The sequence below is a fragment of the Mustelus asterias genome, chromosome 4 (genome assembly GCF_964213995.1).
Source record: "Mustelus asterias chromosome 4, sMusAst1.hap1.1, whole genome shotgun sequence".
In the NCBI taxonomy this organism is placed as follows: Eukaryota; Metazoa; Chordata; class Chondrichthyes; order Carcharhiniformes; family Triakidae; genus Mustelus; species Mustelus asterias.
The window spans coordinates 98,532,339-98,776,131 of record NC_135804.1 but is presented as its reverse complement, the minus strand read 5'-3'; the positions used below and the strand labels follow the sequence as shown (position 1 = coordinate 98,776,131).

General features: G+C 41.7%; 2 protein-coding genes across 2 annotated transcripts; one reads left to right on the top strand and one right to left on the bottom strand.

The window, feature by feature from the left end:
* Nucleotides 1-1,457: 1,457 nt before the first annotated feature.
* LOC144492880 (START domain-containing protein 10-like) lies at nucleotides 1,458-31,782 on the bottom strand. Its single transcript, XM_078211433.1, has 6 exons — nucleotides 31,403-31,782; nucleotides 11,112-11,259; nucleotides 8,772-8,875; nucleotides 6,513-6,630; nucleotides 5,513-5,565; nucleotides 1,458-4,663 (listed from the first exon to the last, which is right to left on the bottom strand). Exons 1-6 carry the CDS (start codon nucleotides 31,565-31,567, stop codon nucleotides 4,442-4,444), a joined length of 810 nt encoding a protein of 269 aa, XP_078067559.1. The 5' UTR covers nucleotides 31,568-31,782; the 3' UTR covers nucleotides 1,458-4,441.
* A 3,404-nt stretch (nucleotides 31,783-35,186) lies between these two features.
* On the top strand, nucleotides 35,187-194,663 carry med12 (mediator complex subunit 12). Its single transcript, XM_078211432.1, has 44 exons — nucleotides 35,187-35,302; nucleotides 55,907-56,011; nucleotides 59,659-59,850; nucleotides 65,300-65,459; nucleotides 68,479-68,654; nucleotides 71,135-71,245; nucleotides 71,780-72,052; nucleotides 98,097-98,243; nucleotides 98,382-98,481; nucleotides 102,027-102,163; nucleotides 105,770-105,901; nucleotides 108,935-109,061; nucleotides 111,710-111,939; nucleotides 115,147-115,251; nucleotides 118,622-118,795; nucleotides 123,719-123,863; nucleotides 126,598-126,716; nucleotides 129,681-129,824; nucleotides 131,763-131,926; nucleotides 135,370-135,501; nucleotides 138,928-139,155; nucleotides 140,728-140,872; nucleotides 143,047-143,167; nucleotides 145,908-146,009; nucleotides 146,743-146,856; nucleotides 151,690-151,853; nucleotides 152,795-152,974; nucleotides 155,820-155,891; nucleotides 159,758-159,933; nucleotides 162,743-162,904; nucleotides 165,309-165,420; nucleotides 169,713-169,802; nucleotides 171,948-172,057; nucleotides 173,559-173,694; nucleotides 175,015-175,176; nucleotides 176,495-176,851; nucleotides 179,614-179,767; nucleotides 180,866-181,068; nucleotides 183,673-183,750; nucleotides 188,487-188,716; nucleotides 191,515-191,653; nucleotides 191,810-192,001; nucleotides 192,576-192,657; nucleotides 194,443-194,663. The coding sequence occupies exons 1-44, from the start codon at nucleotides 35,204-35,206 to the stop codon at nucleotides 194,478-194,480; spliced, it is 6,519 nt and encodes a 2,172-aa protein (XP_078067558.1). The 5' UTR covers nucleotides 35,187-35,203; the 3' UTR covers nucleotides 194,481-194,663.
* Nucleotides 194,664-243,793: the final 49,130 nt, after the last annotated feature.

Genomic DNA, 243,793 nt, shown 5'->3' with positions numbered 1-243,793 from the left:
CTATCCATTTTCTTACAACATACCATGACTCAAGAAAAGAGTTGCCATTACCAATAATTATGATAGTTTTCACATTCAGAATTCAAATTATCTTAAGGATTCGTCAATTACAGATTGCTTATTACCCCAGAATTTATCTACACAAATTCTAATGAGCTAAATTAATGTATCTTACGCAATAGAGGGAATTAAAGTCAGATTTCCTGTCTGACAGTACTTGAACCAAATCTGGAACTTTCTCAGTAGCTAATTGTGTGCTGATCAGATAGTGTCATAACTACAGAACAAAGTGCACATACCAGTAGAATGAAGGAAAAGGCTTTGATACTTTTGCAATTCTACACTGTAACAAATGTAATTGCTTCATAGATAAATCCTAAATTAGAAGATAAATCTTGGCTCATTTACATCAAAACATGAAAATATGAACTTTCACACAAAAACATTACAGCCAGCAGTGCCAACTCATGTTTGAGCCGAAAATGGTTTCCACTCCCACTTAAATATTTTTTGAAAAAACAGCATGAGCAATTTATAGCAGTCATTAAACTGCATATGAAACATTAAGTACATCTAACAGAATGTCCTCTGTCTGGAAGTTACGAGTGAAATACGCAATTACACTTGGATCCTTCATTCATAGGATATCTTGTGTAGGATGGAAATAGGGAGAGAAAGGGACTTGCTCCTGTTAAAAATCTACAGCATAATGCAGGCACAATGGGTGTTTAAGCTGAACAACTTCCCTAATCACCATGTACCCCACAATCAAATGGACTTAAAAATGTTGATCCTTGATAAAGCTAACAGGACATGGAAAAGCACTTTAACTCCTTCCCCCAGCCTCTTGGAGAATAGGAAAGGAGGATATTATCACAGTCTATATTTAAACATGAAAACAAACCATACAGAAGGTATATGCAAGAGTTGGAAACCAAATAGATATGATGGCAGTAACATGAAAGTACATATATTACAGAAACACCAAAGATTTGACAGTGAACTATAAACAGTTCATAATGATTTTTTTTACTTTAAAATATTGATTGAAATCTAGAACATGACCAGTTCCAAAGAACACTTATAAAAATAGACCAAGATTTACCCTTGATTTTCATAAGGTTGCAGACTTATTCCCAACTCTGATAAATGCTCAATTCAAATAGCAACAAGATGATCTCATCTGAACCGAATGGAGCATTAATCACCAATAAAATAGTAAGCAAGACTATAATAGGCTTGGAGGAAGAAATATAGTTGTGATGGCTTCAATGGGATCTACTCAAATCGTAAAACCCCATTCATATTTTTGTGATGCAGGCAAGAGAAAAAAAAACATACACCTGTGTGCCTCCAAACACTGATGATATTTTGCTCAGGTTTTCCAACAGTTCAGAAAAATGCAACATGAGCATTAAAATACTACTCCCAGTGCAATAAATTACGGGCCCAGTCTTGCGCTTAAAATTTTTAATCAACACACTCCTGTAACATTTGCAGGAGACTTCAGACACCAACAGCAAATTAACAACCAACATTTAAGTGATCAGGGAAAGAATATACTGGTAACACACTGGTATTATCATCAAGATATTAGTAAAGCATAATGGAGGAGTGTGTAAAATTTTCATGCTGGGCCCTTTTGAACAGTGATTGTTTTTTAAAACCTAGCATTACAATTACAAATTTTAATCTACCCAAGATTAAATAGAGCAGTTTGAATTAGAGTGAAGTAGTGCTGATTACTAGCTGGTATAAATTTGAGCCAAGCATCACATTAATAGAGTTTTGCTAAAGCTCTAAATTAGTTTCCAAAATTGGTCTTTTACGTACAATAAATAAGCCTGACAATACTTTGAAGACTACAGAGGCAACAACATTAAAGGGTCACTTGGTATCTGAGTTTCATTATGAAAATATCTGTACAGGACAAAAAGCAGTTGTATAGCAGAACCAATGGCTGTGCACACAAAATGGCATCAAATGACTCAGCAGGAACAAGGATCATTTCACAAAAATAGAACCATTTTCAGTCTGTTAGAGACAACTAGGGACCTCAAAACTAGCAGAGACTGGATTTGAATTGTAGCAGGAGGTGATTGATCCCTTATGGACCCTGCATTAAAAATACTCATTAATTGTCATCTTCGTGGGTACCACCATTTACAAGTTATGGGACTGACAGAGAGCCTGACAATCAATGATTTGTGAAGTGTGTTAGCTGGGCAGATGCCCAACAAAGACATCAACAATAAATATGTGGAAAGCTTGCTTAGAATGGCATCTGCAATTGTTCAGCTGGAAATCATTTATAAGTAAAATTATATTGCTAATCATTCTTGGTGAAATATCTTCCCAGACTCTTAATACACATACTAAAATTGAGGTCCCAAGATTCTCTATAGTTACTTCAAAATTTCCGGTTTATTCTGAACAGTTACAAAAATCCAGTTTACAACTATACAAAATACCAAAAATATCCTTAAATTCCAATTCCATGATTTTGTTCTCAAAATATATTATTTTCATTTCTCACCTTCAATAGTTTACCTCCTTACTGCACGATGACATCCATATTCCCTGTACGATTATTGTAGGCATCTGAAGTTATTCAGCCTGGCAATACTTTTTTTTGAAGTGCAGGAGAGAAAATGAAGGCCTTGCTTTCATGATTCCTTAATTCACATTTAGGAGCAGCAAACAATTTTAAGCTGTGAAACTTCATTAACCAGTTGAAGAATAATTTAATGATATCTTAAGGCAATTGCAGTTTCTGAACAAGTGGTTTCCATTCTTGCAAGCAGAAAGCAAATTAAGTGCAGGGGTTACAAGCCACAGTCATGTCTCCTGGTTTTGAGCATGCCTCAACAATGCTCTTAATTTCTAACCAACTGCAAATTGTTAAACCTTGGTGGTTGTGTATGTGCAATTTCTTTCATGTTATGGATCACAAAAATCGTGCAGAGCCCTGCGCTAGGACAGTGTGTGTTGATGCAATGTTAACACAAATTTGTAAAATGAAACATGCCATCCTTGCTTCCACCATTATTTTAAAAAAACAGGTCTGGGTATTAATTATTACAGGCTTCACTAATCATAATTAACCATTCAGGCCTAACCAACATCTTTTAAATACAAAACCAAACTAAAATTTTCCCTACCCTACTCTTTAATAGCTCTGCACCCAAATTCCACTCAAAAGCTGCAACAATCCATTATTGTACAAGATAACATGAAGGTCAATGATATGAAGCTTGTATCCACTGAAAACTTATCTTCCTGCCAGTTGAGAACGATTCAACATTTTCACTTGGCTTTTCTCATTTCAACCAATATATTCCTGCTCGCTACACACTGACTCCATAAGCCTTGTACACATGCTAACTCTGTACTTCATCCTGATTCCCAATTTTCCTTCCATATAATTTAGCTTGTTGTGCTGGCAGGTTTCAAATCTAGGTTGCCACTGCTGCTTTTAAAAGTCAGTATTCGGGGGAAAAAAAATGCTTCAGTTTAATATCAAACCACCAGGAAAAAAAAAGGAGCTGATACAAATATATTGATATAGTTCTGCTGCAGGATGCTGTCTTTAAAATTAAAAAAAACAGACCTGCACACCCTTCTCCTCCACTGTACCCCAAAGGCCCAAGTTTCTAGCCTTGCATTGTTCTTTCTTACAATTTAAATAATGTCTAAGTGAACTGCAATATATTCCCAAATATATTGATGATTAAGTTATTTAGGAGGAAGATAGCCATCACCTGCATTAACACAGAGTAGTGCTAAATTCAAACACTGCACAATAACCACTAATGATTCTGAAGAAAATCAGGATCTCATTGTGCTCAGTTCAAGTGTCAAGATTAGAAAATTACTGTTGTTCACAAAATGAGCACGTTACAAACAAAGCTACTGATTGTAAGGAGGGAAGATGCTGCAAAACTGGGATAAGTAATTTTGTTTAAAAAATACTTTATCATTACATGTTTCAAAGTGACCTAGAAATCAAAAACAATACCATATAATACTTGTAAGCATTCTTTCACACCAACTGAGACCCAGCATGGTCTGTAATTCAAGACTCCATCAGAGGAATTCTTAGGCATCCCTTCACTAACTCCCACAACATTTCTATCTGTAAGACACATTCGAAACTAAGTAGGCCATTAAAGTCATATCTGATCTTTCATTTCAACACTATCACAACTGACTTTAACCTGCAGCATGCACAATTTTTAAATTTATTGCCCAAATTTCAGTTTATGTACATAACATTGGTTCAATAATAGTTGCCTCCCCAGCCACTAAATGAATCCATAATTAAGAATTCTCCTCCCAAATTCCAAAAACTAATGATCAACTCCTCCCCAGTACACCTCCCCCACCAAACTTCAAAGGCCTACAGCATCGCAAAGGAATATTGCAGTGTGATTTCAGTCTTTTAAGCCCTTAGACATTCTTCTTCATCGCTACCATTGTTTTCTTCAGAAAGACCGCTTTCATCAATATTTTCCAGCGAATCTGCATGCTGGATTGAGAGTTCAGAGAGGCTCATGGTTGGTAGGATATTCTGTTCTGGGTAAAGCCAGGGTTTGAAGTCTGGCTTGTTCTTCTGTTTCCATTCTGGGTACTTAAGGCATACTTTGTGGAGTCTCTTCAGAACCTGAAGCACATACACATGGAGAATGTTTTTTTACTGCAGTCATATCAGCAGCTGAGCCACATAACACTTTGGCACTAGAACATCTTAAAAACATGGTTGGTGAGTATTGGGCAAAAACAAGAAAGGTTGCTAAATTACATGGAAATCTGTATTGCACAGCCTTCACAAAATATGACAGCAAATATGTAAAGTGTTCGACAGTGACCCTTGGTTAACTCTGTATATTGGAAATTAGAGTAATGCTATCTGTTCTAGCAAGTGCAATTTTCCCTTTACTGACAATTTCTGACAGAGCTGATAAATAAACTAGAGTCAGAGATATACAGCATAAAAAACAGACTCTTCAGCCCAATTCGTCCATGCCAACCAGGTTTCCTAAACTGAACTAGTCCTATACCTCTTTAAACCTTCCCTATCTATGTACCTGTCCAAATATCTTTTAAAAGTTGTAATTGTATCCATCTCTACCACCTCCTCTGACAGGTTACTCCATATAGGCACCACCCTTGGTGTGAAGTTACCCCTTAGCGTCCTCTTAACTAACACAGCTTTGGACACAAAGGAGCAATTTAGTGTGGCCAATCCACCTAACCCACACATCTTTAGACTGTGGGAGGAAACCGGAGCACTCGGGAGGAAACCCATGCAGATATGGGGAGAACGTGCAAACTCCACACAGTCACCAAAGGCTGGAATCGAAGCCAGGTCCCTTGGAGCTGTGAGGCTGCAGTGCTAACCACTGTCCCAACATGCCGCTACATTCATGGAATGTGGACATTGCTGACTAGGCCAGCACCTGCCACCCATCCAATCAATCCCTGAACATAGTTCCAGGTAATTATTACTTACATTTGGAGCCAGGTACTGAGAAGCTTTGTTGACTACCCATTTTGGCAGAGATCCTGAGAGAACAATCAGAAATTATTGGATTAGTTGTAGAAGCGTGAACAAAGCTCAAGGCTGTGAATTATTTTTAGTGTCATAATATAAATGGTTAATCTCCTTTCAAACCTCAAAATGTGAGATCAATAAATTCTTCAGAAAAACGAAAAAAAAACAGCCAAGGTGAAAATAAAGTTGGAGCAAGAGCCATGTTTTTCATGAACAATTCCCCATGTATGATCCAAACAAAAAACCCAGTAAAATTCCAGAACCCAAGGTAGAAAAAGTGGAAGGTGACTCAAGTCAGAATAGGCCAATGACAGTTGAAGAGTGCCATGAGAGATGGAAGGGTTGTTCTTTGTTTAATTGGGAGAGGGTACAAAAACTTCAATAGATGCCCAATGTAATGAATTCAAATGCTTGGATACTCATTTAATTTCGAGAATGATACAGGCAACTTCTCAGGAGATTAAATGGTTGGAAAGACTCCATGATAGACCACGTCCCATTTCCCTGAACGAAGATGGGCTTGGTGGTCCGAAGGAATGTTCTTTTTTCAAGCCATATTTTTAAACATTCTCATATACAAAAATGATATTTTTGTTGAAATGCTTTGGACAGGAAAAGTACTGCTCAACTGCAATTTGCTGTGATAAGCCCACATCTCCAAAGGAATATCCTGCCAAAATTCATAATTGCATGCAATTGTGAAAGACTATGGCACTGTATCCAAACAAAGGAATCAACAAATTTAGAAAACTGGATTGGACAGAAGAGAAAACAACTCCTCTATCAGAGCATAATCGAAGTAGGCTGTTCAGTCCTTAAACCTACTCCTACCATTCAGTGAGATCATGGCTAATGAGTTTCAACAACTATATTTTCTCACTCTATCCCTGGATTTCATTCTCGACTGCACACACATCCACATCAGTTTAAACTGCAATGCTTAATTGCAAATCCTTACCTTTGGGGTCTGCCTCAGCCATGTACGTAAGATTGCAGCTTTTGGGTCCAGTCGATTGAACTTGGTAACCTGTTAGAATGGACACAGCTCTGACTAGATCCTTCTGAGGAGGGTATTTCTGTTAAAAGGAAAGGAACTATGACTATGAGGCTGTTGGTGCCTGGTCTTTACCAAAGGCAATTAAAACACATTTTTAACATTAACCAGAGTGAGACCACAACATGTTCATTCTTTGTGAAATCTGTAAATACCAGTCACTTTGCACCTATTTCTTCCTTTATTGGATTACATATTCCCCAGGAATCACAAATGCAAATGGAAAAATAAAAATGCAATATTGAGAGGGTTGTTTGTTGAGAATACATGCCCTGAAATCATGTACTGATTAGCAATAATCCTTTAAGTCTGAAGTCATTGTCTCAGTTTCATAGCTGTAGGTTTAGTTGATTTAATCTTTCCAAGATTATTCCAACTGCTACTTTTCCTCGACTTCCAAAACCTCCTCAAAATGTAGCTTTCAACAGTGCCTTCAATAATTTCAACATCCCTATTTTCTGCTCAGTTTTAATGATCTGTCAATAGCTGCTTTACATTAAACGAAAGGCACTTTACAAGTGGATGCCGATAGAACAAACATTTTTAAAGTAAATATATATTTGATTGACTAAGGAACCTTGTTTTCCCACTACCACAATGTAAGAAATGCACCACATCTGTGGGGTTGAGTCATACAGACCAAAGATGATGTCAGATCACAATTTGGTTGCACAGAGTTAATTGATAATCGGGACAAGATCAAGGTTTCTTTAACTTGGCTCATCATGCAACACTCAGGAGGACTGCAGTCTTGTTTTCAAGTAACTATTTTTAAAGCATCACCACAACTTGGAAAATCAAAACCCAATTGTCAGTTTGAGACCCATTATCCTCAACATTGAGATTAAAGCTAACATCACTGTAAAAACCTTTACATGTTTTCACATGGCAACACTGAACACCGATGCAGAAGCAAAATAGTGCGGGTGGTGGAAATGTGAAATAAGAACAGAAAATACTTAGCAGGATTAGCAGCATCTGTGGACACAGAAATATAGCTAACATTTCAGGTCTGTGACCTTTTATCAGAATATTTCCAAGGGAAGGTCAGAGACCTAAAACTTTGGTGGGGATTTTGCTGAGGTGGCAGGGATCCAGCCACCCTCCAAGATAACTTCACTTCAGCAGGTGGCGAGATCTGGAGCCACATTTTATAGGCAGTAGGCAATTAAGTGGTTGTCACCTGACCCCAACCCAAGAGCTACCAATCAAATCAGAGGCCACAACTTAGCAAACCACTGGGACCAGTGGCCACTGCTGGGGTTAGAAAGAGCACAAATCAATGAATGTACACTCTCACAACCAGGTAAATAGAATCCAAGGTGCCGAATGGTTGAGGAAGAGTGGGGAAGAATCATGAAGTACAGGTGCAGCAAGGCCACCGGACTAGTCATTGCCACTGGGGGCTTCTTCATGGGGCAAATAGGAGCCCACCAGGCCCCAATCAAGCCCATCTAGTGGTCTCCCCACATGACCCCACCCCCTGCTGGTCAAATGCCAGTGGAGGCATGAAGTAGTTCTTAGTTGGTCACTCAATTGATCTCCAGATGGGTTGTCTGACACCTTTCCGACTGTTGGCAAAGTGGCCTGGCAAAAGGAACACATCACACCACCTGATGCCTTCCCACTTCCACACCCAAAGTCTTGGAAAAATTCAGCCCATTATTCTCCTCCAGATACTGAGTGTTTCCAACATTTTCTGCTTTCATTACTGAAACACTGGACTCTAGATTACTTATGTCCAAACTCTAAAATCAGATCATGGGCAAGGTTCATTTATATTACTGTGAGTTGCCAATTGCATTTCCAACAGAGAGAGCAAAACCGAAAATCTACAAAATTTGCTGTCATGGCACCCCGTTCCAGAAAACAAAATCACTTGTAACTAGTCCTGAGCAATTGTACCAATGGTGTTAAAAAGTAGAAATTTCAGATCAGCATTGACCACCAAATTTGAGAGTCATCCAGCATCTTGTAAATGTTGCTTTTCAGATTACAACAAAAAGTCAGCTTTCAACGGAAACAAAATGACTGGGTGCAACAAATTCTTGAGCAAAGGGAATTGCTTAAGAATGATATATCTCGACCTTTATAGCTGTAAACCGTTCCTTTCTCTCTATCTGAGACACAAATTGGAGATAGGGTGCTTAGACCCACACTTACAGGGTGTTTCACAGAGTAGTTGATGATCATGTAATCTTTATCCGTGACGAGCCATGACCTCAAAGTAACCACATCCCTGTCTTTCAGGGGACGTGGACATTTCCCTAAGGGAGAGAAACAAAATGTAACCACAAAGAACTGAAGAAATTTTTCAAAAAGTTCCCATCATACAGCACTCCTTGACAAATCCGCATCCAGGCAAAGTAACCTAGAATCATAGAATCCCTACAGTGCAGAAGGAGGCCATTCAGTCCATCGGGTCTGCACCAACCACAATCCCACCCAGGCCCCACACCCGTAACCCCATGTATTTACCCTGCCAATCTCCCTGACACTAGTCAATTTAACCTGGCCAATCAAGCTAACCCGCACATCTTTGGACCGTGGGAGGAAACCGAAGCACCCGGAGAAAACCCATGCAGACAGAGAGAATGTGCACAGTGACCCAAGCCAGGAATCAAACCCGGGTCCCTGGTGCTGTGAGGCAGCAGTGCTAACCACTGTGCCACCCATCTTGGAACTCTGTGAATATCAGACTACACAGTCAGTCAATGTGCCAAGTTGGTCTGTAGTTTCAATTTTATAATCAGAAAGTAGTGGATCCAAGCTCCAAAGCAGCATGAAAATTTATAAATCTAGGCTGACAATCTGGTGCAGCAAGAGAAATGATGTTAAATCAAAGGGCTCTGTTTTATCTCCCTGATCAAACAGATATTAAAGATCTTATGGCACTGATGGAAGAGCAGATTTTTTTTCTGGGCAACATTTCGTCTCTCAATCTACACCATCAAAAATAAGGTGGTTAATCTTTCCGTTCCCGGTGCAGAATTGTGTCTATAAAAATTCCATTTTAAAACAATTTGTGTGATGCACTTTGAGAGATTTTGAAAACATAAGTTGCTGTTATAGATTGATACAAAAATGTTGAAAAAGCAGGTGCTGTGTCCACGAAAACAACCAACGGTGAGAAGATTAGATTTCTCCTCTCATTAGGCGGATTAAAATTGTTAATTCCCACCTGGGGAAAGGTCTGAGGGGACTGGGCCACATCGATGCAGATAAGGAAATCTTCCATAGTTCAGGTTGAGAGATTTCCTCCCTTTGAGTCTTATGTAACACATGGAATTCACACTAGAAGACAGAACAGATCATCCCAACTTATCTCCTCCTCAAATTTGTGACTTGTGTGGGTTTTTTTTTTAAAAAAGAACAGAAATTATATTCCAGCAATACAGCTCACTGGCACAGCCCTTCCCTGCAGGTAGTTAGGGCAGATTTATCAAGGCCTTATAAATTTCTGCAGCTCACATTAAAATTCAAGAACCAAAACATTATACAATTCAACAAGCACCAACTTCTTTTCAGTGCCTTGCCAAAGTTGCTATTCTTCCTCTGAGCACAGACGTGAACCATGACAGGCTGTTCAAAGAATAGCATTAACCCTGTCAATCATCAGATATGATGTGGAGATGCCGGCGTTGGACTGGGGTAAACACAGTAAGGAGTCTAACAACACCAGGTTAAAGTCCTACAGGTTTATTTGGTAGCAAACGCCACTAGCTTTCGGAGCGCTGTTCCTTCGTCAGGTGAGTGGGAGTTCTGTTCACAAACAGGGCATATAAAGACACAAACTCAATTTACAGAATAATGAATAATGATTGGAATGCAAGTCTTTACAGCTAATCAAGTCTTAAAAAGGTACAGACAATGTGAGTGGAGAGAGCATTAGCACAGGTTAAAGAGATGTGTATTGTCTCCAGACAGGACAGCCAATGAGACTTTGCAAGTCCAGGCAAGTTGTGAGAGTTACAGATAGTGTGACATGAACCCAAGATCCCGGTTGAGGCCGTCCTCATGTGTGCGGAACCTGGCTATCAGAATCATCGGATATCCACACATTTGCCAGGATGAAGCATCAAATAGTGACTTCCCGCCTTAATCCAGGAGCACAAAGACAAATTAGCAACCCCAACTATGCGAATTTATCCTACCTTCTGATCTTTCTGCTTTAACACAGATATCACCTTTACCCAACGGATCTCAGACAACATTTTTATAGAAAGTGGAACAGGAAACCAAGTGAGCAAGACTTAATTGTTCATTTGGAACTCATGGGATTCGACACGAGAAACAAGCATTAAAGGTTTCTTTAAAAACCTTAGCTCAGTGTGAATTCCCAGTGTGTGTATTTTGATATTGGTTTATATTTTACAGTAGGCTTTTTTAAGAATATAGAGAGCTGTATGTTCTCTGTGCTGCAATTTCAACAATTGCAAATTCATTTCCTGGAGAAGCAGGGCGCAATTCATGAACTTTGGTCAACCCTCAAAATGTACTCACATGAATAATATCCAACATCTGCATTCACTGTGAGCCGTGCAATGTCAAAAGTCTTGATAACCTGCTTATCCCATTTGCGGCGGTACTCATTATCATGCAGCACATCGTACACCGTCTCTGCAGAAACATCTTTAAGTCCAATTCTACACTGAAACAGAAAGAGGAATGAGTTGTTAAAGTTCATGAAAAAGCCAAAAGGAAAGTGATAACACGCCAGCACCCCAAACACACTGGCATAAGCAGAAGATTGGGATTCCTGGAGCAGCGAGTTCTTAACGTGAGCCATGGTATCTCGAGAACAGCTTGATCACAGCGTCATTTTTTTTTTAAAAATGGAAGCCATGAAAGGGAGAAGACCCAATAGATAAAGCTAAACTTTGTACAACATTATGTTTACTTAGTGCTTTTAGCCTCAATTTCACACTCCTGGCCAAGACTACAAGTTAAGATTTGATGCACTCACTCCCCATTGGCAATCCATCACAAGAGTTATGTTAAATCATCTCAAAGGTCAGCCACCTTGGCCACTATCTCTCTGCTATGAAAACCATAATTCACATTTCATGGCACAATAGCACTGCTGCCTCACAGTGCCAGGAGAAGTTGCTAGACACTTCTGTGGAGGTGGGGAAGAGAACGTGGAGGGAAAAGATTGAATTCAAGCAGTGAATGAGCATATGCAGGTTTGGTGGAAAGAGAAAGCGCTGTAGGATCTACATAAGTAATAGTTGCCTGGCATTTAATTTTTCTTCGTTTTTATCATTTCTAAGAGATAGCAATATTTACTAGTCACCAAGGCTGTTGCAAAGGCAATTCTATTCAAGGTCTTAACATCAGATCAACTGCAATGACTATTCATTCCAAAGGCAAGATTTTGGATTTTCTTTTAGGCTGAAGACTAAACGCGATGAAAAATTACTGCCTGCCTTGAAACTCTGATAGGTGACTTACTGACAGACAAGACTACAAAAGAGATTCACACTCAGCAATAGCTGTTGAGAATGCAACTGCTCCTTCCTCTAAAAGCATCAGATTTTAACTTTGTTAGAGGGCTGATTAGATGCTATCATTTTCTTACCATACCTTATACAATAACTGTGTTTTACTATCTTCAGTTTGTCATTGCATCAGCCACTGGCCACAAGAGCAGGCATGTGACTAACACACCCAGCTTACAACTCAAACTGACACTGAAACAGTTACTGCTGTATATGCAGGATTGAGGGAAAAAATTACATTTGCTTAGTTCACCAATGGCACAGTTCATATAAAGAACAACAGCGGTGGAAAGTACCAGTTTTCTGTGATTCTGAAATATTCTCCACTGCTTTCTTTCTCGAGGATAATGAATGTTGTACTTTTGGAATGTACAATCTATTCATCATTCTACTTATGCCCAATGCCGTCACTCGACTTGCTTTGAAAACCAATAGGTTAAGCAAAATCTTTATTATTCCAGATAATACATTTATTATAAAATAAGCAAAATTCACCCATACGGCCAAGTTAATGGCAATCTATTTTAACTGCAAATTCTAATGACTACAGGCAATGACTCAGTAGTTTCACAACAGCTGACTCAAGAAAGGTGCATTGAGTCTAAGAAAGTGGAGAGCTTCCGACAGCTGAGTTCACAACCACAGGCAACCTAGAACTTAAGACTCGCATTCCAATCATTATTCATTATTCTGTAAATTGAGTTTGTATCTTTATATGCCCTGTTTGTGAACAGAATTCCCACTCACCTGACAAAGGAGCAGCGCTCCAAAAGCTAGTGGCGTTTGCTACCAAATAAACCGGTTGGACTTTAACCTGGTGTTGTTAGACGCCTTACTGAACCTAGAACTTTCACAGCCATGCCTCCAAGATAAATAAACAACATCAAAGCAACTAAAATACTCTAAAAGATCTATTCCTTTGGGACCATTAAAACTTTGTAACTGGCAATGTGAGTTAGGGATAGCTTTGTTATGTTGACAATTTAAACTAGAGAATGAAAGCTGACTTTTAATTCCTACCCATATATTCTCCATGGACAATTTTGTGGTCAGCCATTTATCATTCAAGAACCACATTTGCCAACTGGGGATTTTAAATCTTGGCAAGAAAAGCAATGAATACAATCCCCACGTGCCAAATAGCTTGATCACAGCATCATTTTTTTTAAAAATGGAAGCCATGAAAGGAAGACGACCAACAGATAAAGCTAAACTTTGTACAACAACATTATGTTTACACAGCACTTTTAACCTCAATTTCACACCCCTGGCCAAGACTACAAGTTAAGATTTGACACATTCAAACTAAATTCCCTCCCCATAGGCAATCCATCACGAGAGTCATGTTAAATCATCTCTGAAAGGTCAGCCACCTTGGCCACAATCTCTCAGCTACTAAAACCATAATTCACATTTCATGGCACAGTGGCTAGCACTGTTGCCTCACAGTGCCAGTGATCCGGGTTCAATTGCGGCCTTGAGTCTGTGTGGAGTTTGCACATTCTCCCAGTGTCTGCATGGGTTTCCTCCGGGTGCTCTGGTTTCCACCCACAATCCAAGATGTGCAGGTTAGGTGGAATGATTCTATCCTTTTTCTCTCACCCCTGCTAAATTCTACATTCCCATCCTTGCTGAGTGTCAGTGTCTTCCTTTGTCTCAGAAAATTACCAGGAGTCTTATCCTCCCCATCAAATCTCTCTATGGCCTTGCCTAATTTACAACCTCCTCCAGATATAGATCCCTGTACCTAAAATTATGCTCTTCCAACATTAGCCTATGGTGAAATCATGCTCATTCAACTCTTGAATGGATTGCCAATTTGTTCTCATCCCCAAAATCATCTGTCACTCTCTCCACATTACCCCCTCCTTCCTTACCTTCAAAGGCCTCACCAAATCTCTTCTGTGTTGCTATACTTCTCTCCCTTCTGCTCAAGGTCACCTTCTTACCCTTCACTGTTCTCCAACATTGTTCTGTATGAAATGTGCATTAGATAAATGTAATCGTCTATAGTTGTTCCCGTATTTAGCTCAAACCTAGTCTCGAAGGTGAACATCCAAACATATTTTTCAAATTGTGAAACAAAGCATCCAATTCCTGAGAGATGCAAATTATATACCAGAAAATAATAAATACCCAAGTCCTGACGATCCTTTGTAAAGATTTTATGCATCAGAACGTACTTTAATAGAAAAGAAAATTCAGTATTCAGTCCTCAGAGCTCCAGTTAAAAGCCTGGAATACTATACAACATTGAGAACCAGGTCTTCTCAGTGTAATAAGGAAGGTTAGAAGAAATGCAACAAGGATGATTTCAGGCACTAAATTAATAACCCAGCACTGAAACTGAAGGAAGGGAAAAATATTATCCAAGCATCTAAAAGGGCAACAATCACAGATAACTTTGTGTAAACAGGCCACGTGCGACTGTGAAAGTAGATCCAGAGGACAGAAATACAAAATCAGTAACCCTCAAATGAGATTTGTTTAAGTTTATTCTTTCATGGGATGCAAGCATCACTGGCAAGACCAGCATTTGTTTCCCATTTCCAACTGTCCTTGAATGGAGTGATTTGCTGGGCCATTTCAGAGCACAGTTACGAATCAACCACATGACAGTTGATCTGGAGTCATGCATAGGCCAGACCACGCAAGAATGCAGATTCCCTTTCGCTAAAGGACATCAGTAAACCAGATGGATTCTTACAACAGCCAATGGTAGTTTCGCGGTCACCATTACGGAGACTAACTTTATTTTCCAGATTTATTAATTGAATGTTAAAATCCACCAGCTGCCATGCTGAGATTTGAACCAGTGTCCCCAAACCATTGGCCTGGGCCTCTGGATTACTATTCCAGCGATGTTATCGCAATGCCACCATCTCCCCAATTGGATGATATCCTGCTGGAGCATTTTACAGCCAAAAAAAGCCTTTTCTCTTCTTATCCCTTCCTGATCTGGGAAGTCCCAACCCTACGCTTTATCGCAGGAATGTATAAACGCACAGGTAATATGAAACTAATGACCATATTCCAGGAGATCATTGCTATTGCAATCGAAATGCTTTTTGTAGTAGGATCTGGTACATACAGGGTTAATGTGGGATGAGTACAGTACTGCCCACGCAAGTGATGCAAGGAGGCATAAGACCCAGTGTAGGGGAGGATAGAGATGCACAAAGAACTAGAATGGAGTCAGCTCCATACATGTACCCCCTACTGTATATTCCTAGATCTCCTCCAGACGGCAGTGATGTCAAGATTACCAACCAGGACAACATGGTCCTCGAGTGTTCAAACACTAAAAAGAGTATTCAGACTCTCAATCTCAGTTCTATTTTACAGAGCAGGTTAGTCCAAATCCTGCAAAGTCCCCATTGGTCTGACTAACCTAGCACCCACAAGATCATAACACCTTTGATGAAAGTGGTACCAAAGAAGGAGCCTCTACCTTTAACTAGACATCCCAATCACTGTGCACAAACAGTAACTTCCAGCCAGTGTGCCAGAACCCCAAAGGATGCTGGAACCTTGTAGCAGCCCCACACTACCAACAAAATAAAAAGGTAAGCAAGTATGCTACTCAATCACAGATACACCTTTCCTTAGCCTCAGAAAGCTTCTTTTTGGCCCAAATGGAAAAAGAAAAGGCACTGCCAAGCAGATGAATACAATTTTCATCCACCTTGCAAGAAACAAACAATCAAGAGTACCAACAACCATGCACTGCCAAACCAACCAAGCAATGGAAGAAACCGATGAAAACATACCTAAAATGCCAGGCCAAACACCAAACCAACAAGAACCAGAATATATCACTCCTAACAGAATGGCAAATGAGAGGTGGAAGGGTTACAGAGCCTCCAGACCACCTGAACCTCTAACTTCAAGGACTTGAAGGGGGGAGTTAGGGTAGCAAGAATATTGTAATCACAATAATGCTGTAACAATAAAGATAAACACACAAGACTTGTAAAAATGTCAGTTTACTTGGACTGACTTGAGTATGTGATACAAAAAGGCACATGACCCAGAGCCAGGCTTAGTCTAGAGAAGGATAGGAGATATGCAAAGACCAGGATAGAGTCAGCTCCATATTGTTCCCTCAACTGTATATAGTGGAGTTGTTAAAAAAAAAAGACTGTTAATATACTCAAGACTCCGAAGTAGGATTCTGTGCTGCCAATCTCAGTAGGACAAATAGAAAAGCCAGACTTCTACAAACTATTCAATTGTGGGGTCGGAAACAAAGTCTAATGCTGTACTTATTAGATGCTGGGTGGTGCTTCAAGATGCTTTAATTTCCCACCCTTCATGTCTATTACCTTAAGCAAAAAGCAGGGAGTAGATTAATGGTCACCTTATTGTGAAAACAATTGAGATTTTAAAAGCTGCAAAAGAAAAATATACCTATACTGATATTCTAGAGACCCTGGGTTCCTTTGTCAACCAATAGCGGTTAAGTAATCTGAAAAAGCATACAACAGTGTCACTAAAATCAATCTATGTTGCAGCAAGATGCAAACAACCCCACGTCCAACTCTAACTCTACTTTCACTAGGCAAATATTTGAAAGGATGGGCGAGTCTCGTGCCAATTCATCAGGCACCGTAACTAAAACATTTCCCAAACACCAGAGAATGCACATTTTCTACAGAATGTGCAAATAGCACATTACTAGCAAAAATATACATTTGAAAAGTGGGAAGTCTGGCCAAATTGGAATACGTTATCAGATAGCTCAGTAGAAGTTACTGGCTATAAATGTAGCTTGTCATCAGTGTTGGCTTGCTGATCTGAATCAGCTACTTTACATGTCTTGTCCATGACTGGTTTCCTCAGACCAAATTCCATTGGAATCAGCTTTCCTGGTCTGCAGCCACTAACCAACATTAACTTAGCATAGCAGCCATAATTCTGAAATGTTTTCAGATAACAAACTGTGGAGATGTAATAAACAAAGAGAAGAGAACATATTCTGGTGAAATAGTCAAATTAATAGCAACTGAAATTTAATACGGAGAGGTGTGAATTGATGCATTTGGCAAGAAGGTGGAGAGAGAAAATCTAAACAAAATGGTGAATTTTAAAGGAGGTACAAAAACAGAGACCTGAACGTTCACATTCATAAATCTTTGAAGATGACAGGAAGTTTGTAAGGCTATTTTAAAAAACATACACATAGGATCCTTGGTTTCATAAACAGTGAACGAAAATTAAGGAAGTTATTGTTGCTCATTATAAATGTTAGGAAAGAGTTGGTTCAAACAATGTCAAAGTATCAGTTTAATCTGAATTTGTGTTTCCAAACTTCTGTGCTAAGAGTTAAAAATGCTTTTGCTTCATGTTAAACAGCAATGCCTATATATCTATGGTTTTAGTTTCACCTTAAACTGTGCCTGCATTGTATGAGGTTTTACAAGGTAAAAGCAATTATAGTCGTTTAAAAGACTAAGCTTTTGCTTAGCAACCAGAGGCTCTTCCTGGGACGGGAACATTTTTTGAGTCTATTTCAAGCTAGAGCCAGGAAAGCTGGACACGAGGATGGCAACTGCAGAAAGCTGATTTCCCCAAAGAAGAATCAAAAACCAGGGAATAAAGAGGAGCCCCAGAAGTCAAAGGGATAAAGAACTGGAATCTGAACAAGGTATTGTTCGCTTAAGTTGAGAGAAGGGTAGAGGGAGGCTCCTTGTTATACACAAAGCTGCAAGATGCAAAGCTCGTGAAGTTGCCTTGAGAGAAGCCAGACATCTGAAGTATTCCAAAAGGTTGGTGACACCTTAATACAGCCTGTGAAAGCAGTACTGTTCTGTTGACATGGCTGGGTACCCGAGAGATTGTGTGAAGCCCGAATACGTGTGTTCCGGGGCAGAAGAATACTGAAAGAAGAGGACGAAATCCTGGATGCAGATCTTTGGTGAAGGCATCGGAGAGAAAGCTTTGTGAGAGAGAAAATTTCAAAGTTAGAGTGGAGTTTGGGAACACGTGCAAGTCAGAGTTCCAGTTAAACCAATTGGCTCAATGTGACAAGCATCTACAGGGATTGGATGAGAAATCCACAGGTTGTTATGGGTGGTATCTGTCACTTGGTTTAGCATGGCCAATGCACCTAAGTAGCACATCTCTTGGACTGTGGGAGGAAATGCGTGCACCCAGAGGAAACCCATGCAGACATGGGGAGACCATGCAAACTCCAAACAGACAGTGACCCAGGTCCCTAGTGCTTTGCAGCAGCAGTGCTAACCACTGCCACCATGCTGCCCACAAGTTGGAATTTTCAGTGATTTTGTTGCAGTGTTAATGTAAGCTGACTTGTGACATGAATAAATAAAAACTGGCGTAAACCTTATAAATCTATAAAAACCTGTAAACGTATAACTGAGGTGAATGAGTAGTGTATTATAGTTACTCTTCTGTGGTGCGCCTGACCACATTTCACCTATTGGCATACATGGACCGTGTACTTACTGAGAACATTAGAATACAATTTATATTTTGCAACTTGTGGGCAGCACGGTGGCAGTGGTTAGCACTGCTGCTGCAAAGCACTAGGGACCTGGGTCACTGTCTGTTTGGAGTTTGCATGGTCTCCCCATGTCTGCATGGGTTTCCTCTGGGTGCACGCATTTCCTCCCACAGTCCAAGAGATGTGCTACTTAGGTGCATTGGCCATGCTAAATTCTTCCTCAGTGTACCCAAACAGGCGCCAGAATGTGGCGACTAGGGAATTTTCAGTGATTTTGTTGCAGTGTTAATGTAAGCTGACTTGTGACATGAATAAATAAAAACTGGCGTAAACCTTATAAATCTATAAAAACCTGTAAACGTATAACTGAGGTGAATGAGTAGTGTATTATAGTTACTCTTCTGTTTAATAAAGGTTTTATTCTATTGCTAAAAGTTAATTGGCAGTTCTGTGACTCTGATCATCCATGTCTCTAAACAAAAAAATAAAAGTTACGATCTATTTAGCCACGGTTCTATTGTGGGACCCGACTGGCCAGTAGTAAAATTAGCTGAGACCATAATATAAACATGAACAAGATTAGGTCCAAGGAGCAGCATTGTATCTAATTAAGGGCATCATAAGGAGAGAAGGGAGAAGCTGTCTCCACTGGCACTATAGTGGACAGCCATATGCAAGATGAATGTAAAAGAACAGGGAAAAGAGAAGAATAACTTTATTACTTGAGGTCTAGAAAACATTACCTGAAAACTGACAGGAGCATTCAAAAAGGAATTGGATGTGCAGTACTTGAAAATGAAGAATTCACAGGGCTATGGAGAAACACTAGGAGAAGGGGACTCATTGGACACTGTTTTCAAAGAGCTTGCTTCAGCATGGTGGGTTGAATGGCCTTCTTCAGTGTTATATAATATTAAAAAACTGGTCATTCCTGTTTGCTATTTATGGAATGTTACAGGGCAGAATAGTTGCTATATTTGCTTATGTAACACTGTATTCCAAAGAAATTTACACTTTGGGAAGCACTTGGAGACATTTTGATACACTAGTACTTCTTAAAAAAAAAATACATTTATTAAAATTTTGTTCAACATCCTGATGTACAAATTAGAGCCTGGTTTCAATTGAACATAAAGTCCAGGAACATTCTTGAGACTTCACAATTTGATAGGAAGAACGTGAGAGATTTCAAGGTTCTTTTTGCCCACAAATTATTTGATCAAAATGGCACAAACGTTCTGCTCAATTACTCCCAAGACATGCAAATGTAACCTGACATTCCTTATCGGAATAAAGAATCTGATCGTGGCACAACATGGGTAGAGTTAACTGAAATGGCAAATGACTGTTACACAAAAACGGTTAGAGTACTTTGGTCTGGAATCAACCTTATGGTCTCCAAGAGCCATTCTGTCCTGACTGACAATGCTGCTATCTCTGGTGGGACAGAACATACTCAGGAATGATGATTCAAGAGTCTGAGACATTGGCTGAAGGTTGTATGCACAGAATCATACTTGTGTTGAGCATTTTCTTGACCAGTCTCTGGGACAGCTCTCCAAGCTTTGGCACAAATCCCCAGATGTTAGTAGAGGACTCTGTTATTGCCAGTGTTGCGTCAGGTTCAGAAACCTGGCCTAAAGATTTGGAGACAAGAGTTCAAAATAGCATGATGGCAGTAGAGGAATTTAAAATCAATTAAACAGAACTGGAATAAAAAGCTAGCACAGTAATGGAGGCCATGAAACTACCAGATTGTTGCAAAACCCCATCTTTCTCAGACGTCCTTTAAGAAAGGAAATCGTTGTCATAACTTCGTCCGGCCCATTATGTGACTAGAGACATACAGCAATGTGTGTGACTCATAACTGCTTTCTGAAATGGCTGAGCAAAATCACTAAGTTATAATTTCTCATAGTGGCTTTGAAGCAAAAATAAAATGGTATGAAGCAGCCAGCATTAACCCGAGGACCTGATGCATCACTGGCAATAACAGTCCTCTACTAACATCTGGGGATTTGTGCCAAAGCTTGGAGAGCTGTCCCAGAGACTGGTCAAGAAAATGCCCAACACAAGTATGATTCTGTGCATACAACCTTCAGCCAATGTCTCAGACTCTTGAATCATCATTCCTGAGTATGTTCTGTCCCACCAGAGATAGCAGCATTGTCAGTCAGGACAGAATGGCTCTTGGAGACCATAAGGTTGATTCCAGACCAAAGTACTCTAACCGTTTTTGTACTGTATGGCTAATCTGTTTAAGTGCACATACCTTTTAAATATTTTTGCACAGTTGCATGTATTTTCAGGTAGCCATGCAGCTTAGATAAACATTGCTCCAGATCTCAACGGCATCAGTGCCAAAAATAAAACCTCCTGCTGCTTCACCTATTGCCCTGCTCATCTGCTAAATCAGTACTCTGTGTTGAGGACCGTCATCACTATTGACTGGGCTAGAGTTTCAAACAAAATAACTGGCAGATTGAGCCTGCAACAGGTGGTGAGAGCATGAGGGGCAAGAAACCCCATCCCCAGCAATCCACCCATCACAGATGTGTACGTCTACTGTTGATAGGAGTGATCATTGTACAGTTCTTATGGAGACAAAGTTCTGTCATCACAGTGATGGCACCCTGTGTAGTGTTCTATGCCAAATGGGACAAATTCAGAACAGATCCAGCAATTCAAATCAGGCATCTATGAAATCTATGTCGGCAACAACAGAATTGTATTCCCCCACACAGGTAACCTCATGAGGCACCATATCCCTTTTCTACCATTACTATTGAACTAAAAAACCAAACGAGCTCAATGAGGAGTGTAGGAGAACATCCCAGGAGCAGCACCAGGTGTATCTAAAAATGAGATGTCAAGTGTTGATACTACAACACAAGACTATACACGCTAAACAGCAGAAGCAGCATGCCATACACAAGAGCTAAGTAAACCTACAATCAGATCTCTGTATTCTGCCACATCCAATTGTGAATGGTGGTGGACAATTAATGGAGGAGGTTCCACAAACATCCCCAACTTCAATTATGTCAAACCATAGCATTTGACCGAGGAAAAAAAAACAAGGCTGAAGCATTTGCAATAATCTTCAGTCAAAGTGTCAAATGGATGATCCATCTTGGCCTCCTACTGAAACGCCCACTATCACAAATGCCTTTTTCCAGCCAAATCAACTCCATGTGATAGAAAGAAACAGCTGAGTGCATTGATAAAGCAAAAGACTATAGGCCCCAACAATATTCTGGCTGAGAGCTGAAAGTTTGTGCTCCAGTACTAGCCATACTCCTAGTCAAGTTGTTCCATTGCAGCTCCAACACAGGCATCTATCCAGCAATATTGCCCAACTATGTCCCATCCACAAAAAAAATAGTACAAATCCAATCTGACCAATTACCACTCTGTCTACTCTGAATAACCAATGATGGAAGATGATGTTGATATTTATTAAATAGATCATTGAGCAGGGTTGCAATGGATTTAACTTGTACTATATGGCATGTTGAACAGAAAGACAATCAATCCACAAACAACAAGATGGAGTAAAGGAAGAGGGGCTGCGGCAGAGGATAAAAGTAGAGCACCAAACCAAGTTTAATCAAAGCCTGATAAAAGATTAGTGAAATGTGGGTTCCCTGCAGTCCAAAATTGGAGAATTAATAATAGAGAATAAGGAATTGGCAGAGCAGTTACACAATTACTTTAGTTCAGTCTTCACAGAGGAAGACACAGTATCTTCCCAGAAAAGTTAGAGAACCAAGGATCAAGTGAGAAGGAGGAGTGAAAGGAAATTAAATGCTGGAAAAATTTATGGGACTGAAAGGCAATAAATCCCCAGGTCTAATAATCTACATCCTAGGATAGTAAAGGTGGTGGTCATGGAACAAGTGGATGTGTTGACTGTTACCTTCCAAAATTCTGCAGGTTCTCAGAGTCCTGGCAGATCGGAGGGTGTTAAATGTAACCGCGCTATTTGAAGGAGGGGCGGGGGGAAAGAAAACAAGGAATTACAAATCAGTTGGCCTAACATCAATAGTAAGGAATTCTAAAGGATGCAATAACAGAACAATTTGAAAGATATCAATGGGATTTGACAAGGTCAACATGAATTTATTAAAGGGAAATCATGTTCACAAACATACTGAAGTTTTTTTGAATATGTAACTAGTAGAATAGATATGGGAGAACCAGGATGTTGTAGTGTATTTGGATTTTCAGAAAGCTTTTGATAAAGTCCCAAGACATTCCTGTGCAAAATTAAAGTGCATGCGATTGGGGATAATATATTGGCATGGATTGAGAATTGGTTAGACAGGAAAGAGGAGGAATAAATGGGTCCTTTTCAAAGTGGCAGGCCTTGACTAGTGGTGTCCCGCAGGAATGAGTGCTTGGGTCTCAGCTAATCACAATACATCAGTGATTTGGATGAGGGGATCAAATGTAATATTTCCATATTTGCTGATGACACAAAACTTGGTGGGAATATGAGTAGTGAGGAGGTTGTCGAGGTTCCAAGGCGATTTAGACAAGTTGAGTAAATACATGGCAGATGCAGTATAACATGGATAAATGTGGACTTATCCACTTCAGTAGGAAAAAGGCAGAGAATTATTTAAATTGTGATAGATTGGCAAATATTGACGTACAAGGTACCTGAACAACAGTCATTGAAAGCAATCACGCAAGTACAGCAAGCAGTTAGGAAGGCAAATTATATGTTGCCCTTCATTGCAGAAGAACAGAGTACAGGAGCAAGGATGTCTTACTGCAGCTGTACAGAGCCTTGGTGAGACCACACCTGCAGTAGTGTGCGCAGTTTTGGTCTCCTTATCCAAGAAAGGATATGCTTGCCAGTGAGTGCAGTGAAGGTTCACCAGTCAACTGCTGAGTTGGCAAGGTTATTGTACAAGACAACAGAGTCAACTGGGCCTGTATTCACTGGAGTTTAGAAGAATGAGAGGGGATCTTATTGAAACGTATAAAATTTGTGTGTAGACTGGATGCAGGGATGTTGTTTCCTCTGGCTGAGGGTCTTAGAACAAGGGGCCACAGTCTATGGATACTGGATAGGCCATTTAGGACAGAGTTGAGAAGAAACATCTTCATTCAGAGGGTGGTGAACATGAGATTTTCTAGAAGACTGAGGGGATGAAGTCATTGAATATATTGAAGGAGGAAATAGATTGGTTTATAGACTCTAAAGGCATCAAGAAGCATGGGGTATGATATTGAGATAGAGGATCAGCCATGATAATATTGAATAGTGGAGCAGGCTTGAAGGGCTGAATGAACTATTCCTGCTCCTACTTTCTATGTTTCTATGATACTTTCACTTGTACTATTAGTGATACTGAGCAGGAATCTTGGCTTTTATTTTCTTGCCCTGAAGTCTTCGGCCTATGCGGTCAAATGCATCATCGATTTTTGTTGATAATCAACTCACAGATGGAAGCTTACTATTTTACATGGCTCGGTACTACACTGGATCGTAAATTTACCAAATTAATTATTGGTTGGAGCAAGTCATCCTCAACTGTTTTGCTTGCTCCTCTGTTGCATTGATGCATCTTGTAGATATCTGGCACATACAGAGAAGGAAACTTGGGAAGTTGTTTCAGTCAGAAGATTGTACAGGACTCACACCCACCATTATTTATTTGAGCACATAACCTTGTCTAATAATCCAGTGCAGAACTGAGTGCATGCTACATCATCAGATCCTCAAGGTAAAATGTTAAACAGTTTGATCCACAGCCAGCAGGAACAACCTCTCAGTGCCTATATTGTCAAGCCCCTTCGGAATCTTGTATGTTTCAATGAGACTACATATTCTTTTAAAACTTCAGAAAATATAGATAATTCAACTGGTTATTCATCCCATTATTGGCACAGAATGGTTGCTACCATTGGCCAAACAAGTGACTTTACTCCAAAAGTAATTTGCTGCATCAAGTAATAATGTGAGGATTTTCTGAACTTTACGCAGTGCTTTATAGACCAAAGCTCCACACATTACTCAAAGTGTAGTCTAACTAAGATTCTTTAGTAAATTAACAATACCTCCTTGATTTTGTATTCAACTGCTGTAGAAATTACTCCACTATATTGATTGACAAGACCAGAAAAAGTACAATGTGTGTTCCTGCTTTTAGCAATTTATGCATCTGTATTCCTGGAGCTCCACTCCTATTACTTCTTATATTCCAAGTAATGTGTGGCCTGGCTTCCCTATTCCTATCAAAATGAACTGCCCTTATACCACAGGGATCAACCTCAACTTTTTACAATTTATATGAATGACACGGATGAAGTGACTGAAGGTACGATTGCCAAATCTGTCAATGACACAAAGATAGGTAGGAAAGTAAATTGTAAAGATGATATTAAAAGGAGGCTACAGGGGCACATGGATTAAGCGAATGGGGAAAAAATTTGGCAAATGGAGTATAATCTGACAAACGTGAAACTGTTTGGCAGAAGAATAAAAAAGCTCATTATCTAAATGGTGAGAGATTGCAGAGCTCGGAGATGCAGAGGGATCTGGGTGTCCGAGTGCATGGATCACAAAAAAACTAATATACAGGTACAGCAAGTAATGAGGAATGCTAATAAAATGTTCTTATTTGTGAGGGGAACTGATTACAATGTAGGGAGGTTATGCTTCAGTTATGCAGGTCATTGGTGAGACCACGTCTGGAGTACAAAGAACAAAGAACAATACAGCACAGGAACACGCCCTTCGGCCCTCCAAGCCCGCGCCGCTCCCCGGTCCAGGATTGAATCCTGAATCCAGGATCCCCGTCCAATTTTCCAGCCTATCTACATACCAATATCCTATCCACCGAGCTGTCCCTCACAGCTACGATGCTTTGCTCATCACAACCTATTAACTATCCCCCACCCCCCCATTGCAGACCATGTGATCTTCAGGGAGAGGCGAAAACCCAGAGTGAAAACCCCAGGGCCAATATGGGGAAAATAAATCTGGGAAATTCCTCTCCGACCCCGAGGCGATCGAAACGAGTCCAGGAGATCACACTGGCCCTGATCGGAAAATGCTTCCCAACCCTAGTCATTTCCACTTCCACGAACACCATATGAATTCCCTGCCCCCGAGACAGGTTCCCAAAGAGCACTTTGCATAATACTGGTCTTCTCATTGAAGGAAGGATGTTAACGTGTTAGAAACAGTTCAACAGTTCAGAGAAAATTTACCAGACTAACAGTAGGAATGAACAGGTTGTTTTTCAAGGAAAGGTTTGTCTCCACTAGAGATTAGAAGAACAAGGAAGTGACTTAATTGAAATGTTTAAGATCCTGAGGGGTATTGACAGAGCGAACGTGGAGCAGGTGTTTCCTTTTGTCAAGAGAATCTAGAACTAATGGTCACTGTTTAAAAATAAGAGGTCACTCATTTAAGACAGAGATGAGGAGATTTTTATTCCTGAGGATTGTGAATCTCTGGAACTCTCTTCCTCAAAAGGCAGCAGAATCAGAACCCTCCAAATATTTTTAAGGCAGATCTAGATAAATTCTTGATTAACAAGGAGTTGAAAGATTGTCAGGGGTATGCAGGAGTGTGGGGTTGAAGTTCACTTAAATCAGCCATGATCTTACTGAATGATGGAGCAAGCTTGAGGGGCTGAGTGGGCTACACCTGATTCTTATTTGTATGTTCATTATACAAAATTTGTTTTGTTTCCAGTCTACTACTCTATTAGCTCGTTTTCTTCTGTTCTGTCCTTGCGTGTTTTGGTCCAGTTCTTCACAGTTTGCTGTATGCCCAATTTGGCAGAGTGCTGAAATTTAAAAACTTTACCTCCAGCTTCTAATCCATATTCTTTAGATGTTCAATGAACAGCAGTTATCCTGGTAGATCCCTGTGGAACACCACTTCCCAAGTATTCTAAACATTATAAGATATATTTCACGCTATGCAGGGTTGAGAGTGAGATATTTTGGCTTCCACTCTACGCCACTTTGCTTGTATACATTTCAGTTGTACTACTGTGTCTGTGGTCCCCTCGGCTTTGCTCCCTTGTTGCTTCAAAACAAATCAGAAATGCTTTTTTCTTTTTCTGTATATATTGGAGTAAAATCCCTTCTCAATGGAAATAAAAACAAGTTTTGTTTCTATTTTTTTTGCCAGTACATCTGTAATATAGAACTTTAGCAGTTCCTTTGTCTTTCTCTTTAAAACCTACAAGGCTTTGAAACCAACGTGTGGCTTCACCTAACCACTGCTACTTGTTTTGCCAGCTCTTTTTCTTCATCAACAATGATGTATGGTATTATGCATCTAAATTTGAAATGATTCTAATTATTGTAAAATGTAAAAGCATCATCCTGTATAGGCTAGTTGATGGCTTATGCACGGTGCATTAAAAAAAAATCAGGCAAATTCCTGAAATCATGCACATGATTCCATAATGCCCAGTGTTCCAGATATCCATTAGATAAACAAAACACAAGGTCAGCAAGAACTGGATCCATGAGCTTATATTTTCATTGATCCAGAGCTGATGACCACCGAGCATGACTCTAACCTGGCTGCCCTGTGCCAAGATAAACACTGAACTCTTTAAACCTTGCACTGCTTATACAGATCCTTGTTCTGGTGGTAAACAGGATCAAGTTGCATTAGTTTCTCTACATTTAAATAACACGGTCTTGAAGCCATATTGAAAAGCACATGCTCTGCATTCATAAGCATAACAGAGCGATCAATGTTTTTGGACAGAATTTCTCAATTTAAGCTTTATGTTTTAGTATGACGACTGTACACTTTTCTTTAGCCTACTATATAGTTGTTCTTAACATCAGAGCTTTTTAAACAAACTTATAAATGGTATTAAATACAAGTCCATTATCATTTTCCAGCTATAATTCCAATTGGAACAGTTTACATCACTTTACAGAAAGCATGTGACTGCCTTATCATGGTGATACAAGGTGACCAGCGTAACACCAACTGATCTAGAAGGCCATTTTAGACTGTTGTCAAAGCCTTCCATTATCTCTCTTGATAACCTTGGCGTAATGCTGGCAACAAATGCATACTAAATAGATTCCATATAGGAGGAGACCATAATAAAACCTGAAAATTGAAACCCTCCTTACAAACTGTAGCCAACTTCAGAACCAGTCAGATGGATGCTTTTAAGTTTTTAAAAAGTTTATTTATTAGTGGCACAAGTAGGCTTACATTCACAATGCAGTTGAGTTACTCTGAAACCACCTTCTCCATTAAATATAAGATTAAAGCACCCCATCATGCGATTAGCGTCAGATCAGGAGCTGCACAAAGCACATCACTGAACACTGCCCACAGGCAAACTAAAAGATATCGATGCTGGTTACACCAGAATCTATGGCCAAATCTACAGCCTGGATATCTGACTTGGATATTGACATTTGATTTGTTACCATGAAAGAAAGACTCTAGAACTTTGATATGAAGTTACATTCCTTAGGCCCAAACAGTAGCTACTGACACCAGTGGATTCCACAAGTACTTTGCAAACTTCAACATTCAAGTGTAATATTTTGAACAAGCAGCAATCCCAAGTTCTTGTTCTTTACTTCAGAAAGGAAAAGAATTGCCAAGACAGCCTGGCAAAATAGGAGCTCAAGAGGGAGAAAAGAAACATGGCAGGAGGTTCATATTGTGGAACTTCAGTGATATGCACATCAAACTCTCTCTTAGTATTATGACATATATTCAATGGCAAGTTCTGAAAATTCATATAATTAAGCTATTACTATTTCAGGATTGGTAATTATGGGCAACAGGGTGGCACAGTGGTTGGTGCAGCTGTCTCACAGCTTAGGGACCCAGGTGTCTGTGTGTTGCACATTCTCCCCATGTATGCGTGGGTTTTCCCTGGGTGTTCTGGTTTTCTCCCACAGTCTAAAGACATGCAGGTTAAGTGGATTGGCTCCGGCAAATTGCCCCTTAATGTGTGCGTGCTTTGTGATAGAGCATGTTGCTGCAGCTCCTGCTGCCAAACGTTGTGCTTCACACTCCTTTGGATTCCACTGGTAGGCCGAGAGGGGCCTATGATGCTTGGGCAACCCAGAATCCCCATATATCCCATTCACGCACGCACTATTAGCATGCACCCATTTTCCCTCATGAGGCAGGGAGGCCAATAACAACAACACTTCAGGGATTGTCAGCCTTAATTATTGATGACAAAGTCCTTAAGATCATGAAAATTCTACTTACTTAAGACACAAAGCAATCTATTAGCATAGAAAACTTCAAAAATACTTTGCAATTTTATAAGTGTTGTCAGTTTGAATCAGTGTGGCATAAACAAGAAAATCATAGTTTAGCATTGCCTCTTTTTGTGCTGAAATACTTGTGTATATTTTTAATGCAGCAGCACAATAAGATGCCCAAACCAGCGATACGGTACTACTACTTTGTGTAAATGAGGACTTCAGTTTGGGGCGTGTAAAAAAGGTTCAACTCCTCTGCCACACGTCACTGTAATCTCTCAACCAAATGACATCATCCTCCCCTCTTGATAAAACTACAATCTAGTTACAATAACATTTTTTTTCATTTGTTCTTTAAGATGTGGGCAATACTGAGAAAATCTGGTTAAGCTGGAAAGATTCCAACCTGGAAAACTAGCACAGATTTTTTGAGGTAAAAAAAAATTGGGTTTAATTAACTTGGAGTTTTGTGAAGAGGTGACAGAGACAGTCAATGGGGGCAATGTTGATGTAGTGTATATGAAATTCCAAAAGGCATTTGATACAATGCCACACAATAGAATTGTCAGCAAAATTCGAAAAGCTCATGGAATAAAAGGGAAAGTGGTCACACAGTTACTGAGTGGCAAGAAATAGCAAGTGATGGTTAATGAATGTTTTTCAAGCTGGAGGAAGGTTTGTCATGGAGCGCCCCACGCTCTTTCTGACATATTTTAGTGACTTAGATCTTGGTGCTTATGGCACAATTTCAAAATGTGCAGATATTATGAAACTTGGAAACATGGTGAACAGTGAGGAGGATAGTGTAGAACTTCAAAAAGGATGTAGACAAGTTGGTGGAATGTGTGAACATGTGGCAGATGAAGTTCACTGTGGAGAAATGTGAAGTGATTCATTTGGTAGGAAGAATGTAGAGGGAATATAAGATAGAGGATACAATTCTAAAAGGGGTTGCAGGAGCAAGGAGAGCTGGATGTATATGTTCACAAGTCATTGAAGGTGGCAAGACATGTTGAGAAAGTGGCTAAAGAAAGGACACAGTATCCTAGGCTTTATTAACAGGGCCGTAGAGTAAAAGAGCAAGGAAGTCATGTAGAACTTGCATAAGACACTAGTTCGACCTCAGCTGATGTATTGCATCCAATTCTGGGTGTCAGACATTAGAGAGGATGCGAGTGCATCAGAAAAAGTGCAGTAACAATTCACGAGAATAGTTCCAGGAATGAGAAACTTTGGCTATGCAGGCAGATTGGAGAAGTTAGGACTTCTTCCCCTCCTCAGAGAAGGGAGAGAGGAAATTTGATAGAAGTATTCAAAATCTCAAAAGGTTAGACAGAGCTACTAGGGAGAAACTGTTCCCATTCATAAAGAATCAAAAAAATTGAGAGGGCACAGATTTAAAGTAATTGGCAAACATGATCTGAGAAAAACCTTTCTCCACACAAAGTGTGGTGGAGACACTGTAATGAAGTTACTGTGAAAATCCTCTAGCTGCCACACTCCAGCATCTTTTGGGTACACCGAGGGAGAGTTTAGTATGCCCAATGCACCTAACCAGCATATCTTTCAGACTGTGAGAGGAAACCCATGCAGACACAGGGAGAACATGCAAACTGCACAAAGACAGTGACTCAAGCCAGGTCCCTGGTGCTGTGAGGAAGCAATGTTAACTACTGTGCCGCATTATGAATGTGACGGTCAACTCTCTCCATGAGCCAGTGCAGATTTTGCAATGATACTGCTGCCCCCACAGTAGCATTGGGTATTAGAAATGTTAAGATGCTGCTCCAAAGCATGCATGAAATAAAAAATAGAAGATTGTAGAAATTTACAGCTGGTCCATCTGCATCTGAAGAGAAAAGATGGGCCAACATGCTAGACAAGGTCTGCAACTGAAACATTAGCCCTTTAAAAAAAAAACAGAAAATATTGCACCTGCTGTACAATTGCATTTTTAAATTTCTCTTTTTCACCTCTTCCTTCTCTCTATTTACTTACAATTGGCAATCTCTTTCCAGGAATTCTGAACCAATATACATATCTATGATTATCACATTACCATTATACTTGAGAGAGTTATAGTGGACTTAGCTTTGGCTCAATGGTAGGAGTGTAGGTGGTATTCACACTTCTTGAGTCAGAAGCTTATGGGGTCAGGCCCTCGACTGGAGGCTCAAGTTGGAATTTAGGCTGATGCTTCAGTGCAGCACTGTTAGAGGGTCCCTCTTTTAAATAACGTGTTAATAAATCATATCTGTCCTCCCTGGTAGACTAAAAGATCCTATGACACAATTTAAAGAGTAAGGGAGCTCGCTTGGTGTTCTGGTCAACACTAATCCCACAACATCAATAAAATGGTTCATCTTATCACTGGCCTCTCTTTGTGGATGTACACAATTTGTCTGCCACGTTTCCATTTACAGCAGTGAGCTCACAGCAAAAGGACTTCGGTGGCTTGTGAAGTAGTTTTGTTCCCTATGGTGGTGATTGCGAGTTCTTTCTTTCTCCTCGCTATTTTTCCCCCGGGACAGCCCATGTTTATCCCGCACCATTCCCAAGTAGTTGTCAGCCCCGGGGTTGCTTTATTTTACCTTGATCCTGTGCACGGCTTTGCCCTCAGTCGCGGCCTGCACCCACACGCCTATCTCCGCTTTGCTGTATTTTTGCAGCCAGCCCTGCGCCGATTCGCACTGCTCCCTGAACGAGGCGAACGCCAGATCATCGGGGATCTGCACGGTGTCCCGTTCCACCGACATAAGGGCTGTTGGGAGGGTGTCTGACTGCCTGGGCACCGTGCTGCTGTCTCTCCGGTTTTACCCCCCGCGGCCGACCGCTCAAACACCTGACGCTCACTGTCCCTGCCCCCACCTGCAGCCCGCAGGTGACCTTTCCCGTCTGCTCATTGGTCCGCAAGGCTGTCACTCAGCGGCGGCACCTGTGCATCTGGGGCGTTTCCAGAACTCACAGCAACAAGCAGGCAGCAAACAGACAGAATTAGCTGGAAACACCCCACTCCACAGCAACAGGCAGGCAGCATTGGCTGGAAACACCCCACCAGCAACAAGCAGGCAGCACTGGCTGAAACACTCCAACAGCAACAAGCAGGCAGTTAACAGGCAGAATTAGCTGGAAACACCCCACTTCACAGCAACAAGCAATCAGCTAAAAGCAAAATACAGCGGATGCTGGAATCTGGAACAAAAACAGAAAATGCTGGAAAATCTCAGCAGGTCTGACAGCATCTGTGGGGAGAGAATAGAGCCAATGTTTTGAGTCTAGATGACCCTTTGTCAGAGTTGAGAGTAAAGAGAATCTAATTCTCTCAAACAGGTAGCACTGGCTGGAAACACCCCAACAGGTTTATTTGGTAGCAGAAGCCACACAAGCTTTCGGAGCTCTAAGCCCCTTCTTCACCTGAAGAAGGGGCTTAGAGCTCCGAAAGCTTGTGTGGCTTCTGCTACCAAATAAACCTGTTGGACTTTAACCTGGTGTTGTTAAACTTCTTACTGTGTTTACCCCAGTCCAACGCCGGCATCTCCACATCATGGAAACACCCCAACAGCAACAGGCAGCACTACCGGTAACCCCCACCGCTCCTCTCCCCCTCTCCTCCCCCCTCCTCCTCTACAGCAACAACCTGGCAGCATTGGCTGAAAACACCCAAACAGCAACAACCAGGGAAACGTCCCACAGCAGCAGCCAGCTGCTTCTGGGACACATTCTGGATTTTCTTTTGCCTCCACAACCCTATCTGAAGTCAATCAAAATCTTTCTGATGGTTGCCCTTTTTATCTTTGAACCAATGTCTCCAGGTCTTAGTTTAAAGTCATACTCTGGATTTAGCATCTCCACACCATTGGACTGCGCCTTTCAATGTTGAAAAGCTCACGTCTTCCTTCATATTTCAGACCCCTGGCATCAGATGTCAGTCTTGTGGCTCCTTCCAGCACCATGGTTGGCATCTTGTGCCAAATCTGAAGTCCCATGGGAAGCAAGATAGGGGACTGCATTAGATGCAGTTTGTGGCTTTTGTTTACTGCTGATGAATTTTTTTGAAATTCTCAATAACTAAAGCACTCACACCATAAACATAGATGTGAGTCGTTAATGGGCTTCCATTTCAAATGATAATAGCTGATGTCAAATTCACATTGTAGACATTTCCAAGTCGCCCATTGAGTGCCAAATGAAAATCAGAGAACAGGCATTCATACATTGACTCTATATGTTTGACAGGTACATGGATAGAAAAAGTTTAGAGGGATATGGATCAAATGCAGGCAAATAGGACTAGTTCAGTTTACGAAACCTGGTCGAGATGGACCAAAGGGCCTGTTTCCGTGTTGTATATCTCTATGACTCCCATTTATTTTGGGCAAAAGGTGACAATTTGTCTAGATTTTACTCGATTTACTTGTATTACAGTAATTTGATATTGAGAACATTAAGTGATTGGCTCTTTACAAGCTGCCTTGCATAGGTCTCTCTATCGTGGTGAGGCAGATGTTATTGTATAGCTGAAAATGACATTCTGAAGCTTTTTTAAAATCCCTTCAAGGAATAGGAATATGGTTGGCAGGGCCAGCATTTGTTGCTCACCCTGAATTGTCCTTGAGTTCTTGAATTACTGCAATCCATCTGGTGTGCTGTAAGTTTTGACAAAGGGTCATCTGGACATGAAACGTCAGCTCTTTTCTCTCATAACAGATGCTGCCAGACCTGCTGAGATTTTCCAGCATTTTCTCTTTTAGTCACTGCTAAAGCTCCATACTTACACATATACTTGATAGGGTCCATGTCATGGTTCGGGGATAGTGATAATGTACATTCTATGTGGAGTTGCACTGTTTCCAATCCATAATATTTTCCATCATCTGTCAAGTACTTAAAATCTTAGTTGTTAATTAAATAATGAAGAACTAGTTGCTATCCTTGAAAGGAGTTGAAATTAAGGGGGGGGGGGGAGTTGTGTCTCAGGTCAAGTTGACTCACCATATGTTTGCAATGAAAGACTAAAAGTTAGAATCAATCATCTGTGGCAACAGCAACATGTTGCATTAACATAGAAGCTTTAAGGTAGACCAGGTCAAAATGGAGTTAAAAATAAATAAAAGGATCAGATGCTGAGCCTGGTGAGAAAGTTAGATGTGGTTGAAAACATTGCGAAAGAAATGGGTTTTTACCATTTTTGGAGACGGACAGAGAAGTTTAGAGAGAAAGTTTTGAAAAATAGCCAAGCTGATTGAAGGCTCTCTCTCAAGTTGCCAGCCCTCCAGGAGTGTCCTGGAATCTCCAGGAATTAAAGATTAAATTCAAAAACATTACTGAAAACAATCTTGGAGAAAAATCATTGGGAAATTAAAAAGATTGTGTACTATGTTTCATTTTCTTTGCACAGCTATTGGAGGTGTGAAATAAAAGGCTGTTTGATTGGGCTGGCAAGGATCCTGGAGGTCATATGATGAATCTTGTGGGAATGCATCCAACCAGAGTTTCTAACCCTGATATGGGGTCATTCATGAGAATAGAGTAGATTGTAGAGTGTGAGATGGTGCAAGACTGGAAGAGACCGACCCAGCAATCTGACTGGTACACTTCTGGTAGTTGACCAAAGACCCTGATTCATTAGTGTCTGAAGGATTAGACCTGGCACTGAGGTTTCGGTTACTTGAGGCTCATCTCCAGGTAACTCTGCGAGCCAATGTCTTCAGCTCTGATGAAGGGTCTTCCAGACTCAGAACATTGGCTCTATTCTCTCTCCACGGATGCCATCAGACCTTCTGAGCTTTTCCAACATTTCCTGTTTATGTTTCAGATTCCAGCATCTGCAGTAATTTGCTTTTATCCTATGTGGTGTTGACTGGATAAGCAGCAGATATTTTACGAACTAACTAATGATTAGCTAAGGGCTGTGTCTGGTTAAAGTCCAGCAGTGTCCCCATATGTATAGAGAGTGTGTAAAGGCTCAAGCAAGGCATTGAATTTGGTGTCACAACTGTATCACATATTAAGCCGATCTTTTTCTACACCCTATCTGCGACACTATATTCTGCATCCTATCATTTCCTTTGCCCTTATGTATTTTATGAATGGTATGTTTTGTCTGTATAGGGCACAAGAAACAATATTTTTCATTGTATCCCAATGCATGTGACAATCAATCAACAATGAATGACCAATTCGCTCCTTCGAGTGCGGTCATCACCGCCAACGCTCGGGTTCGGTCGTCTCCGCCAACGCTCGGGTTCGGTCGTCTCCGCCAGCGCTCGGGTTCGCTCGTCTCCGCTCGTCTCCACCAACGCTCGGGTTCGGTCGTCTCCGCCAGCGCTCGGGTTCGCTCATCTCCGCCAGCGCTCGGCGCCACTCGCTGGGTGAAGCCGGGTTTCCCAAAGATGGCGGCGTTCGGGATATTGAGTTATGAGCACAGGCCGCTGAAAAGGCCTCGGCTCGGGCCGCCAGACGTTTACCCGCAGGACCCCAAGCAGAAAGAGGTAGGAAAACCCGTCAGGAGTCCAGGGGAGGATGGCCATTTATTCAGTCCGGCAGCCGGGCCGGCGGTGTGAGTAAGCCGGCACGGGGAAGCCGGGCCTAGAGCAGCGTCCATGTAAACAATAAACAGTCCGTGTGTGTGGCTGGACTTGGGCCTAGAGTAGCCCCACATACAGCGGTAACAACGAGTGCATACATACTCCTACACTGCAGGGCCCGGACTCTGGTTCGTCCCACTGTCTCTGCGAGATGGAGAGTGCTGGGGGCCGGAGCAGAGCTCAGCTACTTTACCAGTTAACGGCTGGACCAACCCATCAATAATAAATGTTTAATATGGATTTTCATCATAGATTGGATGGCACAAATCTTCAGCTGACTCCAGCTGTGGAGAGCATTAACCACCACAATGTTTACTATTGACTATAACGTCGGTACCCTTTTTTACTTCTAAAACAAAATCTGCAGGGTTTGTGGGTCTGCTATGCTTTCGGTCTCAATAACGCTGGTCTGTGCAATCAAGTACCTTTTCGGTTTACTGGAGCTTTAACCTCGCGAGTTGAAATTATTTAACAACACCCTAGACTCGCGCACTCAACAGCACAAAATTCAGCATTGCCGTCAACCAGATCCTTTCCAGCTCCTCACTGAATCTTGTGAATTAACTCTGAGGTCCTTGTCGGGGTTTTGTACCAGTTTAGGTTTGCAATACCCTTTGGCCACACGTTCCATACAAAAAATACTGGAAATGGTCAGCAAGCAGAAAGCATTTGTAGAGAGCAACAGAGTTAATATTTCAGGTCGAGATGACCTGACCTGAAGCACTAACTCCTTTTCTCCCCACAGCATTGCTTGACCTGTTGAGCATTTCCAGTATGTTTTTTGTTGATATGTAAGAATTCCAGCATCTACAGTATTTTGCTTTTGCATCTCCTTGTATAACTTGTCATCTCTGAATCTGTTAGAATTTTAGAATAAAATGAAAACTTATGTTCTTTGATTTGATTTATTGTTGTCCTTTCACTGTGTTGGGATACAGTGAAAGTATTGTTTCTTATATAATTTACAGACAAAGCATACCCTTCATAGAGAAGGAAAGGAGAGGGTGCAGAATGTAGTGTTACAGTCATTACTAGGGTGCAGATAAAGATTAGCTCAGTATATGCTAGGTCCATTTAAAAGTCTGATGGCAACAAGGAAGAAGCTTTTCTTGAAGTCAGTTAACATAAGAAATAGGAGCAGGAATAGGCCATCTAGCCCCTCGAGCCTGCCCCGCCATTCAATAAGATCATGGCTGATCTGAAGTGGATCAGTTCCACTTACCCGCCTGATCCCCATAACCCCTAATTCCCTTACCGAGCAGGAATCCATCTATCCGTGATTTAAACATATTCAACGAGGTAGTCTCCACCACTTCAGTGGGCAGAGATTCACCACCCTCTGAGAGAAGAAGTTCCTCCTCAACTCTGTCCTAAACTGACCCCCTTTTATTTTGAGGCTGTGCCCTCTAGTTCTAGCTTCCTTTCTAAGTGGAAAGAATCTCTCCACCTCTACCCTATCCAGCCCCTTCATTATCTTATAGGTCTCCATAAGATCCCCCCTCAGCCTTCTAAATTCCAATGAGTACAAACCCAATCTGCTCAGTCTCTCCTCATAATCAACAAGTTGATACAAGACCTCAGACGGAAGAAGGTGGAAAGGAGTATGTCTGGCATACTTGGGGTCCTTGATTATGCTGGCTGCTTTTCCGAGACAATGGAAAGTGTGGACAGATGGGAGACTGGTTTGCCTGATGGAGTGGGATACGTTCACAATACTTGTAGTTTCTTCCAGTCTTGGTCAGAGCAGGAGACATACCAAGCTGTGATGCATCCAAAAGGATGCTTTCTGTGGTGCAGCTGTAAAAATTCCCAATAATTGTGGATTCTTTCAGCATTTGCTTGCCTCTGAAATTTCCGTCTTACATCCTTGTGCCTTGTCTGCTACTTTTTAAATCTTCTTCAAAGCCCTTGTTGCACTGTGCCTTTGTTCTTTCATCCTTTTCTGTTTTCCCTTTTTTATCAACTATAATGCAAAGTATTCTCAAAGTGAGGTCCTTTGAGATACCTTGAGGAATGCCATAGAAATGTATTTTGTGAATAGTGTTTTCAGTGGACAGAAGCCTCTTGTGACTTCCCAGCAGTGAATAGAATTATCAATGAGACGATATATATTTGATCTGGCATCTAATTTAGGTACTATGATATGACCCAAATTTTGATATTACTCGTCTCTTTAGTAGCAGATAGACAAAACAAAGTTGAGATATGGAGATAGGAGATCGTGTAAAGTGCTTGCTCCAATTACAAATATGATTTTGATAGTAATGTCTTTTTTACTGAAGGCACTGAGTCAGCGATTCAAGGCTTAAGTGTCACTAAAAAAAATTAAGCTAATGTAGTTTATTAGTATTGATATACTGTGGGAGCAAGTGCATTTAAGTGCACCTTTTGTGATTTAAAAGAAATTCAATAGATCAAATTGTCAATGGTAGCAAGAGTAATAGAAGCAAAATTAACTCATGACACCAGCAAGATATTCTATTTAATCTGTTCATGTGTCTTAGAATTGTCTATATGCTGTTGACGTATTCTGGCAGTCATTGCTCTTGTCAATAGAGTGTTATTTTATTTAATTGCATTTAGATTCTTATAGAGTTGATGTTTGTTGGAAAGTGAAGTGAGAGCAGAATATAGATCTATCCATTTGATAGGAGGACCCAATATTTTCACAGCACAGTTGAGTAATGAATGATGATGCCAGTGTCTTTCACTTATTATAAAAACTGCTTGCCATCAGACATGAGAGAAGACCATCAGACTTCAGACCTTCTCAATTAGAGTTGGGCAATAAATGCTGGCCTTGACAGCAACACCCACATCCCTGAAAAATAAGTAAAAAGAGAAATCAATGTGTTAAAATGGAAATATGTTCATTTTAAAGTTTTTCTTAATTCTGTTTCCTGTGCAAAGCATACTAAAATTGGCTTTGCAAATATTATGATTACTGCTGCATGGTGCCGGAAGAGATTTGACTTTTCAAACGGGCAGGGTGTTGGCAGGAATTTAGTTGACATCGTTGATCAACGAATCAACGTCTTAGCCTTAGAATCTACAGTGCAGAAGGAGACCATTCGGCCCATCGAACCTGCACCGATAATCCACCCAGGTCCCATCCCCATAACCCCACATATTTACAGTCCTAATCCCCCTGATACTAAGGGGCAATTTATCATGGCCAATCAACCTAACCCGCACATCTTTGAGTGTGGGAGGAAACCCACGCAGACACGAGGAGAATGTGCAAACTCCACACAGACAATGACCCAAGGCTGGAATTGAACCCGGGCCCCTGGCGCTGTGAAGCAGCAGTGCTAACCACTGTGCCACTGTGCCGCCCACGATGCCTTTGCAGAATGAATGGAATTTAAAAACAATTCTGGGTGCTTATCTGTAGCTAACAGTTTCCTTTTGCTTTTAACAAGGCATGATAATGCAAGTTACTTGTTTCCTCAGATCTTCTGAATGCATTGACCAAAACTGGAGTGTAATTTCACTGGTATAAGTAATGCCCTGGTATTTCACCAAAGTGACTATTCTTCATGTGAAAGGTTGAGGCATTGGTCAAGAAGGATGGTGTCATAAATCAAAACTGAGACCACTCTGCTCTCGTTCATGTCTATGTCACCTGCTGTATTTGACTAACAATGTCTTTGTCAACTTTCTGAGTTTCGCCATATACAAGCGTAACTCATTTAAAACTTCTCTGTAAGCTGTTCCATATTAAGTCTGACTCACCAATCTCTCATAATTTCACTAGTCTTCATTGGCTTCTTGTATTGATTTTTAAATTTATGTCACCATAACTCCAGCCTTACATCCATCATGTATCTTTCTTGCTTGTAGTTCTGGTCTGCTGTGCATCTCCAACCCCACCATCAGTTGCAAACCTTGAAGCTTCATACCTCTTCACTTTGAAAACCTCTTCTTAAGCACTCAGCCTTAAGCTATCTTGAAAAACATCATCATCATTGACCATATTTTCAGTCACCTTTGTCAGCCATTTTTACTTTATGTTCATTGTTTTTCTTACCTAATTCGCAGAGTGCTTATGGAAATTTTATGTCCCTACCTAACACCTGCATTACATTTCAACTGATAGTATCTGAATATAATTTCCTAGGTTTGATCTCTGATCTGTGCTGATTTCACTTATCTCACTTGGAGCGATGGGAATTCTGCAGTTTATCTAAGTGCCCCATTTTAGGAGAGGGGAGTTAATCTAGAACATCCATACCATATTGTTTATAGTAGCCCCTGCTGGAAATATATGCGGTTGGAAGGTCTGGCTTGAATATGAAGTCCTTCATGAGTGGATTGCTTGCTAACACTCACTAGAAAGGTATATGAATTCTGACAACATGGGTGAGGTACTGGATGGTTACAGATTTCTGTAGAATCATGCCCAACATTCAGCAAAAGAGAACATTGACAAAGGGACAAATTCCTTTACCTAAAATAATTTTTTCAAACGGTTCTAGAAGTGGGACTAAATGGGTCTTTTTTCTGGGTGGCAGGGAATGACAAGTGGGGTGCTGCAGGAATCAATGCTTGGGACCCAACTGTTCATGATATATATGAATGACTTGGATGACACAAAACTGGGTGGAATTGTGAGTTCTGAGGAGGATGCACAGAGGCTTCAACATGATTTAGACAAGTTGAAGGTTTGGGCAAACACATGGCAGATGCAATGCAACATGGCTAAATGTGATGTTATACACTTTGGTGTGAAAAATAGAAAGAAGGCGTATTATCTAAATGTGATATATTGAGAAGCGTGGATGTACAAAAAAATCTAGGTGTCCTTGTATGCCGGTCAATGAAAGTGGAGAGGCAGGTGTGGCAAGCAATTTATAAGGCAAATGGTATGTTGGCCTTCATTGCAAGACAATTTGAGTTCAGAAATAGAGATGTCTTACTGCCGTTATAAATGGCCTTGGTGAGACCACACCTGGAGTATTGCGTGCAGTTTTGGTCTCCCTACCTGAGAATATACTTGCCAAAGACGGAGTGTAGCGGAGGTTCACAAAGCTGATACTGGGTTTGGCGGGACTGCCCTTGAGGACAGATTGTTTTGCCTTGACCTGCATTCACTAGAGTTTAGAAGGATGAAAGGAGATCTGATTGAAACATATAAAATTCTAACAGGACTGGATAGACGAGATGCAGGGAGATTGTTTTCCCAGGTTGAGGATCTGGAACCACAGGGCACAATCTCAGGATTCCAGGTAGATCATTTAGGACTGCGATGAGGAAAAATGTCTTCACTCAAAGGGTTGTGAACCTGTAGAATTCTCTACCACAGAAGGCTGTGAAGGCCAAGAAACTGAATGAATTCAAGAAAGAGATGGGTGACTTTTTTAGATTTTAATGGCATTAAGGAGTATGGGGAGAAAGTGGGAATATGGCATTGAGATCGATCATATTGAATGGCGGAGCAGGCTCAATGTGTCGAATGGCCTACTCTTGCTTCTAGTTTCTATGTTTCTGATCTATTTCGTGGCCTCTTTCCAATCCCTGGGAATTAAAAGGCAAAACAGCTTCCTACTGCTTTTCTGATTGAAATGAGCTCTCAGCATTGATAAGAGATCAAAGCTCCACTGTGGACATTGTACATTCTAACCGCATCATAAGGGTAGAAACAGCAATGTATCAAGAAGTTTGTAAGATTATGTTTTGGGACTTTATCTGTATAAATAAAGGGGGCCCGGTTACCTGTGCTGAAGTCCGACTGACAACAGGTGTGGCTGATGGAGCTGCTAAAGATTAAAGGAATGTTCAGATTGTTTTACTGGGAAAAAAGGTGGAAGGTACACTTGCAGACAACGGAGAAGGTAGCTGTGGTGCTGATGGATAGAGTGGGAATTTTCAAGTCCCAGAGAAGTGTTAAGAATGTCAGGTTGTCAAAAGCTATACTTTCAAATGTCCATTTGATTCCAGGATAGGATTGAGTTGGGGTCTAAAGAATAGCCATTCAGAATTTCTACTTTGATACCAGGCCCATGTGATTGACATGGGGAAAGATGCTGAAGGAACTATTATAAAGATCAGGTTACAGGCATTCCTAAAATATCACTGTCACAGACAAGTGGGTTAATTTGACAGGATCTGAGAAAGGAAGACTGGCTAGAAAATCTCTATCATTCACTGCGCCAGAATGTGTGTGGAAATTTGTGCTTGGATTGAAAAGACCCAAATTCCATAGAGCCATGGAATCCCTACAGTGCAGAAAGAGACCAGTTGACCCATTGAGTCTGTACTGACTCTCTGAAAGAGCATTCCATCCAGGTCCTTCCCTCTACCTATCCCCATAACCCTGTGCATTTACCATGGCTAACCCACCTAACCTGCATTTCTTTGGACTATGAGAGGAAACCCACACAGACATAGGGAGAGTGTACAGGCTCCACACACAGTCACCCAAGACCAGAATTGAACTTAGGTCCCTGGTGCTTTGAGGCAGCAGTGCTAACCACAGTGCCACCATGTTGCCCACAGTATTCATTAGGAGTTAAAACAAAACTGGAAAATTTGACTTGTTTGTGCTGGAGAGAGGGTTTCCTGTAATATTCCCACTGTGCAGGACAGTTCTGGGGTTAGAAGTTACCAACCTGAGAATGGAAAAGTGCACAAGTAAATCCACAGGAGCTAAGAATCACTTTGAACTGATTTCAAAAGAATTAAGTGCCACTAAAGGGCAGTATAACATATACCTGTGAAGTGTGTTGTTTCAGTTGTGCTAAAATAAGGAGAATATTCTGTTCTGTAATTTACTGTATAAGTTGTCTGTCAAGTGTTTAGTTAGTAGTATGTTCAGTCTTTTGTTGCAGTGAACATTTTAAAATGTGAAATCTTGTCATCCTTATTAACTGGAAATTTAAAGTTCTTTTAAAAATAAATCAATCTCTATAGAGATTGTAACAAGTTGTTCTTATCCAATTGTCATGAGCTTACAAGCAATTAGATGTTACGTCTGCCCATGGGTTTTGAGCATGTTACATTCAGAATTTTTGCCCATACTGTCTTTTGAAGAGTGCAGTTATGGTTTTCTTGTGACAAAATGGAAGGACAAAAGTCGTCATTAGCCTAATGATAGAATGACATGTTTGCTATTACGATATGAGGAAATAAGCGACTGTATATTATCTAGAAAAACCAATATAAAAGCGCAGAGTGCACAGCTGCTTTATGTATAATAACGATTTGGAATAAGTTTTGTGGAAGCATGCAGTGAATTCTTTACGTTGACACAATAGCATTTCAAGTGCTGCACGTGTAAGGCTGATGCATGGAGAGTAGGATGGCCAAAAGTATAAATTCTGATCTGTGATGTGTCTTGATCAGCCATGGCATGTAATTTCTTCAGGCTTTCGGCCAGGGAGGGGGAAATAATCAGCTTGGGTTCCAATTCCTGGTGGCTTTGCATTGACTGCTGTGGAAGAAGTTTTGCTTATTAGCATTAATTGAGAACTAGGTTAGTTGTAGTTGAATAGCATACTGACAAACACTTTGAAAGATGTATAACGAGCACTTTCACCTCATTAAGAATGCATGCCTTCAGGAAAATGCATGCCTTCATTCCAGAGACCACTCCATCTGACGAAGGAGCATTGCTCCGAAAGCTTATGGTATTTGCTACCAAATAAACCTGTTGGACTTTAACCTGGTGTTGTGAGACTTCTTACTGTTCAGGAAAAAGAACAGTGAGGTGAAAAGAATCGCAGGGTGAAGGTTCACTTTAGCTTCAGGAAGTTATTTGTTTTTGAACCTTGGCTGAGAGTGACTTTGTAAGATATACTTTTAAATCTAGAATTGTAAGATGTCAGTTGAACAGTTCCATGCATGTTGCATGAAAAATTATTCTGAACACGCAAGTAAATATCCCCAAATAGACATAGGAGCAGAATTAGGCCACTCGACCCATCGAGTCTGCTCCTCCATTCAATCATGGCTGATATTTTTCTCATACCCATTCTCCTGCCTTTTCCCCATAACCCCGATCCCCTTATTAATCAAGAACCTATCTATCTCTGTCTTAAAGACACTGGCTTCCACAGCCTTCTGCGGCAGAGTTCCATAGATTCACCACTCTCTGGCTGAAAAAATTCCTCTTCATCTCTGTTTTAAAGGGTCGTCCCTTAAGCCTGAGATTGTGCCCTCTGGTTCTAGTTTTTCCTGCTCGTGGAAACATCCTCTCCTTGTCCACTCTACCTAGGCCTCACAGTATCTTGTAAGTTTCATTAAGAACCCCCCTCATCCTTCTAAGCTCCAACAAGTACAGACCCAGAGTCCTCAACCATTCCTCATACAACAAGCTCTTCATTCCAGGGATCATTCTTGTGAACCTCTTCTGCACCCTTTCCAAGGCCAGCACATCCTTCCATAGATACGGGGCCCAAAACTGCTCACAATACTCCAAATGGGGTCTGACCAAAGCCTTATACAGTCTTAGAAGTACATCCCTGCTCTTGCATTCTTGCCCTCTCGACATAAATGCTAACATTGCATTTGCCTTCCTAACTGCCGACTGAACCTGCACGTTAACCTTAAGAAAATCTGGAACAGGGCTCCTAAGTCCCTTTGTGCTTCTGATTTCCTAAGCATTTTCCCACATAGAAAATAGTCTATGTCTCTATTCCTCCTTCCAAAGTGCATAACCTCACATTTTTCCACATAGTGTTCCATCTGCTACTTCTTTGCCCACTCTTCTAGCCTGTCCAAGTCCTTCTGCAGCCCCCCTGATTCCTCAATACTACCTGCCCCTCTATGTACATGATGAAGTCTTCTGATATTTTTATGCACAAGCTAGGTAATAGTCAGAGGAGATACCATTAATTTCTTCAGCAGCAGCTCAGGAATGAGGATGACTTGCTTCCACTGCAGATTGATAAGTTGTGAGATGGCTGATGAGTCCAGTACGTGATCTCCAGACTCTGTAACATGTGGGGCAGATGGTGCTGAAAGGGTAGGGCTGATGAGGTGTTTGGAGATTTGCACGCTTCTGATGCCTCAATTTTGCCTCTGCACGCTTCCGATGAAGTCTCAGTGTATATGGTGCCTTCTGAGTAAACTGTCTCTATTTTGGGTGGTCACAAGTCGGGGAGTCCCATGAGTTAGAAGTTTGATTTCTTCAGGGATTCTTTGATAGCACCCTGCCATGACCAAGAACAATTTCTTGGGACCTGGTGTCAGGCAAATAAGCGACATGTCCTAGCCAATGGAGCTGATTGAGTGATTAGTTCCTTGACACTGGGCATATTGGCTTGGGAGAGGATGCTGCCTTTTCTTGTGCCACCAAATTTGGCAGATCTTGCAAAGGCATCACAGATGCTTCTCCAGTGTTTGAGATTCCTCCCAAAGGATGTCCAAAAATCTGAAGCACATAGGACAGCAGGGATCACTATTACCTGGTAAGCTATTACCTTCGACCCAGGTTTGAGATCCTAGTCCTCAAATACTCTTTTCCTTGGTTGACGGAAAACTGAGCAGTCACATTGGAGGCAATGATGACTTTCAGCATGTCTGTCTGACTTTGTTAAAAGGAGCCTCCCAAGGTATGGAGAGTGTTTCACATTTTCCAGGATCTCACCGTTTGTATCAGTTGGCACTGTTTGTTGCATTTTTCTTAAACCTACTGCAGTGAAGATCATGCAGGATAAGATGGCTTTCAAAGTGTGATAACTGCACTACGTCTCTGGAAGGAATACCTGGACCACTGTGAGTAGATGACTGAAGATGATCCTTGTAATGACCTTCCCTGTGAAGGACAGCCTCTGTAGTTATCACAGTCAGACTTATCTTACCCCTTGACTATAGTCACAATTACAACATCCCTGAGATACTACAATATACATTCCCAGATAATGCACAGAGATTATGCAGCCATGCCAGAAGTGTGTGCCCATGAAGATTCCATCTGTTGCAGAGGCCTAGATATTTTTTCAGCTTTCATGTGGCTTTTACTATACAGATATTGATATTTTGTAGTTGTGCATTCATCTTTCAGGCACTTTGGCTCTCTGGTAGTATCTCAGGATTGGGAAATGTCTTTTTGCTTAATTAAGAACACCGTAACAATTTGTAATGATGTAGAGTAAATATTGTACAATATAGATGCTAAATTCCACTTATGATTTCAGTCATTTCCTTGTGTCTAAGCTGTGCCTCTGTTCTGAAAGTATGACATTTTGCTGGATTCTATCTAGGATAGCACAAATCAGTGTGATATGCAAGATACTTTTACAGTCTGGAATTCAAAATTTACAAGCCAACAAGCAAACTGGTGTATCCAATGTAGGGAGCCAATTGTGATCTGGAGTGTTTTGCAAGGCAGTATGCTGATAGTGATGAAGGCTAAGGGATGAATGTCAGGAGAGTTGTACAATGGGGCCTTTAATGTTCACCTGAGCCAGTTGAACAGACTGGCAGATCTAGTTTAAAATGTCATGTAGAGTGTGGCATCAGTAATGCTCTAGAGTTTTGTCATGGACTGTGACCTGGAGTGGGCATTGAACCACACTCTCATCTGACTTGGTGGCGAGATCATTAATGACTCATATTATTTCCTTATACTCTGTCCAAAAACCAGAATTGTTAGAAAACCAGGTATTTTTATCAAGTGCTATGTATCAATTTTCACTGAAAAAATCTTACTGGACAATTCAGCTAGGCGCTGCATAGTCTGGTGCTACATAATGTGGCACCAAGTTATTGGCTTTGCTGCTTCCCATGCAGGTCTATTCCCACATGCTGAGTGACTCTTGACCCCAGCAACCCAGCTTGACCCCAAACACACAGCCTGAACTATCTGATGTGTAATCTGGCACAGGCTCGGTCCCAAGGTTGCTGGTTTTGAGACACTGTACCTGTTTTTTTTTTCTGTGGGATATTGCTAGCAAGGGCATCATTTGCCTATCCTAAATTGCCCTTGAACTGAGTGGCTTAGTAGGCCATTTCAAAGGGCAGTTAAGAATTACTGTCTGGAGTCACATGTCCTCAGAGCATTAGGACGGCACAGTGGTTAGCACTGCTGCCTCACAGCGCCAGGGACCCAGGTTCAATTCCAGCCTCGGGTCACTGTCTGTATGGAGTTTGCACTTTCTTCCCGTATCTGCGTGGGTTTCCTCCTGGTGCTCCAGTTTCCTCCCACAGTCCAAAGATGTGCCGGTTAGGTTGATTGACCATGCTAAATTGACCTTAGTGTCAGGGGGATTAGCAGGGTAAATGAGGGTTGCGGGGTTAGGGCCTGGGTGGAACTGTGGTTGGTGCAAACTCGATGGGCCGAATGGCCTCCTTCTGTACTGTAGAAATTCTATGATGATTAGCCTGGGCCTCTGGATTTAAGTTTAAGTTTATTTACTAGATTTGATTATTAGTGCAGTGACATTACTACGCTGCTGTCTTCACATTACCAAGTACCACCTCTGTAGTGCAGAAAACACTAACTTTTCACAGTAACTTCATTGCAGTGTTAATGTAAGCCTACTAATGACACTAATAAATAAACTCCAAACTTCAGACAGTGTTAGACTAAGCTCAACTGCTCCTGAAACCTTCATCCATGCCTTTGTTACCTCCAGACTTGACTATTGCAGTGGCCTCCAGGCTGGCATTCCAGCTTCCACCACCACCCTTCATATACCTGAGCTCATCAAAATCTCTGCTGCCTGTATTAGAACTTGCACCAAATCCCATTCACCGAAAATCCCACTGTGCGCTGGTATTTGGTCCCGCTATGAGGAGAGCTTATTTTTCACATTCTCAGCCTTGCTTTCAAATCTCTTCATGGCTTTGCTGCTCCCTCCCTATCTCTTAATTCCTCTAGCGCAATGCCCTTGAGATATCAGTGCTCCTCCAATTCTAACATTTTGCACTTCCCTGATTTCAATTACTCCAGCATTGCAAATCTTGCCTTCAGCTTCTAGTTGTTGTTAGTGCACAGTGTTCTATATAAGAGTGATGTACTTATTCTTTATCAGCATTAATGCAGCCTTTAAAATTTCAGTCAGTTAATCTAAAGGAAAAGAACATGGGTAATTCATTCCAAAGCTTTTGTTTTGTATTTAATATGCCTAATTGTATATTTGATTTAGTTTAAGTTCTGGAAATCTAACCAATTTAAAATTGAATTAAAAGTATAAACTGAAAAGTTTGTATTTGTTTATGACGTGTTGGAATGTTTGACTAGAGTATAGTAATATTGTACATTAGTATTTTGGCTATTATGGTAAAATAAAGTAAATCATTTTGGATTAATATATTGGATTTATTGTCAATCTCAAAATCTGAAAGTTGGCACGTGCATTCCTGCAGGTTTGATATTCTAGCCCTTTAGCCTTAACTCTGGTGTAGTCAATATTTGTTTCATTGTCTTTTCTCATTTAAAAAAAAGTATTCAGTCACCAAACCAGCTTTGCTTACTTGAGAACCAAAACAGCACAAATCATATCCTGACATTGCTGTACAGTGCTGAGGGTGTGCTGCATTGTAAGAGTACTGTTCTTCATTTACAATGTTTAATTTTCTTCCTCCGCTGATGAATGTTCAAGTTGTTGCGTTGCACCATTCAAAGAACAAGGTTTTCACCTGATGCTCACAGTAGTGAGATACCAATTGTTACAGAAGTACTTATGGAAGTGATTTGAAATGGTAAAACATATTAGTTTAATTCCTATTTCCCCAACAGCACATTGGTAGAAAAATATTGAATAAACCTAGTGATTTGATTGGATGCTTGCTAGTTTTGTATCATCTCAACCCAAATTTAAACCATCTTCCTGTGAACATTTGTCTAAACCTAGCACATGAATTTAGTCTTGTTATATTTTCAGTTACTGTGATGCAGCTGTACTGAAGCACCATAATTACTGAGCGCAATGTCTATAATGGTGTCCATAATCCTAACATACCTGTTAAGGCAGTTCTTCAGTTGATGCTGGCCATAGAATAGCTAGTACACATTGTGATTCAGCCACAAACAGTGTTGCCTTTTAATGTCTGTCTCTCACCAAGAACTCTCTCAAACATTGAGCAACCTCTGTTCCCTCATGAAGTAGTCCTTATTCAGACATTTATTACAGCTGCCTGTCTCGGTAGGCAGTTTGATCATGGGATTATCATTGAGAAGACATATGTTGACCCACATGCCAATACTTTTCAGAAAAGGTTATTTAAAAGTCGTGCTCTGGAAGAAACCTCAGCTAATTCTACCCCACCAATGATATGCAAGGCCAATTATAGAATCTCCATAATAGAGAAGATAACTTCGCATGCAGAGAATCAATCCTAGTCTGCAGATCTATTTGTGGAATCATCAGGCCTTTCCCAGGGAGTTAATGGTAAAGTGAAAGAATTACAGTGTTAATGTAAGCCTACTTGTGACACTAATAAATAAACTTTAAACTTAAAGCTCATTATTGTGTTTCACTCCAAATTGGGAGGAAGCATGAATCAGTTTTGTTAGGTTACAGTGAAATCTTTTTGTACCTTAATCAGTCTGAAAAGTAAAGGAATTACAATATATCTTAATCACTTTTTAACTATGTAGTCATCTGTCAAAAGTATTTTGCACTCTGGCACACAAGTTATAGTTTCTTGTTTAGTAATTCTGGTTTTCATAGGTGATTTTATTATGTAAGATTTACTAGTATATGATATTTCTGTGAAATGAAGGACAGAATAGGAGAGAGAGCAGAGTCCAAGGGAACCCCTGAGCTTTTGGAAAGAGTTCAGAGATTGAATCCTTGAACACACTACCTGGTTAGGGAGTGCCATTAATCTTGCAACATGTCCCAAATCATTTCATAAAGGGAGCAGACACAGACCAGTGTTCATTTTTTTTAAAGCATTTAATAACGTAAATATGGAAAGGCTATTCCCTCTTGTGGGAAGATCAAGCTGCATAATCTTCAAATTAGAACTAGGACATCCAGGAATGAAATCAGGAAGTGTTTTTCCACGTGAGAATAGAAATCTGGAAAGCTCTCTTAAGAGGCTGTGGATCCTAAGACAATTGCAACTTAAAAGATTGAGAGATCATTGTTATGTAAAGGCATCAAGGGATGTAAAGCGTAGACAGGTAAATGGAATTGAAATGCAAGTCATCTGTGAGCTATTTGAATGGTGGAGTAACCTTGATAAGCTGAAATGGTCTATTCATGTTCCATTGTACCTAGGAAATAAGATTTGAGAGGTGGCAAAAGATCTGGTTGAAGAATTAAGATTGGAGAAGGTTTTTGTAGGTGATGGAACGGAATTTTAGAGGGGAATCGTGTAAATTGCTGAAATCTGTGCCATTCAAGGTGGAGGGAGGAAGATCTCACAGTAAATTTCTAATGGAAAGAGTCAAAATTATAAAGGAATAATGTTATATTTGTGAAGTATCTTTTCTGCCCTCGATTTTGCAGTGCTTCCCAACCAATGATTTTATTTTTGAAGTGTATTTAGTTGTTTTGTCAATAAATATGGCAGCCATTTTCATCACACAGACCAACAAGCAGCTTAGATTAAAACGATCTATTATAGTGGTGTTGACTGAGGGACAAATGATGACTGGGACAGTGGAAGAACTCCATGTTCTTCCAGGGATCTTTTATACTCTTGTATGCAGAGCTCAGTTTAACATCTCATCTGAAAGGTTCCACCCTTAAGTATGCAACAGTCCCTTAGTACTGCACTAATTTGCCAGTGTGGATAATATTCTCACATCCTGGTGGTGATAGGTTCCTTTGTTATTCACCTTCCCTGATGACTGGAGAGTTTGATGTAAGATTGGCATGGATGTCCACAAAATTGGCAGTTTGTGTTGCCCTTGTTGGTACTTGGGGCAACCTATGCAGCTATGTTACCTCTAATCTTCCTTTAGACATGTTGGATGTTGCAAATTTGACGTAGTTGGTCCTTGAAGCCTGCTGAACCATATTTCAGTGCTTGCCTCCCCGTGGGCCAGTTGGCTGCAGTGTTTTTCCAAGAGAGTTGGTCAACAATGCAGACAACTGTAAGGCTGTGTTTTAAGGTGTCCTTGCAACATTTGTATTGACTACCTTGATGTCACTTGCCCTGAGACCGTTTGCCATAAGAAGATTTGCTTGGAGATTCTGTATTCATCAATGCAGCAAACATGGTCAACCCATCTGAAGCTGAATTTTCTGGAGGGTAGTTTCCAAGCTGTTGAGCCCAGCATAATGAAGGGCCTCTGATTTTATTCTGCCATCAGGTGTAAGTCCGACAGTGAACTTGAATCTGCAGCCTTCTGATGTGGGTGAGAATGCTACCACTGAACCAATCCTACACTTGAATGCCTATAGGAGGTTGCATATTTAAGATGTAGCTCAAGGCTACAGAGCAACTCAGAAACGAAGTTAAGGATTTCAGATTAGTAAACTAGAGGAAAAAGGACTCACTGGATACTGGCATGGGCAGGTTGACATGTGAGTGGGTTTAGAATCTGATAGAATGTGCAGGTAGAAAATTTATGCAGAGTGCAAGTAAGAGGATAATGAAGAGGACCTGGGACAAATTGAACCTAAAGTTGGCAAAAGCATGTGTTTAATAAACAAGAGAGTGAAGTAGAGACTGAAAAGTATATGTAATGAAAGATCACAAATGCAGCAATTTAAAAAGAAAAATGAAAATGCTGAAACTTGACAAAGTTCAAAAATGTTCAAAATGTGCAGCAAATCTGTCATAAGAACATAAGAAATAGGAGCAGGAGTAGGCCATCCAGCCCCCCTCGAGCCTGCCCCGCCATTCAATCAGATCATGGCTGATCTGAAGTGGATCAGTTTCACTTACCCGCCTAATCCCTATAACCCCTAATTCCCTTACCGAGCAGGAATCCATCTATCCGTGATTTAAACATATTCAGCGAGGTAGCCTCCACCACTTCAGTGGGCAGAGAATTCCAGAGATTCACCACCCTCTGAGAGAAGAAGTTCCTCCTCAACTCTGTCCTAAACTGACCCCCCTTTAGTTTGAGGCTGTGCCCTCTAGTTCTAGTTTCCTTTCTAAGTGGAAAGAATCTCTCCATCTCTACCCTATCCAGCCCCTTCATTATCTTATAGGTCTCTATAAGATCCCCCCTCAGCCTTCTAAATTCCAACGAATACAAACCCAATCTGCTCAGTCTCTCCTCATAGTCAACACCCCTCATCTCTGGTATCAACCTGGTGAATCTTCAGTATCTCAAAAGAAACAGGATGGATTAATAAACTGTGCATTTTGAATACTAACAAAGGGTTAAATCACACTGGAAATCAGAATTATTTTGGAAGGGAAATCAAATAGCTATATGTATACCTTTATTGGTATAAAATAGGATTCCACAGTGTCACATGACATCAGAGGTTTAAATGTTACCTAAGAGATTAACAAATGAATCAAGTTGCTTGAAGTTGCGTAAATTCAGTAAAGTGTATGAAAATAATAAGACCAAGGTGATTTAAAGAATTGATTTAGTACAGCGTGATACTTGCAGTCGGAGATTTGAAACATGCTGGAGCTTCACATTTGGAATAGACCTTCAAATATGTAATTCTGATTTCATTACTGGACCAGCATGTTTTTAAAGTAAAATAGTTAATTCGATCCTCATTGGTACAGGAGTAGTGCTGGAGGATTGCTGATATGCCACTATTCAAGAAAGGGAAAATGGACAAACCAGGAAATTGTATGGGCCAGTCAGTCTAACATAGGTTGTGTAGAAGTTATTGGGAACCATTATCAGGGAAAACATAGCATTCTTTTGGAAAGATGTGTTCATGAAGAAAACTAGCATGGATTTGTTAAAGGCAAATTATATCCAAGAACTTTATAGAATTCCTTTGAGGTAACAGATAAGATTATAAGATAGTGTAGTAGATATTGTGTATGTGTACTTGCACCTTTGGAAGGCATTCAGCAAGCAACAGGATTTATGGTGCCCCCGTTGTGGATTTTGCAGCAGTGGAGGCAGCCTGCAATTGGCCAGTGGTAGGATCTTGGGGTTTCCCATTTTATGGACTGACCGCTGTCGGAAAACCCATAGTAAGGGTTTGCTATCGTGGGACCGGAAGATCTTGTCGCCAAGAACGGTCAAAAAATTCTAGCCATAGTATTTCATAGGAGGGATGTTAAAAGAATGGAAACCTATGGATTAAAAGGAAAGTAGCTTTAAATATGAATATGGAATTGGGTGGTGATAGGAAGCAAAGATTTGTGTTGTATGAATGTTTTCAAAGCTGGGAAGTGGTTTGCATTGGAGTTCTCCAAAGGTTGGCTTTGGGTTCATAACTCTTTGCAATTTTTATAATCGACCTACACTTGATTGTAGGGCGCAACAGTGCAAAGCTCGCTGATGTTACAAAACTTGTCAGTGTAGTAGATAGATAGAGGATAGTTGTAGACTTCATGATTACATAGGGTGGTGAAGTGGGCAAAGCAATGGCACATGGAGTTTAATGCAGAGAACTGTGAAGTGATGGACTTCTGAGAGGACCAATATGGAAAGACAGTATATTATAAATAGAATGATTTTGAAACAAATAGACAAATGGAGATACATGATGTCCATGTGTACTCATCCTTAAAAGATGGTAAGGCAAGTTGATCAGGTGGTTTAAAAAGCATATGGGCTACCTGGGTATACAAGAAGAATTATGGAATATAAAGAGTAGAGATCATGGAACTTTACAAATCACTGGTTAGGTCAGTTATGGACAATACAGGGTAACACACTTCAGGAACCATAGAACCCCTAAAGGCCTTAAAAAGGATATCCAGGAGATTTGCAGGGATGGGGCTAAGTTCATTTTCTTGGAAGAAAAGTTAAGAGGTGACCTAACCGAGGTTTTCATGAATGTTGAGGGGTATGATAAGAATAGACAGAGAAAAAATAGTGAGTCAGTAACCAGAGGCTGTAGCTTAAAATCGTTGGCACAAGATCTAGAAGATAATGAGGAAAATCTTTCACTCTTCGACGTTAGGATCTGGAATGCTAAACCTGAAAAGTTATGAAGCTGATTCCAAAAAATCATTTAAAAAGTTGGAGAAGTAATTGGGATGAAGAATGTGCAGGGTTATGGACAAAAAGCGAGGATGTGGGATTAAGCATTGCAGCACAGGCATGATAGGCCAAATGACCTAATTTTATGATGTAAGTTTCTACAAACTGAAAACCACATTATTGTGAGTTTGTGCTAATTGGATAACTATTCAAAAGTGTTAAATATTGAAATCAAATGATTGCATTTGAAATAGACATATAATGTGTTGAAACAGGATACTTGCCGTGGTGTAACCTTTCATTGTCTAATTTCCTTCCCCAAATAATCTGAACAATTTTGTAAGTACTTGATTATACTGATATAAGATCAAAAAACAATTTAACAAAAGGATATGTTCGGCACAACTTGTGGGGCCGAAGGGCCTGTTTTGTGCTGTAGTTTTTCTATGTTTCTATGAAAACAATTTTTATAAAATGTATCAGTGCAATTTTTTGTATGTATCTTTGTTGAAATAACACTTTTCCCATCAATACATTCATTGGATCGTATAGAATGGAATCTCGACAGTGTAGAAGGCGGCCATTCGGCCCATCGAGTCTGCACCAACCACAATCTCACCCAGGCCCTATTCCAGTAACCCCACATATTTACCCTGCTAATCCCTTGACACTAGGGTCAATTTAGCATGGCCAATCAACCTAACCCGCACATCTTTGGACTGTGGGAGGAAACTGAAGCACCCGGAGGAAACCCAGGCAGACACGGAGAGAATAGTTTGTAACATCAAGTTCCTTTTTTTTCAGTACCGTTGTGGCAGGACTCTGATCTCTTGGTCTTTACGCCCCAACCACAAGAATGGTCCTCGAGAGATTTTATTTGTTAGAATTGTTTTGAGGAATCATTATGAATTGGGGTGGATTGGCTGATCATTAGGAATGTGAGTTTTTAAAATATTACAACTAAAGGCTTCAGCCCTGTCATGGGTGATTTCTTGAACAATGAGTCAAAGGTTTAATGCTTATCAAGGTTAAGTAAACCTGATACTCATGACCCTGCACTATTACAAAAGACATTTAGCCACAGAACAGACACACATTCAGTTCTTCATCTCCTAACTAACAATGCAATTGTCGAGCCTTTAAGTTTAACTAAAAGGCTATAACTTGGTCTCCTCTGTGACCTTTTGTCCAACTCTCAGTCTTCATTTTGGTAGCTTATTGACATAAAAGCAATCAAGCTACCAAAATGATGATATTGACTCTCCAACTTACACTGATAAAGCAAATCTGAATGTAAATATATGCTAGCTCAGCTGCAGTATCCATACTTACACACACGCGTAATTGCCAGTCTTTCAATTTTAGATTTAGCATTTGAACTCAAAAGTAAATATAGTATATAGAATTTAACTAGTTATTTAACGTAAAATGGTTTTTAGAAGAGTGGAAGGTGACCTGATTGAAACCTTTAAGATCCTGAGGGGGTCTTGACAGGATGGATGTGGAGAGAATGTTTTCGCTTGTGGGAGAATATAGGACTATGGGAAACTGTTTTTTAAAAAGGGGTAATTCATTTACGGAATTGATTAGGAGAAATGTTTGCTCTGAGGGTTGTGAGTCTTCCAAAGTCTCTTCCTCAAAAGGTAGCGGAAGCAGAATCTTTTAGTACTTTCTAAGGCAGAGCTGGATAGATTCTTGATAAGCAAAGGGGGTGAAAGGTTATCGGGGGTAGCCCGGAATGTGGCGTTGAGATTACAATCAGATCAGCCATGATGTTATTGAATGGCGGAGCTGGCCCGAGTGGCCTACTTCTGTTCCTGATTCATATCTATATATGAACTATTACTCAATTAGGATGTCTAACATGAGATGGGTGGTTATATTTTGTGACTGTCAGAGAGGATGCAGTGATGATGTTGAAGTCAACCCAAAGGCCATAAATAATTCAATTTTTAAAAAAGTTATCTGGCAGTAAAAAGCCACATTGGACTGAAGCTAGTAAGTTAGCTGGAGAAGGAAATTAAAAACATATTTTGCAAATCACAAAAGATCCAATAGACAAAAAATAGTTAAATTTGAAACTCTTGTGACCCGGTCAAGAAGTGGCATTATAAAATGGAAAGAAAATCTTGTATGAAGACTTTCATGACTGCCAGATGTCCCAAAACATTTTACAGTCAATGAAGTATTTTTGATGTATAATGTAATGTAAACCAATGAGCCAAGATATGGAGAGGTCCTAGAACTGTTTGGTTTACTTTGAAACCAGTCCCAAGTGTCTCTGAATAATCTCTGCTTCTCTGAACCATTCTTGGATTTTATTTTGCGTTCGCAAATTGACACACTCAAGTTTCATAATTTTACAAAAATAGTACAGTATAGAATTTTGAAATATAAACTAATTCAAATCATCACTGTGTAGTTACAAAAATGCTGCCTTAGATCAGCAGTGTAGCGTAGAATTTCTAAGTCAGTAAAACAATAGTGCATTGTTCATTTTTGTTCTTAATTGTCCCTTCTTGTTTCAGGATGAGCTGACAGCCCTAAATGTTAAGCAAGGCTTTAACAATCAACCTGCAGTGTCTGGGGATGAACATGGTAGTGCAAAAAATGTCAATTTCAATCCTGGCAAGGTAAGACTGTAGATTGAAGCCTCCTCTGAGTAAACCCCACCTTCATTATTGGGGCTGTACAATAAAGGGTATATGTATTATAGCTGAAAATCAGAGAAAATTAAGGTGTAAAGTACTATAAACTGAGATCCTTTGAGTTGAGGATCAGTATTAGAAAAGTGATATAAATAAACAATCCCTAATGGCATTGTGGGTCAACCCACAGAACATGGACTGCAGCGATTCAAGAAAGCAGCTCACCAGCACCTGCTCAAGGGCAACCAGAGATGGGCAATAAATGCTGGCCAGCCAGCGACGCCCATGTTCCACGAATGAATTTTTAAAAAGTTGATAATTAGGACAGTGTGCATTAGTATCACTACTTTTGAATGTGATAATTTCAAATGTAATCAAAATATAGGTACAGTGTCTCAAATCCAGATATCCAAAACTAGACATTTTATAAGCTGGCATGCATGAATTTTAATTATAATTAGACAAATAAAGTAATGTAGCAGCTTGATTGATTAGGTGCTGAATTAGTGCAGTGGTGTGCTTATTGGCTTTGTATGCATATCTTTTCTCTTTCCTGGCTTGAACCACCCAACCCAAAAGTTGGCAAGATCCGAACAGGTTGCAGCTTTTGACAAATTGTATCTATACAAACATTCCAGGATAAAATGTTCAAGATTGATATTATACCGTTTGGGACAATTTTACTTCCATAATCCATTTTTCCACTTCATGCTATTAACTGTGGTCAATAAGGCAGTGCAGTCAAAGCCATATCTGATTAATATACCAAACTCTGAGTCTGAACCACAAGAGGCAGGAGCCCTCCTTCCCCATCAAGAAGATCCATCTGACATGTGAAATTTTACTGCAAAGGAAAATTTTTTCTATGGTTTTTAAGAAATGAACCCTGATTACTTTGTTGAATATACTGGATTAATAGAAATGTGATCCATATTTCTAATTCTGCAAAAAAACTCAGCATAATCATCCCTTTGAAATCAAGCATTAGATGGATATGGTAATGTGCACAATTTTAAAAGGAAGATTTAATGCTCAAAGAATAATGTACTGTTGGAAGTGGTAACTTGATGAAATGTGCAATATTTTGGTGGTTCAGGTGAACTTCGAAGATTCAATATCACTATTTGAAGAGCGGTCAATTCTGGTGTTAAGATTAAAATTTCTGCAACGGACATTCTGAAAAAAACAACTGAATTGGGCATTAATTTATCAGTGTGCGACTTTGTTGAAAATGAAATAGCTGCTGCATTTACTGGCATAATAGTTATTGCAGTTCAAAGTCACTCATTGTTTCTTCAGGTGCTTTGGATGGAATAAGGTACTAAAATTGAAGTATTTTAATGGTAGTTATTTTGGGCGCAAAATTAATGTACTATACCATATTATCTTCTTGCAGGATTGAGGGAACTTTTGTGGAAACTGTGACATGTGGTCAGGACAGATGAGTCTTGCGTTCCAGTGGGTTAAGTGTACCAAAGGTGCACAATGTGATGTGTTGGTTAGACTCAATGGTTTGTCACTTAACATATTATTGAAATTAAATAAAGTGCTTGCTTTCATATGTCACATCACGTCACATCAAACCTGTCAGTTGTGTGATGACTTGCATTTAAAATGCAGTGACTTGTTATGTCACAAACAGTGTAGTATTTTCGCACACCTTGCCTCGTCAATGAGAATGAGATGAGTGACCAAGAAAACTGTTTTTGAAGATGTTGGAATGTTGACCAGGATGCTTGGAGAATTATTTGTTTCTTTTGAATAGTTCCCTGAGATGTTTAACACACCTTGATCTGGCCAGGCAGACTGAATCTCGGATTTGCACCTCACTTTAAGGGTGGTATAGGCGATTGTTTTAACAGTTTAGCAGCTTTAATACTGTGCTTGAATAAATAATTTGTTAAAGTCCTTGTGTTAGTTTTCTGACCTGGAGGTGAGAGCATTACCAAACCAACTAAGCTGTAAATGAAGGATTTGATTTGATTTGATTTGATTTATTATTGTTACATGTATTAACATACAGTGAAAAGTATTGTTTCTTGCGTGCTATACAGATAAAACATACCGTTCATAGAGAAGGAAACGAAAGAGTGCAGAATGTAGTGTTACAGTCATAGCTAGAGCGTAGAGAAAGGTCAACTTAATACAAGGTAAGTTCATTCAAACGCCTGACAGCAGCAGGGAAGAAGCTGTTCTTGAATTGGTTGGTACGTGACCTCAGACTTTTGTACCTTTTTCCCAAAGGAAGAAGGTGGAAGAGAGAATGTCCGGGGTGCGTGGGGTCCTTTAATTATGCTGGTTGCTTTGCCGAGGCAGCGGGAAGTGTAGACAGAGTCAATGGATGGGAGGCTGGTTTGCGTGATGGATTGGGCTACATTCACGACCTTTTGTAGTTCCTTGTGGTCTTGAGCAGAGCAGGAGCCATACCAAGCTGTGACACAACCAGAAAGAATGCCTTCTATGGTGTATCTGTAAAAGTTGGTGAGATTCGTAGCTGACATGCCAAATTTCCTTCGTCTTCTGAGAAAGTAGAGACATTGGTGGGCTTTCTTAACTATAGTGTTGGCATGGGGGGGACCAGGACAGGTTGTTGGTGATCTGGACACCTAAAAACTTGAAGCTCTTGACCCTTTCTACTTCGTCCCTATTGTTGTAGACAGGGGCATGTTCTCCTTTACGCTTCCTGAAGTCGATGACAATCTCCTTCGTTTTGTTGACATTGAGGGAGAGATTATTGTTGGCATACCAGTTCACCAGATTCTCTACCTCATTCCTGTACTCTGTCTCATCATTGTTTGAGATCTGTCCCACTACGGTGGTGTCATCAGCAAACGTGAAAATTGAATTGGAGGGAATTTGGCCACACAGTCATAGGTGTATAAGGAGTATAGTGGGGATTGAGAACACAGCCTTGTGGGGCACCGGTGTTGAAGATGATCATGGAGGTGGTGTTGTTGCCTATCCTTACTGATTGTGGTCTGTGAATTAGGAAGTTCAGTCGCAGAGGGAGGTGCCGAGCCCAGGAGTTTGGAGATGAGTTTTGTGGGAATAATAGTGTTGAAGGCTGAGCTGTAGTCAATAAATAGGAGTCTGGCATAGGTGTCCTTGTTATCTAGGTGTTCCAGGATTGAGTGCAGGACCAGGGAAATGGTGTCTGCTGTGGACCTGCTGCGGCGGTAGGCAAATTGTAGTGGATCCAGGTAGTCCGGGAGGCTGGAATTGATTCGTGCCATGACTAACCTTTCGAAGCACTTCATAATGATGGATGTCAGAGCCACCGGCTGATAGTCATTAAGTTTGGAATGATGAGTCAACTTGGCCTCCCATACTTAGTCATAAGTTTGAACATCAGAGGTAACTACCTGGAAGTAGATAGTACAGAGCCCTTTGGTTGAAAAATGACTCAGAGTGGGGAGGAGCCTAAAGAAGAGTTGCAAAAAATTACAGCATTAGTGAAAGGAGATGAGTCAGAAACTCAAATGTAAACTAATTTTAGATTCATAAAAACATTTAAGTTTTAATGTTTCCTTTCAGACCTTCACAAATAGAGCAACTTTCTGTTGCAAATTTGCAAATCAATGAAGTGTTTGCAGTACTGAACCCACTCAAATCTTTATCAAACTTTGTTGCAGATCAGCTCCTACTTTAGCAGTATAATTGCTGAAAAGTTGCGGTGTAACACATTTCCAGATACCGGCAAAAGGAAGCCTCAGGTTAATCAGAAGGACAGCTTCTGGCTTGTCACAGCTCGTTCCCAACCTTCAATACATAACTGGTTTACTGATCTGTCTGGAACCAAACCATTAACCCAACTTGCAAAAAAGGTAAGTTTCTTTTGATGCAGTTTTTTCCAGACTGGGTTTGTAAGAATGTAATTGTCTTGTGATTAGTTTTGTAACCAGCTCCTCTAGTGGTAATAGTTTAAATGCAGTCCCATAAAAATGCTCAGTTTTGTGCTGAGAGGTAGATCAGAAGTTGGAACGTACCAATCTGTGGTATCATTACCTAGTTGATTTGTAAGTGTAATACTAAGCCAATCATTGATGCTTTTTTTCCTGCAACTCCCTTTAGAAATCTATTTTCCTGCATGAGCATGCAATACAATGATGCCTGTATGCTTCTGTTTCGATAAGAGCATTTAATTCAGCAAATTTTTTAGACTCATTTGATGCTACTGGCAGTAAACACACTAAGTTAGTTTAATGTTTTTTAATCACTAGGAGATGGCCTATTGAATCTTATCCTAGCATCAGCCAGTGCCTAATCAGCTGGTCTGAAGAGCGCCTGCTTACTATGTACCAATGAGTGCATTAGAGCTGGGGGAAAAAATGACATATTTCAGATTAGGGTGGCATGGTAGCACTCTGGTTAGCACTGCTGCCTTACAGCACCAGGGACCTGGGTTCAATTCCAGTCCTGGGTGACTGTCTGAATTTTGCATATTTTCCCAGTGTCTGTGTGGTTTCCCCTGGATGCTCAGCTTTTCACCCACAGTTCAAAGATATGCAGGTTAGGTGGATTAGCCATGATAAATTGCCACTTAGTGTCCAAAATGTGTAGGTTAGAAGAATTAGCCATGTGAACAAAAAACAATACAGCACAGGAACAGGCCCTTCAGCCCTCCAAGCCCGTGCCGCTCCCTGGTCCAAACTAGACCATTCTTTTGTATCCCTCCATTCCCACTCCATTCATATGGCTATCTAGATAAGTCTTAAACGTTCCCAGTGTGTCTGCCTCCACCACCTTGCCTGGCAGCTCATTCCAGGCCCCCACCACCCTCTGTGTAAAATATGTCCTTCTGATATCTGTGTTAAACCTCCCCCCCTTCACCTTGAACCTATGACCCCTCGTGAACGTCACCACCGACCTGGGGAAAAGCTTCCCACCGTTCACCCTATCTATGCCTTTCATAATTTTATACACCTCTATTAAGTCTCCCCTCATCCTCCATCTTTCCAGGGAGAACAACCCCAGTTTACCCAATCTCTCCTCATAACTAAGCCCCTCCATACCAGGCAACATCCTGGTAAACCTCCCCTGTACTCTCTCCAAAGCCTCCACGTCCTTCTGGTAGTGTGGCGACCAGAACTGGGCGCAGTATTCCAAATGCGGCCGAACCAATGTTCTATACAACTGCAACATCAGACCCCAACTTTTATACTCTATGCCCCGTCCTATAAAGGCAAGCATGCCATATGCCTTATTCACCACCACCTCCACCTGTGACGTCACCTTCAAGGATCTGTGGACTTGCACACCCAGGTCCCTCTGTGTATCTTCACCCTTTATGGTTCTGCCATTTATCGTATAGCTCCTCCCTACATTCTTTCTACCAAAATGCATCACTTCGCATTTATCAGGATTGAACTCCATCTGCCATTTCTTTGCCCAAATTTCCAGCCTATCTATATGGGATGAAGCAGCAGTATAAAATGAAGGGTACCATTCTTAGCAGTGTAGAGGATCAGAAGGACCTTGGGGTCCGGGTCCATAGGACTCTTAAATCGGCCTCGCAGGTGGAGGATGCGGTCAAGAAGGCGTATGGCGTACTGGCCTTCATTAATCGAGGGATTGAGTTTAGGAGTCGGGAGATAATGCTGCAGCTTTATAGGACCCTGGTTAGACCCCACTTGGAGTACTGCGCGCAGTTCTGGTCACCTCATTACAGGAAAGATGTTGAAGCCATTGAAAGGGTGCAGAGGAGATTTACAAGGATGTTGCCTGGATTGGGGGGCATGCCTTATGAGGATAGGTTGAGGGAGCTTGGTCTCTTCTCCCTGGAGAGACGAAGGATGAGAGGTGACCTGATAGAGGTTTACAAGATGTTGAGGGGTCTGGATAGGGTGGACTCTCAGAGGCTATTTCCAAGGGCTGAAATGGTTGCTACGAGAGGACACAGGTTTAAGGTGCTGGGGGGTAGGTACAGGGGGGATGTCAGGGGTAAGTTTTTCACTCAGAGGGTGGTGGGTGAGTGGAATCGGCTGACGTCGGTGGTGGTGGAGGCAAACTCGTTGGGGTCTTTTAAGAGACTTCTGGATGAGTACATGGGATTTAATGGGATTGAGGGCTATAGATAGGCCTAGAGGTGGGGATGTGATCGGCGCAACTTGTGGGCCGAAGGGCCTGTTTGTGCTGTGGCTTTCTATGTTCTATGTTCTATATCCTTCTGTAGCTTCTAACGATGCTCCTCACTATCTGCAAGTCCTGTGCGGGATTACGGGGGGGAGTTCTGCACTGTAGGGATGCTGGGTGGCACAGTTAGCATTGCTGCCTCACAGTGCCAGGGACCTGGGTTCAATTCCGGCCTCGGGTGATTGTGTGGAGTTTGCACATTCTCCCAGTGTCTGCATGAGTTTCCTCCGGGTGCTCCGGTTTCCTCCCATAGTCCAAGGACGTGCAGGTTAGGTTGATTGGCCATAGTAATTTGCCCCTTAGTGTCGGGGGATTAGCAGGGTAAATATGTGAGGTTATGGAAATAGGGCCTGGGTGGGATTGTGGTCGGTGCAGACACAATGGGCCAAATGGCCTCCTTCTGCACTGTAGGATTCTATGATAGTTGGTCTGAGATTGCCAGAGCTACCATTACAAAACAGCATATACTAGGACATGGTTATCTGCTGGTCAGTCAATGATATATTATAAATCTTGATGCCCATGTGCACTTCCTATCTACAGATTGTTAACTTCTTCCTATACTGCAGAATAACTGTTGTGCCCCAATTAATTCTACTTTCCAAATTTCTCTAATTTGCAGTTTAACTCTGGTTCTTTCTGTGTGTATTTGCATGCATGTTTTGACTGCTCGATGGGCTTTGACTTTTAAACCCCTGCCCTGTTCCCTCTTGGATCTTCTCTGCTGCTCTCATGCCATCTTTCTTTCGTATTTCTTTTTGGATACTTTGCCTCCTCTAATTTGGATTCATGATTATAACTTTTTTTCCTATCCTACTCTCCTGCTGCATTGTAGGCTTTAATTCCTCTTGGCTAAACCAATGGTTGTGTACTGTGGCTCTTTGTGTTCTCCAAAGGGTCCATTGAAGCATACGGCATCACCACCTTATGAGCAGCAACCTCAAATGGCCCATCCTCCTCTCTCGCCAACTTTCCACCCAGAAAATCATGCAATCTTCTGTCGTGTCCTGCTCACTCCATCACTACTGATTCTTGGGGCTCTGGCAGTGGATTAACAATCACTGCACCTTTATGCTAACACCATTGCTCTCCAAGGCTGTATTGTGGATCATTCCAGTGACATAATAGGTTAAGTAACATTGGCTCTCAGTGGCAACATTTTTCTCTCGCCAAAGTCGCTCTATTGTACCCTGTACCAATTATGCTACTCAAACTGCCACAGTGATAGTGATACTTGGATTCAACTCATCCCTTCCAGCATCTTTCAATCAAGCACCTTATCATCTCACTTCCTCCTTTAAAAATGTTATCAGTGAAAATATAAAATCATATAATGGTTACATAACAGCAAGAGGTCATTTGGTCCATCATGTCCATACAAGAGTAACTCAGCAAGTCCCAATCCCCTATCTTTTCCCATATGGAACGAGTTGATGTTGCTCAGTTCAAATTTCTAAATTGAAATAACAGTTTTTATTGAGTAAAAGTATCAAAGGACATAGATCAAAGATGGAGAAGTGGAATTGAGTTATAATATGGCCATGATCTAATTAACTTGTGAACAAGCTTGAGAGGCTGAATTACCTATTTCTGTTCCTAAGTTTAAATAAAAACAAAAAAGGGTGGAAATGCTCAGCAGGTCTTGCAGCGTGTGTTGAGAGAGAAACAAGAATAAAGATTTCAGGTTTATGACCTTTCCTTTGTTACAATGTTCTTTGTGGCCCTTGTCACCCACATTTCCAACCCCACTTCCTTCTGCTTGCGTTCCTGGGGAACCCACAACCCCCCAACTTCTTTAACAATGCACTTTCACTTAACTTTCTAGCTCTTGGCCTCCATTCACTATGATATTTCTGCTGCTGTTGTACTGCTTAAGCACTCCTTAAACTCCAACTTAGTGCTGTTGTCTCCAGTAAAACTTTTATTCTCTTTGATCCTGGTAAATTGATCGATACGCCCCTATCTTCACTTCAAGTCAAAGGGGCACCTATTGAACGTATCTGGCACACAACTAGTTGAACCATTCATCACCAGTCTGGCTGGGCCATATTGTGTATTTGGTCCATGCTCTGTTCTACAAAATCCACATCTCATTCCTGGATGAACCTGGAAAGCAAATGTGACTCTCAGCTCTCTCCAGTTCCAAAGAAAAGTCATATGGGCTAGCAGCGCTAACTCTTTCTCTCTCCACAAATGCTGCCCCACTTGCAGGGTTTTTCAGCACTTTCTGTCTGTATTTCAGATCTGCAACATAGAATTACAGAATCCCTACAGTGCAGGAGGAGGCCATTTGACCCATCAAGTCTGCACCAACTTTCCAATAGAGCATCTTACTCAGGCCCTATCCCTGTAACCCCACATATTCACCTACACATCTAGGGACACTAAGGGGCAATTTAACATGGCCAATTCACCTAACCACATCTTTGCACTGTGGGAGGAAACCGGAGCATCTGGAGGAAACCCACGCAGACACCGGGAGAATGTGCAAACTGCATGCAGTCACTCCAGGCCGGAATTGGACCCAGGTCACTTGAGTTGTGAGACAGCAATGTTAACCACTGTGCCACCCAGTGCCACCACATCCTCAGTATTTTGCTTTTATAACACCCAGCTCCTTTTCTCCACTATAATCCATCATATTACATCCCTGTTTCCTGCACCTTTGACAACAAATACAAGGAGATCATAGATTTCTAAGGTTGAGATCATCTGTTACGTTGGTGCATCCCTGTCTTTGCCTTGTCCTCAAGGCAAACGACTCCCAAGATTGAGTCTAGTCCTGAACCTATGACATTTTCAAATTGCATTTATTGTATCTATCCTTGATCAATTTGAACTCAGCTTGTACATGTATGGCACTTTCTAATTTCTCCTCCACCTTATACACCAACTTTCTGACTATCCAACAATGCTTCGTGGGGTCTCATGCTAACTACCTCCCCCTTTTTTTCAAATGCACATTATCAGCCCTTCCTGGAAAAATCCCACCCTAGACATTTTGTTTCTGCAAACCACCACCCCATCTCTAACCTTCCACTTATTGTTACATATGGTCATTTTTCAATTTGAGAGCTTATGCTGAAAGAGACTCTTGAATTAAAGATTTACCTAACTTTATCTGTTTTTTACGTTCATCAGGTGCCTATATTTAGTAAAAAGGAAGAAGTGTTTGGATACCTGGCCAAGTACTCAGTGCCGGTAATGAGAGCTGCTTGGCTGATAAAAATGACATGTGCCTATTATGCTGCTATCACCGAAACAAAGATGAAGAAACGCCACGTCATAGACCCATGTATCGGTAGGATTAACAAAAAAGTTTCTTTTTTTGTAGGTTTACAATGTGAATAAATATTTGATAGGCTGGATTCTGCATTTTATACCCTTTATATAGTTTTGTTGGTAAGAGCTTTTGAAAGAACAATTGATATTCATTTGAGAATCTCAGCATGGTGGGGATGCAACCCACAGCCCATTAATTGGTATATTAGCAGTTCACAGGGTAAGTTTTTTTTTCACTAAGTTGTTTCTGCCACTCCACTCTTCTCCTGAAGACCTCATCATCATTCTGAGGTATAATCTCCTTTGGTATCTTGTTTGACAGGCCATTCTTCATAATGAATGTCCATGCACTCTTTACTTAGAATTATTTTTTACTTTCCAGGTCAGTTGTGCCATCCATTTGACCTTTCTGACCTATATAGCTCAATAAATCATAACCATTGGGGGAATTACATGAGGCAAGCTATTTTGATTGAGATTCCCCAATACAAGTTCAAAAAAAGTTACCATATATAATGTTGTATTAGTCAATCATTGCAACCTCCAAAAATCCTTCCAAAAATGGAGATTGACATATGTTGAGCATAAAATGTGGACCGCCGGTGTGGGCCATTTTGAAACGTGAACAAAAAACATAACACTGGTGATTTATATTAATTAATGCGGCGTGCTTTATTGAATAAATTAGTTATACAAAGATACCTTCAACCAGAATCAAAGCATTTTAAGACTGTCAATTTCATTGTCATCTGATGCAAAGAGTTCATCAAATTCATTCTGAGTAACTGGATCAGATGTGGCATCGCTTTCTGAATCATTCTTCCACAGCAAATCCTCTTCCTCTCCATTCATTGAATTGGATATTCCTCATTTTTGAATGGCCTGATGACGCTTGGTGCACTAATAGGCTGAAACTCTGAAACTTCCCAGCATTGGATTTGGGGGGATATCCCAAAGATGGGCTGGAACATCCCTTTGAAATTTCACAGTTAAGGCTTTGCATGGCAATTGCCCAAAAATGCAAACTTTGTTTGGGCAGGCCCAGTGCCAGAAACCATGCGAAAATGCAATTTAAATCACAATTTGGATGTTTTCACCAGGGTAACACCAATAGCTACCCTGAAAAAGTGAAAACAATTAAAAGCTTTTCTAACTTTTGTGTAACTGTTCTAGATATCCCCCCTCCCCCAGTAGTTCTCATCGCTATGCTTCTCCAAAGATCCTGTCTCCCCCTGTTTGCAGCCCAATAGCATGCCATGATTTGATAATGACGCCACACAAAATCAAGTGGCACAACATGATTATTTCCACTCTGTATAAGGGCTTTTTCCCGCTCAAGCATCCACCTATTCTACGTTGGGCAAACATGATTGTGATGATACTGTGCCTTTTAAGAAATTTATTTTTATCATGTCTCTTGTAAGGGGTATGCTTGAAAGTCAGTTCTGTTTTATACGGTGCCAATTTGTCTGGGCAGCAGGGAGCTCAAATGTTGAGAATGCAGGATAATGATTGATTTTAGCTAAGGGTGTGTTTGTTTAAATAGTTAATGCATTTTTGTTTACTTAGGTTTCCCTTGGGCTTTCAGAATAGACATTTGATTAGGTTGATTGACAGTCATGTGATTAATAGGAGGAACTAAGCTTGAAGGAAAGTGTGTTTTAGTTTCATTTTTAAAATATCGAGCAATTGCTGTCCAGAGCTGCTCAAAAGATGTGGCGCTCGCTCGCTCTCTCTCTCAAAATATCCGTCTCTCTCCAGAGCTGTTTAAAAAGCTTTAGGATTGTTAATAAGTACACGCATGTAGATTCATAGAATCCCGACAGTGCAGAGGGAGACTATTAAGCCCATCAAGTCTGCATCGACTCTCTGACCTAGTATCTCACCCAGGCCCTTTTCCCCATCCTATCACACTCATTTACCATGGCTAATCCATCTAACCTAGTCATCTTGGGACACGAAGGGGCAATTTAACATGGCTAATCCACCTAACCCAGCACACCGTTGGACTGTGGGAGGAAACCAGAGCACCAGAGGAAACCCACGCAGGCATGGGGAGAACGTGCAAACTCCACACTGACGGTCACCCAAAGCTGGAATCAAACCCGGGTCTCTGCCACTGTGCGGCAGCAGTGCTTGCCATTGTACCGCCCTACTTAAGTGTTCATATGCACATTGCATTCCAACAATTTTTTAGGACCCATTACAATACAGTGATTGGTCCTATTCTGATGGCATATTTAGTCTTGGACATTTTGTTTAGGGCAAATTTCTTCTTCTATTCTTACACTATTTTTCACTAACACCAAATTCCCTCACAGCACAGCCATTTGACGAGTTAGCAAAAACTCATTAGCTTGAAAGCAGCTTCTTATCTCTTCTATTTTGCTGGAGGATCCATTCCAGTTCATATTCTGCATGGTCTGCTCTATGTGGGCATGTTTTAAACTCGCATACATTTTTTTCGTAACATGACCTTGATCTAATGTGCCAGCTAAGACAATTTTTAAAGGAGCATTTCTGGGGTTGCCATTATTGCATTTCATAGCTGAAAAGAGGGTGTTGGCTATTATGCTGAGTGTGGTCTCTTTAAGGGGGTGATCATGTGCGGATCACGTGATCGGGTCGGCCCTATGGATCAGAGGTGCAGGAAGTTGGGTCAATTGCGAGTGCGGGTGTTGAGACTGGGAGGATCTTAGTTGGAGCCAAGGAGGATAAAAAAGGAGACCTGTGTATATGGGGTTCTTCTGTCAAACCCTTAGTGTGTAAATAGTTCTTATAATTCAATAAACCTTTTTCATTGTTGGAGCCACATTGTGTCGCCTCCAATCTTTTACACTTGAGTTTGTCCCCATTCTCTTGTCAGGTCTTACTCAGCTATTTGTTGTCATGTCAAGGCACAGTGCATGGATCGATGAATATTCTGCATCTTTGGGGCATAGTTCTATTATTCAGTTTAAATGTATGTTGGCCTAAGAAATGCCCAAGATGAGAACCTGTCAACACTGATCTTCAGGGTATTTAATTTCCTCCTGTAGAGTGGACTCAAATCATCACAAAGTACCTTTGGGAACAGCTGCAGAAGATTGCTGAGTCCTATCGACTGATGTCTACGCAGAATTGTGGGACACCAGTACAGCCCACAGTGCCTGAAGTGGAGCAGGCCATGAAACAGTGGGAATACAATGAAAAACTGGCTCTTTATATGTTTCAGGTTAGATGTGAATATTATATATGTATAAGTAAAGTCGGTGAGAGAACTGTGTAAGTTTCTTTTAGCAGGACAGCAGTACTAATTAGAAGTGAGAATCGTGTAACACTGTAAATGTTAAGGCATTTAAAAATATTTAAGGAGTGCACGGGTGAACTGCAACAATTGTTCATTCCTGTCCGGCAGAAAAAGTGGCCAAACCATGACTTACAAGGGAAATTAGAGATAGTCTTAGATCCAAGGAAGAGACATACAAATTGGCCAGAAAAAAAACAATAGACCTGAGGATTGGGAGCAGTTTAGGATTCTGCAAAAGAGGACTAAGGGATTGATTAAGAAGGGGAAAATTGAGTACAAGAATAAGCTTGTGGGGAACATGAAAACTGACTGTGAAAGTTTCTATAGGTTCGTGAAGAGAGAAAGATTGAAGAGGGCAAATGTAGGTCCCTTGCAGTCAGAAACAGTGGAATTTATAATGGGGAACAAAGAAATGGTTGACCAATTAAAGTAAGAAGTCTCACAACAGGTTAAAGTCCAACAGGTTTATTTGGTAGCACAAGCCACAAGCTTTCAGAGCGCTGCTCCTTCATCAGGTGAGTGCGAGTTCTGATCACAGACAGGGCATATAAAGACACAAGTTTGTGCTACCAAATAAACCTGTTGGACTTTAACCTAGTGTTGTGAGACTTCTTACTGTGCTTACCCCAGTCCAACGCCGGCATCTCCACATCATGATAACCAATTAAATACATACACTAGTTCCTAACCTGAGTTCTTGAGGACACATGCATACCTATAGCAGAGCACTTGAGAAACAGTGCAGAAGTGGACAGTGTCAGCATAGATTTATGAAAGGGAAATCATGCTTGACAAATCTACTGGAGTTCTTTGAGGATGTAACTATTAGAGTTGATGAGGGGGAACTAGTTGATGTGTTTTATTTGGACTTTCAGAGGGCTTTCAACACAGTCCCATTTAAGAGATTAGTATGTAAAATTAAAGAGGTTGGCATAGAGGAAACAGTAAGAATAACTGGGTCTTTTTCTGAATGGCAGGTAGTGACTAATGGAGCACCACAGGGATCAATGCTAGGACCATAGCTTTTCACAATATATATTAATGATTAGATGAGGGAACTAAGTGCAATCTCTCCAAATTTGCAGGTGGCACAAAGTTGGGTGGGAGGGTGAGCAGTGAGTAGGATGCAGAGATATTTAATGTGATTTGGACAAGCTGAGTGAGTGGGTAAATGCATGGCAGATGCAATATAATGTTAATGAATGTGAGGTTGCCCACTTTGCTAGCAAAAACAGGAAGGTAGATTATTATCTGAATGGCTATAAATTGAGAGAGGAGAATATGCAACGTACATCAATTGCTGAAGACAAGCATGCAGGTGCAGCAGGTGGTAAAGAAGGCTAATGGAATGTTGTCCTTCATAGCGAGAGGATTCAAGTACAAGAGCAGAGATGTCTTGCTCCACTATACAGGACATTGGCGAGGCCACATCTGGAATATTGTGTACAGTTTTGGTCTCCTTATCTGAGGGAAGGACATTTTTGCTATAGAGGGAGCGCAGCGAAGGTTTACCAGACTGATTCCTGGGTTGGTGGGACTGATGTAGGAGTAGAGATTGAGTCGGTTATGTTTACAGGAGTTCAGAAGAATGAGGGGAGATCTCATACCCTGTCTAGTTCTGTTAGAATTTGCTAGGTTATTTGCAGGAAGGATGATCCTGATAGCGGAGGAGTCCAGAACGAGGGGTCATAAACTAAGGATAAGGAGTAAACCTTTTAAGACTAAGATGAGGAGAAATCTCTTCACCTGGAGAGTGGTAAGCCTGTGAAATCCCCTACCACAGAAAACAGTTAAGGCCAAAACATTACATATTTTCAAGAAGGATGTGGGGGAAGGGCAGCATCAAGCTATTGAATTAGATGCTCAGCCATGATCCAACTGAATGATGGAGCAGGCTCGAAGGGCTGAATGGCTCACTCCCATTCCTACTTTCCGTTTCTAATAAGATCTATGTTTGTTTATATGATATAATGAAATGCTTCCTTCTACTTCAAAGATCATAAAGTTCAATTCCTACCATGAAAGTTGTGCAATTGAATTCAATAAGTTATGAAATTTAAGGGTAGTGCCAGGGAAAAAGACAATTCCACCTGGTCTGGCCTATATGTAACTCTAGTCCACAGTATGTGAATGATTCATGATGCCCATTTAAAGGAATTAATTAGCAAGCCAGTCGCATCATTTTGGGAAGGTATGGGTCAACAATGTGCACAGCTTTTCTCGCAGTGCCACATTCTAATTTCTTTTTAAAAAGAAGCTAGATCATATGCTGCAGTCCTGGAGAGGGTCTTAATTTTGCAACCTTTCGACTTTAACACTAGTTCTATTAAATGAAGCCAGCTGACCTTGATATAAAATGGAAAAGGTTTATTTATATACCCCCGATTTTCTCGTTTTGGCTACAGGATGGAATGCTCGACAGACACGAGTTCCTGACCTGGGTTCTTGAATGCTTTGAGAAGATCCGGCCAGGGGAGGATGAACTTCTTAAGTTGTTGCTCCCACTGATGTTACAGGTGGGTAAATTCCTGTATATATCTGTTGCAGTTAGCAATTGGAGTATTATTTATTAAAATAAATTCATGTAACTTAGTTGAAATATTCAGCTTTTATTTCTGAGCAAGGGTTAAAAGCGTGCTATCACAAGGCTTAATCAGTTTCTAGTTGCCGTTATACCACAGGGAATCAATATTTAACCCAGTGTGTTTTAACATATCAGTACATTTTTTTGTGCGATGCTCCTAATTTGTCATCTGATTGGTTAACCATCAGGATTACACAGCTCTAGGCAGAAGACATCTATAATTATATGATTGGGCATCCCATAATTCAACAATTGCAGCATGAAAATTTTAAGCATTCAACATTAGACTGAAATTCCAGGGACAATGCTATTAATACTGTTGCATTTATCAGTTTACAAATCCAAGTGTGGCTCTAGTGTGTTAAGTTACCACACATTAATCTGTATAGGTCTAGTAACTGTGAGATGTTAATATTCAGTATGGTTTATAACTTTGTAATTTCTCTGTTTTCCTACCTTTGTGTAGTACTCTGGGGAGTTTGTGCAATCTGCATATCTGTCGAGACGCTTGGCTTACTTCTGTACCCGACGTCTCTCCATATTGCTTGGGGATAGTGGTAACAATGCAGTAACGGGAGGACACCAGTCCCATGTGATGGCAGCACCTACAGGAAATGCCTTGCCTCCGACTCCAACACCACCAACCAATGGAGCTAGCCAGCCTCAATCTCCGTTCATGGATTTTTATATTTGTCCGCAGCATCGCCCAGTTGTGTTTGGATTAAGTTGCATGCTTCAGGTAAGCCCAAAATGAAGTCTCCTTTATCTTGTCTTCAATTGGGCTAATGCCAAGTAGCCATTATCTTTTCAAAATGAAACAAAATAAACTTCTTCAATAGATGGAAAAAGATGATTTTTCATTAAACTTAATAGTCTTTGTTACTTTTATTAATTCTTTCACGGCATTGCTGTCAATCCATAATTGCCATTGAAAAGGTGGCAATGAGCCACCACCTTGAACAGCTGCAGTCCATGTGATGGAGGTGTAGATTTTTATTCAGTGACACTGAAGGAATGATGATATAGTTCCAAGTTAGGAACTTGCAGGTGGTAGTGTTCCCATGTATCGGCTGCCCTTCTGCTAGGTGTTCGAGGTCGCACATTTTGAAAGTGCTGGCAAAGTAAACTTGACAGGTTGTTGCAATGCATCGTGTTGATGGTATACACTGCTGCCACTGTGTATTGGCAATAGAGGGAGTGAATGTTTAAAGTGATAGATGTGGGAACAATCAAGCAGGCAGATTTGTCCCGATGGTGTTGAGCTGCACACATCCAGGCGAGTATTCCATCACACTCTTGATTTGTGCCATAAGAAGTTAATTACTTGCCGCAGAATTCCCAGTCTCTGATCTGCTCTTTAGTCACAGTATTTATGTGACTGGTCCAATTCAATTTCTTGTCAGTGGCAACCCCCAGGATGTTACGAGTGGGGTTTCAGTGATGATGATGCCATTGAGCAGGCTTGACGAATCTTTTCATGTGAAGAGCAACATTTCATTTTTTGTTCATCATGTAAGCGGCCGACGAGCAAGTTTTGGCAAGATAAAGTTTGGCGCAACATTGAACACGAATTAAAAAAAATAGTTGAGATCTGCAGAAAGAAAACTTGTTGAACAAAAAGACTGTCAGAGCAATAAATTAATATTTAAAAATTAGTAATTAATGAAGATCATTAGAGTTAGAGGGTATGCCTGTCCATCTCCCTGTCGCTCGGCCTCCCTCTGTCGCTCGGCCTCCCACTCGCCCGGCCTCGGCCGCTCGCCCGGCCTCGGCCTCCCCCCGCTCGCCCGGCCTCGGCCTCCCCCCGCTCGCCCGGCCTCGGCCTCCCCCCGCTCGCCCGGCCTCGGCCTCCCCCCGCTCGCCCGGCCTCGGCCTCCCCCCGCTCGCCCGGCCTCGGCCTCCCCCCGCTCGCCCGGCCTCGGCCTCCCCCCGCTCGCCCGGCCTCGGCCTCCCCCCGCTCGCCCGGCCTCGGCCTCCCCCCGCTCGCCCGGCCTCGGCCTCCCCCCGCTCGCCCGGCCTCGGCCTCCCCCCGCTCGCCCGGCCTCGGCCTCCCCCCGCTCGCCCGGCCTCGGCCTCCCCCCGCTCGCCCGGCCTCGGCCTCCCCCCGCTCGCCCGGCCTCGGCCTCCCCCCGCTCGCCCGGCCTCGGCCTCCCCCCGCTCGCCCGGCCTCGGCCTCCCCCCGCTCGCCCGGCCTCGGCCTCCCCCCGCTCGCCCGGCCTCGGCCTCCCCCCGCTCGCCCGGCCTCGGCCTCCCCCCGCTCGCCCGGCCTCGGCCTCCCCCCGCTCGCCCGGCCTCGGCCTCCCCCCGCTCGCCCGGCCTCGGCCTCCCCCCGCTCGCCCGGCCTCGGCCTCCCCCCGCTCGCCCGGCCTCGGCCTCCCCCCGCTCGCCCGGCCTCGGCCTCCCCCCGCTCGCCCGGCCTCGGCCTCCCCCCGCTCGCCCGGCCTCGGCCTCCCCCCGCTCGCCCGGCCTCGGCCTCCCCCCGCTCGCCCGGCCTCGGCCTCCCCCCGCTCGCCCGGCCTCGGCCTCCCCCCGCTCGCCCGGCCTCGGCCTCCCCCCGCTCGCCCGGCCTCGGCCTCCCCCCGCTCGCCCGGCCTCGGCCTCCCCCCGCTCGCCCGGCCTCGGCCTCCCCCCGCTCGCCCGGCCTCGGCCTCCCCCCGCTCGCCCGGCCTCGGCCTCCCCCCGCTCGCCCGGCCTCGGCCTCCCCCCGCTCGCCCGGCCTCGGCCTCCCCCCGCTCGCCCGGCCTCGGCCTCCCCCCGCTCGCCCGGCCTCGGCCTCCCCCCGCTCGCCCGGCCTCGGCCTCCCCCCGCTCGCCCGGCCTCGGCCTCCCCCCGCTCGCCCGGCCTCGGCCTCCCCCCGCTCGCCCGGCCTCGGCCTCCCCCCGCTCGCCCGGCCTCGGCCTCCCCCCGCTCGCCCGGCCTCGGCCTCCCCCCGCTCGCCCGGCCTCGGCCTCCCCCCGCTCGCCCGGCCTCGGCCTCCCCCCGCTCGCCCGGCCTCGGCCTCCCCCCGCTCGCCCGGCCTCGGCCTCCCCCCGCTCGCCCGGCCTCGGCCTCCCCCCGCTCGCCCGGCCTCGGCCTCCCCCCGCTCGCCCGGCCTCGGCCTCCCCCCGCTCGCCCGGCCTCGGCCTCCCCCCGCTCGCCCGGCCTCGGCCTCCCCCCGCTCGCCCGGCCTCGGCCTCCCCCCGCTCGCCCGGCCTCGGCCTCCCCCCGCTCGCCCGGCCTCGGCCTCCCCCCGCTCGCCCGGCCTCGGCCTCCCCCCGCTCGCCCGGCCTCGGCCTCCCCCCGCTCGCCCGGCCTCGGCCTCCCCCCGCTCGCCCGGCCTCGGCCTCCCCCCGCTCGCCCGGCCTCGGCCTCCCCCCGCTCGCCCGGCCTCGGCCTCCCCCCGCTCGCCCGGCCTCGGCCTCCCCCCGCTCGCCCGGCCTCGGCCTCGGCCTCGGCCTCCCCCCGCTCGCCCGGCCTCGGCCTCGGCCTCGGCCTCCCCCCGCTCGCCCGGCCTCGGCCTCGGCCTCGGCCTCCCCCTCGGCCTCGGCCTCGGCCTCCCCCCGCTCGCTCGGCCTCGGCCAACCCCCGCTCGCCCGGCCTCGGCCTCGGCCTCCCCCCGCTCGCCCGGCCTCGGCCTCGGCCTCCCCCCGCTCGCCCGGCCTCGGCCTCGGCCTCCCCCCGCTCGCCCGGCCTCGGCCTCGGCCTCCCCCCGCTCGCCCGGCCTCGGCCTCGGCCTCCCCCCGCTCGCCCGGCCTCGGCCTCGGCCTCCCCCCGCTCGCCCGGCCTCGGCCTCGGCCTCCCCCCGCTCGCCCGGCCTCGGCCTCCCCCCGCTCGCCCGGCCTCGGCCTCCCCCCGCTCGCCCGGCCTCGGCCTCCCCCCGCTCGCCCGGCCTCGGCCTCCCCCCGCTCGCCCGGCCTCGGCCTCCCCCCGCTCGCCCGGCCTCGGCCTCCCCCCGCTCGCCCGGCCTCGGCCTCCCCCCGCTCGCCCGGCCTCGGCCTCGGCCTCGGCCTCCCCCCGCTCGCCCGGCCTCGGCCTCGGCCTCGGCCTCCCCCCGCTCGCCCGGCCTCGGCCTCGGCCTCCCCCCGCTCGCCCGGCCTCGGCCCCCCAGCTTGCCCTCAAGCAGATGAAGATAGCTGGGCCTAGGATATTACCCTGCGGGTAGTATTACCATACATATTACAATATTCCCCTTCCTATTGAAAGATATTTTCCCTCTTCCAAAAAGTATAAATATTTACCATACATGTTAATCTTTCATTCCATTATGTAAGTTTATAGGACTGGTGAATCTGTGAGTCTCTGAAGTATAGAAGTAATCTGGTGGTCCTCCCAGAGTTTGTAATGTTAACCTTGTCGAGAAGTTTCTTACTCTCAATGATCTGAGAGATAATTATTCTTGGATGTTGTTCTTGGTTGCATTTGGGATCTAGTCATCAACGCAACAGGAGGACTGCCGATTGAGGAACTGGAATGCCAATGATTTGTTTTTCTTTATAATATACGTAAATGAGCTGCAGTTTGTGTGCTCTTGTACTCTTCTAATGATTCTGTCTTTCTCCATTTTGTCTAGTTCAACTTTGGTTTGTCTTGTAAGTAGATGCTGCACTTGCGTGGTACGCAGACTTGCATTCTCCGGCAAGTGTAATGTTTCAGCTTCCTTAAAACTGTCAGTTCTGTCAAAACAGTGGATATTTCACTGTTAGGTTGTTAACTGAGGTGATAAAAGCTGTTTCTGAGGTTGATCTGCTGTGTGACATCTGTCTCATTCTATGAATTGTCACTAGTGCGAGGTCACAGCATGCTGGTAAGCCTGCAATTGCTGGGCCTTCAGTCTCCACAGTGCAGAACATCTCTAACACCCAGAAGGACTGATTGTACTTGCACTATAAGACTATGGAAATTGCACATGGAATTAGTGAATTGTTGTTTGCTGAAACCTTCACCAGCAGAAGGTTTTGCTATTGTCTTTCATGTCTGTAGATACATGCTTTTGGAATTTACGAGGTAGTATGTTGGCACTTGCCCATGTATCAATCTTAGCCAATAACAAGTGGTTGCCAACTTCTTTGGGGCAGATCATTCGAATTCTGGCAAATACTTTGGTATCTATGTTTTACACAAGATCGATGGTGCGAAATCTATGTCTCATCAAGCACATCATTGTGATTCTTTGGTTTGTCAGTTATCTCACATATGTTTCTGGCGGGATTCCAGATGATGAGTCTTACTGTTTGAAGGTACCCGTTGTGTACAGTGCAGTTGGATCAGTGCATGGTTTTTTGTAACTGCATCAGCCTTTGCTCTAGTGCACTGCCACTGTGATTGGGCTTTTCTGCCTTGCAGATTTGCTGGAAAGCAGGGCATTTCCTTGGTGCATGCAGGAAACCACATGTGTTTTTAGTGAGTGCATCACCAGTTGAGGTTGTAATTAGGACTTGTAAGCTTCTCTGACCTGTGAAGCTTGCTTCATATTTGCGTCCATCCTTGAGTAGCTCACCTATGCTCTACATCTTGGGCTTGTCCAGCAGATTTTGCCGGAATGCTCCATGGGAGTGGATGCGATCACCAACTTAGTAATTCTGTTTTCTAGCTCTGTGTTTGAAAAATCACAGAACGTACTCTTTTGTCTGCACCTACTGACGAAGTGGCCTATGGATTTTGCAAGCTGTTGTTGAAATGACATGACCTTCAGTTGATGAATATGAAAGATTAACTTGATTCTGAACCAGTCTTCCAATGCAGTCCAGATCACCATCGGTCTCGGTGTGCCTTCATTCCCGATTGTAAGGTGAATTTTTATGGTTTGCTCGTCTGGTTCAGACACACCTGAATCAAGAAACCATAGCTCTGTATGCTGTCTAAATATTTTGAATTCCGATAATAAGTCAACTGCATCTAAGTTCAAACTTGGAGATTTTGTGGCCATTTTCACAATATCCCTTCGAGCTTCCTCTTTGTTTAATTCAAACTATTGTTTAGCAGCCCTTGAAACCACCTGTTTATAATCATAATCTTTACTAGCTCTATTTTTATGTTCGCTTTGTGTTGTTTTTTGTTTGATTTTCCCTCACTGTGTCGATCCGTCCCACATCCTAGTCACTTGCCCTTCCTGACGGAGCTAATCTGGTGCTAATCCACTCGAGGCACTGTCCCACTCGTGGAACTGACCGGCTATGTGCGCAATCACACCACGAGGGATCCGTATGCTTACCAGCTCTTTGAATACTAGAGTCATAGAGGTTTACAGCATGGAAACAGGCCCTTCGGCCCAACTTGTCTGTGCCGTCCAGTTTTTACCATTAAGCTGGTCCTAATTGCCCACTTTTGGCACATATCCCCACATACCAATCTTACCCATGTAACTGTCTAAACGCTTTTTAAAAGACAAAATTGTACCCGCCTCTACTACTGCCTCTGCTGGCTTGTTCCAGATGCTCACCACCCTCTGTGTGAAAAAGATGCCCCCCTGGACCTTTTTGTATCTCTCACCTTAAACCTATGCCCTCTAGTTTTAGACTCCCTTACCTTTGGGAAACGATATTGACTATCTACCTTATCTATGCCCTCATTATTTTATAGACCTCTATAAGGTCACATCTAAGCTGCCTCCGCTCCACGGAGAAAAGTTCCAGTCTATCCAGCCTCTCCTTATAACTCAAACCATCGAGCCCTGGTAACATCCGAATAAATCTTTTCCGCATTCTTTCTAGTTAGTAATATCCTATTCTATAATAGACCAGAACTGTACATAATATTCCAAATGTGGCCTTACAACTATGCAACTTCAACAAGACGTCCCAACTCTGTATTCGATGTTCTGACCAATGAAGCCAAGCATGCCGAATGCCCCCTTCACCACCCTGTCCACCAGTGACTCCACTTTCAAGGAGCTATGAACCTGTACCCCTAGATCTCTTTGTTCTATAACTCTCCCCAATGCCCAACCATTAACTGAGTAAGCCCTGCCCTGGTTCGATCTACCAAAATGCGTCACCTCACATTTACCTAAATTAAACTCCATCTGCCATTCATCAGCTCACTGGCCCAATTTATCGAAATCTCATTGCAATCCTAGATAACCATCTTCACTGTCCACTATACCACCAATCTTGGTGTCTTCTGCAAACTTACCATGCCTTCTAAATTCTCATCCAAATCATTAATATAAATGACAAATAACAGTGGACTCAGCACCGATCCCTGCGGCACACTGCTGGTCACTGCATTTGACTGCATTGCCCTCATCTACCTTCTTGGTCACCCCTTCAAAAAATTCAATCAAATTCTTGAGACATGATTTTCCACTCGCAAAGCCATGCTGACTCTCTCATCAGTCCGTGCCTCTCTAAATGCCACTAGATCCTGTCTCTCAGAATATCTTCTAACAACTTGCCCACTACAGACATTCGGCCCACCGGTCTGTAGTTCCCAGGTTTTTCCCTGCAGCCCTTCTTAAACAAAGGCACAACATTTGCCACCCTCCAATCTTCAGGTGCCTCACCTTTGGCTGTAGATGATTCAAATACCTCTGCTCGGGGACCCGCAATTTCCTCACTAGCCTCCCACAACGTCCTGGGATATACTTCATCAGGTTCTGGGGATTTATCTCCCCTGATGCTCTTTAAGACTTCCAGCACCACCACCTCAGAAATAATGTACACTCCTCAAAAAATCACTATTTATTTCCCCAAGTTCCCTAACATCCATGCCTTTCTCAATAGTAAATGCCAATGAGAAATGTTCATTTAGGATCTCGCGCATCTTTTTTGGATCGGCAATAGATGATCTTGTTAATCCTTAAAAGGCCCTATTCTCTCTCTAGTTACTCTTTTGCCCTTTATGTATTTGTCGAAGCTCTTTGGATTCTCCTTTGCCTTATCTGTCAAAGCGATCTCGTGTCCCCTTTTTGCCCTTCTGATTTCTCTCTTGACTGTACTTCTACACCCTCTATATTCTTCAGGGGATCCATTCAACCTCAGCTGTCTATGCATGTCATATGTCTCCTTTTTCTTCTTGACCAGGGCCTCAATATCTCGAGTCATCCAGGGTTTCCTACTTCTACCAGCCTTGCCCTTCACTCTAAAAGGAATGTGCTTACCCTGAACCCTGTTTAACACGTTTTTGAAAGCCTCCCACTTACCAGACATCCCTTTGCCTGCCAACAGACTCCCCCAATCAACGTTTGAAAGTTCCTATCTAATATCATCAAAATTGGCCTTGCCCCAATTTAGAATTTTAACTTTTGGGCCAGACCTATCATTCTCCATAGCTATCTTAAAATTAATGCAATTATGGTCACTGTTCCCAAAGTGACCCCTCATTAACACTTCTGTTACCTGCCCTTCCTTATTTCCCAAGAGGAGGTCAAGTTTTGCTCCTGTCTAGTCGGACCATCCACATACTGAATGAGAAATTTCTCCTGAATACACTCAACTGTGTGTTGGTCACTTCTACCAATACTGTCATGGGCTAATGCACCTGGGACAGGTAGGTTGGTGAAGATGAGAACAAGTTGATTTTTTCCTCTTGTTGATTCCCTCACCAGCTGCAGCTGGAAGCTATGTTATCTGGACTCGGCCAACTTGGTCAGAAGTGGTGTTATGGTGTGAATCTTGGTGATGAACATTGAAGCTCCCCAGCCAGAGTACATTCGTAGGAACGTGAGAACAGGAATAGGCCATTCAGCCCATCAAGCCCCCTCCACCATTTAATACAATCATGACTGACCATGTACTTCAATGTCCTTTTCCCATACTATTTCCATAACATTTTTTGTTATTGGTGTTTAGAAGTCTGCCAATCTTTGCTATAAATGTACTTAATGACTGAGCATCCGCAGCCGTCTGGGCATTCAAAATTGACAACCCTCTGAGTAAAAATGATTTTCCTCATCTTGGCCCTTAGTGGTTTCCGCCTTACTTTGAATTTGTGTTAGTTGGGAAACATTTGCATTTACTCTGTCTATCCCTTTAAGTATTTTGTAGGTTCCAATGAGATCACCTTTTATTCTTCAAAATTGTAGAGAATAGAGTTTCCAGCAATTTATCTTTGTAGTTTAGTCCTGCTATCCCATGAACAAGTCTGCCAAACCCCCCTTGCACTCTTGCTATGGCAGTAATGTCTGTCTTAAGGTAAGGGAGCCAACTAAACACTATACTCCAGGTGTAGTCTAATCAAAGAATGTATACAATTGAAAAAGACCTACTCCTGTACTTAAATTCCCTTGTAATAAAGGCTGACATAGCAATAGCCTCCCTAATTGCTTGCTGTACCTGTATGTTAGCATTCACTGACTTATTAACAATGACAGCAAATCCCTTTCTATGTCTACACTTTCTAATCTCTCACCATTTAAGAACTACTCTGCACAGTTGTTCCTCCCACCAAAGTGGATAACCTCTCATTTTTCTGCATTATAGTCCATCTGCCATATTTTTGCCCACTCACTAAGTCTGTCCAAATCCCCCTGAAGCTGCTTTGCATCTTCCTCACAACACATTCCCACCTAGCTTTGTGTCACCCGCAAACTTGGAAATAATATGTTTGGTCCCTACATTCAAAGATTGGTGGCATGGTGGACAGTGAGGAAGGTTATCTCCAATTGCAGCGTGATCTTGATCAATTGGGCCAGTGGGCTGACGAATGGCAGATGGAGTTTAATTTAGACAAATGCGAGGTCATGCATTTTGGTAGATTGAACCAGGGCAGGACTTACTCAGTTAATGGTAGGGCGTTGGGGAGAGTTACAGAACAAAGAGATCTCAGGGTACATGTTCATAGCTCCTTGAAAGTGGAGTCACAGGTGGACAGAGTGGTGAAGAAGGCATTCGGCATGCTTGGTTTCGTCGGTCAGAACATTGAATACAGGAGTTGGGACGTCTTGTTAAAGTTGTACAAGACATTGGTAAGGCCACACTTGGAATACTGTGTACAATTCTGGTCACCTTATTATAGAAAGGATATTATTCAAACTAGAAAGAGTGCAGAAAAGATTTACTAGGATGCTACCGGGACTTGATGGATTGAGTTATAAGGAGAGGCTGAGTAGATTGGGACTTTTTTCTGTGGAGCATAGAAGGTTGAGGGGTGTTCTTATAGAGGCCTATAAAATAATGAGGGGCATAGACAAGGTAGATAGTCAATATCTTTTCCCAAAGGTAGGGGAGTCTAAAACTAGAGAGCATAGGTTTAAGGTGAGAGGGGAGAGATACAAAAGTGTCCAGAGGGGCAATTTTTTCACACACGGGGCGATGAGTGTCTGGAACAAGCTGCCAGAGGTAGTAGTAGCGGCGGGTACAATTTTATCTTTTAAAAAGCATTTAGATAGTTGCATGGGTACGATGGGTACAGAGGGATATGGGCCAAATGCGGGCAATTGGGATTAGTTTAGGGGTTTTAAAAAAAAGGGCTGCATGGACAAGTTGGGCCGAAGGGCCTAAATCAATGATATATATTGTGGGCAGTTGGGGCCCAAGTACTGATCCTTAAGGTATCTCACCAGTCTTAGCCTGCTAATGCGAGAATGATCTGTTTATTCCTATTCTCTCTTTTCTGTGCCTATTAACCAATCCTTAACCATACTAGTGTATTATCTGCTAACCCATATACTTTGATTTTGCTAACCAACCTCCTGTGGGGATCTTCATCGTAAGCCTTCTGAAAATCCAATTGCATCTGCATCCAATTGCAACTGCATTCACTGACTCCCCTTGTTATGTTTTTGGTCCTGCTACCTTTCAGAATCAATCGGTACAGAAGTAAACACAGACAGTGATTAACATTGCAACTGTCCTTTATTGCTGCAGCAGTCAGGCTAATAAGAAAAGTAATTCCTGATATCCCATAATTCACTGGCTTGCAAAGTATGACAAGCCAGACAGGACATTCAATACATAACATATTTCTCTTTCCTTATTGGAAATGTTGTTTAACAAAACATTTTCTGAATTGGGGAAAGAGCATAACAGCCTCAAAAAAGAGCACTGATTTACCTTGGCTGTAAGTCAAATGCTCAGAACATCATCTCTTCTGGTGTGGATTACAGCGGATTTCTGGTGATTTTACAGAGTAATGTGCATTACATGCTGGCAACAATTTAGGATTTGTAGCTGCATCTGAAATTATGACCAATGCTGGTTAAGGTGAGACAACTTTAATTTCAGTCGAGCTGGACTGAGGAAGTAAGACTGGAGTTGGCACTCATTGTCTTGGAGGTGGCTCACTCAAAGTGGTAAAATCAGGCTCTTCCATTTGAGGTGCATCCTTAGATGGTGCTTGACTTAGCAACAGTTAGTCATCATGTCACCAGGTGAAGTCATTTGCTGTTTGTACTGCACAAAACAAGTCCTGTCTGAGCAATCACGGTAGCAGGAACCCATTTGGCTCCAGTAGCATAATTGTAAGCTTGGACTTCTTGTCTTGACCAGAAAATTCTTTGAACTTTGTGCCCTTCTTGCCACTTGGTTGTACTGTTAATCTTGCACAACTTGTTGTGTTTTTGTTGATTTCAGCAGGTCAAAGTAAGTGTGCAGTTGCCGTCCCATTAATAGGAATGCTGGAGCTGCTTTAGTCGTAGCTTGTGGCATGTTTCAATACGTCAGCAGAAATGTGTTCAGGCACTTTCAAATAAAGAAATGTCCTTGCAATGACCATAAGGCATGTTTCATGGTTTGAACAAATCTCTCTGCTAATCCATTGGTGGATGGGTGGTATGGTGCTGAGGTGATAAATTCCATCACAGCTCAAAGAATTTTCAAAATCCTGTGGGGCATTATGTGTTAAACATTGGCCCAACTCGATAAAGCGATGCATCACGTGCAAGTTGTCAAGGTAAGAAGGAGTCAAAGTGTGTCAGAGTATCACAGGCTTACATCTGTGTCAGAACAAGTTTTGTTCTGACACAGAAGCTCATGCAGGAGCTTCAGCAAGATTGAACCTCCTGTAATAATTCAGCAGCCCTAAGAACGAGCGAAGCTGGCTGATATTCTGAGGAGCTGGAGCATCCACAATAGGCTTGATGTTGGAGAGTGCTTTGTGAGACCCAGCAGCATCAGTGACATGCCTCAGATATTCCACAGAGAGCTGAAAGAAATTGCATTTGTCTTTGTGGATCATGAGGCCATACTTCTCTAGCCTTTGTAGGGTGACATCCAAGTTCTTGAGATAATCCTTATCACTCTTGCCTGTTACCAAGATGTCATCAAAGTTGCACTGAACAGGCAAGCCGTTCAGGATCTGGTCCATGGCCCTCTGAAACATGGCTGGAGCTGATGTTATTCCAAAAGGTAAATGACAGTCCCTTGTGTTGTGATGATAAGATATTGATTTCTCATCAACGTGCATTTGTAAGTAGGCTTGGCATAGGTCTATTTATTTCCATCCACCAGCCAGGACAGCAAAAAGGTCCTCAATCTGGGGAACTGTATATTTTCTGTGTTTCTATGGTATTGTTCAGCACAAAACTCATTTTGCAGAAAGCCACAGAGGTTGCAGCCTCTACAGAGCTGCAAAAGAAGTGCAGCAGCTGAATGCATCAACTTGAGTGCATTATATGACAAAACTCAGGGTTAACAGTAACCTTGAAATTCCCACGGATGTGTATGGAGCCATCCTTCTTGAGCACTGGAACAAAAGGTGTTTCCCATTCGCTATGGGGAATAAACACCAAGATTCCTATCGTGACCAGATGCTTCAGGTAAGCTTCTACTATTGGTTGTATGGCATAAGGCACAGTTCTGGTATTCAGAAATTTTGGTTGAGAGTCAACTTTAATATTCAATTTGAAGGTAATTCTCTTCTTGCTTCCAAAATCTCCTTTGAAAGCAACAATATGTTTTTGTTTAACAGTTGTCAGACCAGTTTCTTCTGTTGTAATGCTATATACTTCCACCCAGTTTAACTGGATCTTCTCCAGCCATGACCATCCAAGTGAAGCTTGGTAGTTGCCTTTCACCGCAAACTGTGGTAGCTTCGCAGTCTGTCTATTTACATTAACTTCCATTCTGCCCATCATAGGTACAGATTCCCATGCATGTTTTCAGAATGACTTTTGCAGGTGTCAAGGGAAGATATCTAAGCTTTTCCTTGTACACAGCATCTAAAACCATAGAAACTGCTGCCCCTGTATTCAGTTCAATGCGTTTCGTTGGTCCTCTAGCACTGGTGATGCCCAGTAGCCCTGTGAACTACCTGCCACTGATAAGATGTAAAGGGGGCTCTTCAAACTCATTGTCCTCTCATTTCTGCTGTGTGACATGCAGGTTCTTCTTGTTACACCAGGCTCCAGATGTCTTTTCCACTGGTTGGCTTTTGTGATTCAGTGTGCTTTTTTGTTTGGTTTTACAGGCATGTTCAGTATGTCCCTTCTTGCCGCACTGACAGCATTGAAGATCTCTGAAGTGACATTCAGATGGATGCCAGTTCAGAGACCTTCAATGCTGCCAGTGTGGCTTTCCACAGCAGTAGTATTATCGGTTGCTTGCTATCTTGTGTGTATGATCGGTTGTCACATAATGCACTCAAGTTGATGCATTCAGCTGCTGCACTTCTTTTGCAGCTCTGTAGAGACTGCAATCTCTGTGGCTTTCTGCAAAATGAGATTAGCCTCTGTCAGTAGGTGTTTCTGGATTGCTTCACTACGAAGGCCAGAGAGCAACTTGTTATGGAAGATATCGTTTAGTACTGCCATCAATTCACAATGTTCAGTGAGCTGTTTGAATACTGAGCAATAATTCCTCCCTCCTCTTGGTTTATTGTGAAACCTAAATCTTTCTGATATGATAAGTGGCTTGGGGGAAAATTTTGGACTTTCACATTGATCTTGTACGATTTTGTGCCAGGTTTGCCAGGTTGCACCAAGCTTCTTAATAAGCCAAATGTTTTGGGTCCCATCACACTTGAAGCTGCCACCTTTCCATTTTTAATCCCATTTGCAAGGACAAAAAAAAAAGAAACGTTCAGTGTAGGAGTTCCACTGTTCAACAGTCTTATCAAAATGTCCCATATGTCCGGTACATGTGGCCATTTTCAGCCTTTTATTTTCTCCTCTTTGTCAGTAGCTATGTTGCATTTTAAACGTGTCGCCACTTGAAAGAGTTGTAACCACTTCTCTTTTATTTCAAGCTGTCACACACACAGCTGTCAGCTTCTCTGCTGAGTTTCCTGCACTTCAGAAGTTCTGGCAAGCTCACCAGCAATTTGTTTTTTCTGTGTTTTAAAATGTTTCCAAATGTTTTAGTTGCTGGTTAAAGCACAGCAACATTTTTTTTGTTCTGGGCAATTTGAGAGAGTTTCTTTTTCTTTGTGCCCAGCTGGGACATTCACTCTCGGTTCCTGCACTTTGGGAGTCCCAATGGGCTTGGAGTTTGATCTGGAGCATTATTTTTAACTAGCGATTTATTTTACCTAGCTTTCTTCTGTTTTTTAACATCCCAAATTTTCTTTAACTTAGAGGAACAGCAGTTCTGATTTTTTAATCTTCCGAACAGCTACAATTCTTTTATTTTTACTAAACTCTACAGGTTTATCCTTGTCTCAAATGGTACAGGCCCCTGTATTTAACTGGCAGCCCTTTTCTGCTGTGCAGTGCAAATTCAACATGCAGTTCAGGTGAAAATTAAAGGTACCTTGCTTTAATTTCACTTTTCAAGTGGCATTACTCAAAGGTCAGTCATCCTTAGTGCCAGTTTATATTTTTGGCCCTGATGCCTTTCAAGATCAATCAGTGCACAAGTAGACACAGGAAGTGATTAACATTGCAACTGTCATTTATTGTTGCAGTGGCCGAACAAACAGGAAAGCATGAATACCGTGACCCTGTAATGCATTGGCTTGAAAACACGGCAAACCAAGATGAGGCATAAGTCATAATAAGACCATAAGATGCAGGAGCAAAATCGACCATTCAGCTATCGAGTCTGTTCTGCCATTCAATGAGATGACTGATCTGAAATGATGATCTTCAATTCCACTTTCCTGCCTTATCCCCATTACACTTGATTCATTTACTGGTTATAAATCTGTCCATCTCAGCCTTGAGCATGCCTAACGACCCATCCCTACAACCCTCTGCAGTAAAATATTCCACAGATTCACTACCCTTTTGAGAGAAGAAATCTCTCTTCATTTCTTTTTTAAATGGGTGACCCCTTACACAGGTTATGCCCTCTGGTCCTAAACTCTTCCAGAATGGGAAACCACCTTTCAGCATCTATCCTGCCAAGCCCCTGAGAATCCTATATGTCTCAATAAAGTCGCCTCTCATTCTTCTCGACTCCAATGAGTACAGGCCCAATCTACTCAACCTCTTCTCATAAGAAAATCCACTGCCAATATGCCTTCCTTTGGATAAGGGACCAAAACTGTTTACAGTATTGCAGGTGTGGTCTAACTAGTGCCTTCTATACTTTTATACTCTATTTCCTTTGAAATGAAGGCCAACATTCCATTTGATTTCCCCATTACCTGCTGAACTAATTAGTGTTTTATGCACAAGGAACCTCCTTTATCAATTCTGCGATTGGCATCCTCAAAAAAACTCCCAACAGGTTTGTCTAATGTGATTTTCCATTCATAAATCACACACAATTTTGGACACCCTGCTATAGGAAAGGTATTATTAAACTGGAAAGGATGCAAAAAAATTTACAAGAATGTTACCAGGACTGGAAGGTTTGAATTATAAGAGGAGGCTAGGACTTTTTTCCCTGGAATGTAGGAGGATGAGAGGTGGCCTTATTGAGGTTTATAAAATTGTAAGGGGCATAGATGAGGTGAATAGCCAAGGTCTTTTCCCCAAGATGGGGGAGTCCAAAAGTAGAGGGCATAGGTTTAAGGTGAGAGGGAAAAGATTTAAAAGGGACCTGAGGGGCAACTTTTTCACACAAGAGGGTGGTGCGCATATGGAAGGAGCTGCCAGAGGAGGTGGTAAAGGTGAGTACAAATACAACATTTAAAAGACATTTGGACAGGTACACGGATGGGAAAGGTTTAGAGTGATATGGGCCAAATGCAGGCAAATGGAACTAGTTAAGTTTAGAAAACCTGGTCAGTATAGACAAGTTGGGCCTAAAGGCCTGTTTCCATACTGTATGTCTCTATGGCACCATGACTCTAAATCCATGCTGACTATGCCCATTCAGATAATTATTATCTAAGTGTCTGTCTATCACATCCTTTTTAACACATTCCAGCATTTTCTCTTTCAATCTTGTAAGGCTAACGGGTCTGTAGTTTCCTTTTATTTCTTTCCCTCTCGTCTTAAATAGTGTGTTGATATTTGCTACCTTTAATCTGCAGGAGCCATTCCAGAATCTATAGAATTTTGGAAAATGACCACCGATGCATAGTTATCACTGCACTCTGACATGTAGAATATCAGCTCCTGGGAAATTATCAATCTTCAGTTCCATTAATTTCTCTAATACAACCTTCTTAATATTTATTTCTTTCAAATCCTTATTTTCCATAGTCCCTTGGATCTCTCTGGATCTCTCAAGTCACGGAGATTTCTTGTATCCTCAGTGAAGAAAGATACAAAGTATTCATTTTGCTTCTCTGCTATCTCTAGTCCCCGTTATTAATTATTTTCACTGCCTATCATAAGAACATAACATAAGAAATAGGAGAAGGAGTAGGCCATCTAGCCCCTCGAGCCTGCCCCGCCATTCAATAAGATCATGGCTGATCTGATAGTGGCTTAGTTCCACTTACCCGCCCGCTCACCATTTCCTTATTGATCAGAAATCTATCGACCTGTGACTTAAACATATTTAATGAGGTAGCCTCCACTGCATCAATGGGCAGAGAATTCCAGAGATTCACTATCGTCTGAGAGAAGTTGTTCCTCCTCAACTCTGTCCTAAACTGACTCCCCCTTATTTTGAGGCTGTGTCCTCTAGTTCTTGTTTCCTTTCTAAGTGGAAAGAATCTCTCTGCCTCTACCCTGTCTAGCCCCTTCATTATCTTATATGTCTCTATAAGATCTCCCCTCAGCCTTCTAAACTCCAACGAGTACAGGCCCAATCTACTCAATCTCTCCTCATAAGCTAACCCCCTCATCTCCAGTGAGATCCTGGCGAACCTTCTCTGCACTCCCTCCAAGGCCAATACATCCTTCCGCAAATAAGGGGACCAAAATTGCACACAGTACTCTAGTTGAGGCCTCACCAGTACCTTGTACAATTGCAGTAAGACCTCCCTGCTTTTATACTCCATCCCCTTCGCGATAAAGGCCAACATTCCATTTGCCTTCTTGATCACCTGCTGCACCTGCAAACTGAGTTTTTGCAATTCATGCACAAGGACCCCCAGGTCCCTCTGCACAGTAGCATGTTGTAATTTTTCACCATTTAAATAATAATCCATTTTACTATTATTTCTTCCAAAGTGGATAACCTCACACTTGTCAACGTTATACTCCATCTGCCAGATCCTCGCCCACTCACTTAGCCTATCCATTCTCTCTGCAGACTTTCCGCATCCTCCACGCAATTCGCTTTCCCACTCATCTTTGTATCATCCACAAACTTTGTTACCCTACACTCGGTCCCCTCCTCCAGATCGTCTATGTATATGGTAAACAGTTGAGGCCCCAGCACCGATCCCTGCGGCATGCCACTAGTCACCAACTGCCAACCAGAAAAGCACCCATTTATTCCAACTCTCTGCTTCCTGTTAGATAACCAATCCTCAATCCACGCTAACACTTTACCCCCAACTCCGTGTACCCTAATCTTCTGCAGCAACCTTTTGTGAGGCACCTTATCGAATGCCTTCTGGAAATCCAAAAACACCACATCCACCGGTTCCCCTCTGTCAACCGCACTTGTTACATCTTCATAAAAATCCAGTAAATTCGTCAAACACGACTTTCCCTTCATGAATCTATGCTGCGTCTGCTTGATCGAGCCATTTTTTTCCAGGTGTCCTGCTATTTCTTCTTTAATAATGGATTCCAGCAATTTCCCAACTACGGACGTTAAGCTAATCGGCCTGTAGTTACCCGCCTTTTGTCTACCTCCTTTTTTAAACAGTGGCGTCACATTAGCTGTTTTCCAATCAGCCGGCACTTCCCCAGAGTCCAGCGAATTTTGATAAATTACAACCAACACATCTACTATTACTTCTGCCATTTCTTTCAGTACCCTGGGATGCATTCCATCCAGGCCCGGGGACTTGTCTACCTTTAGTCCCATTAGCCTACCAAGCACTACCTCTTTAGTAATAGTAATCGTTTTAAGGACCTCACCCCCTTCAGTCCCACGACCATCAATTTTCGGTAAGCTATTTGTGTCCTCTACCGTGAAGACCGACACAAAAAACTTGTTTAAGGCCTCGGCCATTTCCTCGTTTCCCATTATTAAATCCCCCTTCTCGCCTTCTAAGGGTCCAACATTTACTTTAGCTACTCTTTTCCTTTTTATATATTTGTAAAAACTTTTACTATCAGTTTTTATATTTTGTGCTAGTTTAGTTTCATAATCTATCTTTCCTCTCTTTATCGCTTTCTTAGTAGTTCTTTGTTGTTTTTTAAAGTTTTCCCAATCTTCTAATTCCCCACTAGTTTTGGCCACTCTGTATGCATCGGTTTTTAATTTAATACTCTCCTTTATTTCCTTAGTTATCCACGGCTGGCTATCCCTTTTCTTACATTCCTTCTTTATCACAGGAATATATTTTTGCTGAGTACTGAGAAAAATCTCCTTAAAAATCCGCCACTGTTGCTCAGCTGTCCTACCAACTAGTCTGCGCTCCCAGTCTACATTAGCCAATTCTGCCCATATCCTATTGTACTCACCTCTGTTCAAGCAGAGGACACTGGTTTGGGACCTTACTTTCTCACCCTCCATTTGTATTAGAAATTCAACCATATTGTGATCACTCATTCCAAGAGGATCCCTCACAAGAAGATCATTAATTTTACCTGACTCATTACACAGGACCAGATCCAAGATAGCTCGCTCCCTCATAGGTTCTGTAACAAACTGTTCGAGGAAACTATCCCGACAGCATTCTAAGAACTCTTCCTCAAGTCCACCGCGTCCGACTTGAGTCAACCAATCAATATGCAGGTTAAAATCCCCCATGATTATTGCTGTTCCATTTTTACACGCATCCATTATTTGCTTGTTTATAGCCCGACCCACCTCAAAGTTATTATTTGGGGGCCTATAGACCACGCCCACCAGTGACTTTCTCCCCTTACTATTCCTTATCTCCACTCTCAACGATTCCACATTATGCTCGTTAGAGTCTATATCGTCTCTCACTACCGCCCTGATGTTATCTTTAATTAACACAGCTACCCCACCTCCTTTTCCTTCCTGTCTATCCTTCCGAAATGTCTGATACCCCTGGATATTCAGTTCCCAGTCCTGGTCACCCTGCAACCACGTTTCTGTAATGGCCACTAGATCATACCCACTTGTACTGATTTGTGCCATCAACGTCATGGACCCACATTTGTCCTAGCTAAACTTTTCCTTTTTAAATATCTCTAGAAGCTTTTATTGTTCATTTTAAAGTTTTTTTTGCTAGATTACATCACATTCTATTCTCTACTTTGTAAGCTTCTTGGTCCTCCTGCTGTATTTTAAAGATCTCCCAGTCCTCAGGTTTGCTGAGCCCTCGTTTTGTTGTCACCAGCAGTGCTTCTTCGGGTTGGTGTTCAACATGGGGGCATACTGATTTATCAGTTCAGGGTGTGCAGAAAGAGGTAATCAGCAGGAGGTTTCCTTGCGCATGTTTGACCTCATGCCATGAGACTTGCTGGAAACATTGACTATGGTTCGGGCACTGAATGTACTCTGGGTCAGGGAGTTCAATGTTGATCATCAAAAGGGCTTGGTGGCACCATAGCTGACCAGGCCTACTGGAGCCCTAAAGGACATAACTACTAGATTGGTTCTGTGGCAAGGGAACCAACAAAAACCTACTTGACTTTGTCCTCGCCAGTCTATGGTTGCAGATGCACTGTCCTTCTGGAGACAAAATCCAGCCTTTATATTCAGAATACCCTCAATTGTGTTGTGTGACAGTATTGCTGTGCTAAATGTAATAGTTTTAGAACAGATCTTGCAACTCAAAGCAGGACATCCATGAGACACTGTGGACCATCACCAGCAGCTGAATTGTATACAACCACAGTCTGTAACTTCATAGCTCCTGCTCTACTCCGACCATAAAATCAGTTTCAATGAAGAAGGAGGAGGGCATGCCAGGTGCAGCACCAGGCCCACCTAAAGAGGAGGTGTCAATGTGGTGAAGCTACAACATAGGACTACTTGCATGCCACAGAAATAAAAGCAGCATGCGATAGACAGCGCTAAGTAAATCCACAACCCCATCTAGTCATGAATTGTTGTGAACCAATTAAACAACTAACTGGGGGAGCAGGCTCCACAACTATCCGCATCCTCAATGATGGACTTTTGCACAAAAAATAAGGCATTTGCAACAATCTTCAGCCGGAAGTGCCAAGTGGATGATCCCTCTTGGCTTTCTCCTGAGGGCCCCAGCAGCACAGATGCCAGTCTTCAGCCAATTCCGTCTACTCCATGTTATATCAAGAAGCAGCTGGACTCGCTGGCTATTGCAAAGGTTATGGGCCCTGAAAACTTTCCCACAATAGTTCTAAGATTTGTGCTCCAGAACTAACTGCTTTTAGCCAAGCTGTTCCAATACAGTAACAACACTGGTATCGACCCAGCAATGTGAAAAACTGCCCAGTTATGTCCTGTCCACGAAACCAGGACAAATCCAACCTGCCCAGTTATCACCCTATCAGTTTGCTCTTGATCATCAGCAAAGTGATGGAAGGGGCCGTTGACAGTGCTCTCAACTGGCACTTACTCAGCAATAAGGGTGTGGGTGGCACAGTGGTTAGCACAGTTGCCTCACAGCACCAGGGATCTGGGTTCAATTACGGCCTTGGGTCACTCTGTGCGGAATTTGCACATTCTCCCTGTGTCTGCGTGGGTGTCCTCCAGGTGCGCCGGTCCAAAGATGTGCAGGTTAGATTGATTGGCCATGCTAAATTGCCCCTTAGTGTCAGGGGGACTAGCAGGGTAAATTCGTGGGGTTACAGGGATAGGACCTGGGTGGGATTGTTGTCGGTGTGCGCCGAATGGCCGCCTTCTCTACTGTAGGGATTCTATGAAGATAAAAGCAAAATACTGCGGTTGCTGGAATATGAAACAAAAACAGACAAAGGGTCATCCTGAATTAAAATGTTGGGTTTATTCTCTATTCACAGATATTGTCAGACCTGCTGAGATTTTCTAGCATTTTTTGTTGTGTTCAGCAATAAACTGCTAAGTGATGTTCAGTTTGGGTTCTGCCAGGCACACTTAGCTCCTAATCACGTTATTCCAAATATGGATAGAAGAGCTGAACTTGAGGTGAAGTGAAAGAGACTGCCCTTGACATCAAGGCAGCATTTGACTGAGTATGACATCAAGGAACCCTAGCAAAACATGAGTCAGTGGGAAATTGTTGCCCCCCCCCCCTTCCCTTCCAAGCCACTCATCAGCTTGACTTGGAAATATTGTTCTTTCACTGTCACTGGATCAATATCTTGGATCTCCCTCCCTAACAGCATTGTGGGTGTACCTGCACCACATGGGCTGCAGTGGTTCAAGCAGGTGGTTCACCACCCCTCTCGCCCTGGCAAGGAGGGATAGGCAACAACAATGCTGATCTAAGCATCCAAGACCCATGAAGGCATATTAGAAAAACCTCTTTTGTTATGGTTCAATGAAAGCAAATACCATCCAGGTTGTGTGTCTCGCTTGAAGTATGTATATGAATGCTGGGTGAGGACAGGGTAAGACTTGATTGTGATGCCATCCATTGGAAAATAGCCTGCTGAGGAAGAGTCTAGGCTAACATAGAGATCAGGCAAATTACTTGGCTCCAGATCACTTTTCACAGCACTGTTACCAGTTACATTAAACCAGTTTCAATTTACTTGTACTCTTTTTTTTCTGTCACAGGAAATTCTTGTTTTGTTGAGAAAGGGCAAAGTCTTTCCTAATATCCTCTTGTACCCCCTTATTTCACCAATCAGTGGGGACATCACTGACACACACACACATTTGTTAGTATGTCAATCCTCAGTGACACCCAACCTACCTCAGAAGAGAGAGCTAGTTTGGGTAGTTGTGCCTGATCATTCCTTATTGACCCTTGATTAACAAACATGCATCTGCCCACATCAGGTGAGAATTGGCTCTGAGGTCTGCACATTGAACAGATTCTTGTCGGACACATGAAGAGTGGCTATGTGGGTGAGATACTGGTGCGTGCCCATAAAATCAATATACAGCAAGGAGTCTGAAGGGCATAGAACATAGAACATAGAACATTACAGCGCAGAACAGGCCCTTCGGCCCACGATGTTGCACCGACCAGTTAAAAAAAAACTGTGACCCTCCAACCTAAACCAATTTCTTTTCGTCCATGAACCTATCTACGGATCTCTTAAACGCCCCCAAACTAGGCGCATTTACTACTGATGCTGGCAGGGCATTCCAATCCCTCACCACCCTCTGGGTAAAGAACCTACCCCTGACATCGGTTCTATAACTACCCCCCCTCAATTTAAAGCCATGCCCCCTCGTGCTGGATTTCTCCATCAGAGGAAAAAGGCTATCACTATCCACCCTATCTAAACCTCTAATCATCTTATATGTTTCAATAAGATCCCCTCTTAGCCGCCGCCTTTCCAGCGAAAACAATCCCAAATCCCTCAGCCTCTCCTCATAGGATCTCCCCTCCATACCAGGCAACATCCTGGTAAACCTCCTCTGCACCCTCTCCAAAGCCTCCACATCCTTCCTGTAATGTGGGGACCAGAACTGCACACAGTACTCCAAGTGCGGCCGCACCAGAGTTGTGTACAGTTGCAACATAACGCTACGACTCCTAAATTCAATCCCCCTACCAATAAACGCCAAGACACCATATGCCTTCTTAACAACCTTATCTACTTGATTCCCAACTTTCAGGGATCTATGCACACATACACCTAGATCCCTCTGCTCCTCCACACTATTCAAAGTCCTCCCGTTAGCCCTATACTCAACACATCTGTTATTCCTACCAAAGTGAATTACCTCACACTTCTCCGCATTAAACTCCATCCGCCACCTCTCGGCCCAACTTTGCAACCTGTCTAAGTCTTCCTGCAAACTACGACACCCTTCCTCACTGTCTACCACACCACCGACTTTGGTGTCATCAGCAAATTTGCTAATCCACCCAACTATACCCTCATCCAGATCATTAATAAATATTACAAACAGCAGTGGCCCCAAAACAGATCCCTGAGGTACACCACTTGTAACCGCACTCCATGATGAATATTTACTATCAACCACCACCCTCTGTTTCCTATCCGCTAGCCAATTCCTGATCCAATTTCCTAGATCACCCCCAATCCCATACATCTGCATTTTCTGCAGAAGCCTACCATGGTGAACCTTATCAAACGCCTTACTAAAATCCATATATACCACGTCCACTGCCTTGCCCCCATCCACCTCCTTGGTCACTTTCTCAAAAAACTCAATAAGGTTAGTAAGGCACGACCTACCTGCCACAAAACCATGCTGACTATCACCTATCAATTCATTACTCTCCAAATAACTATAAATCCTATCCCTTATAATTTTTTCCAACATCTTGCCGACAACAGAAGTGAGACTCACCGGTCTATAATTCCCGGGGAAGTCTCTGTTCCCCTTCTTAAACAATGGGACAACATTCGCTAACCTCCAATCTTCTGGTACTATACCAGAGGCCAACGACGACCTGAAGATCAGAGCCAGAGGCTCTGCAATCACTTCTCTTGCCTCCCAGAGAATCCTTGGATAAATCCCATCCGGACCAGGGGATTTATCTATTTTCAGACCCTCCAGAATATCCTGCACATCCTCCTTATCAACTGTAATACTGTCTATTCTACTCCCTTGCAACCCAGTGTCCTCCTCAGCTATATTCATGTCCCCTTGCGTGAACACCGAAGAGAAATATTGGTTCAATGCTTCACCAATCTCCTCCGGTTCCACACATAACTTCCCTCTGCCATCTATAACTGGCCCTAAACTTGCCCTAACCAACCTTCTGTTCTTGACATACCTATAGAACGCCTTAGGATTCTCTTTAACCCTATCCGCCAAAGTCTTCTCATGTCCCCTTTTAGCCCTTCTAAGCTCGCTCTTCAACTCCCTCTTAGCCAATCTAAAGCTTTCTAGTGCACTACCCGAGTGCTCACGTCTCATCCGAACATAAGCCTCCTTTTTCTTTTTAACCAACAAAGAAACTTTTTTGGTGCACCACGGTTCCCTAGCCCTACCAATTCCTCCTTGCCTGACAGGGACATACCTATCACAGACTCGCAGTAGCTGCTCCTTGAAAAAACTCCACATGTCGGACGTTCCCAGTCCCTGTAATCTCCTAGTCCAACCTATGTTTCCTAATTCTCTCCTAATAGCCTCATAATTACCCTTCCCCCAGCTAAAACCACTGGCCCGAGGTTCATGCCTATCCCTTTCCATCACTAAGGTGAACGTAACCGAATTGTGGTCACTATCACCAAAATGCACACCAACTTCCAAGTCTAGCACCTGGTCTGGCTCATTTCCCAGCACCAGATCCAATATAGCCTCACCTCTAGTTGGCCTGTCTACATACTGAGTCAAAAAACCTTCCTGCACGCTTTGAACAAAAACTGACCCCTCTAACGAGCTAGAGCTATAACAATTCCAGTCAATATTAGTCAAGTTAAAATCCCCCATAACAATTGCCCTATTACTTTCACTCCTAAGCAGGATTGACTCCGCAATCCTTTCCTCAACCTCTCTAGAACTTTTAGGAGGTCTATAAAAGACTCCCAACAGGGTGACCTCTCCTCTCCTATTTCTAATCTCCGCCCATACTACCTCAACAGATAAGTCCTCATCAAACCTCCTCTCTGACACTGTGATACAATCTCTGACCAATAATGCTACCCCTCCCCCTCTTCTACCTCCTTCCCTACTTCGACTAAAACATTTGAACCCCGGGACCTGCAGCATCCATTCCTGCCCCTGCTCTATCCATGTCTCTGAAATAGCCACAACATCGAAGTCCCAGGTACTGATCCACGCTGCAAGTTCACCCACTTTATTGCGAATACTCCTGGCATTGAAGTATACACATTTCAAACCCTGCTCCACCCCACCTCTGCAATGCCGTGCATTGCAGTCCCCATCCATGCATCCCTCACTTTCAGCCCCACTACTCAGGATCCCTCCCCCCCCCCCCCGAATCAGTTTAAACCTCCCTGCATGGCCTTAGCAAATTTACCCCCCAGGATATTGGTCCCCTTCTGATTAAGGTGTAGACCATCCTTCTCATAGAGGTCACACCTTCCCCAGTACGAGCCCCAATTGCTTAAGTACCTGAACCCCTCCCTCCTGCACCATCCCCTCAGCCATGAATTCAAACCTTCCCTCTCCCTATTCCTCTCTAAACTATCCCGTGGTACAGGCAAGAGTCCAGAGATAACCACTCTGTCAGTCTTGGCCTTTAGTTTCCACCCCAACTCCATAAATCCCTGCCTAATATCCCCTTCCCCTATCCTCCCTATGTCGTGTGTCCCCACATGTACAATAACTTGTGGTTTATCTCCCTCCCCCCTAAGAGTCCTGAATACCCTGTCAGACACATCCCGGACCCCAGCCCCTGGTAGGCAACACACCAACCCTGAGTCCCTACCTTTAGTTCCGACCCTCCTATCTGTCTCCTTAATTGTGGAGTCCCCAATCACAAGGCCCAGTCTTTTACAGCCCCTAACCACCTGAGCTTTCTCACTCGGCTCACCCCCAGAGATCTGCTCTCTATGCTCAGTTGATTCCTCCTCAACTGTAGCCTCCAGCACCGAAAACCTATTATGGAGGGGAACCGCCCCAGGGGATTGTCTTCCCGATTGCTTCTTACCCCTCCTCCTGGCATTGACCCAAGCCTCATTTCTAGGAGTTACTATTTCTCTATAACTCCTATCAACTTCCACCTCCGCCTCCCGAATTATGCGGAGTTCCTCTACCTCCCCCTCCAGCTCCTTTACACGCTCCTCCAGAAGCTGCAATCTAATGCACTTCTTACAACTAAAATCTCCTGAAACACTACTGGATTTCCTCACCACATACATCCCACAGGAGATGCAGCATACTGCCTGAACTGCCATCCCTGAAGCCATTACCAGCAAGAAAAAAAGAAAACAAAAAAAAAACTTCCCCACACTTCCCCAACTGTCACTCTCCACTGCAGCCCGAGCAACACTCCCTCACTGAGACACCAACTGTCACACTCTACTGCAGCCCGAGCAGCACTCCCACACTGAGACACCAACTGTCACTCTCCACTGCAGCCCGAGCAACACTCCCTCACTGAGACACCAACTGTCACACTCTACTGCAGCCCGAGCAGCACTCCCTCACTGAGACACCAACTGTCACTCTCCACTGCAGCCCGAGCAGCACTCCCTCACTGAGACACCAACTGTCACTCTCCACTGCAGCCCGAGCAGCACTCCCTCACTGAGACACCAACTGTCACACTCTACTGCAGCCCGAGCAACACTCCCTCACTGAGACACCAACTGTCACTCTCCACTGCAGCCCGAGCAGCACTCCCTCACATAGGGCAGGGATGCAATAGAGAATTTTTTCCTCAGACATTCCAAGGGTAAACTTAAGACAGTTGTTCGGAGAAAAACATGCAAATTTACTGGTGTTACTTACAGTGGGCTGCTTGTTTTACAGAGTATAGTTTTGTGTTGTCCAAGTGCATTGGTGTGGCATTACTCGTTGACTGATTGCAGAAATAAGACTGGATCTCCCCTCGATCTTTTACCCATAGCACCATCCAGTCTCCCCATGCCAGGAGGGAACTCTACATTTACCCAACAGGTATGTGAGATTCTCTAGTATAAAATAATGATTAAGATTCTGTGAAGCAACTTTGGATGTTTTTCTGCATTAAAAGTGCAGTATAATTGCAAGTTGTTGCTAAACTTAACTTTATTTTTCTACAAAATCCTTGACCAGGTCCGAGCTAAAGTGCGGGAAATTGAGGAGCAGATTAAAGAACGAGGTCAAGCTGTGGAGGTCAGGTGGTCATTTGATAAGTGTCAGGAAACTAATGCAGGTAATAGCAAATCTTGATGTTAAGGATGTTTCCTTCAGTGCAAAGTTTAAGTGGACTGTCAGAGACAAGACTTAAAATTTGCTTGTTGATTATGGATTACACTAGATCAAAATATAAAACTTTGTAGGGACGGGGAAATACTGTCATGGCGTGTTTTTTGATAGATCTCAACCCTACTTTTCTGCCTTCTCACCATATATTTTATCATTGAGATGCATCTCATTTTATGGTAAACCCATTTATACCCAATTTAGAGCTTTCCACTGGGAATTTATCTGGCATTATGGTTGACTAGAAACATTCCACTGGATTTATTTCTTATTTTCAACCTTCTAATTTTAGATTTAGTGTGACTTGGTATTTGAACTTTTTCCCATAGGGATTTTAGATTTTTCATTGTAAAGTGCCAAAACACTGCCCGAATTATTTAGCCATATATCGCGTGGTATCAGAGGTGAGCTGGCAAGGTGGATACAAAACTGGCTCGGTCAAAAAAGACAGAGGGTAGCAGTGGAAGAGTGCGTTTCTGAATGGAGGGCTGTGAAAAGTGGTGTTCCTCAGAGATCAGTGCTGGGACCTTAGCTGTTTGTAATATATATAAATGATTTAAAGAACAAAGAACAATACAGCACAGGAACAGGCCCTTTGGCCCTCCAAGCCCGCGCCGCTCCCTGGTCCAAACTAGACCATTCTTTTGTATCCCTCCATTCCCACTCCGTTCATGTGGCTATCTGGATAAGTCTTAAATGTTCTCAGTGTGTCCACCTCCAACACCTTGCCCGGCAGCGCGTTCCAGGCCCCCACCACCCTCTGCGTGAAATACGTCCTTCTGATATCCGTGTTAAACCTCTCCCCCCCACCCCCCCTCACCTTGAACTTATGACCCCTCGTGAACGTCACCACCGACCTGGGAAAAAGCTTCCCACCATCCACCCTATCTATGCCTTTCATAATTTTATACACCTCTATTAGGTCACCCCTCATCCTCCGTCTTTCCAGTGAGAACAACCCCAGTTTACCCAATCTCTCCTCATAACTAAGCCCTTCCATACCAGGCAACATCCTGGTAAACCTCCTCTGTACTCTCTCTAAAGCCTCCACGTCCTTCTGGTAGTGTGGCGACCAGAACTGGGCGCAGTATTCCAAATGCGGCCGAACCAACGTTCTATACAACTGCAACATCAGACCCCAACTTTTATACTCTGTCCCGTCCAAAAAGGCAAGCATGCCATATGCCTTATTCACTACCTTCTCCATCTGTGACGTCACCTTCAAGGATCTGTGGACTTGCACACCCAGGTCCCTCTGCGTATCTACACCCTTTATGGTTCTGCCATTTATCGTATAGCTCCCCCCTACGTTAGTTCTACCAAAATGCATCGCTTCGCATTTATCTGGATTGAACTCCATCTGCCATTTCTTTGCCCAAATTTCCAGGTATCTATATCCTTCTGTAGCCTCTGAAGGAAAATGTAACTGGATTGGTTAGTAAGTTTGCGGACGACACAAAGGTTGGTGGATTTGCAGATAGTGATGCGGACCATCAGAGGATACAAGAGGGTATAGATCAGTTGGAGACTTGGGTGGAGACATGGCAGATGGAGTTTAATCTGGACAAATGTGAGGTAATGCATTTTGGAAGGTCTAATACGGATAGGAAATATACAGTAAATGGCAGAACCCTTAAGAGTATTGAAAGGCAAAGAGATCTGGGTGTACAGGTACACAGGTCACTGAAAGTGGCAATGCAGGTGGAGAAGGTAGTCAAGAAGGCATACGGCATGCTTGCCTTCATCGGCCAGGGTATTGAGTTTTAAAATTGGCAAGCCATGTTGCAGCTTTATAGAACCTTAGTGAGGCCGCACTTGGAATATAGTGTTCAATTCTGGTCGCCACACTACCAGAAGGATTTGGAGGTTTTGTAGAGGGTACAGAAAAGATTTACCAGGATGTTGCCTGGTATGGAGGGCATTAGCTATGAGGAGAGGTTGGAGAAACTTGGTTTGTTCTCACTGGAGTGACGGAGGTTGAGGGGAGACCTGATAGAAGTCTATAAAATTGAGAGGCGTGGATAGTCAGAAGCTTTTTCCCAGGGTGGAAGAGTCAATTACTAGGGGGCATAGGTTTAAGGTGCGAGGGGCAAGGTTTAAAGGAGATGTACGAGGCAGATTTCTTACACAGAGAATAGTGGGTGCCTGGAACTCATTGCCGGGGGAGGTAGTGGAAGCGGATACGGTAGTGACTTTTAAGGGGCGTCTTGACAAGTACATGAATAGAATGGGAATAGAGGGATATGGTCCCCGGAAGGGTAGGGGGTTTAGTAGGGCAGCAAAGTCGGTGCAGGCTTGGAGGGTGCTGTAATTTTCTTTGTTCTTTGTTCTTTAGCCTTTCATTTTTTTAAAGTAACTAAACAACCACAAAAAGCCACATTGAGCAATATATTGTGGCCCTGCCCATAGTTAAGTTTTTCTTCCTTCACGGTTGTCTTCATAGGAGAAGAAAAATGCCAGACTCCCTCCACAACCCAACCAAAGATCGATCTCTCTCTCTTACCCCTCTACCCTACCATCACCACCCTCCTGCCAATGCTGAGCACAGAGCTAATGATTGTTTTTCAATTCAAAACAGAGTCGATGCAAATAGTTGCCTTAGTCATCATCTCCTTTTTCCAATTCCCTTACTTCATTCCCTGATATCTTCTGCTGCTATTTTCTTCATCCTAGTGCAGCACCATTATAATTGCAGAGATTCTCCAGTTCCTCCTTTCCTCTCTCTTCCCCTCTTTGTTACGTGCACACTTGCTGCCATGCTTTTGTCTCTCACTTGTTCTTTCTCACGCTTGGTCTTTCCCATGATCTCTCTTTCCCGTGTTTGCTCGCTCCCCCCGCCTGGCAGTTGCTCATTCCCTCCCCCAGCTGGGCGTGCACTCTGCCCCACACAGCATTCACTCGCTAGCCGCCTTGTTCATGGGCCCGGCACTCACCCACTCGCTGCCCATCACCCGGCACATCCCACCTACTGCTCACTGGCCACAGTGTTCACCTGCTCACTGTCCACCAGCCTGGCACTCGGGCCCGGCCGCTGTCCACCAGCCCGGCACTTGCCTGCCTGCTGCCCACCTGAGCTGGCGTTTGCTTGCATGCTGCCCACTGGCCCGGTGCGCAGACCTGGCCGCTGTCCACCGGTCTGGCACGCAAGCGCTCACTCACTCACTTGTCCCCCATTCCCTCCCCTCCCTCAGCCCTATTGGAGATCCCCAGAATCGGGTTGTGTCTGTAAGGGGGTGAGTAGGGAGGGGGAATATGAACTGCAATTTACGTAAATGTGAACTCTAAATGCAAATATAGTGACATTTGAGTATAATCAATTCGCTGACAAAAAATGATTTTTTAAAACTCATTTTCATTGCATACTTGACCTGTATGCTGTCTCAGAACCGTCTGTTTCAACCATGGCCTCACTTCTAAATTAAGCCAATAAAACATTGTGCCGTTTTTGTGGGAAATGAGTTTGCGTTACTTATCATGTTGGTCTCATTTGCATAGGTTTTACTATTGGTCGTGTATTACATACACTGGAGGTACTTGACAGCCACAGCTTCGAAAAATCCGATTTTAATAACTCGTTAGATTCGCTGTACAACAGAATATTTGGATCAGGACAGAATAAAGATGGGCATGAGGTGAGTTTAATGATTTCTAAAAGTATGTGATGCATTACTGCATTTATTAAACATCACAACACAATTTTATTTGATTTTCTTTTGAATTAGTGATTTCTTTTCTCGTGTATGATTTCACAGTTGCAATTGTCCTCCTTGTCCAGTGATCACTTTAAATTCATGAAAACTGGATGTTAATTGTTGGACCCTAAGAGGAACAAAGCTAAATGCTTTGCATGCATATTTTCTAGCAGGGGTCAGTGAATAATTGGAAAGTTGGCTGATTCATCTATTCTTTAACCTCGCCCAAGGCAATTGTAAACTGGAATTGTTTTAAACAACTGTATAGGCTGATCAAATGCATCAATAATGGAAGTGTTTTTTCACTGCAGTGCTATTGATGAACAGATTTGTTTAAAACACCGTTGGAGAGGGGGATCTAGCTGAGTAGCTCTTGTAGAGAGCCAGCATGAACATTATTGACCAAATGGTCTTTTTCTGTATTATAATATTTGTATGTTTCTGTGACTTATTCACAATTATTTAAAGATAAAGAAACTGCAGAAGCTTGTTTTCTATTAATGTCAGGTTATATATATATATATACCTTCATCTTGGGGATCTGGGTTGAAATTTAGCCCCAAGTTTATTTGAATGAAATTCCCACCTGCTTGCTGTCTAACAATTCCAATAAATTAGTTTAGGTAGTTCAAATGCAATTCATAGTGGAAATGGACCAACAGGACAAATGGTTCCCTTCCGATGAGTCCACACCTGTAATATTCCTTTTTTTTCCCAAATTCTGACAGGAATGTCCATTTCTCTTTCAGATTTCCCATATTTATGATTTCTTCTTTTTATTTATTGACTTTGTTTCTGCAATAATTAGAATTAACTTGGCAATTTCACTCCATATAGCTACAGGAAAGACTGAGAGTTAGAAATATCACGTGGTGCAGTAGAAGAGTATTTTGAAGTTGGGACTGAGACAAATTGTTGAGGCAAAGAAGAGTGAACCTTACTTTGCACCCAACTAAGTTATATTTAACCTGTGAAAGGTTTAATGTTGATACTGATTTGCACAAAATAGAAATTATGTAGTCATTCATTTTGATAAGTACAAAAATTCACAGCCAATGAAAACATTCACTTTATTTAGATGATGAAAAATCCTAAGGTCCTGCTTAATACTGCTTGCCAAATGCAATTTTCTTCAAAGTTAAACAATTTTCTGCAGAGTGCTCACTTCACTAGATATTTTTCGTTTTCCAAACATTTTGTGATATTTTAAACAATCTCAAAAAACCCTTTGTTGACAATGTTCACTGCTGTGTTTTGAGAGTTGTCACTTATGGCTTGCCTTTCCAAAATCAATGCACTCATTTATTAGTTCATTTATTAGTCACAAGCAAGGCTTACATTAACAGTGCAATGAAGTTACTGTGAAATTCATCAATCATAATTTGTGGTTGTATGCATTGTAAAGCTTGCTGAATACATGGATTGAATTACCTGTAGCCATGTTACTTCCAATTGAGTTTCATATCAATTATTTTGTAAATTTATTTCAAACCCATTCTGATCTTTGTTCCCTTTAGTTAGCACACACGTGATATACAATTGGTCTAGTCATTCAATGTTGGATCTGTTCAACCATGTTCAGGGTTGAGGGAGTTCCAGGATTTTGACCAGCAACAGTGAAGTAGTTCCAAATCAAGATGCTGTGTGGGGTTTGGAAGGAAACTTGAAGGTGGTGGTGTTCCCATGCACCTGTTGCCCTTTCCCTTCAAGGTGATAGGGGTAATTTTAATGTAGCTGAGGGAAATTCTGATCACAAGATTGAATTTGTATGTTGATTTCTCCTTTTGTATGTACAATTTCTTGCTAGGGTTGAATTCTCTGTTCAGCAACATAACCTGCATATTTGTCACAGGAGGGCACTTCAGCTATATCTTAACCCATTCCTTACCCATTGTACCTACATGTGCAATTTGAACCAATGCAACTTGTCGACCACCCCCTTTCCTAGCCCCAACCCAAACCCCATTACTGCCCAGAAGGGATCTGGTAACTCGACATCAATTATGAACTGAACTTTGTAGTTGACTAGGCACTATGGCACAGCATTACATATGCATTTATTCACTTAACCAGTAAAAAAACAAGTTCTACCGTCCCACAGTTTTAGAAACATAGAAAACTACAGCACAAAACAGGCCCTTCGACCCCACAAGTTGTGCCGAACATATCCCTACCTTTTAGGCCTACCTATAACCCTCCATCCGATTAAGTCCCATGTACTCATCCAGGAGTCTCTTAAAAGACCCGATTGAGTTTGCCTCCACCACCACTGACGGCAGCCGATTCCACTCGCCCACCACCCTCTGTGTGAAAAACTTACCCCTAACATCTCCCCTGTACCTACCCCCCAGCACCTTAAACCTGTGTCCTCTCGTAGCAGCCATTTCCACCCTGGGAAAAAGCCTCTGAGAGTCCACCCGATCTGTGCCTCTCAACATCATATATACCTCTATTAGGTCTCCTCTCATCCTACGTCTCTCCAAGGAGAAAAGACCGAGCGCCCTCAGCCTATCCTCATAAGGCATGCCACTCAATCCAGGCAACATCCTTGTAAATCTCCTCTGCACCCTTTCAATCTTTTCCACATCCTTCCTGTAATGAGGCGACCAGAACTGAGCACAGTACTCCAAGTGGGGTCTGACGAGGGTCTTATATAGCTGCATCATTATCCCCGGACTCCTAAACTCAATCCCTCGATTGATAAAGGCCAGCACATCATACGCCTTCTTAACCACCTCCTCCACCTGCGGGGCCGATTTTAGAGTTCTATGGACCCGGACCCCAAGGTCCTTCTGATCCTCTACCGTACTAAGAGTCTTTCCCTTTATATTGTACTCCTTCATCCCATTCGACCTGCCAAAATGGACCACTACGCATTTATCTGGGTTGAAATCCATCTGCCACTTCTCCGCCCAGTCTTGCATCCTATCTATGTCCCTCTGTAACTTCTGACATCCTTGCAGACTATCCACAACCTCACCAACCTTCTTGTCGTCAGCAAACTTACCAACCCATCCCTCCACTTCCTCATCCAGGTCATTTATGAAAATGACAAACATCAAGGGTCCCAGAACAGATCCCTCGGGCACACCACTGGTGACCGACCTCCATTTGGAAAAAGACCCATCTATACACACTCTCTGCCTCCTTTGGGCAAGCCAGTTCTGGATCCACCGGGCAGCAGGCCCTTGGATCCCATGCCCTCTCACTTTTTTGAGAAGCCTTGCATGGGGGACCTTATCGAACGCCTTGCTAAAATCCATATACACCACATCTACCGCTTTCCCTTCGTCAATGTGTTTAGTCACATTTTTGAAGAACTCCACCAGGCTCGTAAGGCAATTTTCTAATGCATTTTAAAATTTAAAGCCTCTCATACATTGGAGAATATAGAGTAGCACACATGCAGGGGTCTTGTTCAGTTCTTGTTCCTCTTCCACTTCCTGTATGTTCTCTGAGTTTGAGGAGAGAAATAAATTCATACTTTGAGGTTTTTGTGTTTTTGTAATATAATTTCCATTGCATTTATTCTTTTCCCCTGTCCAGATGTTGCCAGATGATGACGCAGTGATGACATTGCTTTGTGAGTGGGCAGTGAGTTGCAAGCGTTCGGGCAGACACCGGGCCATGGTGGTGGCAAAACTGCTGGAGAAGAGGCAAGCTGAGATTGAAGCTGAGGTAAGAATCTTACTAGCTGCCTCTCTTTTCAATTTTTATCTGAGACTCTTACCTTTATGCATCGCTGTTCAGTTGAGTCAAAAGTAGAATTTCCTCCGTCAAAGTGTAAATCAGTGGAATGTGTTACTTTGTACTTTGTTCATAGAGAATATCCTTATTGTAGCTGTAGAGACGGGTAGAGCTACTTTTCCAGTTTTGTCTAGAAATACAAACCTACCCCTATGAGTTCCAGGAGGAGCGTTTAGGAGTTTGATCACTGTGCCAAGTGAATTTAAATATCAGGTGGCACTTGCAATCACTAGAAATCTTAAAGATAAATCTTTGGAAGGCTCGAAGTCAAGTAGGTAGGAGGGTCTATCTTTGGACAAATAAGAGCAAAACCCATGAAACATTGAACTGAACATCAATGGAGTGATGCACCTTATAACACCAAAGTGGATGGCATGGTCAGCCACATAAAATATTAGAGTTTGAGAAGACAGAATGACTGAAGCAGTTCGTGACCTTGTCAGGGTAAGCGCAATGTTGTAAGGAGGGTGGAAGCAGACTGAAAAGATTTAAAAAGGAAAATTTGAGAGCTATGAGTATAGGATTGGAAAGTAACAAAACCTTTGAGGGTCTTAGAGAGGAAAGGGAGGTACAGATTGAGTAGATTTTTGAATAGAATGGCTTTTCATGGTGGATTTGAAAAAAGGATCATGAGCCAAGGGAAGGTTAGTTTCATGAAAGAGTTTGGCTTAATGAGTTGATGGGAGAGAAATTAGAGTGGTAAATGTTCCCAGATCGAGAAGGTTGGAGTACTAAGGACTTGGATAAGCTTGCAAAGGATGAGGAAAAAGTTATGGTAGTGGCAAATACAGTTACACAGACGGTTGTGGCTTTGGTGACAAAGAAATACAATGGACAGAGCTAAGCGATCCACAACCTGTGATGAGATCAAAAATCTGAAGTCCTACCAAATCCAGTCATAAATGGTAGTAGACAATTAAGAACTAACTGGAGGAGGAGGCTGCACAAATATCCCCATCCTCAGTGATATGAGACACCAGCATATCATTGCAAAAGAAAAGGCTGAAGCACTTGCAACATCTCTTGCCTGAAGTGTCAAGTGGATAATCAATCTTAGCCTCCTCCTGATGTTCCCAGCATCACAGATGCCAATTGATTCACTCCATGTTTATCAAGAAATGGCAAAAGATACAGGAAGCTGCAAAGACTGTGGGTCATGACAACATTCTGGCAATAGTTTTTGTGCACCCCTAGCAAAGCAGTTTCAGTACAGCTACAACATGGGCATCTACCTGGCAATGTAGAAAATTGTCCAGGTATGTCCAGTCCACAAAAAGTAAAGCAAATCCAATCCGGACAATTACTGCCCCACCATTCTACTTGCGATCATCAGTAAACTGTTAGAAGGGATCATCAACAGAGATGTAACCTGCAGCAATAACTTGCTTACTGATGCTCAGTGTGGGTTTCTGAATTTTGACCCAACAAAATGAAGGAATGGTGATATAGTTCCAAGTCAGGATGATGTGTGGCTTGGAAAGGAGTCTGCAGGTGGTGGTGTTTCCATGCATTTGCTGTTGGGGTTACCTACACCATATAGAGTGCAGTGGTTCAAGAGGGCAGCTCACCACCTTCTCAAGGCCAATTAGGGATGATCAATAGTAAAGCCCAGGTCCCGTAAATGAATAAAAAATCTGTCCGCACTTAAATAATCATTTAGCTATAATAGGGGATTTAATTACCATAATATGGACCTGGATAGTAAAGGGACCAGGATAGAGGAGAGAGCCTAGAATTCCTAGAATGTGTTCAGGAAAATTTTCCACAGCAGTATGTTTCAAATTCAATGAGAAGGAAGACACTGCTAGGTCTGACTTTTGGGAATTAGATGGGCTAAGTGGACCAATTGTCTGAGGGATCACATTTAGAGGACACTGATTACTGCATCATAAGATTTAGATTGGCTATGGAAAAGGACACACAACAGCCTGGAGAAAGAATAATTAATGGGATAGCGAACTACAGCAGGGTAAGAATGGATCTGGGCCAAATCAACTTGAATGGAGGATTGGTAGGCAAAGTTGTAATTGAACAATGGGCTGCCATGAAAGAGGAGTGTGTTCAGGCACAGTCAAGGTATATTCCCACAAAGGTGAAAGATTGGGGCAATTAAACCGAGAGCTTCCTGAACCAACAAAAGAGATTAAGATGAAGAAGAAAAATTGCTTATGACAGATAGAGATGGACAATACAACCGAGAACGAGGCTGAATATAGAAGGCTCAGAGGTGATATAAGAAAACAAACAAGAAAAGCAAATGGAGTATGAAAAGAGACTGGCAGTTAAGATAAGGCAATTCAAAAGTTTTCTATCGGCATATAAATAGTAAAAGGAGGAATGGGGCTAATTAGCTACCAAAAGAGTTTTACTCATGGAGGCAGGGAGCATAGCTGAGGTATTAAATAAATACTTTGCATCTGTCTTTTCCAAGGAAGACGATGCTGTGCAGGTCATGGTGAAAGAGGAAGTAATTCAGATATTTGAAGGGTTTCAAATTGACAAGGAAGAGTTATTAGATAGGCCGTCTGTACTTAAGAGTTGATGAGGCACCAGGACCGGATGAGGAAGAGTTATTGGATGAGTTATGGATTGAGGGACACTGAGGGAAGTGAGAGTGGAAATTGTAAAGGCATTGGCCATAATTTTCCAGTCTTCCTTATACTCATGAGTGGGTGCCAGAGGACTTGAGATTTGCGAATATTTGTCTCCTTAGTCAAAAAAGTGTGTAAAGATAAGTCCAGTAACTACAAGCCAGTCAGTGGTGGGGAAATTTTGAAGTTAGTCTGTTCTCTTGAGGAAAAGAGAAAAATATCGTTGATGATATTGAAAAACAAAAGCTCAGGTAGTGCCTAGTTTGTATCATGAAAATGTATTGTGAATTAACATCAAGTTGATTTTTTAATCTTTCTTTGCTGTATATTTCTGTGAATCCAGTAATATTTATATCGTATTTTTTTACTCTAGAGATGCGGTGAATCAGAGGTAGTAGATGAGAAGGGATCTGTGTCATCTGGCTCTCTCACCAGTGCCAGCATTCCTGTTTTCCAGGATGTGTTGCTTCAATTCTTGGATACCCAAGCTCCAATGCTGAGTAAGTGTGTTGCACGAAACAGTTACAGGGATACTATGCTGTGACAGAAAACCCAACAAGATTGCTTTTTGGAAACTTGGAATCTGTAATTTCATCACAATTAGGCCATGTGCTATAATTTGATGATGCAATTTGATGGGATTTGTATCATATTATGTATTTGTGTGGGAGGGATGGTGTGGAGAAGGTTGTCAACCATTTTTCATGAACGTGCTGCTAGGAACCTGAATGAATAAACTATAGCTCATTGTTCAACAGTAAAATATTAATCTCATCTGCAGTTGTGCCTGCTTGCGCATTCACCCTAAGGTTTGGCCATGAGCCAGTGGCAAGCTTAAAAACATAGATGTTGCACTTTAACTATGATTTGGAAAGCTAAAATATCTGAGTCAGACAATTTTCTGGAAGATTGCTACTTCCAGTTTCATCTATGATTAAAAAGCAATGTGTCCACTCATTGGAATAGTCAGAGTCATGACTGCAGGGGACTGCTCTTATAAATCTTGTTGAAAACCAAGACACACACATCTGTAACGCTTGGCTGTGCACTTGCACCTAATTTGTGCAATTGATTCAAAAATATCGCTCTGATTTCTATTTAAGTTGCTCCAGCAGGCAACCATATTACTTGGATGATGCAACAGTACTTCAATAGAATGTTAGCTCAAATTATATGTTCAACATAAATTATAGGCTCAAATCCACAAACCTTGGACTCAGAGGTGGAAATTCTGTGAGATGCACTCAAAGTTGACGTTGATAAGAGACTGAGGAGCACTTTATTGCTAATCTTGTACTCCATGTGAAATCATGAGGAAATTGGGATTGGTAATTGGTTTATTGAGTCATCTGTCGACTGTTCAACCCATGATGGGAAAGATCATACCTGACACTCAAGATATTTTGTTAATTCATGTTGTGGTCAGTGTAGCTCATTTTCTGCATGGATAATAAGTTTTTTAAAAAGTTTGAAAATAATTATATCACTGTACATTTCCCCATGGGGTTTAAATGCCATATCAAGATGTCACCACCTACTTTGTGACTGACGAATGCAAATATTACTACATTTGCCATATAAAGATTGGGTCCTTTTTGGGTTCATTGTCTGAAATAAAAATAGAAAATGCTGGAAATGTTCAGCTGGACTGTGACTGGCATTTGTGAAGAGAGAAATAAAGCTAAAGTTTCAGGTTAATGACCTTTTATTAGTAACTATTGTAACTTACTGAAATTACACCAAAATCAAATAGTAACAGTAATACTGTTAATAATTCCCTTAGTGATCAACGGTAATATTTACTGAGCATCTATATCTAACGAATAGTAGTGTTCCCCTCTGATATACTATCTGTATCCAATAGAAATCCTATAACCTGCTGAAGTTCAGCCTGAAACTATAACCAGACTCCATTTACAATGCACAAGGTGTCATCAGGCTGGATGTTGGCACTGAACAGTCCCCATTTCTCCTCTTATCTCTTGGACAGTATTTTGGACTTGGGCTGTATGTGAAAATGACCACTTTGTCTTCGACTGAGGCTTTAAGTCAAATCTGCTTTGGACTTCACATGTCATATGTGATTGCACAAAGTTCAGTTCCATATGCAGTTTCTCAGATAAGGAATCAGATTATGCCCACATGCAAGACCTGGACAACATACAGACTTGTCCTGATAATTAACAATTAACATTCACTCCACACAAGAGCCAGGCAATGGCAATCTCCACTAAGAGAGACACTAAAAGTCAAAGCAAGATGATTAATTATATTATTATTGTTGAATTTCATACCAAACTGGCAAGTTAGCATTGTCCAGAAACTTAAATGGACCAGTTGCATGATTATGTAACTACAAGAGCAGGTTAGGAACTGGGAATCGTACAGTCAGTAACTCTCACTTCCTGACTCCCCAAAGCCTGTCTACTTTACTTTATACAAGGTTTAAGTCAGAAATGTGATTGAATACTTCCACTTGCCTAAGAGAGTACAAGAAACTCAACAGCATCTCGGACAAAGTAGCCTACTTGATTGGCACCCTATCCACCACCTTAAATATTTTTACCCTCCAACACTGGCACACTGACAGTAGTGTGTACCATCTACAAGATGCACTGCTGCAACCTGCCAAGCTACCTTTGGCATCACCTTGCAAACCTGAGACCTCTACCACCTCGGCAATAAGGAAAGTAGACACATTGGAGCACTATCAGTTCCAAGTTTTCCTCCAAATCACAAAATTGACAGCTGGGTCAAAATTCCGGAAAACTCTGTCTCCTACACCATTACGTTAAATAGCCTAGACTGCAATGACTCATTGTCACCTTCTCAAGGGAATTACGAATGGACAATAAATACTTGCTTTGCATTTAGTAGTTAGTAGACTCTTCTCCAATTCAGTGGCTGATACTAAATTCTCAGTGATGTGACTAATCTTTTGTCATTCCTGACCTCAAATTAGAGATTCTCCTTGGACCTCTTGTCTATATAATTTATTATACTGTAGTCTCTAGTAAATACTATCCCTAATAAATAAATCTACCTCTGCTCCCTTTATATCTTCTCCAAATTCTCTCAAAATTTATACCCAGGTTAGCAGTCTTACAATTCATTTGCTGCTCTTGACCTCCTCTTAATTGTCTTCCAGCTGATCCTAGCAGTGAAAGTGAAAAGGCTGAATTTGCCAACTTGGTACTCCTGTTCTGTGAGCTGATCCGCCATGACGTTTTCTCACACAATGTCTACATGTGCACACTGATATCCAGAGGAGACCTGTCATCAGAGCAGCATGTGCCCAGACCCCGCTCACCTGTTGATGATGCTGTGGAAGAGCAGGATCGGAAGGAACATGAAGGAAATAACAGTGTTAAACTGGAGGTAAAGGGAAAAACAAGAACAGTGTTGGGATAGATATTTTGAATAATAATTTCCTCTGCTCTCTAACTTGAGGAATCCTTGAAGCCACAATCTTAATAAGATAAAAGCAAAAGCAAATGCTGGAATCTGAAACAAAAACAGAAAATGCTGGAAATTCCAGCAGGTCTGACTAGATTCTGTGGAGAGAGAACAGAGCTAGTGCATCAAGTCTGGATGGCACTTAGTCAGAAATATCCTCCCAAAATCTACCCTGACAAGTGCCTTAAGAATTTTATGTTTCGGAAAGATCACCCCTCAATTTTCTAAACGCTAGGAGATATAGAGCTTTATGCTTATTTTCTCTTCAGGACAATCCTCTCATGCAAAGAATCAGTACAGTGATTCTGTTGTAACCACTCTAAGCCAAGTAAATCCATCCTTAAGATAAGGAGACCAAGATTGTACAGAGTACTTCAGTATATAATGTTGTAAGGCTTTCTTAGCTACATATTTTAATCCCTTCATAATAAAGGTAAGCATATCATTTGCTTTCCTAATTGCATGCTCTATCTTCATTGTACTCTGTGATTTCTGTACAGAAAAGCCCACATCCCTCTGAAAACTAACAACTCCCAGTCTTTCACCATTTAATAGCTATCCTGCTTCTCTATTTTCCTTACCCAAGTGGATAACCCCACATTTCTCCACATTATTTTCCATCTGCCACATTCACGCCTACTCACTTAACCTGTTTATATCCCCTTGCAGCTTCATTGTGTAATTTTTCCATCTATCTTGAGATCATCAGCAAACTTGGATATAATGGATATATTAAACTCAATCCCTCATGTATGTAATTGGCTGAGGTTGCAGCTATTTGAGGTCCAAGCACTGACCCTTGTGGAACCACAGTAGTTACATCCTACCAGGTCAAAAATGGCAGCACAGTGGTTAGCACTGCTGCTTCACGGCTCTAGGGACTCGGGTTCAATTCCGGACTTGAGTGACTGTGCAAAATTCTCCCCATGTCCTCATGGGTTTCCTACAGGTGCTTCAGTTTCCTCCCACATTCCAAAGATGTGCAGAATAGGTGGATTGGCCATGCTAAATTGCCTTAGTGTCTCAAGTTGTGTAGTTAAGATGGATTAGCCATGGGAAATGTGTGGGGGTTGCGGGTATAGGATGGGGGAGAGACCTGGGTAGGATACTCTGTCAGAGATATGATGTTGCCCTGATGGGCTGAATAGCCTCTTCCACACTGTATAGATTCTATGGTCTATTTGATCCATGTTTTATTTCTGCAGTCTGCAACCATGCATTGCATTAGTCACACACCGGGCAACATGTCACATGCTGTCTCATGGCCTACTGGCTTCAAAGAATAGTTTGACATAAAAAGCAATCTGTGCATCTGCAGCAAACATATTTCCATTTGTATGATATGTAGTGGTGATTGGATAGATTAATGTTTCTCTTTAACAGGCCAAGAATGAATGTAGCAATGTACTAACATATTCCTAATAAAGCTGCTGTTATAAATTGAATTCTGATTCCAGTAAATTTTATGCTCAACTTTTTTCTTTTGACTTGTGTTTTTTAAAGTTATCCTTCAGATTAACATATATGTATATTTATCTTATTTTTTTATTCTTATTTCCTTTTGCTGCCCAAGGCTTGTCTCAGTTGCAGTGCTCTCAATTTTGAGTTGAAAGTTGTGGGTTTAAGCTCTAATTCAAGACTTGGGCATGTCCAGTGCAGTCCTGAGGGGATGCTGAATTGTCATATGTACTGTTTGTTTGGGTTTTTAAAATTCATTTGTGGAGCATGGGTGTTGCTGGCTGGCCAGCATTTATTGCCCATCCTAATTGCCCTTGAATTGAGTGGCTTGCTAGGCCATTTCAGAGGGCAGTTGAGAGTCAACCACATTGCTGTGCCTCTGTAGTCACATATAGGCCAGACCAGGTAAGGACAGCAGATTTCCTTCCCTGAAGGGCATTAGTGAACCAGATGGGTTTTCCGACAATCGACAATGGTTTCATGGTCATAGCTAGCTTCTTAATTCTAGATTTTTTTTTTATTGGATTCAAATTCCACCATCCGCCTTGGCATGTTTCAAACCCAGGTCCCAGAACTTTAGCTGAGTTCCTGGATTAATAGTCCAGTGGTAACATCACTAGGCCATCACCTTCCCTGGTTGATATGCCAATTTGCAGCCATATATGTTACTTAATGATTTGGGTGCATATTAAGGATCCCAAGGCACCGTTTCAAGAAATTCAGTGAGTTCTGTTGGAGTAGACAGTTTTCCCTTAGCCAATATCACAAAAACAACTATTCATTTATTGCTTTTTGTCAAATCCTGCTATGTGTAAAAAAAAATCACTTAATTTCAAATTTGATGTGCATATAAACCTACGATATTCCGAGAGGCTATTCTAAGGCACTAAGGGTCATATGGACTCAAAACGTTAACTCTGTTTTTCTCTCCACAGATGCTGCCAGCCCGGCATTTTCTGTTTTTATTACCCAAGATACTATATAGTTGAAAGTCTCTTTCTCTATCTTTTCCTCCTATCTCCCATCTTAAAATAGGAAAAAATACTTTGATGCTCTGGGCTTGGAACTGGGCTGACAATTAGTATTATATATAATTGTATTTTCTTTCTCATCCCCACTCCTGAATAATAAATGAGTTTGAATGGGAAATTGTACTGCCATGCATTCCATGTCTGATACTTTTTATGATGGTGAGTGCAGTATGCTTTGCAAGCTTCCATTGAACTTTATTTAAACATTTCTAAAATCATGAAATTGCTTTTCAACTCTTTTTCTCTCCTTGGGTATGGTTCTGCTAAATTCTTCTTTGATCGTGAACAATTTGTCAAATCCGTGCTAGTGCTCTGAAGCCTTTAGCATTGCCATTATGAAAGTAGTTTCTACGAGATATATGACAGCAATCTGGGTTTGTTCTCTTTCTCTTCTCTCTTTCATACCTTTCTTACTCCCCTCCTATACCTCCAGGAAGCTGACAGTATTCCTTTCCTAGAAAACACCTAGGCACAACTTGGCTTCTCTCTATGTATTACAATTGAGATTAAGAATTTAGCAGTAAATTGGATACCAAGTATAACCCACTTTTACTGTTCATAGCATGTTCTGATTAATATGGACAAAAATGATAGAAACTCCTGGCGGTTTCAACATTGAATTTGCATTTGTTTTTTGCAGGATCCTGGTTTATCAGAAAGTATGGACATAGATCCAAACTCCAGTGCTATTTTTGAAGATGTGGAAAAAAATGACTTCAAAAATGAATTTAGTTCTGATTTTTCTGTAAGTTGATTTTAACACATTTCACACATGCAATATTTTTGCTGCCATGATGTGTCATTCTCCCTGTCCCTGTTCCTTGGTTGATAGTGGGAAGTGGGGGGAAGAGTTTGGGGAAGGAGTGGTGGTTGCCACTGTTTTGGACCTTTTTTAAAGTTCTTTGATGGGATATGGTATTACTGACAAGACCAACATTTGTGGCTCACTCCTAATTTCCCTTAAGAAGGCGGTGAGTCATTTTCTTGAACTACTGCAGGCCATCTGATATAGGTGCACCCACAGTGATGTTAGGAAGGGAATTCTAGGATTTTGACGAAGCGACCGTGAAGGAACGATGATATAGTACCAAGTCAGGGTGGTGTGTGCTTTAGAGCGGAACTTGCAGATGGTGGTATTCGCGTGCATCTGTTGTCCTGGCTCTTCTGGATGGTAGAGGTCACGGGTTTGGAAGGTGCTGTCGAAGGAGCCTCGCTGAGTTGAAGCAGTATGTCTTGTGTATGGTGCAAACTGCTGCCACTGTGTGCTGGTGGTGCAGGGACTGTGTTTAAGGATGGGATGCTGATCAAGTGGTCTGCTTTCCCCTGGATGTTGAGCTTCTCGAGGGATATTGGTGCATTCCTCAGAGTGCACTCCTCCTTGCCAGTGATGTCTGCATCACATGAAAGGATAAAGAAAAAAAATCACTCCAATTCGTGGAGCGTTTTTGCCCAGTTCCCAGTGACTGCAATTTTGCTAGGGGGCCCCTTGATGCCACACTGTTGAATGGTTCCATGATTAAAAGGGCAATCACAATCACCTCACCTCTTGAGTTCAGCTGTTTTATCCATGATTGGACCTGTAATAAGGTCAGAAGTTGAGTAACCCGATGGAACCCAAGATAAGCATTGATGAGCAGGTTATTGCTGTGTAAGTGCCACTTGATAGCACTCTTGATGGTACCTTCATTACGATGATGATCAGAAGATGATGAGAGATAGGAGCAGGAGTAAGCCCTTCATCTCATTGAATCTGCTTCACCATTCAATAAGATCATGGCTTTATTGATCAAAAATCTGTGTAACTCAATGACTCAGCCTTCACTGCTCTCTGGGGAAGAGAATTCTTAAATTCCCTTTATTTTTGAACCGTTGCCTCCTAGTTCTAGATTTCCCCATTGGAGAGGCAGCCTCTTGGCATGTTTCTTGCCAAGACCCCCTCAGGATCATATATGGTTCAATAAGATACCTCTCATTCTTCTAAACTCCAACGAGCTCAACCTATTACAATCTTCTCTTCATGTCAGAAATCAACCCAGTGAATCTTTTAATTCTCTCTATCCCTCATTAAGTAAGGAGATCAAAACTGTGCGCCATACTCTAGATGTGGTCTCATTAATATCATGTACAGTTGTAGCAATTCTTGCATGTTTTTATACTCCACCCACCTTGAAATAAAGGTCAACTTTCCATTTTACCTTCATAATTACATGCTGTACCTACCATGTTAACTTGTTATCCATATGCAAGGACATCCAGATTCCTATCTACCACAGCATTTTACAGTCCCCCTCCATCTAAATAATACTCTGCTCTTCTAATCTTTCAGCCAAAATTATACACCATCTGTCAGATTTATGTCCACTCACTGATCCCTTTACAGACTCTTTGTATCGCCCTCAAAACTTGCTATCCTACCTATCATTGTGTCTGCAAATTAGGCTACAATGCATTTTTCCCCTTCATACAAGTCATTAATATATGACCAAGAATAGACTAATGGGCAGTTAGCTAATTCTAGTAAATAGAATTTTGCTACTGCTGATGGCCCACAGCGCTTTATTGGTGCCCAACTTTGAGCTGCTAGATCTGTTCTTAAATATCCAATATAGCACCGTGTTAGTGCCACACAACACGATAGATGGAACTCTCAATGTGAAGACGAAACGTCAGCTCTACATGGACTATGCGATTTTTCATTCCTACCGATAATACAGTTTCATCTGTGACAGGTAGATTAGTAAAGTCAGAAGGCTTTTGTGTTCCTCACTATCAGCTGTGGGCCCAGTCTGGCAGCTATGTCCTTCAGGACTCAACCAGTCTGGTCAGCAGTGGTGCTACCAAGCCACTGCACATGATTGGCATTGAAGTCCCACACCCAGATTATATTCTGTGCCCTTACTACCCTCCGTACTTATTGCAGTTTGTGTTCAACACGGAAGATTTGATTATGAATGATCTTGGGACATAGCTCACTCGAACAGTGGAAATAATTATTTGGGCGTATATTAGGGTATCTATTCTTCAGTTTTTCTTGGTACTGTTTTGAGATACCATAAATGAAAATGTAATCGTTTAATTATAACCATTCAACCATTCTCTTACCTTGCAGGACAACATAGCATTCATCAATTTTGTCAAGTATTTATAAAAATGTTTTAATTCTGTTCTGTCTAGTTGTAGTTATATTGTTTGGCTTATCATTGAATGGAATATAATTTTAGTATGTTATCTTTTCAAATTTGTAATGTACTCAATTAGTCTGTTGGATCTCTTTTGTATTTTTTAACTCTGTACTGAGTCATTTGTGAAAGAAGGTACTCCTACCCACACTTCAACATTAAAATTTTATCGTTTGGGATTCTGTTGGTTACTGGAATGTGATTTACAGCCATCTGTGGTTCAGATGCAGCACCTACAGGTTGCAATTTGATAGTGAAATATAATTGGGGCTTTTGAGGAAAAACATGACTTCCTTCCAAAAACCTACCGTTAGTGGATCAATGATTAGCAGTAGTGAAGTTTGACACTCTGGCAGATTTATGAAGCCTGGTTGGTACATAATAAGTTGCTTTAAAGTTTGTTTTCTCATATCATCTGTAAAAGCACAATTGTTATTTTCATTGATTTTACTGATAGTAACTAGTGGGTGCTGAGCTTGATAGCTGCTCACAAGCAACACAATATTTTTTCCTCTTTTTTTGTTAACGTCTATTTGTGTATTTTTCTACTTATTTTGACCTCCTCCTCCTCCCATCCCCCAAGCACTTCACCTTTTTTGAAGACATTGATTTCTTCCTGGAATATAGGTCCATGTAATGACCCACAGCATATGCTTCCTTCATGTATGGCTTAAAGCAATCAATCTCAATCTCTTTGACTATGGGAGCATCAACTTGAATCCTAATTTCATGCACTGACGAGCATTATTGAATAGCAATCAGAAGTAGGATCCGTGACTGACTTTCAGGAAGTTGGGCTGGGAAGGTGGGGTTGGTTGGTGATGGAATCCAGGAAGATACAATTGCATGAAGTATCGATTTGAATGCTATAACTGTCAATGATTATATTTCAGCTTCTGATGTGACGTGATTTTTTTTTCCCCTTCTGCTCTATAGATGTTTTCCCCTTCAATGCACTGTGAATCCAAAACCAGCCCGTCCCCAGAAAAACCTGCCTCAGAAAAGGAGATGAAGCTATTACAGAAAGAAAAGTTGAATGAAGTAGCATTTCCATCACCATATGATCAATCCAGGCATATACAGTATGCCACACACTTCCCTATTCCTCAGGTAAGGGGGTTAAGGATGCATGGGGGTGGCAGTGGTAGGATGAAATGCTTGTGTTCAACAAGTTTAAGCTTTTTGTTGCTGTCTTTATCAATCAGAGAAATCAAAAAACCATGGCTAGAATCTTAGCTAATGTGTCAGGATCTCCCGCTCTAGCACTAATCCCAGCGGAGTTCATGGCATCATTGGGAGAACATCTCATTTGTCTGGGCCTGGTGGCATAGGCAACACCCATAGACACATTTGGAGATTGCTGGCTGCATACTGCCAGAAACTGGAATCCTATTTTCTGTCCTTTTTAGCCTCCTTTACAGATGATTAATCGTAATATAATTTCAAAATTAACTTTACTCACCCTACTGGGTTTAGTGGAGTTCCATCTGTGCCCTTCAGAAGGCTGGTGTGTCTTTTCTGACTTGATGGACTGGCCCCCAATTAGGTGGGTCCCTAATGGGCTAGGGAAGCCGGAGGTTTTTGAAAGATATTCTGTTTTTCTGTCTTACTAACAAAGTGAATAATCTTGCACTTGCTCATATTATACTCCATCTGCTATCTTGTTGTCCACTCACTTAACCTGTCTGTCTTTTTCTAGCTCTTTGTGTCCTCCTCACAGCTTGCATTCCCATCTAGTTGTGGATCGTCAGCAAACCCAGATACATTACTTTTGGGCCCGGTGCATATATTTCCTCAACATCTTTCTATTTTGTATCGTTGAGTATACTTTAATTAAATTATACAATCTGTCTTAATAAATCACATCATTGGAGAAGGACATTTTATATATGTTCAATGAATGAGTGTTTTCATATACATGAATATTATTCCTTTCAAATCATTTCACTAGGTGCTCTCTGTCCTGAGTACATGTACTTGCATCGCCTCCTCTAAAATTCTGGAGTAAAACTAACAGACGAAGACTCCAGGAATGAGAAAAGAACGAGTGATAAAGGGGATCTACCGATTCCCCTTTATCATCCGTGCCCACCTGGACTCCATTACCCACCCCCTGGTCAGGGCCAAAATAACGGCTGAACAAAACTTCGCAGCATCGCAAAGCAAACTCCAGCCGATTACACCCCCTCAACTTTCAGATACTTGTTGAAAGAGAATGGAGAGAAGTTTCTATAACATCTCCCTGAATGAGACAAATAACCAGTGTGACTGCATCCCCGGTTGCAGTGACAGTTGGGGCTTGTCAGGTGGCTTGGTGCAAGAGTGCATGCACAGGAGTGCTGGCGGTCACAGCATATTTGCACTCTTCTTGCGGCACATCAATTAGAAAACCACTGGTCTAAGTCATTAACATAGTTTGTAAATAGTTGAAGCCCTAAAACTGATCCTTGCAGCACACCACTAGTGCTGGCAGCTTGAAAATGCACCAATTATCAATATTTCCTGCTTCTCGTCTGTTAACAAATCCTTTATCCATGGTAATATCTTACTACTCAATTTGTGAACTCTTATCTTGTGTATCTTTTTGTGTGGAACCTTATAGAATGTCTTTTGGAGATCTATCAGTTTCCCTTTATCGACCCTATTAGTTACATCCTCAAAAACTCTTAATAAATTTATTAAACACTTTCCATCTCGTGAAACCAAGCTGGTTTATATTCATGTTATTTTTTGCCAAACCAATTCACTGTGGTGTATGGCCAAGAAAATTGGTCCCTTTTTTGATATTACTTATCCCCATTTTTTCTCAAAGAGCTTACTCAAGGATTACCACAGTGGTGTTTGCCCTCTGCTGTTTGATACAAGTGATCATCTTTTGTAAACCTGACCTGCAGAGAGAGCTGTTTGACTATTAGGCTATCACAACTAATGTTGAATTTATTCTTCCATAGTGTCCATTCACATGCGCTATCTGGAGGTCACTGAATAGTGACCAGAAGTGAGAATCTTGGTTGTTTTCTTTCCTGTCTTTGGCCCCGGATGCAGAACATTGTAATGCCATAATTGAGAATAGTTAATTTATTATTTAACTGGGGATTGAATTGTTTATCTTCTGATCTGCATGACTTTATGTCACACTGGGCAATGACATTATCCACTAAGTCTTCAGTGCTATATTTATCACATTGCACACTCAACTTTATTTCCCTTTTTCAAACCAAGCTCTTGTAGTTCATTACAAGAGTAATGTCCCTAAATGCTAATTGATGGATTAGATATGATGGGTATTACAACCCACTGATCCATGTGCATTAATGCTGATAAATGCTCTGCAAATAATGTAATCAGAAGATTGTAGAGGTATCTAGTGAGAACAATTAAAGAATTTATAAAAATACTTTTTGATGGGCTTTGGGTAGTGTAATCAGCGGCCTTTCCTCTCTAGCATCTGAGTTTCAATCCAGGTGGCAAACTCTTCTCTGTTAGCTGTAAGGGTACTTTGTGAAACAAATTTGGACAACCCCAGTGCAGTTCTAATGGGCGCAGACCAGTGCCAAAATGACTACTGGGATTAAATTGTAAAAACATTATTTTGGTGCAGTGTGAGGCGCTTTTCTAGTTTGGAGCTGAGCTAGGGTTTTAAGATAAAGAGGAGGAAGCTTTACTCTCTGTACAACCCTTGCTGTACTAAAGCTGGAAATATTTGTTGCTGATTGTGTGTCTGAAATAAAAGTGGGCCATTCCACAACACTGACGACCTTCAAATGAGCACAAATTTCTCAAATAAAATTATTGATGAATTCTCCACTTATTTTGTTTAAGAAGCAATTTAAAAACCTTGCAATTTAAGAATAGCAACCAGCAACATGATAGTGTTGTCTCTGCACCACTGATGTTTTGTTGCATTATAGAAATAAAAATAGTGAACGTTGGGTAAACTCAGCAGGTCTGGCACCATCTGTGGAGAGAGAAACAAGAGTTAACATTATGTGACCTTTCTATAGAACTGAAGAGGGATAAAAATATAGTGAATTATATAGTAGGATAAGTGAGTGGAGGAAGTGGGGCACAATAGAAGGTCAGGGATAGGTTGGAGCTAAGGAGCAATTTATAAAGATATGGACATGAGACAAAGGGGGCGTTGATGAAGTCATTAAGGACTGAGTGTTAATTGTAGCATAAAGGTAAGAACATAGAATGTATTAATAGGAGAGCAACAGTCTCAGTGAGAGCAAAACTGGACAACATGGCACAGGTGGTCATGTGGGTGAGAGGTGAGATTGTGCTGGGACATGTCAAAGGAACCGAAAAACAAAAATGGGGAGGGGGGCAAGATGAAGGGGGAAGTTCACAGTTGTTCTAATTCAGGTCAGAAACTCCAATGTGTTTTATGAAGCCCACCTGGATCATAAGTTTTGCACTTTGAATTTGGCTAGGATAAACTTGATATGTTTCATTTCAGATATGATTTAAATGACCCACCAGGGAACTTTTATCTAACAAAGTTTAATTAAGAGTATAGCTAACAGGTATGGAAAGAAAATTAGCAATAACTTTTATCGATTGCAACCAAAATAATGTATAACCCTTACCAAATATATCTAAAATGTTCAATCAAACAAAACCCTTTCCACAGGTGCTCACGTGATACTGGAACTGAGTCCTTTGGTTGGAGAATTGAAACCTGACCTCTCAGCCTTGTAAATTCTAGCAGCCCTCTGGGTACACTCAGAAGTTGGAACAGCTTCCCAGAACACTGGGGAGAGAGACTCTCCAGACAAGCTAGCAGCAGCAGATGTTCTGCACCAGGAAGGCAAGAGGCCTTGCTTTTAGCTAACCAGCAGAATTTCCAAAACCAGGGAGAAAGAGAGTCTCTTTTCAGCTTGATGTCCCTTTTAAAACTAAACTGCTACCAGCCAAAACACAAATGATTCTATGATTCTAAACTTAAATTCACTATGAAGAAAAAAGTGTGTCCAAAAGACAGGACCTGACCTGCTGCCAGTCTTCCTCCTAACATTGCAGGATCATAAAAGATCCCAAAGTAAAAATAAGCAAACCCCATTTAAGCCACATAAGGAGCAATAAAATGACTTCTCCAGCCAACTCGGCAACAATGACATAAGCTGAGGCCGGGAGAGCTGCAGAGAACATGATTTAAAAAAAAAACATTTCTCACATTTTTCACAAAGGTACACTAACGTCACACAGTCTAAAGTTGTTGAACTCAATAGTGAATCCAGAAGGCTGTAATGTGCCGATTCAGAAGATGTGTTCCAGTTTGCATTGGGTATCACTGGAGCATTATAGCAGGCCTGACGGACATATGGGCATGAGAGCAAGATGCTGAGTTGAAATGGCAAGTGACCAGAAAGTTAAGGTCAGGCTTGCGGACAGAGCAAAGTTTGCAAAACGGTCACCCAGTCTGTGTTTAGTTTCCTCAATGCAGAGGAAACTGCATTGGGAGCAGCAAATAGAGTAGACCACGTTTAAGGAGGTGCAAGTAAAACACTGCATCACCTGAAAGGAGTGTTAACTCCTGAACATCTCCAAAGATGCTGCCAGACCTGCTCAGTTTATCCAATGTTTTCAGTTTTTACTTCAGATTCCCTGTATCTGCAGTATTTTGCTTGTATTTCTGCATTATAGAAAACCTGGCGAGATAAATCTTAATCTTGTGTGGAAGTAGAAAAGTCTTAAATGTTGAAAACCTGAAGTATTGGGAATGGACAATGTGTCTGCCAATATCTGAAATAAAAACAGGTTAACATTTCAGATGGATTCCTCCACCACATCTGAAACAATAACCCATATTTTGCTTTCAGATACCGATTAACCTACTGTTCATTTGTGGCATTTTCTGTGTTTAATTATATTAAATTACCATTTCAGTATCTCTTGTAAGTGTATTTAGAAAAGCAAGCCTGTGGTTAACACAACAGGCTTACTACTGTGCCTTCATTTTCTGTTTGTTTCTCTTGTTAACTTGTTTTCCCTCCTATTCTTCTATCCTTCCCATGCATATCAAAACAGGAAGAATCAGCAAGTCATGAATGTAATCAACGTTTGGTAGTTCTGTATGGTGTTGGGAAACAACGTGATGAAGCTCGACATGTAATTAAAAAAATAACCAAAGACATCCTGAAGGTTTTGAACAAGAAGAGTACTGCAGAGACCGGTAGGCAATGTTTGGGATTTGTTAAGTGTTGCAAGTTCTAGTTGTGTATCCCTTAGATCATGTTTACACTTATATGCATTTTTAGCATGTTAGTGCAGGGTGAGTGTGGTCAACATCCTCGCTAATGATTTTTGGAAATACTTTTTTCTTGGATATGATTGTGTATTTTATACCTGTATATATTTCTACATTATACAGAAAATGTGACTGCAGCGTTATTCTCCTGAAGGCGCTGATTCTAACTACGGTTTGATTCCTTAGATACCAGATGCTTGGTGTGACTTCCAAGGGGCACATTTTCTTTTTTAAGCTGAGACAGTGTGAGTTTTGATGGAATCTTTAGCGAATCATGGTGATGATTAGAGAACTGTGTGAAGTTCTGACCATATAAAAATGGACATGAAGGCAAGCTGCAGAGAAGATATACAAGGACTATGTGTAAATGCACGGGTATACATATCAGGGAAGGATTGACTTTCTGGGTGTCTCAAATAGACTGAGGGGTTTCCTAATAGAGGTCTTTAAAACTATGAAAGATTTTAAAGTAGAAGTAAAGTTTATTTATTAATCACAAGTCAGGCTTACATTAACACTGCAATGAAGTTACTGTGAAATTCCCCTAGTCGCCACACTCTGGCGCCTGTTCGGGTCAATGCACCTTTCAGACTGTGGGAGAAAACCGGAGCACCTGGAGGAAACCCACGCAGACACGGGGGGAATGTGCAAACTCCACACAGACAGTGAGCCAAGCCAGGAATCGAACCCAGGTTCCTGGCGCTGTGAGGCAACAGTGCTAATCACTGTATAGTGCATGTAGAGAGAATGTTTCCACTTGTGAGGAAGAACTAGAGGCCATCAATGTAGGATAGTCACCAACAAATACAATGGGGAATTCAAAAAAACTCTGCCCAAAACCTGGTAAGAATGTGGAACTTGCTACATTAGGGAGTGGTTGAAACGAATTGTCTAGGTGCATTAAAGGGGAAAATAGACGGGCATATAAGGGAGAAGGGAATAGATGATTAGAGTGGTTTATTAAGATAGGAGGAGACTCAAGTGGAGCATAAACTCTAGCACTGTCTGGTTAGGCATAATGGCAATCCAGCCCTCCGGTGCTATAATTTTTTTTGTGCTCAAGTCACTGAAGTGGAATTTGACCCAAAACATTTTGATTCAAAGATGAGAGTTCTACCACCTGAACCATGGCTGACACGCCTAAGGGAGTATCCAAGCGATTTGCTAATCTTTCAGCCAGCTATATGGGTATCTTGCACGATGCAAAGTCCAAGTGGAAAGGGATAAGGGCATTTGGCATTCAATTGCAGCTTTGGGATTCCTTGATCCACCCTCTTGGCCTAACTGCAATGCACTGTTCCCTGCCTAACCTAACAGACGTGAGTTTTCTGACATGTTTTAACAATGTCTCTATGGAATGTACTGGAAGCAGTTAAGATCATTCAAATTTTCTTTCCTATATCTGAATAAAGTAGCTGCAAGCTATATAACCATGTAGGTAAAGTTCCATAAGTGCTGACTGCCCTCAGATTCCTTCCAAAAATCACATTCCTATGTTTGATGCTGGACAATGAATGTTAGTCAGCTGTTTGATTATTCAGAACTTAAGTACAAGATCAGGCTCAATTGTTGCAGGCATTACTGAATAGAGATTTGTCAGAGGAACTGTGATTAATTTATTTCCTCCGACCCCGTCTTCTAACCCCAGGGTTGCTGCAATTAGATAATATTGCTTTATTTTTATATTATTTCAAAATGTCCAAAAAGTGATCAACATATTGTTTTACACCTGCATCATCCTAAAAACTACTTGGAGGTGAATGTCTGGTTAATTTGTATTTTTTGGCAGTTCTGGTTGTGTGCGCAGTGTGGAAAACCTCTGTTTTCCTTGGAATATTGATGTGGGTTTTTGATATCTCAGCACTTATGAAACTATACTTACATGGCATGATCAACTACTGTTCGATGAGGTGATTTTTTTAGGAGCATCGTAATGGATGAGAGGGAGATGGCGAGACAGGCTTTGCAGTAGGCATTTAAAACTGGGACGAGCAAGCTGAATGAAAAAATTGAAAAGGGAAATATGAATGCACAAGCAACAAGAAAAATATAGGCAATTAGTTCCTGATTCACCAGAAGGACAGCACCTCTGCCAGTGCAGTATCCCCATAGAATGTCAAGATAAGTTGCAAGTTTAGGCACAATGCCTGAACCCACAACCTACAGACAGAAGAGGTGAGCCAGCTTGAGGCGCATTTGAAAAATTACTGCTAGAAATCAAGTTTGAAAAAATGATAATAAAAAATAAATGTTTATGTTGTTTCAAAAAGATAGACACATATTGGCAATGAAGATTCTGGAATATACTGCAGGTTCAACTGAGGTAGTTAATCTTCTAGAACAAAGAACAAAGAAAATTACAGCACAGGAACAGGCCCTTCAACCCTCCAAGCCTGCACCGACCATGCTGCCCGACTTAACTAAAAACCCCTACCCTTCCGGGGACCATATCCCTCTATTCCCATCCTATTCATGTATTTGTCAAGATGCCCCTTAAAAGTCACTACCGTATCTGCTTCCATTACCTCCCCCGAGGTAGACGATTACCTGTGATAGGTGATTACCTGATTTCCCTTGGCATGTTCTTCAAAGTTTACTTGCAGTGTTACATGGTTATGTGTTGTATACCGCAACAGTTGACTTTTATATTTGAGTGCAGGAGGAGAGGAAGGACAGAAGCGCAAGAAAAATAAACCAGAACCATTTCCTACAGCTGAGGATATATTTGCCAAATTTCAGCATCTCTCACATTTTGATCAACATCAAGTTACCTCTCAGGTAAGAGACAGGACACCGTTAATCTGCTGAACTTCGTGGGAGGAATTGTCAAGTTCCACACTGTGCTGCACACGCACTGTGATGGAAATTAAAATTGATAAACTTTAATAATGTCGTATATTACTTGATGTGGAGATGCCGGCGTTGGACTGGGGTAAACACAATAAGAAGTCTCACAACACTAGGTCCAACAGGTTTATTTGGTAGCAAAAGCCACTAGCTTTCGAAGCGCTGCTCCTTCATCAGGTGAGTGGGATTTCAGTTCACAAACAGGGCAGATAAGACACAAACTCAATTTACAAAATAATGGTTGGAATGCGAGTCTTTACAGGTAATCAAGTTTTCAAGGTACAGACAATGTGAGTGGAAAGAGGGTTAAGTACAGGTTAAAGAGATGTGTATTGTCTCCAGCCAGGACAGTTAGTGAGATTTTGCAAGCCCAGGCAAGTCGTGGGGGTTACAGATAGTGTGACATGAACCCAAGATCCCGGTTGAGGCCGTCCTCATGTGTGCGGAACTTGGCTATCAGTCTCTGCTCAGCAACTCTGCGCTGTCGTGTGTCGTGAAGGCCGCCTTGGAGAATGCTTACCTGAAGATCAGAAGCCGAATGCCCGTGACCGCGGAAGTGTTCCCCAACAGCAAGAGAACACTCTTGCCTGGTGATAATCGAGCGGTGTTCATTCATCCGTTGTCGTAGTGTCTGCATGGTCTCCCCAATGTACCATGCCTTGGAACATTCTTTTCTGCAGCGTATCAGGGGGACAACGTTGGCCGAGTTGCAAGTGTGTGTACCGTGTACCTGGTGGATGTTGTTCTCACGTGAGATGATGGCATCGTGTCGATGATCCGGCATGTCTTGCAGAGGTTGTTGTGGCAGGGTTGTGTGGTGTCATGGTCACTGTACTCCTGAAGGCTGGGTAGTTTGCTGTGGACAATGGTCTGTTTGAGGTTGTGCGGTTGTTTGAAGGCAAGAAGCGGGAGTGTGGGGATGGCGTTGGCGAGATGTTCGTCATTATCAATGACATGTTGAAGGCTCCTGAGAAGATGTTGTAGCTTCTCCGCTCCGGGGAAGTACTGGACGACGAAGGGTACTCTGTCCGCCGTGTCCCCTGTTTGTCTTCAGAGGAGGTCGGTGCGGTTTTTTGCTGTGGCGTGTCAGAACTGTCGATCGATAAGTCGATGACAAGACCTCTTCACCGCACAGGACCTTCAACCGATGCTACACACTAGATACATCGATGACATTTTCTTCCTTTGGACTCATGGTGAACAATTATTGAAACAACTATATGATGACATCAACACATTCCATCCCACCATCAGACTCACCATGGACTACTCTCTGGAATCAGTTGCATTCTTGGACACACGCATCTCCATTAAGGATGATCACCTCAGGACTTCACTGTACCGCAAGCCGACGGATAACCTCGCGATGCTCCACTTCTCCAGCTTCCACCCTAAACACGTTAAAGAAGCCATCCCCTACGGACAAGCCCTCCGTATACACAGGATCTGCTCAGATGAGGAGGATCGCAACAGACACCTCCAGATGCTGAAAGATGCCCTCATAAGAACAGGATATGGTGCTCGACTCATGGATCGAAAGTTCCGACGCGCCACAGCGAAAAACCACACCGACCTCCTCAGAAGACAAACATGGGACACGGTGGACAGAGTACCCTTCGTCGTCCAGTACTTCCCCGGAGCGGAGAAGCTACGACATCTTCTCTGGAGCCTTCAACATGTCATTGATGAAGACGAACATCTCGCCAAGGCCATCCCCACACCCCCACTTCTTGCCTTCAAACAACCGCACAACCTCAAACAGACCATTGTTTGCAGCAAACTACCCAGCCTTCAGGAGAACAGTGACCATGACACCACACAACCCTGCCACAGCAACCTCTGCAAGACATGCCAGATCATCGACACGATGCCATCATCTCATGTGAGAACACCATCCACCAGGTACACACACTTGCAACTCGGCCAACGTTGTCTACCTGATACGCTGCAGGAAAGGATGTCCCGAGGCATGGTACATTGGGGAGACCATGCAGACGCTATGACAATGGGTGAATGAACACCGCTTGACAATCACCAGGCAAGAGTGTTCTCTTCCTGTTGGGGAACACTTCAGCGGTCACGGGCATTTGGTCTCTGATCTTTGGGTAAGCGTTCTCCAAGGCGGCCTTCACGACACACAGCGCAGAGTCGCTGAGCAGAGGCTGATAGCCAAGTTCCGCACACACGAGGACGGCCTCAACTGGGATCTTGGGTTCATGTCACACTATCTGTAACCCCCATAACTTGCCTGGGCTTGCAAAATCTCTCTCGCTGTCCTGGCTGGAGACAATACACATCTCTTTAACCTGTGCTTAACCCCCCCTTCATTCACATTGTCTGTACCTTTGAGACTTGATTACCTGTAAAGACTTGCATTCCAACCATTATTCTGTAAATTGAGTTTGTGTCTTTATATGCCCTGTTTGTGAACTGAAATCCCACTCACCTGATGAAGGAGCAGCGCTCCGAAAGCTAGTGGCTTTTGCTACCAAGTAAACCTGTTGGACTTTAACCTGGTGTTGTGAGACTTCTTACTGTATATTACTTGGACAGGCATCATTTAACAACTGACTTGCTTTGTCCTTTTCTGTTTGAGATGCCCTGCACCATGTGCTTTGATACTTAATTTCTCAATTGTTTTAAAATAAAAAATTAAGTAAAAAAGTTAATGCGTTCTATAAACACAATTTGTTTACAGCAAACTTGTAATTAAAATGCAAGTGTGTGTGGGCGGCTCTGAATATCTGATAAATGTACATAATTGTGTGTGTATTTCTCACTAATTTTGGCTGTTCTTGCTCATAAAGGAATTAAATCAGTGCAAGAGAAAGTGCCATCTCTTTGAAAAATTGAGAATCTTGTGTTTACTTTCATCCTTTTTTTCTGTTATGACAGGTATCACGGAATGTGCTGGAGCAGATCACTAGCTTTGCCTTAGGAATGTCCTATCATCTGCCTCTTGTTCAGCATATTCAGTTCATCTTTGATCTGATGGAATATTCGCTTAATATCAGTGGACTGATAGATTTTGCTATTCAGGTAATGTTGGGAGTAATGTTTTATCTTGTGCTTGCATAACTTAAAACCTCCAGAGGCAGAATGATGATTTAGACTTTTGTTGCTATGATGATGAGCTACAATTTTAATTGTAACTAATTGTTACAATCTAGCACAAGAGTATAATAAAGACAGAAATAGCACTGCATGTTTGACTTGTACTGTCTACATTATATCATGGACACGACAACTTTTTCTGGATTTTGGATGTTCTAGTTGTTTAATTATTAGAATGCCAGTTTCTTCTTTCCCAGATACTTGCATGCTAAGGTGCAGTGTTTGCACTTAACCTACTGTTTCCCATGAGTCCAGCAACTTCAGAATTATTTGTTTATATTGAAAACAGCAGTAAACATTTTTCGCATCATTCCTTTCATTTTTCTGAAGATACTGAAACTGGTTGAAATGCAATTCCATGAACATCAGCAATTCACTGCTACTTAATTCAATTTAACGTTCATCATCTGGAAGTTTAGATGGTGAATGCAAGCAGGCTTTTTTTTACGGTGGAGGATTGCAGCTTAACCTGATCATATCTTCAACCAAAGTCCATACACATGCCCTTCAGCAAACAGACTATCCTGAATGATAGAATCATAGAATTCCTACAGTACAGAAAGAGGCCATTCGGCCCATCAATCCTGCACCAACAGCATTCCCACCCAAGCCATATTCCTGTGATCAGGAGTAGGCAATGTGCCTGATTTCTCCCAGCTCCAATGGCCTTCTTTCACCTTTTCCAGGGCATTGTGCCTGAACTTGCAACTTATCTTGACATTCTATGGGGATACTGCATTGACAGAGGTGCTGTCCTTCTGGTGAATCAGGAACTAATTGCCTATATTTTTCTGGAACCTTGTTGCTTGTGCATTCATCTTTCCCTTTTCAATTTTTTCATTCAGCTTGCTAATCCCAGTTTTAAATGCCTACTGCAAATCCTGTCTCTCCATCTCCCTCTCATCCATTAAGATGCTCCTAAAAAATCACCTCATCAAACAATAGGGCACCAATTGAAATGCATGTGCTGCCGTAGACTGGGGATTAGTTTGTATGTTCCATTACCACAACAAGGAATGTGCTTCATAACTCCTCAAATGACTTCAAGTTCTCTAATCATTGGCCAGTCTAAGCATTTTGGGGTGTGGGTTAATTCGGGGAGGATTTCTAGGTTTAAGGGTGCCATTACTTTGAGTTCAGCATGGAAGCTTACAGATTAGTTTGTAAATAGCAATCTTTTTGTAAAATGAAAGCACTGCTGCTAATTATTTTTTAGAAAGTTGACTTACCTGTAATGGAATAACCAATAGTGTTCACTATAAAGTCATTTGGTCTGCTACTTGGATGCATCTGCATGGTTCTTCCTTCATGTGTCAGGCTGCATTTTTATTCATTTATTTATGTAGACATCTTTGCCATCCTTAATTGCTTGAGAAGGTAGCGGTGAACCACCTTTTTGAATACAACTGAGTGGCCTGCTAGCCTATTTCAGAGGACAGTCAAGTCAGCAACATTGCTATGCATCTGGAGTCTTACAGGCCAGGTTAAGGATGGCACATTGTTCCTTTGTGGATAAAGTAGTGTAGCAACAATCCAATAATTTCATGGTCATCAGTGATGACACTCATTAGCTCTGTTCTGACATATGCTGTCAGACCTGTGAGACTTCCAAGCTTCTGCAGTAATTTGCTTATACCCTTACTTGTTCAGCCTTCTGTTACTTGATGCATTTGTCCCACTGGTTAGCATCTCCCTACAACAACAGAGTTGAAATCGCAAAAGCTTACTGAGTTATTGTAGTTATATTCCAGCCACATGTGCCATCCTCAATTTTGATGTATTGCTATGGTATTTAGTTGTGGACTCCGATGTAAAATTGATCAGAAATTGTGCTGATTACTTGTCTGTTTTTTCTCTCTGCAGTTGCTGAATGAATTGAGTGTGGTAGAAGCAGAGTTACTCCTGAAGTCATCCAGTCTGGTTGGCAGCTACACAACCGGTTTGTGTCTGTGCATTGTGGCGGTACTGCGACGCTATCATTCCTGCCTTATCCTCAACTCTGAGCAGACAGCACAAGTGTTTGAAGGGTGAGACTGTCACATTCTGTTTTTCAAGTTTAAATGTGTTATGGGGATTTGCACGCACTGCCCCCCCCCCCCCCCCCCAAGTTATGAGATGCATTATTTTGGGTTGGTGCCACTTGGAGATTTGATATTTCCTTCAGAGTGGGGAGGATGTGGAGAGAATTGTTCTCTCCTCATTCCTGTGTACTTGTCAGCAGGTGGCTTCACACCAGTATTACTGGCAAGCAGATGGGATATAAAAAAGACTTGCATTTATATAGCACTTTTCATGGCCGCCTGACGTGTCAAAGCGCTTTACAGCCAGTGAAATGCTTTTTAGAAGTTGAGTCACTGTTGTAATGTAGGAAACTAATTTGTGCACAGCAAAATGATAATGATCAGATCATTTTTTTTTGTGATGTTGATAGTTAAATCGTAGCCAGGACACTGGGCATAACTCCCCTGTTCTTCCAAATATGATGTTTTTTTTCATCCACCTGAGCAGGCAGATGGGGCCTCGGTTTAATATCTCATCCGAAAGCAGCCACCATGTCAGCTCAGTACTCCCTCAGCATTGGAGTGAGAGCCTTGATTTTTGTGTTGAAGTCCTGAAGGTGGGACTTGAAACCAGAACCTTGTGCCTTAGAGTGCTACCAACTGAGGCACAGTTGATATACTGAGAATGTTTTTGGTTGGCTCCACTGGGAGGAATACCTCCATTTTAAAAAAAAATCAAGGCTTAGTATACATGAGTTAGCAAAGTATTCTGTTGCTTCTGGCTTCTTGGGAAAATGTGACCTCTGATTCTGTAAGGAATTGTAAAGAAAATCAGTTTGGTGGTCATTGTGCATTTGGATGTTGTCATTAGGAGGTCGATATATTTTGATACTATATATTTTGATACATCACAAATAGCATTGTGATTGGAAGACATCAAAGAACAGGAACTACCCATAAGGCAAGAAAAGTACTATTTGTTTATACTGTTTTGTACCAGTTAGGCATAATTTTAGGTTACAAGTAATAGGACCAACCTTCAGCAGTCCATGAGGGAAAGTCATAGGTACATAGGAATTAGGAGCAAGCATAGGCAATTCAGCCCTTTGAGCCCACTCCGGCATCTCATCCTAACTCTTACTTCCCTGCCTTTTCCCTTAGCCCTTTAACCGACTTTTGATCAAATATTTATCTATCTCTTTCATGAATCCATTGATCCTTCACCCACTGCACTCTGGGGCAGTGAGTTCCATAGATTCGCAACCCTCTGTGAGAAGTAACTTCTCCTTATCTCTGTCATCAACCTCCCCCATCTTACTCAACAATAATCACCTCTTTTCCTAGCCTGTTCTAGAAGGGGGAACATTATCTTTACTCTATCAATCCCATTGAGTATTTTCCATACCTCGATCAAATCCCCCCTCGTTCTTCTGTACTCCAGCAAGTACAAACCCAAGCTACTCAACCGCTCCTCATACGACAGCCCCTTCAAACCTGGAGTCAATCTAGTGAACTCGCTCTGAACTGCCTCCAGTGCCACCACATCAAGAAAGTGACCAAAACTGAACACACTACACCAAATGTGATCTCATCAATGCCTTAAACAATTGTAACAGCACTTCTTTACTTTTGCGTTCTCGACCCTTTTCAATAAATGCCAAGATTCCATTTGCCTTCCAATAACACTCTATACCTGCATACCCACTTTCTGAGACAAGGACACCCAGATTCCTCTGCACAGGCGCCTTTTGAATCTGTTTCCCATTTAAATAGTAATTTGGCCTTTTATTTTTCTGGCCAAAATGGAGACACTCGCATTTATCCACATTAAACTCCATCTGCCAGAGTCTGGCCCACTCCCCTAGTCTGTCAATATCCATTTGTAAACTTTTTATTTCCTCATCACTGGCCTGCTTTCCCACCTATTTTCGTGTCAACAGCAAATTTTGCTGTTACACTCTGTCCCTGCATGTAGGTGTTTGATATAGATTGTAAATAGTTGTGGTCTGAGAACTGAACCCTGCAGGACCCCACTAGTTACAGATTGCCAACTGAAGAAGGGCCCATTATCCCAACCCTCAGCTTTCTATCAGTTAACCAATCCTCAATCCAAGCCATTACTCTGCTCCCAAACCTTTGGGATCTAACCTCCTGGATCAGCCACGTGTGGCACCTTATTAAATGCCTTCTGGAAGTCCAGATAGATCATATCCACAGGATCCCTGTTATCTACCTTGCTGGTTACATCCTCAAACAAGACTTGCCCTTCACAAAACTATGCTGACATTGGTGAATTGAACTTTGCTTTTCCAGATGCTCAGTCACCTCCTCCTTAATGATTGACTCCAGCAACTTTCCCATCGCAGAGGTCAAACTGACTGGTCTATAGTTTCCCACTTTTTACCTCTCTTCTTTCTTGAATAAGGGTGTCACATCAGCATGTTTTCAGTCCACCGGTGCCTTTCCAGAATCCAGGGAATTTTGGAATATCATAACTGATGCATCCAATATCTCTCCTGTCACCTCCTTTAACACCCTCGGGTGTAGGTCATCAGGTCCCGGGGACTTACCTACTTTTAAACCCTTCAGTTTACTGAGTAACTTCTCCCTGGTTATAGTAATTTCACCACGTTCCACTATATTAACTGCAGTTTTTGGGACAGAATTATTATCTTCTACTGTGAAGACAGAGACAAAGTATTGGTTTATTGCCTCTGCCATCTCAGAGTTTCCCTTTATTACCCCACCATTTCCATCCTCTAAAGGGCCAACATCTACTTTCACTATTCTCTTCCTCTTTATATGCTTGTATAAACTTTTGGTGTCAGTGTTTGTTTTCAGCTAGCTTCCTTTCATAGTCCATTTTAGCATTTTTGATATTGTATTTAGTCACCTTTTGTTGGCGTTTGAAGTTCCCCCAATCCTCCACGCTGCCACTAACCTTTGCAGTATTATATGCCCTCATTTTTGCCCTTATGTTATCCTTGATTTCCTTATTAAGCCATGGATGATTTTTCACCCTTTTGCAATTCCTCTTTCTCTCAGGAATGATCTTAGTTGAGATGCCTTTAATATCTCCCTAAACAACTGCCACTGTTCTTCTACCATTCTCCCCTTTAACACCCTTACCCAATCCTCTTGGGCCAACTCTTTCCTTAGGCCTGCATGAAAAATAGAAGTACCACATATAGAGGGGGACAGAGATTATCAGATTGAGATACCTTTTAGACTGAAGATTGCATCCAAACGATAGCCATATATATCTGTGTTTGATGCAGCAAATGTGGTATAAAGTCATATTCTAATGGAGGAATCCATCAAATTCCATATGATTGCTGGACAAATACTGAGGCTAGTTCTTTAACTCTTGTTCTGCTAAATAAACTATTTTTTGTGCTTTTGATGTTTCGTCTCCAACGAAAACCTTTACAGGAAAACATTTTTATGAATAATTTCTCTTTGCTTTTCAGTTTATGTGGAGTAGTAAAGCATGGTGTTAACCCAGCAGACTGCTCCTCTGCTGAGCGTTGTATCCTCGCCTACCTCTATGATCTCTACACCTCCTGCAGTCATTTAAAGAGCAAGTTTGGAGAACTCTTCGGGTAAGAGTTGGAGATATGTTTCAGATTAAGTATGTGAAAAGTTTATTGCCTAGATAATTGGGAGTCATTTGGTGGAAAATCTGGGAGAAAGTTTATGTTGAAATAGATTGAGGGAAATCTTTCCGCAAACCATGGATATGTTTGAAAATTCGGGTTGACTAGTACAAAATATTTGCAGAATTTCCTTGCTGACCCCTTTTTAATGCTTACGAATGGACAAGACATAACCAGAAACAACTATTTGGACAATTAAACGTTTCCTTCCATGGACTATGTGTAATCCACTCTATCATGAACTCTATACAATTTTTATAATCTCTTCAGAGAGGATTCATTATCCCTAAAATGTTTTTAGAACAATTGTCCATCGTTGTATGTCCAGCATTCAAGCTTAGCTTTGTGCTCTACAGGCAAACCAATCCTATTCACTGCTTTAGCAGCACAGGAAGTGTAATGTTTAGAGACGTAGGAATGGGAGGAGACCATTTAACTCGCCTAACCTATTCTGCCATTTAGTGACATGGCGGATCTGCGACATAACTCCATTTACCCATCTTTATACTTTGGGTAATAATTTTATCAATTTCAATTTTAAAATTAACAATGTCTTTAACATCAATTGCTGCTTGCAGAAGAGAGATCCAAACTCTACCACCCTTTACATGAAGTGCTCCCTAGTTTCTCTCCTGAAAGGTCTGTCTGTAATAATTGATACCCCTCGTCCTATTCTACCCAACGAACAAAAATAATTTTTCTAAGTCCGTACATCCATTCAGTTTAAATCTTTAAAACACCTCTTAGCTTTCTTAACTCCAGCTCTAGTTTGTGTAATTATTCCTCATAATTTAATCCTTGGTATCCATTTATTATTCTGGTAAATCTATGCTGTACTCACTCCAAGGTCAGTATATCCTTCGTAAGGTGTGGCGCCCAGAACACCCCAATACTCTGGGTTTAGTCTGCCCTTGGCTTTGTACAGCTGAAGCACAAATTCTAACACTTTCTATTCCTCAAGATATAAAGACCAGCATTCCATTAGCCTTTCGGATTATTTTCTGTACCTGTTTGTGACCTTTTAAGAATCTGTGTATTTGGTCCCCAGTCTCTTTGGCCTTCCTTTGTTATAGCTTTTTATTACTTAGTACCCCATTCCATCCTTTTTAGATTCAAACTCACGTTTTCCTGCACTGAAATCCTTTTATGAGAATTTTGCTTATTCACTTTAACTATTAACATCTGTTTGTAATTTTATGCTTCCACCTTCATTGTTTACATTGCCATTTATCTTTGTGTTAAAAAGATTGCAGTTGTCAATTTTCAAAGGGCTCACCTTACTTTTGACCACCTGACTTTCCCAGTGAAATTGTAAAAGTTTTTCAATGTTGATTTTGATATCCCTTGCAAGTTTCTTTTCATTCACTCCTTTTTATAGAATTTACTATTTGCTTTGTCACCTCTTGCTGCTCTTGTATCTCTCTTATTTGCCAGGATGTTCCTCTTTATGCATTTTTGGAGAGTGGAATATAATCACTTTTAATCTGTACCTCTGTAACTACTATTAATGAGCAGGCCTTAAACTAGGCAGAAGGAATGGGAACCATTTTTCTGGCAATAAAAGAAGAAACAAAGTGCATAGATGATTGGGGGAGCGATTACTAGAATAAGAAATACTAAGAGGAGTTAGAATAAGAGGGAATGCAATAAGGTCTAATTTAGATTTATGGTGCATCTGTGAAAATACTAAGCATTCTAATTAAGTTTGAGAGCTGCAGGCGAAGATAACCACTTGGAAATATGATGTTATGAGATAAGAGAGCTGGCTCATAAAAGGGCAATACTAAGTCCTCAATATTCCTAGGTACAAGATTTTTAAGGAAAGATAGGGAAGGCAGGAAATCAAGAGAGGTGAAAGCATTGTTTAAGATGAAGAGAGAGGACGGCCAAGAGATGTCAACAAAATCTATTCAGTTAGAGTTGAGAAATCTTTGAGTAGTTGTTACCTTTACTAAATGCATCCTGCAAATCCATCAATTAGTGGGAAAGGTATGGAGAAACAAATTTCCAGGGAAATTATAAAGTGGTGCAAAAACTCAAGAGTAATGATAATGGTGGACTTTAGTTGTCCTAACATAAACTGGGATAATAACGTAAAGGGCATTCCATCTCCTGCCCCCTACACTATCCCATGCCTTCCCTGTTCTTCCTCTTTCTCCCCCCTTTCAACAGCATAAAACCTGTGGCATGGAGGCACAGTGATTAGCACTGCTGCCTCACAGCGCCAGGGACCCGGATTCGATTCCAGCCTTGGGTTACTGTCTGTGTGAAGCTTGCACGTTCTCCCAGTGTCTGTGTGGGTTTCCTCTGGGTGCTCTGGTTTCCTCTCTGTCTAAATATGTGCAGGTTAAGTAGATTGACCATGCTAAATTGCACTTTAGTGTCCCAAGATGTGTATATTCGATGGATTAGTGGGGTAAATATGCGGGGTTATGGGTATAGGGCCTGGGTGGGATGATCTGTCAGAGAGTTGGTGCAGACTCGATGGACTGAATAGCCCCCTTCTGCACTGTAGGGATTCCATGATTCTTAACCCATTTTATTTCTACCACCTATTAATTCTGAAGACATGTTATGTTCGACTCGGAATACAATTCAGTTTCTCTCTCCATAGATTCTGCCAGACCTGCTGAGTATTTTCAGCATTTTCTGCTTTTATCATACAAGGGATCTTGTGCTTTATGAATTCAGGCATTGAGATCAAAAGGGAGGGAGTTGGAATGAACCTTTATGACATGTTGGTTGGCCTCAATTTGAATATTGCATCTGATTCTGAGCACTGCACTTTCAGAAGGATGTAAAGACATTAGATAGTTTGGAGATTAGATTCACGAGTGTGATTCTAGGGTGAAGGGACTTTGATTGTGTGGATAGATGGAGAAACTAGTGCTCTCCTTAGAAGATTGAGAGGAGAGGAGATAGAGATACTCAAAATTATGTGGGACCAAGACTGAATGGATAGAAGCTCTGTCCACTGGCAGGAGAGTCAGGAATCAGAGGACAGTGTAAGGTGAATGGTAAAAAACCAATGGCAACATAAATAAAATCTCTTTTTCTGCAGCAAATGGATAGGAACTGGAATATAATGCTTGAAAGTGTGGTGGAGGCATATTGTGGCTTTCAAAAAGGATTTGAATAAGCACCTGAAGAGAGAAATTTTTCAGGACTACAGGGAAAAGACTTGGGGCATGGAACTAGCCAATTTGCTCTTGCAGAGAGTTGGCATGGACGTAGTGCAATGTCACCTTCTTGTTATTCTACTTGTAGGGATTTCAGACCACAGTCTGTCACTTGCCATCTTTTGACAAATCTTGAAAAACAGTTTTTAAATTTAAATTTTAATGAAATTTAATTGTTTATTTTTGTCGTAAGTGATGCCTGTTCCAAGGTCAAGAATACCATCTACAGTAATATTGATCCTTCTGACTCCAACATGCTCTGGGAACCTGAGTTCATGATCGATGCCATTGAAAATCCTTCTGCCCACAACTTCAGCTACTCCATGCTTGGTAAAATACTGAATGACAACCCAGCCAATCGCTACAGCTTTGTTTGCAACGCACTCATGCATGTATGTGTGGGACATCATGACCCTGATCGGTAAGAGCCTCACTAATTTTATACCTACCTAACTTTATATCTATGGACCGAATCATGTGGCCAGCCATGTTAGCATTTTTTTACTTGCTGTTCGGAGCCAGCTGATCTGATATGAAAATAAAATCAGGAAAAATACATTAATTCTGAAGAAATGCAGAATGTCTGTTCAATATAGTTAGTGTTCCTATAGCATGACTCATTCACTTCTGAAGTCTAGATTAAAATCCAAAGCAGAATAATTAATTGATAAATGTCTCCTGTCTGCAAACTGAGGCGAAATGAGCACTGGCCAACCTCAGTCCAGCTCCTAATGAACACAGGCTTAACATTAAATCTACTAAGAATTCAACCATGCTCTACAAAATTATCAGTCTTGACTAATAGACTGGAAATATAGCTGAATAAGGAAACAGAAGTGTCACACTGACACTGTGATAGAGCCAATTTGAGACTGGAAGTTAAGGCTTGTTGTTGAGATTCAACAGTGGGAGCTGTCATCTATATCTTATGCTACACTTGACCTGGGAGTATTGGATGGAACATTGAAAAAGCTTCCCAGAAAAGTAGTGAATATAGCAATAAGTGGCTCGAAAAATATTGTAGCCGAATGTTGAAGTGAGACATTTAAAGGCTGACAAAACTGATGACAAGAAATGTTCAATTCCAGGAATAGTAGGATGTAGAATGACTTCAGTTCTTGTTCCACAGCTCTCATTTAACCTTTTGACATCCAGAACCAAAGAAGAGCAAGTCTCTTTGTGTTGTGATGCTGAAAAATCCAACCTGTTGCATAGCACTGTATATTTTCACTGGTTGGGATGTCAATTATTTTCTTCATTTAATACTTCTAATGACAAGGCAGGGAATTTAGTTTTGAATATTAAAGCAGCTAGTTCAGATTTATTTTGGTGCATTATATTTTCATTAGACCAAATACTGGTACTGATGGAGCTTCTGTTGATTTGTGAACATTGCTGTTCAGTTTCTAATTTTTTATATTCATTTTGTGCTTAACAAGTTGAAGAGTTCCAGTGTTTAGGAAAGTGATTCCTTTCAGATTTACCTCAGTCATGTGCCTTTACTCCAGCTTGAGAAGACCAGTCCTGACTCACTAATATAATTATTTCCATTCCCCGGTTAGTTGTCCTCCAGCCTCTTTGACTGAGACTGCTGACCTAATATCAGGTTGGTTCTATGTTATAGCAAGTTTAATCATGTGGACTCAATTGCACTTGCAAGAAAAACATGCATTTGAAAAAGGTTTGCTGCTATTAGTCTTGGATGAAATTCAAGAGACGAAAGGACTGTGCACTCCAACTCAATGCATCACCCTTTCATCATGAACCTCTTGTGTTGAGATTTTGCTGCTGTTTAGGAGTGTGTTTAATTGTTGCTCTGGGTGAAAACAGAATGCTTTTACTCATCTGTAGGGTCAGAGGACTTGTGATTGCAAATGCATAAAATAGGCTGGTTAACTATTGTTTCCTCAAGTATAAGTTTTGCATATTTGCTGCTTTCAAACAAGATTACGTGACTGTTTACATATCTTTATACACCTCTCTTTTTATTTAGCGTGAATGACATTGCTATCCTGTGTGCAGAACTGACTGCCTATTGCAAGGCTCTAAGCGCTGAGTGGCTTGGTGTGCTTAAGGCACTTTGCTGTTCATCCAATAATGGGACTTGCGGCTTCAATGATCTTCTCTGCAATGTTGATGTAAGTATTATTTCATCAAGAAGGTGTTTAACGTTTTAATCTTTTGGGAGGTTAAATTCATCCTTTGACTCTACTGCATGTCCTTTCGTTAACGTGACGTTTAACAGCGATCACTGCCACAAAGCTGTCTCTGTGGTGAGCTGACAAGTAATGTGTGAAGCAAAACAGCAAGTGAATACTTCTTCTTGAGGGGGAGGACATCTGCTTAAAGTTTCGAGACAGACTTAATTATTCAGTTTACGGTGACTCCTTAATAGTATCATTCAAATGGTGACCATCTAGAAAAAGGTGCCAACAACATTTAATGAATTTCTGGAGAAGAGAAGTGATGTATTGAGAAACTTGGATTGAGATGCACTGGGTTTTAAAACCTGTTCCTAAAAATGCTACTTTTTTTCATTCAACACATTTACTGGTTGAGAGTATGGGTAGTGACCAAACCTATACCTGCACACTTTTTTATTTCCTGTTAATATTGGGTGCATAGGACCTGCTATATTAGCTCATTGGCCAGAAAACTGAAAATTGTCTTTTCAGAACTGCATTTAATTCCAAACCATGTAGGAAGGTGAAAGTTTCATCCAATTTTAGAAAGGATCTGTCTGAAATGTGCTTGGGCCATTTCCATCCAGTTTTATAGTGACATGCGTTTGCAGTAGACTTGTACAATGCTCTCACTCCGTTGTCATTCTCATTTTAGCCAAAGGATGGAAATTTGAAGGGCCAGACTGGTTAAGTAGGAGATGATCCTCTCAAGTTAGGGTTAAGAGTAATTTGTGGTGATAAAGTAGTTGACAGTTCAGAAGACCTTAATCAATACAAACACTTATTCTTTTAAAAATCTGATCAACTGAAAAAATCTTGAGAACAAACATTGGGAAATGGTTCACTGGATTTTTTTTTGCTGGAAGAGGCACGTTTAACAACAGGTGGTTTATAATTCAGTTGGGTAAATTACAGAGTATAGCCAAAGGAGGAGAAAGCCCATGTCTACAGTCAACTGCACTGTCTCTGTAAGAGCTCAAAAACTAGCCTCCACTACAATCTCACTTTTACCACATCAAAACTTGCATCCAACCCTTTTGTTACTTCTAAATGGACATTCAGTGCTGCATTCCCAATCTACCTTTATACAAATTCTAATTCATCAGAACTTTTTTTTAAAAAAAAAGTTCATTCTCTGGATGTGGATGTTACTGTGGTTTATCATCCATCCTTAGTAGCCTGAAGAACAAATAGATTGCAACTGAGTAGCTTGCTAGGCCAGTTAAGTAGGTCTTGAAAAGTCACCCACATCGGTGTGGGACTTGAGTCACATAATAAGCTAGACCAGGTACAGCAACAGGTTTCCTGTGCTATGAGCGAGTACGATTTTTATGCCAATCCAACAGCTTCATGGTCACTTTTACTAGTACCAGTTTATTTTAATGTCTTCAATTGTGGCAGAACCTCTGGAATTCCTTCCCAAAGTTGTCCTGTATCATTTATCTCTCCACTTTCAAAAGCTTTCTTAAAACCACTGATAGTTCAAAGTTTGAATTCTGTTCTGTGCTGCCTCGCAAGAATGTTGATAAAAGGGCAAAACAACAATATTTACTGTATGAGAAGGTGGTGCTGGTTGGTTGGCAAGTAGACACTGGTAGAGGCGTTGCCATAGAGAATATACCAGGTGACTGACGGTTAACTGCCGAGCACTGTTTGAAATTTAAGTCGGGCAGTTTGATTCTGATTGGCAGAGGCGTTGCCCTGAGGGATAAGTCAGTGAATGGCTGTCACTATTTTGTTCAGCTGAAACAGATGCAGTATGTTGTTTCTATCTGCAAAGAACAGAGCTGTGTGTATTGATATATTTATCTCGAGGACACAATCTAAAGCTACACTGTGAGTTCAACTTAAATTGCTTCAGCACCCTCAGTGAGTATGGTATATTAAAGAGATAAAAGAGTAGTGGACCCAGAAGCAGACAGGTAACTGGTTTAATGCTTTTACAAATTTTGCATACAACCCTGCACAAGAGAACCTGCTACAATTATTGCTGAAGCTCTGGAAAGAGAAATGAGCCCATGACCTTCTGACTGAAGAGGCAATTGCTACCACTGAGACTAGCTGATGCATGTTCTCAGGAACAAACAATTTCTGAGGTAATGGCTCTCTCACTCTTCCTCTTTTTTCAGGTAAGCGACTTATCGTTCCACGACTCTCTGGCAACATTTATAGCTATTTTAATAGCCAGACAATGTTTGCTGTTGGAGGATCTGATTCGCTGTGTGGCTATCCCATCACTCCTTAATGCAGGTAACCATCCATCTTAGAATTGCCACTTTTGAAAGTGCCAAGATGATATATTCCTGTCTGCAATTGAAATATCGAATTAAGAATGTGCCTGTTCACTATGTACATACGTTAATTATGAGCATTAACTCTCCCAGTGCTGCATGACTTGTTATTGAGTAGTCTCTCAGTGGCAGAGATGCTTTTTAATAACCATTGGCTAAGTATGGGGAGCTGTTACTGGAACAAAATTGCTATCCTCTGTTCTTGAAACCTAAAATCTTTCTAAGTGTTTTACTTGCTGACTTATTGAACTAGTATTGCTTACTTTTTCAACCCTCTCCAGAAGCTTGATACTTGGGCAACTCTGCAATTCTACAAGCGTGAGCAAATTTTCCATATTCTAATAGTTTCACAGTGAGTTGTATTCTACGGTGAATGGTGCTCAACTGATAGCAAAGAAAATAGTCTCAGTATTTTCCTGTATTTAAGTGATTAAAATAATAATTATTAATGGATTACACGCTTTTTTGTAGCCCTTTCCTCTATCCTTTCTTCCATCTATCCAGCTTTATTTTTCTACAACTAACAAGAGCTGTTACCATTTTTGCAAAAAGTGGCAAATCACCATGAATCTCATGCAAGACATGGTTTTTGAACTACAGATCGTTTCTCAATTCCAAAATCATACATTTTTAGAATGTGCCTTGCATCAATTTTAATTGAATAAAATAGAACTTAACTCAGTAATTCGGCGAGTCACTTCATTGGCGCCAGGCTCGTTATCTGCTTCACCGCATGCATGCTAGTCTACTCCTGGACTCCAAGCAACCCTTGACCCCACCCAATACAACTTGACCTGAACCACCTACAGCTCGGTTTGAGATCCAGCAAGATCTGAAAACCAACACAGCCTTGGTCCCAAAGTTTCTGGTTTTGAGACTTTGTATAGATATCATATCTTTGCCTTTGTCATATAGAATTATAAAGCCCTTTAATTTTTCTTATTAAATTCTATTAATAGGTTGCAGAAGAGAAATTTCCATTCTAATTGAATAACATAAAACATTACACTTCATAGTGTAAGCTTGGTTACTTCATTGTAATTGAAAGTCAGTTGAGAATCTCCAAATGTTGACATTTCAGGCATGATGTAACAAAATCCTAAGCACAAGAATGAAGCTAAAGTTAATACATAAAAATAAAAGAAACGTGAATGCCAACCTGGTCAAGATATTGAATGTAAGAGCAGAAGTTAACCTAGAACTGTATAAAACACTAGGCCACAGCTAGAGCTGATTTTTTTGTCATCGCATTTTAGGGAGGAAATGATTGCGCTGGAGAGAGTACAGAGGAGATTGATATGGGTGTTGCCAGAAATTGAGAATTTTAACAATGGGGAAAGATTGGATAGGCTGTGTTTGATACTTTGAAACACGAGACATGGGGAAGATTTATCGATGTGCATAGACACGAGGCGCTGAATAACCTGCATCATAAATTTTCCAGGTTTCTACAGATATAAAAAGAAAAGCACTAAAAGAACAGCAAAGCAGTACTGAGGGAGTGTGGCATTGTTGTAAATGCTGTTCTCCAGAGGCGGTATTAAAATAAGGTCTAATTTCTGATTCATGTATTTGTAAGACCAATGGCATTATTTAAATTTGAACCTCCTCTGTTATTCTGACCACACTTCCTCCTTTACCTCAAAAAGTTAAATTAGCTGATCACTTTGAGTTCATAGTAGTGTGGCTTTGCTATGCACAAATTGGTTGTCATATTAACCTGGTAACATGGCAGCAAAAGTATTCCAATAATATCAGCAAAATACTACGGATGCTGGGAATTGAAACAAGAACAGAAGATGCTGGAAACATTCAGCTGGTCTGCCATGATCTAACAGATGCTTTAAATGCTCAATTGCTTTTAAATTGTTTTAGGACATTCGGACAATGTGGTAAACATAGAAAGATAGAAAATAGGAGCAGGAGTAGGACATTCAGGCTGTTGACCCTGCTCTGCCATTCGTGATGTTCATGGCTAATCATCCAACTCAATAGTCTAATTGCACCAACCCCCCCCCCCCCCCCCCCCCCCCCCCCCGGCATATCCTTTGATCCCCTTCACCCCAAGAGTTATATCTGACTCCTTGAAAACATACAATGGCTGAAATTTTATCGAGCCGCCCGCCATAGGAATCAGAGGGGTGGACAATGGGAAGGTCTGTTGATCACGGGTGGGATTTTACGGTTTTGGGACGAGCCATAAAACCCTGTCCAATGTTTTGGTCTCAACAGCTTTCTGTGGTTGTGAGTTCCACAGGCTTACCTCTCTCTGGGTGAAGAAATTTCTCCTCAGTCCTAAAAGTCCCATATCTGTAGACTATGACCCCTGGTTCTGGGCTCCCCCATCATAGGGAACATCTTTCCTGTATCACCCCTGTCTAGTCCTGTTACAATTTTATAGGTTTCTATATAGCCTCCCTCATTCTTCTGAACTCCAACGAATATAAAGTGCTCCACACAGAATTAATTAATTTGAAATAGTAACAATTGACTCACCTGAAATGTTAACTAACCTTTCCATTTCAGCTGCTGATTGAACTTAAATATGCTTCCAGTATTGTTTTTTTTTCTATTTATACATTCTTTGTAATAAATCATAATATTGTTGCATATTTTGCTCCTGCTCTACCCCTGCCATGCTTGGCTGTTTGACAAAATACAGAGCATGCAAGTAAGTGTGGTTTTCATTTGTTTTGCAGCTTGCAGTGAGCAAGATTCAGAACCTGGTGCTCGTCTAACATGCAGAATCCTCCTTCACTTGTTCAGGACACCACAGTTGAATCCTTGTCACCAGGACAGCAGTAAGTGAAGTATATTGCACGTGCTGTTTTTTAATCAGTGGAAACAAAGACATTAAATGTTGGCGTAGACTTGGATTCAGTTATGCACAAAGAGAAGAAATCTGTAGTTTTCTATTCAAAGCAGAGAGTTTATTTGAAGATTTATTTCATGAAGATTATGCAAGAAATTGAAAGGGCAACTGTGCAAAGTACAATTCTGGATATACCTAAGGGAGAAAATGAAACAAAGACTTAACCTACCTTTTGAAATAAAATATTGCCTGTCTTTTTTTTCATGTCTTCAACTTTATCTTTAAACTCTTTTTAAACTCACTCATTCAAGAGGAGAAATTTAAACTTTTTCCCCAAACTTTCATTGCCACTATACAGTGTCAGTTAATGCCTGCTTTCTATCCAACAGTTGTGGGTTAACTGGTAGACTTGGAAGATGCTCAGCCATTTTTGACAAAGATTCTGCACTAGACTGGTCTGCTGAAATGGAAATTTACACTGGCATATGCAGTCTTTCTCAATTCAGGTGCAGAGAGGCTTTGAAGTCTGGCGCCTATACCATTGGTCGTTGCTGCAACGTTCATGATTGAATCATCTTGCTTTTCTACTTAAGGACATGCTTGACAAGAATGTAGATTTGAGCAAGTAACATTGCTGATGACAGCTATAGTTAAAAGAATTTTTCTTACTCTTAATATTGTTGACAGTCAGTGGTTTCTTCTGACAGAGCATTTTTTTTCAGATAAACCCACAGTAGGGATTCGTTCATCCTGTGATAGACACCTCCTGGCAGCATCACAGAATAGCATCGTGGTGGGAGCAGTTTTTGCTGTCCTCAAAGCTATATTTATGTTGGGTAAGTGATGCTAATATTGATTGTTGGTTACTGTTAGGATGGGAGGATTGAGGGGTACCCTTTGGTTTGGCATGTTTTTTAGCACTCTCTCAGAATTGCACAATTGTTACGGCATAGAAGTTACGGCCATTTGACCCATCGTGTCTGCGAGGGCTCTCCAAAGAGCATCATAACTTAGTGCCATTTCCCTGCCTTTTCCCCGTACCCCTGCACATTGCTTTTATTCAAATTTTCAAATGATGCCCTCTTGAATGTTTAATTGAATCTGCCTCCACCGTACTTCCAGACCCGAATCACTCGTGTGTTACCTCCTCAAACAATTCCAGCACGTTGGTTGGACATAATTTTCACTTTCGAAAATGCCAGCTCTCCATAATCAACCCACATTTTTCCATGTGACCACTAATCCTATTCCAAATATTTGTTTCTAGAAACTTGCCAGCCACTAATATTAAACTGACTGATCTGTAATTGTTGGGGCTATCTTTGCAACGTTTTTTGAACAGGGGCATAATATTAGCAATTCCCCAGTCCTCAGCATCTCCCGAGTCTAGAGAATCATAGAATCGTAGAATGCCTACAGTGCAGAAGGAGGCCATTCAGCCCATCGGGTCTGCACCAACCACAATCCCACCCAGGCCCCATGCCCGTAACCCCACATATTTACCCTGACACTAAGGGGCAATTTGGCACATCTTTGGAGTGTGGGAGGAAACTGGAGCACCTGAAGGAAACCCACACAGACATGGGGAGAGCTTGCAAACTCCACACAGGCAGTGACCTGAGGCTGGAATCGAACCCGGATCCCTGGTGCTGTGAGGCAGCAGTGCTATCCACTGCCACCATGCCGACCCAAAGACTGGAAGATTATAGCTAGGCCCTTGCAATTTCCATTCTCCTTCAATATTCTCCTTCACTTCCTTCAATATCCTTGGATGCATCTCATCCAGTCCTGGTGGCTTGTCAACTTTCGGTACCAACAGTGTATCCAACACTTTCTCCTTATCACTTTTGAACCAGTCTGGGGCCAGAGTTTCCTCCTATAGTCACCATGGCCTGTTTAACATCTGCCGTGGTAAAGATGGATGCAAAGTATTCATTTCATAAGAACATAAGAAATAGGAGCAGGAGTACGCCATCTAGCCCCTCGAGCCTGCCCCGCCATTCAATAAGATCATGGCTGATCTGAAGTGGATCAGTTCCACTTACCCGCTTGATCCCTATAACCCCTAATTCCCTTACCGATCAGGAATCCATCTATCCATGATTTAAACATATTCAATGAGGTAGCCTCCACCACTTCAGTGGGCAGAGAATTCCAGAGATTCACCACCCTCTGAGAGAAGAAGTTCCTTCAACTCTGTCCTAAACCGACCCCCCTTTATTTTGAGGCTGTGCCCTCTAGTTCTAGTTTCCTTTCTAAGTGGAAACAATCTCTCCACCTCTACCCTATCCAGTCCCTTCATTATCTTATAGGTCTCTATAAGATCCCCCCTCAGCCTTCTAAATTCCAACGAACACAAACCCAATCTGCTCAGTCTCTCCTCATAATCAACACCCCATATCTCTGGTATCAACCTGGTGAACGTTCTCTGCACTCCCTCCAAGGCCAATATATCCTTCCGCAAATAAGGGGACCAATACTGCACACAGTATTCCAGCTGCGGCCTCACCAATGCCCTGTACAGATGCAGCAAGACATCTCTGCTTTTATATTCTATCCCCCTTGCGATATAGGCCAACATCCCATTTGCCTTCTTGATCACCTGTTGCACCTGCAGACTGGGTTTTTGCGTCTCATGCACAAGGACCCCCAGGTCCCTCTGCACAGCAGCATGTTGTAATTTCTTTCCATTTAGATAATCCAATTTGCTATTATTTCTTCCAAAGTGAATAACCTCGCATTTGTCAACGTTATACTCCAGCCTTGCCCCCAGCCTCCATGGGTAAATTCCCTTTTAGGTTCCTAATCGGCCCTACTCCTTTTACCACACTTTTCTATGCCTGTAGAAGACTTTGGGATTCCCCTTTATGTTGGCTGCCAGTCTTTTCTCTTAATCCCTTCTCACTTCTCATGTGCTTTTTCACCTCCCCTCTGAACTTTCTGTATTTCTCTTGGTTCTCAACTGTACTTTCTACCTGACACCTGCCATAAGCACACTTTTTCTTCCTTATCTTTATTTCTATCTTTTTCATTCAAGGAACTCTGGATTTGTTTACCCTACCTTTCCTTTTTAAGGGAATATATCTCCACTGTGTCCAGACCATTCCTGCTTTGAAGGTAATCCATTGTCAAATTTTTTCCATCAATCTTTCATCCTGGTCTAACTGGCCCAGCTCCTTTTTTGCCCTACTGAAGTCAGTTCCGCAACTCCTCCAGTTAATTATTTTTACTCTGGAATGACTATTTTCCTTTTCTGTTATCATTTTAAACCTTATGATACAATGATCACTGTCTCCTAAATGTTCCCCCACTGACACTTGCTCTACTTATCTCACCTAATTTCCAAGAACCATGTCCAGCAGTGCATCCTTTCTAGCTGGACTGGACACACACTGCTGCAGAAAATTTTCCTGACCACAACCTAGGAACTGTTGACCTTCTCCATCCTTTACACTACCACTGTCCCAGTCTAATTAATGTCCTCAATTATAGCTACACTATATTGTTTGCATCTCTCTGTAATTTCTTTGCAGATGTGTTCTCCGACACCCTTCTCACTAGTTAGTAATTGTACTCTTTTTATTCTTTTTAACTCCAGCCAAATTGGCTCTGTCCTTGAACCCTCTGGGACATCTCTTTCTCCAGCACTGCAGTGCTCTCTTTAACCAATACCGTCTCCCACTCCACCTTTCCATTCTTTCCTGTCTTCTCTGAGCACCTTGTACCCAGAAATATTTAACACCAAGCCCTGCCCTTCCTTGAGCTGGGCCTCTGCTATCAGCATGTCATCATATTTCCACAACTCATTCTGTGCCTGTAACTCCCCAATCTTATTTATTATACTCCATATATTTGCATACACGCTCAGGAACTCTGATTTTAGACGTCATTACTTTATAGCTTACTCCATCCAACTTCACCTATTACCTTACTATTCTCTTTCCTAGTGATTTCCGTCCATCCCAGTATATTGTGCATTTCTAGTATTCATCTCTAATGTTTCCTGTTAGTTTGTGCACCCCTGCTGAGTTAGGTTGAAGGCCTTCCAGCAACACAGCAAAACACCCCACAAGGAACTCAATTCCAGCTCTGTTCAGGTGTAACCCATCTGGTTTGTACAGGGGCCATCTCCCTCAGAGCCAGTCGTAGTATCCCAGGAATCTAAAACCCTCCTTCCTGCACCATCTTTCCACCCATTCATTCATCTGCTTTATCCTCCTATTTCTATACTCGCAAGTGGCACTGGGAGTAATCTGGAGAGGTCCTGCTTGCTAATTTTCTACCTAGCTCCCTATATTCTGCTGGACCCCAACCCCCTTCTTACCTAAGTTATTGGTACTAATGTGGATCATGATCTCTGGCTGTACCAGAAAAATGTCCTGCAGCTGATCTATAGGATCCTTGACCCTAGCAACAGGAAGGCAGCATACCATCCTGGAGTCACGTCTACTGCCTATTTGTTTCCCTACCTAATGAATCCTCCATTACTATTGATGTTCAGTACTTCTTCACTTCCTGTACAGCCGAGCCACTTAAGGATGCCACAAACCTGACTCTGACTGCACTCCTCTGAGGAACGAAAGCCCTCACCAGCTTCCAAAATGGAAAACTGATTTCTGTGTGGGACACCAGGAGATTCCTGCACCTGATTAGTTCTCTTGGACTGCCTGGTGGTCACCCATTCCATCTATGCCTTCAAACCCTCAAGCTACCATTTGACCAGCTCTGTGAACATGCTATCCACATACATCTGAGCCTCATAGTGATTCCACAGTGCCACAGTGATTCCAGTGCTGCTCGAGCACTGAAACCCAGAGCTCAAGCAGCACTTCCTGCACATGTGGTCATCGAGGACACTGGCAGCATCCAAGACTTTGCATATATTACAGGACACACATTCTACTTGACTGAGCTGCCCTGCCACATCTTAACTTTTCTTCTCTCCTTTTGTAAGTTATTCTCATCTCTTTCCCTTTAGTCTATAGGCATTAAGTTATCCTCAAGATTGAAGTCTGATGACCTGTGCTTGATTATTAATGCATTGCTTCTTGTTGTCCTTAAATGGAATGAAAATCAAGAACACTATTAGAGGGCTAATGATTCTAACTTTCATTTTTTCAAAACCATGAGAGTTAAAGTTGGTAATTGCACTGTTTCAATTCTCTTCCCATGGAAGATAGGGAAAATGATTCTGGATGAAATTTTCTCATTGTAGTTCAACTGAATATTGCATGCAGCAAATTCCTCATTGGAAAATTGTAATGACTGAAGTTTTCTGAGTATTTGTTTTAATGGATGGAGGGTTCACCTGTGCTTTATCAATAATCTGTCTTGTACATCAGCAGCACTGTTGGAGCAAGATCTTTGAAAACTTCACTGTTAATACTCAAAGAATGAGCAGATAATGAGAGAGGCAACAGTGGAATAAGAGTATATGGACTCCAGATGGAGTGAGCATTTAATATACAAATTGCCTTTTCTTGTTCTATTTTCTTATGTTCAAAGGAAGCTCGTGTTCTGTAGCTGGGGTAAATGACCTTAAGCTGAGAGAGGTGGATGCTTTGGATAGCTTCACCATACGAAGACAATGTAATGTGCTGTGGTAAAATAAAAATTTAATCTCGGAGACTACCCAGACATAATGAAAAGATCTTCCTTCTCCATTTCAGGTGATGCTGAATTAAAAGGCTCTGGCTTCTCGCATTCTGGTGGAATGGAGGACCTTGCAGATGATGATGTAGGAGTCAAAAAATCTGGCAGCCGGACTGTTTCTATTGAAACAGCCAGTTTAGATGCTTATGCTAAATATGTGCTGAAGAATATTTGTCAGCAGGTAAGGAGGCATTAAATCTGGAATGGTCACTGAAATTAAGCTTCTCTGTCTTCATGCCGACATTTAGACAGAATTTTCTGTATTTTTAGTCTGAACTACCAAGGTAGAGCTTGAAGATGTTAACTTATCAATTGTTAGTTGGATCACCAACATGTGACTGCTGAAATAAGCGCCATTCTTCACTACATGCAGGCCTGATATCTGCATGTAGTGATATGCATTTATTTAGTATGTTTAATTTATTAATTTTCACTCCCCCAAGGGATTTCCCTGCATAAAATTAGACACCAAACCAAAGTAAGAGACATAATAGATGAATAAAAATTTATGGAGGATCTCAAAGGAGGAGAGAGGAGGAAAGAGTAGTTTAGAGATGGAATTCCAGAGTTTAGGGTCTAGTTACCTGACATTACAGCAGCTAATGTTGAGGTGAAGGAAGTAGGGATGGAAGGAACACCATTATGGGAAGGTCATTGAGCTGTAGGACATTATAGAAATTGCGGGGGCATTTGGGTGCAGGACCATGGAGGAATTTGAACATGTGGATGATTTAAAAATTGAGAAATTAGCTCGCTTAGGAGCCTGTGTAACTTAATGACTTATAAGCGTGGTGGGTGAATGGGACTTGGTGTGAATTAGGATACATGCAAGAGAGTATGGATGAGCTCAAGTTGGGAGGCCCATCAAGAGAGCATCACGTAATAGTGTCTTAAGGTAAGAAAAGCCTGGAACAATGTTTCAGCGATAGTTGAATTAAAGTGGATGTGGATGACGTTACAAAGTTGGAACTGACCAGTCTAGCTGATAGAGAAGATACTGAAGATTGGATTAATTAATAAAAGATTTGTGACTTTAAAGGGACACAACTTGATCTTGGTAGCAGAATAAGTCATTACTACGTTGTATAAATCTCAAGTTTTTATTGACTTCTTTCCACATAGGAGTGGGTTGGAGAGCGCTGTTTAAAGAGCTTGTGTGAAGATAGCAGTGCTCTGCAGGATCCAGTTCTGACAAATAAGCAAGCACAACGACTCTTGCAACTGATATGTTATCCACACCGCCAGCTGGACAGTGAGGAAGGGGACAACCCACAACGTCAGAGAATCAAACGTATTCTACAGGTAAGGAACGATGCATATTGAAAGGGAAAGCAACAAAAACAATAGGGGAAAAAGGGTATCTTGCCATTCTCCTCAACCTAATTGAAGATCCTTGCCAAGGGAACATTTGGCTCCTAAAATAACAATAGATTTTAATTTTAAAAATAAAGGAGTCAACCAGAATTAATTGATTAAAAAGGGGAGCTGCAATTAAAGATGTTTAATGGTGACCAAAGTGGGAGAACATTACAAGGTCTGATATGTGCTACTTAATTTTATTTAAGTAGAGTTTGACTCTCCATCCGCATTTGTGTATGGTGTATTTTAGAGTGGGAGTCCTGTTACATGGCAGGCCCCACTTTGACTTGATAGGGCTTCGTCTGATTGCAGTGGTCACGTGAAGCTGTATAATTGACGACAATGCCTTGCTGCAGGATTTCATCTACCTTCTCAGCCATCAAGGATTTTGTGGTAACAGACTTATTGAATGGCTGTCCTTATTCGCCATGTCACAAGTTGTTGTATAGTGATTTTATGGGGGTTTGAATGAGTTGAAGGCACCATCCTCCACCTCGCCGAGTGCTGCGTATTAATCTGGAGAGGTTCTGTTTATTTTGCAGCTAGTCGCTTCAGAAGGTACAGAGAAGGTTTGCTGTGTGGGAACACATGTCAGGAAAGGATTGGGAGGGGGGGGGGTCACTTCTCTTTAAAAAAGAAGGCTGAGCGATGACTTAATAGATGTGTTTGAGGTAAGGGAGAGGTGTGATTAGGGTAATGCTGTTGACATACAGAACATGGACTTCCAGAAGACATTTGATAAAGTGCCACACAACAGACTTGTGATAGCTGGGACTCCTGGAATAAAGGGTACAGTGGCTATATGGATACAAAATTGCTTGAGTGACAGGAATCAGAGTAGTGGCTAACAGTTGTTTTTCAGACTGGATGTCGATAGCGGATGTCTCCAGGGGTTGATGTTGGGACCCTTGCTGATATATTCATGACCTAGAGCACAGTTTCAAAATTTGCAGACGATACTAAACTAGGACGTATCATGAACTGAGAGGGTGAAGGTTTGAACTACAAAGAGACATAGACATGTTAGTGGAATAGACAAACAATTGACAGATAAAATGAAATGCAATGAAGTGTGAAGTGATTCATTTTGGCAGTGAAAATGCAGAAGGAATATAAAATACAGGGTGCAGGTCTAAATTGGATGCAGGAACAAAGGGACCTGGGTACGTCAATCATTAAAGCTGGCAGGACAATTTGGGAGAGTAGTTAATAAAGCATATGGCATTCTGGACTTTATAAATGGGGCTATCGAGTCCAAGTAAGGAAGTTAAGTTAAACCTGTATCAAACACTGGTTCAGCCTCAACTACATGTAGTTCTGGACACCACACTTTAGGAAGGATGTGAAGGCATGAAACAAGATGGAGAAAAGATTCATGAAAATAGTTACAGGGATGAGGAAGTTACCTAGATAGATTGAAGAAGCTGGGATTCTTCTCCTTGGAGAAAATAATGTTAAGAGGAAATTCAAAATTGTGAAGGGTCTGGACAGAGTAGATAGGGAGATACTGTTCTCATTGATGGAAGGATTGAGAACTAGAGAGCATAGATCGAAGTTAATTGGCACAAGAGGCAATGGTAATGTGGGGAAAAAAGTTTCATGCTATGATTGACTAGCATCTGGAACGTCCTGCCTGAGTGCAGTGGAGGCAGGTTCAATTGAGAAACATGACAGACCAAGTGGCCACCTCCTGTGCTGTAACCATTCTATGATTTAAAATTATGCAAGATTTTGATGGCATGGATACAGAGAGTATGTTTCCGCTTTGTGGTGAATAGCATAACTAGCGGCCATCAATATAAGATGGTCACCAAGAAATCCAATTGGAAATTCAGACAAATGTCTACCTGAAGAATGGTAAGAGTGTAGAGCGCCTTACCACAGTAATAGGTTGAAATGAATAGTATAGATACATTTAAGTGGGACTAGACAAGCATATGAGGGAGAAGGGATTTAGATGAGAAAAGATGGGAGGATTCCCAAGTGAAGCACAAATATTAGCATAGACTAGTTGGGCCAAGTTTGTGCGCCATATATCCTATGTTGCTTCCATATCTGGAGGTGGTTCTGGCTATCGGCAACCTGTTAACACAGTTGGTAGTTGCAGCTCACCGTAGCAGTCCTAACCTATCTCTATAGGTATAAATTGTATGGGCATTGGTGAGGCCACACCTGGAGTATTGTGTGCAGTTTTGAAGCGCTTATCTGAGGAAGGATGTCCTTGCTATAGAGGGAGTATAGCGAAGGTTTACCAGGCTGATTCCTGGGATGGCAGGTCTGTCCTATGTGGAGAGACTAAGTCGGTTAGAATTTCGTTCACTGGAGTTTAGAAGAATGAGAGGGGATCTCATAGAAACTTGTAAAATTCTAACAGGATTAGACAGGGTAATTTCAGGAAGAATGTTCCCAATAGTGGAGGAGTCCAGAACTAGGGGTCATAGTTTGAGGATGAGGGGTAAACCTTTTAGAACTGAGGTAAGGAGACATTTCTTCACTCAGAGGGTGGTGAATGTGGAATTCACTACCACAGAATGTAGTTGAGGCCAAAACGTTGTCTGATTTCAAGAAGAAATTAGATATGGCTCTTGGGGATCAAGGGATATGGTTGGGAAGTGGGGGAGAATATTAAATTTGATGATCAGCCATGATCAGAATGATGGAGCAGCCTTGAAGGGCCAAATGGCCTACTCCTGCTTCTAGTTTCCATGACCTTCTCCAGCCTTCTGCTACAGAATACACATTTCTTTAATGAAATACTGAGTTAATCATTTTTCCCCATTTATTTCAGAATCTTGATCAGTGGACAATGAGGCAATCCTCATTAGAACTGCAGCTTATGATTAAACAGAGTGTCATCAGCGTAAGTAAAATACATTAAAACCGAAAATGCTAGAAATCCTCAGTAGCACAGGCAGCAACTGAGCTAATATTTCAACTCAATTACCTTTCATCAGAGGTTTGTTCATTAGTCTGATGAAGAGTCATGGACCTGAAACATCAATGCTGTTTCTGTCCCCACAGGTGCTACCTGACCTGCTGTGTATTTCCAGTATTTTCTGTTTTTATTTCACTCTTGTAGCATCCGCAGTAATTTCCTTTCATACAAGTTAAAGACATTACAGTTTAACTTCAATTCTGGTTCTGTATGAATCTTAGGACTTTGGGGTGTGCTTTTGTAATAATGCTGGTAAATGAATGTAGAGGGCTCTCCGTTCCCAGAAAACAAAATTACATTTAATTTATTATTTAAAATTATCTAAGTTTGCATCTTTCAAGAATTATTTCTCTCAATTCAATTTCTGCAGTGCTTCTGAACTTCGCTAGCCATTGGAAACCTCTTATTCCATTCTGTTCTAAACCTATATCTGGTCAAGCTTTGCCCATCAAATGCTAATTTTTAAAAAAGCACAGGTTTGTCTTTACCTGCATGTTGGATGATAAATACATCACACAGCTGTCATCCAATGCAGTGTGCTGACTCGTGATTATGAGAAAGCCAAAAATTTGAATACATCAAGTTTGGAAATGTTATGCTGGAGTGTAATTCAATGTAATATGAGAGGAAACAACACCTGATATAGGAGATTGCATGCAGCTGGATGAGTTGTTTCACCAACATGATAATGATAATTGTCAGGAGTAGGAGTTTTTTTTACTTGGCACTTGATGACGAAGTCGACCAATCCTACTCTGATACAACATGTTGCGGAATTCGTTTTTCTTGATTCATGTAAGTGTATCCCAATAATCAAAATGGGCTCACTTTCCTATAATCCCACATTTTATTTGTGTTATCTTGACATAAAATACATCAACATCCTCAGGGTTACTGTTGACCAGAAACTCAACTTGACTCGCCATATAAACACAGTGGCTGAAAGAGCAGGCTAGGAATAATTGGTGAGTAACTCAACTCCTGACTCCCCAGAGCCTGCCCACCATCTACAAGGCACAAGTCAGGAGTGTGATAGAATACTGACCTCTTGTAGCCATAGCCCCTCACACTCTTTGCCCTTCCACCTATTCTGTCAACTCGCCCAGTATCTACACTGGGCAGATATCAGAACCCATGCTGAGATTAAATAATGTTTCAAGTGTCTATTGTAGACTTTTTGTTTTAAAGACACATTCATAAAAACCATTTACTGCATTTACATTCCTTCAACTACATGATCCCTTCTAACAACAAACATTTCAAACAATTGCATAATCCTTTATAAAAACGAGCATTGGAACTCATAGTCCCACTTCAAAGAGTCCATTATCACTTGGAGCTGTCAATCAAACTGTGAACTGGCAGTCAGGCACCTTACTTTGATAATGGATGGTTGTTAAATCAGTTGTGCAACACCAATCCAGTAATGCTCACCCCAACACTTTTATGTCAACAGATTGCTTGTTACTTTATCATTTTTAACATTTTTTGACACCATTTTATCCAAGTTAAAGTGCAGGAGTTTTAAATGACTTCAGAGCTTGATAGCTTCCTTTGATAGTTCCTCTTGACAGTTTTGGCAATTGTTTTTGATAGCTCCATTTGACCGTTGAACTTGACACTTTTAACATTTACAGTGGGCTTCACAGTTTCAGTTTAAACACAAGCATGCCTACTTTTAGTAATCCCCGAAGGGCACCTAATTTCCCACGACAAAGGGCACTTGACATCCTCCCAATTCTACCCCCCCCCCCCCCCCCCCCCCACCCATCCCATCCGACCCAAAAGATAGCCAAAGGGCTGCCTTACCTCTCCAAAAGGGTACCCTGGCTATCCACATGAAGATCCGTATACACAGGATCTGCTCAGATGAGGATGATCGCAACAGACACCTCCAGACGCTGAAAGATGCCCTCATAAGAACAGGATATGGCGCTCGACTCATCGATCGACAGTTCCAACGTGCCACAGCGAAAAACCGCACCGACCTACTCAGAAGACAAACACGGGACACGGCAGACAGAATACCCTTCATCGTCCAGTACTTCCCCGGAGCGGAGAAGCTACGACATCTTCTCTGGAGCCTTCAACATGTCATCGATGAAGACGAACATCTCACTAAGGCCATCCCCACACCCCCACTTCTTGCCTTCAAACAACTGCACAACCTCAAACAGACCATTGTTCGCAGCAAACTACCCAGCCTTCAGGAGAACAGTGACCACGACACCACACAACCCTGCCACACCAACCTCTGCAAGACATACCGGATCATTGACACAGATGCCATCATCTCACATGTGAACACCATCCACCAGGTACACGGTACTCTTGCGACTCGGCCAATGTTGTCTACTTGATACGCTGCAGGAAAGGATGTCCCGAGGCATGGTACATTGGGGAGACCATGCAGACACTACGACAACGGATGAATGAACACCGCTCGACAATCACCAGGCAGGAGTATTCCCTTCCAATCGGGGAACATTTCAGCTGTCACGGGCATTCAGCCTCTGATCTTTGGGTAAGTCTTCTCCAAGGTGACCTTCATGACGCACGACAATGCAGAATCGCTGAGCAGAAACTGATAGCCAAGTTCCGCACACATGAGAACGGCCTCAACTGGGATCTTGGGATCATGTCACACTATCTGTAACCCCCACGACTTGCCTGGGCTTGCAAAATCTCACTAACTGTCCTGGCTGGAGACAATACACATCTCTTTAATTTGTGCTTGGCCCTCTCTCCACTCACATTGTCTGTATCTTTAAGACTTGATTACCTGTAAAGACTTGCATTCCAACCATTATCTTGTAAATTGAGTTTGTGTCTGTATATGCCCTGTTTGTGAACACAAGTCCTCACTCACCTGATGAAGGAGCGAGACTCCGAAAGCTTGCGCTGCCAAATGAACCTGTTGGACTTTAACCTGGTGTTGTGAGACTTCTTACTGTGCTTACCCCAGTCCAACGCCGGCATCTCCACATCACGGTATCCACATGAACCCATAAAGTTCAGAACTGTTTTTACCAGGTCTAATTTGTACACCTCAAGTTTCAATTTTTGCACCAAAATCACAGGAGTGGAAGCATCTGCCAATTTCTATGGGCAGCTGCCTCTGCAAAGCACACAGGAAAATCATGACCGGGCCTGTTCCCACTCCCGTGAAAATAGTAGGTGCTGTGTTCAAGGACAGTAGAATCGAGTCTGCACCGACTGCAATTCCACCCAGGCCCTACCCCCATATCCCCCCACTAATCCCTCTAACCTACGCATCTCAGGACACTAAGGGGCAATTTTAGCACGGCCAATCGACCTAACCCGCACATCTTTGGACTGTGGGAGGAAACTGGAGCACCCGGAGGAAACCCACGCAGACACGAGGAGTATGTGCAAACTCCACACAGACAGTGACCCAAGCCGGGAATCGAATCCGGGTTCCTGGAGCTGTGAAGCAGCAGTGCTAACCACTGTGGTACCGTGCCGCCCGTACTTCTAGATACAAACTTCTTCTGCAATTCTTACCATGAGAGGTGAAAATCCAGCCCAATAACTCATACCCTGTGTCTAAAAGACCAAAAAAATATATATTAAGATGTACTCGTCTACTTCAATTAAAATTATACCTCAGTCTTGCAAGACCCTTGTTTCACCTCATAAGCTATTTGGACTAAGTACTGAAAGTGAATGTGTGTAAGTTGTTTGCTGCAGTGATAATTTCTGAGTGTCTAATTTTCTTACCCATGCCCACCGGTGAATCTCACAGAATATTGTCTGATCTTATATTTTAGGAGATGAATTCCTTGCTAGAAAACATTGCTAAAGCCACGATTGAGGTATTCCAAAAATCAGCTGAAATGAACTCTTCCAGTCTGAGCAGTAATGGAACTGTGAATGCTGGGTTACCTGTCTTTAGCACCAGCAGCACAAATGGAAATGCCACCAGTAAAATGAAACCATTGCTCAGGTGAGTTTTAGGTGACTTAAAAATGTTGACATTAGAAATACAAAATAAGACTAGAAATGCACAGCAGGCCAGTTAAATCTGAAAGGCAAAAATGCAGGCTTGCAATCAAAATATCTAAACTAACTAGTCTTTTATTTGTTGACTCATCTGTGCATTTATACTGTTTGTTGATTTATTTTAGTGAGTTTTCCTTTGGATGTTTGGAACTTAAGGATCTGAGACAATATTTGACAGTGCAATGCATCATGGCCAAGCCTGCCCTCACTTGACATCCTTTTGACAGCCACTCATGCAATTTGCAACAGCTTGCTGTATAGTGATCAGGGAAAAGGATCTTAGTTGATTTTGGGGCATTTTTCCCTCTTTAACTTAGGCCCTGAGCTTTTGTAATGCTGACTGAGCATAACTTGAAGATCAAATCTCACCTCGTCAGGGCAACACACAGTGAGTTTTGTAAAACCTCAGCTGGCAGAAAATTCAGATTCATTCCAGCTGGAATTTTGTGCACGGAAGGTTTTTTGTTCTGGGGTCCTACACATTTGTTGGGAAAAGCTATTGTTTCTTTTCCCCGTGAATAGCTCGATGTCCTGTGTCATTGTGAAGAATTGTTAGTCTATTAACAGTTTGATAAATTTATGGCTGCTATAATAAAGGAAAATGAGGCAACCAGTTTGTCATAGCAAGGTCCCACAAACAGCAATTTATAATGACTAGGTAGTCTTTGTCAGGTGCAGTTTAAAGGTAAGTATTGGCTAGGTCACCAGGAGAAATCTTGTTTTTTTAAAACTGGGATTGGTAGATTTTGATTAACCAAAGGCATTAAAGGAAATGGACTAAAAATGGGTAAGTGGATTTAGGTCGTACAACAGCCATGATCTCATTGAATGATAGAATATGCTAATGAAACTAACTGACTTATTTCTGTTCCTGTGTTCCCTCAGTGCTGCACTAGAATGCCAGCCTAGGCACTGTGCTCAAGTCCATGGACAGTGTAATCTACTGTTGACAATTTAAAGTTTTAATGAAAACTATTTTTAAGGAACATAACAGAGAAAAGGAAATCTGGGCCTAAAAATTGATTGAATGAAGCAGCTCTAATTTTCTCCCCATCTACCCTGATGCTAGCGGGGTTTGCAAAGTGGCCGGGTCCTTCAGTCAATACAAAGACTCTCGAAAGCCAGTGTCCCAGTTTAAAGACACATCTTTATTTGACCAGTGATCACAGGGTGAAGTCATCAAAGAGTTCTAGGCCTTTCCAGACATGGAGTAACTTGACTTCTTTGAATTCCGACCTATACAATTCAAAATAGATCAATTATATGTTTTCTTATCAAATTCTCCTGCCTCTCATTAGCTTTGGATCAATCATCTTCAGAAGTCATAAATCATCAATAATACCTGTCATATATCTTAGTCAATTGCACTCTGCCCTCTGGCATAATTGTATTTCATTAGTCTGTAAAATCCGGACATATCCTCCTCTTTTGGCTGACTTAACTTCCTGTATCACTTAGCCACCGGACGCTTGGCCACCAAGTTCAAAATTAACATTCCCACAAGTTCCTCCCCAGGTCACTGCTGAACCAGACGAACACATGACCCCATGTCCAACATCCATCTTATCTGGACAGTGAATAATTGTATTCATTCGAAGTCCTGAGAACATTGCTGCTAATAATTCCCACTGATAAGAAACTGCACATTGAGGCTTCATTAATTCCTAAAAATGTGGTTCTTTCTGAAAGACCCCATACCATTAAGTCTTGCGGCAACTTGCTCTTGGCCAAAGTGTGCAATCACTTTATTAAAAATGCAGTTAATACATTTAAAATCAAAATATGTAATTAAATCATAATCACATGCTTTAAATCTCTTTCTGCAATCTCGTGTGTAAACTATTCTCCTGTTAGCTTATAAGTCTGATTTAGTTATTTAACTCAATGCTGGTAGTCCTGTCAGTGTCTCATGCTTATTGTTTAAAATCCTCTCTAACCTACTAGGATTTCTCTTCCCCTACACCTGAATATACTGACTTTTGTAGACTTATATGTGCTCCTAGCTCATTGATTCCTTGCCTCGCTGGCTATTCTTCATTTGTGTCTCAACAGTGAATTGTCAGATTATTTAACATGGTAGGAATCACAACAAAGCACTGTAGCAGGTTATTGAATAGTTCTGTCCAAGTACCCTGGCCATATTTTTCCCTGTTCTCCCTATCTTAACTCAGTCAATAACAACTTGTGTTTATATTCTGCTTTTAATGTGGTAAAAGGCCCCAAGATGCTCATAGGAACACTGTCAGTCAAAATTTGACAGTCATAAAAGGAGATGTTAGACCAAAGACAAAATGCAACTAATGCTGACAATCTGAAATAGAAATGAAAAAATACTGGAAACACTTAGCAGATCTGGCAGCATCTGTGAAGAAAGAAATGTAGAGTTAATGTTTCAAGGTGATGCACACATGGAACAATAACTCTTTTTCTCTTTCCATAGATGCTACCAGTCCTGCTGAGTATTTCTAGCTTGTCCTGTTATTATATTTGAAGATATTAGGACAGGTGACCGAAAACGTAGTGAAAGGATTTTCTTAAAGGAGAAGAGGTGTTTTGTTAATTTTAGACTCCTGACTAATGGTGTTTGCTAATTGAATTCACCTCTGAATCACACCAACAACCTTGTCGTCTCCAGGACTTTCATGATATGGAAAGATGTTCTGCTGTTGAAGTTGATTAGAACTCCAGACATTCTTTCGGTGGTATTTATGCATTCTTGTTGTATTTGACGATAATTTTGTTTTTACATGCAGCTCATCAGAGCGGACAGGTGTCTGGCTGGTGGCACCATTGATTGCAAAATTGCCAACATCGGTCCAAGGTCATGTGCTGAAAGCAGCTGGTGAAGAGTTGGAGAAAGGTCAACATCTAGGTTCATCCTCACGGAAGGAGCGAGATCGGCAAAAACAGAAGAGGCAAGTGTGGGTTTATAATATTTTAATGAGCAGTAACAACAACGGTTTGGTGCTGTCCTCATTGACAGCCTTCCACTGTTAACTCAATGATGTGCTGTTGTGGCGTCAGTGATGTGTAGCAACACAACCACTGGAAAGAACACTGAGCAGCATTGGAAAAAAGGTGGATCACGAACCATTGACAAAACTAAAGTTCAATACACTTACTATTCAATGTGATATTGGACCGCAGTGAACCTGTTGATTTGCGCATTTCAATTGCAACAATAAGAAAAAAAATCCTGTTCCCCTCTCCATTAAAAGTCAATTCCAATGAATCACTGTTTAAAGCCCCTTGCACTGAATTACATACCCTGGTAGACGTGTGTTATAATAACCCAGAATTCCAGCGTTGTCACTTTGCAATTCTATACGCATAGTGCTCATTTTTCCACTTTTCTTCCCTTTTAGAGATAAAAAGCTTACCTGTGCTTAACCGGGATCAGTAACAGCCCACAAATCTGCAGAAATGATGGTGCTCTGCACCTACACATACTCATCATTTGGTGTGATATCGGACCACTGTCATTCTGCATTTGTACTTGTATCTGCATTCAAGAGTTCCCTTTCCATGTTCGGTTGGATAGTGGATGTGTGATATTGCACCATTTTAAAATGCATCCACTGGCTATCAATGTTTAAACTTAAATACATTATCATGCATCTTTTATTTTCACTCCTGGATAGCATAAAGTAAGTTTTCTATCTGATTGCCGTCCTGTTGCCTTGAGCTCAGAACTTCTCCACTGAAGTCAGTCCATTTCTTTTTCAATTTCATATGGTTCGTGTTCCTTTGAAATGTCTTGCCTTTTTCCTTCCAAGCTTCATGGTATGCCATCCTATATAGTCCTTCCTGTGTTGAACAAACTGACGATTCCTTACTTTTAACTGCAACTTTCCTCATTCTTCCCTTCCTCCCACAATTTGTAAACTTTTCAGATATAAGCATAGCAGTGCTATTTCCTAATTTCGTTTGTCATCTTGCTTACGTTTTTCAACCTCTGTGGTGTTCTATGCTGTAGACCTTGACTCTTCACCTGTAGGGTATTACAATCCTTGGCCAGACCCCCAAGTCATTGGTAAGATCCGGTTAGGGACCAATTACGTTTTGTTTAAAGTAGGCCAAATTTGAGATTCAGATTTGAGATACTTATTAAGTGAAGAAATCCACAAGATTTCATGGGTTTTGAATAAATAATAAACTTTACTATACAAGGTTAGAAAGATAAAACAATTTAAAATACCTATCATATACTTGCCCTGAATGTTAGAGTATGAAGTGCATGTGAATTAACAAACCACTGTGGTCAAACACATTGCAATGCACAATAAATGCCAAATGCAAGCAAAACAGATTCCAGAGGTTTCTCAACAACCCACCCAGACATTCGTAACACAGAAGTGACTGATCTCACTGAAACTTTGGGGGGAATTTTCCCATCCTGCCCACCACAGGAATCGTAGCGGGCGGGGGCGGACCATGCAGAAGTCCGTTGACCTTGGGTAGGACTTTCCGGTTTTGGGGCGAGCAGGGCCAGAAAACCCTGCCCCTCTGTCTTTCTTCACCTTCAACGATCTTGCTTTGGAAGTCATTTCAAAAGTATCTCCGACGGCTTCAAGTCCACCTTGCATGGTTTCAATCTCACCTACCCGAGATTCCATTCCCCTGGAGTACTGAATACACTTGAGCATCAACCAAGCACAATTTCAGCTCTTTGGCCACGCCAAACTGAGCACCACTGCTCCAAAGGGGTACCTTTGCATCTACGGCCCTAACATACAGTCACCAGCCTTTGGCTTCTTGGATTTTCAGAGCTTCTTCTGAACCCTTTTCTATTACCTGGGCTTCTCCCAAGCTCACTTCACTTAAAGTCTGCTCTTGGAGCCTTTGTATCTATTTGGAACTTGTTAATGTGCTTCTGTCTTTTCCTTAACTGCAACCTGTTTCTATCCCCTATCTTTATCTGTCTCTCTGGGACACTTTGTCAGACCTCTCCCTGTCCCCCTCCCTTGTCCCCTACCTGAGACACTCTTTGGCAGTGGCACCTAGCCTCATGATCTGGGATTTTGCACCTTTTTTCCCTACGTGCAGGTATGCCAGGCCTGCCCTAGGCCTGAAGAATGTAAAGATGAAGAGCTGCGCATGTGCAACCCACTCCTAGTCTGCACATACATGCAAACCCCAAAGACTGTCAGGATTTGAAATTCAATTGTGTATCTGAATACCACTAAATAATTTGTAATTAAAAAAGGCATGAGAATTTAAGTGCTCTGTTTAATAAGATGAAATTATTTGATATTACCAGTTGTAAACATTGCATGGACATTGATATATTTTATTTAATCTTTACTTTTCCCTCTCCAGTATGTCTCTACTGAGTCAACAGCCATTTCTTTCTCTGGTTTTGACATGCCTGAAAGGGCAGGATGAACAAAGGGAGGGTCTTCTCACCTCCCTTTACAGCCAGGTCCAGCAGGTAATGCATCCTCAGAATTTAGTTGTGGAAGATTAAAGATCAATGAATCACATATTAACAGGTGTAGGTGATGTCATTAAACTGGTGTGTTTGTCTATTTGCCCTTCCATCAACCCATCTCATCCTTTCAAATTCTAGTTTACCCCTTTCCCATTACAGCTTTATTAACCAGTTGAACAAAACCTTGATTTAACATACAACAACCCTCAGATGCAAACCCTGCATCCACCTGCAACCCCTCCCCCACTCCTCCCTAAAGTAACATGGAACATCAGCTTAAATTATGTGCTGAAATCTTGAAGTGGGATTCAAGCTCCCGACCCAGGGGCTGGAGCACTACCAACTATGCCAACTTGATAACCTTTAAATACCCAAACAGGGATTTCAAATGTGCAGTGTTTTTACCTTTCTACCCGTCTGTCATATCAATTATTCAAACTCAACATGTAATTAAATAAATTAGAGGTACAGTCAGTTGGAACAGGACCAAGGACCATGATTAGTACCAAGGACAGTAGGATTATAATGCAGCTATCAGAAAATTGAAAATTTCCCTTCCTCCAATTGTCTGCTGTTATTTCTTTTATGATGTGGAGATGCCGGCATTGGACTGCGGTGGGCACAGTAAGAAGCCTCAACACCAGGTTAAAGTCCAACCAGTTTAATTTGGTAGCACGAGCTTCAGAGCATTGCTCCTTCCACTCATCTGATGAAGGATCAGCGCTCCGAAAGTTCGTTATTTTTAAGCATTTTTCTTACTGAAGTGTAGCTCCACAGATACTGGAAACCGTGCATTATCTTAGCTTTTCTGCACAACTGAGCTGAACAACAGACATCAGCAGCCTGTTAAATTGTGAGATATTGGCGAGCCAAATTCTGTTCATCAGACATCTCATAGAATCATAGAAACCCTACAGTGCAGAAAGAGGCCATCTGGCCCATCGAGTCTGCACTGACCGCAATCCCACCCAGACCCTACCCCATATCCCTACATATTTTACCCGCTAATTCCTCTAACCTACGCATCTCAGGATACTAAGGGGCAATTTTAGCATGGCCATCTTTGGAGTGTGGGAGGAAACCCACGCAGACACAAGGAGAATGTGCAAACTCCACACAGACAGTGACCCAAGCCGGGAATCGAACCCAGGTCCCTGGAGCTGTGAGGCAGCAGTGCTAACCACTGTGCTGCCCAACCACTGTGCTACCGTGCGCCCATCTATACAATCTCTAGCTGGACAGCAGTCAAGAGGTGATGCTTAAGTCTATCAGTAGGAACAAGGATAGGCCATATGGTTCTCACAAGCTAAGATCTTGGCTGATCTTCTACATGAACTCTGCCTTTCTGCACTATCCTCATTCCCTTGACTCCCTTAAGTATCAAAACTCTTATCAGTCTTGAATGCACTCAATACCTGAACATCTAAAACCTTCTGGGGTCAGGAATAACAAAAATTCAGAACCCCCTGAAGTAAAGAATTTTCATCTCGTTTCGAAATTGGCAACTCTTTATCCTGAGACTATCAACATCTAGTTCCAGACTCCAGCCAAAAAGAGCAGCCTCTTGGCATCCATCCTGTCAAGCCCTCCAAGAACTTTTATGCATTTCAATAAGATCATCTTTAATTCCTCAAAATTCCAGCGCATATAGGCCCTTCTGCTTAACTTCACTTCATGGAACACTCCTCCCATCCCAGAAACCAATCTAGTGAACTTTTGTTGCACCCCATCTAAGGCAAGTATATTCTCCCTTAATTAATGAAATCAACACTATACGCAGCACTCTGACTGTATTCTTACCAAAGCTCAGTATATTTGCAGTTAGACTTTCTTACTTGTATACTCCAAACAGTTTGCAGTAAAAGCTAACTGCTTGACTTTTCCCATCCCAATAAGGGGCATTGAAACCAGTTGGAGAACCTATTCTACTAGGGACAACATTGTCAAGGGATGTAATCTCCAGATCATTGGACTAAAGGATGGTATATAGTGGGATTCCACAGGGGTCAGTTATAGCTTTTTAAAAAATATATCGATGACCTAGACTTCAGTGTACAGAGCACAATTTCCAAATTTGTAGATGGAATCAAATTTGGGACTATTGGGAATTGTGGGAAGGATAATGATAGACTTCAAGAGGATATAGACAGGCTGATGAGATGGGTGGACAATGACAGATGAAATTTAACGCAGTGAAGTGATGCATTTCAGTAGGAAGAACAAGGAGAGGCAATATGAAATAAAGGCAGTTTAGAAACAAAGACCTGGGGATATATGTGCACAAATCATTGAGTGTGGTAGGGTAGGTTGGGAAAGTGGTTAAAAAGAAACACGGGATCATGGGCTTTACAAATAGAGTAAGAAGTCTCACAACACCAGGTTAAAGTCCAACAGGTTTATTTGGTAGCAAATACCATAAGCTTTCGGAGCACTGCTCCTTCGTCAGATGGAGTGGAAATGTGCTCTCAAACAGTGCAAACAGACACAAAATCGAGGCATAGAATACAAAAGCAAGGAAGTTATGTTGAACTTATATAAAGCACAGGTTCTGTTTCACCTGGAGTAGTGCATCCAATTCTGGGCACTACACTTGGGGAAGAATGTGAATGTTTTGGAAGGGAGCAGATAAGATTTACGGGAATGGTTCCAGGGATGAAGGACTTCAATTGTGTGGATATATTAGAGAAGTTGAGATTGTTCTCCATTGGGAAAAAGTTGAGAGAAAATATAATAAAAGTGTTCAAAATCAAGAGGGGTCTAGACAGAGCAGTTAGAAACTGTTCCAATTGGCCGAAGAGTTAAGAACAAGAGGTAGCAGATTTATGGTGATTGGCAAAAGGAACTAAAGGCAGAATGAAAAACATTTTAATGCAGCAACTCTTTAGGATCTTGAATGCATTGCCTGTGAATGTGGTGGAGGCAGAATCAATTATGAATTTCAAAAGGGAACTGAATAAGCACCTGAACAGAAAAACAATCCAGGGCTACAGAGAAAAGAGAAGGGAAGTGACAAGCTAACTTCTATAGTGTTGAGTCAGAATGAACTTGATAGGCCAACTGGCCTCCTGCTATGCCATGGCAATTCTATGGCTCTAACATGTAACCTCCTAGTTTCTCTGGTTCCATTGAGCAGTGCATTTTCTCCTGGGCAATCAGTATAATTCCAAAGTGAACCAATTGAAAAGATGTGCCTTACTTCCCTGATCTTCCAACTTTAAAAAGTCTGACATGGTATGAAACCACATGTTAATGCTGCTAATGTAGTGCTCAGGAACAATGTTGTATTAAGAATATAGTACTATAAGAGAAGATACCCAGAGCAAAGATCTGACATGTTGTTATAGACAACTAAAGATTCTGTGTACTTATGCCTGGTATTAGAGTGTAATATCTCTCCGAAGCCTGTTGTTTTCCAAGAAAAATGCATCTTGTCAGCCATCGTCAAGGAACCAAACTTCAGAGTAAACATGTAATACAAAAGTTGCATCTAAGCTGGGTATAACAACTTTAGAATCTTATTTTGTCCTAGAAATTGATGGTATTTGTCTCAGTTTTGTTGATTACCTGCTCCTAAAAACATTCTCTTTTGAAATGTTGCATGAGTTCCAACACCATCTACTGCCTCAATTAAGTGGCCATTTTCATGTATGAGCCAATGGAGTGAGTAACTGTAGAGTGCAATACAACTAAGTCAGATTTTGTCTTTACTTAATGTCCACACATAAGCACTTTCCAGCAGGACAGTGATTAAGAGTGTAAATCCTGTCTACTTAACCCAGTCTTCCCTTTTCTCTTATCGGAAGATAATGAGACCGAATATAACAATTCCACCACCTTGACAAATACAAGCTAACTAGTAAAGAATAGGAATTTGATTTGGACATATTACTGGTTTGTATGGCTGTACAAGAGCTCTATCTACACTGGACTTGATTGGATTTGAAGTCTTGAAGAATTAAATTCAAGTTTAGTGCAAATAGCTTCACCAGTACTGTACAATGAAAACATGAGGATTGATGTTATGTGGAAAGTTTAAAGATTCTAGATGAGCATTCTGATATAAAGGTTGCACTCAAACCCTCAAATAATGCTGTGTCCCTGAAGATGTGAGTGTGATGATACTTGGAGTTTCCTCTCTTTTGAGCTTATAACTCCCTACTGAAACTGCAGTGTTCTCTTTGGGTATTGTTATCAGTATCTGTCTGACAGCAAGTTACTTTGTTGGAAGAATGGTGCTGGCTAATTGACCACCAAAAGATAGATCCGGTAATTGTACTATTTATCCTTTTCAGATTGTAACAAACTGGCGTGAAGATCAGTACCAGGATGACTGCAAAGCCAAACAAATGATGCATGAAGCACTGAAACTTCGCTTAAATCTTGTAAGGACTGTTTAACAAGAAAATAATTTAAGCACGTTGTCTTACTGGGGCAATGGCCTCTTTCTGATCCCTCATTCATTCACTTTCTCTCCAGTTCACATTTGACCATTGTTTCTTTTCATTCCATTCCTCCTCCTTTATATTTCTCATTTTGTTTCCCTTACAATTATTTGTGTAAGTAAGATTATCATTTGACTGAAAAAAATAACTTGTATTTATTTTATATCTTAATTTTTAGTCTCCATGCTCACAGCCTGAGGAGAGGGCCTCGGCCAGGCAATAACTGCCCAGTCCATGGGCATGATTTGTTCAGTGATTACTGATACATGCTTATTGTTTATTATTTTGGGGGAAAGGCTTCCATATACAAAAACATCATCATTTTTACCACCACCTATCTTTCTACATGCTGGAAAACCCCAAACTTTAAATGTACTTCTTTTCTGACTAAATTTTCTGGAGAAAAAATGGGTTGAAAGTCCTAAAACGAGCTTTGAGTTTTTCTTGCTTCCTATTTTAACTGTAAATTTGAGTTTTATAAGTCTCTTTTTAAGATAAACTTTTTTGGAAATGATTTCCACATGTTAGGTTCTAAATGAGTAATGAGCAGTGGCTCGTAGCCAGGATGTGTTATTGGGTCATCCAACATGACACTGGAGCATAAAAGAATGTTATATCCTTTGCAATATTTCCACTGTATCAAAATTATTGCATTGAAAAAACTCAAATATATAGTTTGTATTGGTGCAATAATTTTGAATAGATCTTTGCCGCAGCCCCTCCCCCACCACTTCAGAAAATTAGATGTTGGATACATTGTAAGATTCAATATTGGTAACTATAGCGTAGCTAAATTAAATTGTTAACAGTCTGCTGCATCAAAATCATCATGAGCTCAATAAAAACGTAATTACAACTGTCAATATCTTGACATACCTGAAAGTTGCTTAGTTACAGTATAACAGTGACATTTAATAGTCCTGAAGGAAGCAATGTTTTAGTGAATTGTAAGTTTCAAATTTATTTTCTGTTCATCATTGAAAAGCTTCTACTAATAAGGCTAGCTGTGTTGGTGTTATAAGCAGAAAATGACTACAATCGTGGCATCAGACAATGCTTCTCTCCTCGGTAACAAAACAGAAAATGCTGGCACTACTCAGCATGTCAGGCAGAATCTGTGGAAAAAAAGAGTTAATATTTCAGGCACTACCTGAAATGTTAACTCTGTTCTTCTCCACAGGTGCTGCCTGACCTGCCAAGCATTGCCAGGTTTCTCTGCTTTTATTTTTAAGATTTTCAGCATCTATAGTATTTTGCTTTTGTCCTTTTAGTGATGCTTTGTGGTCACCTGTGCAACATGCTTACAGGTATTCAGGTCACCTGAATGAGCAAGTGACTTTCTTAGTGTGCCAGGATAGCAACTGTCTCTGCTTAAAAGATACAATACCCAGTAGCCGTCAGTCACAGGACTGTCTTGTGCTCCAAATTGGAGTCCTTTGCTCAAATGCTTGCTTATTGAAAAATTACCATCTTGCATTCATATTCAGCATGCATTGGTATTCTGTCCCTTCTGACGGTCTGATGTTTAGTTTTTGGTTGATATAGTTTAGCCTTTTTGATAAATGTGCATAATTTACCAGCTATAAGTATCAAGTTCCAATACACTTAATTAAGTTTAAGACTCAACCTCAAGTCCTACTACCTAAAATATTGGCTGCTTGCAGGGCTGTTTAAAATTGTCTGGGAGGTATCACAGGCCTTGGATCAATTATTCACGTCACAGCTAGGCTGGTCGATCAGTTATAACTTCCTACAGTTGTACAAATGTCTCTCTGTAAAAGGGGTTTACAAAGTCTACCATGGAAAATTGACTGAATCACGAGCTCCCAATGTTACATTTGCAAATCAATTAAATCCAGTTTATTTTCCTGCAGAGTCCACCCCAAGGTAAAATGTACTTTTACAGGAGGAAATAAGAGATTGTGATTGTATCTTCAAATAAATTGGAACACAAACAATGTTTTTGGGGGAAATGGATTTTAAATTGAAATGTCAATCAATGCTGAGTTACTCCGCATTGGAGGCAGATAGTTTGTTTAAAAGATAATCGCTAATTGTGTTTTTTGTTTCTGATTTACTTTTTAGGTGGGTGGGATGTTCGATACTGTCCAACGTAGCACACAGGGGACCACTGAGTGGGCTGTCCTTCTCTTGGACATAATCAGCAGTGGAACAGTTGATATGCAGTCCAACAAGTATGCATTAAAGTTACAAATATTGTTACAAGCATTAGTATCCTTTCTCTCTCACTCTCTTTCTGTGTCTCTCTCTCACGTGCACACACCAATATGTAATTTATGAAGCATGTAGGTTGTTAACTTTGCATTAATCAAACATATAATTGGCTTGAAGAGGTGTCATTTATCTGATGCTCCATAATAGACCAATGAATGAGGTCAGAGAATGTGGAGTCAGGGAACATGAGCTACAATGGTTTGCCAGCTGACTTCAAGATAGAAAGAGAGAGTTGGAATAAAGGGCAACTATTCAGGGTAGTTGAAGGTGAGGGTGATGTTCTATAAGAATCAGAGCTGCGATCACTGCAGCTCACAATTTACATCAGCACTTTAGAATCTAAAACATCATTTGTAACTTTGCGGGTGACACTAATTGGGGGATAGTCAATGCTGAGGAGGACTACAATAAATTGCAGGGCAGCATTAATAAACTTGTAAATTGGGCAAATAATTGGCAAATGAAGTTCAACACAGGTGTAAGGGATGATCTCATCGCTAAAATGACTAGTGCAGAAACATTTTAAACTAAATTCCTACGCTCATGGCATCATTAAATATAAATGTGGAGACGCTGGTGTTGGACTGGGGTGGGCACAGTAAGAAGTCTTAGCACCAGGCTAAAGCTCCTTCATCAGGTGAGTCACCTGATGAGGGAGCAGCGCTCCAAAAGCTCATGATTCCAGGTAAACCTGTTTGACTTTAACCTGGTGTTGTGAGACTTCTTATCATTTAAATATTTAGCAAAGTAATGGATTTTTAAAAAGGCATTTTGTAAATATCCTGTTGCGTATTAGAGTATTGATTGATTGCTATTGGTAATTTATATTTCGGATCTATTTTTTAAATTATGTAACTAGTAGACATAGTAGATTACTGTTTTATGTAAAGCATTGGGTTGTGTTTATTGAGCAGTAACTTGGAATGAAATGCAATCAAGCATGTGCTCCAGTAATAGTTTTGAATTCTTGATTTTTTTTGAATGGCAATAAAAACAAACGAATATTGTTAGTTGTGAGAATGCGAATGCACTGAGCTGATATCCATCATATGTGCTTCCAGGAGTGTAGCTACTCCATCTCCAAATATATCTGGTGTGACATGGACATGAGTACAATTTTGATTGTCAATTTCAAACTTGGTTTGCTGAGCTTCAATGGCAGCTGAGCAAGTTTAATTTGTGAGTGGCTGAGTCAAACAAGCTAAGACAACCTCAGCTCTGAGGTTTGTTTCATCTCTGTTCTGTGCTGAATCAGTTACAATGTGCTTGAGTAAAGGTGCTACAGATTCAGGGTCTTCAGACTCAAGGTTACATGGGTGAAAACTTGTCTTGGATTTTTACCCCTAATTTCTTTTTTGTGACCATTGGTGTTCATGTGCTCAGTTCATCTGATGCCAACACAATGTATGTATATATTGCTGCAAAGTGCCTTTGAGAGTAAAGGGCTGTCTTGTTTCCCAGTGAGCTGTTCACTACAGTCCTGGATATGCTCAGTGTGCTGGTTAATGGGACTCTGGCAGCGGACATGTCAAGCATCTCACAGGGCAGTATGGAAGAAAACAAGAGAGCCTACATGAACCTTGTAAAGAAACTCCGGGTAAATACTGTTTCTTCTTTGTTCTTAAACATCTTGTTTCTTACCTAGAAATAGTTGAAAACATTTACCCAAGATCACATTATTATGGATGAAGAAAACAAATCAGCTTTTCCTAATCATGAACCTTCAGTTCTTTCAAAGCATTCAGCTGTTTCTTCATTGATTCCAGGGTGCTTAACTCCATTACATTCCAAGCCTGTGTCATATGTTGGTCACCCTGTGATGCATGACATCCTTAAATTGTGCTTAGCTGGTCTAAATCTGCACTGTACCTCTTAGTTCTATTGTTGGTTTAATTTGTATTTGTATTTTTTAATACTTATTACTATTTTATCTATATCCCTTACACAATGACTTTTTAACACTGCAGAGCCCTTACATTCTATATAACAATCCTCTCAAAGTCTAAATCAATCTCTTCGCTCTTCTCTGAAGCACCGCCAGGCTTTGTATATCCCTCAGTGACCAGAATTGGATGCAGTGTTTAAGGCATAACTTGACTCGATTGCTGTATATTTTAAACATGAGTTCGAAGTGTAAGATCTACATCTTAATTACATTTTTTTCAGAGTTGTGCAGCAGTACTTTTGATGAACAAAACTTAATATTGTTTCCAGTATCTGAGTAACAAAAGGATATACTCCTATTCTGGTATCCACATATCACTCCCTGACTAAAACGTCAATGGGTGTCTTACAGCCAGCTCTTCAGATTTGTAAAAACATGCAAAAGTAAATGTGCAAGTGGCTTTGAATGCTTTACTTTCCAATGTTTCCTGCTTAGCCCCTCTGTTTCCCTTGGTCTCTCAAGGGTGTGAAATTTGCCTTCTCAGATAGTGGGGGAAAACACACACCCTGCAATTAGCATTTTAGAAAATGAGCCATATCTGTCACTGTGGCAAGATACATAGTGGTGAAGCAAAAATGCTGGTAATGCACAATTGATGAATCAGCATTTGAAAAACGTCATGTTTCAGATATTCTGATGAGTTTGATACTTTCACTTCCTCTTTGACTTTCATCGATTGATTCCCTAATCAAGGGTTTCTAGCAAAACGTGTTAGCCACAATTGCAGACCTTGATTTTCTATCCATTAACTAAATTGATGCAAAGCCAAATCTGAGATTTCCTGAATAACGTTCCCTATAAGCAGCACTCTTGGTTTGGAGCACCATGTCATGGAATTTCAGACTTCAGAATTTGTAGTTTTTATTTTCACATTTAAATATGTAGAAAGTGCACACATGCAAAAATGGTTTTGTCTCCTTTTGTTTTTCCCATGCATTTATAATTTTATTTTCCTTTTTATAATTGGCCTAGAAAGAGCTTGGGGACCGACAGTCAGAAAGTTTAGAGAAGGTGCGACAGTTGTTACCACTTCCCAAACAGACAAGGGATGTCATCACTTGTGAACCCCAAGGCTCTCTGATTGATACCAAAGGAAACAAGATTGCTGGGTTTGATTCAATATTCAAGAAAGAGGCAAGTATTTGATTACCTGACAGTGCTGATATTCCATTATAAAGTGTGGAGGTTAGAGATTTCTGCTGAAACCAGCATCAAGGTTTCCTGCAACAAAGTGATCATTCTACTATTTTTTATTTTGTTCTAATGGAGCAAAGTATAATACTATTGGAAGAGGGAGAGATGAATAACAGAACAACTGGGATTGCAGCTGGTTCATTGCTAGATACTATACGTGATTCATTGTGGTGCCTGACCCAAGTTTCAATCTGCAACTTGTATCTTGGAGATATTAAGAATTGAATAGGCATTGTGTATAACTTGTAGGTAGTTAGGATGTTATGACTTTCAAAGGTTTCAGCACTATAAATCTCAATGATCAACCCTACCTTTGGGCTTACAATGTCACATTTGACAAGAGCAACATACATGTTTTAATCCAGTAGGAACCAGGGTGAAAAACCAGCACCTGTACTGCTGTATAATAGTAAAGTTAAAATGTAATGACAGGATAAATCACAAAATAATAAGAAGTCACATCAAGCTTAGTTTGTAAAAACCTGTAAGTTATCAGAGGAACAAAAGACTTTTAAAAGCATCTTTAATACATGCGTCTTCATTTATACTTTCAGTCATGTCGATTATATCTTCTATGCTCCTGTCTGGTTTGTACCCTGAGCTGTGACATCCCTTGCGATATTCTGCTATATTAAAGCTCAGAACTAGAAATTAAGATGTGGGCCTGCACTCATTTTCTTAGTCTAACAATGAACAAAGCCATGAACCACATGCTGTCATCATCAGAGCAATGATAGGTGCTACTTATGGTAGCATAATACTGGTATCAACATTGCTAGACCCATCAGTGAGTGGAATCCATACTGAGCCAATTCACACTGGCATATTTTGCAACTATTCCCAGAAGGATCAAAATACTTTCACTCTTCCAGTTTACCTGTCCCTTCTGTGGTAGATAGCATTCTGCTATCCCAGTCAACTTGACCTCAGTGCAAATGGCTATTCTGGCAGGGACCCACAACGGGCTAATCTGATGCTGAAAATATACATATGAACATAACCTTGGCATTTCATTGCTGCCAGTCAGAAAGGGAGGAAAGACCTATTTTGTTCTTCTGTCCCAAAATCTATCGAAAAATTATTGATTAGTATTGTTCCAGTTCTGGAAGTCATTTTAATAGTAGTTTTATTTTCAATTTCAATTTCAGACTTTTAAGTTTTATTATGTATATTCTGGCGAATTTTTTTCCCTCATTTCATCAGTTAAAAAAAAACAATGCACTGCATCTGCTTACATTTGTTATTTTTCATGCTGTAGGGGTTACAGGTCTCCACTAAACAAAAGATTTCACCTTGGGATGTGTTTGAAGGGATGAAGCACTCTGCTCCTCTTTCTTGGGGATGGTTTGGAACAGTTCGTGTTGATCGCAAGGTAACCAAATTTGAAGAGCAGCACAGGCTCCTGTTGTACCATACACACCTGAAACCAAAACCACGCAGTTACTACCTAGAACCACTGCCACTCCCTCCAGAGGAAGAAGAACCACCTGTGCCAATCATTCCAGAACCAGAAAAAACTGCTGCAGAACCGCCAAAGCTGGAAAAACCTAATACTACTGAAGAGAAGAAAAAGAAACCACCCAGGAAGAAGCGCCAGCCTCCTAATAAAACAGAGGTGAGCTAGAAACAAATTCCTGATTAAGGTCTAGCTATTTAAGTTGCAGTAAATACTGGTGTACTTGTTAATATCTATATCTTTCATGGGATACGGGCTTCACTGGCAAGGCCAGCATTAATTGTCCTTGAGGAGGTGGTGGTGAGCTGCCTCCTTGAACCACTGCAGTCTATGTGGTGTAGGTACAACTAGCCTTCTAGGTAGTAGTGGTCGCAGGTTTGGAAGGTACTGTCGATGGAGCCTTGGTGAGTTTCTGCAGTGCATCTTGTAGATGGTATATACGTGTCAGCAGTAGAAAGTGTGAATATTTAAGTTGGTGGATGGGGTGTCATTCAAGTCAGCTGACTTGGCCAGAAAGTGTTGAGTTGCTTTTGAGTGTTGTTGGAGCTGCTTTCATCTAGGCAAGTGGAAGATATTTCATCATACTCTTGACTTGTCCCTTCTCAATGGTGTGTGGGCTTGGGAGTCAGGAGGTGAGTTATTTGCTGCAGAATGCCCAGCCTCTGACCTCTTATAGACACTATTTAGATGACTATTCCATTTAAGTTTCTGCTCAGTGGTAACCCAAGGAGAGAGGGGATTCAACCATGATAATGCTGTTGAATGTCATGGGGAATTTGTTAGATTCTCTAATGTTGGAGATGGCACTGCCTAACACTTGTGTGGCACAAATGTTACTTGCCACTAATGAGCCCAAGCCTGAATGTTGTCCAGATCATGCTGCATATGGACACAGACTGCTTCAGTATTGGAGGAATGGCGAATTGTACTAAACTTTGTGTAATCTTCTGCAAACATCCCCACTTCTGACCTTACAATGGAGATAAAGTCATGATGAAGCTGCTGAAGATGGCTGGGCGAAGGACACTATCCTAAGAGACTTGCGCAGTGATGTCCTGGGACTGAGAAAATTGACCTCCAACAACCACAACCATCTGACTCCAACCATAAGACCATAAGACATAGGAGCGGAAGTAAGGCCATTCGGCCCATCGAGTCCACTCCACCATTCAATCATGGTTGATTTCAACTCCATTTACCCGCTCTCTCCCCATAGCCCTTAATTCCTATAAGACCAGTGGAAAGTCTTCTCCCAATTCCCATTGACTTCAGTTTCACTTAATATGACACTTCTCGCACTGATGTGCTCTGCATTCTCACTAATCTAAACTCTGATATCTCTTTTCCAACTCGTTGTGTAATATCCTTTATGATACATGGATTGTATCTTTATGAAGCACTTTTTCCAGTCTTTTGTTTATTGTTGAATTTTGGCATGCCGTTTGTTTTATTGTCCCTACATCTTGTAGGTAAACTGTTTAAAACACTGTCCCCCTTTCATGCTCCTAACCATTGCACTCTGATGTGTCAAAACCTGGCAAACATACAAGGAGCAATTCTCCTATCCCGCTATGCTAATTTTCTAGCACAGTGGGCTGGGAGAATCGCGCAGAGGGCAATTCGTGGGATTCTTGCGAGCGTTCACGCCCTGCTAGCGTCTCCCAGAGTCGGATTTCCAGTGAGGTCTGCTCCGTGGAGGTAATTGTCGGGGAGGCCAGCTAGCATTTAAATGCCAGAGGGTTGGGGGTCTGCCGAGGGGGATTGGCACTGCCGGGGGGGCAGGGGGAGTGGGCGCGATTGGGTCGTGGGGGAGTTGGGGAGATAGCACGGCAGAGGTCCCGGGAATCACTGGCCAGCAAATGGGAAGCTGACCATTTGGGCCACTGGTTTCCGTCTCTCCAGTGGGAATAGGCCCCGTCCCTTGAAATCTAATGATATCTAATGCATTTCACAGTGTGAGAGAGATTCTAGTGTGAGACTCCCACTGAAAAAACTAGTGTGAATTACTCCAGTTTTCCCGCAAATTCCACACTTTGAATCTTTTAGGGAGAATTCCACCCACAATGTTCATTACATCCTGGGAATAGCAAATACAGTATGTCCACACTCCCTCTTTAATGCTAATTTTGTGTTCTTCACTAGAACTGCTTAGTGTGACTTCAGCTCTTTAAAATGGAAAAGCGGAAGAAGCTACTTCTGTATTCTGCATGTTATTCTTCATTTATCTGTTCGTACTTTGGAAAATAGACTAGGGATCTGGTAGTAACATATTTAAATCATATGTCATTCTGTACAGATATCATAGTCTAGAACTTTAACACTAAATGATCTCTGACAAATTTTGCGAATGGAGGAGTGGTGGCATAGTGGTATTGTTGCTGGACTAGTAATCCTGAGACCCATGGTAATGCTCTAGGGGCTTGGGTTCCAATCCCACCATTGTTGATTATTGTAAAAAAAAAACAACTAGTTTACTAATGTCCTTTAAGGAAGGAAATCTGCCATCTTTGGCTGGTCAACATAAATATCATTCAACATCAACTAATTTACCTTGAGCATTTCACCATAAGCCCTCACTGTAGTGTTATCAATTGTGATCTTGTCCAATTTAGTTGTGATCTTGACAGTTACACATTTGAGAGCTGGAAAATTGTTGTAGGTTCTATTTTCTTGAAATAAAACTTGCGATTCAACACCTAAGAATCATGATACAGTGATATGAACAGAATTATCAATGATAGTCATTGTTAATGGGTAACGGCATTGGCTTAATGGAAACTGTCAAATTAGTATTTATTACTTGGGATTTTTATCAGTGCTTTGCGAATTCTATTTATTTTCTCTGAGCACCATAAATAATAGCCATTGATAATGATACAGATGTCTAAAACGTATTTTTTGTTTGTCTTGTCTTTGAATAGCTTGATTTACCATCCAGTGCACACAGAATGCCTCCGTATGGTGGTGGAGTTCCTACTGATCTAATCCCACACCAGACTAGTAATCACTATACCAGACTTCCATATGGACAGCCCAGTGTAGGGATATATGCACAGAACCAACCTTTACCAGCAGGTATGTAGTAGAGCGGGCTTGAAGGCATCATTCTCAATATAAAACCAGTTTATATCCATCCCTTAATTTATAAAGTTTATTTTAGAGCGTTTGTTATTAATTGTATAAATGTATTCAGGTGGTGGGCATTAACTAGCTACCTTATTAACAATGGTACCTTATCCAAAGTACACATTCTTTGTGTGAATTTAGATAGTGGATGTTGACAGAATGGAAGAGATAAGGTATTTATAGAGTGTTCACTCTAGCCTATTTTGTCCTCATCTGATAACTACATCCAAAAATTCCCACAGTAGTCACTGGACATTGAACTAAGCTTTCCCTTCCTACCACTGTGGTCAGTGAACACCTGCTAATTCATTCAGACCAGCCACAAAGTCTCTGATTTTGCTCTGTTGTGACTGGCCAGCTTGAAAGCTTGGATTTGTATTATGATCGGAAAGAGCTAAATTGCCCACAGTGACCTAGATACTTGCAGACTTTTCATTTAAAACTGGAAAAAAGGTGAAGTACAAAAAAGTCCATTTGAAGCTCAAATCTCTCGTACTCCAGTTGATCAAACTTAGTTTCCACCTGCATTTTGTACACCCGTCATGTCAAGAGATGAATAATTGCAGATGGGCAACTCCTGAGAGTCATCCAGTGTTATCATTGACATCAGCAAGGGAATGCTTCTCCCACTGTCAAAGGCACTGAAGAATATCAAGCTGTCTATCTCTAGATTGGGCATCTATATATTGCGGGTCCTCCATTAAACTTGTACTTGCTCTGTTGCTGGGACTTTACTTATCTGATTAGTGGCAAGCTTTTAACAGGAGGTGGCACGATAAAAGCAGAAACAATGTCAAATTGAGTTTTACATCTCTGCCTAGACTGCTTACATTTAATATAAAACACATTTAGGATTTTTGAGATGAGCCTCTTGAACATTATCTATGTGGGGGAGTGGTCAGTGAATCACAACTTTTGAGTTCAAAAAGCAAAGAAAGCTATCATTAAGTATCTACTTGCTGAAGTTCATGTGAAAGTTACAAGTTACAGGCAGTAAAAATAGAAATGATAATATTGTCTGTTTTAATCACTTTGTTTTACACATAGGTGGACCCAGGTTAGATACAATCCCATACAGATCTGTGCGGCCTTCTTTCTCAAAAATAATGCAGAATCGGCCGCCATATAGCACAGTGATGCCCCCTATGGGTGGAATGATGGATCCATCACTGTACAAACCTCCCCAATACAAACAACAACCTCCAATCCCACAGGGACAAATGCTCCGGCAGCAGCTACATGCCAGACTGGTGAGTATGGGCAGGAGGAATTAGAGGCAAAACTTGACTAAAGACCTGGCAAAGGCACTGTGGGTAGAATGGCCTCCTTCTGTGCTATATCATTCTGTGATTCTAAGGCATCTTGAAATCAGAGTTCTTTGCTGACAAAAGGATAGAGTTTGAGGACAGCTACATGATGTGGAGATCTCGACTGTATGCACACATTCTGCTGCAAAGATGCCAGACTAAGATGGGCAAACTGAAGTACTGTCTTGCATGTGGGGAGCTTCATTTATATGGATCAGCATTTATAACTATGGAGGAGCTCAATGATGCAAATGGGCCAGATACAGTATTCTTGTTGTAATGGGACTAACTGTCCAAAGCAAAGGAGCCCTATGGCATTCAGAGGTCTCTGATGTGTAGGTAATTATATTAATTGATCTGTGCTTTCCAATAGGCAGCATTGCATGTTGGTGCAGTAGCAGATTGCATGTGGAGGCCCTCGCCCTTTTATTAAAATAAGAGAACTCTGTGCACTTGATTAACCATGTGCCTTGTTGCATTCACATTCCTTGGTTGAAGAGAGATCTTGAAAAACTCTTCTAAAATCAGCCATGGTTTTCCTGTCTAGTCAGGATCCTGACAAATTGTTGATGGTCAATGATTTGTGTCCACTACCAGCAGGTTATGTGGGTGATAGCTTGTATGCAAGAATGGTCTGAGAAATTTTGCTTCATTATTTTCTTGTTTTTCCCCCCTCGAGTTACAAATTGTACCGTTTCAGTGATTTTTTTTTTTGAAATCTGAAAGTAATGATAATTGCATATGACCCTTTCTGACATCCACAAAATGACTGACTGACCGAATATAAATACACAGAATGATGCAAGGCTTTCAATTCAGGGCTAATTCAATATGGAAAATTCAGCTTTTAGCATTCAGAACCTCATAATATGACTCTGTATTTTCTCCAATTCTGGTGTATTATTTTTCACTTTATTAATCTGTTTGTTACCATAATGTCTGACTAGAGGGAGCACAAACCTCTAGTATGAGCACAAACCTTTAGTACGAAGAAAAAATACATTTATGTAGCTCTTGATCACAATGAAATATCTCAGTGCACTTTGCATAAGGAATTTTTACGCAATGACTTATGTAATTAAATGAAGCAGTCATTTTATATCCACAACGTTTACCATTTAACTTTGATTCCATTGAATCTTGATCATTCACTTGCACCACTGGAACAGGCAAACGGGGGCGCAGAGTAACATTTCAGTAAAGAATAGCAACTGTTATCAATATAACACCCACTCAATGTTAATGCAGGAGTGCTAACTTGGAATGTTCATTCAGGCCTTGGAGTACCTGAATGTGTAACTGTGTTGCTTAAAAGGCAAGAAGAGTCATAAACCAATCAATCTGGGGCACACAAACAACATTTAGTGGTCAGCTCATAGATGATACCGAAACAGTCTGATATTGATACATGTTTGCATGACAGTTTATTACCTTATTTTTCTTTTCACCTGGATGGCTTTCTGGAAGTCTGTCTGAGACTGAACCAGACTGTTTGTGAACTTGCCATTCTATTTGAGCCTGTGTGAAGCTTCCAGCGCCACCTGCTCTCTAGGACTACCTAATTCCACATCTATAATATTAACTATCCATTCTGTCTCAGCTCGTCATCTGCTAAAATTCTCATTCATGCCTTTGTTATCTTTGGACTCAATAGTTTGAATGCTCTCCTAGCCAGCTTCCCATGTTGCAGCAAAACTCTATTCATATGATAACCTACACCACTTCCTTTTCACCCATCACCAGTGCTTGCTGAGCTATATTGGCTCCTGATCTGGCAACTTCTCTACTTTTAAAATTCTCAAGCTTGTTTTCAAATCCCCTTCTGGCCTCACCCCCTCCTATCTCTGTGACCTCCTCCAGCCCTACAACCCCCTGAGATCTCTGTACTACTCAAATTCTGATCTATTGCATGTCCCCCAATTTTCATTGTTTCACATTGATGATCTTGCATTCAACTGCCTAGCCTCTAAGCTCTGCTGTTTCCTTCACAAGCCTCTCTGCCTTGCTAACTCTTGCTCCTCCTTTATGACACTCCCTGAAACCTACTTCTTTGACCTAATAACTCATTATGTGCTTCGGTGTCAGATTTTATTTGATAATGCTCCTGTTGAAGCACCTTCAGGTAGTTTTGCTATGTTAAAGGCACAATATCAATGCCTGTTGTTAACATCTTTGGAGTTCAAAAATGTATTTTAACGTGTCATTACTGTTTTCTTCTGTTCCACGTTCCAGTTCTGCAGGCTTGTCTCTGTGCTAAAAATGGAATTGTCTTTTTAAAGAATCTTCTTATTTGATGTACATTTTGGGAAAGCATATTCTGACTTGTAGCAATTAAAGTGTTAGTAAAGTGAAGCCAATAAATTAAGAGGAAGAGCAAATTTTTGGTGAACAATAATTTGTAATAACCGGTTATTTTATGAAACCACTGTGAAATCAGGCTCATGAGGAATTCTTTGGCTACCATTTTGTCAGGTACAGTCGTGCCAAATGTGGCTAAAGCTTAAGACCTATGCGTTTCTAAATGTCCTTCCTTCCCCATCCCCCTAGAATTCCGGTGGAATGTATGGACAGCAGGTACGTCCAGCAAATCCAGCTCAGCAATATGGATCTATGTCACAAGCACAGGTATGTGATATTTTTATCTTGGCACCATCCAAAGACATTGCCAGGGACCTGGGTTCGATTCCCAGCTTAGGTTGCTGTCTGTGTGGAGTTTGCACGTTCCTTCTGTCTGCGTGGGTTTCCTCCGGATGCTTTGATTTCCTCCCACAGTCCGAAAAATGTGCTGATTAGGTGCATTGGCCATGCTAAATTCTCCCTCTGTGTACCCGAACGGGCACCGGAGTGTGGCGACTAGGGGATTTTCACAGTAACTTCATTGCAGTGTTACTGCAAGCCTCCTTGTAACTAAAAAACAAGACGCAAACAAAAACCTTTACCTGACCTCTGTGCAATTCGAAGTACTAGCTACAGTGCACTCTGTTAGCTGTGATAGAAAAGTTCTGCTAATTCCGGACGGGGCAGGCATAGAACATTGGTCTCTATGCCTCTTCTATGATGCATTTTCCCATAGATTTACTTATTATTCGTGAGAGTGACTGCCCTTGACATCAAAGCAGCATTTGACCAAGTGTGGCATCTCATCAAGGAGCTTTAGCAAAACTGGAGTCAATGGGAATCGGGTTGGGAAACTTTCCACTGGTTGGAGTCACACCTCATACAAAGGAAAAAGGTTGTGATTGTCAGTCGAAGCCCTGAACATGGTAGCAGGAGTTCCTCAGGATAGTGTCCTGGTTTGATGATTGTGCACTGTTCAGCACCATTCCAAACTCTTGACACTGAAGCAGTTTGTGCCTATGTGCAACAAGACCTGGTCAACATTTAGACCTTGGCTGATAAGTGGTTAATAACATTTGAGCTAAGCAATAGCCATCTCCAATATGAGAGAATGCAATCATTTCCCTTTGACTTTAAATGGCTCAACTATCAACATCTTGGAGAGTTACCATTGACCAGAAACTGAACTGGATCAGCCATATAAATACTGTGGCTAAAAGAGCAGGTCAGCAGTTGGAGTGCTGTGGAGAGTAACTCATCTCCTGACTCCCAAAAGCCTGTCCACCATCTACAAGGCACAAGTCATGAGTATCACAGAATACTCTCCACTTGCCTGATTGAATGCAGCTCCAACAACACTCAAGAAGCTCAACACTGTCAAGGGCAAATCAGCCAGCTTTATTGGCACCTCATTCACTCCTTCAGCCACCGACGCACAGTGGCAGCTGTGTGTACCATCTACAAGATGTGCTCCAGCAACTCACCAACGCTCATTGGGCTTCTACCACCCGGAAGGACACGGGCAGCAGATGCATGGGAACAGCACCATCTGCAAGTTCTATTCCAAGCCACTCACCATCCTGACTTGGAATTATATGGCTGTTCCTGTACTGTCACTGTTAAAATCGTGGAACTCCTTCCCCAGTAGCACTGTGGGTGTACTTGCACCACATGGAATGGAGCAATTCAAGAACGTGGTTCACAACCGCCTTCTCGAAGGACATTTGGGGATGGGTAATCAAAATGCTGGCCTAACCTGCGACATACACATCCCTTAATAAAAACAAAAAGCAAATTGAACTTATTAGAGGGTAAATGCTGAACAATCGTCAGAAATTCATGCCTGGAATGGTTAAATTTAGACTAAACAAGTGTCACCTTAAAGAAAATTAATATAAGTAAGTAAAATAAAGAGGAATAATAGCCTCCACATATCACACAGGAAAGGCTGAAAGCCTTCAATTGGATAATTAATAAAAATATACATTAAAAAGGTGGTCCAAGAAGCACAGAAAGACAAGAAAAAACATATATCTGTAGGCATAAAAGATAATAGTAAAGAAAATTTCAATCCTTTCCCTGAATAATAATCGAAGATGAGAATCAAAAAAATATGCCAGTGGTACTGATAGTCAATAATCGAATCATTATTGTCTTCAGGTTTTCACCCAAGTGCACTAAGGACAGCAGTGAAAGAGATTTGTAAGTGACTTAACGTCATTGTAAGGGAGCCAAATACTGAATACTGGGGAGCAACTGAACACTGGGGAGCTACAAGTAGGCTGGGAGCAGACTAATGTCCAACAAAGCAAATGCAAATTTCAATGAAGGGATCAATTTACAGGAGTAAACCCGAGGTTATCTGATCCATGTCAACATGGATGGCACAGTGGTTAGCACTGCTGCCTCACAGCGCCAGAGACCTGGGTTCGATTCCTGGCTGGAGTCACTGTCTGTGTGGCGTTTGCATGTTCTCCCCGTGCCTATGTGGGTTTCCTCCGGGTGCTCCGGTTTCCTCCCACAGTCTGAAAGACGTGCTGGTGAGGTGCATTGACCCGAACAAGCGCCGGAATGTGGCAACTAGGGAAATTTCACAGTAACTTCATTGCAGTGTTAATGCAAGCCTTACTTGTGACTAATAAATAAACTTTAACTTTAAACTATCTGTCTAATATTCTGAATTTTTTTGTGACATCACAATTGAATTTTTAAGGGCCTACCATATTGGTGTAGCTATCGAAAAAAACTTTAGACAAAGATCTGAATGAAATGGAAATCAGAGGGAACCTCCCTGCTGGTTGGAGTCATACTTGGCACAAAAGAAGATGGTTATGGTGGTTGGAGGTCAATCATCTCAGCTCCATGGCATCACTGCAGGAGTTTATCAATGACCTTTTCTCTAGCATAAGGTCAGATGTTTGCTGATGATTGCATGTCTGAGGAGTTGCGAATCATGCAATCATCAGCAAACATCTGACCTTATGCTAGAGAAAAGGTCATTGATAAAGCAGCTGAAGGTGGTTGGGTTTAGGACACTACCCTGAGGAACTCCTGCAGTGATGCCATGGAGCTGAGATGATTGACCTCCAACCACCATAACCATCTTCTTTTGTGCCAAGTATGACTCCAACCAGCAGGGAGGTTCCCTCTGATTTCCATTGAGTCCAGTTTTGCTCGGACTTCTTGATCCCATACTTGGTCAAAGGCAGTCACTCTCACCTCACCTCTGGTATCCAACTCATTTGTCCATGTTTAATCCAAGGCAGTAATTAGGTCAGGGTTTGAGTATTCCCATGTGTAACCCAAACTGAGTATCAGTAAGAAGGGTATTGCTGAGTAAAGTTTGTTTGTTGTGTTTCTTTATTGGTCACAAGTAAGGCTTACATTACCACTGCAATGAAGTTACTGTGAAATTTCCCGAGTCGGCACACTCCGGTGCCTGTTGTGGTCAACGCACCTAACCAGCATGTCTTTCAGATTGTGGGAGGAAACAGGAGCACCCGGAGGAAACCCACGCAGACACAGGGAGAGCATGCAAACTCCACACACAGTGACCCAAGCTAAGAATCGAGCCTGGGTCTCTGGCGCTGTGAGGCAGCAGTGCTAATAACCACTGTGCCACATGACAGCACTGTCATTGACCCTGTCCATCACTTTGCTAATGATTGAGAATAGATTGATGGGGCAGTGATTGGCTTGTTGGATTCATCCTACTTTCTGTGGACAGGACATACCTGGGCAGATTACCACATTGTCGGGTAGATGCTAATGTTGTAGCTGTACTGATACAGCTTGGCTAAGGGCACAGCAAGTTCTGCAGACAAGTCTTCATTATTGTTGCTGGAATGTTGTCAGGGCCCATAGCCTTTGCAGTATCCAGTACCTTCAGCCATTTCTTCATATAATGTGGAGTGGTTCAAATTAACTGGAGACTGGCATATTTGATGCTGGGGACTTCAGGAGGAGGCCGAGATAGATCATCCACTCAGCACTAAGATGTCATATGGAAAGGGAAAATAACACATTTTATTAATATGTCAAAACAGCAAATGCTGTTGCAAAAGATTGATCCTGATAGACTAAATTCTCATCTTAGACAGTCATCACAGAGCAGGAATCAGCCAAGCAAGTAGAATGCTGAACTATACATCCAAAACTGTAAACTAAGACATGTTCAAACAATACTTGGTCCAGACCACATCTTAAATACTGTGTTTAGTTATACTCACCAAGACCCAAGGAAATGGAAATGGGCGGCATGGTAGCACAGTGGTTAGCACTGCTGCTTCACAGCTCCAGGGTCCCGGGTTCGATTCCCGGCTCGGGTCACTGTCTGTGTGGAGTTTGCACATTCTCCTCGTGTCTGCATGGGTTTCCTCCGGGTGCTCCGGTTTCCTCCCACAGTCCAAAGATGTGTGGGTTAGGTTGATTGGCCAGGTTAAAAATTGCCCCTTAGAGTCCTGGGATGCGTAGGTTAGCGGGATTAGCGGGTAAATATGTGGGGTGGGATTGTGGTCGGTGCAGACTCGATGGGCCGAATGGCCTCCTTCTGCACTGTAGGTTTCTATGATTTCTATGATTCTATGATGAAAACTTTAAGGACATGCAGCAGTACTTCACAGTGGAATAGTAAAGGTGAAAACTCTCCAATTATTTAAGAAACATATTGGGTGGTTTGACTTTAGTGTTTTTCTCTGTCTGAATTAATTAATTAAACTTGTCCAAATGGCTTCCTGGCCATAACAACAATGACTACACCTTGGAAGTGATCATTGGATGTAATGCACTGAGACTAAATAGAGCACTAGTAAATGTAAATCTTATTTTTCTTATGATCTATTTATGATTGGGAAGAAAGATTGAGCTGATGGGGGACTATGACCTGGCTTTAAATTGTAACAAATTGGAACTTATAATACGTTGAGGCAGAAGTAAAATACTCAAAGCAGGCCCAGAAAGCATAACAGGATAATGGAAAGATTGGTTGTTTCTTTTGTTATTCGTGTAATATTTTCCTCTTCCAGAATATTTCCCAAGGATATACAAACTATGGCTCTCACTTGGGGATGCAGCCACATCCATCACAGACCAGCGGCATGATTCCCCCTGCCTATTCGAACCAACCATACCAGGGCAGTCACACTGCCAACAATCCTGCACTCGCAGATCAGGTTCGGCAGATGCAGCAACGACCAAGTGGTTACGTTCACCAACAAGCTCCGGCTTATGCACACTCCATGCAAAACACACAGAGGTACATGATTTAGAAAATCTGATTTGTCACAACTAACTTTATTTCTTTCCACCACTGAGTATGTCCCAGTAGCTTTCAGCAATTGCACACTATTTAAGAATAGTAACATTCTCTATCCCCACCCTTTTTATTTATTGTTTGTCCTTTTTAATGTTTGTCTATCATTTCCTCTGCACATGGCTGCTATACAGTTTTAAGACTGGTGTGTCAACTTCTAGGTCATTTACCAGGGCTGGCACTCAGTGCATTACAGCAGGAGTCCTTTATTGTGATTCACCTGGAACACTAAACTGAGGCTCAGTCTTAGCCATTTTGGTGGTTAGGTGGGTGTTGATGATCTTATGGCCTTTTCAAAAGAGCAGCAAGGTGTTCTCCTGGTGTCCTGGGCTGATGCTTTTTGAGTCAAGACCAGAGAAAAGGGTAACATAATCATCCGTTTAATAACTGCTAGTAACATGTCACTGACAAAGAATGCATTGTCACATTTTCTTACACAGCAGTTGTTTTTCAAAATTTGTTGTGTAAAGCACTTAGAAAGGCAAGAGGTAAACCTATTCAAAGGAAGAAGTTGTTTGACAATTGGAGAATTTTATCACATTTCAAATTGTAAATTCTTAAATATTTGAGGTGATTCATCACTTTTAGTTTTTCTGTAGCTGCCAGTATGGCTGAACATAAGACCATCATTAGGAAATATGTTTTGAGGTAAACTTGTTAAAGGTAAGATTATTATTCACATTAAGCACTGTTTAACACAACTCCTTACTTTGTTCTGAAGGTAATTTATTCAAGTCATTCATTAGAAGAGGTAATGTTTCATTGTCTAGAAATGTGAAGTAGGTTAATCTGATACCAAAAAAAAAGACTGATTGAAATTCATTGGTACAAATGGAAACTAGTTCACCAATACAAGTGACCCCTTGATAGCTCAAGAATAAACATGTTTTCAGTTCATGATTTAGGATCTAACTGTAAAAATGAACAAATATGAAGTAATAAGAGAAAACAGTAGTTTACACTTATTGCAGAACTTATACTATTGTGACACTCCACTAACTCTACAGATGGTCTTGTGCCATACTATAACTTATCTGTGGAAATTTACCCCATAAGAGTGCATGCGCATGAGCTTCATTAAGTTACACAAAAGAAATAAGATGTGGAAACATACCATCTGGAATATGCCTTTCGTACTCGTCAAAGTCATAAACTGAGATGCAATGAAAGAAAAATTCTCCTGTCACTAAACAAAGTTTATCAAACTAATATCATGGTTTCTTAAGATTCACCCAGATAGATCTGATGGCATTTATAAATGTTCTAAAATAATTGGTGCTAAATTCAATTTTGGTTTGCTCACTTTTATATTCAATATGTGTTTTTATAGGGATGAAACTTTTGAAGTGATATTTTACATACTGAGAAAAGCCGTTCCCATTAGCTGATGCTACAAGGACTAGGGGCCACAGATTTAAAATTGGACAAGAGATATAGGGAGGGATGGATGAAGACTTTTTTTAACATAGATTCTGGTAATGACCTGGAACTTGCTGCCTTCAAAGGTGATTGAAGCAGAAATGATAAATGATTTCATAAGAAAATTGGATAGGCAGCTAAATGGCCTCATTGTGTGCCATTATGACTCAATAAAACAGCCTTGTGTTTTCCAACACGTCAAAACTAATTAACAGTAACCAAATTTATGGAGAGTAGTCACATTTCAGAGGTAACTTCTTTATCATTTGAATTTTGACCATGTTATTTTACATCTGTTTGCCCACAAAACAGTAATTATACTTTGAAAGCACTTTTAAATATTTTGACATATTGGTGCAAGTATTATTACAAATAAAATTGTAGGAACACTTATGCAATTGACTTGCTCTCCTCCATCCTTCTCAACTTTTTTTATACTTTTCCAATTCAATCAAATCAAGTCCAATTCTGAGTCTCAACAAGTTGAGACATTTCCGATCCAGGCTGGCAAGACAGAGCAAGCGACCAAATTACCCTGTCCTGGGCCTGATCTACATGAGCCAAGCTGATTGGAGGAGGGAAAGCAATACCTCCTCCAAGACTTGAGCTCATTTGCATCTTAGCCAAAAGGCCGAGATACCGCTTTTAAAAATTGCTTCATATGAAACATATGAAGCTTCAATGTAACCGAATGACCTTAACCAAGCGCAGCATCCTCTTCATACTACACTACTCTTAGCCAAATGGCATCCTTCTCAACTTGCTGTTGATGAGATGACCACGTTTCAGATCAATCCACATTGGGTGTAAGAAATTATGCGTGAGGACCACCTCCCTCAACCCTATCAAAGACAGGATTACTCATTGGAGCTGGAGCGCTCTTTGGCACTGCCATAAAATAGCTTGCATTTTACCTAATGTGCAGTCTGTGCCTGCCCCTGTATAACTTTTTCTCTAATCAAACCTCTATAAACTTGAGCTCATCCAAAACTCTGCTTTGTATGTTCCGACTCGTACCAAGTCCTATTCACCAATGTGTTTACTAGTGTACACTGATTCCTGGTCCACCAACACCTCAACATTGGCAGCAATTCCTTCAGCTATCTTAAGATCTGGAATTCACTTCCTAAAGCTTTCCATTCCCCTCACCCGTCCCCTATAGCCCTTTTAAAGTTGCTTAAAACCTAGTCATGGGACTATGTCACCCGTTCTCTGTGGCTCAATGTTGATTTTGTCTGTCAGCCTCCTATTTAACACTTTGAAATATGTTAAAGGTGCTATAAAAATGCAAGTCAAGATTAAACATGTCTTTCTCTTTGCAGGTTAACTCACCAACCCATTCAACAGGCACCATTGATGACCGGAATTAGTCATATAACCCCACAGAGTGTTCACTCAACTATGAGGAATAATCAGTTGGGTCAAGAACAACAGTACTTACGCCAGCAACAGATCCTGAGGGTAGGTTCTACTAAAACTTTATTCAGGAATGAATGTTTAACTGGGCTGCTTTGCCTTGAATTGCGGGTATATAATGGAATTCAATCACAGGGAAAGCTTTTCCTACAATGTTGGGCATGCTCTCACTAAAATGACATTTCTTGAATTGGTGTGCAGCAGCAGCAGGTACAGCAACAGCAGCAGGTACAGCAACAACAACAACAACAGGTTCAGCAGCAGCAACAGCAACAACAGGTTCAGCAGCAGCAACAGCAACAACAGGTTCAGCAGCAGCAGCAGCAACAGCAGCAGGCTCAACCCCAACCACAGACACTGGGAATGCAGGCCATTCCACCTCAGCAGTCTATGGTAAGAACCTGATTATGATATTGAAACAGTGTGACCTCTACTTTCAGAAATGGCACAATGCCATATGCTGTGATAATTTATGACTCAAATTTGGTTAGTAAGTACAATGATGGCCAAGAAATCATTGAGTTGGGCTTTCCCTGTTCTCTTCCAAAAGCATCTGTTCCTACCTACAAGCAGAACCAGGATCATTATTAGTTCAAACCTTGGCCTGTGCTAATTTTACTAATTTCAGCTGCAATGCTAATTCGGGCCTTGACATGCCTTGGCTAAGAAGACAAATCACAAGGTTCCTACTCCTGGTCACTGTTGACACCTGCTGGAAAATGTGTTTGTGTCGATGACATTACGTGTTTCCATGATGAAAAATCCTGTTGACAGTGTTGTGACTGGCATGAAAAATGATCATTTTTATTAAGGCAGGTGAGCTGCAAGCGTTTCTGAGGGAGGAATTGAATTCTTGGTCATGGTGAGAAAACAAGTATGAGGCCAAGATAATCAGCAAGTCTTAAATTGTTTTCCTATTCTAAAAAGAAGGCAGGAGAAATATCAACATGTTTTACTTATTTTTCAGTTCCAGAGACAAGGGATGCAGCAGACACAGCAGCAGCAGCAGACAGCAGCACTGGTCAGACAATTACAACAGCAACTTTCAAGTAAGGTTAAAGTACTGACGAAAGGTCATCTAGGCTCAAAGTTGGCTCCACTCTCTCTCCACAGATGCTGTCAGACATGTTGAGATTTTCCAGCATTTTTCTGTTTTTGTTTCAGATTCCAGGATCCGCAGCATTTTGTGTTTATCTTAAGGTTAAAGTATCTCTGGTTGTTCCGCTATGCTTATCGTAATGGGAAACAAAGAAGAGTCTGACACTATTAAAAGCTGCTTGTCAGACTGACCCAGAACCCCTGTCCAATATCTTAAGTGTTCCCACCTTTCCTCATGCAGGAACGTAAGAACAGGGCGAGGCCATTTAGCTTCTTGAGCCTGTTCACCATTCAATGAGATCATGGCTGTACGCTGATCTAGCTCATTGTACTTGCCTTTCCTCCATATTCCTTCATACTTTTGATGAACTAAAGCCTATTGATATGGGACTTAAAATTGAGCATCAATTGCCATTTTTGGAAGAGAGTTCAAAACTTTTACATCTTCATTCAAGAAAGGAGGAAGACAATGAACAGAAAACTATAGGTCAGTTAGACGAACATTTATCATAGGGAAATTGCTAGTCTCCATTATTAAAGAAGTTATAGCAGGATACTTAGAAAATCATAATGGATCAGGCAGCATCAACAAGATTTTATGAAAGGACAATAGTATTTAACTAATTTATTAGATTTATTTGAATAAGTAACAAGTGAGGTGAATATAGGGAAACCTGTAGATGTGGATTTCCAAAAGGCATTTGAAAAGGTTCCACACCAAATACTACTATACAAAATAAGAGCACCTAGCATGGAGTTAACATATTAGTACAGATAAAGGATAAATTAACTAATGGGAGGAAGAGGAGGGGTCAATGTTAGGGCCTCGCCTACTTACAATCTGTAGTAATGATGTGGATGAAGGGACCGAATATAAGGTAGCTAAATTTACCAATGACACCACAAAAGTAGTAAAGTTGTCAAGAGGAAGTAAAGATTCTACAAAGGGTTGAAGATAGGTTAAGTGAATGGGCAAAAAAATGGCAGGTGGAGTTTAATGTGGGAAAATGTGAACTCGTCTGCTTTGTTAGGAAGAATAGAAAAGCAGAATAATATTTGAAAGAAGGAAGATTGCAGAACCTGGTAATACATAGGATGTCCTGGTACATGAATCACAAAAAGTTAGTGTGGAGTAAGTGATTAGGATGACAAGTGGAATGTTGGCCTTCATTGCAAGGTAATGGAATCTAAAAGTAGGGAAGTTTTACTTCTGATGTCAGCATAACTATTGTAAACACCCAGATCAAGTCCCTCACGAGTTAGCCGCCATTCCAACCCTATCAAACCGAACTATCAAAAGTGTTTAAATTGAATGAAGTAACTGAACCATGTAAGCATCTAAGCAGTTCAACCACTTTTCTAAATATGTACTGATTAATGAATGAGATGTTCCTATAGTTGCCTATAATTTTAACGTAATAGTAATAAATGTTATGATGTTCTGTGACGTGCTGAGCATTTGCCGCATTTTCTGTTTATACTGCAATCTTCCAGAATCTGTGGTATTTTGCCTTTGTAATAAATGTTATGTCTTCCTTGGGTGGAGGGTTGAGAGTAATATTTAATCTCTAGAAATGAAACCAAACTGACTGAATAAATTAATTCAGCAATTGCACGTGAGTTTTCTTAGGCAAGGTTTTTTTTCTTCTGATACATGGTCCACGCTGAAACTTTTCTGAGTTGATTCATTGATGTTTGAGTCATACCCATTCACGTTCATTATTTTGATTCAACAGATTCACAGCCACAGAAGAATGCAAACCCATACTATTAACTCCGGAGTCTCCTGAAAAAAAAAGAATGTGTCTCTGTTCACCATGTGGCCCGCCCCAGATTCTGTCTGCTGTTCTCCAAAGGAATGTTAGGTTGTGACTGAAACTAACCTTGGACACGGGTTTATTGATTGTCCTATGGAATTGGCTTTTTAGTTGACCACTTCCTCCTCACTTAAAGGGTTGCTCTCGATACATATTCACTGTTGGAAAAAATATTTTGCAGCATTTAAAAAGCTGAGAGATGCTGATATATTTTTCCACTCTCCCTCCATCACATCCCATCTTATTCTCTTCAATGATGAGACCAGGAAGGCTGAAACATTGAAAGTCTGTGCTCAACAACAGTACTTCAGTCGATGTGCATTTAATTAACACGATTGTCCTAGACCTTGTAACCTGAAGATTGAACCAGCACAATTTGTAAACTTCCATGCAGCTTTGTTAGTTGTTGCCAATGATTGAGATTCATAGGCAATCATATTGTTACTGAACCTCTTATTCTCCCAGCAGCTGTGCCAGCCGTGTTTTTTACATATATATTTTTTATAAATATATATAAATATATACAGTTGTGTATATATACACATAGAAAGCACTCTATGAACATTTATTTTTAATTGTTTTCATTAATGTTTCATATTGATACTCTTAAAACTAAAGAGCCCAAGAAATTATTGTAACCATTTTTTCTGCTCATGCCTAGAAATCACTGACTTATTGGGGTACGACTCCTCAGGGCCATCAGCAATTTGATAGCTCTCCGTGTTACATCTTTGATATATGAAATTGCACACAGGCTACTCAACAAAATATGACATTCTAGCCTGAGCTTGTCCAGCCACATGTGGTTTCCATGATGGGTCATTGAATAATGATCAGGAGCAAGAAACCAGAATATGTGCCTTGGCATATCAATAAAAGGAACAGTTTTACAAAGTCGGAAGAGAAATGTTTTGACCTGTAGCAAGAAAAATGATTTTCAGATAGGTCTTCACTTGTCATTTTTAATGCACATTCTAGATTGCAAAGTGAGCTGTTGAAGTTTGTATGTGTGCTGGGGAGAAAATGATGGTTCCAAAATACCACAATGGTGAAGAGTGGTCTTGTGTTCCACTGCAATTTTTCTACATTGTATGCTTATTGTTGTTTCTTTAGTTAATTCGATGGAGGGGGGGGAAACAGCATCTCTCAGTCTTCTGATTTGAAATTCTATCAATTATTAAGACCAAAAACATGGTGGCTTATCATATGTGTCTGCTATATTCAGTGCTCTGCATGAATTCAGAGTATCAGTGAAAGTAAGACCTTTGTACCAGAAAGACAAAGTAGTCTATGAAATACTGTGGTTGTTACTGCGTTCTTTGAAAATGTGTTTGCAATTCAGTTGTTGGCTCCTACCTTTCATTAACACAACTCAACTGGTTGAGAACAAAAGTCATTACTAAAGAAGGACAGCTGAACCAACTATTGTGTGTGAGCTACCAAACTTTACTTACTAAGGACAAGGTTAAATTGAGAAGCTTCAGATACTGCCATCTCAACTTTGAAAATTCATCACCCCAAAGCATTTCTGAAATTAAGCCAACAAACCAGTTTGCAGTTTCTACTACATGCAATGATTTATCTTTATATTTTTTAAAAAAGGTATGTATGGATTATAATTTCCACTTGATGCAAATCATCAACTTTGCTTTTGAGTTTTAGCTCATTCCAAAGGTAATTTATCCACAAGAAATTTTGTTTTAGAAAGCTGCGGGTACAAAAGAAAGCACAGAGTGCAGAGCACACAGTGCTTGAACAGAAATCTGGGGCTTAAGCATCATGGAAATAAACTACTGAAATTGAGTATATCTATAAGGCAGGGGGAGTGGGGAGAGGAAGGTGGCAGGAAACTCTCCGAAGTTGCTGTTTCAGAAGAAATTCATGGAACCAGCTACTAAGTGATGTGAAACAACACCCCCTCCCATGAAAGTAGGAGAGTAAGCCTGGTGGAGAAAAGAATATCACACTGTACAGAAAAAATACTTTCTATCTTGGTTTGTAAAACTGTACCCACATATTAAAAATTATGTACATTTTTGGTAATTGATTTGTTTTTTTCTTTAAGAAAATTCTGATGTAAAGAAAAAATTCAAGATAGTGTATGTATAAAAAATTGTACATGTGTTGTTTTTATATATAAAACACAAACACTGGTCAATATGATAGAGATGACCAAATGACTCAGAAGATCCGGGTCTCAGTTTTTATGACTTTCTGCATGCATTATCTTTTTCATAAACTGTATAAGTTTGCATCCTTTGCAATGAGGAGGGTAACCTTATCTCCTTGTCATGATCAACATTTCTGATTTTTAAGTTATGAAATCCAGTTAAAGGACATGATTTTGCCATTGAAAAGTATACAACTAGTTTACCAGTGTGAGGAGATAATTGCGACCTGCAGTTTGCCACTGTGGGCAGAATAGCCATTTCCTATTGCATTACCTCTTATTGCATTACCATCAGGAACAGGTAAGTGGCAAGTAACATTTGAGTCACAAAAGTGTCTGACATCTCCAACATTGAGAATCTCCCCATCTTCTCTTGATATTTGATGGCATTCTCATTGCTGAAACCACCACTATCAACAATCTAGGGGTTACCATTGACCAGAAACTACTGAATCAGCCATATAAATATGGTGGCTTATAATTCTGTGTAGAGTAACTCGCTTCCTGACTCCCCAAAGCCTGTCTGCCATCTACATGCCATAAGGCAGGAGTGTGACGGAATACTATCCACTTATCTGGATGAGCTCCAACAACATTCGGGAGGCTCAATACTGTTTAGGATAAAGCAGCCTGCTTAATTGGCACTCTATCCACCACCTTAAACATTCACTCCCTCCACCATCATGGCAAGATGTGTACCATCTACAAGATGCACTGCAGAAATTCACCAAGTCTCCTTTGACAGCACCTTCCAAACCCATGAACTCTACCATCTAGAAAGACACAGGCAGCAAATTCATGGGAATACCACTACCGACAAGTTCCCTTCCAAATTACAGCTTCCTCACTTGGAACTATATTGCCGATCGTTCATTGATGCTGGCCTAAAATCCTGGAACTCCCTAACAGCATTGAGTGTACCTACACCGCGTGAATTGCAGAGGTTCAGGTAGGTGCCTCACCACCACCACCTTGAGCAATTGGCAATGGGCAACATATGATGCCCTAGCCAGTGATGTCCATATGTCACGAAGGAATAACTATGTGAACAAATTATCTCATGTTTGTTATCTTAGGCTAATTGACAGATGCAGAGTCCCATCATCTTGGTGAAGAGTAACCAAACAATTGTAATGAAAAATCTACATAATCAAGAATTTCTGTGGCATGTTATGGAGTACAGGAATTCAACAACATTACTCTATATCTCCATTCCCGCACCTCACCTCAAGACTTTATCAGAAATACATAAATCTTCCTACATCTCCCCGATGCTACAGGGCATCATTGGGTCCAAAGTCAATTTTAAAGACCCCCAAGATCACTCCTCCCGCCTTTACAAAATTATGCCATCACTTCTGGTCGGTCTGTTGTACTGTTGAAATATATCCTGTTATGGTGATGGATAAAAGCAAATTACTTTGGAATCTGAAACCAAAAGAGAAAATGCTGGGGAAAAAAATGGAGATTGTACTCTGGGTGAGGTACTCTAGGTCTTCACAAATACTTGGGATATGGTGATCCAGAGTTAGTAAGCGAGTAATGCAGCAGCCTGGACTAACATTTCAGAGCCTAAATTCAAAACCTATCATGACAACTGAGAAATTTAAATTCAATTAATTAATAAATATGGAATGCAATGCAAATCTCAATAATGATCATGAAATTACTGGATTGTTGTAAAAATCTGGTTCGTTGAAGTCAGGGGTGGAAATCTGCTATCTTAACCCTTATATGGCATATATTTGACTCCAGACCCATAGCAATCTGGTAATCATTAACTTCCCTCTGAAATGGCCTAGCCGGCCATTTGTTGTATGTATCAAGCTGCTGCAGAAAAATCAAAGAATAAAGCTAAATGAGCTGTCTGGTATTATCCAAGTTACTAGAAATGACAAAACCACACCTGGCTCAGTTAACCTTGCAAAGCCATTCTCAGTAACATCTGGGAACTTGTGCCAAAATTGGGAGCGCTGTCACAGACTAGACAAGCAACAGACCTAAATAGTTAATACTCACTGAATTGTATCTCATGGATAGACTCCTCCATCACCATATTAATTATCTGTGCACTATTGACAAAGGGTTATTTGGACGGGGCGGCACGGTAGCACAGTGGTTAGCACTGCTGCTTCACAGCTCCAGGGACCTGGGTTCGATTCCCGGCTTGGGTCACTGTCTGTGTGGAGTTTGCACATTCTCCTCATGTCTGTGTGGGTTTCCTCCGGGTGCTCCGGTTTCCTCCCACAGTCCAAAGATGTGCAGCAAAAATTGCCCCTTCGTGTCCTGGGATGCATAGATTTGAGGGATTAGCGGGTAAAGTATGTAGGGATGTGGGGATATGGGGGTAGGGCCTGGGTGGGATTGTGGTTGGTGCAGACTCGATGGGCCAAATGGCCTATTTCTGTACTGTAGGGTTTCTATGTTTCTATGGCTCGAAACATCAACTATTTTCTCTCCTTACATTTGCTGCTAGACCTGCTGAGATTTTCCAGCATTTTCTCTTTTGGTTTCAGATTCCAAAGTAATTTGCTTTTATCCATCATCATAACTGGATATATCTCAACAGACCGACCAGAAGTGATGGCACAATTTTGTAAAGACGGGGGGAATGTTTTGGGGGTCTTTAACATTGACTTTGGACCCAATGATGCGCTGTAGCATTGGGGAGATGTAGGAAGATTTATGTACCTGGCACAGTCCTCTCACACAATGATCAAGATAGGGATCGATCTGATTCAATGAGGAGTGCACAAAAATGTGCCAGGAACAACAGCAGGTGTTTCAGCTTGTGTTCAAGGTCTAGATGGGGTTCTTTAGGGTTTGACTGGTTAATTAAGAAAGCTACTTAACACAATAGGTTGTAAGACCATTATTATTTATTTGCAGCTCTATGTACATCTCAGTAACTGCACACAAGGTTGTAGTTTTGTTTCCCTCCAGATATCTTTCTTGATCATGTGACATTGCATCATAGTTACATCAACATTAGGTGTTTCTGATGAAAAAACAAAATTACTAGCTTAGACTTTCTTAGCTACAGATTTTTGCTGCTGGGCAGCATTTATTGCCCATTCCTACTTGCCCTTGAGGAGGTCGTGGTGAGCTGCCTTCTCAACCCCATTCCCACTTGGGTGGGGTGGAGATATAGGAGGATGTATGTAATTGGGATAAGGTCTTGGCGGGCGGGGCGGATATACAGTAAAGCTTTTTTTAAACCTTTCTCAGGATCATCTGAGGTAATATTAGGTTGTCGTTCTTGTTTAGAGCTGAAAGTTGTGTTTACGGGCATCGACAATTCTGATGGTGAGAATCCGTTTTGAGGTGATGAAATTCTAATGGCATTGTGGGTCAACCCACAATACATGGACTGCAGCTTTTCAAGAAGGCAGCTCACTACCACCTTCTCAATGGCAACTAAGGATGGGCAATAAATGCTGGCCAGCCAGCAATGCCCATGCCCCATGAATAAATAAAATTCTGTAACTAAGAAGGTCTAAGTTAGTAACTTTGTTCTTTTTCATTAGTTCCTTGATTGAACTCCTCTTTCTGCTTCTCTATTCAACTGAGAGTGCCTAGGCGAGGTAGTTGCATGCATGAAACCATATTCCTTTGCAAAGTTGTGGAATAAATCATTAGGAAACAGTAGACAATTGTCTGACACAAAGTCTGGGCTGCCATGTGTCATGAAGATTCTTTTTAGTGATGAATGGCTGCCTCCACCATGATGCAGTGCAATTTATTCACTTCAATCCATCAGGAGTAGTAATCAATAATGATAAATATTTTGCCTTGAAACTCAAATATTCCATTGCCCTGTGCTCCCATTGCTTCAGTGGAAAAGTGGAGGGTACCAGTGGCTTGCTCTGCTCTTGGCTATTCACTGCATGTTGAGCCATCCAAAATTAGTTCTTCTATAGAATGACTGTCTAGCTACAACACTGACTGCTGGGCTGTTCCATGGCATCCCCAGATGACGATGTATCTTTTGGAGAATTTTGAGCCAAATTGTTCCAGGGATTAGTAGTCTGTCATTAAAAACTTAAGACGTCTTCAATAATTGTGAGATGTTTTCTCTAGTATTGTTGGGGAAAAAAAGACATGTTGAAGCTTTTTGTCTTGCACTCATCAGGACATTTGATGGTGTCTGACAAATAACTGCCAATTTAAACCAGACAGCTTGATCCTGATTGGTCAAGGCATTGACTTAGTGAGTGAACTAGCTGTCACTTATTTTGTTTAGCTGAAAACAGTTCCCCACTGTCAACATCCTTGGGGTTACCATTGACCAGAAACTCAACTGGACTTGCCACATAAACACAGTGGCAACAAGAGCACATCAGAGGCTAGGAATACTGTGGTGAGTAACTCACCTTCTGATGACTCAAAGCCTGTTCACCATCTGAAAGGCACAAGTCAGGAGTGATGGAATACTCCTCACTTGCCTGGATGCAGCTCCAACAACACTCAAGAAGCTTGATACCATCCAGGACAAAGCAGCCTGCTTGATTGGCACCACATCCACAAACATCCATTCCCTCCACCACCGACGCTCAACAGCACCTTCCAAACACGCAACCACTCCCATCTAGAAGGAAAGGACAGCAGATACGTGGGAATGCCACCACCTGCAAGTCCCCCTCCAAGCCAGTCACCATCCTGACCTGGAAATATATCACCGTTCCTTCGCAGTTGCTGGGTCAAAATCCTGGAATTCCCTCCCTAACGACATTGTGAGTCAACACACAGCACGTGGACTGCAGTGATTCAAGAAGGCAGCTCTCGACGGCATCTTCTCGACGGCAACCAGGGATGGGCAATAAATGCTGCCCAGCCAGCGCTGCTCATGTCCCACAAATGAATTTTTTTAAAAGGCACACTGTGTGTACATGTTTTTTTTTGTCTGCAAAGAACAGGTCGTGTGTACTAATGTATGTAGCTTCCAGTACATGCAAATGTACCACACTGTGAGCCTGACTGACAATCTTAAATTGGTTATCAGTGCAAATCATACCATACTGAGGATTATTTAGCAAATGCTGTCCAATCATGAGTCACATCTAATGTTGGTCACTGGTTTTATGTTTTGCAAGCACGGCTGATTGGGTAGGGTCTGTATCTTGCCTGTTGTGAGCAGGGGCTGGAACACACTGATATGATCCACCAATCATTAGGACATACGGCCTACATACCTAGCATCACCTGGTACTGAAATTCATAGATCACATTACTCATTTTTGTGATAGACTGAATGTCCTTTTGGCTTGTTGGCAGCAACCTGCTAGCGGTGAATACCACTCATGTTGCTACTGCACAGTAGCAGTGTGAAACAGGTAGCTTTACCAGCATTGTATCATGGTGATCTAGACCCACCACCATTGTGTGAATCAGTATTCATTGAGCTTATGAATTCAGCAACTCAGGCAATTGAGTTCAGTTTTAATGGTACCTTCTATGCCCAAGTAGATGGTGCGGCCATGGGATTCCCCTCCAGGCGCAGCTCTCACTTTGCTTGGTTCCATGCAAAACGTGTCTTCAATGGAATGACACCTAAACTCTTACCCCAAACATATTTACAATATGTGGATATAACGATTACTATATTTAAATCTGCAGCTGCATGTAATAATTTCCTTGTCCTAGTGAGTTCCATCCTGCACTTAAATTCACATTTGAATGGAGGAATCAAATTACTCCCTCTCCTTGATGTATTAGTTAAGAAATCTGCCGGGGGCCACTACCATAACAATTCACCAAAGACAGCACTTTCCAAACCCACGACCACTTCCATCTAGAAAGACAAGGGCAGCAGATACATGGGAACATCAACACCTGCAAGTTCCCCTCCAAGCCACTCACCATCCTGATTTGGAAATATATCCCTCTTCCTTCGCAATTGCTGGGTCAAAATCCTGGAATTCCCTCCCAAATGACATTGTGGATCAACCCACAGCACATGGACTGCAGTGATTCAAGAAGGCAGCTCACCACAACCTTCTCAAGGGCAACTATCTCAAGGGATGGGCAATAAATGCTGGCCAGCCAGTGACGCCCATGTCCCACAAATGAATAAAAAAATACATTCACCACAAGCTTATCTTCACTGGTCAGTATACACACTGGGATTCTTATATTTCCACACACCACAAGATTGGTCTTATCAGCAACCTTGTAAACAGGGCATGAGCCATTTGCTCATCATGTAAATAAAAGCAAATTACTGTGGATGCTGGAATCTGAAACCAAAAGAGAAAATGCTGGAAAATCTCAGCAGGTTTGGCAGCATCTGTAAGGAGAGAAAAGAGCTGACGTTTCGAGTTCAGATTACCCTTTGTGAAAGCCAAAAGGCATAGAAAGTGGGAGATATTTATACCGCAGAGTGAGGGAAGGAAAGATGAGTCATGGACACAAAAACCAGAGGAAAAGGCTGCTAATGGCAGTCCATAGAGACGCCTAGAGATCTAGGCCTTTTTAAATCACTGCAGTCCATGTGCTGTGGGTTGACCCACAATGTCATTAGGAAGGGAATTCCAGGAATTTGACCCAGCGACTGCGTTGGAACAGCGATATATTTCTAAATCAAGACCTAGATAGTCCTAGAGATCTCTATGGGCGACCATTAGCAGCCTTTTCCCCTGGTTTCTGTGGCTATGACTCATCTTTCATTCCCTCACCCTGCGGTATAAGTATCTCCTACTTTCTATGCCTTTTGGCTTTGACAAAGGGTCATCCGGACTTGAAATGGCAGCTCTTTTCTCTCCTTACAGATGCTGCCAGACCTGCTGAGATTTCCCAGTGTTTGCTGTTTTGATTTGCTCATCATGTAAGCTTGATGCTGAAGTAGATAATGGCTGTCCTGATCAGATCATTTCATGCTGTATATATCACACAAACTCATGTACTGGCCTAAGAATGTCACTTTTGGCCCTGAAAAGTGTCCAGTCCATCTCAGATTACCTTGGAATGGCAACGTATCTCAGGAATCTGAGCAACAAGTGAAGCTGGCTGTTTCATGCTGCTACTATACAGTAGCAACACAAATGGTATTTGCCACTAACAGGATGCTGTCGTCAAACCGAAAAGACCTTCTGTCTATCGCACAAGTGATTAATATGGTATAAGAATTTCAGTGCCAGTGTGATGCTAAGTACGTAGGCCATATGTCCTATTGACTAGTGGCTCATATCAAACAACATGCCCCTTCTGCTGTTCGCATTGGGCAAGGTGCAGACCGTACTCAACCAGCCCACGTTTGCAAAATTCAAAACAGTGTCCAACATTAGATGTAATCCTGCGATTGGATAGCATTCGCTGAATAATCCTCAGTGTGCTATGAATTGCACAGATAACTAATTTATGATTGTCAGTCAGGCGATACAAAGATGTTTGGGTGCTGTTGCTGCAAAAGATTGTTTGCCAGCTGAACATGTGTCATCAAACCAAATAATGTTTGAGGGTGTTTAAAAATTCATTCAAGGGATGTGAGCTTTGCTGGCAAGGCCAGTATTAATTGCCCATCCTTAATTACCCTAAAGAAGGTGTCGGTGAGCTGCATTCTTGAACCTCTCCAGTCCATGGTGTTGATTAATTTGATTTTGTTGTGATCAATATGGAGATATATCAGATAGGAGAGACCCTCAAACATCTCACTATTTATGGCTTTAACCTTATTGGAGAATTGGCCATAGGTTTATAGAAAAAGCTGGTTGGCGTATTCCGACACTATGGCACAGAATGATTTGTGACCGTGATTGGTGAATTGGTTAAGTACTCCGTTTCAACATACTTAATGGGTAACAGGTACAAAGTTGAGCTAATGTAAAGTTGTTATGAAATACACAGAATTTGCCATGCTTTATTTAGTTTTAAGTCTCCTCTCTGGAGATGCAATTTGATTCTGTTCTGCATTCACCTCCTTCTGAAGCTTCAAACCCTCTTCCTCACAACCATTCCTAGCTTCTCTACAAAGATGTATCTTTGATGTATGCACATAATTTGTCTTTCATTACTGTGAACTTGTACTTTTTTTCCCTTTCTGCTTTGTAAAGTGTTAAAATGTTATTTTGGCTTTGCTTTCTAATTAAGTACCTTGTCGATCAGTGTAAGGTCCTGATTTAAGGTTGAATAATTCTAGTCAACCAAATTGTTCCTTACATCTTTTCCCTTAGACACTGGGGTTCAGGTTCATTATTCTCCTGTATATCGTGCCGAGATGTGGAGATGCCAGCATTGGACTGGGGTAAACACACTAAGAGTTTTAACAACACCAGGTTAAAGTCCAACAGGTTTATTTGGTAGTAAATGCCATTAGCTTTCGGAGCGCTGCTCCTTCGTCAGATGGAGTGGATATCTCCATATCTCCATATCCACTCCATCTGATGAAGGAGCAGCCAGGATAACTTTCAGCTGTAGTAAGCAGAACGATGCATTGTATTCTAAGTACAACAAATACACAGCACTGTACAGTTCCAAAGCATCCATTAGGATTTGTATCAGCTCATTTGGCAATACCTAGTTTTCTCGGGGCGATGGAACTGCAGACCTTGCAAGTGGGCGAGGCTGATCAGGTTGGGCATGAAGTCGCTGGTTGCTGAGGCACCAGAGAGGAGAGCGCAGGCAATGGTGAGCAAAGAGACCCGGGGAAAAGGAGAATGCAGAGGTATAAGGAATATGGTCCACTGACCAGGAGCTACAAGGAATGCTACTAGTATGGGGGATGACCTCCGGGGAGATGTAAATTCTGGGAAGCTACATGTTATGCCTGCAATAAGAGGGGGCACATTCAGAGCCAATGCAAGACTAAGCCGAGCCTCCTGGAGGGCCAGCAACAAAAGATTCTGACTACACAATGTTGAACCCAGAAAATGAGTTTGAAGTATACAGGTTAAACAACATCAAGGTGGACAAGATGGCTCCAATTACAATTGTGTTGGTAGTAAACAGTTAGCCACTCAGAATGGAGGTGGATACTGAACCTCTGCTACAGTTGTAAGGGAACAAACATGTCATTATTTACAAAGAGATGCTTGTGCTTAAAGTTAAGAAGTACGATGGCCAGGCTAACAACATATACTGGGGAAGTTTGAGGGGGCGGGGTGGTCATCACATCTAAGACCTTGTTGGGCCCAGTGTGAAATCGCTGAGAGGTTGGGACAGATGGGAACCCAGAGGGAATCTTGTTCTTTCAATTTTGTGTTCCTCCCAGACTAAACACCCACAGGCAGAGCATGAAATTCAAGCCATAATGCTGAGGAAGATGAAAGGAAGAACTTCCAATTCCTGGCCATACCTGTGGTTGAGTATTAGAATAAAGACTTGTTCTATGTTAAAAATAGTAAGAATGATGATGCAGAATTGCTACTTGTCGTGAAATGTTAAATCGTATGATAACCCACATTGTGGCTTCCTTCTTTCAGCCACGAAGCTGATGATCCAGGAGAGGAGGAAGAAAGTGCTCAACAAAATTCTGGCGCTGTCATTCAGAGATGGAACTACTAAATTGGAAACACATCATATGCATATTTGGGTGCTGAGATTAAATGCATTGCCAAGGAGGAGAATATCTGCCTGCTTTTCTAGGGTGACAAGAGGGAGCAGTTGCAGTTTTTAAAGAAAATGAGGGATCAGGAATTTAATTTGGGAGACTAAATAAGGTAAGTTGGGCTTTTAAATGATTGGGAGATACAGTGAGATGGCAACTAGATGGCCCTGATCAATGACAAATGATAAGCTTGTTGAAAAAAAATGCATTTTTCACAGTTTTCTTAAAACTCTATCCCTCTGGAGAGCTGAGTCCCTTACCTTAATAATTAATGAAATCATTAATTTTCTTAACCAAGAGTCTTATGCAACGTATCACATTTTCATATAACTGTAGCAGCCTTGGTGTTTCTAAGCATATGTAGATTTGACTAGATAGTTCACATCAGCTTACAGGAGGCTTGTCATCTTAAGATATATACTTTCCTAAAGCATCTGAAATAGCTAAGTTGCAAATTTCGCACTGTAAACATAGAACTCATTCCACCCTATATCTTAAGAGGCTCCTAAGGATCAATGCTGCATCAGGGACTCTTAAAATTGGGATAAACAACACTGCTTAAAATACATAAGTCAGGATTCGGACTGAAGGTTAAGTGCCAGTATAATTTGTTAACTTCTTTCTCAACCTGTCCTGCCACCTTCAATGATTTATGCACATATGCACCCAGCTCCCTTTGCTTCAGCATTTCCTTTCGAATTGTGCCCTTTATTTTGTTCTTCTGGCCAAAATGTATCACTTCACACTTCTCTACATTAAATTTCATTTGCCACATGTCTGCCCATTCCACCAGCCTGTACATACGATACTCAATACTCCCTCCTTCATAGTTCACAATACTTCCAAGTCTTACATCATCTTCAAATTTTGAAATTGTGCCCTTACTCCCAACTCTACGTTATAAATATAAATCGAGAGAAACAATGATCTCTCTATATACCATCTCCCAGTCAGAAGTAAAGAAAGATTTCTATATTTCATGTTTTAATAGGATTGAATTAAATAATTAAACTATTGCATGCCTGACATTCTAGCTATGTGAAAGAGCAATAATAAATTGACATGAGGTTCAGGTTGTTTGCAATAATTCCATAATTGTAAATCAAATCAGATTCTATCTAACCACCTGGAAAGAAACAAACATATTAAAATGTTGAATTCAAAAGGTTTGTTAATCATTTAAAGGTAAAAAGGTAACAAGTCAGAAAGATAAAAATCAATTAACAGTAATTAACTGTCATTAACAGCAAGAGGAGAAAGCTTGACTTTAACAATTGAACAGACTTCTCACAACTCTCCTCAGGCTGAGAGGTGAAGTGGTAAGTCCCAAAATGTGGATAACATGTTAACAACATGGCTGCTCAAAAACTTTATTTTTGAACTAAAACATGTTGTAAGGTAAGCCTACCTTAGCCAAATTGTTGGAAATAGCTAATTGGCCTATAATTTGTCATTAATTAGAAAAACCCATTGGTTTTAGCCAATTATGCATGCTGTCTTAACCTTAAGACAATGCCTTCTTTTCAACTATATTACTTGTCTTGGGTTAGCCTAAGTGTCAAACAATAACTGGTTAACTTAACTGTCTACTGATTTATAATTGAGACAGCCCGAATAAAGCCCATTCATTCATTGCCATAAAAATTGAGTTCCATCTTATCTTTCCAGAGTGGCAGGGGAGATACCATATTACAATTCTCATGATTTGTGACTAGTGTACTTAAAATCAAGTGTTAATCATGTGTAATTATAAAACATTATAAATTTGTGATATATTTTATTTTAGCAACCTTTCTAATGCATCTATTGATTAATTGTTTATTCTTTAATTGTCTCATAATTAAAGCTTGTTATTTGACTAATCTAGCTGGTATCCAATAATCCAAATTAACCTGAAATTGTTGGGTTACACTAAAACTATTGATTTTGAAATTACCAACATAATGTTTCACAATACCACATGGTTCAAAATAAAATGCCTACTGACACTAATATTTTTCATTTAAAAAGTATAGTTTCACAGAAGTTTGGGGACTAAACAGATTAACACAAAGGAAAACAACATATTAAATTTAGAAATGTTATGGCCAACACATTTTCTTAGAGCTCTTCCATCTCAAAATTTTCCATTACACCTTTGTTCTCTTTCCCCCAAACTTTCATGTGTGTAGTAATATTAGTGATAATTTTCCAGCATTCTATAGACTCTGAAAGAATTCTAATGGATTGGAGGGTAGCTGGTGTAACCCCACTTTTTAAAAAAGGAGAGAGAGAGAAAATAGGTAATTATAGAAGCAGTTAGCCTGACATCGGTGGTGGGGAAAATGCTGGAGTCAATTATTAAGGATGTAATAACAGAGCATTTGGAAAACACCAACAGGATCAGTCCAAGCCAGCATGGATTCACTAAAGGGAAATCGTGCTTGAGAAATCTTCTGGAATTTTTTGAGGATGTGACCAGTAGAGTGGACAAGGATGAACCAGTGGATGTTCTGTATCTGGACTTTCAAAAGGCTTTTGACAAGATCCCACACAAGAGGTTAGTGAGCACAATTAAAGCTCCTGGTATTGGGGGTAATGTATTGACATGGACAGAGAACTGGTTGGCAGACAGGAAGCAGAGAGTGGGAATAAACGGGTCCTTTTCAGAGTGGCAGGCAGTGTCTAGTGGGTTACTGCTAGGACCCCAGCTATTCATTATATACATTAATGATTTGGAATTGAGTGGAATATCTCTTAATTTGCAGGTGACACTAAGCTGGGTGGCACTATGAGCTGTGAGGGGGATGCTAAGAGGCTGTGGGCTGACTTAGACAGACTGGCTGAGTGGGCAAATACTTGGCAAATACGATGTAATGTGGATAAATGTGAGGTTATCCACTTTGGTGGCAAAAACAGGAAGGAAGATTAATATCTGAATGGTGGCAGTTTAGGAAAAGGGGAAGTGCAATGTGACCTTGGTGTCATGTTGAAACAGTCGCTGAAGGTTGGCATGCAGGTACAGTAGGTAGTGAGGAAAGCTACTGGCATGCTGGCCTACATAGCAAGAGGATTTGAGTATAGGAGTAAGGATGTCTTGCTGCAGTTATACAGGGCTTTGGTGACTATTATGTGCACTTTTGGTCTCCTAGTCTGAGGTAAAGAAAGATTTCTGTATTTCATGTTTTAATAGGATTGAATTAAATAATTAAACTATTGCATGATGAAATTTTAGCTATGCGAAAGAGCAATAATAAATTGACTTATGAGTTTCAGGGTGTTTGCAATAATTCCTTAATTGTAAATCAAATCAGATTCTACCTAACCACCTGGAAAGAAACAAACATATTAAAATATTGAATGGCGGTGCAGGCTCGAAGGGCCAAATGGCCTACTCCTGCACCTATTTTCTATGTTTCTATGTAACAGTAGAAAGCTGGAAATATACAGAAGGCCCAGCACCATCTTATGGTTTCAAATTTCAAGTTCAGGCTCCACACCCGACACCAATTCTAATGAAACGCCTTCACTTATTAACTCACTTTTTCATTGTGTGTGTGTATACATATATATATACACACACATATATAATATATATAGGTTGACAGCCTAGCATTTCAGATTTACAGCATGCAGTTATCATCATAATCTTCAATTAATTTGCTTGCTCAGTTTGTGCTTTAAGTTATTTGATGAATCCGAGTTTTAAAATAAGCCCAATTCAAAACTGTACTCTGCGTTCCCGGACTTAGAAGCCTTAACGGCTGGCAATCTACATTGCAAAGAGGGGCTTGCACAAATGTTATTTCCAATAATAGTTGGAAAGTTGTGGTCAGTATGTGTGGAAATTTCTGAAATATATTGTCAGGAGGTGAGGCTCACCGCCAAAGTAATATTGGAAATTTTTCCAGATATTTAAGAAATTTTAAAACAATTTTGTCAGATTCGAGAAACTTTCACCTGCAGGTATTAACCGCAAAGCAAACACTACACACTTAAAACAACTATAAACATTCTCATATATCTAAAGATTCTGTAAACTCACTCCTGGGAATCTATTATTTCAGACATAATCCATCCAAGTTGCTTAGATAGCATCCAATCTGTGATGCAGATGAAACACATAAATATGCACAAATTCCCTAGCTGGTTTTTTTTGCCTGCAATTTACTCTTGGGTAATCAATTATTCTACATACAAACTATCCAAACTCCTTCACTATACATCCAATTACTCTATGTATCCCATCCACTCTGCTATGCATAAACTATTTGCCACACTCAATTAGATCCCAGTCCACAGTTCCACTAAATATTCTTTTCATAAATCACCTGAACCTCTTGAATTAATTGTAACCCACCCCCAGTATTCTATTTAAAATATCCAGCCTTCAGGATTCCAGCCTTGCAATTGGCCCCAGAGTAAATTTTATTTTATAGACTGAATATTCATTGGATCCTAATCCTCTTGTTAACAGTTTTCTCACCTGATTTCTAATTGTAATCATGAGTTCCGCTCTCATTCCTCACACACATTGTATTGGTGCAAATTCAAAAGGCGAAAATAGCAAAAACAGGAAATGCTGGAAAATCTCAGCAGATCTGACCGCATGAGAGAGAATAGAGCCAACATTACGAGTCTGGATGACCCTTCGTCAGAAAAATAACAAGGTTGTTAAGTGTGTAATTATACAGTTTGGACAGGCTTTTGACACTAATACTATTAATGTATCATAAAAAACAAATTGAAATGATAATGTGATCATTGCCTGTAAATGACGTTTTGTGATGTTGGATTAGAAGATTCCTTCATCCATTATGTTACTGGAAGCCCTCTGACCAGGTAAAGATAATGTCAATGTTAAAATCCCAGACAAAGGAGTTTTGGAAATGTGAGGCATTGGGACACTGACATTACAAACAGTGATTTCAAGGCTAATATATCTTTATACAATGATGATTCCTTTACCTTAAGGTGCTGAGGCTGAAATCGTGCAGCCTTGTGCTGGCCACTACTGCACTGAGTTACTGGTGCCAGTCTTTAAAAATGTTTCTGTGTCTTTAAATATCTTCATCCAATCCTATACTTTAACATATTCAAAAGTTGAAAACTAGCACAATAGATTTGATTTGAGTTATTATTGTCGCATGTATTGGGATACAATGAAGAGTTTTGTTTCTTGCACGCTTTACAGACAAAGCATAGCGTTCAGAGAGTACATAGGAGAGAAAGAAAAGATAGGGTGCAGAATATAGCGTTGCAGTTACAGATAGGGTGTAGAAAAAGATCAGCTTAATGTATGATAAGTCCATTCAAAATGGTGGCACGGTGGCACAGTGGTTAGCACTGCTGCTTCACAGCTCCAGGGACCTGGGTTCGATTCCCGGCTCGGGTCACTGTCTGTATGGAGTTTGCACATTCTCCTCGTGTCTGCGTGGGTTTCCTCCGGGTGCTCCGGTTTCCTCCCACAGTCCAAAGATGTGTGGGTTAGGTTGATTGGCCATGCTAAAAATTGTCCCTTAGTGTCCTGAGATGTGTAGGTTAGAGGGATTAGCGGGTAAAATATGTAGGGATATGGGGGTCGGGCCTGGGTGGGATTGTGGTCGGTGCAGACTCGATGGGCCGAATGGCCTCTTTCTGCACTGTAGGGTTTCTATGAAAAGTGATGGCAGCAGGGAAGAAGCTGTTCTTGACTCGGTTGGCATGTGTTCTCAGACTTTTGCATCTTTTTCCTGACTGAAGAAGGTGGGAAATAGTATGTTCGGGGTGCGTGGGATCCTTGACTATGCTGGCTGCTTTCCCGAGGCAGCGGGAAATGTAGATGGAATCAATGGATGGAAGGCTGGTTTGCGTGATTGACTGGCTATGTTCACAACCCTCTGTAGTTTTTTGCAGTCTTGGTCAGAGCAGAAGCCATACCAAGCTGTGATACATCCGGAAAGGATGCTTTCTATGGTCCATCTGTAAAAATTGGTGAGAGTTGTAGTAGACATCCTGAATTTCCTTACGTTCCTGAGAAAGTAGAGGCGTCGGTGGGCTTTCTTAACTACAGCGTCAGCCTAGAGGGACCAGGACAAGTTGTCGGTGATCTGAACACCTAGAAACTTGATGCCCTCGACCATTTCCATTTCATCCCTGTTGATATAAACAGGATGTGGAGATGCCGGCGTTGGACTGGGGTAAACACAGTAAGAAGTCTAACAACACCAGGTTAAAGTCTAACAGGTTTATTTGGTAACCAAATAAACCTGTTGGACTTTAACCTGGTGTTGTTAGACTTCTTACGATATAAACAGGAGCATGTCCTTCACTACGTTTCCTGAATTCAGTAACTATTTCCTAATAGATTAATTCAGCTGTGATTTTTGTACCTGTATTACCATGGAATCATAAATAATTCACAAATGTTTCAAGAGATTGGGCTCTTTTCTCCCCCATTGTTGGTTCAAAGGAATTACCTGGTCTTCGGCCGAAGCATCTGCTAACTAAGCAGATTTTCAACAGCCAAACCATAGGGTCGCTTGCTTTCATTATGCAAATTCTTGTTAGCTGATAGGGAGTTGTCACTCTGGACTCCTGTTTCTCTGACCCCAATTCTGGACGTGTATTCCAAGCCCCGAGTTTGGCCTGCATTTGCCATGAGAGGGCAACGCAAACCCATTGGGGAACTTCTTCAATAAGGGAAATGCAATATTTTGAGAGCTTTGCCGGAGAGGGAGGAAAATTAATTCTCATATTTTGATGTGAATTATGTAAATAAAATTATGATCTAGAATGGGTAAGAACAGATGTCAGCAAATTTATCTTCAGGTTGACATTCTTTAGGAGCTGATCCAAACAGAATTGTCTGGATTAGTCTGCTATACAGCACTAACTCTAGGGACTTGATTGTCACGCAGCCCAGTTGACTCCAGAGTCCTTTAAAAATGGTGGGCAGTCCAATTCCGGGATTCCTGACCCCATTCCTAGGATGTCTGATTTTTGGGAAAGACTTTAAGGGATGTGGGCTGCTTCCTGTCAGGAGCCCACATCCACCACTCCCGACCTGGCCGACTCCATTGCAGGGATTGGTATCTTCTACTCCTCACAACGTTCAACGAGCCATGTTTTTAGAGTCCTATTTCATGGCACCTTACAGGAGTCCTGAACCCTAGTGTAAATGAGGGCAACTTTTAAAAGGAAGTTCAACAGGTCCCTCTCATGCCCACTCTGTCAAGTTACAGCCCCACCTACTCCCTCATGCCCACATGCCAAGTTCTGTCTTTCCATCCATTCCCTCAAGCCTTCCCACGTCAAGTTCTACCCTTCTACCCACCTCTGAGGCCCCAATGCCAAATTGTGCCCTCCCATCCACTCACTAATTGGACAATTAGTTTGACAGCACAGAGGTATGGCAACAATTGCAGCAGGTACAGCGTACATGTGAACTGCAATTCACATCTGGAGATGATGCTACTAAAGAGCAGCATTTAGACAAATGGATCAGAAATTTCTGATGAGGAGGTATGGGGATTGTAAAAGAAGCCTTTAGTAAAGATCTTTGACAATTATGAAGCAGGCAATAATGGAACCACAACCTAGCTCTCGTGGAGAAGATTGTTTCTGAGCCAGAAGCTTTGGGCTCAAGTCCCACTTCAGGACTTCATGGCCAAGGAAGGTGCATTGATAATGTACCCAAACAGATTGAGGATCAATTTGTATTTCTTTCAGATTCCTGGTCAGCCATGGGGTGACATGGTGGGGTTGTGGTTAGCATTGCTGCCTCACAGCACGAGGGAGCTGGGTTTTTCAGAGTGTGGAAAGGTTAAAAGAGCGAGAGAGATGTGGTGGAAAGAAAATGGAGTCTCTACCATCACTATCCATTTCTTCAAACTACAACATGCATATGGATGTATCTGTTGCTGCTGCAACTCTGACACCTTGGGCAGGGGGTGGGGGGAGTGGGGGGGTTGATTGGTTAAGCTGGAGGATGGCCAACGTGGATCAGATTGATGCCAGTGGTTCAATCCTCATTCAGGCTGGGGTGGCCTCAGGACCTGTCTCCTTACCATCACTATGGTGGATGTTGTGGCCCTATGGGTCAGACCTGCCCTCGGACAGAGAACGCAAGAAGAAGAATCAGGAAAACAAATAGGGTGAGTCCTGAAATTTGGACAAACGAAGGAGAGACAACAGAGTAGGATGGTATGATTTGGCAGAGGGCTGAAGAATGACAAAGAACAATCATGGTCACTGCCACAGAGAATACCATTCATGATTTTGGATTGAGGCATTTCAGCATCAAAGCAGGAGTGAAAGCCTGATTGATGGATTCAAATAAGGAGTTGCAGGAGAAATGGGCACAAGTCTGACAGGAGACCATGTTTTGGAAAGGTACCATAGTGTTTTTTTTGAAGATTGAGGTTGATGGTAATGGTTTTGAAAATAACTGGGGCTGTGCATGAGGATAGATGATCATATCAGTTAGTGTAGAGTCCAGGAAAAAAAACTGAATGGTTGGGTGTTTACTGAAAATGAAATCAAGGGAGAAGGGGTTGCTTTCAGGAATGAGATGAGTTGAGTTAAAGTAATTAGAGAATAACATAAATATTAGAGTATGCTATTATTAGGTTAATGCAGAGAGTGGAGTGTGCCAAGTGCATAACATTGACTACACTTCAAAAATAATTTATTGCTCATGAAAGAGATGAATCAGAGGTCATGCAGCATAGTGAAGGGGGGAGCTATACGATAAATGGCAGAACCATAAAGGGCGTAGATACGCAGAGGGACCTGGGTGTGCAAGTCCACAGATCCTTGAAGGTGACGTCACAGGTGGAGAAGGTAGTGAATAAGGCACATGGCATGCTTGCCTTTATAGGACGGGGCATAGAGTATAAAAGTTGGGGTCTGATGTTGCAGTTGTATAGAACGTTGGTTCGGCCGCATTTGGAATACTGCACCCAGTTCTGGTCGCCACACTACCAGAAGGACGTGGAGGCTTTAGAGAGTGTGCAGAGGAGGTTTACCAGGATGTTGGCTGGTATGGAAGGGCTTAGTTATGAGGAGAGATTGGGTAAACTGGGGTTGTTCTCACTGGAAAGACAGAGGATGAGGGGTGACCTAATAGAGGTGTATAAAATTATGAAAGGCATAGATAGGGTGAACGGTGGGAAGCTTTTTCCCAGGTCGGTGGTAACGTTCACGAGGGGTCATAGGTTCAAGGTGAGAGGAGGGAGGTTTAACATGGATATCAGAAGGACCTATTTTACGCAGAGGGTGGTGGGGGCCTGGAATGCACTGCCGGGCAAGGTGGTGGAGGCGGACACACTGGGAACGTTTAAGACTTATCCAGATAGCCACATGAATGGAGTGGGAATGGAGGAATACAAAAGAATGGTCTAGTTTGGACCAGGGAGCGGCGCGGGCTTGGAGGGCCGAAGGGCCTGTTCCTGTGCTGTATTGTTGTTTGTTCTTGTTCTTTGTTCTATAGTGGGTAGTATCCCTACTTCTGAATCAGAAGCTCTGGCTTCGAGTCTCACCCCAGGACTTAATGGCCATGGGAGTTGTATTCATAATGTGGCCAAACAGGTTAATTATCAACCTGTAAATCCTTCCAACAGACCTAGACAAGTAGTAAAAGTGGGAGAGTTTTCTGGTCATCCAGAACTGTGTGGTAACTGCAGCACAACAGCCTCCCAATTTTAATATGCTGCACATGGAAGCTCTTGCTGTGGGCTGTGCTTTGTGACAATTATCCTCCCCGCTCTGAGGGGCTGCTAGAGAGAGGGATTTATAATGTTAGGTACTGATAAGGTGCTATATAAAGGTGAGTCATTTTCCTCGGTCCCATCAAAACCTTTGTGGATCTTATCTAAGAGTTCTGGTAGGGTGAAGTTTGAGTTAACTCCTCCATTAATACATGTAACATTGAGTGAAGGAAGAAGAGGCAACAGTGAATGATTCATACCTGCTTGGACTCTTATTGCTGCTGTTTATTCTGCTCAGTGGTAAGAGTAGGAGTTTTCAGTCAGTGGATCTTAGAAGGAGATGAAGGACGATCTGTTTTATAAACTGCATGGAAAAGCCAATGTTATTTCAATTTTTATTATACCGTTGATGGCAAGTCTTTTACCTTCAGTCATGCCTTTATTAAACGATAAAGCTTTCAAGATTACCTCAGCAAAGAACCATACACTATTCAGAATGTGGGCCATCTACAAGCCTGTTTATCATGCCTATGTATGAAGTTGATTTAACACTGTGCAGGTCATGCGTTTCGTGTTTTCAGTTAGTTACCTGTTCAGTGAATTCTTTATCTCAGGCAGAATGTTGGAGAAAGAATCCTTTCACAGAAAGTCGAGCAAGTTGTAATGGAATCAAAACTCATTGCATGGTCTTCCATTCAAGCATATTCTTTCTCAGGCCAAAGAAAGCGAAAACCCCTTACTCCTTTCAAACTCTCCTTATTCATACAATCTGTAGTTTTTGACAACTAAAGTTTGGTGCCATCTAACCACTAACTTCCAATTGACTTCATCTTTACCTTTGTTCTTTTCTTGACATTGACCCTTTACTTTCACTCTTGAAAGCGGCTTGTGGTGAACCAGGTTTGTTTCTTTCTTCTCCGCTCCTGCAGCATCTTGTATTTTAGTAACAGAAATACAGCTGGCTTGTGTCAGATATTTCTCCTTGCATTCCAGAGTTTGATTTATAACAGGTTATGCCGGGTCATTTTGAAATGAGGCAATTCCTAGATAGTGCCTAAAACCAGCATGACCAGACCTTTTGTGATGGCTTCAATGAGCTGCTGCAACAAAGGAAATTGTCACATGGTCCATCCTAAAGTGGGAGCTGCTGGCTGGAAGTCTGGAGGATGTGAGAAGGGAATGCTGGAATGTGATGACTCTGATCAAACCCCTTGTGATGATTTAATAATGAGTTTGTGGAGAACTCAGTTGTGCATTGTCTCTCGATGCGAATAAAATTTTCCAAGCTTTAGCTCATGTCTCCAAGTTCAAACCCCTGTAATAAAGAAGTTTTGGGGTTAATGCTGCCACGTCCTCCTCACTTCACTTCCAGATAACTAGGTGGGTTGCGATGTCTCATTAAATACAAACTTCAGTAATATAGACTAGGGAAGCAATCAAGTCAATGAAATGGATTCCTGAAGGTGAATTGAGCTATACATGTTGTCAGTTTGTTGGGATATGTTATAAACTGTAGAGTAAAACAGCCAATTTGGCAAAGGTATTCTCCCACAGCCTAATTAAAATTTCAATCTTCAGTTCAATTTACACAAGGTAAGAATACTCGCCACAAATCAATACTACACACAAACTTTCAAACACGCAGCAATCTGTGTGAAATTTGGCACAGCTTGATTATTCTATGTGAATGCTAAATATTATAAGTAATGAAACATAGTGAATATTTTATGTTTGGATCAAGAATTTTACAAAATATGATGAGTTGACTTGACAAATTGTGATTCTCTACAATGAAAGTGAATGAGATGTGCTTGGTTAGCGCCAGGAAGAATATGAGTGGAAATAAAAAACAGCAAATCCTCCGCAGGTCACGCAACATCTATGGAACGAGAAAGAGAGTTAATGGGCAGAAATATATGAGGCTTTGGATTTACTGACCTCCTCCCCACTCCCCCTGTTTAAAATGTTTGGGGAGATCATTGAGCGGCACATTGGATACCCTGCAGCAATTTAATGGCTGATTGGATGCCAAGCTGCTGATGCAGGTGAAGAGGGGGAGTGAGTGGGGCTGCGGTTTGAGAGGTCCATGGGAACAAGGGCAACTTAGGAGGTGGTAAAACTTTTGGGGGTCATCCAATGGGCCAGGAGGCCTGTTAAGGAGGAATACCCCCTGCATGCCACCAGCCCATGTGTGGAAAACTGCCAGGCTGACCACTTGGCGTGGGTGAAATCCCAACGATAGCAGGATGAGGCCCTTAAGTGAGCATTAATTGTCTACATAAGGGTCTCAATTGACCACTGGTGCTTGGGCTGCCTGACATCATCCCCACTGCTGGTATAATAGTGGTGAGGGTAGTAGTGGGTGGGCAGGCAGTGGATAAGTCCCCCGACCTTATATTCAATGAGGAGGAATCATACAATCGGCCCAGCGCCTCGGTGGCACAGTGGTTCGCACTGCTGCCTCACAGTGCCAGAGACCTAGATTCGATTCCAGGCTTGAGTCACCGTCTGCGCAGAATCTGCAGGTTCTCCTTGATTCTGTGTGGGTTTGCTCCGGGTGCTCTGTTTTCCTCTCATAGTCCAAAAGACATGTTGGTTAGGTGCATTGGCCATGTTAAATTCTCCCTCAGTGTACCCAAACAGGCGCCAGAGTGTGGCGACTAGGTGATTTTCACTGTAACTTCATTGCAGTGTTAATGTAAGCCTACTTGTGACACAAATAAATAAACTTAAACTTAAATCCAGCCCAACATTTCAGAACAATGATCTTTCATTGGTCTGAAGCATTAACTCTGTTTCTCTCTCTACTTTTGCCACCTGGCCTGCTGAGTATTTCCAGCATTATCTGCATTGCTTTCAGATTTCCAGTATCTGCAATGTTTAGCTTTTGTTTTACCTCTGAGCAGAATCTGTTTACAATCATCTGCTTTTCTACACAAATAAAACCACTTCTTCCAAGGAAAGCAGAAAGAAGCAATCATGTATTTCAATGGCTGGAAGAGGGCTTAGTCTTTTTCTCACAATGGAAAGGAGGTCAGCCCTTTGAGATTTATGAATTCACACATATGGGATTAAGTTTGTCATTGGTACAGCGCTGCGTGTGATGCCGGGAATGGTTCAAGAGGAGAGGTTATAAGGAGTGGAGAATAAATTTAAATGGGGGCCATTTATAAGGATGATTTAGCATAGCCTGAAGGAAAAACAAGTGTAACATTTCTGCCAAAAAAACGGCAATATTATTAGAGAAATGTGTATAGCTGAAGAGCTTTAATCAAAGGAAAGCTATTATTGCCTCTTAGAAGGTACAAAGACTATTAGCAAAGACAATTCTAAGTGTCATGAAGTTAAGAAGGAATAGTTAAGGAGGTTGGAATAGGTTATTTTTCTCACTTAGACAACATTTTCAAATTAAGAAAGAGATTATCAAAGTTGATTGAGGGTAATTGTTTTCTGTAGTGAGGGGTTCAAATACCAGACACAAATTCTTTGTTATGAACTTAAGAATAAAAAGGGAAGACAAATTATTTCCACTCAGAGTGTAAAGGTGTTGTGGAGTACCTGGGTAGGTCAGTGTTGTGGATAATATAAAAGGGCTGTCTATTGATATTGCACAGTAAGAAGTCTCACAACACCAGGTGACTTTAACACCAGGTTAAAGTCCAACAGGTTTATTTGGTAGCACGAGCTTTCAGAGCGCTGCCCCTTCATCAGGTGAGCCCCTCATCAGCTCTTCAGGTGAGCCCTTCATCAGTGCTGCCCCCCTCACCCGATGAAGGGGCAGTGCTCCGAAAGCTCGTGCTACCAAATAAACCTGTTGGACTTTAACCTGGTGTTGTGATACTTCTTGCTGTGCCTACCCCAGTCCAACACCGGCATCACCACATTATTGATATTGCAGGTTTTATTGTGTGAACCTCTACTTATAGATGAAATTTGCTGCATCTGGGCGCATTTGTGAGGAGAATGTTTTGATCCATGCCCAACCATGAATTTCTTCAAACTTCTATTTGCATAATGCAATGTTTAATGAGATGTTGCAAAGCCTGGAATACAGGGGCCTGGAGGATCTTTTCAACTTGATGCGCTATAATTAAATATTAAAACGTGGACTCAGAATCCTTTAACTAAGCTCTTAGCTGTCAATTCATAAAACACTGCAACTATTAGATACTGAAATAAGACATGTTTAAACAAAAAAACAGAAGCACTCTACTCTGGAAATCTGGACTGGAATTCTCCCAGCCCACTGTGCTGCTCGAGTAGCACAGCGGGCCGCCGTTAGCGGGACTCACGACTGGCTTCTGGCTGATCGCGAGTCTCCCAGGCCCTTTATTTTCACGTAATCAGCTCCATTCTGGAAATCGTCACAGGGCTGATTACCACATGGAAATAACTATTTCCTTATGATTAGCGGGCCTGGGACGGTATTTGCAAGTGTCTCCTCACCCCACTTGGAGAGTTTCCTATCAGTGGGATTTACAACTGATCCCCACCAATGGGGAACAGATGTGCTCACTCCACTGGTGGGGACAGAGGCCATTGAGGGGCCCCCCAGGGGGGCAGGGGGACATTGGACAGACATCTTCCTTGCCATTGTTACTCATGACACTTCCTCAAGGTATGTGGATATGGGTGTTTGTTGAGGATAAGATCAGGCCTATTTTTGAGGTATTTAAATAATGAGTAAAAGGGAACTTCACTGCTTCTTGGGTAATGTAAAAGCAGGCAGTATTGGTGGAAGCATTCCTCAATAAGGAGGCAACCTGTCCTTGACTGCAGGGTCCATTCATTCGTTCGAATAGACGAGGGGATAGCACTTGGTACGAAAATGTTTTATTTTATTAGAACAGTACAGCACAGAACAGGCCCTTCGGCCCACGATGTTGTGCCGAGCTTTATCTGAAACCAAGATCAAGCTATCCCACTCCCTATCATCCTGGTGTGCTCCATGTGCCTATCCAATAACCGCTTAAATGTTCCTAAAGTGTCTGACTCCACTATCACTGCAGGCAGTCCATTCCACACCCCAACCACTCTCTGCGTAAAGAACCTACCTCTGATATCCTTCCTATATCTCCCACCATGAACCCTATAGTTATGCCCCCTTGTAATAGCTCCATCCACCCGAGGAAATAGTCTTTGAACGTTCACTCTATCTATCCCCTTCATCATTTTATAAACCTCTATTAAGTCTCCCCTCAGCCTCCTCCGCTCCAGAGAGAACAGCCCTAGCTCCCTCAACCTTTCCTCATAAGACCTACCCTCCAAACCAGGCAGCATCCTGGTAAATCTACTCTGCACTCTTTCCAGCGCTTCCACATCCCTCTTATAGTGAGGTGACCAGAACTGCACACAATATTCCAAATGTGGTCTCACCAAGGTCCTGTACACTTGCAGCATAACCCCACGGCTCTTAAACTCCAACCCCCTGTTAATAAAAGCTAACACACTATAGGCCTTCTTCACAGCTCTATCCACTTGAGTGGCAACCTTTAGAGATCTGTGGATATGGACCCCAAGATCTCTCTGTTCCTCCACAGTCTTCAGAACCCTACCTTTGACCCTGTAATCCACATTTAAATTAGTCCTACCAAAATGAATCACCTCACATTTACCAGGGTTAAACTCCATTTGCCATTTTTCAGCCCAGCTTTGCATCCTATCTATGTCTCTTTGCAGCCTACAACAGCCCTCCACCTCATCCACTACTCCACCAATCTTGGTGTCATCAGCAAATTTACTGATCCACCCTTCAGCCCTCTCCTCTAAGTCATTAATAAAAATCACAAAGAGCAGAGGACCAAGCACTGATCCCTGTGGCACTCCGCTAGCAACCTGCCTCCAGTCCGAAAATTTTCCATCCACCACCACCCTCTGCCTTCGATCAGACAGCCAGTTACCTATCCAATCGGCCAACTTTCCCTCTATCCCACACCTCCTTACTTTCATCATAAGCCGACCATGGGGAACCTTATCAAACGCCTTACTAAAATCCATGTATATGACATCAACTGCTCTGAACTATACTTAAAAAAACAATTAACATGACGGAAGTGAGAAGGGAGTAGACTTGGAGATTGGCTTCACAGCCAGACCCTGTACAAAACATGTACCAAGATGAGCAAAATCTGAGAACTGAACTGAACTAAACATGTACTGAAATGAAAATATATTTCAATCCTTAACTCATTATCGGAAGTGTCCTTCACATTCTGCCTCCATTTAGGAAAATAACTCTTGCAGCTGCTGTTATCAAAAACCTGTTTTGCCTCCATTGTGTACCCTTTAGGAATGCAGTCAATTTCTAGCTAACCCAGCATGCCTTCTGAGTTTTAAAATGTAGTCAAGTTAGCAGTGTAAATGTAATTGCATGGGCAGAAATATCTTAAAATGAAGTCTTTGCATAGACTGAAGCAAACAGGACTAAACATACATAGGATCTCTCATTGACCAATAAATTGTGTTACATAAAACAGATCTCACTTGTTAATCTTACCTAAAACTGTTTGCAACAGGTCGACCAGAAGACATTAGACTGAAAGTTGCCATTTTGCTTTGTGATTGACCCCTCTTGGGCAGTGCCAGCCTGGCACCCTCGTACTGCACACTGGGCAGTGCCAAAGGGCACCGGGCAGTGCCAAGGTGGTGGGGCCACGAGGGGGGTCTACTGGGGAGGTGAATCAGTGGTGGGAGGGATCCATTGCCACTCTGCAATGGGACCGGTGGGGAAGGGACTGAGGGGGCGATTGGGACCATCGAAGGGTAGTTGAGGCTGGCCATGGGGTCGGAGTTGGTAAGCCAGCAATCGCGGGGAGGGGGGGGGGTGTTGGGAAGGCTGGTGATTGATGGGGGGGGGGGTGGGGTCGGGGGGAGATGGGAGGCCAGTGGTTGGGAGGGGGTGTAGCGATCAGGAGGTTAGCGAAGGGAGGGCCAGTGCGCATGTGCCAATCTCCCCACTGACATACGCAGTGGCCCACTCAGCACTATGCTGCCGGCCTCTCCAGCAGGATGAGGCCCTGCCCCACTTTCCTGTGTGAATCTCTCTGAGGCACTTTGTGAAGCACAGAGTGTCAGAGATTCATTCAGGTAAGTACATCCAAGAAAACGGGCGGGAAAATCTCTTGTTTTCCTGCCCTATACACCTATATACTTATACACCTCTGACTATGTGGCCAAATTCCCCTCCAACTTAATTTTCAATTTTGCTGATGACACCACTGTAGTGGGTCAGATCTCAAACAATGATGAGAGGGAGCACAGGAAAGACATCGAGAATCTGGTGAACTGGTGCGACAACAATAATCTCCCTCTCATTGTCAACAAAACAAAGGAGATAGTCATCAACTTGAGGAAGCATAATGAGGACATGGCCCTGTCTAAATCAATGGGGACGAAGTAGAAATGGTTGAGAGCTTTAAGTTTCTAGATGTCCAGATCACGAAACACCTGTCCTGGTCCCTCTATGCTGATGCTAGAGTTGAGAAAGCCCACCAACGCCTCTACTTTGGCATGTCCGCTCCGACTCTCACCAACATTTACAGATGCACCATAGAAAGTATTTTTTCTGGTTGTATCGCAGTATGGCTCCTGTTCTGTCCAAGACCGCAAGAAGCTACAAAGCGTTGTGAATGAAGCCCAGTGCGTCACTCAAACCAGCCTCCCACTACCTCGGAAAAGCAGCCAGCATAATTAAAGACCCCACGCATCCCAGACATTCTCTCTTCCACCTTCTTCCATCAGGAAAAAGATACAAAAGTCTGTGGTCATGTACCAACTGACTCAAGAACAGCTTCTTCTCTGCCACTGTCAGACTTTTGAATAAACTTACCTTGTATTAAGTTGATCTTTCTCTACACCCTAGCTATGACTGTAACATTATGTTCTGCATTCTCTCTTTTCCTTCTCTATGTAGGATATGCTTTGTCTTATAGCGCACAAGAAACAACACTTTTCACTTTACACCAATACATGTGACAATATTAAATCAAATTTTAAAAAAGCCCGTTGGGCACTTAGTTTATTTTCGGGGAAAGCCCGGCTCTGGAATCTCCAGACTAAAACGTTTCCCTATTTTGATGCAAGTTTGTTTTGCACTCTTTAGTTATTTTAAATTTCTCCCTAAAGTTGCTTGTACTCTGTTTAGAAGGCAATCATTTTTTGACACTGAAGTTCTGGTATGCCAACCGAATTGTCCCTTTTCATGCATATGACAAGGAATGACAGGTTATCAAGCTATTTGGCTATATGGGAAACAAGCATTGAGAGTCAAGTCATCTCCTTGCTTGAATGAGGACAAAACAGGAGAGTGACCTATTTTACACTAAGCATTGTTTTGCTCTGAGCCAGAAGATAACAACAAGAGCTTGTATTTATATAGCATCTCTAATGTAGTAAAATGTCCCAAGGTGCTTCACAGCAGTGTTACCAAACAAAATTTGACACAGCCACATAAGGCGATATCAGGATAGATGACCTGAAATGTGGTCAAACAGGTAGTTTTTAAGGAGACAAAAAGAGAAAATGTGGGAAAATCTCAGCAGGTCTGACAGCATCTGTGGTGAGAGAATAGACCCAACATTTTGAGTCGGGGTGACCCTTCGTCAGACCTAAGAGCAAAGAAAATCAGAAGTGATTTATACTCTGAGAGTGGGGAGGAGGGCTGTAATAGGACAAAGGGAATGTAAATTATGATGAAGAAGGCTGAGAAAGGAGCTAAAAGTGTCTATTAAGTGACCAGAATATGTGAATGGCAAAACAGAGGTACAGACTGTTAAGGGACGGCCTAAGGAACATGGCAGTACCCAGAAGGGGGTGGGGGTGGGGGAGGGTGTTGGGAGGGGCGGGAGGGGTTTGGGAGCAAGATGCAGAGCGAGAATGGAGAAGTGGAAAGATGGAAATGAGAATGAAGGAAGATGAAAATGGAATGAAAAGAAGAAATGAAATAAAATGGAAATGGGGTGAAGGTGGAGGGGAGAGATCATGCTCTGAAGTTGTTGAACTCAATATTCAGTCCGGAAGATTGTAAAGTGCCCAATCAGAAGATCAGGTGCCGTTCCTCCAGTTTGCGTTGGGGTTCGCTGGAACATTGTAAAAGGCCAAGGACGGACATGTGGACAGGAGAGTAGGGTGGTGTGTTGAAGTGGCAAGTGACAGGAAGGTCAAGGTCCTGTTTATGGACAGACCGAAGGTATTCAGCAAAGCAGTCATCCAGTCTGCGTTTAGGCCTCATCTACCTCCCCACCCTGGAGAGGCTGGTAGCATAGCGCTGAGCGGACCACTATCCTATTGCTCACTTAGGTAGATACCTGTTTACAGTGTTGCTGGGTTAATCTGCATATCAAAGACCTCAGTCCATTTGTTTCCCTAACTAATTCCCATTTATTAGGTTCTTTAATTTTCACATTATCATAACTTCCGGACAGTTTGTTTTTCTCACGTTTTGCTTTCAGGAAGTGCTGACCAATGCTGTGCTATTAACATATTCTGTTATCTTGCTTTCAGACAGTGACAATTTTTATGCCAGTCTGTTTCTCTCCACAGATGCTGTCAGACCTGCTGAGTCTTTCTAGCATTTTCTGTTTTTAGACCAATTTAGATGGTGGGGGGATGGAAGTGCATTTGGGTATATGACGTGAGCCATCCGAAGATATATTAATCCCCTTCTCCACCATTCTGGCTGGAAGGTGGGTGCTTAAAACCATGCCTTAGATTTCCTATACTCTTATAAAACATGTGGCCAAAGGTTCACTGGCTATCATCCTTGTAGCTGGTCAGGCTCCCCAGGGAACCTTTGATGCCTTATGCATGGGGTTTTGGGGGGGGGGGGGGGGGGGGGGGGGTGATCTAATTTAAAAAAACAATTAATGTTCAAGTGTGCAGGGCTTTCCTTTCAGTTTCGTTCTTGAGGCTGACGTGCTTCAACATTGGTCTTCAGTGTTACACTGAATCCACTTTCAGTCTGTGTTTCACTGTCACTGTGTTTCAGGGGAGGCATTGAGGTATTATCATTGTGCTAGTAATCGAGAGACCCAGGGCAATGCTCTGGGACCCAGGTTCAAAGCCCATCATGGCAGATGGTGAAATTTGAATTTAATAAAAATTTGAAATTCAATAAAAATCTAATGATGACCATGAAACCATGTCACAAAAACCCATCTGGTTCACTAATGTCCTTTAGGAAAGGAAATCTGCCATCCTTACCTGGTCTGGCCTGTGACTCCATGTAACGACATCTGACTCCAGATCCACAACAATGTGGTTGACTCTTAAATGCCCTCAGGGATGGGTGATAAATGCTGGCCCAGCGATGCCATGAACGAATAAAAAAAAAGATGCCAATGGTTATGTAAGGGATATGTTGCGGTCCTACTCCTTTCAAACTGAATCAGGAACATCTTGGGTCAGCAAGGACTTGCTTCCGCCAGACCAATTCAAGAGTTACACTAGACTGTTGGAGGAACCCTCAACAAAAGTTGGGATGTGGAAAAGTTGGCAACAGTTAGCTAGTAATGTAGTTTTAATTTCAGTTTAACAATATGATAACTTCAATAACGAGAGTAAAAGCTTATAGCATTTGTAATGTAATAAAACATCCAAAGGCACTTCATAGGAGCATTAAAAGATGCTGCTAGACATCGAGCCACGAGGTGATTTAAATGCACACCTCCTCACGGCTCATCAGTCAGTGAACTGTTATATTGAGAGAGGGATTGAGAAACACCGGTCAGGATATGGATACTTTTGTGAGGAAGGGAATGATGCATCATGCTGCATCAATATCTTCAAGAGATATTTTTGTAATTCTGTAATTTTGTAATTCTGGAGCTCTCTTCTGTTGTAAAATGACAGAAGTCCTGGGGTAATATTTTTGAATAATTTCTCCTGGTTAGTCTTGCAGGTAGTTTTATCTTATTGCTTAATGGCACATTTATTTCACAGTGAGCAGAGACACTTAAAAACGGCAGAATTTCATCAGATGGAGTTACTGACTGCGTGACTGATTTACTGGAATAATCTGTTGTAAAAAATGTTAAAAACCAAAGGTGAAATATTGCCTGAAAGTGAATCTGCTACAAGTACAGATGACATGTTTGGCAGTAAGTCTGGATAACCTGTGGGGGAAATTACTGATGAAAAACACCAGTCAGTTGTGTCCACTACATCATAGACTAATTACATTTGTTTAAGACGGCACTTACTCTTCATTTGAATGTCTGCTTGGAATTTTTGTTTTAAGGTGACTCATTTTTCATTTAAGCTGTGGCAGCAGAATATAATGCACCTGTCTTGGAGTGAATGGTGAAAGCAAAGAATCACTACCTCTGAAATCCACCTTGATAGAAGAAAAAGGGTTCGCTCCTATTCCATTAAAAAGGAAGCTGCTCCTCTGATGTACAATCCTTTCCAATCTATCTTGCAACTAGTCTTACCTCATTCTTTTCAATGAAAATTGCTATGATCATTGAACTCTTTCTTTAACATTTGTTCTTGGGATGTGGAAAAGACAGTATTTATTGTTCATTTGAATCACATGAATTCAAGAAGACGTTGTGAGTTCCTTTCTCTGAAGGATATTAGTGAGCCCACAAGTTACTTGCTGTTTCACTAGAGGATGTGGTGGTGGTGCAGTGATTATGTCACTGGACTAATAACCCAGCAGACCCAAGGATATACGCTGGGGATCGGGTTTTGAATCCCATTACGGCAGATGGTGAAATTTGAATTCAATAAAAATCTGGATTAAAGGGTCTAATTATGACCATTTTTGATTGTCATAAAAAACCATCCCTTTAGAGAAGGAAATCTGCAATCCTTCCCTGGTATGGCCTACATGTGTCTCCAGATCCACAGCAGATGCTTAATTGCCCTCTGATATGGCCTAGCAAGGCACACGGTTCAAGGGAAACTAGGGGTGGGCAACAAATGCTGGCCCAGCCAGTGACACCCACATCCATAAATTAATTTAAAAACTTGATGTTTTAAAATTCAAGTTCACAACATTTTGGTTGTTGGTTCAATACCATAACCACTCAGCTACTATATCTCTACAATATAATGCCAATCTGCTGTAGTAAAGACTCATTTAACTGTCTTCTACTCGAATCATTCCTTCCCTGTATCTCAAATCTGCATAAGTCCTCACTTCTCTCAGCATTTCTTTCTGAAATCTTTGGTATCACCAAATCACTATAACCCACAGCTATCAATTCTTCAGTGGCTGTTGAACATGACCTATTACTTTAGAAGTTGAGTGATGTTATGATCTTTCTGGCCACAGAAGCCAGTCAGCAAATATTCATGCAAGACTTGGCACATCTCCCTCATGCCTCTCTGATGAATACAAAGCATGTGTTAACTGTAAGGCCTATAATGGGAGACATTTCTTCAGGAGTGTATCCTTCTCAAAGTTGTCTCCTCCTTTCCTCCTTCACATTGGCTGTTATGAGGAACAAAGGAGTGTCTGTTGCTTTCTCATTGTGGTGTGAGCAAAACATATTCTGGGATGTCACTGTTTTGCAGGCAGAGAAACTAAAATATATCCTATTCTAATGCACAGAAAGTGATAAATAAATTGTGTTGTGTAAGGGTGACATGGTGGCACAATGGTTAGCACTGCTGCCTCACAGCGCCAGGGACCTTGGGTTCGATTCTTGGCTTGGGTCACTGTCTGTGTGGAATCTGCATGTTCTCCCTGTGTCTGCATGGGTTTTCTCCGAGTGTTCCAGTTTCCTCCCACAGTCTGAAAGACATGCTGGTTAGGTGCATTGGTCATGCTAAATTCTCCCCCAGTGTACCTGAACAGGCGCTGGAGTGTGGCAACTCGGGGATTTTCACTTCACTGCGGTGTTAATGTAAGCCTACTTGTGACACTAATAAATAAACTTAAACTTGTTTTCTGTTGAACCACCTGCATTGTGGTTTTTCCATTAAAAAAGGCACCTGTGAGGACTGTAAGTGTAAGGAAAACACAATTTCAACTCAGAGGGAAAAGGCATTCCAGGAGATGAGTGAATTTTTAAAAATAGCTTTAATAATTTAGTAACTCCATTTCAGAGTCTAAAATCTCTTGAAATTCCTTAACGTTTCATTATTATGTTGGTTAACTTGGAACCATAGAATCCCTTCAGTGCAGAAGAAGGCCATTTGGCCCATTGGGTTTGCACTGACTGTCCAAAGGAGCATCCCAGGCAGGCCCAGCCTCCAGTCTTATCCCCGCAACTCTGCACATTTACTATGGCTAATCCACCTAACCTACACATCTTGGGATGCTAGGGGGCAATTTAGCCTGGTCAATCCAGCTAACCTGCTCAGCTTTGGACTGTGGGAGGAAACCGGAGCACCCGGAGAAAACCAAGAAGACACTGAGAGAACGTGCAAACTGCACACAGACAGTGACACAAGGCCGGAATCGAATCCAGGTTGCAGGAGCTGTGAGACATCAATGCTAACCACTATGCCACCGTGCCGCAAGCAGCATCAGGTGACTGTTGCATATTAGTCAAGTCATAGCTCAGCACAGTGTCAAGCTGGTCCTGTGAGGCAGCAGTGCTAACCACTGCGCCACCTGATGGTTTGTACTTGTTTGTATTTATGAACTAATTACAATATTTTACATGTCACACCATTTACTTTGCTGCTAGCAGTTGCCAGAAGCTAATTGTTAGCTAATTTTTCTTGCCCACATAGTATTTTATTTCAGATTATTGCACCTTATCCAATCCTATTAGTGTGTTTTAAAGCCAACAAGTTGATAAAATGCTCGAGAAAAATAGGCATGTACTGCTTGAGGCAGTTGTTTTCACTGCTATAGTTCAGTTTTACTTGGGAAATTGATTGCAGTGGCTTTAAGCTTCCGCAGCAAAGTTACTAAATTATTTATATTGTAGGACTGCCAATGATCCCGTGCTGTGACAGTTCAATGGTTGCCAATAAATATAACTTGGAAATGCAAATAGAGCACTTGGAGAGCCTTGGGGCGGGGGGGGCGGGGGGGCAGAGTGATTGTGGTGGGTGATTTACGTGCACCCCTTGCTTCTGATGCAAGCAGCATACAGATTTTGCATTTCCTGCTCAAATAGATGATTTTTAAAAGTCCCTTCACAGGACCTTAATGATTTGGATGAGAATATAGGAGGCATGGTTAGTAAGTTTGCAGATGACACCAAGATTGTTGGCATAGTGGACAGTGAAGAAGGTTACCTCGGATTGCAATGGGATCTTGATCAATTGGGCTAGTGGGCTGACGAATGGCAGATGGAGTTTAATTTAGACAAATGCGAGGTGATGCATTTTGGTAGATTGAACCAGGGCAGGACATACTCAGTTAATGGTAGGGTGTTGGGGAGAGTTATAGAACAAAGAGATCTAGGGATACAGGTTCATAGCTCCTTGAAAGTGGAGTCACAGGTGAACAGATTGGTGAAGAAGGCATTCAGCATGCTTGGTTTCATTGGTCAGAACATTGAATATAGGAGTTGGGACGTCTTGTTGAAGTTGTACAAGACATTGGTAAGGCCACACTTGGAATACTGTGTACAGTTCTGGTCACCCTATTATACAAAGGATATTATTAAACTAGAAAGAGTGCAGAAAAGATTTACTAGGATGCTACCTGGATTTGATGGTTTGAGTTATAAGGAGAGGCTGGATAGACTGGGACCTTTTTCTCTGGAGCGTAGAAGACTGAGGGGTGATCTTATAGAGGTCTATAAAATAATGAGGGGCATAGATTAGCCAGATAGTCAATATCTTTTCCCAAAGATAGGGGAATCTAAAACAAGAGAGCATAGATTTAAGATAAGAGAGGTGAGATACAAAAGTGTCCAGAGGGGCAATTTTTTCATACAGAGGGTGGTGAGTGTCTGGAACAAGCTGCCAGAGGTAGTAGTAAAGGTGGGTATAATTTTGTCTTTTAAAAGCATTTAGACAGTTACATGGATAAGATGGGTATAGAGGGATATGGGCCAAATGCGGGCAATTGGGACTAGGTTAGGAGTTTAAAAAATAGGGCGGCATGGACAAGGTGGACCAAAGGACCTATTTCCATGTTGTAAACCTTTATGACTTCTATGACTCTGTGATCTGAATGTCACTGGCAAGGCAATCCCTGATTGTTCTGGAGAAGGTGGTGGTGAGCTATCTTCTTGAACCATTTCAGTCCATATGTTGTACATTCACCCACTGTGCTGTTAGGGAAGAAAATTCAAGATTTTGATCCAGCAATAGTGAATGAACATATAGTGAATGATATCGTTCCAAATCCAGATTGTGTGTGGCTTGGAGAGGAACTTGCAGGTGATGGTATGTCCATGCATCTGCTGCCCTTGTCCTTCTAGTTGGTATAGGTCATGAGTTTGGAAGGTGGTGTTGAAGGAGCCTTGGTGAGTTGCTGAGGTGCATCTTGTCGATGTTACACACTACTGCCACTGTGAATCTATGGTTGAGGGAGTGGATGTTGAATGTGCTGGAGGGGGTGCCAATTAAGTGGACTGTTTTGTCCTGGATGGTCTTGAGCTTCTTGAGTGTTGTTGGAGCTGCACCTATCCAGCCAAGTGGAGATTATACCATCACACTCCTGACTTGTGCTGTGTAGATGGTGGACAGAGTCAGGAGATGAGTTACTTGCTGCAAAATTCCCAGCTCTGACCTGTTCTTATAGTCGCGTATGGTCATTGCCTGGCACCTGTGTGGCACTAATATTACTCACCACTGAGGCAGCCCAAGACTGGATATTATCCAGGTCTAGCTGCATATGGGCTTGGACTGCTTCAGTACCTGAGGAGGCGCAGATGGTGCTTGAACATTGTGCAGTCATTAGTGGGTATCCCACTTCTAACCTTATAATGGAGGGAAGGTCAATATTTATTTAGTTCTTTTTCAAAGTAGTTAATGACATAGAAATTATTTTCTTTTGGTGTGAATCTATTTCACAAATTACAAGATAATTATCGTGAAGAAGACCATTCAGCCCATCTTCATTTATCCATGCAGAGCAATCCAAACATACCCCATTGTATTATCCTATTGATTATTAAATTATTCAACGGTTCTTATTTCTACCACTGTATTTGGACATCCTGGTCAACGTTTATTTCTCAACATTATTAACAAAGGATTATCTGATCACTTACCCCATTACTGCTTGTGGAATCCTGCTCTGCACAATTTGGCTGCCATGGGTGGCATGGTGGCACAGTGGTTAGCACTGCTGCCTCACAGCGCCACGGACTCGAATTCAATTCCGGCCTCGGGTGGCTGTCTGTGTGGAGTTTCCTCCGGATGCTCCGGTTTCCTCCCACAGGCCAAAGATGTGCGGGTTAGGTGGATTGGTCACGCTAAATTGCCTCTTCGTGTCAGGGTGATTAGCAGGGTAAATGCATGGGGTTACAAGGATAGGACCTAGTTGGGATTGCTGTCTGTGCAGCTTTGATGGGCCCAATGGCCTCTTTCTGCACTGTAGGGACTCTGTGATTCATATTTTTCTACATAACAACAATGAGTTAAGTACTTCATTGGTTGTGTCATTCTTTGAAATGTTCTGAAGGCATAAGTGCTCTGTTTTAAAAATTTTTTCAGGTGGGTTTAGCCAGGAAGTGGGCAAGAAGGTGTATTGGGAGGTGTACAAGCCAAATCTGACAAATGGATTGCCAGGTCAGTTGCATACTACACACTTTTGCGCGAAGTGTCAATAGATTTAACGCCACTGAGCTGGATGTTGTGACAAGGAAAGCAGTAAGGGTAAGACTTTCTAAGATTCAATGGGAATGAACTCATTAAAGATATTGGGGAGACAGTTAAGCAAGAGATTATTCCACTAGAAATGAATGCCAGGGCTTTATTTGTGTTTTAAAATGATCTTATTGACCTATGTCACTACTTCTAATGATTTGTATGTCTGTACCTTCAATCCTGCTACTCCTCTACCCGCAGTACATGGCATTCTTATTCTTCCTACTAAATTCTGCTACCTCATACTTATCTATATTGAAGTTCATTTGCCAAGTACACTCCAATTCTGAAAATTTATTAATATCTTCCTGCATTAAGCATATTCTTTAACCTGGTGTCATCCACAAATTTTGCAATTGCGCCTCGGATTCTGGATCCAAATCATGTATGTAAATTTTGAATAACAACTGTCTCCGCAGCAATCCTTGTAAAACACCACTTCCCACTGTCTGTGTAACTACTTTCAGCCCCTATCTTTGTTTCTGATTTGTAGCTAGTTTGCTATCCAATTGTCCACTGACTTCACGGGCGGAATCTTATGGCCGTTCACGACAGCGGGATTTTCTGGTCCCGCTGCTGTGAATGGAGATTTGGCTGAGCGCCAATTTCTTCGTCCTCGCTTGCAGTGGCCGTGAGGTGTGAACGACTGGTAAGATCGTGTCCCACATGTTACTTGGAAGGCTAGATTACAATTGTAGCTCAATGCACAAAATCAAGATGCCTCAGGTATTTAATGCTATTTCAGCTGATGTCTTCAGAATAATACACATAGGTATAAATATTTGGGAGAGACAGTGGTGCAGTGGTAATGGGGGGATATTGAGATCTAGGTTGTTAGCTGGAGAGCTGGCAAAAGACTTGTGTTGCCTCCTGATGCGCTATCAATAAGGCGAAAGACTACCGATATGCCAATATAAGTGTAGGCTTTTATTCACAACAGAATCAGGAGCAGATCCCAACATATAACCAACCTGGACTGAACAAGGGGGAGGAAACAGCCACCTTTATACTAGGTGCTGAGGGGAGGACCATAACTGGAAGGGGATGTGTCCAGGTATGACAAGCACACACAACGGTGGTCCATATAGGACAAAGGCACAACTGAGGTCCACCACACCTCCTCTGGGAAAAGTCAGCCAAATTATGACCAATTAGGAAATTCACAAGCCTTTGTTGGGCCTTTCACAGATCAGAACCTTGGGGTCAGGAAGTCCCCCAACACTGTGAGCTACCAGTCAATCAGAGACCAGCAGCTCTTTCCCTCAACAGAGGATTTGATGTAAAGAAATTTTTACTGCATTTCCTCTACTGCTCCACTTATATATTCTGCTGGTCACTTACACATTCTATTCATCATTCTGTAGTTTCTGAGGTGGATCTATATATTCCAATGGCCCAACCATTGGTCCACTGGGATTCTCCGGTCTTGCACGCCCCGCTACCACTGCCAGTGAGAACGGAGAATTTGGCGCTCAATCAAATCTCCACTCACTGCAGCGGGACTGGAGAATCCCAGCCGCGGCTGGGGCCAGAGAATTCTGGCCTTGTTATCATTGTCAGATTTTGCCATTCTGAATTATGCGTCTGAATCCAACTAATTTATGTAATTGGAAAGAGAAGGGCCCTGAGGCATGATACTGAATACTCCCCAACTCTAAAGTAACTCCTCTAAAGCATTCCCATTTTTTACCTTCAGTCAATTTCTTGTCTATTCCCAGGATTTGCTGTGAATCCCCAGGAGTTTGAATTGAACTAAAAACCTTATAGGTAAAACTTTCATGAATGCCTTTTGGAAATGTGGATACATAATGTTAGAAGGCACAGTCCATTCGGATATATAAATATGCTTTTGATGTGGACATGGAGAGCATGATATCAAGATTTGCTAAGGCAAAGAAGGATTGGGGAAAGTAATCAGTCAGAATATTTACTATTTTATTTTCATCTTTTTGGGGTTTTCCCTCTTTCTTGACTGACTGAGCTGTTACTATTTTAGTCCTGAGAGGTTTTTTTTGCAGTTGCGTTGATCCAGATGCTAGGTTTCTAAGTTTCCCCTTTGACTTCGGTCACACTTTTAACATGTTTCTGCATGTGTTTATACTCATCCAACTAAATCCTTCTCCTTTCTCTCTGCAGCATTTGTTGAGCTGTTTGTTTTCTCCTTTCTATCAATTTGGATTTGTTGATTAATTCATTTCAGATTTTGTGTATTTGCTGTGCTCAATATATGAACACCTGCATAAAGCAAGCATGCCTTTTAAGGACAAATTATTCTTAGTGGAAGCAGGGAGCTGAATGGAAGAATAAAAAGGTTCACCTACAGGTTATCTAGAAACCAACTGGCCTACTTCTTGCTGTGAGTAGTTATGAACTTTAGACACAATCCCTATGGTATTTTAACAGAATTGTAAGATCTGGATTATCGGAGGTATAATTGATCCCAAGAAAATCTTTGGAATTTTGACTTTCATTTACTGGCATGTTATTAGGTGGCCTTCAGAAATGAACATTTCTTCCTCCCTCAGTGTCTTTAAGTTCCTACTTTTTAAAATAGTGGATAGGACCTTTGTATAATGAGCCTGCATGCCATTGTAATGTAAAGGTTCTCAGTAGAGCAAGGGTTAATGCTGCACCACCCACTCTGATGTATAGGGTCACACGGTAATAGTCTCAGAGAACACTCTAGAAGCAATCTGCATGAGAGAACAGCACCATAAATGAAATTAACTAGGAACTGTGCATAGTTAAAGATTAACAATAAATGATTCATGTTTAAACATACAAGGCTCAGGATTTCATAATTGAGACACCACAACAGAACCCATAACACAATCTGGTGCTCAGTGGTGGCACTGTAACCCAACAGGACTTGGAAGGTTTATAATTGGGTTCATATTTATGGAGATGGGGCACTGAAGAATTAAATGGTGATGAGGCATGTAAGGAGGAACTCAAAACTACCAAATGGTAAGCCCAGCCCTTAAAGTTTACAGACCTAATGCTATAAGATGGACGAGTGAAGAACTACGCTACTGCAGAATTCATTTAAACAGCATGCCCAGGACGAACTGCCCAGAATGATACATACTGTCCTCTCAGTAGTTAACAGAATCACCACTGTCATGAAACTGTATTTATTGGCTAGTTCCAGTTTGCACTGGTGATGGTGCAGTGTGTTACTGAACCATGCAACACAGCAGCTGCAGGAGACATCATTTTGGTTCTTCACAGGATGCTGCAGGTAAGATGCATGTTGCTGTTTGGATCCCATCTAAGGAACCAAGAAACTTCTGAAAGAAGAAGGGATCATTATGCTCTTTATAACCTTGCCCTGCAACAAAGCCCACAATATTGGAGGGAGTTGAGCAGCCTTACTAATGATACTGAAATGAAGAATTCCAACAACACAGATAGGGAGGAGCAGCTGGATGTACCTGCAGTATATGCAAAATTGGGAAGAGATATTTACCATCAGATCGTAGAGCTAAGGAACAAAAAGAGTACAAGTATATTGCTCAGTGTAGTCTACAGACCACCAGCTAGTGAGAAGGACGCAGAACACATCTGCAGGGAAATTACAGAGAGAGGCATGCATTATGGAGTAATTTCAATGGGGATTTAAAGTATCCAAATGTAGACTGGGACAGTGGTAGTGTAAAGGGTGGAGACAAGCAACAGTTCCTAGGTTGTGTTCAGGAAAATTTTCTGCGACACTATGTATCCAGTCCAACTAGAAAGGATGCACTGCTGGACCTGGTTCTTGGAAATAAGGTGGGCTCAGTAGATCAAGCATCAATGGGGGAACATTTAGGAGACAGTGATCATTGTATCATAAGGTTTAGAATGATGATAGAAAAGGAAAATAGACCATTCAGAGTACAAATAATTAACTGGGGGAGAGCTGACTTCAATGGGCAAGAATGGAGCCGGATCAGTTAGGGAACAAAAGGTTGCCGGGAAAATCTGTAACTGAACAATGGGCTACCCTCAAAACAGAAATGGTCTGGATGCAGTCAAGGTATATTTGAAAATGGAAATTGCAGGGGTGCTGGCCATATCTTCCAGTTTTCTCTAGATTCAGGGGAGGTGCCAGAGGATTGGAGAATTGCAAATGTTATGCCCTTGTACGAACAATGTGTAAGGATAGCCCCAGCAATTACAGGCCAATCAGTTTAACATCAGTGGTGGGCAAGCTTCAAGAAACAATTCTTTGGGATAGTATTAGTAGTCACATGGAAAAATGAGGGTTGATTTAGCGAAATAACTCCTTCAAAGCCAGTGTCCCTTCACCAAACTTAGGTTTATTTACATGGTCAGCAACACTCAGACAGGTACTTCCTCATACGGAATATAAACCTGGAGTTTACATAAACTCCACTTTTTATATATACAGGCAGGGCTCCCTGATTGGGCCATTACTGCCTTAAGCAGGGGGCTCGTATTCTAAGAGTTAAAGTCATTACAATTAGGAAGAGACACCATGAATGTCTAAAGGGGAAATTGTATTTCACTCACTTGCTGTAGGTTTTGAGGAGGTAACAGAAAGGGTCAATGAGGTTAGTGCTGTTGATGTGGTGTACATGGACTTTCAAAAGGTACTTGACACGGTGCCACAACAAACTTGTGAGAAAAATTATAGCCCATGGAATAAAAGGGACAGTAGCAACATGGATATAAAATTGGCTAAATGATGGGAATGTAATTGTAAATGGATATATTTTGGGCTGGAGGAAGCAATGTAGGGGTTGTATTGGGATCCTTGCTTTTCCTATATATATTAATGATCTAGATCTTGATGTGCAGGGCACAGTTTCAAAGTTTGCGGATGACATAAAACTTGGAAGCATTGTAAACTGTGAAGAGGACAGTGTAGAACTTCAAAAGAACATATACATGTTGGTGGAGTAGTAGATATGTGACAAATGAAGTTCAATGCTGAAAAGTGTGAGATGATGCAATTTGGTGGGAAGAATGTGGAGACACAATAAAAAATAAGGGGTAAAATCCTTAACGGGGTGCTGGAACAGAGGGACCTGGGAATATCTCTGCGTAAATCATTGAAGGTCGCAGGATAGGTGGAGAAAGCAGTTAATGAGCATGTAGTATCTTGGGCTTTATTAATAGGGACATAGGGTACATGAGCAATGAGGTTATCCTGAACTTATACAAGATACTAGTTAGACCTCAACTGGAATATTGTGTACGGTCCTGGGCACTACACTATAGGAAGGATGTGAATGCATTGGAAAGAGTGTAGAAAACGTTTACAAGAATGGTTCCAGGGATGAGAAAATTCAGTTATGAAGATAGATCGGAGAGATTGGGACTGTTCTCCTAGGAGAGAAGAAGACTAAGAGGAGATTTGATAGAGATGTTCAAGATCTTGAGAGGTCAAGACAGACTAGATAGGAAGAAACTGTTCCCAATCGTAACAGGATCAAGAATAAGAGGGCACAGATTTAGCTTGATTTGTAAAAGAAGCAAATGTGATGTGAGAAAAAAATAAATTACATAAAGAGTCGTCCAGGTCTGGAATGCGCTGCTTGGAAGTGTGGTGGAAGCAAGTTCGATTGAAGCATTTAAGAGGTCATTACATGAATACTTGAATAGAAACAATGTGCAGGAGATGGGAAAAGGCAGGGGAATGATTGATCCCCACTGTTAGCTTAATGGCCTGCCTGTCTAGCTGCTTCCTATCCCACCACTAATCCATCCCCTGTTGCCAGCGTAGGCTTCCCTGCTGACTGGAAGGGATGGCACCCTTCCACCCTGGACTGAAGGCTCATCTATCAAACACGCTAGGCCTTCAAGTGGGGAAGCAATCACTAATGACAGAAACATGGACCATGGAGGAATCCTGAATCGTGGCTGCCCCTCACCACCCAACTCTCTTGACTACTTGCTACAGGTTGGGTCAGTAAAGATTCTGTCCATGGATTTGCAGAACTGAAATTGTCCCATAAAAAACTTGGGTTAAATAAGTTTTGTAAAACATTTCTTTCACATTACTTTGAAGTTAATGTAACCCAAAATTGTTAGAAAGAGGAATAATCTTATTAAGGCTTTAAGCAATGGTATCTACAGCAGCATTCAATAGCTCAATCTTTGCTTGTAAATTCTATCTTGCTTTTATAATTAACTAATAGCTTCATCAATATTCAATATTGATTCCTAATGGAATATCTATAGATACATATATTATTTAATTACAATTTTTAAATTTGCTCGGTCCTCCTGATGAAGAGCATCTTAAAAGAGGAGGGTAATTGAAACAATAAAAATGAGAGCCAAACATTTGAGTAACATTCCCTGAATGTGTAGGATTACTTGCGATCAGGCAACGTAATTTATTAGGAGTGATAATAACTCAAATTAGTTTACAACTATGGTGTACTTTGATGGGCATGATTTTAAAAAATCAATATATTCCATTCTATCTAATGCTGTGTTGTAATTTGCATCTGTCACTTCTGGGAATACATGTCACTGAATATTTTCTAAATACTGATAACTCCCCAAGGCAACAATGTCGATGTATGTATGTCTCCTGACTCACGAGGTGCCATAGCAACAATTCATACAAAGCTCTTTTTGGGTTGCATAGCAATACATCAGTGTCACTTAGGTTTCTTGTAACATACTAAGGCACTATAGCATCAGCTTCCCTTCCTTCCCCTTAGCCCACCAGGTCAAAATTACTCTAAGGTACCCCTCCCACCCTATCCCTGAATTTTCCCCTTTCCCTTCTATCTCCCCTCCTGTCCACTCCAATCTCATTTTGTCCATGCAAGCCAGCTTCTGCATCCTTGACCCGATTCCCACTAGACTCCTGAGCACCAAGCACTCTCCCTCTTCAGGACTGCCCCACCTTTTCAAATCTGTCGTCATCAGCCTTCTTTAAAAAAAAATCAATCCTTGAACCCTCAGTGCAAACCACTGCCCCATCTCCAACCTCCCTTTCCTCACAAAATTATTGAATGTGCTGTCACCTCCTAAACCTGTGCCCATCTCTTCCAGACCTTTATGTTTGAATCTTTCTAGTCAAATTTACACATCTTCCATAGTACAGAAATGTCTCTTAATCAAGTTACGGATTACATCTAATGTGACTGACCATGATAAAGCATCTCTCCTCATCCTTCTCAACCTGTCTGCTATCTCCTCCAGTGCCTTTCCTTTGTCATTGGGATTGGGTGGGGCTGCACTCGCCTAGTTCCATTCTTATCTATTCAGTTGTCGTCAGATTGGGAATGGTTTCTCTTCCTTCTCCCACAATATTACCTCAAATACCCCAAGGATCTAAACTTGTCCCCACACCTACTTCTCAGCTACAAGCTGTCCCTCAGCACCAACATCTGGAAATGCAATATCAGATTTTACATGTACACTGACGATACCCAGTGCTACATTACCATCACCTTTCTCCCAACTCCAATGCTGTCTCTAAGTTGACTGCTTGACATCCTTGACTAGATGAGCAGAAATGTTAATGTTATGAAGAATGAAAACATTCTCTTCAGTCCCTGCACAAACTCCGTTCTCTAACCACTGAATCCCTCTCTCCCGAACAATTGTCTAAGGTTGAAATATACTGACAGGATTCTCCAGCCGCACGCGCTTCAAGACTAGAAATTCCCACCCGAGCTCAACAGATCTTTGATTGGAATTTTCTGTCTTACTTGCTACGATTCCCATGGTGGGCGAGACGGGAGAGTTTTGGTCGTTGTTTACAACCCATGCGTCTGGTCTCTGGAATATTTTGAAAGCTGGCAACTGCGAAGTCCTCTATTCTTTGTGTCACAGTGGAAAAAAAGTAAAGTTACAGTTTATTTAATAGTCACAGGTAAGGCTTACATTAATACTGCAATGAAGTTACTGTGAAATTCCCCTCGTTGCCACAATCCGGTGCCTGTTCGGGTCAGTGCACCTAACCAGCATGTCTTTCAGACTGTGGGAGGAAACCAGAGCACCCGGAGGAAACCCACGCAGACATGGGGAGAATGTGCAGACTCCACAAGCTGGAAATCAAACATGGGTCCCTGGCGCTGTGACGCGGCAGTGTTAACCACTGCGCCACTGTGCCACCCACGATGTCTCACTTGTTCCATGAAAGTAATAGCTGTTTCTCCAGGATTTCTTTTAAGGCAGTAGACATTTGATCCTCTCCTTCTCTGAGAACCAGATGTCAGTTATGACCATTTGCGTATACATTTGCGGCACCTCATCACAATTTAAATGCTAGCACCAATCTAGTGTTCCCCACTCGTTCCATCTTTTTCTGTTTTTCTTCTTCACACAAAAGATGCTGCCAATGATTGGTAAAGAAACCTAAGATTGAGTTAAAATCTTGCTGACTTTGACCAGGTTCCAAACATCAAATTCTACATATAAGGCAACATGACAATATCTGTTATGCTGTTACTTCCTGCGTCCAGTCAAAGTAACAATCTTAGAAAAAGAGTTGCCCTCCGAACATTTAGATGAAGATGGGGTGACACGGTGGCACTGTGGTTAGCACTGCTGCCTCATAGCATCAGGGACCTGGGTTCAATTCCGACTTCGGGTCACTGTCTGTGAGGAGTTTGTACATTCTCCCCGTGTCTGCATGTGTTTCCTCCAGTTGCTTCGGTTTCCTCCCACAGTCCAAAGATGTGTGGGTTATGTTGATTGGCCATGCCAAATTAACCTTTGTTTCAGGGGATTAGCAGGGTAAATACGTGAGGTCACGGGAATAGGGCCTGGGTGGGTTTGTGGTCGGTGCAGACTCGATGGGCGGAATGGCCTCTTTCTGCACTGTGGGGATTCTATGATTCTAAGCTCAGAATTCATAGAAAAAGGAGAGATTGTGAATTACCAATATAAGCTGTTCATCTGAAAAATGAACGGATTTTTCATTTGAAGTTCGTTAAATGGTACTGGGTCCAGAGAAGGGGAAGACTGTGGTTAAATTCTTACATTAACGGGGGTAGTGAGAGTTGTTATACGTCTGTCCTATTCCTGGGCATTTAGCCTAAATGAATAGAAATGAGGCACAAACATTACATAAATGATCACCCCTTATATAAATAAGGGCCAGTTGCAAATGTGTTCTGAAGTTTGATGCGATCTTATTGCATTTCACTAAAGTGGTTGGCAAGCATTGCATTTTTCTGCCTCCGCCTAGCAGATGCCCAAGCTATGTTGACACTGGTGTGAGTGTGTTCATGTTTTATTCACATGATCTGACCTCACCAGGGTCAGACTTCCATTGAGGTGATGCTTGATGCCTGCTTCACCACAATTAAGATGATAGAGGAGTGTCACAGATCTTCAAGCTCTGCTCTGTTATTATCCAGCTTATGGTATTTGCTACCAAATAAACCTGTTGGACTTTAACCTGGTGTTGTGAGACTTCTTACTGTGATTATCCAGTAACATAGAGGGCAAATTGACCAGGCCCTGCCTCTCACACCCACTCCGTAGAAAAGCCTTGGGTCAAGTTGTGTGGCAGGTTGGTCAGGAGAGATTATTCTTTTTTACCAAAACCTGGATTCAGCAATAAACACAATAGGAAATTTTCCACAGAGCTGTCATGGACTGAAAGGTTAATCTCCCAGGGGCTTTGTGGAAGATCTGCTACCTGATATTTATGGCAACATGTGCACCCGATTGATGTGTCAGAGAAAGCACCTGACAGACACCGTCGAACTCACTTCCTTCATCAGAAACTGAAGTTGACAGGAGGGCTAGATAAGGGATGAAAATATGACACACCAAGGGGAAAAGCTGACAGTCTACCAACCTTCAACTGGGTAACTTAGAAGCACTCTCTACTCAGTTCTTTAAATGCAAACTGATTAAGCTCATTTATCAGATGTGAAGTACTGCACAGTTTGCATTAATGCACAATGTAGACAGGCAAGACAGATACTGAATTTCTTCCAAGCTGTAAACTTCTGTGAGGCCGAAGCATGATGAGGGTGGTAGAATGTTTCTTACTGCTCCTGTGGTACTGCATTACTCTGGGTTTATCATGCCGAAACACATCACACAACAATTGGAGGCCTGGATTCTCGCCAAGGTGGACCTCTGTCATGAAAATCCTGGAAAAGGATGGCCCACCCCTGAACCCGGCATCTTCACCTTTGCAGAGGTGAAGCTGGAGTTGGGCTAGGGTTCGTGCATGTATGATTCGTGGAGGCAGTTAGTCACTTAAATCACCAACTACCTTCACTACTTGTGATTTTTAAACTTTAGCTGCATGAATCTTGGAGTGCGCAGAGCAGACAAGGTGAGAAGAGGTCTGAACTTGGTGGATTCTTTGATTAGCCAGGGTACCCCTTAAGTACGGGACTTAAATAAGGTGGGCTGACTACACATACCACTCCTCCAGACATAACCAGAGGGATGGATTAACAGGGAGCAGCAGCATGAGAGCACCATACGTCCCATTGCCAGCTGCAGAATGATGAGGCCTCATCTTGCATAATGCCTGCCAATTGCCATTCGCACATCATACAACAATAAGTATTAACATCTAGATCATGCAGCTAAGTTTTATGTTTTTTTTTACATTGTCCTCACTGAGAGTGCCGCATGTCGACTATGCAATTGTTGGAAGTTTGACTAGTCTCTGTCCTAGGTGGCCTTTGCATTAGGATGATACCTTAAACGCTCATTTTGGACACATCTGCCAAGAAAGCATTGTTTCATGCATGGACCCTGCAAAGACCTCCGAGAGTTGGCTCTGCATCGTATCACAGTCCTTGAGAAGATACGGCACACAGACCATTCCTGTCTCTCAGTCCTAAGTTACTGAGAGCCCTGACATGTAATTATTTCCTATTTAAGTAGAATACTATGCCTTTAGCTAAGGACGACTGAAACCGTTACTAAAGGGTGTGCAGGTCCAAATGAAAATCATGTGGGCTCAGGAAGTAGGTTCAGCAAACTGAACATACACCTCTTAAATCATATACTCCAACTGCTCTAAGGCGCCCATTGTAATCATAACATGTCTCGTTCAGTGTCATGTTTGTTGAAAATAACAATTCACCAAGGGAGGACATTCAGCATTAAATGAGAATACTACAATCTTCCTCCAGACTCAGACTGAAGCTTATGGGTTTCGATTGCTACATATATGGATTGAGATACAAACTAAGGAATATAGAAGTGACATCT

Bases quoted from the DNA above. Each gene is read 5' to 3' on its own strand.
- med12 (XM_078211432.1), top strand. From the start codon at position 35,204: ATGGCGGCGTTCGGGATATTGAGTTATGAGCACAGGCCGCTGAAAAGG. The intron at 162,905-165,308 runs GCAAGTGTGGGT...TTCCCTCTCCAG, and splicing joins GATCGGCAAAAACAGAAGAG to TATGTCTCTACTGAGTCAAC. The intron at 175,177-176,494 runs GCAAGTATTTGA...TTCATGCTGTAG, and splicing joins ATTCAATATTCAAGAAAGAG to GGGTTACAGGTCTCCACTAA.
- LOC144492880 (XM_078211433.1), bottom strand. From the start codon at position 31,567: ATGTCGGTGGAACGGGACACCGTGCAGATCCCCGATGATCTGGCGTTC. The intron at 5,566-6,512 runs GTAAGGATTTGC...TTGTTCTCTCAG, and splicing joins GGCTGAGGCAGACCCCAAAG to GATCTCTGCCAAAATGGGTA. The intron at 4,664-5,512 runs GTAAGTAATAAT...TATGTGCTTCAG, and splicing joins CTCAGTACCTGGCTCCAAAT to GTTCTGAAGAGACTCCACAA.